Source organism: Staurois parvus, unplaced genomic scaffold (genome assembly GCF_062004578.1).
Source record: "Staurois parvus isolate SC_StPar_1 unplaced genomic scaffold, SC_StPar_1.0 ptg001432l, whole genome shotgun sequence".
In the NCBI taxonomy this organism is placed as follows: Eukaryota; Metazoa; Chordata; class Amphibia; order Anura; family Ranidae; genus Staurois; species Staurois parvus.
In genome coordinates this window covers 2,071,778-2,360,135 of record NW_028319228.1, presented here as the reverse complement: position 1 = coordinate 2,360,135, position 288,358 = coordinate 2,071,778, and the positions used below count along the sequence as shown (strand labels likewise).

The 288,358-nt window shown below is 44.3% G+C and overlaps 1 protein-coding gene across 1 annotated transcript; it reads left to right on the top strand.

The window, feature by feature from the left end:
- The first annotated feature begins 65,882 nt into the window (after positions 1-65,882).
- LOC149436009 (G protein-coupled receptor 54-like) lies at positions 65,883-270,653 on the top strand. The gene is made up of 5 exons (XM_089662092.1): positions 65,883-66,211; positions 157,948-158,072; positions 238,659-238,794; positions 247,359-247,597; positions 270,124-270,653. Exons 1-5 carry the CDS (start codon positions 65,911-65,913, stop codon positions 270,472-270,474), a joined length of 1,152 nt encoding a protein of 383 aa, XP_089518218.1. The 5' UTR covers positions 65,883-65,910; the 3' UTR covers positions 270,475-270,653.
- The last annotated feature ends 17,705 nt before the right edge of the window (positions 270,654-288,358 follow it).

Sequence of the window (288,358 nt, the reverse complement as noted above, 5' to 3'; positions counted from 1 at the left end):
GCACAGACTGGAGGACTTCATAGACCTCATTGGCAAATTCTAGCTGGCAACGTGTTTTCTTTTTGTGTTGTTTGTTTTATTCATTACATGTTAAAACGTGTGTACAGCATTTTGTTGGTGTTACAATATGTGCGCTAATGAAGGAAATAACCAACAGGTTCTAAAAACCCCACACTGCAAAGCTATCATCTTAACATGTATTAACATTTTAAAAACAGCGTGGCTGTGCAATTTTGTTTTGTCAAAAGGTGACCTTATCCTTTAATAGAGTGGTCCTTCTGCTGGCTTCACTGATTGCAATCACTATCCATAATTTTTTGTAAATATGGATAATTCACACTTAAGTTGTCTATATCACCAGTGCTCGGGTGACATTTGGATATCTTGACCTTATAAAAACCATGTTTGATCGTGCTTCCAGTTGATCTTATTCCTACAGTCCTTACAATCCAAATATTTATATTGCACTACATTATGGATCCTTTCTGTGGTTATTTCCTAATTTTCTACCTCTATGGATGTTTATTATGTTTACACTACATAAGCAATAACAACAATACAAACACATACCAACAGCACATGTTTTGTGTGTTTGTGCATTGCTCTACTTTAACCACTTGCCTACCAGACACTTATACCCCCTTCCTGCCCAAGCCAATGTTCAGCTTTCAGTTCTGTTGCATTTGAATGACAATTGCACGGTCATGCAACACTGTACCCATATGAAATTTTTATATTTTTTCACACAAATAGAGCTTTCTTTTGATGGTATTTAATCACCACTGGGTGTTTTATTTTTTGCGCTATAAACAAAAAAAGAGCAAAACATAAAAAAAAAAAATTTCTTTGTTTCTAGTGTAAAATTTTGCAAACAGGTCATTTTTCTCCATCACTGATGTGCGTTGATGAGGCTGCACTGATGGGCAGCACTGATGGGGTGTCACAGATAGACACCACTGATGGTCACTGATAGGAGGCACTGATAGGTGGCACTGATGATGCTGCACTGATAGGCAGCACTGATGGGCAGCAATGATGATGCTGCACTGATGGGTGGTACTGCTGGGCAGCACTGATAGGCAGCACTGCAGGGCACAGGTAGGTGGCAGTGATGGACACAAGTGGGTGGCACTGATGGGCACAGGTAGGTGGCACTGCAGTGCACAGGTGGGTGGTACTGATGGGTGGCACTGCAAGGCACAGGTAGGTGGCACTGCAGGGCACAGGTGGGTGGCACTGCTGGGCACAGCTGGGTGGCACTGATCATCAGACAGCATGAGGAAAGTGCAGCCGATAACTGGCAACTGTATTTACCCGGTGATCTGCTGTGTCATTGAACACGTGGTAAAAATCCAACGTGATTGGCCATTTACCGTATCACATGATCACCTGTGTCCCTAGGATACAGCGATCACCAGCAGCGCCGGGTGTGCGCCGCTGGGGGTGTGCAGGGGGGCGTGTTTTGGAATGACGTCCATGGATGTCGTCCCAGGATTACACAACCACACTGTAGCCATCCTTTGGCTATAGCGCGGTTGGAACCGGTTAAATGTCCCTAGGAGTGGCTGCTGACCTGTGCATAGGTCATTGTGACCTACATAAACGCTTACAAAAAATTAGCATTTTTAATTTTCCGAAACTAAAGTATGTAATAATAAAGTTCACTAAACATGTATGTACATTCTTATAGCAGCTGATCAAGTGACATCTGACAGTTAACTGTTTACATCTCTAATGTGCATGCCTGGTTAAAAAAAATTGCATTCTATTTTTCATAACAAGGAGATACATAGCTATATTTTCTGTAATGTGGCAATAAAAATGTTTTAATTTACCAAATATGTTGTTGATGTATTTTATTCTTGTTCATATTTGTTCATCATTTTTCATATGTCTCTATATAATTTTTGAAAAAAAATGTGTACATGGCTGTACTGTGTGTATATATATATGTACATACATACATATATATATATATATATATATATATATATATATATACATATACACACTACTCAAAAAAATGAAAGGAACACTTTGAAAACACATCAGCTCTCAATGGGGAAAAATATCATGCTGGATATCTATTCGGATATGGACTGGGTAATGTGTTAGACATTTAAGGATGCCCCATTGTTTGATGGAAATGGAAATGAAAATTATCAACCTACAGAGGACTGAATTCAAAGACATCCCCAAAAATCAAACTGAAAAAATGAAGCAGCAGGCTAGACCATTTCACTGAAATTTGCATGCCCCCCACTTGTATGTATGTTTGTAAAAAAAAAAAAAAAAATTTTTTATAAATATATATATACACACATATACACATACATATACACATACATACACACATATAGCTGAAACTTGAAAAATTAGAATATCGTGCAAAAGTTCATTTATTTCAGTAATGCAACTTAAAAAGTGAAACTAATATATGAGAGAGATTTATTACATGCAAAGCAAGATAGTTTAAGCCGTGGTTTGTCATAATTGTGATGATTATGGCTTACAGCTCATGAAAACCCCAAATCCACAATCTCAGAAAATTAGAATATTGTGAAAAGGTGCAATATTCTAGGCTCAAAGTGTCCCACTCTAATCAGCTAATTAAGCCAGAACACCTGCAAAGGGTTCCTGAGCCTTTAAATGGTCTCTCAGCCTGGTTCAGTAGGAATCACAATCATAGGAAAGACTGCTGACCTGACAGTTGTGCAGAAAACCATCATTGACACCCTCCATAAGGAGGGAAAGCCTCAAAAAGTAATTGCAAAAGTTGGATGTTCCCAAAGTGCTGTATCAAAGCACATTAATAGAAAGTTATGTGGAAGGGAAAAGTGTGGAAGAAAAAGGTGCACAAGCAGCAGGGATGACCGCAGCCTGGAGAGGATTGTCAGGAAAAAGCCATTCAAAAGTGTTGGGGACTATTACAAGGAGTGGACTGAGGCTGGAGTCAGTGCATCAAGAGCCATCACACACAGACGGATCCTGGACATGGGCTTCAAATGTCGTATTCCTCTTGTCAAGCCGCTCCTGAACAACAAACATCAGAAGCGTCTTACCTGGGCTAAAGAAAAACAGACCTGGTCTGTTGCTCATTGGTCCAAAGTCCTCTTTTCTGCAGACGAGCTTTATGGGAATGCTGACTTCATTTTCCAGTAGGACTTGGCACCTGCCCACACTGCCAAAAGCACCAAAACCTGGTTCAACGACCATGGGATTACTGTGATTGATTGGCCAGCAAACTCGCCTGACCTGAACCCCATAGAGAATCTAAGGGGCATTGCCAAGAGAAAGATGAGAGACATGAGACCGAACAATGCAGAAGAGCTGAAGGCCGCTATTGAAGCATCCTGGTCTTCCATAACACCTCAGCAGTGCCGCAGGCTGATAGCTTCCATGCCACGCCACATTGAGGCAGTAATTGCTGCAAAATGGGCCAAAACCAAGTACTGAGTACATATGCATGCTTATACTTTTCAGAGGTCCGATATTGTTCTATGTACAATCCTTGTTTTATTGATTGCATGTAATATTCTAATTTTCTGAGATTGTGGATTTGGGGTTTTCTTGAGCTGTAAGCCATAATCATCACAATTATGACAAATCATGGCTTGAACTATCTTGCTTTGCATGTAATGAGTCTATCTCATATATTAGTTTCACCTTTTAGGTTGCATTACTGAAATAAATGTACTTTTGCACGATATTCTAATTTTTTCGAGTTTCACCTGTATATACTGTATGTATATATTTTTTTTTTACACAGCAATGGTTAGGAAGATAATTTCACCTATTACTAACATGTATATTCAACATAATTTTGAAGGATACACTGGTAGACTCTAATATACTGTATAGTTGGATAGCTTTTATTACCATTAGGAAAACGATTGGCTATTTCAATAAAACTTTCAATTTTATGTAGAACTTTTTTTTAATAAAGAACAACACATGAATCACTGCAAGAAACTAGTTGCACTACAAGTTGCACAGAACTATTTATAAGTTGATTTTCATCACATTTTTCAAAATTTACTTGTGACAGTTTTTGGTGTTTAAACATAATTTTGCCATGCAACTGCACCAACTCCATTGAAGTAGTTCATATAATTAATGTGGTTTTGCTGAGCACTTTCTGTGGGCAATCGAGGATGGCCAATAGTAATGGGTGCCAACCCCTCAATGGTTTCACGTTCCTCACTAGGTGAACTGTTTGCAGCCATTTCTGCTTCATTTTCACATGAGAGGACAGTTATGTACCTGTCTGTATTCCGCCTAAGGAAATTGTGCAGTATACAGCAGCAGAGGACTAGGTTGTTAACTTGTTAACTTTGTACAGTGCCAGATTAATGGAGGTGAGGAAAATCCTGAAATGATTAGCAAAAAAAACAAATGCATTCTCAACCACCCTCCTTGCCTGGGATAGTCTATAATTGTAGATCCTTTGCTCCCTAGAAAGGTTCCGCATGGGGAATGGCTTCAGTGAATTTTCACCTAGTACGAAGGCTTCATCAGCGACGAATACAAAGTTCATCCCTTCAATGTTTTCCTCACAGTTGGGTAGGTTAAGGCAGGGCTTAAAATTTCAAGTCTAAACCTACTAGCTAGGGCAAAACATTACTCTTTACCAGTTGCCCCACCAAACCTTGCCCAGGTCCGCCTCCAACCCCACCTCAGGCCCATCCCCCAGCCATGCCCCCTTAAAGCTTATGAAATTACATTTTTCTTTAGAATAAAGAGTCCAAAATATAAAAAACTGCAATATAACATAGCTTTATTATGTCAATTTAAACATAACAGCAATAGCTTAATAGAGTCTAGAGGGCAAGTGGTTAACATAAAACATTGTAAACATAATATGAAAATAAGTGTCCTCCTTTACATCAGGTGTCCCCCTTTATATCAAAGTGCCCCCATCAGAGTCCCCCTTTACATCAGGTGTCCCCCTTTACATGAGGTGTCCCCATCAGAGTCCCCCTTTTTATAAGGTGTCCCCATCAGAGTCCCCCTTTATATAAGGTGTCCCCATCAGAGTCCCCCTTTACATTAGGTCTCCCCATCAGAGTCCCCCTTTATATAAGGTGTTCCCATCAGAGCCCCCCTTTACATCAGGTGTCCCCATAAGTGTAACCTCACCCTTCCCCCTTGCACTCACAGATCTTCTCGTGAATGCAGCTTCTCCTTCTTTCCCTCCTTCGGTCATGTGATAAGTCACATGACAAAGGGAGAGAGGAAGGACACTCTGCCTTCACTCCTTAGTGCCGGCTGTCTATTGCCCCCTGCAGGCAGGAGGGAGGAGAAAGCCTAGTCCTCCCTCCAGCAAGTGTTAGCAGCTGCTCCATGTGACAGGAGTGAAACTGCGATCACTCCGGTCACTGAGGAGCGGCACCCGAAGTGCGCCCCCCCGCAACATAGTGCTCGGGGAAGGTTGGTGCTGCTGGTAGCACCTGCCCCCCACCCTCCGATGCGGCGCCTGGGACACACTGGCCCACATGCTATTTTCACTAGCAAATGCGAGCAGGCGAGTGGAAATTTCAAGCCCTGTACTACATGATATGATAATATGCTATGCTTTCTTGTAGCTCATTCTTGTTCATATGTTCTGCTTTTTCTTTCTGAATAAAAGCCAATTGTTAGAAAAAAAAAATTAAATGTCCTTCCATCTATCACAATTCTGAGATTTGCTGGATAAAGCATTCCACATTCCATAGGATACATTAAGCTCTCTCAGGCGACGCTTAATTATTATTTCCACATACTTAAACCGCCTACGTTGCATGTCAACTGAAAAGTCAAGAAAAATTGCCATTCTTGTACCGTGTATTTCCAGCCCTGATTTTTGTCTGGCCATTTTTAACATAATATCTCTGTCCTTTAAGTGCAACATTTTAAGCAAGAAAAGTCTTGCTGGGCCTCCTGGGGGTGGGGCACAGAATGGAATTCTATGGGCTCGCCCCACTGAGAAATATAGGGGAAAATTATGTTTACCAAATATGGTCACAAACCAGTTCTCAATAAACTCTATTGGATTTTTCCCCTCTGTCTTTTCTGGATTACCAACTATCCTTAAATTATTCCATCTCAATCGATGCTCAATATCTTCTAAGTGGGCAGCAGCAGCATCCGATATTTTCACACTAATATTTGAACATCCTGTTTTACAGGGGTCATCTCATCTACCAATTTACTCATTCTGTCCTCAACAGCTGCCACCCTTTCTCTCAGTCTTTGCATATCTTGCCGAATCCAAAGAACTTCTTCCCTTATACCTCTTCCTTCACCCATTACTTAGTTCAGTGAGGTCCTGTATGTATGCACAGCTGTACATCTTTCTATGTAGACTCTTAGTCCACTACCCCTGTATTACCCTCCATCTCATCCAGCAAGACCAAAGTCACTTATTGTACTGTACTCACTGTGCGATTTGCACCAGCCGAAGCAGAGGGTCCCTCCATGGATGGATCCCTCACTGTTTCCTGCTGCACATCGCCTTCCTCCTCTCTATTCCTCTGTGACACTAGTGGAGTTGCCGTTTCTGTTGGAGGAGCCTCAGGTGGTATTTTAGAAGGAGTATGGGCTTACTTAGTCAGTTTGGCCGCTACTTCTCTCTGTTTGTCTCTCCCTTGTCCTTGCGGAGGAATTCCATTACCTTGCTATGAGAGCTAACCAGCCATCTCTCTTCCCTCTTTCCTCCTTGTCATTTCTGGTGTAACTGACAGCACGCCCTTAGTGTAATCCTCTCTTCCACCGATGCTTACACAACCAGGAGGACTAACACGCCAGTCACATGCGCAGGAACCACACGCCGGTCACTCCACCACCTTCCTTCTCCTGCTCCCCTTCCACGCAGCCTCCTACACAGGACCCGGTCAGCACACGGCTTCTGGACTTCCGCCGCTTCCACACAGCCGCCTACTCAGGCAGAGATTCTCATGCGGCTCTCGGGCTTCTCCACAGTACATGCTTGAAGGTTTTGTAGATGTAAAGAGACAACTATATCACAATTTAAAGTATGTGTAAACCCAATCACTAAAATTTCATATGCACTATAATTTTATGTTAATGTAATTTGAAAAGTAATTTTGAATATATTTAAATCAGCAGCTTTCACTAAATTAATATTTGGTAATCCTGCCATGAAGGTCACTTCCTGTTAAAGGCATGGCAGATCTCTGTGATTACCAGTTGTGCTCCTGCATTGTCACTGTCATGTGGTCTTTTGATATAGACAAGTGACCATTTCTACACACATTACTTAGGCATGGTCCACTGTTTTAACCTTCAGGAAACCCATACTTAGAAATGCCATGGAGCCATCGCTGGAGTATATAAACATGAAGTAGCTGCAAATAGGATGCAAAAGGTCAGGAGAACTGTGTAACAACAATGGATAAAAGTATTATATGAAAAATAAAAGGCAATTGAATGTTTTGGGGTTTTTTTAAGGGCAAGTGAATAACATGTTTTTGTTTTTAAAAAAAAGGCAATCAGCTTCTCTAAGATAACTGAGCAATCTCCTGCTGACCACCAACAAAATGGGAGCCAACGATAAATAAAAACAATATAATAATTGGTGGACATTGTTTTAGGAAAAAATGCCAGGAATTATTTGAATGAAAACAACTTTTGGCATTATTTTAATGAAAGATGCAGATTTAAAGTTTGTAAAAAACAAGTTTTGAAACAACATTAACATGTTAAAACTTGTGAGCATTTCGTGATTTTAGTGATTGGCCTTACATATTCTATATTAAGCAGCATGCATGCCCTCTGCTGGTTTAATGTGGAACTGCACACAATTTTGCCATCTGCATGCTTGTCACCAGAGTTGCTAATCGCCCACATCTTTTCTTTTACTGACAAAACATGATCAATTTAGAATGAAAAGGTCAAAACACCATGGCAAAAAAAGAGCATGGCTAGGGTTATGAAAGACCTGGGGAATCCTGGGATGGAGCAGAAAAATTGTATAGTGCGCCGTGACAAATGGTGTTCATGGTCAGGTTGCTACTAACAGTGGGAATGACTTAAAGAGGAATGCTGCTACAGTCCTTATACTTACCAAATACTTCTAATTACTGTACCACAAGCTACAGTCTCACAAACACACATACGCCTCAGGACAAAGGATCTTTTTTTTTTTAATTTCAATTACATTTACTTTTCCGTACACAAAAAGATGTCACTTTGTCTGACTGAGCCTATCTTCATTAAGACCAGCAACTGTTGAGACTATAAATGCTTTGGTCAAGACTATGTAAGGCATTGCAAATTACAACATCAAGAATTGTGTGTGTGGTTTCTCCCTGACTGTGTACTCAGGGCCCTGCCTACAAGTGCAGAGGCCCCACCAGCAAGTGCAGTGCAGTTCTGTTATATATAATACCTCTAATGTGAGGGGTACTTGGCGTAATACCAGATCTGTGAAGGGTAAGGTCTCCTTCACGTGGCTGGTTGTCTGCACTCTGCAGATTCTAGTGCCAGATTCTTGCTAGTGGAATGACTGGGTCAATAACAGTGGCATGTCAGCTCCTATAAACTAATGACAGGCTGACAGTGGCTGGCACTATTCGCATATAGCTGTACACCACACGTTTTGGAGAAAAGCTATTTTTGTTTTTTTTTCCTCACACCCCCATTCTAAATAATGGTCAAATGTATGTATAACCATTTTTTTTAGAATACACATTTTTTGTAGAACAGGGTACATAAGCTTGGTGGTCCTCAGGGGTTCCAGAACAGTACCACTTCAAGGCTGGCCTTTCAAAGTGGAGCATAAACAGATCTCCAAATTGACATGCAGAGGGAAAGGTATAGAAGGCGCCACAGAGTGTAGACTGTAAAAACACTTTATTAAAAAATAGCTGAAAATACACTCACATTTTGGAAGGTATATATAGGCACTTCTGTAATATATAGCTGTCTTTCGGGAATGGTGTGGATACGCTGCGGATGGGAATTGTCCAGAAGCAGCTAGTTCAAAGTGGCCATGTGACCAGAAGTGACACAATGACATTTTGGAGCATGCGCACCGGCAATGGGGGCGCGCTCCTTTCTCAAGCTTACCATACACATTCTATTAATGTAATGCTGCCGACTGTGAATCCTGGGAGTGTTGAGTACCATATTTACTTTGTCACAACCCAGATAAAATTGTTGTGCATTTGCCATAACAGCCTAGGAAGTAGCAATCTTCTGGGGGTTGGTCGAGTACCATATGTACCTTGCCATGTTCCACCTGCTCTTGCTGCAGCTTCAAGAATGTGTTGCTGCTTGCAGAACAGAGAATTTGGGCCAGAATTGTTGGTTTATATATTTGGATTGTAGAGTTTGGTGGTTTCTCCGTAGAACAGGGTACAATATGCTTGGCGGTCTCTATTTATTATTATAGGTACTTATATAGCGCCGTCAATTTACGCAGTGCTTTACATATATATTGTACATTCACATCAGACCCTAACCCTCAAGGGGCGTAAAATCTAAGGTCTCTAACTTACATTCATACAAACACATATGTATGTGAAGTGTGGGAGGAAACCAGAGTACCCGGAGAAAACACACACAGGCACAGGGAGAACATGCAAACTCCAGAGAGGAGGTGCCATGGTTGGGATTCAACCCAACAACCCTAGTACTGCCAGGCGGAAGTGCTAATCATTTTGCCACTGTGCTCCCCTCTATCAAAAATCTCTGCGGAGCAGGATAACAAGCTTGGCGGTTGCTATCAAAAGTCTCTGCGGAGCAGGATACCAAGCTTGGTGGTTTTTATAGAAAAATCTCTGTGGAGCAGGGTAACAAGCTTGGCAGCTTCTATAAAAAAATCTCTGTGGAGCAGGAGAACAAGCTTGGTGGCTTCTATAAAAAATCTCTGCAGAGCAGGGCAACAGGCTTGGCGGTCTCTATAAAAAATCTCTGTGGAGCAGGGCAACAGGCTTGGTGATTTCTATAAAAAAATTCTCTGCGAATCAGGGTAACAAGCTCGGAGTTTACTATGAAAAATCTCTGCAGTGTAGGGTAACAAGCTTGGTGGTTTCTATAGAAAAAATATTTGCAGAGCAGGGTAACAAGCTTGGTGGTTTCTATCAAAAGTATCTGTATAACAGGATACAAAACTTGAATGCTCCTATGAAGCTAAGGAATGAAGGCATCTGCAGGGATGTCCCAATGTGCCTGCAAAATATATGGAAAAAAAAAAACAGTGTAAGTTATGGTTGTCACAGTGTATGCTGGCATGTGTTTTTTAGTTGCACATCAATGCATTTTTTACAGGTGTTCCATTTCATTTTGTTACCTGTTTTTATTTTTTGTAATATATGCTACTTCTATTCGATTACTCTTACCTTCATATACGCAAAGTCCCGTCTTGCCTGAATATAATTCCAGTTGGCATCCTCCAAGATTCTGAAAGATAAAGAAGTAACACATATAAGCATAAAGAACAGACAAAAAAAAACCAGCAATAGAGTCTATAGGATGTTCAGACAAGGCAGCACCATCCATTTACAGCTGATGTGATCCTGAACCCCATAGAAAAGAAATAGAATAGAAAGAGAAGTAATAATAAAAACGTACTTTCTGGCCCAATCCTTCTTAAGTTCCCATCGAGAACTTTTTTGACGCAGGCGGCAGCAGTTTTATTTGGGCTGTGTAAATCATAATATCTGCTGGTGCTGTAGAAGTCTCCGGAATTTGGTTTTCCATCTGCAAAACATCAAAATGAAATACAATTAATAAAAATGAACAACAAGCTATAGTGGACAGAAGTAAATTTAGGGGCCTTTTTATTACAGAGAGCAGCTGTCGCTATCTGCTCTCTATTATACTCCAGAGGGCTATGCACATCGTGGTTCACATTTTACAGCCAATTTGCAATGTGTGTACTCTGTGGTAGGTCACAGAGCTGCTCTGTGATTGGAGGAGAGCTGGTCATGTGTTTTTGATAGGTGAAATAACCAGGCTGTCCCCCAATTTTTTTTGCTCACAACCCCATGGCTGCACTTTATAAATGCCCCCTTAGTTATAAACTGATAGTCTTACCTTTATCTTTTTAAAGACGTCTACAGCATCCTGCCATCTCTACTTCATCTTTGAAAGGCACCTGAAAAGGAGAGTGTTTGTGAGTTTAGTAATAGACAATAGAATGACAGGACATACATACTGTATATATAAGGTTGATATACAAAACTCAACATTTAATTTCCAAGCAGCATGTATATATAGTAGGAACAATGGTAAACAGAATTTCCCTGACTTCCTAGGTAATCTCCATTTTGTCGGAGATCCAGTGAATTGAGTATCTCGTTGGTAAGGGGTGATGAAAATACCTTTCTAAACTTGTCCATTGATTGGACACAGCTGATCACATAGTAAAAGGCTGCTGGGATTGGCCCTTTACTATATCATGTGATCAGCTGTGTCCAAAGGACATAGTGATCACAAAGAGCGCTGGATGCACGCTGCTATGGGCGCGTTTCTGGGAGGACGTCATATGAAGCCCTCCCAGAACTGGACAACAACGCTTTAGCCGTCATTCATCTATAGTGCAGTCAGGAAGTGGTTAATCAAGTAAACTGAGTAAACCATTTGCTGGGTTTCGACACGTTCATATTGCTAAAGCATGCAATGTGCATGAAAACCTTTCCCCAGAAACAGGGAGACTCAATGGATTTAACAAACACTTACTTGTCAGCGTATTCTTCAAACATTCCGGTGACGTCGATAAATTTGTCCTGGAGTCCATCATGGATAGAATCATCCAAGAAACAGGAAACCGCACTTTGCTCAGCTGTTGTTGCTGCTGGCTGGTCGGTGGCTCCGCTATAGTGGCTGGTTTATCAGCCTTGACAAATAACGCATGGCTGATACTGAAAACAAAGAATACATTTGTTAGTATGAACTGTTTAAAGCTTTATGTTGTGCATTTTTTTCTTTCAATAATGTTTATTCCATTTCAAGAGCTACAAATCAAAATACGGATCACAGTCAGTAGGAAGATCATATCACTAATCCTACAAACCTCCTCCCACATGATAACTAGGTCAGGAGATTGGTTCCATGTTTGTAAGGAAAAGCCAAAGTTAATTTGTTCCTCTTTAGTAACTATGATGATTCTCACCCCTGAGACAAAGTAAGGACCTGTGCTATAGAACTTTGGATTTGTTTCTTTCCAATATGTTTTATTAAATTTGAGAAAAGAAAAAAAAAAAAAAAGAGGATAATACACCAAAATATGTACAATAATAAAGGCTTACGGTCCAGCAAGAGGAAAAAAACCCATATTATCCCTTCAAGTTCTAAATTTCTTAATTACCCACCTGTTCAAGTTAGCACAGCATAGGGTCAATGTAGTGCAGAGTTAAAATATATACTATATTCCATACTCTAACATGTCAGTATATAGTATAACATTGAGGAGGCAGTATATGCTCAGCAAAGCCAAGCGTACAATATATTGCAAACCTCAGAGTATACAGTTAGGTCCATATATACATTTGGACACAGGCACAAGTTTCATGCTTTTGGCTCTGTATGCCACCAGAATAAATGAAAACGAAACAATCCAAATGAATTTGAAGTGCAGACTTTCAGCTTTAATACAAGGGGTTGAACATAAGTATCAAATACAAATTTTAGGAACTGCAACCATTTTTATACACAGTCCCTCCATTTTCAGGGGCTCAAATGTAATTGGACAGATGAATATAACCATTAATAAAATGTTCATTTTTAATATTTTGTTGAGAATCCTTTACTGGCAATGACTGTCTGAAGTCTGGAACCCATGGACATTACCAAAGATTGGGTTTCCTCCTTTCTGATGCTTTGCCAGGTTCTAACTGTAGTTGTCTTCGGTTGTTCTTTGTATGTGGCTCTTTCTGCCTTTAGTTTTGCCTTCAGCAAGTGAAATGCATGCTCAATTGGATTGAGATCAGGTGACTGACTCTGCCATTGCAGAATATTCCACTTCTTTTCCTTCAAAAGCTCCTGGGTTGCTTTTGCAGTGTGTTTTGAATCATTGTCCATATGTAGCGTGAAGCTCCATCCAATCAACTTTGCTGCATTTGGCTGAATCTGGGCTGACAGTATATCTCTAAATACTTCAGAATTCATCCGGCTGCTTCTGTCTTCTGTCACATCATCAATAAACACCAATGACCCAGTGCCACTGGAAGCCATGCATGCCCATGCCATCACACTGCCTCCACCATGTTTTACAGATGATGTTGTGTACTTTGGATCATGAGCTGTTCCAAGCCTTCTCCACACTTTTTCTTCCCGTCATTCTGGTACAGATTAATCATAGTTTCATCCTTTTTTTAGATGTTTTTCGGCAAAGTCTAATCTGTTTTTTTTATTCTTCAGGCTTATGAATGGTTTGCACCTTGTGGCGAACCTTCTGTATTTGCTCTTGTGAAGTCTTCCCTTGATTGTAGACTTTGACAATGATACGCCCACATCTTGGAGAGTGTCCTTCACTTGTCTGGATGTTTTGAATGTGGTTTTTCTTTACCATAGAGAGGATCCTGCTATCATCCACCATTGTTATCTTCTGTGGACGTCCATGCCTTTTTATGTTGCTGAGCTCACCGATGTGTTCTTCCTTCCTCAGAATGTACCAAACTGTTGATATGGCCACTCCTAATGTTGCTGCTATCTCTCTGATGGATTTGTTTCGGTTTTGAAGCCTTATAATGGCCTATTTAACTTGCATGGACAGCTCCTTTGAACGCATGATGTAGGTTCACACCAATAGATTTCAAATGCAAATACCACACTAAGAATCAACTCCAGACCTTTTACCTGCTTAATTGATGAAGAAATAATGGAGTATCCCACACCTGGCCATGAAACCGCTTTTGATTCAATTGGCCAATTACTTTTGGTCTCTTGAAAAAGGGGGGATGGCTACTTTCAAGAGCTGTAATTCCTAAACCCTTCCTCCAATTTGGATGTACATGCCTTCAAATTAAACATGATAGTGTGCACTTTTAGCCCATACCCATTATATAACTATAGCTTGAATATGTTTTGGTAAATAGCTGAATAAATCTAAAAATTGTGCCTGTGTCCAAATATATATGGACCTAACTATATATTCGGCAACATCAACATTCTCCCTGTTACACCACCAATCCTTCCAATTGACAATCCGAGCAGCTGACCTGCTTCAAGATGGTTCTGCATTCCCATAGACATGTATGAGAATCATAGGAGTATGTAAGGTGCACCCCTGGGTACACCCCAGGCATATTCGAATTATCGCTCTGTGTGTTGGTGGAGAGATGGGAAAGATTTCCCACTGATAGGCTCTGCCATAAGAGAAGTGTGGAAGGCAGCACACTCTGAATCTGCAGGCAGAAAGATCTTTCTATATATACTACAAATATATATATATACACACACACTGCTCAAAAATTTTAATTTATTGCATCCGCTGACACCAGGGCTGTGGCTTATTGTTGCATCCACTGACACCAGTGCTGGTAGTTATTATTTTGTCCACTGACACCAATGCTGATGGTTATTATTTACTCCAATGAGACCAGTGCTAGCGGTTATTATTTTGTCCACTGACACCTGTGCTGGAGCCTAATATTGCATCCACTGACACCAATGCTGGGGGTTGTTGTTGCAACCACTGACACCAGTGCTGGGGCTTATTATTGTGTCTACTGACACCAGTGCTGGGGTATATTTTTGCTTCAACTGACACCAATGCTGGGGGTTACTATTGCATCCACTGACAGCAATGCTGGGGGTTATTATTGTGTCCGCTGACACCATCTAGCTATCCATCTATAGCTGTCCTATCTAATCTACACTATATTGCCAAAAGGTATTGGGGCACCCATCCAAATCATTAGATTCAGGTGTTCCAATCACCTCCATGGCCACAGGTATATAAAAGCAAGCACCTAGGCATGCAGACTGCTTCTACAAACATTTGAGAATGCGTTGCTCTCAGGAGCTCAGTGAATTCAAGCTTGGGACCATGATATGTTGCCACCTGTGCAATAAGTCCATCCGTGAAATTTCCTCGCTACTAAATATTTCACAGTCAACTGTTAGTGGTATTATAACAAAGTGGAAGCAACTGGGAAAAACAGCAACTCAGCCATGAAGTGGTAGGCCACGTAAAATGACAGAGTGGGGTCAGCAAAGTCACCAACTGCCTGCAGAGTCAATAGCTAAACACCTCCAAACTATGTGTGGCCTTCACATTAGCACAACAGTGCGTAGAGAGCTTCATGGAATGGGTTTCTATGGCGGAGCAGCTGCATCCAAGCCTTACATCACCAAGTGCAATGCAAAGCGTCGGATGCAGTGGTGTAAAGTACGCCACCACTGGACTCTAGAGCAGTAGAGACGTGTTCTCTGTAGTGATGAGTCACACTTCTCTGTCTGGCATCCAATGGGCGTGTCTGGGTTTGGTGGTTGCCAGGAGAACATGCCTGACTGCATTGTGCCAAGTGTCAAGTTTAGTGGAAGGGGGATTATGTTGTGGGGTTGTTTTTCAGGGGTGGGGCTTGGCCCCTTAGTTCCAGTGAAGGGAACCCTTAAAGCATCAGCATACCAAGACATTTTGGACAATTTCATGCTCCCAACTTTGTGGGAACAGTTTGGGGATGGCCGCTTCTATCTATCTATCTATCTATCTATCTATCTATCTATCTATCTATCTATCTATCTATATAGCTAGGTGTAATCATAGAGTCTGCCCTCTCCTTTGTGCCCCACATCCACTCACTGTCTAAATCCTGCCACCTCAACCTCTGGAACATTTCCAGAATCCACCCCTTTCTGACCAATGACACCACAAAACAACTTATCCATGCCTTGATGTTATCCCACCTTGACTACTGCAACTCCCTCCTCACTGGTCTACCATTACACAGGCTATCCCCCCTTCAGTCTATTATAAATGCTGCTGCTAGACTCATACACCTTCCCAACCGATCAGCGACTACTGCCCCTCTCTGTCAATCCCTCCACTGGCTTCCACTAACCCAACGTATAAAATTCAAAATACTAACCACAGCTTACAAAGCCATCCACAACATTGCCCCTAACTACATCGCCAACCTCATCCGCAGATACCGCCCAAATCTCCCACTCCGCTCCTCCCAAGATATCTTCCTCTCCAGCTCCCTCATCACCTCCTCCCACGCTCGCCTCCAGGACTTCTCCAGAGCATCCCCCATCCTCTGGAACTCCGTGCCACAGTATGTCCGGTCACCCCCACCCTGTCTGCCTTTAGGCGATCTTTGAAAACTAACTTATTCAGGGAAGCCTACCCCACCTCCACCTAAGAACTGTACTTGAATCACCTCCACCAGATCATCCCCCACAGCTATCACCTTTTGTATCACCTCCCCCTTCCTTTAGATTGTAAGCTCCACAAGCAGGGCCCTCCTATTCCTTCTGTACTGAAATGTATTGTAATTGTACGGTCTCCCTTATATTGTAAAGCACTGCGCAAACTGTTGGCGCTATATAAATCCTGTATAATAATTATAATCTATCTATCTATCTATCTCTCTATCTATCTATCTATCTATCTATCTATCTATCTATCTATCTATCGTCCCTTCTAAACTGAGGGATCAACAATGTAAACAGAATTGTGCGGTCGCTGTGATCTTGGATCACTTTAGTACACTGGGTCCGTAAACCAAGTCATCTAATGATGGCTCAGGTAACAACAATTAACAGGTGCTTCTTCTAAGCCATTTATAAATGGCAGTGGGGAAATAAGTCCACCACACTGTTGTTCATAAATGTACAGCAGAATTGAAGTAGTTAAACACATAATCCCCTCCCTCCTAGATTGTAAGCTCGAAAGAGCAGGGCCCTCGATCTCCACATGTTTTGCATTGTATTGGTATTGTTCTGTCACATGTTCTGTCCCCCTTTGTAATGTACAGTGCTGAGCGAACTATTGGCGCTTTATAAATACTGTATAATAATAATAATATGGGTCAGTACTGTAAGAGTGAGAGAACATATGGATCAGTACTGTGAGAGTGAGAGAACATATGGATCAGTACTGTGAGAGTGAGAGAACATATGGGTCAGTACTGTGAGAGTGAGAGAACATATGGATCAGTACTGTGAGAGTGAGAGAACATATGGGTCAGTACTGTAAGAGTGAGAAAACATATGGTTCAGTACTGTAAGAGTGAGGGAACATATGGATCAGTACTGTGAGAGTGAGAGAACATATGGATCAGTACTGTGAGAGTGAGAGAACATATGGGTCAGTACTGTAAGAGTGAGAGAACATATGGATCAGTACTGTGAGAGAACATATGGATCAGTACTGTGAGAGAACATATGGGTCAGTACTGTGAGAGTGAGAGAACATATGGGTCAGTACTGTGAGAGTGAGAGAACATATGGATCAGTACTGTAAGAGTGAGAGAACATATGGATCCTAGATTGTAAGCTCGAAAGAGCAGGGCCCTCAATCCCCTCATGTTTTTGCATTGTATTGGTATTGTTCTGTCACATGTTCTGTCCCCCTTTGTAATGTACAGCGCTGAGCGAACCATTGGCGCTTTATAAATACTGTATAATAATAATAATACTACACCCAGGACACATTATGGGCTTCTAAAGAGAACACGGCAGACAACAAATGCTTTTAGCTTGTCTAATTGTGAGATGAGAGCTAAAAATTAGAAAGAAAGGAATTTATTATATTATTATTATTATACAGGATATATATAGCGCCAACAGTTTGCTCAGTGCTTTACAATATAAAAGGAGACAATACAGCAACAATACAGTTCAATACAAGAGGGATTTGAGGGCCCTGCTCCTTGGAGCTTACAATCTAGGAGGGAGGGAATTTGCAATATTTCATATCTTATTAAAAAAAATTAAATAATAAAGTTATATTTTTTAGTACTGGCCATAATGACAAAGAAAAATATATAAAATACTACTTTTTATTCCCTGAAACACCATTAATTAGAAAATAATGAAAAAGTGGATCTCCAGCCCAAATGTATCACGTTTCTACTATATTCACTACTAAAAAAACTGGCTATACCCTGTTTCCCCTAAAATAAGACCTACCCTGAAAATAAGACTTGTTGCTATTTTTAAAATTGCTAAAGTATAAGCCCTACCCTGAAAATAAGACCTAGTTGTGATCAGGGCTTTTTTTCAGCCGGAACATGGCGGAACACCATTCCACCACTTCCGGCACCGTCCCTGCGCACACCCATATCTACTGTCTCTTATAAACACAGAAGCGTGGCTGAAGTGACAGCACCATCCGCTCCCACAGAACCCCCCTACCTCTGTACTCACTGTGGGACAGGGAAGGAACAGATATCTTCGGGTGCAGTGTGCAATGTGTTTAGGGGTGGGGCATCTCCTCCTGCAGCCTAATGCATGGAAGCCGATGCCCCAGGGGTGATCACCGGCCAGTGGGGAAGAGGCGGAGCGGTGAGTAAGTGCACTTGTTGCACAAATAATTTAAAACCACCAGGATCTCTCTAGATAGGCAGGATATATAGGTGAGCTTCCATCTATGGATTGGTCATCAGGTCTTGGGATAGTGTGGAAATCTGCTGGGTGAGTGCACACTTTTACTATCAGTTCCTGTTACAAGCCTATTTAAAATCTGCTGCTGAATTGATCATCCATTTGATATACTACATCAACTTTTTTTTTTATTATTGGACATATATATTTACATATTATTATTATACAGTGTTTATATAGCGCCAAAAAGTTTGCTCAGCGCCGTACAATATAGTGGGGGACAGTACATGAGAAAATACAGTAACAAAACAATATACGAGAGGTTTGAGGGCCCTGCTCTTTCGAGCTTACAATCTAGGAGGGAGGGGGTAATGGTACAGGAGGAAGTGGTTGCGGAGGATGGAGCGGTGGGAGGAGTGGAGGAGATTGGCTGTTTGGTGAGGGTGGGGTAGGCTTCCCTGAAGAGATGGGTTTTCAAGGTGCGCCTAAAGGTGAGGAGGGTAGGTGACAGTCTGATGGATTAGGGTAGTGAGTTCCAGAGGATGGGGGAAGTCCTGGAGAAGTCCTGCACTCGGGCGTGGGAGGAGGAGACCAGGGAGCTAGAGAGTAGGATGTCTTGTGAGGAGTGAAGAGTACGGGTTGGGTGGTATTTGGGTATCAGGTCGGTAAGGTAGTTTGGGGCAGTGTTATGAATGGCTTTGTACGTTAATGTTAGTAGTTTGAATTGAATGCCTTGGGCAATCAGAAGCCAATGGAGGGAATGACAGAGGGGGGTATTTCCATACTTTTTATTTATATATATTTATTAGCGCTGCACCTTATATATTTGGAGTTACAGCCTAATTACAAGATTCCTGGGTGACAGTACTGATACAGACAAGATGTATTGATCGCATTGCAAAGCAAGGAGATGGCACCTGTAAGGCTCCGTAACTAGCCCAGGTCATCAGCATTCCCACTTGTTATCTCTCAGTCATTATCTGCTTGTATCAACATGAGTTACAAGGGCTCTGTTTGTGAAGAGATGTCACACACAGCAGACAATGCACTGATCCAGCTGTGTTACCCAAATGCTCAGTTAAACCAAACCTGGAAAATGATGGAAAATTATGAAACTTTAAGAAATGAACTAACCACTAACCTTAAGTTATTATTGGAAAAGATTGTTAATCTAACACAGTCTGTTGTACAAGAGGTATTGCCACTAGAGGGCACCATCCAACAACTCTGCCTCATATGAGCTTTATCAGTTTACAAGCAACAAGTTCAGTAATGTTTTACAAAGCATGCCCAAGGAAGATTCGTTAGAGGAATTATACAACTTCCAGGTTCTTAATCTAGAAAGAGACAGTTTTATACAGCAAACCGAATTAAAGGCAGAAGCAAAGATAAAGCTGCTACAAGACACTGCATCTCACAGATCCGTTTCTACAAGACATTCTAAAAAGTCCTTTAAATCCCATAGTTTAAGACACTCTACAACCAGTGAGCGACTTATTGGTGCCTGCACTGAAGTGGAAGCCAGCAAGGTGCAGACTGCATATGCAAAAAATAGACCAGACTTAGTAACTCAGAGAGCAGAGTTGGAAACTCAGTCAGCACACCAAAGAGCAGAGTTGGAAACTCAGTCAGCATGTCAAAAGGCAGCAACAGATATCTTAAACGAACAGTGTAAACATGATACAGCTATGGCAAAACTAAGGGTCCTAGAACAAGCTACCAATGCAGATGGAAGTGCAAGTGAGAAAGACAGCATTAACCTAAACATAGCGGATATGGAAAATCCCCTCAAATGCACTACAGACTATGTTATGCCTGATTCCACCATAATTTCTTCATCCTGCACTGAAGTTTGTGGGGAAGACAGATGTGATAAGTCGTGTTCTAAAATATGTCTGGTGAACATATACCATGAAAGACTCTAAAGGTGTATGCAATCTTAGATGATCAGAGCAATAGATCATTTGCAAAATCTGAACTGTTTGATCTATTTGAAATAAAGGGTGGAGCTCATCCTTACACCTTGGGTACTTGTCGTAGAACTACAGAGGTTTTTGGAAGAAGAGCTCATGGTATCTCCTCTCAAAGGTAACCTGCAATTATTCCTACCTACACTCGTGTGCAAATAACTGCTAACAGGAAAGAAATCCCTACGCCAGCTGTTGCCTTCCACCACCCTCACCTAAAGGATTTAAAGAATTTATTTGTCTTGCACTGCTGAACATAAGTATTTGAACACCTAAGAAACAGCAAGAATTCTGGCTCTCAAAGACCTGTTACTGTGCCTTTAAAAAGTCCACCTCTACTCCACTCATTAATCTAACTTAGTAGCACCTGTCTGAGCTCTTTAAAGACACCTGTCCACCCCACAGTCTATAGATAGATAGACAGCAAGATAAATATGAATAGAGAAAATTAAAATAGAGATAGATTGTTAGATAAAATTAAAAGAGATAGATCTATCTATATTCTAATTTATCTATCTCTGTTCTATTCTATCTATCTCTATTCTACCTATTTCTGTTCCATGTCTATTCTATTCTAATCTATCTATCTGTCTGTCTGTCTGTCTATCTCTATTCTATTTCTATCTATCCTATGCTGTGCAGTTGTGTGTGTGTGTGTGGGGGGGGGGGGTGCAGAGCTGTGTGTTTGTGGGGGTGCAGAGTTGTGGGTGTGTGTGGTGGGGTGAAAAGTTGTGTGGGGGGGAGGGGTGCAGAGTTGTGTGTGTGTTGTGGGGTGCAGAGTTGTGTGTGTGTGTGTGGGGGGTGCAGAGTTGTGTGTGGGGGGGGGGGGGTGGTGCAGAGTTGTGTGTGTGGAGAGGGGGGGCAGAGTTGTTTGTGTGGGGGGGGGGAAAGGCAGAGTTGTGTGTGTATGGGGGGGGGGGGTGCAGAGTTGTGTGGGGGGGGGGGAGGGGGGAGGCAGAGTTCTGTGTGTGTGTGGGGGGGATGCAGAATTGTGTGTGTGTGTGGGGGGGGGGGTGCAGAGTTGTGTGTGTGTGTGGGGGGAAGGGCAGAGTTGTGTGTGTAGAGGGGTTGCAGAGTTGTGTGTGTGTGGGGAGGGGGGTGCAGAGTTGTGTGTGTGTGGGGGGGGTGAAGAGTTGTGTGTGTGGGGGTGCAGAGTTGTGTGTGTGTGTGGGGGAGGCAGAGTTGTGTGTGTGCGGGGGGGGTGCAGAATTGTGTGTGTGGGGGTGCAGAGTTGTGTGTGTATGGGGGGGGGGGTAGGGTGCAGAGTTGTGTGTGTGTGTAGGGGGTTGCAGAGTTGTGTGTGTGGGGGGGTGCAGAGTTGTGTGTGTGTGTGGGGGGGGGCAGAGTTGTGCGTGTGTGTGGAGGGGTGCAAAGTTGTGTGGGGGGGCAGAGTTGTGTGTGTGTGGGGGGGGCAGAGTTGTGTGTGGGGGGGTGCAGAGTTGTGTGTGTGTAGGGGGGTTGCAGAGTTGTGAGTGTGTGTGTTTGGGGGGCGCAGAGTTGTGTGTGTGTGTGGGGGGGGGTGCAGAGTTGTGTGTGTGTGTGGAGGGGTGCAGAGTTGTGTGTGTGGGGGGCAGAGTTGTGTGTGTGTGTGTGGGGGGCAGAGTTGTGTGTGTGTGGGGGGGGGCAGAGTTGTGTGTGTGTGTGGGGGGGGGGGGTGCAGAGTTGTGTGTGTGTGTGGGAGACTGCAGAGTTGTGTGTGTGTGTGTGGAGGGGGGGTGCAGAGTTGTGTGTGTGTGTGGAGGGGTGCAGAGTTGTGTGGGGGGGGCAGAGTTGTGTGTGTGTGGGGGGCAGAGTTGTGTGTGTGTGGGGGGGGCAGAGTTGTGTGTGTGTGGGGGGGTGCAGAGTTGTGTGTGGGGGGGGTAGGGTGCAGAGTTGTGTGTGTGTAGGGGGGTTGCAGAGTTGTGTGTGTGTGTGTGTGTGTGGGGGGGTGCAGAGTTGTGTGTGTGTTTGTGGGGGTGCAGAGTTGTGTGCGGGGGGGGTGCAGATTTGTGTGTGTGTGTAGGGGGTGCAGAGTTGTGTGTGTGGGGGTGCAGAGTTGTGTGTGTGGGGGGAGGGGTGCAGAGTTGTGTGTGTGGGGGGTTGCAGAGTTGTGTGTGTGTGTGGGAGACTGCAGAGTTGTGTGTGTGTGTGTGGAGGGGGGGTGCAGAGTTGTGTGGCCAGGTGCAGGACCGTGGTGCAGTGGCAGGTAAGTATGGCAGCCGTCAGGATGCAAACCAGGTGCAGGTATTATTATTATACTACAGTATTTATATAGCGCCAACAGTTTGCTCAGCGCTGTACATTACAATGGGAGACAGAACATGAGACAGTACAGTAACAATACAATACAATACACAAGAGGTTTGAGGGCCCTGCTCCTTGGAGCTTACAATCTAGGAGGGAGGGGATAGTGGTACAGGAGGAAATGGCTGTGGGGGATGGAGTGGTAGGAAGAGTGGAGGAGATCGGCAATTAGGTGAGGGCGAGGTAAGCTTCCCTGAAGAGATGGGTTTTCAGGGTGCGCCTAAAGGTGAGGAGGGTAGGTGACAGTCTGATGGATTGGGGTAGTGAGTTCCAGAGTATGGGGGAAGCTCTGGAGAAGTCCTGGAGTTGGGCATGGGAGGAGGAGACCAGGGAACTAGAGAGTAGGAGGTCTTGTGAGGAGCGGAGAGTACGATTTGGGTGGTATATGGATATCAGGTCGGTGATGTAGTTTGGGGCAGTGTTATGAGCAGCTTTGTACGTTAATGTTAGTAATTTGAATTTTATGCGTTGGGCAATCGGAAGCCAGTGGAGGGAATGGCAGAGGGGGGTGGCGGATACAGAGCGGTTAGTAAGGTGGATGAGACTGGCCGCAGAATTCAGGATAGACTGAAGCGGGGATAGTCTGTGATGAGGTAAGCCGGTGAGGAGGGAGTTACAGTAGTCAAGTCATGATATGATGAGGGAGTGAATGAGTTGTTTAGTAGTTTCCAGGGTTAGGAATGGACGTATTTTGGAGATGTTGCAGAGGTGGAGTCTACATGAATTTGTCAGCGATTGGACCTGGGGCTGGAAAGACAGATAGGAGTCTAGAATGACACCTAGTACTCTGGCTTGCGGGGTGGGACTGATGGTGGCGTTGTTGGTTGTGGTGGAGAAGTCAGGGGGGGCGCGGGCAGGGGGGAAAACTAGGAGCTCTGTTTTAGAAAGGTTTAATTTGAGGAAGTGGAGTGACATCCAATCGGATATGTCATTCAGTAGGCTAGGTAACGATAGGTAGATGCAGCAGAGTCAGACAAGCCGGGTCAGTATTAAGCGAGAAGATCAAGTACAAGGTAGCAGGCAAGCGGATGGTCAGGAATAGCCGAGGTCGATGCAAGCAGAGTTGTTTCTTAGTCAGGTCAGATCAGGATACAGGCAACAGAATCAGGTAATAAGTGCAGGGACGTTGTAGACCAGAAGGCATTAATTATACTGTTCTGCAGGTCACCGCCTAGCAGTGACGTGAATGTGTGATGGGGAAACAGCTCTCATTGTTTGAACACCGTTTGTGTGCAGTAAATTAAATGTTCTGGAGTGACATTCTGCGCTTTAGCCACAAGATGTCACTGTTTTTCTAACAGCCTCAGACTTCATAGATATTTCTATATTCAATAAGAGGTGGGGTTTTCACATGGAGTTTAGTGAACAGGAAGAGGGGCCGTGTGAGCTGAGAACCTGATGACATCCAGGTGTGAATGCATCCCTCAGTAACCAGAGCTGCGGCTAAGTGAAGCTGATCGTGTCCAAGACCCTGATCCTGTTCAGAGAAAGGAAGATTGCTGCCAGGAATGCTGATGAGAGCAGAAGAACAACGCAACATATACTGCGATATCGCATGCTTGTTGGAGAGACATTTGTTCTGTTCAGAGTCGCCAGCGGATACAAAGCATAATCAGGTCAGTAAGATTGTGCACGCACCTCATTTCAGTGTTGGCGCCTATAGACTGAGACCAGGCCTATAGTTAGTTAGTTAGGGTCTCTGTTTGTGTCAGGCCATAAGTGTTGTTACTGATCATTGGAAGGACTCCATAACTTAAAGTGACATTTCACATTGGAGAGCTGATAAAATCCCACAAACTCAAGCCAAACTGGTGTTTTGCTCAGAAGGAATACTCAGGCACGTGCTACAGGACCAGTTATGAGAGGGGGAATACTGTAGATTTGTGTAAGATTGTAAGCTGTTGTGCTGCACTGCAGGCTAGCCCAAACCATACACCCATACACTGATTCCTGCTCTTTTAGGGTAATAACAGGTAAGGTGTGGCAGCTTAGTTGTGCCCGCCAGTAGGTAAATTACTACACTTTCTACCTTCATCCATCAGGAGGCGCCGTGCTGTGCAGCACAAGGGTCTCAGCCTTTGGGCTGGGTGTATGTAAATTTATTGTATGTTTCCAGCATTTGTGGTTGTGTTTATTTGCCACATCTAAGTAAAATTCTGTTGTGGCAAAAGCTGGTGTTGGGGTTGCTTTCCTTGTTTGTGACTTCATTGTATCCTGGGGAGCCCACCCCGGTACACGGCTTACATGAACGCTACTGCGCATGCATGCACTTCCGTGCTTCTGCACATGCGTTCCCACGCATGCACACCCGCACCGCCATGGCCCGAGGTGATCCGTCGCCCCCTGTGTGTGTGGGGGGGGCGCAGAGTTGTGTGTAGGGGAGTGCAGAATTGTGTGTGTGTGTGTGTGTGTGTAGGGGGGTGTAGAGTTGTGTGTGTAGGGGGGTGTAGAGTTGTATGTTTGTGGGGGGTGCAGAGTTGTGTGTGTTTGGGGGGGGCTGCAGACTTGTGTATGTGTGTGTGAGAGGTGCAGAGTTGTGTGTTTGTAGGTGGTGCAGAGTTGTGTGTGTGTGTGGGGTGCAGAGTTGTGTGTTTGTGGGGGGTGCAGCATTGTGTGTGTGTGGGGGGGTGCAGAGTTGTGTGTGTGTGTAGAGGGGTGCAGAGTTGTGTGTTTTTGGGGGGTGCAGAGTTGTGTTTTTGGGGGGTGCAGAGTTGTGTGTTTTTGGGGGGTGCAGAGTTGTGTGTGTGTAGAGGGGTGCATAGTTGTGTGTGTGGGGGTGCAGAGTTGTGTGTGTGTGTGTGTGGGGGGGTGCAGAGTTGTGTGTGTGTGTGTGTGGGAGGTGCAGAGTTGTGTGTGTGTGTGTGTGGGGGGGGGTGCAGAGTTGTGTGTGTGTGTGGAGGGGGTGCAGAGTTGTGTGTGTGTTTGAGGGGGTGCAGAGTTGTGTGTGTGTGGGGGTCTAGAGTTGTGTGTGTGTGGGGGGGGGGGAGTGCAGCATTGTGTGTGTGGGGGGGGGTGCAGTGTTGTGTGTGTAGGGGGGTGTAGGGAGGTGTAGAGTTGTATGTTTGTGGGGGGTGCAGAGTTGTGTATGTGTGGGGGGGGGTGCAGAGTTGTGTGTGTTTGGGGGGGGCTGCAGACTTGTGTATGTGTGTGTGAGAGGTGCAGAGTTGTGTGTGTTTGTAGGTGGTGCAGAGTTGTGTGTGTGTGGGGTGCAGAGTTGTGTGTTTGTGGGGGGTGCAGCATTGTGTGTGTGTGGGGGGGTGCAGAGTTGTGTGTGTGTGTGTAGAGGGGTGCAGAGTTGTGTGTTTTTGGGGGGTGCAGAGTTGTGTTTTTGGGGGGTGCAGAGTTGTGTGTGTGTAGAGGGGTGCAGAGTTGTGTGTGTAGGGGGGTGCAGAGTGTTGTGTGTGTGTGGGGGTGCAGAGTTGTGTGTGTGTGGGGGGGTGCAGAGTTGTGTGTGTGTGGTGGAGGGGGTGCAGAGTTGTGTGTGTGTTTGAGGGGGTGCAGAGTTGTGTGTGGGGGTCTAGAGTTGTGTGTGTGTGGGGGGGGGGGGGAGTGCAGAATTGTGTGTGTGTGTGGGGGGGGTGCAGTGTTGTGTGTGTAGGGGGGTGTAGGGAGGTGTAGAGTTGTATGTTTGTGGGGGGTGCAGAGTTGTGTATGTGTGGGGGGGGGGGGGTGCAGAGTTGTGTGTGTTTGGGGGGGGGGGGGCTGCAGACTTGTGTATGTGTGTGTGAGAGGTGCAGAGTTGTGTGTGTTTGTAGGTGGTGCAGAGTTGTGTGTGTGTGTGGGGTGCAGAGTTGTGTGTTTGTGGGGGGTGCAGCATTGTGCGTGTGTGGGGGGGTGCAGAGTTGTGTGTGTGTGTGTGTAGAGGGGTGCAGAGTTGTGTTTTTGGGGGGTGCAGAGTTGTGTATTTTTGGGGGGTGCAGAGCTGTGTTTGTGGGGGGTGCAGAGTTGTGTGTGTGTAGAGGGGTGCAGAGTGTTGTGTGTGGGGGTGCAGAGTTGTGTGTTTGTGCGTGGTGCAGAGTTGTGTGTATGTGTGGGAGGTGCAGAGTTGTGTGTGTGTGTGGGGGGGTGCAGAGTTGTGTGTGTGTGTGGGGGGTGCAGAGTTGTGTGTGGGGGGGTCTAGAGTTGTGTGTGTGTGGGGGAGTGCAGAATTGTGTGTGTGTGTGTGTGTGTGTGTGTGTGTGGGGGGGGGGGGGGGGGTGCAGTGGTGTGTGTGTGTGTGGGGGGGGGGGGGGGGTGCAGAGTAGTGTGTGTGTGGGAGTGTGGCAGGAGTGCAGAATTGTTCTGGGGGGAGTATACAGAAATATGTATGTGGATACAGAGGGGTGTTAGGCGTTTAAGGGTTGCAGAGATGTGGAGTACATAGGTGTGTTGGAAGGTGCTGGGGCTGTGGTGTGAGGGGGGGTGCAGAGATGTGCAAGGGGGTATAAAGGTGTCTTGGGGGGTGCAGGGATTTTCTGGTAGTACAGAGATGTGCTGGTGGCACAGAGGCATGCTAAGGGGTTCAGAGATGAGCTGGGGGGAATGAGGTGTTCTGGGGCTAAAAAGATGTGCTGAGGGGCTACAGAGGTTTGTTATGGGTTCAAACATGCTGGAGGTTTCAGAGGTGTTCTGGGGGGGGGGGGGGGATAGGGTGCTCTGGAGGTGCAAAGATGTGCTGGTGGGTGTGGAGGTGTGCTATGCTATTTGTGGAGCATACTGTGATATTTAAGGTGGCGCATACTGTAATATTTATGGTGGAGTATACTGTAATTTATGGTGGAGCATGCTGTGATATTTATGGTGGAGCATACTGTAATATCTGTTGAGTAGCTGTAATATCTGTGGAGCATACTGTAATATTTGTGGTGGAGCATACTGTACTCTGACCATCCCTTGTGCCATGTCCTCAGTCTGTGACAATCCCTTGTGCCATGTTCTCAGTTTCTAACCATCCCTTGTGCCATGTCCTCAGTCTGTGACCATCCCTTGTGCCATGTCCTCAGTCTGTGACCATCCCTTGTGCCATGTCCTCAGTCTGTGACCATCCCTTGTGCCATGTTCTCAGTTTCTAACCATCCCTTGTGCCAAGTCCTCAGTCTGTGACCATCCCTTGTGCCATGTTCTCAGTTTCTAACCATCCCTTGTGCCATGTCCTCAGTTTCTAACCATCCCTTGTGCCATGTCCTCAGTTTCTAACCATCCCTTGTGCCATGTCCTCAGTCTCTGGCCATCCTTTGTGCCATGTCCTCAGTTTCTAACCATCCCTTGTGCCATGTCCTTAGTCTCTGGCCATCCTTTGTGCCATGTATGCAGTCTGAATATCTCCTGTACTATGTCTGCAGTCTCTGACCAACTCCTGTACTACACCTGCAGTCTCTGACCCTTCCCTGTACTAGCGGCAGTAACCTCTAGCAACCAATCAGTGAAAGGTAATGTGCTGTAACCTCTAGAAACCAATCACTGAGTGTGGAACAGTTCTTTAATTCTATGTTATTAAAGTTTTTCTATGTGTGTGTTTTTCTTTTTTGGGATGTTGGGGTTATTATTAATATTATTATTATTATTATACAGGATTTATATAGTGCCAACAGTTTGCTCAGAGCTTTATAATATAACATAACGGGAGACAATACAGCAACAATACAGTTCAGTACAAGAGGGAACGGAGGGCCCTGCTCCTTGGAGTTTACAATCCAGGACAGAGGGGCTAGTGGTACAAGAGGTAGTAACTGTGGGGGATGGACTGGTAGGAGGAACAGAAGATTCCAGTATTAGCTGAGGGCAGGATAGGCTTCCCTGAAGAGATAGGTTTTCAGAGATCGCCTAAAAGTGAGCAGAGTAGGCGATAGTCTGATAAATTGGGGTAGAGAGTTCCAGAGGATGGGGGAAGCTTTGGAAAAGTCCTGGAGACGAGCATGGGAGGAGGAGACAAGGGAGCTAGAGAGCAGAAGGTCTTGTGAGGAGCGGAGAGTACGGTTTGTTTGATATTTGGAGACAAGATTGGTGATGTAATTTGGGGCAGTGTTATAAATGGCTTTATATGTTATTGTTAATGTTTTGAATTTTATTCGTTGGGCAATGGGAAGCCAGTGGAGGGATTGGCAGAGAGGGATGGCAGATACAGAATGGTTAGCAAGGTGGAAGAGTCTGGCAGCAGCATTCATAATAGACTGAAGAGGGGATAGCCTGTGATTCGGTAGGCCAATGAGGAGGGAGTTACAATAGTCAAGGCGAGATATAACAAGGGAGTGAATAAGTTGCTTAGTGGTTTCCGAGGTTAGGTATCTTGGAGATGTTGTGGAGGTGAAGTCTACAAGATTTGGACAGTGATTGGATTTGGGGGTGAAAGGACAGATGGGAGTCTAGGATTGCACCTAGTACCCTGGCATGAGGGGAGGGACTGATGGTTGTATTTAGAGATGAGCGAAGTATTCAAAAATTCGATTCGACTGATTCGGCGAATTCGTAGAAAAATTTCGATTCGAGTCGAATATATTCGCTGTGAATTTAACTTAAAAAAGGGTGTTTCTAGGCTTCAGAGAGACTTAATATTAGTGCTGAACACTGTACCTTTAATTTAAATGCCCTTGGAGTCTGCTGGGGAAGAGAAATAATACTGTCAGGCAGTATGACATGCAGATGAGTGCCGTCGATCTTAGAATCACCGCACACTTCACTCATTTGGCCAGTCACGGGGCCAAAACCAGAGTGTGGAGCCACAGTGTGGCGGTGGAGGCAGCAGCAATGGGAGGCCATACAGCACCCTATGACAAAAATGGAAACCACCAGCAGTGTGAGGAGACCTGAAAGTGGCACATGGCAGAGTGTGGCGATAGAGACAGCAGCAATGGGAGGCCGTACAGGGACCCATGACACACTCTGGACCTGGCAGCAGCATGAGGAGGCGGTACAGGGGCCCATGGCAGATTACGGGCCTGGCAGCAGCATGAGGAGTCGGTACGGGGGCCCATGGCAGATTACAGGCCTGGCAGCAGCAATGGGAGGCCGTACAGGGACCCATGACACAATCTGGACGTGGCAGCAGCATGGGGAGGCGGTACAGGGGCCCATGACAGATTACGGGCCTGGCAGCAGCATTTGGAGTCGGTACGGGGGCCCATGACACACTCTGGACCTGGCAGCAGCATGAGGAGGCGGTACAGGGGCGCATGACAGATTACGAGCCTGGCAGCAGCAACTTGGACAGGAGGACGTTCAGTTTCTGCACCGTCTGGTGCGTGCTCGCAAACTGTTGTCTCTTGGAAACGGATTCCAAGAAAGACTGCTGACGGAATCCGTGAAGAGGAGTAGCAGGAGAAGGAGCATCTGAACGAGCGGAATATGCCAACAAGCGACAACAGGGGCCCATGGCAGATTAGGGGCCTGGCAGCAGCTATGGGAGGCCCGTAATCTGCCAGCACCCTATGACAAAAAATGGAACCCACCAGCAGTGTGAGGAGACCTGAAAGTGGCACATGGCAGAGTGTGGCGATGGAGACAGCAGCAATGGGAGGCCGTACAGGGACCCATGACAGACTCTGGACCTGGCAGCAGCATGAGGAGGTGGTATATAGGGGCCTATGGCAGATTAGGGGCCTGGCAGCAGCTATGGGAGGCCCGTAATCTGCCAGCACCCTATGTCAAAAAATTCTACACACCAGCAGTGTGTGAGACCTGAAAGTGGCACATGGCAGAGTGTGGCGATGGAGACAGCAGCAATGGGAGGCCGTACAGGGACCCATGAGAGACTCTGGACTTGGCAGCAGCATGAGGAGGCGGTATAGGGGCCCATGGCAGATTAGGGGCCTGGCAGCAGCTATGGGAGGCCCGTAATCTGCCAGCACCCTATGACAAAAAATGGAACACACCAGCAGTGTGAGGAGACCTGAAAGTGGCACATGTTTGGGGCATGATTCATGGCGGATTTAGTCAGTTGTGTCAGGAACTGGTGGTTTGAAATCCAGACTAATCCACGCCTGATTCATTTTCACAAACGTCAGTCTCTCCACACTTTGGGTGGACAGTCGTGTCCTCCGCGGAGTTGCAATACCTCCTGCCGCACTAAACACGCGCTCCGATGCCACGCTACTGGCCGGGCATGACAGCCTTTCAAGGGCAAATTCAGCTAGTTGGGGCCAAAGGTCAAGTTTCGTTGCCCAGTAGTCAAGGGGATTGTCTACCTCGGTTGGCAGGGTGCTGTCCAAGTAGGCCTAAGCCTGTTGTTTGAGGTCCTGCTCCAGGTCCACCTGATGCTGCTGCTGCTGCTGCTGCTGCTGCTGCGGCTGGTTAGTAGTTTCCTCACTGCGCTGGTGAAGAAAGCTACTCATCATCGACTGCAGACTGAGGCAGCCGCTGCTGGTGGAGCTGCCACTGCTCCTACCACCCCACCCCTCCCCTGCTGCCATGGCAGCGGAACGCGAGCGCACAGGGCCCACAGTGTCTGAGGATGGACGTTGGCGCAGACAGGCAGAGACCAGCTGACTACATAGGTGGTTTTTATAGTACGTTATTTTGGCCTCCCTCTCAGCAGGTGTGAAAAAGGCCACCATTTTTGAACGGTAGCGAGGGTCCAACAAGGTGGACAGCCAAAAGTCATCCCTCTGTCTGATGGTTATTATTCGGCTGTCGCTACGCAAGCAACCGAGCATGCTATGGGCCATTTGTGCCAAGGAATGCGAGGGACTCCCTGCCTCCATCTCCACAGCATACTGCCACGGTGCGTCTGGGTCCTCTGTCTCCTCCTCCTCCTCCTCTACCAGATGCTCCTGCTCCTCCACTCCTGTCCGCTGAGTGGAAAAACCACCCATTTCACTCAATAATTCCTGAGCACCAATGTCCTCCTCTACCTCCTCCTCTTCTTCCTGTCCTGCCCCCACAGGGGTCATGTGGCGTTGAGATCTGTGCGCCACGTCTACCGCACCCTGACCAGCCATTGTTAACAGCATTTGTTCCAGGACGTGCAACAGAGGAATGACGTCGTTCATCCCATAGTCCTGCCGACTCACGAATAGCGTGGCCTCCTCAAAGGGCCTGAGCAAGCGCAGGTGTCACGCATGAGCTGCCAATGGCTGACATCTAAGTTACACAGGGAGTACCTTTATCCGCTTTTAACATCAGGAAATCGGTGATGGCCTTTCGCTGTTCGTAAAGGCGGTCTAACATATGTAGGGTTGAATTCCACCTTGTTGCAACGTCACAGCATGAGGAGTCGGTACGGGGGCCCATGGCAGATTACGTGCCTGGCAGCAGCAATGGGAGGCCCGTAATCTGCCAGCACCCTATGTCAAAAAATTCAACACACCAGCAGTGTGAGGAGACCTGAAAGTGGCACATGGCAGAGTGTGGCTATGGAGACAGCAGCAATAGGAGGCCGTACAGGGACCCATGACACACTCTGGACTTGGCAGCAGCATGAGGAGGCGGTATAGGGGCCCATGGCAGATTAGGGGCCTGGCAGCAGCAATGGGAGGCCCGTAATCTGCCAGCACCCTATGTCAAAAAATTCTACACACCAGCAGTGTGAGGAGACCTGAAAGTGGCACATGGCAGAGTGTGGCGATGGAGACAGCAGCAATGGGAGGCCGTACAGGGACCCATGACAGACTCTGGACCTGGCAGCAGCATGAGGAGGCGGTATATAGGGGCCTATGGCAGATTAGGGGCCTGGCAGCAGCTATGGGAGGCCAATAATCTGCCAGCACCCTATGTCAAAAAATTCTACACACCAGCAGTGTGTGAGGAGACCTGAAAGTGGCACATGGCAGAGTGTGGCGATGGAGACAGCAGCAATGGGAGGCCGTACAGGGACCCATGACAGACTCTGGACCTGGCAGCAGCATGAGGAAGCGGTATATAGGGGCCTATGGCAGATTAGGGGCCTGGCAGCAGCTATAGGAGGCCCATAATCTGCCAGCACCCTATGTCAAACAATTCAACACACCAGCAGTGTGAGGAGACCTGAAAGTGGCACATGGCATGAGACACTGTGGACCTGGCAGCAGCATGAGGAGGCGGTATATAGGGGCCCATGGCAGATTAGGGGCCTGGCAGCAGCTATGGGAGGCCCATAATCTGCCAGCACCCTATGTCAAAAAATTCTACACACCAGCAGTGTGTGAGGAGACCTGAAAGTGGCACATGGCAGAGTGTGGCGATGGAGACAGCAGCAATGGAAGGCCGTACAGGGACCCATGACAGACTCTGGACCTGGCAGCAGCATGAGGAGGCGGTATATAGGGGCCTATGGCAGATTAGGGGCCTGGCAGCAGCTATGGGAGGCCCGTAATCTGCCAGCACCCTATGTCAAAAAATTCTACACACCAGCAGTGTGTGAGACCTGAAAGTGGCACATGGCAGAGTGTGGCGATGGAGACAGCAGCAATGGGAGGCCGTACAGGGACCCATGAGAGACTCTGGACCTGGCAGCAGCATGAGGAAGCGGTATATAGGGGCCTATGGCAGATTAGGGGCCTGGCAGCAGCTATAGGAGGCCCATAATCTGCCAGCACCCTATGTCAAAAAATTCTACACACCAGCAGTGTGTGAGGAGACCTGAAAGTGGCACATGGCAGAGTGTGGCGATGGAGACAGCAGCAATGGGAGGCCGTACAGGGACCCATGAGAGACTCTGGACCTGGCAGCAGCATGAGGAAGCGGTATATAGGGGCCTATGGCAGATTAGGGGCCTGGCAGCAGCTATGGGAGGCCCGTAATCTGCCAGCACCCTATGTCAAAAAATTCTACACACCAGCAGTGTGTGAGGAGACCTGAAAGTGGCACATGGCAGAGTGTGGCGATGGAGACAGCAGCAATGGGAGGCCGTACAGGGACCCATGACAGACTCTGGACCTGGCAGCAGCATGAGGAAGCGGTATATAGGGGCCTATGGCAGATTAGGGGCCTGGCAGCAGCTATAGGAGGCCCATAATCTGCCAGCACCCTATGTCAAAAAATTCAACACACCAGCAGTGTGAGGAGACCTGAAAGTGGCACATGGCATGAGACACTGTGGACCTGGCAGCAGCATGAGGAGGCGGTATATAGGGGCCCATGGCAGATTAGGGGCCTGGCAGCAGCTATGGGAGGCCCATAATCTGCCAGCACCCTATGTCAAAAAATTCTACACACCAGCAGTGTGTGAGGAGACCTGAAAGTGGCACATGGCAGAGTGTGGCGATGGAGACAGCAGCAATGGGAGGCCGTACAGGGACCCATGAGAGACTCTGGACCTGGCAGCAGCATGAGGAGGCGGTATATAGGGGCCTATGGCAGATTAGGGGCCTGGCAGCAGCTATGGGAGGCCCGTAATCTGCCAGCACCCTATGTCAAAAAATTCTACACACCAGCAGTGTGTGAGACCTGAAAGTGGCACATGGCAGAGTGTGGCGATGGAGACAGCAGCAATGGGAGGCCGTACAGGGACCCATGAGAGACTCTGGACCTGGCAGCAGCATGAGGAAGCGGTATATAGGGGCCTATGGCAGATTAGGGGCCTGGCAGCAGCTATAGGAGGCCCATAATCTGCCAGCACCCTATGTCAAAAAATTCTACACACCAGCAGTGTGTGAGGAGACCTGAAAGTGGCACATGGCAGAGTGTGGCGATGGAGACAGCAGCAATGGGAGGCCGTACAGGGACCCATGACAGACTCTGGACCTGGCAGCAGCATGAGGAAGCGGTATATAGGGGCCTATGGCAGATTAGGGGCCTGGCAGCAGCTATAGGAGGCCCATAATCTGCCAGCACCCTATGTCAAAAAATTCAACACACCAGCAGTGTGTGAGGAGACCTCAAAGTGGCACATGTTTGAGGCATGATTCATGGCGGATTTAGTCAGTTGTGTCAGGAACTGGTGGTTTGAAATCCAGACTAATCCACGCCTGATTCATTTTCACAAACGTGAGTCTCTCCACACTTTGGGTGGACAGTCGTGTCCTCCGCGGAGTTACAATACCTCCTGCCGCACTAAACACGCGCTCCGATGCCACGCTACTGGCCGGGCATGACAGCCTTTCAAGGGCAAATTCAGCTAGTTGGGGCCAAAGGTCAAGTTTCGTTGCCCAGTAGTCAAGGGGATTGTCTACCTCGGTTGGCAGGGTGCTGTCCAAGTAGGCCCAAGCCTGTTGTTTGAGGTCCTGCTCCAGGTCCACCTGATGCTGCTGCTGCTGCTGCGGCTGGTTAGTAGTTTCCTCACTGCGCTGGTGAAGAAAGCTACTCATCATCGACTGCAGACTGAGGCAGCCGCTGCTGGTGGAGCTGCCACTGCTCCTACCACCCCACCCCTCCCCTGCTGCCATGGCAGCGGAACGCGAGCGCACAGGGCCCACAGTGTCTGAGGATGGACGTTGGCGCACAAAGGCAGAGACCAACTGACTACATAGGTGGTTTTTATAGTACGTTATTTTGGCCTCCCTCTCAGCAGGTGTGAAAAAGGCCACCATTTTGGAACGGTAGCAAGGGTCCAACAAGGTGGACAGCCAAAAGTCATCCCTCTGTCTGATGGTTATTATTCGGCTGTCGCTACGCAAGCAACCGAGCATGCTATGGGCCATTTGTGCCAAGGAATGCGAGGGACTCCCTGCCTCCATCTCCACAGCATACTGCCACGGTGCGTCTGGGTCCTCTGTCTCCTCCTCCTCCTCCTCTACCAGATGCTCCTGCTCCTCCACTCCTGTCCGCTGAGTGGAAAAACCACCCATTTCACTCAATAATTCCTGAGCACCAATGTCCTCCTCTACCTCCTCCTCTTCTTCCTGTCCTGCCCCCACAGGGGTCATGTGGCGTTGAGATCTGTGCGCCACGTCTACCGCACCCTGACCAGCCATTGTTAACAGCATTTGTTCAAGGACGTGCAACAGAGGAATGACGTCGTTCATCCCATAGTCCTGCCGACTCACGAATAGCGTGGCCTCCTCAAAGGGCCTGAGCAAGCGGCAGGTGTCACGCATGAGCTGCCAATGGCTGACATCGAAGTTACACAGGGGAGTACCTTTATCCGCTTGTAACATCAGGAAATCGGTGATGGCCTTTCGCTGTTCGTAAAGGCGGTCTAACATGTGTAGGGTTGAATTCCACCTTGTTGCAACGTCGCAGATCAGGCGATGCTGTGGAATTCCGTTCTGCCGCTGCAGCTCAAGGAGGGTGTGCTTTGCGGTGTAGGAATGGCTGAAATGCATGCAAAGTTTACGTGACATTTTAAGGATGTCTTGCAGTGGGATGGTGGATTTTAAGAACCGCTTGACAACCAGATTGAACACGTGAGCCATGCATGGCGCATGGCACAACCTTCCTTGACGCAGAGCAGACACCATGTTCTTTCCGTTGTCGGTCAACATGGTTCCGATTTTCAGTTTGCGCGGAGACAGCCATCTGTCGATTTCTCTGTTCATTACACTCAGAAGTTCCTCCCCTGTGTGACTACGTTCGCCAAGGCATACAAGGTGCAGAACACCGTGACACCGTTGCGCCCTGCACATGTGATATGCCGGTCGGGTAATGGGACTTGGCACGGGGGTGGCGGCTGAGGACACGGCGGAAGAAGAGGTGGTAGAGGCGGACATCTTTGCCGGACCAAGGACGTGCAAACGTGGAGGCAAAAGCGGCGTGACCTGTCCAAGTTGCTGGTGCGGCTGTGACGGCACCACGTTCACCCAGTGGGCCGTAAATGACATGTACTGTCCCTGACCATAGTTACAGCTCCACACGTCGGCGCTGCCGTGCACTTTGGCAGAGACCGACATGCTCAAAGACTGGCCCACCATGTCTTCTACATGTGAATGCAGGGCTGGCACTGCCTTTTTGGCGAAGAAATGACGGCTTGGCACTCTCCACCGCGGCGCGGCACAAGCCATCATTTCTCTGAAAGGTGCTGAGTCCACCACTTGGAAAGGGAGGGACTGCAGCACCAGCAACTTGGACAGGAGGACGTTCAGCTTTTGCACCGTCGGGTGCGTGCTCGCAAACTGTTGTCTCTTGGAAACGGATTCCAAGAAAGACTGCTGACGGAATCCGTGAAGAGGAGTAGCAGGAGAAGGAGCATCTGAACGAGCGGAAGATGCAAACGAGCGACAACTCCCCTCAGCAGAGGTGTTGGAGCCTTGACTGGCTGATGGAGGGCGATTGACGTCGGGTGACGGAGCAAGTAACGGAGCGGGTGATGGAGCGGGGGCTGGGGCGGGCAGAACCGCCGTATCTTTATCACGGTTTTCCCAGGCCACCAAATGGCGACGCTGCATATGCTGCCGCAACGCTGTAGTCCCAACATGGGCCCCCTGGCCACGCTTGACTTTCTGGCCACATAGTCGACATACGGCTACGTTTACTTCCTCGGGCGGCTTGACGAAAAATTGCCACACCGCCGAGTAGGAAACTTTGCCCCCGATACTCCTCACTGGCTGACTGCTGCTTCCTCCGTGCACACCGGCACCACTACTGGCCGTGGTGGTAGGCTGCAGTGGAGCTGGTGCTCTACTCCGTGGACGTTTGGCTCCACTGACACTGCTGCGACCCTGCTGCTGTCTCCTGGGCAACCCACCGACTGTTTTGCTCGCTGCCAAGCTGCCACCCTCTTCTCCTGATGATGCGGAAGAAATTGCCTGATGACGACGAGGCTGCCAAGTGCGATCAACCTCCTCATCATCAAGTAGGGTCTCCGCCTCACTACTAGCCCCCTCGGCTGCGTCTGGGTCAGGAGACAGACCTGTCTCTAGACCGGCTACCGAGCCACTCTCCTCGCCACTACTTCTTCGCCTGGCTGCTGAAAAGGCGGATGTCTCCCCCCGTTCCTGACCGCCCTCTGTTAGCTCTTCCTCACTGTACAGTGGGGCTGAGCCCACAGCATGCGATACTTCGCTTGGTGAGGGAACACCAAAGGACAGGGGCAGGTAGAGGACACGTGATTTCAGTGGGCTTGGTCCCGGGCCATGCCAACTAACGGTTGTGTCTGACGTACCCACCGACCGTTGGCTGTAGGTGTCAGAGGTGACCTGGGAAGAGGAAGACGACCGAGCCAACCAATCGACGACGGCAGGGTTGTCGGTGGAGACACGACCGCTGGATGACACCGGGAGCACTGGCCTCTGGCTGCGAATAGTGCTGCCTCGACCCCTTCCTCTGCTGCCACGTCTGCTCGCTCCTAAAACATTGCCTCCTCTGCCACTCCTCTGCATGTTGTCTGACATACTCTTTAATTAAACGATTATGTGTCCCTGAGTAACAATTCTGTGTCTGTGCGAGTAACAATTCTGTGGCCCTAAGTAACAGTTCTGTGGCCCTCAGTAACAATTCTGTGTCCCTGATTAACGTTTCTGTGGCCCCAAGTAACAGTTCTGTGGCCCTCAGTAACAATTCTGTGTCTGTGCGAGTAACAATTCTGTGTCTGTGCGAGTAACAATTCTGTGGCCCTAAGTAAAGTTTCTGTGGCCCTAAGTAACAATTCTCTGGCACTCAGTAACAATTCTGTCTGTCCCTGAGTAACAATTCTCTGGCACTCAGTAACAATTCTGTCTGTCCCTGAGTAAAAATTCTGTGGCCCTAAATAAAGTTTCTGGGGCCCTGAGTAACAATTATCTGGCACTCAGTAACAATTCTGTCTGTCCCTGAGTAACAATTCTCTGGCACTCAGTAACAATTCTGTCTGTCCCTGAGTAAAAATTCTGTGGCCCTAATTAAAGTTTCTGTGGCCCTAAGTAACAATTCTCTGGCACTCAGTAACAATTCTGTCTGTCCCTGAGTAACAATTCTCTGGCACTCGGTAACAATTCTGTCTGTCCCTGAGTAACAATTCTCTGGCACTCAGTAACAATTCTGTCTGTCCCTGAGTAAAAATTCTGTGGCCCTAATTAAAGTTTCTGTGGCCCTAAGTAACAATTCTCTGGCACTCAGTAACAATTCTGTCTGTCCCTGAGTAACAATTCTCTGGCACTCCGTAACAATTCTGTCTGTCCCTGAGTAACAATTCTCTGGCACTCAGTAACAATTCTGTCTGTCCCTGAGTAAAAATTCTGTGGCCCTAAGTAAAGTTTCTGTGGCCCTGAGTAACAATTCTCTGGCACTCCGTAACAATTCTGTCTGTCCCTGAGTATGAATTCCGTGGCCCTAACTAGCGTTTCTTTGTCCCTAAGTAAAGTTTCTGTGGCCCTCAGTAACAGTTCTGTGTCTGTGCGAGTAACAATTCTGTGTCTGTGCGAGTAACAATTCTGTGGCCCTAAGTAAAGTTTCTGTGGCCCTAAGTAACAATTCTCTGGCACTCCGTAACAATTCTGTCTGTCCCTGAGTAACAATTCTCTGGCACTCAGTAACAATTCTGTCTGTCCCTGAGTAAAAATTCTGTGGCCCTAAGTAAAGTTTCTGTGGCCCTGAGTAACAATTCTCTGGCACTCCGTAACAATTCTGTCTGTCCCTGAGTAACAATTCTCTGGCACTCAGTAACAATTCTGTCTGTCCGTGAGTAAAAATTCTGTGACCCTAAGTAAAGTTTCTGTGGCCCAGAGTAACAATTCTCTGGCACTCCGTAACAATTCTGTCTGTCCCTGAGTATGAATTCTGTGGCCCTAACTAGCGTTTCTTTGTCCCTAAGTAACAGTTCTGTGGCCCTGAGTAACAATTCTGTGTCTGTGCGAGTAACAATTCTGTGGCCCTAAGTAACAGTTCTGTGGCCCTCAGTAACAGTTCTGTGTCTGTGCGAGTAACAATTCTGTGTCTGTGCGAGTAACAATTCTGTGGCCCTAAGTAACAGTTCTGTGGCCTTCAGTAACAATTCTGTGTCTGTGCGAGTAACAATTCTGTGTCTGTGCGAGTAACAATTCTGTGGCCCTAGTAAAGTTTCTGTGGCCCTAAGTAACAATTCTCTGGCACTCAGTAACAATTCTGTCTGTCCCTGAGTAACAATTCTCTGGCACTCAGTAACAATTCTGTCTGTCCCTGAGTAAAAATTCTGTGGCCCTAAGTAAAGTTTCTGGGGCCCTGAGTAACAATTCTCTGGCACTCAGTAACAATTCTGTCTGTCCCTGAGTAACAATTCTCTGGCACTCAGTAACAATTCTGTCTGTCCCTGAGTAAAAATTCTGTGGCCCTAATTAAAGTTTCTGTGGCCCTAAGTAACAATTCTCTGGCACTCAGTAACAATTCTGTCTGTCCCTGAGTAACAATTCTCTGACACTCCGTAACAATTCTGTCTGTCCCTGAGTAACAATTCTCTGGCACTCAGTAACAATTCTGTCTGTCCCTGAGTAAAAATTCTGTGGCCCTGAGTAACAATTCTCTGGCACTCCGTAACAATTCTGTCTGTCCCTGAGTATGAATTCCGTGGCCCTAACTAGCGTTTCTTTGTCCCTAAGTAAAGTTTCTGTGGCCCTCAGTAACAGTTCTGTGTCTGTGCGAGTAACAATTCTGTGTCTGTGCGAGTAACAATTCTGTGGCCCTAAGTAAAGTTTCTGTGGCCCTAAGTAACAATTCTCTGGCACTCCGTAACAATTCTGTCTGTCCCTGAGTAACAATTCTCTGGCACTCAGTAACAATTCTGTCTGTCCCTGAGTAACAATTCTCTGGCACTCAGTAACAATTCTGTCTGTCCCTGAGTAACAATTCTGTGGCCCTAATAACGTTTCTGTGGCCCTAAGTAACAATTCTCTGGCACTGAGTAACAATTCTGTCTGTCCCTGATTATGAATTCTGTGGCCCTAACTAGCGTTACTTTGTCCCTAAATAACGATTCTGTGGCCCTCATTAACAAGTCTGTGTCCCTGAGTAATGGTTCTCTGTCCCTAAGTAACTTTTCTCTGTCCCCAATTATCGTTTCTGTGGCCCTAACTCTGTCCCTGTCCCTAGTACAGAGCGGTCTGCCTCTGTTCAATAACTGCAGGCAAATGAAGAATTCCAAAATGGCCGCTATTTATAGCTCGACCATTACACAGTGCTGGCTGGCTGGCTGCTGATAGGCTGATGCGATCACATGTAGTTGAGGAATGCATTATGGGTCAGCGCGCCTTCCCAGACATCCCCGCTCCGTCGCCGCACATGTCAGCCGCCATTTTCTGAAAAATTTCGATTCGCGCGTCCGAATTAGGCTATTTTTCGGATTCGGCACGAATCGAAATTTTTCCGATATTCGACTCGAATTCCACTTCGGATACTTCGATTCGCTCATCTCTAGTTGTATTATTGATCTTGATGGAGAAGTCAGGGGAGGGGGCATGGGCTGGAGGGAATACTAAGAGCTCAGTTTTGGAAAGATTGAGTTTGAGGAAGTGGAGTGACATCCATGCCGATATGTCACTTAGTAGATTAGTAATGCGAGTGGAGACTGAAGGGGTGAGGTGAGGGGTAGAAAGATAGATTTGTGTGTCATCAGCATAGAGATGGTACTTAAAGCCATGGGAGTTTATCAACTGACCAAGGGAGGAGGTGTAGATGGAGAAGAGAAGGGGTCCAAGGACAGAGAGCAAAACTCTACTTAACCACACCCCTTTAAGCCATGCCAAATATTTAGCATAATTTAAACCACACCAAATGTTTTATAATCTCCAAGCTACACCCACAAATGGATGCCACACCCCTCATTTACATATCGCTCCTTCTACACTGGCTTTCTGGACATATAGTAAAAAAAAGTGTCCCTAAAATGTTTTTTTAAATGTTGGCAACTATGGGTACGGTATACATCTGTGATCACAGTACAATGTAATAGATGGGAGGAGAGGTCAGGCGTCCAGTGTATAGAGTATACAGCATGGTATGGAAGGGGAGGTCAAGCCTGGTATGGTATACATCTGTGATCACAGTACAATGTAATAGATGGGATGAGAGGTCAGGCGTCCAGTGTATAGAGTATAGAGCATGGTATGGAAGGGGAGGTCAGGTCTGGTACGGTATACATCTGTGATCACAGTACAATGTAATAGATGGGAGGAGAGGTCAGGAGTCCAGTGTATAGAGTATACAGCATGATATGGAAGGGGAGGTCAGGTCTGGTACGGTATACATCTCTGATCACAGTACAATGTAATAGATGGGAGGAGAGGTCAGGAGTCCAGTATATAGAGTATAAAGCATGGTATGGAAGGGGAGGTCAGGCCTGGTATGGTATACATCTGTGATCACAGTACCATGTTATAGATGGAGGGGAGATCAGGCGTCCAGTATATAGAGTATACAGCATGGTATGGAAGGGGAGGTCAGGCCTGGTACGGTATACATCTGTGATCACAGTACCATGTTATAGATGGGAGGAGAGGTCAGACCTCCAGTATATGGAGAATGCAGTATGGTATGGGAGAGGAGGTCAGGCCTGGTACAATACACATCTGTGATCACATCAGGTACAGTATACATCTGTGGAGGTCAGACCTCCAGTATAACATTGTACTATCATACTTCCAACTGTCCCTGATTTGGAGAGGCCGTCCCTGGTTTGGAACAAAGTCCCTCTGTCCCTCTTTCCTCCTCATTTTGCTCTGATCTATATACTTGTATAAATACACACAATTTATCTTTCAAACAGTGTTTCACAGTGCTAAACATCTCATCCAGTTTCTAAATTTCTGCATTAATAAATTTCAAAAACCAGTAGGAATAGTAGTAGTTAAAAAAAAAGCATTTGTGGGTTTAACTAATGATTTCTTTTGTAGAATTCTCCTGTAAGGGGGTTTAGCATGGGGTGTTTTCTGAGCTGACGTACTTTTACTAATAGGCATTCCTCGTTCCTATCTCAAGAAGTTGTGAGGTACGTGTAAAGTACAACATAGTGTATAGAGTGTAGGGGTCAGGAGTAAGGACATACAGTAAAACACAGCATATAGAATGCAGTGGTTAGGATTGAGGAAAGGGGGTACACAGAGAAAGAGGGGGAGAGAGAAAGTGGAAGGGACAAAGAGGTGGGGGGCAGTGAAAGATGGTGGGAGGGGGGAAAGTTGCAGGTGGAGATATGGAAAGGGATGATGAAGAGGAAGGCCTTGTTTATTGCTTCAAAATGTGGCATTTAACACACTTTTATAAAACACTCTGAATGCCAATCAAGGTACCGTTCACTAAACAAAATGGTTACCTTCCGGTCCTGTTTACACTGTTGTGTTTGCTTTGCTTCAAAAATTACCCCATACTCCATTACCCAATGTCACTTTCTTTCTTGGTGCTTCAAAGTGTTTCCAAAGCCTCCATAGATGTCTATGACAATGCTCGCTAACAGCACCTGTAGCCCTTGAGAGGCTTTTTTTCAGAGTTAGCTTCACTGTATTTCAGAAGTATTGCAGGATTGAGATATCCCAGGATGCACTGGGAACCAACAAGCAAAATGGAAAGACATCATGAGCAGTCCAGTCCGGTTCATGTGTATATATTCTGGGAGTGTCTGGTGTGCAGCAAGGAGCAGCAGGAAGATGGGCAGGGTCTGGACTGCAACGTGGCACCTAGCAGATGGCATGTGTGGTATGCAACATCAGAATGCTATAGCGGAAGGTGAACGGGGACCAGACAAAGAGGACTGAATGGCAGAGGGTCAGCAGAGCTGGAGGACCGGTGTAGGAGAAACTAGCAGATGACACACGTGGTGCGCAGTATGCGAGCAATATAGCGGGAGATGAGCGGGAAGCGGAGAGAGGAGGATCAGCAAACCAGAAGATCAGCAAAGCTGGGGGTTATGGGAAATAAATGGAATGGGATCCGTTCTCCTCTGTGTAGGAAGATCGGATCAGAAGTAGCCCGATGTAAAAAGATAGCCAGTCCGTATAAACCCAGTCACCCATAGAGCAAAGCAGGCTGTGTCCGTGTCCAGCATAAACTCAGCAGACACGGACCTGTCATCCGCCTGCTCTGCTCTGATCAGCAAGGGACAGGAAAACAAATCCCCTGTTGAGCAAATTAGATCTGCCCCATGTAAAGGGGGCCTAAGGCCGCTTCTGCTGCGTGTAACAAAGGGTTCTAGTCAGAATAAACTGTAGATCAGTTCTTACAGACCATAGTGTGCTGGTGCCTGAAAATATCAAAACTGGAGCAAAAACTGTCCATGGTAACCAATTAAGTTTAATCTTTCATTCAAAGTGTATGTATAGCCAATTTTTTTAGTAGTGAATATAGTAGAAAAGTGATACATTTGGGCTGGAGATCCACTTTTCCATTATTTTCTAATTAATGGTGTTTCAGGGAATAAAAAAGTAGTATTTTATATATTTCTCTTTGTCATTATGGCCAGTAATAAAAAATACAAGTTTATTCTTTTATTTTTGTAATACGATATGAAATATTGCAGATTCATTTCTTATAATTTTTAGCTCTCATCTTTTTTTTTTTTTTCATTTTAGTTTCTCCTTACTTCCAGTTGATAAAATGTGACATAAAATTCCATACAGATTCTTCTCCTTCACCCTTTGTGCCCCTCTTAGGCAGTGAGTGCAGAGTCACAATAAGACAAGCTAAAAGCATTTATTGTCTGCCGTGTTCTCTTTAGAAGCCCATAATGTTTCCTGGGTGTAGTATGTGTTTAACTACTTCACTTCTGCTGTACTTTACATTTATGAACGACAGTGTGGTGGACTGTTATTCCCCCACTGCCATTTATAAATGGCTTAGAAGAAGCACCTTGTTTATTGTTGTTAGAAGAAAAAGAGAGGAAGGCGCCTCTAAGTGCAGTATTGACAATTTATTCAGTAAACAATGGAAATTTGCACTTACAAGATAAACGGTTAAAAAGACTCATCATTTTTTTAATTAGATCCAGGTGGGACATCCAGCAGCAGACTATGCCTATAGGATCAGGAAGTAGAGACCACGATGTGCCTGTGCATCAAACATGAAACTTGGAGAGCAGAGTCAGATGTAGCAGGTGAAGGGGGCGGCAAGGCATTTTGGAGCATGCTCAGTAGGCTCCTTCTTCAGACCTGAGCCCCAGTAGAACCCTGACATTTTTATAGTGTGGAGGAAATGGGAGGGAACTGTGAAGTAAAACAAGAAGAAGTGCACCAACCTTGCGCATTACCTCAGTAACCAAATGTATTTAGTAAAAGAATGGTACTCACAAACAGCGAATAAAAACAGGCATGTAAGTCCTCCCAGGGAGTTCAAAGGCAAGAGGCCAGCGCGAATCCCATCATGGGGGTGGACACTCAGTACAGCTGACGCGTTTCGAAGGTCATGCCTTCTTCCTCAGAGCTGACTGGACTGAGAGTGTAGGTTCCTATTTATACCCCCAGACTGAAATAAAGCCCTCCACTAAAGGGTTGGGCTGTCCTGGGCAGGGGGGAGGGACCGGGGTGTTAACAAAGTGCAGTAACTAGTCATCAGAATACAGTTGTGGCCAAAATTATTCAACCCCCACTGAAATTGAGTGTTTTGGCCAGTTTGACATTGCTTTTGATCATTCAGTCATCTTGCTTACATTTACATTAAAGAGGCACTTGTAGGTCAGACAAATATAACATAACAGTTATAATGAAATAACCACAAATGTCTTTTCTGTGCTCACAGCATTATCAGTTTTATTCAACCCCCAAGTGACATTCAATCTTAGTACTTAGTACAGCATCCTTTTACAGTTATAACAGCTTTTAAACGTGAAGCATAGCTTGACACAAGTGTCTTGCAGCGATCTACGGGTATCTTCGCCCATTCTTCATGGGCAAAGGCCTCCAGTTCAGTCACATTCTTAGGCTTGCGCACTGCAACTGCTTTCTTTAAGTCCCACCAGAGGTTCTCAATCGGATTTAAGTCTGGTGACTGCGATGGCCACTCCAAAATGTTCCAGCCTTTCCTCTGCAACCATGCTCTAGTGGACTTGGAGGTATGCTTGGGATCATTGTCCTGTTGAAAGGTCCAACGTCTCCCAAGCCTCAGGTGTGTGACGGACTGCATCACGTTTCCATCCAATATCTCCTGGTACTGAAGAGAATTCATGGTACCTTGCACACGCTGAAGCTTCCCTGTACCTGCAGAAGCAAAACAGCCCCAAAGCATGATTGACCCTCCACCATGCTTCACAGTAGGCAAGGTGTTCTTTTCATCATAGGCCTTGTTCTTCCTCCTCCAAACATAGCGTTGATCCATGGGCCCAAACAGTTCTAATTTTGTTTCATCAGTCCACAGAACACTATCCCACAACTTTTGTGGTTTGTCCACATGGCTTTTGGCATACTGCAGTCGACTCTTCTTATTCTTTGGAGACAGCAAGGGGGTACGCCTGGGAGTTCTGGCACGGAGGCCTTCATTACGCAGTGTGCGTCTTATTGTCTGGGCTGAAACTTCTGTACCCACATCTGACAAATCTTTTCTCAGTTCCTCAGCAGTCACACGGGGACTTCTCTCCACTCTACGCTTCAGGTAGCGCACAGCAGTCGAAGTCAGCATCTTCTTTCTGCCACGACCAGGTAGCGTTTCAACAGTGCCCTTTGCCTTGAATTTGCGAATGATGCTTCCTAAGGTGTCTCTTGGTATGTTTAACATCTTTGCAATCTTCTTATAGCCATTGCCCTTCCTGTGAAGAGAAATCACCTCTTCTCTTGTCTTCCTGGACCATTCTCTTGCCTTCACCATGTTTGTAACCACACCAGTAAATGTCTAGAAGGAGCTGAGTATCACAGTCATTTTAAAGCTGCCTAATTGGTGCTTATTATGCTTGATTGCTGCTCGGTGACATCCACAGGTGTTTTCAATACCTGATGGAAAGCACCTGTATGAACCTCTGTTCTTCAGAGTGGTAGTCTTTAAGGGGTTGAATAATTGTGGCAATGAAGAAACCACATAAGAACCATTTACTACTGTATTACATAAACAATTGATGTCATTTTAGTTGCATTTGGGTAGTTACAACGTCCTTGTAGGATTTGATTCTGAATACAATTCCAAATGTACACTATAGTCCCTAAACCCCTTTACAGCATTGGGGGTTGAATAATTTTGGCCACAACTGTATATATAAAACCCAATATACATAATGAACATACAATGTGTATAAATATATAACAAATAAATAAATAATATAATGATAAATAGTTCATTACTAAACGCAGCTTAAAAATGCAAGAGTAAAAATAAAAATAAATATTATCATTACCCTGTTGGGCAGGTAAGGACATAGAGGAACTCGCACAGTAACATGTACCATAAATAACCAGTAATTTAAAAATTAAAAATTATTCATAAAAGGTGGGCAATTCAGCCAGAGTGCTTGCTTGAAATAATAATAAAATACATGGTTGCAATAGCATTAATTAATGATAATGCAATGCTCATAATAAGAGTACAGTCATGGCCGAAATTGTTGGCACCCTTGATATTTCTCCAGGAAATCATGTATTTCTCACGAAACGTATTGCATTAACACATGTTTTGCTATACACATGTTTATTCCCTTTGTGTGTATTGGGACAAAACAAAAAAAGGGAGGAAAGAAAGCAAATTCGACATAATGTCACACAAACCTCCAAAAATGGGCTGGACAAAAGTATTGGCACCCTTTCACAACTGCGGATAAATAAGAATGTTACAAGCATGTGATGCTCCTGTAAACTCACCTGGGGCAAGTAACAGGTGTGGGCAATATAGAAATCACACCTGAAAGCAGATAAAAAGGAGAGACGTTCACTTAACCTTTGCATTGTGTGTCTGTCTGTGCCACACTAAGCATGGACAACAGAAAGAGGAGACGAGAACTGTCTGAAGACCTGAGAACCAAAATTGTGGCAAAATATCAACAATCTCAAGGTTACAAGTCCATCTCCAGAGAACTAGATTTGCCTTTGTCCACAGTGCGCAACATTATCAAGAAGTTTGCAACCCATGGCACTGTAGCTAATCTCCCTGGTCGTGGACGGATGAGGAAAATTGATGAAAGATTGCAACGCAGAATAGTCCGGATGGTGGATAAGCAGCCCCAAACATGTTCCAAAGACATTCAAGCTGTCCTGCAGGCTCAGGGAGCATCAGTGTCAGCGCGAACTATCCGTCGACATTTAAATGAAATGAAACGCTATGGCAGGAGACCCAGGAGGACCCCACTGCTGACACAGAGACATAAAAAAGCAAGACTACAGTTTGCCAAAATGTACTTGAGTAAGCCAAAAGCCTTCTGGGAAAACGTCTTGTGGACAGATGAGACCAAGATAGAGCTTTTCGGTAAAGCACATCATTCTACTGTTTACCGAAAACGGAATGAGGCCTACAAAGAACAAAACACAGTACCTACGGTAAAATATGGTGGAGGTTCAATGATGTTTTGGGGTTGTTTTGCTGCCTCTGGCACTGGGTGCCTTGACTGTGTGCAAGGCATCATGAAATCTGAGGATTACCAAAGGATTTTGGGTCGCACTGTAGGGCCCAGTGTCAGAAAGCTGGGTTTGCGTCCAAGATCCTGGGTCTTCCAGCAGGACAATGACCCCAAACATACGTCAAAAAGCACTCAGAAATGGATGGCAAAGAAGCGCTGGAGAGTTCTGAAGTGGCCAGCAATGAGCCCAGATCTAAATCCCATTGAACACCTGTGGAGAGATCTTAAAATTGCTGTTGGGAAAAGGTGTCCTTCCAATAAGAGAGACCTGGAGCTGTTTGCAAAGGAAGAGTGGTCCAAAATTCCGGGTGAGAGGTGTCAGAAGCTTATTGATGGTTATAGGAAGCGACTGATTTCAGTTATGTTTTCCAAAGGGTGTGCAACCAAATATTAAGTTAAGGGTGCCAATACTTTTGTCCAGCCCATTTTTGGGGTTTTGTGTGACATTATGTCATATTTGCTTTTCTGCCTCTGTTTTATATTTGTTCCAATACATACAAAGGGAATAAACATGTGTATAGCAAAACATGTGTTAATGCAATACCTTTTTTGTGTGAAATACTTGATTTTCAGGAAAAATATCAAGGGTGCCAACAATTTCGGCCATGACTGTATATGTTCAAATAAATAGATAGATAGATAAATAGTTAGATGAATGAAAGTATATGGACATATTACCAAATCAGGGGATGACTCATGTAGATGGGAGGGTGGAGATGGTACATTCCGAATAGATCAGTTCTATTTGTGTTATTGTCCGTTCGGCAGCAGAGGGAGATCTTCTATAAGAAAATAGAACTGCAGCCAAGGTCTACCTGTGGAACGCATGCAGCGAGATAGTGAATGCGCAAACACGGACCAGCACGTGTCTGCGCACTTGGAATGGCATTGCGCGCGCATATCGGGCAGCGCTGCTCGAACCCCACAGTACACGCCACTGCTGTAGCGTGGTAGTGAATGCTCATGCGTGAAGCAGCACGCGCATGCGTACTGTGAACGGCATCGGCGCGGTCACACTGGCACATATCTAATGGCCAATGCGCGCGCATCAAGGTAGCACTGCTCGTTTGCCACAGGGTCCTAGTTCCTCTCTCATCCCACTTCCTGATGCACAATCGAATGTTTGCCAAATAGGTTGAAAGGTGTATGTCCGACCATAGACGGTAAATCGTTGGTGCAATTGCCCATGGCATGGCCAACCCTATAGCTGAAATCCCACCATCAAAACCATTCACAAACAACCTTTATACAAACTATATAAGATGATATGATATGATATAGTAGATAATTAGATGCTTAATTAAAAATCTATATAAAATATATAATATGTATATATATACATATAGTAATAACAATGTGAATGTACAGATGCATCCACATACGCTTGTAAAACACCACCTAACCCACATTGATAAATATACAAACATGTATATAAATATATATATATATATACAGTATGTGTGTGTGCATACACCCAAACCAAGCCATAACTCCATAAATAATAATAAAGATAATATATACCCTATAGAAATGTATATATATACACACGTACACAATGATAATGAAAAAAGTAAAGGTAATATATACTTCAGTGCAGAGTAGAATATAATATGCACCGATAAGAACATTACTAATAATACTAACAATAATAGAAATAGAGAGTTTTAAAAGAGAAAAAAAAAACAAAAAAAAAACAAAAAACCTTCAAATATATATAATGTGTACACCAGATATGTATGCCACTACCAGGAAATCAGATAAGGGTATGAATTTCCAGGTCGTCATTAAGCCCTCTAGGAGACAGGGTACCCAATGTGAAAATCCAGAAACTTTCCCTTTTGGACAGCTCTTGGTGTCTCCTTCCACTATCCAAGTCCCTAGTGATCGCCTCAATTCCGAAAACTTTCATGCCATGATAGTTACTTGAATGCTTTTCTTTAAAATGGCGGGGAACTGAATATTTATCTTTCCCTAATTTGATGCTGCTTTTATGCTCACTTATTCTAATCCTTAGGCAACGTGAGGTACGACCTACATACAATAAGCCACATGGACAAAGAATGCCATAGATGACAAAGGAAGTACCACAGTTTATGAACTGTTTAATGGGGTACTTTTTCCCGTCAGTACTTATGAACTCTCGTTTTTGATGACAAATGATTCCACAGGTGCCACAGTTTGTAATGCCACATCTGTACGTACCCTTTTGATCAAATATCATTGACCACGGGCCCGGGTTGGCTGTCAGGGTTTTCCGCACTCTACTTGGCGCTAATGATGAATATTACCGGTAGAATTGTTAATTACCATTATTAACAATTCTACCGGTAATATTCATCATCTGAGCCAGATTGGACAAATAGATACTGACAGGCGAGGCAATATACATCCAGACCGAAGTCAACCCAATTTTTTAAGGGAGGGGGCTGCGAATCGTCCAACATCCACAGCCCTGTCAGATCAGAGAACTACTCTAATCCCAGAAAGGAAAAAGAGGGAAAGCGTACGAGACGAGGAAAAAGAGGAGGAGGCATTTCCTTGAATGCCACGAAAAATCCACTGACGGTCTTAATGTGTGGATCATTGAAGGAATGCCACGGGACCTCCCTCTGGCAGAGCGTTTTTTGCGTCTCTGTCAGAGGGAAACTTTTTGGATCTACACCTTGGATGTGTTATCCCCTGGTGGCCTAAATGAAGAGCTTGAAATAAGCTCCATTTTATAGAGACATTCTCTTCCCTCCAAATGGTGGTTATAAATATCAACACAATATCCTTATACAGCTGTTTGTACTTTTTCCAACTAATTTAGGTATATCCCTTTCCTATCCCTCTCTCACTTAACTACGATCCCTTTTATTACATCACAAAGGGATAATAAGGAGATACATAAAATTCACATACTATTATAGCAAGCCCATTTATTATAATGCATTTTTATTAAAATGTGTTTTTCCAACTTTGTTTTTATATTTATTTCTATTAATTTTTTATTTATGGTACAATAATCTACCTTTTTCACTACCTCATTGATTTATTAATTATTATTAATATGTATTTTCACCTCCATTGTTCCATTCTATTTATTTTTATTTCCCTTATTTCCCTTCTATCGAATATGCCATTTTTTAGATATATGTTATTATATGTATACATACACACTCGTATACTTTTTAACCCTAAAGCATTAGAGCTATTCTCTCGTGTGTTTTTATTCTATTTTTATTTCTGTTTTTACTTGTATTAATTCCTGTACGATGCAGGAAAACATGTAGGTCCTTAGGACCCAGGAATTACTTGCCTCCCTCCCATTCCCTTCACACTATAAAAATGTCAGGGTTCTACTGGGGCTCAGGTCTGAAGAAGGAGCCTATTGAGCATGTGTCAGGCTCCGCCCAACGGGATCTCTAGTGGTCCACGGCACGGGGTTTCCCAGGACGCGGAGTCTAAGTCCCAGTCTGCCTTTTCACCAGGGCCCCTGATGGTGGGGATGAACTTGGTGCAAGACTGAAACCAGGTCGCGTTCCTGGGCACCCCCGGCGGCGGCAGAGGGGTCCCGCTGAGGGTATGTGCCCGGGTTGAGCCTGCTGTGAAGGGGACGACAGATCCCGATCCAAGCGGGATGGATGGGATGACAGATCCCGATCCGAGCGGGATGGATGGGCTACTGTCAGGAGTAGGCGAGGTCAGACTAGCCGGGTTGGTATTGTGCGGGCAGCGTGGTACAGGAGTAAGCGGAGAATGGTCGGGGTCACAAGCCAGGTTCAGCAGGTAGCGGGCAGCGTGGTACCGAGGGTCAGGCAGAGGGATGGTCAGGAACGAGCCGGGGTCAGAGCAGGAGAAGGTCAGCATAAACAGAACAGGCAGAGTTTGGCAACAAGGAAACGTACTACAGGACAGGAAACAAGACCTTGCGGCAACTTGGAGATGCACAGGGCAGCTTTAAATAGAGCGCCCTGCTCTCCCATTGGTGCGGCCGCGATCGCTACTGCGCATGCGCGGCCACCGCCGCGATCGCCGAGGACTCTGCGCTCACCGGCTGGAACGGATCAGCAGTCTGCGCATGCGCGCACCGCCGAGGACCCGGGATCCCTGACATTGCCCCCTACGGGCAACCTCCGGATGCCCAACCGACCCCTACTCAACGGCTGGTTCTGAAAAAATTCCCGCACAAGCCTTGGGGCGTGCACATTTTGGGCCGGCTCCCATGAATTTTCCTCCGCCCCATATCCTTTCCATTTAACCAGAAACTGAGTTTGGCCTCCCCTCTTCCTACAATCTAAGATAGCTTCAACTTCAAATTCCTCCTCCCCATCCACGTTTACTGCCTTCGGTGGTTTAGACCTTCGATCCGGGAAGGGATCTGGAGTTGCTGGTTTCAACAGGGACACATGGAAGACCGGATGAACCTTCATAGACTCGGGCAGTGCCAGCTCGTATGCCACCTCGTTGATCTTACGTTTGACCCGAAAAGGCCCCAAGAATTTGGGAGCCAATTTCTTTGAAGGGCAGGACATTTTTAAATTTGCGGAGGACAACCAAACCTGGTCCTCTGGCCGCAAACTCAATTCCCCTCTTCTTTTCCTATCAAATGCCCTCTTATTGTCATCCTGGGCCCTTGCCATTGCTTTCTGCAATACCTTGCTATTGGCTGACAGAAAGGTCAACATATCCTGCGTGGCTGGGACTGCGACCTCCGGGATTAGATCTGGCAGGAATACAGGGTGGAACCCATAGTTCGCGAAAAACGGGGACTGTCTAGTAGCAGAGTGACTTGCATTGTTATATGCGAATTCCGCAAGCGGCAGGAGGGTAAACCAGTCATCTTGGAGGAAGGTGGTATAGCACCTGAGGTACTGCTCTAGGGTCTGGTTTGTACGCTCCGTCTGGCCATTGGTCTGTGGGTGATAAGCTGAAGAGAACGATAATTTAATTCCCAGGGTTTCACATAGAGCCTTCCAGAACCTGGACGTAAATTGAACCCCTCTGTCAGATACAATATCCCTGGGAACTCCGTGGAGTCTTACCACTTCCTTAATAAACACACGTGCTGTCTCAAGGGCCGTAGGTGTGTCCTTTAGAGGTACAAAATGGGCCATTTTGGACAGGCGGTCGACAATCACGAAGATTGCTGTGTGGTCCTGAGAGGGTGGAAGTTCCACGATAAAATCAATGGAAATCATGGTCCATGGCCTGTCGGGTATGGGTAATGGGCGCAAGAGACCCCAAGCTTTATTCCTAGTGGGTTTGTTTCTCTGACAAACGGGACAGGTCTTTATGTAGGTTTCGCACTCTCTGGCCATATTAGGCCACCAGAAAGTACGCTGCAGCAGCTCCAAGGTCTTACGTACCCCAAAGTGCCCAGCCAGCGGGTGATCGTGGTAGTATCCTAATACTATCCCTCCTCAGGGACCACAATCTGATCCTCCTTCCAGAAAAGTCCTTCCCTATTTAGTAAGGGGACACCGGGTGGACCTTGCATCACTACGGACGCGGTCTGCAGTTGCGAATGGAGCTCCGATTGGAGGGCTAGGAAATTTCCTGGGGACAGGATAGTGTCTGGCTTGGGATTCTCTTCGGGATCCCCAAACATGCGGGAGAGCACGTCTGGTTTTGTGTTCTTAGACCCTGGCCTATAGGTTATATGGAAAAAGAACCGTGAAAAGAACAGCGCCCACCTGGCTTGACGTGGCCTCAGACGTTTAGCTGTCCTCAGATATTCTAGGTTCTTATGATCTGTAAAAATCAATATTGGGTGTACCGCTCCCTCTAACAAGTATCTCCATTCCTCTAGTGCCACCTTGATCGCCAAGAGCTCCCGATCCCCGATATCATAATTCCTTTCCGCAGGAGTTAGTTTCCTGGAGAAAAAAGCCACCGGGTGCATGAGCTCCTTGATGCCCTTCCTCTGGGACAGGATCGCCCCGACCGCATTCTCGGATGCGTCCACCTCCAAGATATATGGCAAGGACGAATCAGGGTGGCTCAAAATAGGAACTGCCGTAAACAATTCCTTTAAGGCTTTGAAAGCCCTCTGTGCCTCAGGTGTCCATTGGAAGCAAACCCCCTGCCTGGTCAGCTGGGTGATCGGGGACACTAGGCCCGAAAAGTTCTTAATGAACTTTCTGTAAAAGTTTGCGAAGCCGATAAAGCGTTGGACCGCTTTCTTGTCGGTGGGGGCTGGCCAATCTAAAATGGCCGAAACCTTTTGGGGATCCATGGCTATTCCCGTGGGAGAGATGGTTAGACCCAGAAACGAAATACTACTTTGTTCAAAGCAGCACTTGTCTGCCTTGGCATATAAGCTGTGTTGGCGGAGCCATTCTAACACGCGCCTCACGTGACCTCTATGGTCCTCCAAGATTGGGGAAAAAACAAGGATATCGTCCAGGTATACGATGACGAAGATATCTAGGTAGTCCCTGAACACATCGTTTATGAAATGCTGGAAGGTGGCAGGGGCGTTGCATAGGCCGAAGGGCATAACCAAATATTCATAGTGTCCGAATCTGGTACGGAATGCTGTCTTCCACTCGTCCCCCTCTCTGATACAGACTAAATTATAGGCACCTCTCAAGTCTAGTTTAGTGAAGACAGATGCTGACTTCAGCCTCTGAAAAAGTTTGGGGACTAGTGGTAGCGGGTAACGGTTCTTTACTGTGACTTTATTCAAGTCCCGGTAATCTACGCAGGGCCGGAGGGACTTGTCCTTTTTCTCCACAAAGAAAATGCCCGCCCCGGCTGGTGACGTGGAGGGTCTAATAAACCCCTTATGGAGGTTTTCATCTATATATTCTTTTAGTACCCCTAACTCCCGTTCGGATAAGGGGAATATCCGCCCAAATGGGATTTCCGACCCTGGGAGGAGATCAATTGGGCAGTCATAAGCTCTGTGCGGGGGGAGAGTGTCCGCCCCCCGCTTGCTAAACACATCCAGAAAAATATGGTAGACTGAAGGAATGACTTGCGCCAGCTCCGCATCTGTCTCTAGACACAACAAAGTCGGCGGAATCGGGGGGATCTTAGGGAGGCAATGCTGCTGGCAGTATGTGGAGAGGAACTGGATAGAACCCGCCTTCCAGTCCACCTGGGGATTATGGGCTCGTAACCACGGGAGCCCCAAAATAATTGGAAATAATGGGGATGCTATGGCGTCCAACTGAAGGAGTTCTTCATGATGGGTCGATATGGTAGTACGGATAGGTGGGGTCTCGTGGTCCACCACCCCTGACTTAATACGTGACCCATCTGCTAGAAAAATATTCAATCCCACCTCCTTGGTTTGTAGAGGAATTTGTTGCTGAACTGCAAAGTCTAAATCTATGAAGCAACTACACGCCCCAGAATCCACAATAGCCGTGGTCACCACTGTTCTCCCCGGCAGCCGAAGTGACACAGGTACCGCTAGATAACTAGTGTTGCCCACACTGTTAGAAGTGACCGTAGAGAAAACAGCGGAACACTTACCCCTCTTGGCTGGACAGGTACGTACCACATGGCCTGCTCCCCCACAGTAGAGGCAGAGATGGTTGGTAAGATGCCTCTGGCGTTCCTCAGGTGTAAGTGTCGGCCGGATCCTTCCCGATGGCCCGGTCTCAGGTGTATCCATAGCATCCTGAGTCTGGCTTGCCGGCTGCAACTGGGTTGAGGCCTGAGGGGGTGTTGGTCCTTGTCCTTGGTTGCACCTTTCCTGCCTGCGCTCACGCAACCGGCGGTCAATTCGAATAGTCAAAGCTATTAAGGCCTCCAAAGTGCTAGGTATGTCTATTCGGGCCAATTCGTCCTTCAGGGATTCAGCTAACCCTACGCGGAACTGGTGGTGCAGAGCTGCCTCGTTCCATTGGCTGTCACTACGCCAACGCCTGAATTCGGCGGCATAGTCCTCCACTGCCCGGTGACCCTGCCTGAGCGTATATAGGGCCCTCTCGGCCGTTGCGGTGCGCAGCGGGTCGTCATACAAGAGGGCCATAGCCTCAAAAAATACTGTCACTGACTTCAACAGTGGGTCTCGATTCTCTCGGAGCCGGTGGGCCCAGTCCTGGGGTCCCCCCTGTAGTAGGGAAATAATGAACCCTACCCTCACCGATTCAGAGGAAAATGTCCGAGGCTGGAGGTCAAAGTATAGCTGACAGGAGTTACGAAAGGCCCTGAATCTACTTCGGTCTCCAGAAAAACGTTCCGGTGTGGGGACACGGGGTTCTGGTGCGGGTAACAACCCCGGTGTCTCCCTAGTGGGTTCCCCAGGCCCCCTGGTAGAGGTAGCTAAGGTCTGCATGCGACTGTCCAATTCCGCATAACCTTCCTGTAGGCACCTAATTCCCAATGTAAGGGTCTCCATCTGTTGGCAGATGTCGTCCAGAGGGGAAGTTCCCCTTCCAGGCTCAGTCATGGCCGCAAGGTACTGTCAGGCTCCGCCCAACGGGATCTCTAGTGGTCCACGGCACGGGGTTTCCCAGGACGTGGAGTCTAAGTCCCAGTCTGCCTTTTCACCAGGGCCCCTGATGGTGGGGATGGACTTGGTGCAAGACTGAAACCAGGTCACGTTCCTGGGCACCCCCGGCGGCGGCAGAGGGGTCCCGCTGAGGGTATGTGCCCGGGTTGAGCCTGCTGTGAAGGGGACGACAGATCCCGATCCAAGCGGGATGGATGGGATGACAGATCCCGATCCGAGCGGGATGGATGGGCTACTGTCAGGAGTAGGCGAGGTCAGACTAGCTGGGTCGGTATTGTGCGGGCAGCGTGGTACAGGGGGAGTAAGCGGAGAATGGTCGGGGTCACAAGCCAGGTTCAGCAGGTAGCGGGCAGCATGGTACCGAGGGTCAGGCAGAGGGATGGTCAGGAACGAGCCGGGGTCAGAGCAGGAGAAGGTCAGCATAAACAGAACAGGCAGAGTTTGGCAACAAGGAAACGTACTACAGGACAGGAAACAAGACCTTGCGGCAACTTGGAGATGCACAGGGCAGCTTTAAATAGAGCGCCCTGCTCTCCCATTGGTGCGGCCGCGATCGCTACTGCGCTCGCCGGCTGGGACGGATCGGCAGTCTGCGCATGCACCCACCGCCGAGGACCCGGGATCCCTGACAGCGTGCTTCGAAATGCATTGCCGCCCCCTTCACCTGCTACATCTGACTCTGCTCTCCAAGTTTCATGTTTGATGTACAGGCACATCCTGTACTCTACGTCCTGATCCTATAGGTATAGTTTGCTGCTGGATGGCTGGATGTCCCACCTGGATCTAATTACCACATGATGAGTCTTTTTAACCGTTTATCTTGTAAGTGCAAATTTTCCATTGTTTACTAATAAATTGTCAATACTGCACTTAGAGGCGCCTTCCTCTCTTTTTCTTTTACTGCATTAGAGCCTTGCTTCCACTCTAAGAATAGCTGCCTCAGTGTTACTGCTCCCATCCATCCCTGATATCCATCTGGCACCTTTATCCTACAGCTACAGAGGTTGGGCTCCAACAAGCGCGCCCTATACAATATAGATTTGTGTTTATTGTTGTTACCTGAGCCATCATTAGATGACTTGGTTCACGGACCCAGTGTACTAAAGTGATCCAAGACCACAGCGACCGCACAATGCTGTTTTCATTGTTGATCCCTCAGTTTAGAAGGGACAGTACTTGCATTGATTGAAAAGTGCTCTTTCTGCTGGTGGCTGCTGTTTATTTGAAATCATCCATCCTCTCATCCATACCCCCCACAGTGATATCCTTCCAGTGCTGCAGGAGTTAACACAGCCACTTGACCGGTCATAGATAACCATCAGGTTCATTGTTAAAGTGGTTGTAAATACTTATATACAGTGGGGCAAAAAAGTATTTAGTCAGCCACCAATTGTGCAAGTTCTCCCACTTAAAAAGATGAGAGAGGCCTGTAATTGGCATTATAGGTAGACCTCAACTATGAGAGACAAAATGAGAAAAAAAATCCAGACAATCACATTGGCTGATTTGGAAAGAATTTATTTGCAAATTATGGTGGAAAATAAGTATTTGGTCACCTACAAACAAGCAAGATTTCTGGCTCTCACAGACCTGTACCTTCTTCTTTAAGAGGCTCCTCTGTCCTACACTCATTACCTGTATCAATGGCACCTGTTTGAACTTGTTATCAGTATAAAAGACACCTGTCCACAACCTCAAACAGTCACACTCCAAACTCCACTATGGTGAAGACCAAAGAGCTGTCGAAGGACACCAGAAACAAAATTGTAGACCTGCACCAGGCTGGGAAGACTGAATCTGCAATAGGCAAGCAGCTTGGTGTGAACAAATCAACTGTGGGAGCAATAATTAGAAAATGAAAGACATACAAGACCACTGATCATCTCCCTCGATCTGGGGCTCCACGCAAGATCTCACCCCGTGGGGTCAAAATGATCACAAGAACGGTGAGCAAAAATCTCAGGACCACATGGGGGGACCTAGTGAATGACCTGCAGAGAGCTGGGACCAACGTAACAAAGGCTACCATCAGTAACACACTACACCGCCAGGGACTCAGATCCTGCAGTGCCAGACGTGTCCCCCTGCTTAAGCCAGTACATGTCCGGGCCCATCTGAAGTTTGCTAGAGAGCATTTGGATGATCCAGAAGAGGATTGGGAGAATGTCATATGGTCAGATGAAACCAAAATAGAACTGTTTGGTAGAAACACAACTCGTCATGTTTGGAGGAGAGAGAATGCTGAGTTGCATCCAAAGAACACCATACCTACTGTGAAGCATGGGGGTGGCAACATCATGCTTTGGGGCTGTTTCTTCACAAAGGGACCAGGACGACTGATCCATGTACAGGACAGAATGAATGGGGCCATGTATCGTGAGATTTTGAGTGCAAACCTCCTTCCATCAGGAAGGGCATTGAAGATGAAACATGGCTGGGTCTTCCAACATGACAATGATCCCAAACATACCGCCTGGGCAATGAAGGAGTGGCTTCGTAAGAAGCATTTCAAGGTCCTGGAGTGGCCTAGCCAGTCTCCAGATCTCAACCCCATAAAAAACCTTTGGAGGGAGTTGAAATTCCTGTTGCCCAGCGACAGCCTCAAAACATCACTGCTCTAGAGGAGATCTGCATGGAGGAATGGGCCAACATACCAGCAACAGTGTGTGCCAACCTTGTGAAGACTTACAGGAAACGTTTGACCTCTGTCATTGCCAACAAAGGATATATAACAAAGTATTGAGATGAACTTTTGATATTGACCAAATACTTATTTTCCACCATAATTTGCAAATAAATTCTTTCCAAATCAGCCAATGTGATTGTCTGGATTTTTTTTCTCATTTTGTCTCTCATAGTTGAGGTCTACCTATGATGCCAATTACAGGCCTCTCTCATCTTTTTAAGTGGGAGAACTTGCACAATTGGTGGCTGACTAAATACTTTTTTGCCCCACTGTATATCCAATGAAGTGACTAGCCTCAGGCAAAACACAGAGATGAAACAAATACTCCTGCATAAGTTGTACCTGTTTATTTTCAGTATACTCTTCTCTACACCAGTTCAAAGTCCAGAATTTATAAAGCTTGTCTGAGATTTTAGAAAAAAAGGGGTGGAGAGATGAAATTACACACTGCAGAGCTCAATGAGAAGAGCATTGATAGATGATTGGAAGGAAGGGATACCCCCCCCCCTTTCACACAGCTCACAAGTTGTGGCTGTCCATCACTTGGAGGTCCCTCCCCTGTCACCATTTTTCTTTTAGTGTCTGGAAAACTTGTAAGAAGTGAGTCATACAGATAGCAGAGGAATGAGGCAGCAGACAGAAATGACACTTAGTGCTCTTACTTGAGACAGGTACACATTCTAGAGAGATATATTTTGTTCACATTTAATGCCTGAGGTTTACAACCATTTTAAAGTTAGGATTTCAGGGATTAAAGTGGTTCTAAAGCCAAAAGTTTTTTTCACCTTAATTTATTCTATGCATTAACTGCTTCCTGACCACCCTATAGCAGATACACTATTACAGGGCGGCACGGGTGCGCAAAATCACATGTATATTTTTCCGGGGCACGTACAGTTGCAAGAAAAAGTATGTGAACCCCTTGGGATTACGTGGAGTTTTGCATGAATTGGGCATAAAATGTGCTCTGAACGTCATCTAAGTCACAACAATAGAAGAACACAGTCTGCTGAACATAATACTACACAAACCTTAGACGTTGCCATGGTTAAATTGCACATAACATGTAAACATTCACAGTGCAGGGAGGAAAAAGTATGTGAGGCCCTAGCTTAATGACTTCTCCCAGAGCTAATTGGAGCCAGGAGTGAGCCAACCTTGACTCCAATCAGTGTGATGATATTGGATGTGTTGTTGACAGCTGTCCTGCCCTTAAAAAACACACACCTGTTTTGGGTTTACTGGTTTCAAGAAGCACTGTCTGATGTGAACCATGCCTCGCAGAAAAGAGCTCTCAGAAGACCTACGATCAAGAATTGTTGACTTGCATGAAGCTGGAAAGGGTTACAAAAGTATCTCCAAAAGCCTTGATGTTCATGTGTCCACGGTAAGACAGACTGTCTACAAATGGAGAAAGTTTAGCACTGTTGCTACTCTCCCTAGGCCTTGTCGTCCTGTAAAAATGAATGCAAGAGAACAGCGCAGAATGCTGCATGAGGTAAAGGAGAATCCCAGAGTGTCAGCTAAAGACCTACAGAAATCTCTGGCACATGCTAACATTTTTGTTGACACATCTACAATAAGGAAAACATTAAACAAGAATGGAATACATGGGAGGACACCACGGAGGAAGCCATTGCTGTCCGAAAAGAATATTGCAGCACGTTTGAAGTTTGCAAAAGAGCACCTGGATGTTCCACAGCACTACTGGCAAAATATACTGTGGACAGATGAAACCAAGATTGAGTTGTTTGGGAAGAACACACAACACTATGTGTGGAGAAAAAAAGGCACAGCACACCAACATCAAAACCTCATCCCCACTGTAAAACATGGCAGAGGGAGCATCATGGTTTGGGGCTGCTTTGCTGCCTCAGGGCCTGGATGGATTGTTGTCATTGATGGGAAAATGAATTCCAGAGTTTATCAAGACATTTTGCAGGAAAAAGTATGACCATCTGTCCGCCAACTGAAGCTCCGCAGAGGATGGGTGATGCAACAGGACAATGACCCAAAGCATACAAGTAATTCAACAAAACAATGGCTGCAACAGCACAGAATACGCCTTCTGGAGTGGCCCAGTCAGAGTCCTGACCTCAACCCGATTGAAATGCTGTGGCATGACCTGTAGAGAGTTATTCACACCAGACATCCCAAGAATATTGCTACACTGAAACAGTTTTGTGAAGAGGAGTGGTCCAAAATTACTCCAGATCGTTGTGCAGGTCTGATCTGCAACTACAGAAAATGTTTGGTTGAGGTTATTGCTGCCAAAAGAGGGTCAACCAGTTATTAAGTCCAAAGATTCACATACTTTTTCCTCCCTGCACTGTGAATGTTTACATGTTATGCGCAATTAAACCATGGCAACATCTAATGTTTGTTCAGAGCACATTTTATGCCCAATTCATGCAAAACTCCACGTAATCCCAAGGGATTCACATACTTTTTCTTTCACTTTTTCTTGCAATTGTACCCTTTCTGGAGTGAGCGTGGAAACTGACTTTTGAACTTCGGTCTCCTTTAACTCAACAGACGTTCATATTGAGGCAGGATGTCAAACTGACCGCTATTAATTTAGGCTTCACCTTCTAAGGTCAAGAACAATGCAGTGCTTTAGAACGTCCTTGAAGGCCACATCATCTTCTAATGGTAAGGTTGTGTATCTGGCCAATCCCATAAGGGACACATCAACCAAGAGGGTTATTCCAAACCCTAGATACCTTCATGTTCAAAAGGGCATACTTTTTACATCCTGTTGTGACAGTATGCTCCAATCTTGTAGAACGAGCACTTGATTCAGGAACCATAAGGGAATTGTCAAACCATCCTCTGGAGGCACTTGAAATACTTCCACAGCTTTGCTTCTATTTAATGGCATCTCACAAACCTTATAAAAGGAGAAATCAACAACCTGGAGAAAGGTCGTCCTTATCTTCTTGTTCAGAAGAAACTGAAGAGGATTGATTGCCTTAAGAAGGCTCTGAGACTAGTTTTAATGGCCCTGAAAAGAAGACTGGACATTGCCAGAATATATGCTGCTTGAACGAAACAGAAATCATACAGTGAAGTTCATAAACATCTACTACATTTTACACGCATGGGTTAGATTAGCACATTTAACCCTTTGATCACCCCGTCACCAAACCAGTGCCATTAGTACAGTGTCAGTATACAGAATTTTTCACTGATTACTGTATTCCTGCCACTAGCGACATCAGATAGCGTCAGGGTCAGTAAGCGTCCCACCCAGCCAGGGTCAGCTAGCGTTATATTGCCCAAACACTATCGTGCTCATGCTATAGGTTGCTGATCACCGCCATTACTAGTTTAGTGTTTGTACGTAACAATATCAATATATTGATCATGAACAGAACTATACTAGTGCCTCCTTTGTATAGTGTTCACAAAATGCAGAGTTAGCAGGATCGGCCCCGCTCGCTGCCAGCACTAGTTTTGTCCCTCCGCTGTTTTTCACTGAAGATTTGTATCTTGTGGGCCAAGGCAATTTATACACACAACAATACATGGCTGCCCACCCAAATTCAGCTCTTGCCAGACAATTGGACACTTATCACGGTTTTTGAATTTAAAACTCTTTTGGGCTGGACCGTCAACATGGGCATTACAGAAAAGAATGAATTGCGGTCATGTTGATCCACAGAGCCAATTCATTGTATGCCTGTGTTCTCTGCTGTTACATATATACCCAACATGGACCAGCAATGTACTGGTACATCACTGGCCGCAGCTGTCAGTCACTGGGTCCCGGCCGGTGATTACCGAGCATCTCCAACGGGTAGGAGAACTGTATGTAAACAATACAGTTCTTCTCCCTGTCAGCTTGTGCACACTACTTTGGATGGCTGTGCCCAGCCATGCAAAGCAGTGTGATTACAGTGAAGCACACACACACAGATCTTACAGTGAAACAGCACACAGTTAACCCTTTGCTCAGATGTTAACCCCTTCCTGCCCAGTGCCATTAGTACAGTGTCAGTGTTTTTTTTTTAAGCACTGATCACTGTATTGGTGTCACTGGGGATGTCAGTGACACCAAGTCAGTTCCCACCAGTGTCAGAATGCTCACCGCAGTCCCACAGTCCTGCTATAAGTCGCTGATCACTGCCATTACTAGTAAAAAAAAAAAAAAGAAAAAATTTCAATATCTATACCGCCATTTGTAAATGGTAGTAGTCTTCAAACTCCTCTGAGGATGCCCAGTGGGAGAGGCGAAACACATCAGACATGAATTGTGGTGATGATAGCATAGGAATTTGAAGTTTACTAGTGATCTACTGCTGTATTGTTGGTAATTCATGCTTATTGTCTCTGGAAACGTGAGTGCAATATCAGTGTGTCTGCTTTTAAATTAATAAACTGAAGTACACTATTTAGGATGCCTCATTCCATTCCTTATATGCATATACCTTTACCAACTTCACATCTGGATCACTGAGGATGACAAGCATCATATAACCAGGATGACTACAAGCTGCAGCATGATTTTCCATGCCCCACGAAAAGCGTGAATGACTCTTACTTCACCATAAGAGTCCACTATAGTTGGTGAGTTAGGGGGCACACAGACGTGGAGCACAGAGCACCTATTACCTTTTGGATGTGAAAGAAAATGTAGCACCTATTAATTTCACATTAAGGACTTTATTTCACAATTAATTCATTCTGTGTATTCATTGTTTTAAGTGCAAATTTTCAGTTTTTTAACAAATACTGAGGCAGTGCTTCTGTTATTTAGTGTGTTATATCTTGATGTTTACCAGTCCTTAAATGTGGTGGCTACATCAGTTTTTTGTTTGTTTTTTTTTTATGCTTTTTTAAATCTTTATTTTCAACTGGTGATTTGGCCAGCGAAACATATTTTCTTTGGTGTCTCCACACTACAGAGGAGCAAGGGAGACATTTCTGAAGAGCAGCACTGTCATTCTGGTGGAGGGTAGATAAGCAGATTTGAATGGACTTGACTAACAAATTAAAGCTGAACTCTAGATAACACTTTGTAAGCCGTTACAGCAACAGTTTTTTACATTTAAGTGTAAATGTTTGTTTTATATAAATGAATAAAAGCTGACCATTGTAAACACTCGTGTCCATGTTAAATGGTTTGTCTCAATCCTCTAACTGCTACTTTGTCTGGCCTGTTAACCACTTCCAGTCCTGACACTTTTACCCCCTTCCTGTCCAGGTCAATTTTCAGCTTTCAGCGCTATCACACTTTGAATGGCAATTGCACGGTCACGCAACACTGTACCCATATGAATTTTTTAGCATTTTTTTTGAGACAGATAAAGATTTATTTTGGTGGTATTTATTCACCACTGGGATTTTTATTTTTTTTGCTATATAAATGAAAGTCCAAAAATTTTGAAAAAAAGTGTTTTTCTTATAAAATTTTGCAAATAAATAATATTTAATCATAAATCTTGGCCAAAATTTATTCAGTTATCTTTTTAGTAAAAAGAAAATAACCTAAATTAGTTTATAACCAAAAATTATAATTTAAAATTATTTTTTTACTTTTTTTTTATATTATTTATGATTTTTTTTCTTCTCTAGATACTGTCCCCCAGCAGTACAGTGTCACCATGGTGACACTGTACTACTTGTGGGGGGTGATGAAGATTTTTTTTTTTTACACTGATTGCTTTTACACTCATAAAGGCTGTAAAAGCAATAATTTCTCCTTCTCTCTGGCTGCATTCTTGCAGCCATTGAGAACCACTGTGTGAGCTGTAATTGGTCACAGCTTGTCACATGGTACAAGGCTGTTGTGAATAGCCTTTTACCATGTGATCTCTGTGATCATTTCAGACGTAGTAAGCAATGATGTCAGAAGTGACACCTTTCTTACTACTCTGCATGTGATCACTGATTGGCCAATCAGTGATCACATGATCAGGACCTCACACAGAGGTCCCGTACGGCGATCGGTGTTCCACTGTGTCCGGAGGACACAGCGGGCACCGGATCGTGGTGCTGCGTGCTCTCAGGGAGCGCGCACAGTCCAAAATGGCGGGCGCCATTTATGAACGCCAACCCGCCCCTGGACTGCCACCGTCCGGCTGTTTATATACAGCAGCCAGATGGCAAGTGGTTAAAGAAAGCTGAAAAATAACAGACCTACTGGCTGGATCACCAGATGAAAATAAAGGAAAGAAAGCTTACAAAAAAAATAAAATGAATGCAGCCACCACAACTAAGAACTGGTAAGCTGCAATACATTATGTTTTTATTTTTTGGATTTAATAACACTATATGTGTTAGGCAAAGAGATAAGGATTTGAGATGGACCAAAAACATTATAATCTCCCTTTGTAATGATGCCAGCATTGAATACCTGTCTATTTCTATTCTAAAAGGGTTTTTCATTTATTTGTTGTTAAAAGGGTAAGCATTAGGACCCAGAAGGTTATGTTTGCTTGCAGTTTTCTGAGTCCATTTCTCACTGAATATCAGCTCTGATGATTACGCATTGTGCACAGCATTGAAACTTCACTGAAGGATGTTGGGGAAGAGTACCTTCATTTACTACATACTCAGTGCAGTGGAAACAAAAAGCATGAAACACAGGTGGCTCAGAATTGGATGGTAACATATCGTTTGCCCTCTGAAAAAGCACAGTGAGGATATATATAAGCATTGTAGGTCTACTAATAATTTACAGTTCATGCAATTGGTTAGAAGTGTGAGAAGAATGGTACTATGGAAGACATAGAAGTAAAATAATAGAGCTTAACGGAACAAGCAGCTGCCTTTGTCTCCTGAAACTTTTGTAGCCATGAGTGGTGTCGAGGGAACCCTGCTCCCTTCAGTGACAATGCCAACTGGAAGGGAGAATGTGTCGCTATTCTCCTGTCTAAATGACTCTGTAGAAGGTTTCAAGCCAGCTCAATCCTCTTTGCCTGGGTGCAATGGAACATTGTATAGCTCTGAACAGAGTCCTCCTTTGCTGATGGATGCCTGGTTGGTTCCCCTCTTCTTTGCTTTGATCATGTTGGTGGGACTTGTGGGTAACTCTCTGGTCATATATGTAGTAACCAAGCACAAACAGATGAGGACAGTCACCAACTTCTACATAGGTAAGTCATTTATTATATATGGTATAAAATGACACATCTTTACATGTAAAATGATGTGTGAGAAGGGGGAAATGTTTGTGAGTTGCATCCAAAATATTGAGTTGATACATATTCTTACACAGGGTGAATATTGATGTCCTTGCTTATTAACTTCCCAAAAATCCACCCATGATGTTCAATGGTTTAATGATTACTTTAGTGGTCAAAGAACTCTACTCAGACCCATCTGTTATGCCTTATAGCAGGTGGTTGGTGGCTTTTTTTGGCACGTATTTTGACATAGTACAGTTTATACACATGTGCTATCAAGATACCTATCCATCCATTTCTGTATCATCTTCATCACCCTCTATATCTCTATGTATGATGTATGTTCAATTGATTTTGAAATTCATAATTATTATGAACCAGATAAGTGTATCACTAATGGAATTTTCATGAAACAGACAAGTACTGTATATCATGTACAGAATTTTCATAACATTTGGAACATCAACTTTGCAGCAACCACCTTGTTCATAGATATTAATTATAGATATATTTTAGCTGTAACATTACATGTATTCAGAAAAGACCATTCTAATCTTGTTTTAAATTTTCTTACTATACTAAATGATATACCAAGAAACATAATCAAAAGCATATGTGCTGGAGATAAGAAAGGAGCAGAGCACGCATATCTAATCAGCAAATATTCCTATAAGGCACTATTGAGCTTAAAAACCCCACCAAAATAAAACTAAATGTTTTGAAAGAACATTCTATGAGTAGATGTCTATCTAAATAAGTCATGAAAGCTACTTACAGATATCATTGCATTGGGCCAAGGCAAACTGGAGGCGATGACCACAATAACCCAAACATCCTAGGTGGCATTTTCTAGAGTATGGTAGAAATCTAGAATCTAAATTGTTGCTATATAAAGTTTTCTTCACTGTTTCTTTTTCATAATGTGCCCATCTGTATTGTAGACAAAATGTCAGTAATAAATTAATACAATGTAAAGGAAGTGCATTATTTTATGTTTTAGAGAGTATAATAAAGAGGATCAAATAAGTCTGCCAGGTGCAATATTCATATATGATCATGCTGGTTTGGAGCTGGCCGATATCTGGGGAAAAAAAAAATCCCAGCTTATCCACCGGTAATTTTCCACTATTTTTTTATTTATTTATTTATTTTTTTGCAAAGCGGTTGTAAACCTCAGACATAAACTATGAACAAAGCATATCCCTCTATCCCCTCCCTCCTAGATTGTAAGCTCCAAGGAGCAGGGCCCTCGAACCCCTCGTGTATCAGACTGTATTGTCATTGTACTGTCTCATGTATTGTCTCCCATTGTAATGTACAGCGCTGAGCGAACTATTGGCTCTATATAAATACTGTATAATAATAATGTAAACTTATCTCAATCCAGAGCACTAAGTGTCATTTCTGTCTGCTGTCTTGTTCCTTTACTATTAGCATGAGTCACTTCTGCCAAATTTTCCTGACACCAAGAGAAAAATGGTGACAGGGGAGGGCACAGCCTGTGATTGACAGCCCCAGCTTTGTTCCTATGTGCTGCATGAAGGGGTTGTGTCTCTTATCAGCTCTCAGAGCTCTCCTCACTGAGTGTAACATCAGCTCCCCACCCTCTGCTCCTCAGAGCTGAAAGATCCTGTGTAAATTCAGCACTTTGAAAGGACGCAGAGAAGAGAGGACAGCAAATAATCAGGTACAACTAGGGTTTGTTCAATCTCTGCGTATCACCTGAGCCCAGTCAGTTTAATAGGCATACTGTATGTAAGGGTGTACAACCACGCTAACATGTATGCCCCCTCCCTGAGAAATCCAAGCTCAGCTCTTCTGGCATACGGTTAATACCCCCCACAGCAGGCGTGCCAAAAGGGTTCAGGCTTCCTGCTAAGGTAATGTCACCCATGTGCCCATAGTCTCTCCTTTTGCAGGTGCTTCAAGTGAACTACAAGGCAGGGCAAAGAATCTGATTCACTTAATTGCTTGCCCTGTTCTTATACTCACCTTCCCTTTGCTGTCCCACTGCTCTATTTGGTTAGTGGAGGAGAGAGAAAAAGCTAAGCTTCAGGTTTATCTTGCTAGAGGTTATACAGGTCTCAGAACCCTCTGCTTGTTCCGCTAACATGACAGTAATCAGGCCTGGTGGTTGGTCACTCAACCACCCAATGCTGGCCATGGGAGGAAGAGAGGAAACTCACATTCTCCCCCATAAACAGAGGTACTGGGTATTTCTCTTTAGCTTGGGGGGGGGGGGGGGTAAAGGAAAGGCCAGTATAAGCAACCGGGGCTGATGGGGTTGGCAGTTCAATGAATCTGTTGAGTAGCTCTACATACAAGAGTTTTTTTTGTTCATTATTAAATAACTTAAAGTCTAACTTTAACATTGTCTTACCTCTGAAGCTTCCGAAACAAAAGTAGCTAAATTTCATAGCTAAATTTGGCTAACTGGAGCATGGGATCCTGGAAAGTTAGTTACCATGTTGCCATTCTTAAAGTACAACCATTATTGCAAAAACAGTACTAAAACAAAGCTTACAGATGCAAACTATCCACAACCAGCTACCCATTAATAGCATTTCATGGAGATCATGCTGCTGTGCAGCACCCTAAGAACTCAAAAAACACATGTGCCTACAATATGCAGATATACATTCTGAAAAAATTTATTCTGTAACCCATCCAGGTACATTCCACAATGCAAAGCAATGAGAATTTACTCCGAATTAAAAAATTTACCGAGGATGTTCTTCAGAGCTGCATCCAAAAAAAAGCTGAATTTGCAAGGGGCTTACAAAGCACATAAATAATACAAAATTACAAAAAAACAACAAGGAATTTAGGTGTGGATGCACAATTCTTTTAAACCAGCCTCCTGTTGTTAAGTAAATAGGACAACTGCCCACCTAGGGATGGCTTATAATATACAAAATGCTTTTTTAGCAATGTTCGGTATGAACAGTTTTACTTTAAAGTGGTTGTAAGCTTTTATACAGTATATACCCAGTGAAGTGACTTGGCTCTGATGATACACAGGTATCAAACAAATCCACCTACATATGTTGTACTTGTTTATCTGAAGCCCTCTCTTCTCTACAGCCTCCTAAACACACACTTTATACCAGCATCATAGTGATAACAGTCTCCCATGTCTGCTCCTGCATTGTCATTCAGCAATAATATGCAGTTGATGCTGGGGTGTGTGCATGTATACAGGAAGTGACTGAAATATACTGGAGAAGATCCATGGTCAGTGGTACTAAGACAAAAAAAAAAAAAAAAAGTAAAAACAGTATATTTGAAGAAAAGGCGCAACTTGTTTATGATAGATATTGATTTAGCAAACTAGATATTGTCTAGTTAGGATTTAGATATACTTATATTTAATTCATAGGAAACATTACTGTTACATATTTAAATAAAACACAATATTTTTTACTTATTGCTATAAAACATATCCAATAAAATTTCTTCATAAAGTTAGGTCAAAATGTATTCTGCTACATGTCTTTGCTAAAAAAAAAAAATCCCAATAAGTGTATTAATTGGTTTACATGAAAGTTATAGCATTTACAAGTGGCGGTGTATATATACCGGAATTGTTTTTTGTTATATACTAGTAATGGTGGTGATCAGCCTCTTATAGAGGAACTGCAGTGGGCATTCTGACACTGGGTGGGAACTGACTAACTGCCACTGACTTCCCCGGTGACACTAATACAGTGATCAGTGCTAATAAAAAGCACTGACACTGTACTAATGACACTGGGCAGGTAGGGGAGATCAAAGGGTTAACTGTGTGCTGTGTGTGTTTTACATTGTGTACTGTGTGCTGTTTTACTTGGGAGACATGCTGCTTTGTATCTCACTGCTCTGCATGTTCATGCTGACAGGAGAGAGGTCTGAGTTGTTCACACACAGATCTCGCCACTCTCAGCCCTGCCGGTGATCACTAAGTCCCGGAATCGCCATCCAGGACCCAGTGATTTACATCCCCAGCAAACAATAGCGGTGCTGGTAGGGCGGCGACCCTACCCATAAGTGCAAATCACATGTATGTGTGTGTGTACAGTGTATGTATAATATATATAATATATATAGTGTGTGAGATTTTGCACAGCAGGCAAGTGGTTAAACAATTGGAAAGTGAAGGGACAAAGTGGGGACTGGCTCAATTTCCTATCATTAAATTACAATGCAGAACCCAAGCACTGAGATCATTTGTTAAGACAGACTGTGTTTACAACTGATAGTGAGATTTTCCAGTACAAAACAGATGGTTAATTGTAGTATACATCGGGTCCAGCTATACAGGGATTGGAATTTGTCTGGTTTGTCAGAAACCAGCCAAATTTTGATCCATCTATGGGCAGGCTAGTGGTACTGCAGTCAATCAATCAACTTAAAGCGGAGCTCCACCCAAAAGGGGAAGTTCTGCTTTAAGGACTGCTCCCCATTCAGGATTGACACTTTTGAGGAGCGGGGGGAGCGGGTACCCGAATTTGACAAGTACCCGCTTCCACTTCCAGTCCGATCGCGGAAGGTGTCCTTCCTCCCTCCCTGTAGTCTTTTGGGACACGTGACAGGTACCCAGAAGACTACAGGACCATTCACAAAGCGCAGCGCTACTCGCGCATGTTCAGTGGGTGCCCGGCTTTGAAGCTGCAAGCTATCACAGCCATGTGCCCACAATGAAGATGCCGGCCTCCTGGAATACAGGATGGCCGTTGAAACGAGCTGTGGGGGACACACCGCGGGACCGAGGGACAGGTAAGTGGCTGTTTTTTAGAAGTCAGCAGCTACAGTTTTTGTAGCTTCTGACTTTTATTTTTTGATAGGTCCAGTGGAACTCCACTTTAAGTACAACCAGCCTGTCCGGTTCTCTTCACTTGATCACTGCCAGAGGCTATAGCCGCCGTCAGCGATCATTGTATTCTGCCAGTGAGTGAGGCTCCCTCTTCTCACCCCTGTCAGAACACAATAGCGCTGCGGGAGGGATTCCCCCATCAACATTGACTGTGGTGATGGAGGTATCGAGCAATTTTCTTTCTTTCAACCTGTGGTCTGTAGTTGAAGGAAAAAATTGCGTAATATATGGGCTGTTTAACTTTCTAGTCCCCTCCTTAATAGCGGAGGAAAATTTCAGTTTTTAAATTACGTCATGTGTATAAAAACATGTAATAATTACAGTATAAGGTAGCCCCCAGTAACCCCAATTTGACTGCAAAAGGGGAAGTATACTTTAGGGCTCCGTTCACACCAATGCCTTTTTTAGTGATTTTTGCAAAAACGCACTACAGTCTATTTAACATGGTTTCCTATGGAACATGTTCACATCTATGCTTTTTTGAGCTGCTGTGTTTTCGGAAAGGGTAAGGGACTCTTTTAAAAGCAAACTGTAGCATTTTTGCTACTATAGAGTTCAATGGAGAAGCTGCTCAAATGCATGGTAGTGTGTTTTTGGCACATTTTGTGTCTTGCAAAAACCACGTTAACGAAAAAAAAGAGCTGAACAAAACACATCAAAAACACGTAAAAAACACATCAAAAACACGTGTACAAAAATGCAAAACAAACTGCTAAAAGCACTGCAAAACAAACAAAAAACAAACTGCATAGATGTGAACGAAGCCTAAAACAACAACGGGGTCAAGCATAAATACCGGATTGCACAACAGAGGGGAGAAACAGAACACACTAATATTTTCATCTTATTTATGTGTTATTTTATTTTTATTTAAGTGTCAGAAAAAAATCTGATGGGTGTATAACAAACAGCACATCCCTGTGTCCTCAAATCCAGTAACTGTCAAATTAAAGCTTGTAACAACCAAAAAAAACACCACCTAAGTCTAAATTTAGACTTGCATCTACTGTAGACTGCTGCATCTCTGTCCCGTGTTCGGATCACTTTTCAGAAGCATTTGACAGGCAATGAGGAGGCAATATGACACCTCCTCACCATCTGTTTTATAAATGCTGTATCAACAGCGCAGGGTATGAATGGGTTGTGATCGATGGCGGTACTGCAGGCCAAACACAGCAGGAGCAAAGGTTTTTGTAGTGGGCATAAAGCAAAGCATTGCAGCCATGACATGAGGACACCCAAACCACTGCCTTTCCAGGTAAGCATAGGTGATTGGGGTGGTGGTGCTAATCACGCAGCTCAACCACACGTTTTTAACATCGCCCAATTGCAAGTCTAAACAAGATCTAACACAAGCAAAGTGACCTAATATATGCAGTCCAGTGTAGTTACACTGCCTTGAAAAAGTATTTATACCCCTTGAATACTTCCACATTTTGTCATGTTACCAAAACGTGAATGTATTTTATTGGGATTTTATGTGATAGACCCACAAAGTGGCACATAATTGTGAAGTGGAAGGAAAATGATAAATGGTGTTCAAAATTTTTTACAAATAAATATATGAAAAGTGTGGTGTGCATTTGTATTCAGCCCCCTGAGTCAATACTTTGTAGAACCACCTTTCACTGCAATTACAGCTGCAAGTCTTTTTGGATATGTCTCTACCAGCTTTGCACATCTAGAGTGACATTTTTGTTCATTCTTCTATGTAAAATATCTCAACCTCTGTCAGATTGGATGGAGAGCATCTGTGAACAGCAATTTTCAAGTCTTGCCACAGATTCTCAATTGGATTTAGGTCTGGACTTTGACTGGGCCATTCTAACACATGAATGTGCTTTGATCTAAACCATTCCATTGTAGCTTTGGCTGTATGTTTAGGGTCGTTGTCCTGCTGGAAGGTGAACCTCCGTCCCAGTCTCAAGTCTTTTGCAGACTCTCCCAGGTTTTATGCTAAGATTGCCCTGTATTTGGCTGCATCTATATTCCCATCAAGCCTGACCAGCTTCCCTGTCCCTGCTGAAGAAAAGTATCCCCACCATCATCCTTAAACAGAGGTGGGCGCCTTCAACTCCATCTATCATCCACATACTGTAGAATGTTGATTTAACATCTTAATTTCAACTTTTGGTAATAATTCATACCTTCCTCAATGTGACTTGAACAATTAACACTCAACCCAGACTTCATGGCACCATTGTGGAATTAGAACAGGATGGTTTCACAAATTGTTACATATCCTGTCATGTTTTTGGACAATCAAAATCTGCCTTGACACATTACATGACACCATGGTGATTGAATTAAGGAGACAGAGTTACGTGTTGCTATAAATGCTGGCTTGTGTTTCCGAGACTCATTAGAACTAAGGAAGCGACTTATATAAGTGTATACATTGCAAACCATCTTCAACATTACAGAACAAGCGGAATATAATCTAACTATTATCAACTACTGCTAGCGTTTACTGTTACAATTGACTAATAGGAGATATTGCTGCTTTATTCGTCAATTTTGGTTTGGAAGCCTAGAATGAAGAATGTTTCTTCAGTTTTAACTGAATGAATGCTGTTACTTTATGCAGAGGTAGTCCCAATGTTTGAAAATAGAGATCCTTTTGGATTATTTTTGAAATAATAATAATAATCAACATTTATCACTGAGACAGGGGATTTGTTTTTAGAATAAAGTTGGGGTTTTTTTGGTCTGTCTTGTCTACTCTCGATGGTAAAAAAGGGCTCTTTTACCAGTTCACCTAATGAGGGTAGCTGCCTTTTCCACACCATCTTTCTGAAAGCAGTTGTATTGTGTATTTTAAGAAGTAGAGAGAGAGTAGAAAAGGGTTACAACCTCTGCCAGCTGCTTGTGTTCCTGCTGGAGAGATTCTTCCGCTCTATTTGTCCTAATGACCACTGTGCATCTGGTGTGATGAACAGAAGAACGTCAACAGAAAAAATACAGATGGACTGGCCAGTGGATTGGGAATCAGTAGTGAATATCTGTTGATTGTGAATCATTCTAATCTGATGGGAATCTCAAACTCATGGATTTGCATATATTTAACTATGGAAATACCTACTCATATGCCTGTGTACCATCCAGATAGGATTAAAAAAGCCCAAAAAATGCAAGTACCAGAAATATCACAGATCAGCAGATGGAAATGTAGCAAAGGGATCATGGATGAGGAAAGTTGCTGGCAAAGCAGAATTTTAAGTGTATAGATATATAAAGTCATAAACATTCATTGGTATTTACATAAATAAGTACAGTATTGCCACATGAAATTAGAGTTCCCAGTCTGAATGCAAAACCACCTGAATGGTGTGAGATTCAGCAGCCATCAAAAGTCTATAGCTCCCAGCAGAATAGATTTGCATCTGCATAGCAGCTCAAATCCAAACACTGAGAATACTCTCTTTTGCAAAGAAATGGAAGGCTAATAAGTTTCCAGCTAGTCAGTGGAGATACTAAAATGAGGAATGAAGTCAAAATATTTAACACTCTGTGTTACAAAAGAGCATTCTAAAAATGTGTTTGTGTTAAATGAAATGTAAATTAAAAATCAAGTTGAATCACATGCTCTTATATTTCTCTAGGGTTCCAGTGGTGACCTATCTCTGCCTGAATAATAATTTTCACCCATTTGCACCCATTACATAGCCATATACCAGTGTCTTCTCTTGATAGATCTTCATAATGCAGAATTCATAAGTGAAGCCGTAAAAGAGTGCCACCTGTTGTACATTCCAGGATATCTAAAGGGCTGTAATTCAGCCCAGTGGCACCTGCCCAAAACTGACACATCAGCTATAGGTAGTGTTAGTAAGACGTGTTTACCCAAGCACTGGGATCATGATTGTGTTAGTTTAGATATAAAGGAATTGGTAGTAGTTTGTACATCAGACCAACAAAAAAGAATCACATTGGTAGAGCAACGTTATTGGTAGAGGAACAAAGTAAATTGATCCTGCTGCAAACAAATGGAAAGCTAGTCTATAATGGTGAAATGGAAACCCATATAAAGTTCATATACAGCTCATAGCTTGTATAGAAAATCAGTGATATAGTGAACACAATGAGATGCCATATGTTTGTTATATGCTACCATTCACAGTCGGCCAAGATTCGAACCATCTATAGGCAGGCTGATTGTACCCAATTCGATTGTTGTACAACTTGGGTACAACCAGGCCATTGGATTTTCAATGCGATTATTGCTCTGCGCTTTAATCGCTAGCAATAATCCCTGTGTTCTCCCAGCAGGGAAGGCTCCCTGTGGCCCCCCCACTACCGGGAGAACACAATAGCTCTATGGGAGGGATTCCCCTCATTAGCACTGTGTTGATGGGGGAATCCAACGATTTTCTATCCTGCAACCTGTGATTGTAGGAAAGAAAATTGCATCATCTTTAGCCTGCTTTAAGGAGGCTGGGAGTTAATATGCAATGTAAATAACCCTATTAGAGATGAGCGAAGTATTCAAAAATTCGATTCGACTGATTCGGCGAATTCGTGGAAAAATTTCGATTCGAGTCGAATATATTCGCTGTGAATTTAACTTAAAAAAGGGTGTTTCTAGGCTTCAGAGAGACTTAATATTAGTGCTGAACACTGTACCTTTAATTTAAATGCCCTTGGAGTCTGCTGGGGAAGAGAAATAATACTGTCAGGCAGTATGACATGCAGATGAGTGCCGTCGATCTTAGAATCACCGCACACTTCACTCATTTGGCCAGTCACGGGGCCAAAACCAGAGTGTGGAGCCACAGTGTGGCGGTGGAGGCAGCAGCAATGGGAGGCCATACAGCACCCTATGACAAAAATGGAAACCACCAGCAGTGTGAGGAAACCTGAAAGTGGCACATGGCAGAGTGTGGCGATAGAGACAGCAGCAATGGGAGGCCGTACAGGGACCCATGACACACTCTGGACCTGGCAGCAGCATGAGGAGGCGGTACAGGGGCCCATGGCAGATTACGGGCCTGGCAGCAGCATGAGGAGTCGGTACGGGGGCCCATGGCAGATTACAGGCCTGGCAGCAGCAATGGGAGGCCGTACAGGGACCCATGACACAATCTGGACCTGGCAGCAGCATGGGGAGGCGGTACAGGGGCCCATGACAGATTACGGGCCTGGCAGCAGCATTTGGAGTCGGTACGGGGGCCCATGACACACTCTGGACCTGGCAGCAGCATGAGGAGGCGGTACAGGGGCGCATGACAGATTACGAGCCTGGCAGCAGCAACTTGGACAGGAGGACGTTCAGTTTCTGCACCGTCTGGTGCGTGCTCGCAAACTGTTGTCTCTTGGAAACGGATTCCAAGAAAGACTGCTGACGGAATCCGTGAAGAGGAGTAGCAGGAGAAGGAGCATCTGAACGAGCGGAATATGCCAACAAGCGACAACAGGGGCCCATGACAGATTACGGGCCTGGCAGCAGCATGAGGAGTCGGTACGGGGGCCCATGGCAGATTAGGGGCCTGGCAGCAGCTATGGGAGGCCCGTAATCTGCCAGCACCCTATGACAAAAAATGGAACCCACCAGCAGTGTGAGGAGACCTGAAAGTGGCACATGGCAGAGTGTGGCGATGGAGACAGCAGCAATGGGAGGCCGTACAGGGACCCATGACAGACTCTGGACCTGGCAGCAGCATGAGGAGGCGGTATAGGGGCCCATGGCAGATTAGGGGCCTGGCAGCAGCTATGGGAGGCCCGTAATCTGCCAGCACCCTATGACAAAAAATGGAATACACCAGCAGTGTGAGGAGACCTGAAAGTGGCACATGGCAGAGTGTGGCGATGGAGACAGCAGCAATGGGAGGCCGTACAGGGACCCATGAGAGACTCTGGACTTGGCAGCAGCATGAGGAGGCGGTATAGGGGCCCATGGCAGATTAGGGGCCTGGCAGCAGCTATGGGAGGCCCGTAATCTGCCAGCACCCTATGACAAAAAATGGAACACACCAGCAGTGTGAGGAGACCTGAAAGTGGCACATGTTTGGGGCATGATTCATGGCGGATTTAGTCAGTTGTGTCAGGAACTGGTGGTTTGAAATCCAGACTAATCCACGCCTGATTCATTTTCACAAACGTCAGTCTCTCCACACTTTGGGTGGACAGTCGTGTCCTCCGCGGAGTTGCAATACCTCCTGCCTCACTAAACACGCGCTCCGATGCCACGCTACTGGCCGGGCATGACAGCCTTTCAAGGGCAAATTCAGCTAGTTGGGGCCAAAGGACAAGTTTCGTTGCCCAGTAGTCAAGGGGATTGTCTACCTCGGTTGGCAGGGTGCTGTCCAAGTAGGCCTAAGCCTGTTGTTTGAGGTCCTGCTCCAGGTCCACCTGATGCTGCTGCTGCTGCTGCTGCTGCGGCTGGTTAGTAGTTTCCTCACTGCGCTGGTGAAGAAAGCTACTCATCATCGACTGCAGACTGAGGCAGCCGCTGCTGGTGGAGCTGCCACTGCTCCTACCACCCCACCCCTCCCCTGCTGCCATGGCAGCGGAACGCGAGCGCACAGGGCCCACAGTGTCTGAGGATGGACGTTGGCGCAGACAGGCAGAGACCAGCTGACTACATAGGTGGTTTTTATAGTACGTTATTTTGGCCTCCCTCTCAGCAGGTGTGAAAAAGGCCACCATTTTGGAACGGTAGCGAGGGTCCAACAAGGTGGACAGCCAAAAGTCATCCCTCTGTCTGATGGTTATTATTCGGCTGTCGCTACGCAAGCAACCGAGCATGCTATGGGCCATTTGTGCCAAGGAATGCGAGGGACTCCCTGCCTCCATCTCCACAGCATACTGCCACGGTGCGTCTGGGTCCTCTGTCTCCTCCTCCTCCTCCTCTACCAGATGCTCCTGCTCCTCCACTCCTGTCCGCTGAGTGGAAAAACCACCCATTTCACTCAATAATTCCTGAGCACCAATGTCCTCCTCTACCTCCTCCTCTTCTTCCTGTCCTGCCCCCACAGGGGTCATGTGGCGTTGAGATCTGTGCGCCACGTCTACCGCACCCTGACCAGCCATTGTTAACAGCATTTGTTCCAGGACGTGCAACAGAGGAATGACGTCGTTCATCCCATAGTCCTGGCGACTCACGAATAGCGTGGCCTCCTCAAAGGGCCTGAGCAAGCGCAGGTGTCACGCATGAGCTGCCAATGGCTGACATCTAAGTTACACAGGGAGTACCTTTATCCGCTTTTAACATCAGGAAATCGGTGATGGCCTTTCGCTGTTCGTAAAGGCGGTCTAACATATGTAGGGTTGAATTCCACCTTGTTGCAACGTCACAGCATGAGGAGTCGGTACGGGGGCCCATGGCAGATTACGTGCCTGGCAGCAGCAATGGGAGGCCCGTAATCTGCCAGCACCCTATGTCAAAAAATTCAACACACCAGCAGTGTGAGGAGACCTGAAAGTGGCACATGGCAGAGTGTGGCTATGGAGACAGCAGCAATGGGAGGCCGTACAGGGACCCATGACACACTCTGGACTTGGCAGCAGCATGAGGAGGCGGTATAGGGGCCCATGGCAGATTAGGGGCCTGGCAGCAGCAATGGGAGGCCCGTAATCTGCCAGCACCCTATGTCAAAAAATTCTACACACCAGCAGTGTGAGGAGACATGAAAGTGGCACATGGCAGAGTGTGGCTATGGAGACAGCAGCAATGGGAGGCCGTACAGGGACCCATGACAGACTCTGGACCTGGCAGCAGCATGAGGAGGCGGTATATAGGGGCCTATGGCAGATTAGGGGCCTGGCAGCAGCTATGGGAGGCCCGTAATCTGCCAGCACCCTATGTCAAAAAATTCTACACACCAGCAGTGTGTGAGGAGACCTGAAAGTGGCACATGGCAGAGTGTGGCGATGGAGACAGCAGCAATGGGAGGCCGTACAGGGACCCATGAGAGACTCTGGACCTGGCAGCAGCATGAGGAGGCGGTATATAGGGGCCCATGGCAGATTAGGGGCCTGGCAGCAGCTATGGGAGGCCCGTAATCTGCCAGCACCCTATGTCAAAAAATTCTACACACCAGCAGTGTGTGAGGAGACCTGAAAGTGGCACATGGCAGAGTGTGGCGATGGAGACAGCAGCAATGGGAGGCCGTACAGGGACCCATGAGAGACTCTGGACCTGGCAGCAGCATGAGGAGGCGGTATATAGGGGCCCATGGCAGATTAGGGGCCTGGCAGCAGCAATGGGAGGCCCGTAATCTGCCAACACCCTATGTCAAAAAATTCTACACACCAGCAGTGTGTGAGGAGACCTGAAAGTGGCACATGGCAGAGTGTGGCGATGGAGACAGCAGCAATGGGAGGCCGTACAGGGACCCATGACAGACTCTGGACTTGGCAGCAGCATGAGGAGGCGGTATATAGGGGCCTATGGCAGATTAGGGGCCTGGCAGCAGCTATGGGAGGCCCGTAATCTGCCAGCACCCTATGTCAAAAAATTCTACACACCAGCAGTGTGTGAGGAGACCTGAAAGTGGCACATGGCAGAGTGTGGCGATGGAGACAGCAGCAATGGGAGGCCGTACAGGGACCCATGAGAGACTCTGGACCTGGCAGCAGCATGAGGAGGCGGTATATAGGGGCCCATGGCAGATTAGGGGCCTGGCAGCAGCAATGGGAGGCCCGTAATCTGCCAACACCCTATGTCAAAAAATTCTACACACCAGCAGTGTGTGAGGAGACCTGAAAGTGGCACATGGCAGAGTGTGGCGATGGAGACAGCAGCAATGGGAGGCCGTACAGGGACCCATGACAGACTCTGGACTTGGCAGCAGCATGAGGAGGCGGTATATAGGGGCCTATGGCAGATTAGGGGCCTGGCAGCAGCTATGGGAGGCCCGTAATCTGCCAGCACCCTATGTCAAAAAACTGAACACACCAGCAGTGTGTGAGGAGACCTGAAAGTGGCACATGGCAGAGTGTGGCGATGGAGACAGCAGCAATGGGAGGCCGTACAGGGACCCATGAGAGACTCTGGACCTGGCAGCAGCATGAGGAGGCGGTATATAGGGGCCTATGGCAGATTAGGGGCCTGGCAGCAGCTATGGGAGGCCCGTAATCTGCCAGCACCCTATGTCAAAAAATTCTACACACCAGCAGTGTGTGAGGAGACCTGAAAGTGGCACATGGCAGAGTGTGGCGATGGAGACAGCAGCAATGGGAGGCCGTACAGGGACCCATGACAGACTCTGGACCTGGCAGCAGCATGAGGAGGCGGTATATAGGGGCCTATGGCAGATTAGGGGCCTGGCAGCAGCTATAGGAGGCCCATAATCTGCCAGCACCCTATGTCAAAAAATTCAACACACCAGCAGTGTGAGGATACCTGAAAGTGGCACATGGCATGAGACACTGTGGACCTGGCAGCAGCATGAGGAGGCGGTATATAGGGGCCCATGGCAGATTAGGGGCCTGGCAGCAGCTATGGGAGGCCCGTAATCTGCCAGCACCCTATGTCAAAAAATTCAACACACCAGCAGTGTGTGAGGAGACCTGAAAGTGGCACATGGCAGAGTGTGGCGATGGAGACAGCAGCAATGGGAGGCCGTACAGGGACCCATGAGAGACTCTGGACCTGGCAGCAGCATGAGGAGGCGGTATATAGGGGCCCATGGCAGATTAGGGGCCTGGCAGCAGCAATGGGAGGCCCGTAATCTGCCAACACCCTATGTCAAAAAATTCTACACACCAGCAGTGTGTGAGGAGACCTGAAAGTGGCACATGGCAGAGTGTGGCGATGGAGACAGCAGCAATGGGAGGCCGTACAGGGACCCATGACAGACTCTGGACTTGGCAGCAGCATGAGGAGGCGGTATATAGGGGCCTATGGCAGATTAGGGGCCTGGCAGCAGCTATGGGAGGCCCGTAATCTGCCAGCACCCTATGTCAAAAAATTCTACACACCAGCAGTGTGTGAGGAGACCTGAAAGTGGCACATGGCAGAGTGTGGCGATGGAGACAGCAGCAATGGGAGGCCGTACAGGGACCCATGAGAGACTCTGGACCTGGCAGCAGCATGAGGAGGCGGTATATAGGGGCCCATGGCAGATTAGGGGCCTGGCAGCAGCAATGGGAGGCCCGTAATCTGCCAACACCCTATGTCAAAAAATTCTACACACCAGCAGTGTGTGAGGAGACCTGAAAGTGGCACATGGCAGAGTGTGGCGATGGAGACAGCAGCAATGGGAGGCCGTACAGGGACCCATGACAGACTCTGGACTTGGCAGCAGCATGAGGAGGCGGTATATAGGGGCCTATGGCAGATTAGGGGCCTGGCAGCAGCTATGGGAGGCCCGTAATCTGCCAGCACCCTATGTCAAAAAACTGAACACACCAGCAGTGTGTGAGGAGACCTGAAAGTGGCACATGGCAGAGTGTGGCGATGGAGACAGCAGCAATGGGAGGCCGTACAGGGACCCATGAGAGACTCTGGACCTGGCAGCAGCATGAGGAGGCGGTATATAGGGGCCTATGGCAGATTAGGGGCCTGGCAGCAGCTATGGGAGGCCCGTAATCTGCCAGCACCCTATGTCAAAAAATTCTACACACCAGCAGTGTGTGAGGAGACCTGAAAGTGGCACATGGCAGAGTGTGGCGATGGAGACAGCAGCAATGGGAGGCCGTACAGGGACCCATGACAGACTCTGGACCTGGCAGCAGCATGAGGAGGCGGTATATAGGGGCCTATGGCAGATTAGGGGCCTGGCAGCAGCTATAGGAGGCCCATAATCTGCCAGCACCCTATGTCAAAAAATTCAACACACCAGCAGTGTGAGGATACCTGAAAGTGGCACATGGCATGAGACACTGTGGACCTGGCAGCAGCATGAGGAGGCGGTATATAGGGGCCTATGGCAGATTAGGGGCCTGGCAGCAGCTATGGGAGGCCCGTAATCTGCCAGCACCCTATGTCAAAAAATTCTACACACCAGCAGTGTGTGAGGAGACCTGAAAGTGGCACATGGCAGAGTGTGGCGATGGAGACAGCAGCAATGGGAGGCCGTACAGGGACCCATGACAGACTCTGGACTTGGCAGCAGCATGAGGAGGCGGTATATAGGGGCCTATGGCAGATTAGGGGCCTGGCAGCAGCTATGGGAGGCCCGTAATCTGCCAGCACCCTATGTCAAAAAATTCTACACACCAGCAGTGTGTGAGGAGACCTGAAAGTGGCACATGGCAGAGTGTGGCGATGGAGACAGCAGCAATGGGAGGCCGTACAGGGACCCATGAGAGACTCTGGACCTGGCAGCAGCATGAGGAGGCGGTATATAGGGGCCCATGGCAGATTAGGGGCCTGGCAGCAGCTATGGGAGGCCCGTAATCTGCCAGCACCCTATGTCAAAAAATTCTACACACCAGCAGTGTGTGAGGAGACCTGAAAGTGGCACATGGCAGAGTGTGGCGATGGAGACAGCAGCAATGGGAGGCCGTACAGGGACCCATGACAGACTCTGGACTTGGCAGCAGCATGAGGAGGCGGTATATAGGGGCCTATGGCAGATTAGGGGCCTGGCAGCAGCTATGGGAGGCCCGTAATCTGCCAGCACCCTATGTCAAAAAACTGAACACACCAGCAGTGTGTGAGGAGACCTGAAAGTGGCACATGGCAGAGTGTGGCGATGGAGACAGCAGCAATGGGAGGCCGTACAGGGACCCATGAGAGACTCTGGACCTGGCAGCAGCATGAGGAGGCGGTATATAGGGGCCTATGGCAGATTAGGGGCCTGGCAGCAGCTATGGGAGGCCCGTAATCTGCCAGCACCCTATGTCAAAAAACTGAACACACCAGCAGTGTGTGAGGAGACCTGAAAGTGGCACATGGCAGAGTGTGGCGATGGAGACAGCAGCAATGGGAGGCCGTACAGGGACCCATGAGAGACTCTGGACCTGGCAGCAGCATGAGGAGGCGGTATATAGGGGCCTATGGCAGATTAGGGGCCTGGCAGCAGCTATGGGAGGCCCGTAATCTGCCAGCACCCTATGTCAAAAAATTCTACACACCAGCAGTGTGTGAGGAGACCTGAAAGTGGCACATGGCAGAGTGTGGCGATGGAGACAGCAGCAATGGGAGGCCGTACAGGGACCCATGAGAGACTCTGGACCTGGCAGCAGCATGAGGAGGCGGTATATAGGGGCCTATGGCAGATTAGGGGCCTGGCAGCAGCTATGGGAGGCCCGTAATCTGCCAGCACCCTATGTCAAAAAACTGAACACACCAGCAGTGTGTGAGGAGACCTGAAAGTGGCACATGGCAGAGTGTGGCGATGGAGACAGCAGCAATGGGAGGCCGTACAGGGACCCATGAGAGACTCTGGACCTGGCAGCAGCATGAGGAGGCGGTATATAGGGGCCTATGGCAGATTAGGGGCCTGGCAGCAGCTATGGGAGGCCCGTAATCTGCCAGCACCCTATGTCAAAAAATTCTACACACCAGCAGTGTGTGAGGAGACCTGAAAGTGGCACATGGCAGAGTGTGGCGATGGAGACAGCAGCAATGGGAGGCCGTACAGGGACCCATGAGAGACTCTGGACCTGGCAGCAGCATGAGGAGGCGGTATATAGGGGCCCATGGCAGATTAGGGGCCTGGCAGCAGCTATGGGAGGCCCGTAATCTGCCAGCACCCTATGTCAAAAAATTCTACACACCAGCAGTGTGTGAGGAGACCTGAAAGTGGCACATGGCAGAGTGTGGCGATGGAGACAGCAGCAATGGGAGGCCGTACAGGGACCCATGACAGACTCTGGACTTGGCAGCAGCATGAGGAGGCGGTATATAGGGGCCTATGGCAGATTAGGGGCCTGGCAGCAGCTATGGGAGGCCCGTGATCTGCCAGCACCCTATGTCAAAAAATTCTACACACCAGCAGTGTGTGAGGAGACCTGAAAGTGGCACATGGCAGAGTGTGGCGATGGAGACAGCAGCAATGGGAGGCCGTACAGGGACCCATGAGAGACTCTGGACCTGGCAGCAGCATGAGGAGGCGGTATATAGGGGCCCATGGCAGATTAGGGGCCTGGCAGCAGCAATGGGAGGCCCGTAATCTGCCAACACCCTATGTCAAAAAATTCTACACACCAGCAGTGTGTGAGGAGACCTGAAAGTGGCACATGGCAGAGTGTGGCGATGGAGACAGCAGCAATGGGAGGCCGTACAGGGACCCATGAGAGACTCTGGACCTGGCAGCAGCATGAGGAGGCGGTATATAGGGGCCCATGGCAGATTAGGGGCCTGGCAGCAGCTATGGGAGGCCCGTAATCTGCCAGCACCCTATGTCAAAAAATTCTACACACCAGCAGTGTGTGAGGAGACCTGAAAGTGGCACATGGCAGAGTGTGGCGATGGAGACAGCAGCAATGGGAGGCCGTACAGGGACCCATGAGAGACTCTGGACCTGGCAGCAGCATGAGGAGGCGGTATATAGGGGCCTATGGCAGATTAGGGGCCTGGCAGCAGCTATGGGAGGCCCGTAATCTGCCAGCACCCTATGTCAAAAAATTCTACACACCAGCAGTGTGTGAGGAGACCTGAAAGTGGCACATGGCAGAGTGTGGCGATGGAGACAGCAGCAATGGGAGGCCGTACAGGGACCCATGAGAGACTCTGGACCTGGCAGCAGCATGAGGAGGCGGTATATAGGGGCCCATGGCAGATTAGGGGCCTGGCAGCAGCTATGGGAGGCCCGTAATCTGCCAGCACCCTATGTCAAAAAATTCTACACACCAGCAGTGTGTGAGGAGACCTGAAAGTGGCACATGGCAGAGTGTGGCGATGGAGACAGCAGCAATGGGAGGCCGTACAGGGACCCATGACAGACTCTGGACTTGGCAGCAGCATGAGGAGGCGGTATATAGGGGCCTATGGCAGATTAGGGGCCTGGCAGCAGCTATGGGAGGCCCGTAATCTGCCAGCACCCTATGTCAAAAAACTGAACACACCAGCAGTGTGTGAGGAGACCTGAAAGTGGCACATGGCAGAGTGTGGCGATGGAGACAGCAGCAATGGGAGGCCGTACAGGGACCCATGAGAGACTCTGGACCTGGCAGCAGCATGAGGAGGCGGTATATAGGGGCCTATGGCAGATTAGGGGCCTGGCAGCAGCTATGGGAGGCCCGTAATCTGCCAGCACCCTATGTCAAAAAACTGAACACACCAGCAGTGTGTGAGGAGACCTGAAAGTGGCACATGGCAGAGTGTGGCGATGGAGACAGCAGCAATGGGAGGCCGTACAGGGACCCATGAGAGACTCTGGACCTGGCAGCAGCATGAGGAGGCGGTATATAGGGGCCTATGGCAGATTAGGGGCCTGGCAGCAGCTATGGGAGGCCCGTAATCTGCCAGCACTCTATGTCAAAAAACTGAACACACCAGCAGTGTGTGAGGAGACCTGAAAGTGGCACATGGCAGAGTGTGGCGATGGAGACAGCAGCAATGGGAGGCCGTACAGGGACCCATGAGAGACTCTGGACCTGGCAACAGCATGAGGAGGCGGTATATAGGGGCCTATGGCAGATTAGGGGCCTGGCAGCAGCTATGGGAGGCCCGTAATCTGCCAGCACCCTATGTCAAAAAACTGAACACACCAGCAGTGTGTGAGGAGACCTGAAAGTGGCACATGGCAGAGTGTGGCGATGGAGACAGCAGCAATGGGAGGCCGTACAGGGACCCATGAGAGACTCTGGACCTGGCAGCAGCATGAGGAGGCGGTATATAGGGGCCCATGGCAGATTAGGGGCCTGGCAGCAGCTATGGGAGGCCCGTAATCTGCCAGCACCCTATGTCAAAAAATTCTACACACCAGCAGTGTGTGAGGAGACCTGAAAGTGGCACATGGCAGAGTGTGGCGATGGAGACAGCAGCAATGGGAGGCCGTACAGGGACCCATGAGAGACTCTGGACCTGGCAGCAGCATGAGGAGGCGGTATATAGGGGCCTATGGCAGATTAGGGGCCTGGCAGCAGCTATAGGAGGCCCATAATCTGCCAGCACCCTATGTCAAAAAATTCAACACACCAGCAGTGTGAGGAGACCTGAAAGTGGCACATGGCATGAGACACTGTGGACCTGGCAGCAGCATGAGGAGGCGGTATATAGGGGCCCATGGCAGATTAGGGGCCTGGCAGCAGCTATGGGAGGCCCATAATCTGCCAGCACCCTATGTCAAAAAATTCAACACACCAGCAGTGTGTGAGGAGACCTGAAAGTGGCACATGGCAGAGTGTGGCGATGGAGACAGCAGCAATGGGAGGCCGTACAGGGACCCATGAGAGACTCTGGACCTGGCAGCAGCATGAGGAGGCGGTATATAGGGGCCCATGGCAGATTAGGGGCCTGGCAGCAGCAATGGGAGGCCCGTAATCTGCCAACACCCTATGTCAAAAAATTCTACACACCAGCAGTGTGTGAGGAGACCTGAAAGTGGCACATGGCAGAGTGTGGCGATGGAGACAGCAGCAATGGGAGGCCGTACAGGGACCCATGAGAGACTCTGGACCTGGCAGCAGCATGAGGAGGCGGTATATAGGGGCCCATGGCAGATTAGGGGCCTGGCAGCAGCTATGGGAGGCCCGTAATCTGCCAGCACCCTATGTCAAAAAATTCTACACACCAGCAGTGTGTGAGGAGACCTGAAAGTGGCACATGGCAGAGTGTGGCGATGGAGACAGCAGCAATGGGAGGCCGTACAGGGACCCATGACAGACTCTGGACTTGGCAGCAGCATGAGGAGGCGGTATATAGGGGCCTATGGCAGATTAGGGGCCTGGCAGCAGCTATGGGAGGCCCGTAATCTGCCAGCACCTTATGTCAAAAAATTCTACACACCAGCAGTGTGTGAGGAGACCTGAAAGTGGCACATGGCAGAGTGTGGCGATGGAGACAGCAGCAATGGGAGGCCGTACAGGGACCCATGAGAGACTCTGGACCTGGCAGCAGCATGAGGAGGCGGTATATAGGGGCCTATGGCAGATTAGGGGCCTGGCAGCAGCTATGGGAGGCCCGTAATCTGCCAGCACCCTATGTCAAAAAATTCTACACACCAGCAGTGTGTGAGGAGACCTGAAAGTGGCACATGGCAGAGTGTGGCGATGGAGACAGCAGCAATGGGAGGCCGTACAGGGACCCATGAGAGACTCTGGACCTGGCAGCAGCATGAGGAGGCGGTATATAGGGGCCTATGGCAGATTAGGGGCCTGGCAGCAGCTATGGGAGGCCCGTAATCTGCCAGCACCCTATGTCAAAAAACTGAACACACCAGCAGTGTGTGAGGAGACCTGAAAGTGGCACATGGCAGAGTGTGGCGATGGAGACAGCAGCAATGGGAGGTCTCCCATTGTCCCAACATGGCCCAAATAGTCCCAACATGGGCCCCCTGGCCACGCTTGACTTTCTGGCCACATAGTCGACATACGGCTACGTTTACTTCCTCGGGCGGCTTGACGAAAAATTGCCACACCGCCGAGTAGGAAACTTTGCCCCCGATACTCCTCACTGGCTGACTGCTGCTTCCTCCGTGCACACCGGCACCACTACTGGCCGTGGTGGTAGGCTGCAGTGGAGCTGGTGCTCTACTCCGTGGCCGTTTGGCTCCACTGACACTGCTTCCACTGACACTACTGCGACCCTGCTGCTGTCTCCTGGGCAACCCACCGACTGTTTCGCTCACTGCCAAGCTGCCACCCTCTTCTCCTGATGATGCGGAAGAAATTGACTGATGACGATGAGGCTGCCAAGTGCGATCAACCTCCTCATCATCAAGTAGGGTCTCCGCCTCACTACTAGCCCCCTCGGCTGCGTCTGGGTCAGGAGACAGACCTGTCTCTAGACCGGCTACCGGGCCACTCTCCTCGCCACTACTTCTTCGCCTAGCTGCTGAAAAGGCGGATGTCTCCCCCCGTTCCTGACCGCCCTCTGTTAGCTCTTCCTCACTGTACAGTGGGGCTGAGCCCACAGCATGCGATACTTCGCTTGGTGAGGGAACACCAAAGGACAGGGGCAGGTAGAGGACACGTGATTTCAGTGGGCTAGGTCCCGGGCCATGCCAACTAACGGTTGTGTCTGACGTACCCACCGACCGTTGGCTGTAGGTGTCAGAGGTGACCTGGGAAGAGGAAGACGACCGAGCCAACCAATCGATGACGGCAGGGTTGTCGGTGGAGACACGACCGCTGGATGACACCGGGAGCACTGGCCTCTGGCTGCGAATAGTGCTGCCTCGACCCCTTCCTCTGCTGCCACGTCTGCTCGCTCCTAAAACATTGCCTCCTCTGCCACTCCTCTGCATGTTGTCTGACATACTCTTTAATTAAACGATTATGTGTCCCTGAGTAACAATTCTGTGTCCCTGAGTAACAATTCTGTGTCTGTGCGAGTAACAATTCTGTGGCCCTAAGTAACAGTTCTGTGGCCCTCAGTAACAATTCTGTGTCTGTCCCTGAGTAACAATTCTGGCCCTAACTAAAGTTTCTGTGGCCCTAAGTAACAATTCTCTGGCACTCAGTAACAATTCTGTCTGTCCCTGAGTAACAATTCTGTGGCCCTAATAACGTTTCTGTGGCCCTAAGTAACAATTATCTGGCACTCAGTAACAATTCTGTCTGTCCCTGAGTAACAATTCTCTGGCACTCAGTAACAATTCTGTCTGTCCCTGAGTAAAAATTCTGTGGCCCTAAGTAAAGTTTCTGTGGCCCTGAGTAACAATTCTCTGGCACTCCGTAACAATTCTGTCTGTCCCTGAGTAACAATTCTCTGGCACTCAGTAACAATTCTGTCTGTCCCTGAGTAAAAATTCTGTGGCCCTAAGTAAAGTTTCTGTGGCCCTGAGTAACAATTCTCTGGCACTCCGTAACAATTCTGTCTGTCCCTGAGTAACAATTCTCTGGCACTCAGTAACAATTCTGTCTGTCCCTGAGTAAAAATTCTGTGGCCCTAATTAAAGTTTCTGTGGCCCTAAGTAACAATTCTCTGGCACTCAGTAACAATTCTGTCTGTCCCTGAGTAACAATTCTCTGGCACTCAGTAACAATTCTGTCTGTCCCTGAGTAACAATTCTGTGGCCCTAATAACGTTTCTGTGGCCCTAAGTAACAATTATCTGGCACTCAGTAACAATTCTGTCTGTCCCTGAGTAACAATTCTCTGGCACTCAGTAACAATTCTGTCTGTCCCTGAGTAAAAATTCTGTGGCCCTAAGTAAAGTTTCTGTGGCCGTGAGTAACAATTCTCTGGCACTCCGTAACAATTCTGTCTGTCCCTGAGTAACAATTCTCTGGCACTCAGTAACAATTCTGTCTGTCCCTGAGTAAAAATTCTGTGGCCCTAAGTAAAGTTTCTGTGGCCCTGAGTAACAATTCTCTGGCACTCCGTAACAATTCTGTCTGTCCCTGAGTATGAATTCTGTGGCCCTAACTAGCGTTTCTTTGTCCCTAAGTAACAGTTCTGTGGCCCTGAGTAACAATTCTGTGTCTGTGCGAGTAACAATTCTGTGGCCCTAAGTAACAGTTCTGTGGCCCTCAGTAACAGTTCTGTGTCTGTGCGAGTAACAATTCTGTGTCTGTGCGAGTAACAATTCTGTGGCCCTAAGTAAAGTTTCTGTGGCCCTCAGTAACAGTTCTGTGTCTGTGCGAGTAACAATTCTGTGTCTGTGCGAGTAACAATTCTGTGGCCCTAAGTAAAGTTTCTGTGGCCCTAAGTAACAATTCTCTGGCACTCAGTAACAATTCTGTCTGTCCCTGAGTAACAATTCTCTGGCACTCAGTAACAATTCTGTCTGTCCCTGAGTAAAAATTCTGTGGCCCTAAGTAAAGTTTCTGTGGCCCTGAGTAACAATTCTCTGGCACTCCGTAACAATTCTGTCTGTCCCTGAGTAACAATTCTCTGGCACTCAGTAACAATTCTGTCTGTCCCTGAGTAAAAATTCTGTGGCCCTAAGTAAAGTTTCTGTGGCCCAGAGTAACAATTCTCTGGCACTCCGTAACAATTCTGTCTGTCCCTGAGTATGAATTCTGTGGCCCTAACTAGCGTTTCTTTGTCCCTAAGTAACAGTTCTGTGGCCCTGAGTAACAATTCTGTGTCTGTGCGAGTAACAATTCTGTGGCCCTAAGTAACAGTTCTGTGGCCCTCAGTAACAGTTCTGTGTCTGTGCGAGTAACAATTCTGTGTCTGTGCGAGTAACAATTCTGTGGCCCTAAGTAACAGTTCTGTGGCCTTCAGTAACAATTCTGTGTCTGTGCGAGTAACAATTCTGTGTCTGTGCGAGTAACAATTCTGTGGCCCTAAGTAAAGTTTCTGTGGCCCTAAGTAACAATTCTCTGGCACTCAGTAACAATTCTGTCTGTCCCTGAGTAACAATTCTCTGGCACTCAGTAACAATTCTGTCTGTCCCTGAGTAAAAATTCTGTGGCCCTAAGTAAAGTTTCTGGGGCCCTGAGTAACAATTATCTGGCACTCAGTAACAATTCTGTCTGTCCCTGAGTAACAATTCTCTGGCACTCAGTAACAATTCTGTCTGTCCCTGAGTAAAAATTCTGTGGCCCTAAGTAAAGTTTCTGTGGCCCTAAGTAACAATTCTCTGGCACTCAGTAACAATTCTGTCTGTCCCTGAGTAACAATTCTCTGGCACTCAGTAACAATTCTGTCTGTCCCTGAGTAAAAATTCTGTGGCCCTAATTAAAGTTTCTGTGGCCCTAAGTAACAATTCTCTGGCACTCCGTAACAATTCTGTCTGTCCCTGAGTAACAATTCTCTGGCACTCAGTAACAATTCTGTCTGTCCCTGAGTAAAAATTCTGTGGCCCTAATAACGTTTCTGTGGCCCTAAGTAACAATTCTCTGGCACTGAGTAACAATTCTGTCTGTCCCTGATTATGAATTCTGTGGCCCTAACTAGCGTTTCTTTGTCCCTAAATAACGATTCTGTGGCCCTCATTAACAAGTCTGTGTCCCTGAGTAATGGTTCTCTGTCCCTAAGTAACTTTTCTCTGTCCCCAATTATCGTTTCTGTGGCCCTAACTCTGTCCCTGTCCCTAGTACAGAGCGGTCTGCCTCTGTTCAATGACTGCAGGCAAATGAAGAATTCCAAAATGGCCGCTATTTATAGCTCGACCATTACACAGTGCTGGCTGGCTGGCTGCTGATTGGCTGATGCGATCACATGTAGTTGAGGAATGCATTATGGGTCAGCGCGCCTTGTCTGCGCGCCTTCCCAGACATCCCCGCTCCGTCGCCGCACATGTCAGCCGCCATTTTCTGAAAAATTTCGATTCGCGCGTCCGAATTAGGCTATTTTTCGGATTCGGAAATTTTTCCGATATTCGACTCGAATTCCACTTCGGATACTTCGATTCGCTCATCTCTAAACCCTATACGTACTGTCATTATCAGCTGCAAACAAGATTTGAACACAGTCTGTCTACTTTTTTAACAAATTAGATTTAGGTATGTGAATGGGAACACAAGACAAAGGCATAGTGGGGTTTTCTCAAATTTTACTGCATAGGTGGAACTACACTTTAAGCAAAGTCCAGTCTGGGTAGCCACACACTTTCAAATCACTCCAAATATAAATAAGAACCTTCACATGCATACATGTAGCAGTAATGTATTCTATATGTTAATACAATTTTTTGCAATTATTTTTAATTTCTTCTGTACTGAAAAACTCTCCCAAACTAAACAAAGCTCCAAAACCAAACCAAAAATAAAATATAGTAAACTTTATATGTGTAAAGTGTCAACAAACACCTTTAAATTCATCACAGAAAGTCCAAATCAATAATGTGATCCATACATGATATTCAAATCATGTCCTGTTTCCACCATTGCAATAACATGAGCAACCACAGATTATATGTGATATACCATTTCTTCCCTGGTGTTGCACCTCATGCATCAAAACCATCCACTTTAAGAACAAAGACACCAGAAATGTTGAACCTATATCAAAAAGATCAAATGCATGTGATGATTTCCACAGGATAACTGTGTGTAATTTTCTGGCTCAGTTCTAGATCTCTCCAGCCTTAAGCACACTTCCCAGAATAATTCTTAAAATAAGGAAAAGATAGCCTATAAATGGCATAACTCATATTTACTAAAACTGCATTCTAAACCAAACATATTATTTGCTTTGACCAAGCACCATGTGAGCCAGCAAATATATCAAATGGTTATCCGGCTTCCATAACTACCGAAGTCACTGCAGTAGACCTACTTCTGGCATGTGGGCTGGCATGAGACTTTGTCAAGGACATAAAAAAGAAACATTGTCTCATTTTGTTATACACAACCTTTTTAATTAACTTCTTCACTAAACCCCTTGAATACAATTTCATTTAAAGGAACAGTGCTAAAAAAGATGTTATACCCCAACCGATATACACATCAATTGATAAAAGCCTGGTCATAAGATGACAAAATACCACATAGCGTGCCACTATTAATTCCTATAAAACATGGTATTATCTATTATAGCTAGCCCCATGATCAAGAGTATATATATGCATACTAAAAAATGTAATTAAATATCATACCACCTATGCTGGGATGTCGGCATTGCTAACCACTACTACTTCACCAACATCACCTAATGGGGTGGTGGGACACAAGCTGGATTCTGAAATGCGCAGTTTTTAAAAATGAATATATATTTTTTTAAAACAATACACTGATTAAAAAAAATAAAACACACAATATATATTTTTTGTAAAATATGAAAGAGGATGTTATGGCAAGTAAATAAATACCCAACATGTCACGCTTTAAAATTGCGCATACTCGTGGAATGGTGTGAAACTGCGGAACTTAAAAATCTCCATGGGTGATGCTTTAAAAATTTCGACAGGTTAGCAGAGTAAAGTTAGAGAGGAAGTCTAGTGCGAGAATTATTGCTCTTGCTCTCACGTTTGTGGCGATACCTCACGTGTGTGGTTTAAACACCGTTTACATATGTGGGCATTGCCTACGTATGTGTTCACCACTATGTGTGAACATGGGGGGACAGGGGGCACTTTTAAACTTTTTTTTAAAATGTATTTAATGATTTTTTTTTTTTTGTTTTTTTTTGCACTGTCCCAATAAAATACATTTTAATCAATTTTATTCTTATCATAAGAAATGCATGCATCCCTTGTGATAGAAATAATTAGTGACAGGTCCTCTTTATGGAGAGATATGGGGTCAATAAGACCCCACATCTCTCCTCTACAATGTAAAGCATTGGATCAAAAAAAAGCATTGATCTAGTGCTTTAAAAAAAAAATATGGCCGGAACGGGAAGGGACATAGCTCCAGTCTTCCAAGGGCATAGAGATGAGTGGCGGCCATCTTTCCTTCACTCATCTCTATGCCCAGCGCTGGGATCAATGGTTTCTCAGGTAAGGCTGAGAACTACCGAGCGGCGGCCGGTGGTGGCAGCGGCGGGTGGCGGTGAGGGGCAGTGGCAACGCCGGGCGAGCACTGGCGAGGGGTGGGCTTTTTTTCAGCATCTGTATTGGTGATTTTTTTTTCATTTCGGCCAACGCCGAAAGGGGTGTTTTTGCCCGAAACATTTCGGCCACCAAAATTTCAATGCATCCCTACTCTACAGTATATCCAAGTAATGTATGCTATGGTTATTGATGTCCCAACCAGGGGCGGACTGACCATTTGTAACTGAAACTCTGGCACTGCCCGAGGGCCCGGGGTCAGTAGGAGGCCCCATGAGATGCTCCTGGTACCTTTTTCATAGGCTTTTTTGAGTTTGGTCGAGGACACGGGCCCCATGATCCCCTATTGCCTGGAGACCCCATGAGTTGTCAATTTAATATCCTTATTAGTTTCATTCAAAAATTTCAAAAATTCTTTCAACGTACATGTTTCTCCCTGATTATAAGATCATCTATAAATCTTCTGTATAACATAATTTCCTTTTTATTACTTCTAAATGTGATCTGTTCTTTCCAGTGGCCCATGAATAGATTTGCTATACTGGGAGCAAGTTTCGCTTCCATAGCCACTCCCATTGTTTGTCAATAGTACTCTCCTTTGTACCAGAAGTAGTTGTGTCTAAGGCAGAATGCTAAACATTTGATGATAAACTTCTGATGTTTATGCGTAAGTGTGGAATATTTCTTTAAGCCCATTTTGCTGCTCGTATTGCCCCTTCATGATCTATATTGGTATAGAGAGCTGAAACATCAGCTGTGCTCATAATAGTATTATGCATAGGTTTTGAATGAGTTGTATAATATGCTTGGTGTCTTTTTAGAAATGCAGGAGTTTTTGTTACCAGTGGTTGTAAATAACAATCCACATATTCTCCAATTCTTGCTGAGAGGGAATCTATTCCGTTTATAATAGGTCTACCTGGAGGGTGTTTGCTATCCCTGAGAATTTTTGGAACCATGTACGTCACTCCTATTTTACAAGCAGAGGGAACCAAATATTTTGTCTCCTTTTTATTTAGTATTCCTTTTCTACTTCCAAATTTGACTATTTGTTCCAGTTCTTTTTTGTATGTTTTGGTGGGGTTGCTATTCAGAATCATGTATGTGTTCCTATCACTAAGCATTTTATCCATTACTAGATCATAATATTCTTTGGATAATACAACTATCTCCCCATCTTTATTTGCAGGGCGGATAGCAATATCCTTCCTTTTTTTCCAGCGCTTTGATACCTTTATGAATCCCAGCTGAGCCCCTGTAATTTTTAATGGGAAGATTATCTAAATCGTTTATTACTAGTTTTTTAAACATACCTATGTATCTATTGTCTGTGGGAACCAGATTGAATATAAATGTATTCCTAAGCAACGTGCGGTGTGCTGCCATTCCCTCATCATGTCGAGTGGAGGGCACATGTGGATGTTGAGCATTATGTTTTTTTTATATTTAAATTCCTAACACATTTTTGGATATTTACATATGTATCAAACTTACTAAGACTTTTCCTTGGGGCAAATTTGAGTCCCTTATCAAGAACCTGTACCTCTTCTTTAGTGAGTGGGACCCCACTTAAGTTAAGGATACCTGCTCCTATCACTCCCTTCTTCTTTTTTTGTTGTTTTCTTCTTCCTCCTCTGCATCCTCTCTTGCAGGTCTTTCCCTGTATTCTCCCCTCCCTTGAGCTGGATTCCACCCTAAAAAAAGGGGGTGTGAGGTGGGGGATTCTGGTTTTTCTTATGCTAGGGATGAATATCTATTTTGCACCAGTGCTTGGTATGGTCTATATGGAGGTTTTTTAAATTGAGGTCTTTGTGGTTTGGGTTTTTGATATGCAGCTCATAATTATTATTATGGCTATGGGTAATTGTTGTATGGTCCTGAATGTGTTCTAGGTGGGTACCCTCTATATGAATGTTAATATTGGGATCTACTATCATATGGAGGATATTGTGGTGGTGTCCTGTATGAAGTTTGAGGTGGTTTCCAATGATAATTGACCTGTTTAGGTGTATATTCTTCATAATGGGTAATTTTCCTTTTTTGTGTGTCTCCTTTTTGGGTTTGATGTTCTGGGGTTTTGAAACCCAAATTTTTGTTTTTTTTTAAGGGTATATCTCTTTCTGGTGTAGACTCAACTGAATGTAATTCGTTGTTAGCTAGTTTCACCTGCCATTTGAATACCTGTTTGTGTAAGTAGTCTTGTTGAACTCTATCATACTTTTTCTTACTTTTATTTTCTGAATCTTTTTTTCTGTATATTCTTGCTCAGTTCATTCATCAGTCTGCCACACTCAGTCTGTTCTTTTAGTGGCTCAATTTTATATTTATATTCATTTATGAGTGCATCTAATTTCTGCATTTTCCTTTGTTTCCTTTTAATGAGAAAATGTAAGAGTTCCAATCCCTTCTCATTAAAAAAGCTATACCATTCTTGTGTGTCCTCTTTCTCTAATAATCCATCATTTATGGGTACTTCCCACCTGTTTCCTGGGTACCATTTTATCTTTAATATATTTTTTCCATGGTAACTATGTCCCACTACACTTTTGTGTTTTTATCCATAATATGACCTAATTTTCTAAATAAACCCATGATATTTGTGTCTTTATTCTCTTCATTATTGAATATATCCTCTATATTGAAATCCTGTCTAAAAATAAAAATACTTCCATAGCTGCTACTAACAAGTGTATGAGCAACAACCAAACCAAAATTTAAAATCAAAACGTGTGAGCTGCTAAATTTCTTATTTTACACCAAATACAATTGTTAATTAGTGGATATAAAATATAATCCACTGTGGGAGGAGAACCAAATGATGAAGTGAAGGAGATCCCATTCAGCAGGATACCATCCCATCCACATTTGGTCTAATTAAAGGGACACAGGCGTTATATGACCTCACTTAATGGTTTGGTCATATATTTGAGGTGAGAACACAGCTGGAGGAGGTGCACTTATTTAAAAGTTATTTCACATAAGAGGTGAATTAAGAAGCACTGAATTTGGGATTTTCTCTAACTTTCACTTTCAGTGATAAAGGTAAAACAGAACAAACAAAGAAGGTCAATCTCCCTAACAGAAGCACAAACAGCAATATGAATCTGACAGGTCTTCAATTCCCCCTCTACTCTATCCAAAACAATGAAACTGGGTGGGTTTGAAGATGTTTCATGAAGCCTTGACTATGAAATCTTACATTTAAGATACCAAATATGTTATACAGTTGTTTAGCAAGGAAAAATATAAGTACAATTATGTATTTGCTGCAATTGCTGTATTTCCCATATGCAGGGCTGCTATCAGTAAAATGTTACCTAACAAAACATGAATTCATGCCACAAACACAAAAGGATTTTATTTTAGAATGTTCCTGAATTTTTCTTTACAACAAGACCACTTTAGGCACAAATTGAGCATTGGCAGGAGTTCCACCCTGTCTGGAAAGAACGTGAGAGAGGGTTCTTTAAACCCCAAAGCAGCAATACCGACACTCTTCTGGCAAACACTAATGGAAGATCCCACTTCAGGAACAACAATCCCTAAGGGAAGATTCAACCAAATTGCAGCTTGAAGAACAGTATAATTAAGTGTTGGATGCTCATTGTATGCCAGTGAAGGCAAATATTGCTGAAATGTAAGCCTATAGCATACCTGTGCGTAAACATAAGAACGTGACAGACCTGTAAAGAGCCCAGTGTAAATTCTTGACTAGCAGCAATACTGTGAATTTTATGCCATATTCCAATAAAGGCACTGTTAGTGCTGTCTCTCTTTGCTTTCATAAGAGTATTCACAACCTTTACAGAGTACTCAAGATATATTAGCCTCTATCTCTCAAGACCCAAGCCACCAGCTTGAGCCTGTTTGGTGCTAGACAAATGGGACTTTGGAGAAGATTCAATCAGAGGGAGTGGATCCTTGACACTCATTAGGAGGAGCATAAGGTACAAAGGCCCCTTTGACCAATCTGGGATCACCACCAGAACTGTCACCTTCCCCTGAAACAGCCTCAGCAGGAAGCTGAGAATCAGAGGGAGCGGCAGAAAGGCATAAGCTGTCTTGGAGATCCGCTCTGCATTTGCAATCATTATCTTCAACCCAATTGCTTGTGGATTGCTAAACCCTGGAACAGAACTTTGGCAACTTGGTGTTGACTGGGGATGTGGAACAGGTCTACCTCTGGAAGAAATTACTAAGCTCCATTAGTTCTCAAAAGACTTGTGGACGCCATACAGGATTGTCCTGGAAAAAAGTTTGCCTGAAGATTCTTCCGACCGGGCACATAAGGAGCAGATAACTGCAGAATAATGGCTTGGGCTGACTCTAGAATGGGAGAAACCTCCTTCAGGAGGGAGAGACTGTGAGTGCCCCCTTGTTTCCTGCTGTAGGTCACAGTTGTTGTGCTGTCTAACTTCACCAGGACAGGCAGACCCCAGATGAGATGACTGAAGGCTAAGAGAGCCTGAAATGCCATTCTCAACTACAGAATGTTGGACACCATCTTGAACCCTTGAAAAAGGCCATTGTTCCTGAATTAGGGTTCTTTAACTATTTTGCTGGTGTCTGACTGCACCACCAGCCACTAGGTCATCAGACGGGAATTCTATCACCAACGATTCCACTTCTCCAACCACAAGTTTAAGCTCACTTTCATACAGGGTGTAATCCCATCGTTTCTGACCTAGGCCCTCTGACTGCCACTGGTCCAGAAACCCAACATGAAAGGGGGCGAGAGTTCGACTGAGCCTACCTGATCCACTTGAGCGAAGTGATTTATGTGGCCCAATCTGAGACATGAAGGATTAAAGATCTCCCAAATATGACCTGAAATGGTTGCCTTGGTTGACCATGTAGTAGTCATCAAGACTGTACCTATGTCCTAAAAGGAGCCACCAAGTGCCCATAAGACATGTATGGGTGACACAATCCCCAAAATACCAGAAAGCTTTTCGCTGACCTTTTGGATTATGTACTGGCTTACCAATTTTTCTTGCACTCCCAGCCAAAAATGCAGAAGCTACCCTTTCTGGAGTGAGCGTGGAAACTGACTGTGGAACTTCGGTCTCCTTTAACTCAACAGACGTTCATATTGAGGCAGGATGTCAAACTGACCGCTATTAATTTAGGCTTCACCTTCTAAGATCAAGAACAATGCAGTGCTTTAGAACGTCCTTGAAGGCCACATCATCTTCTAATGGTAAGGTTGTGTATCTGGCCAATCCCATAAGGGACACATCAACCAAGAGGGTGATTCCAAACCCTAGATACCTTCATGTTCAAAAGGGCATACTTTTACATCCTGCTGTGACAGTATGCTCCAATCTTGTAGAACGAGCACTTGATTCAGTAACCATAAGGGAATTGTCAAACCATCCTCTGGAGGCACTTGAAATACTTCCACAGTTTTGCTTCTATTTAAAGGCATCTCACAAACCTTATAAAAGGAGAAATCAAAAACCTGGACAAAGGTCGTCCTTATCTTCTTGTTCAGAAGAAACTGAAGAGGATTGATTGCCTTAAGAAGGCTCTGAGACTAGTTTTAATGGCCCTGAAAAGAAGACTGGACATTGCCAGAATATATGGCCCTAGCAGAAGGTGAATTCAGCAATTCCTTTAGAGTTTCTTGATTACATGCTTAATTGTGACAGCTTGGTCACCACCATTTTAATTACTGTCTGCTTGAACAAAACAGGAATCATACAGTCAAGTTCATAAACATCTACTACATTTTACACGCATGGGTTAAATTAGCACATTTAACCCTTTGATCACCTCTATTAACCCTTTGATCACCCTGTCACCAAACCAGTGCCATTAGTACAGTGTCAGTATATAGAATTTTTCACTGATTACTGTATTCCTGCCACTAGCGACATCAGATAGCGTCAGGGTCAGTAAGCATCCCTCCCAGCCAGGGTCAGCTAGCGTTATATTGCCCGCACACTATCTCACTCATGCTATAGGTTGCTGATCACCGCCATTACTAGTTTAGTGTTTGTACGGATCAATATCAATATATTGATCATGAACAGAACTATACTAGTGCCTCCTTTGTATAGTGTTCACAAAAATGCAGAGTTAGCAGGATCGGCCCCGCTCGCTGCCAGCACTAGTTTAGTCCCTCCGCTGTTTTTCACGGAAGATTTGTATCAATTGATTGTGGGCCAAGGCAAATTATACACACAACAATACATGGCTGCCCACCCAAATTCAGCTCTTGCCAGACAATTGGACACTTATCACGGTTTTTGAATTTAAAACTCTTTTGGGCTGGACCGTCAACATGGGCATTACAGAAAAGAATGAATTGCGGTCATGTTGATCCACAGAGCCAATTCATCGTATGCCTGTGTTCTCTGCTGTTACATATATGCCCAACATGGACCAGCAATGTACTGGTACATCACTGGACTTTGAGTGGTTATACCGGGATGATGCCTGCAGCTACTGGCATCATCCTGGTATAATTTTATTCAGCTGGTGGTTTGATTTCATGTAAAAACAATCCTAGTGGGAAAGGACCACCCCCCTCCTGGTGCCTTCCACAGTTTTTCTTGGGCTCCCCTGTTCCACAGGGGAATCTGAGTTCTGCTGGCTGACCATAGAGCTGGTCAGAGACCAGAATGGCTCCAATCATCTATAAAGTCTAAGAAATCGGAAGCTACGAGCATTTCATCACTTCAGTTTCACAGGATATATAAAGTGCCATTATTAAACTGGGAAAGCATCTGATCACACCGATCGAGTTTGAGTTATTCCTATTTAATTTTAGTCTGAGAGATGTTGTGGAGTTTCAACATGAACAGATCCAAAAAAAATATTGGTGGACACCAGAACAAATAGAGTAATTTTACCTAGTGGGGACACATACAGATTGTAACTCTTTAATGCTCCACCAAAAATTCAAGAAATGGTTTTGGCTTTAAAAATACTTCAAGTCCCAGATGCTAAAAATCCATAAATATTTTTTCAGATTTGGTTTCCCTGTCCACTTGACAATGCTAGTTTTAGTCTGATACTGCTCTGATGAAATAAAGAGCATTTTTTATTAACACTTTAGATTCTTGCTTGCCTAGCGACTTTGAATAACAGTGAATTGAAAATAACAGTCCCCTTAGCAAAAAACACTTTACCCCGGGGGTCAGCAACCAGTAGATCGTGATCTACCAGTAGATCTCGGCCAGGTAACTGGTAGATCAGACAGGGCTTGCTAACCCGCCATCCAAGAACATCAAACTGAGTGCAATGCAGAGGGGCTACTTGTAAAGTTGGAGCTGTAATACAGAGCAAGAGCCGCATAAGCTGATGTCTCCTTTGTAGTGCTATCTCCTATGCCCTGACATGGTTGGTGGGTGTAGCACCAGCCAAGCATGATCCTTTCAAGTGAATGAGGCTGCTCTGTAAGTGCCCTGCAACCTTGTGCAGTACAGCAAGCCAGGGGTTAAACAAGGAGCAGTGTGTTGCTTTCTCACCACCTGCTTTAACCCCTTGGACCCCGCAGAAGCATGCAGTTGTGGGGTACTTGCAGAGTGGCCCCATTTACTTGAATGGGTCTTGACTGACAGGCAGTAGCACCCACCCAAACCAACAGGGGGTGTAATTTCTTTGGCTGCTGCCTCAGCAGCTGAAGGGGGTATGGATTAGGGGCAGTAAAACAATGTCTTAACCGCAGGGTTTTACCATCCCCCTACATGTGAAAGAGCCCTAAGAGTGCCGTTGCTGGATGCAAGTAAAGACAACTAAGACAGGCACTGCTGCTCCTCTGAAAAGCAATCCAAGTGCACTTAACAGGTGGGGAAAAGGCAATATGTTGCCTCCTCACCACCTGATTTAAAGCCATGACCGCCATGCAATGCATGCAATTGTGACACGGTAAATCCGGTGTGAGGAGGTAACACTAGGCGACCATGTGCCCTGTGATCTTTGACTTCTCCCATGTTGTTCGGGTAGATCTCCATCTCTTTAAGGTTGCCTATGCCTGCTTTACCCTATACTCTTTCCAACTGAACATCTTGCAACTGTTGGTCGAGGTAAAAAAGAAGGTGAGATGCGTGTTTTGAATAAATATAGAGCATGTTTTTCTCTTTATACTCTATAGAAGTGTGTAATTGGCAAATCTGCAAATTAGATTGCAGTGGCAATTCATTTAGCTTAGTTTAGTGGTTTTATAGTCTTTTTATACAGCTGACTATTGTTAGTAACACTCCATTCAGAACGCAGAATGCTATAGAGGCAGGAGTGTATCTGGAAAAAGGCAGGTCTTTACAACAGTATAATTGAATGAAATAGTTTATGCTGGCACTCACTAATTACACCCAGTAATAACAGTAATTATGCCTGCTTTTTATTATCAAGTAACCCCTTGTGTGGTGCATGTTAAGTACAGGTAACCCCTATCTGTGTACACATGTTTTTCCAAGCAATTCATGTCTTCAATACTTAATAGTATCCGTTTCATACATTATTCATCATCTGGTAAAACTTTAAAGAGAATCTGTTCTCTTACTCTGTCATTCTCTTTAAAGCCCATCCCTCGGCTCACTTCTCTCATTTTTCCTACCTCTCTGTTCCCCCACAATCCTAACTTTATGTAAGCTTCATGCAAGATGGTGACAGAGCTTACACAAGGTTGATGATGTTGTCATCTTTCTTACATGACAGTGTGGACCAATCGCCAGGCTTGAACAATGCATCATAGGAGGGAGTCACACGCTCTTCCATACCTGTAAGTACTAGGTATTTTATTGCAACCCTCATGGAGTAACAGAGTTGTGGGCAGGACTGCTGAAAATATCTAAGCGATATTTTACTAATAGAACACTAAAATCATTCTTTATGGACACAAACACAAAACAGCTTACAAAATTTCTGCTAAATCTAAAATAAACAGCATTGGGGTAATAAATAAAGATCTGTGTGTGAATCAAGTACTGGGGCTCATTCGCATGGGCACTGTACCCAGTATAGTGTGAATCAGTGGAATGTTTATTTGGCTGGAGCCATCTGGAGTTGTGTGCAGGCAGCCTTTCTTACAGACAGCCTTCAGCCACATGAACAAATCACTTATTCACATGCCCAGAGGACCTGTTTGAAGGAGCCCTCATGTTTTTGTTTTTTTGGGGGGTTTTCTTTTTTTTTTTACAATTTTTTTTATTGCTTCTAAACAAATTTTTTAACAACCCTGTTGGGCAGATGAATGAATAGGAAGTGCTCTGTAGAGAGGCCCCCTGTTCATTAACACACTGAAGAATAGTAAACACAGTTTACTATGCTTCAGTTATGAATTAACATAGCGAGTGATCGGTACTGATCATTCACTATGTTCATTGAGGAAAGGAAAGGGTTGGTAAATATTGCATATTTACTGCCCCCCACAATTCCTCTGTGTGCTAACAGCAGCTTACAGACAGTGGGAGGGAGAAGAGGAGATTCTGACCGCTGCAAGAAGGGGGGTGACACAGGGAAATTGGAGCAGCGGGCGGGGAATTTATCAGGGACAGAGAGGTTGATCAGTGTGGTTGGGGGTCAATTACTGGAACTGATCCCTCTGCAGCAGCTGAGAGCTGGTGGAAGAGATGCTAGATCTAAACAAAAGTATGGTGATAGAAAATGGAACACATTAACCAGATCAGTTAGTAAATGATAAATAGAAGTGGTTGAGCAGTGATACATTGATTTGCAAAGGGAACTGAGTCTATAATGGGTGATATAAGTGTAGAGGGGGAGAAGAAGCAATTTTTGAATTGGATAGGGGGGATAAGAGATTTGTAGCAATGAACAGAGTGGAAAAAGACTAGGAGAGAAGAGTGGGATGCCCAGCTACATGAAGAATACTGGGAGAAGATAAAAGACATCTACAGGAATAAAATGTAGCTGATTGGCTGTAACTGTGTCAGGGGGTTAGGGGGAAGAAGAAAAGAATATACCGCCTGGACAGTTGGAGCAAGGAGATCTACTGCGAGACAGGATAGATGAGACGTGACGAGGGACTGAGGAGGGAGAAGGATTGGAGCATGATTGCAGCAATTAGGGATGATACGGGAGAGGGAGAGTGATCAGGGCAAGAATCTGGAAGAAGGAAGGTGAGAAACAAAGTTAAAGAGGTAAATAGAAGGGAACGCAGTGGAGCAGAGCTAACATCAGAACATTGAGCAGACAAGACCTTGTGGAACAGAATGTAGTTTATCAACTGCAAATGTAGCAGAAAGGCAGAATGACAGGGGGAGAGAGACACTTTTCAACTGCCCAGCTTCCCCCCATTGAAGTGATGGAGCTCATGCCCGTTAATGTACAGGAGAACTCCCTTATTGGTGGCCCAGCATTACACATAACCACAAGAGGAAGAGTGCTTAATTAAAACCAGAGAACACACTGGCTGAACATTTCAGAGGCTCATATTAAGGACTGGTCAGAAAATATGGATACCAATAGTTACAGGGAATTAGCGAGCAAGACAGGCATCTCCATTACATGAATGTGACCACCAGGGAAAAATAAGAGCCATTCAGTTAGAGTGAAGCATTAAGCAAGGTAACATTTGCATTCAGCCTACTAACAGCTAAAAACATGCTTGAAATACACACACTGTATGCTGTTTTACCTACCAAAGCTCTCTTTTGTATTATTATTATACATCCATTCCTGAAATTTACCAGCCCTACCTGACTATACAGACACGTTGGTGACATGATTTATCTTCTGCAGTTTAGCAATACAGGTAGGTCTACTAGCACGAGAAGCAGCAAACTGATGAGCTCCTCTTTTGTCTCCTTCAATCAGCATGTTCATTGTCAGTACATTATTAATATTATTAATGTACATATTAATGTAATCTCAAAAGTAATGTTAATATTTTAAATCTGCAGCTTTCATTAAAAGAAGTCCCACCATGAAGGTCCTTGTTCAGGCACCTCCTGTTATAGAGTGACAACGTTCTGTCACTGACTCCCAGTTGTTCTCCTGCATTTTCATTCTGTCACACAAGCTCACAATGGAGACCACAAGTGGCCATATCAATACACATTTTGCAAGCATGGTCCACAAGCATGCATATACAGTAGATAGTATGTAGCTACAAAGAGGCATCAGGAGATCAGCAGTACTGGAGTGGAAAAAAAGTGAAAACAGTATTTTATTTAAAAAAATAAACAAAATAGCAATTGCTTATGAAACATAGTGCTTTATTAACCACTCAACTTCCTGAAGGTTTTACCTCCTTTATGACCAGATCATTTCTTGCTATTCAGCACTGTGCTACTTTAACTGGCAATTGCTTGGTAATGCAACACTGTACCCAAATGAAATTGATAAAAACATTTTCCCACAAATAGAACTTTCTTTTGGTGGTTGTTGATCACCACTGGGTGTCACGATCGCAAGATCGCTGCCACCAACAGGTGACAATCCCATGATCGCGACGTCTAATATGTCACAATCGCAGTGCCAGACCCCAGACCTTCTCACCAAACTTGTGACCGAAGGACTAGCAAATCTAAAACCGTGATGTGACGTGTGTAACAATGCCCCGTCCAGCTGCATCCTGCACAACGATTTTCCAGCTAACGGACCACAATCGATGTACTGTTACTGGGTCGGGTTAATTACGCAACTAACCCTCCACACTGCCACCACCTCCTTTTTGTACAGAGAAAGAGGAAACTCGCGTTATCAGTTATAACACTATAATGATTGAAATAATCGTCTGTATAAAACGGTCCGCAGGCCGGTTAAACAGAGGTTTAAACAAACAGTAGCGTCTCTTTAGAGGCAGGAATACAGAGCTATAGAAACAGTTCAACACTTTCAGAAAGAAAGATTTATTACTAAAAGGTCAAACAGGTGCAATAAAAATATTTACAGAAAAAGATGTAACTAAGATATATATATATATATATATATATATAAATATACAGAGAATAACAGCACAGCAAAGAGATATCAGAGAGGTTAAAGGGTTAAGGTACTTGCCATTAAGCCTTGGATGTAAGCAGATCAAGTTTCTGAGCAGAAGGGGCACGGGTCTCCCCCAGGTGGTATTGATGTTAAAAAGGGAGACATCTTCAACTCACTACTCTTAGGCTTGACAGCCTGTTTTAAAGTTTCCCAGCAGGGGGTGGCTTTGAAGTAAAGGACCAATCCCCTGTTTAGGAAGGAATCGTAAGGCGGAGCCCTAAACTGGAGCCAACATCTTTCCTAACTCATATTCTGGTCCATAACTTTCCATCTGCACAAGCGACAGTCCACCCGCAGGTGTATTATTATGCAGACAAGTCTGAGGATTATTTAGATATGAATTATGAAATTCTATACTACATGGTTCACGAGTTCTATGTTTCGGCTTCCCTGATGGTCTGAGACAAAGCGAGTGACCCATCAAACTGTTCGCCTGCTCATTGGCCATCTGACAAGGTGTCTGGTTTTTATGTAAGTCTTTCATATTCCAAGATATGAGACATAGGGGAAATATGGATCTTTTAAAAATGGTATCTGGTGTGTGCTTCTTGGGAATGTCTTGAACTCCTGGGAAGGCTCAGTTATCTTTTTACGAGGTGTGAAATTACACAGGTACTTTGGACAGTGAGACTCCAACTCTCTTGGGAAAGCTGGCCTTATCTCTTCCTAGGTGAGAAAGGATACAGCTTTCACAGACAGCTCGGCACCTAGCTCAGAGATGCCTTGGCAGGCCAGTGACCCATAACCAGCGCACACACACACACACACACACACACACTGGCCAAATGTCTCCTCTCAGTGAGAGGGAGGGGTAGGTGAAGGATAAGGGAGAAATGGCTACTCTTAGCAAGATGGAGTCTGCGTACTTCACTGTGTGTTGTGCACGTTTGCAACACTGGGCTTTTTATTTTTTATTATATAAATTAAAAAAAGAAAAAAGAAAATTTTGAAAAAAAAAACAGCCTAGACAGCGACAGGGACCCAAAATCCAATGACCACCTTCATGTTTTCAAGGGGAATTAGTTGCACATTGGATTTCCTGACTATCTATCACATTGTCAAAGGCCCTAAAATACCATGACAGTATAAATACCCCCAAAATGACCCCTTTTTGGAAAGCAGACATGCAAAAGTATGTGCTGAGAAGCATGTTGAGTCTTTGGAAGATCTTATTTTTTGTTACAAAGTTTTGGAAAATTAGATATTTCTCAAGCACGTCATGGGTAAACGTGACATTACACCTAAAAACACATTCTGCTACTTCTCCTAAGTATGGAGATACCAATTGTGTGAGACTTTTTAGGAGCCTAGATACTTACAGGGGCCTAATATCCAATGAGCACCTTCAGGCTTTCAAAGGGTGTAACTTGTGCATTTGATTTCCTGACCACCTATCACAGTTTATGAGGCAGTTTGTTTTGGGGGGTTCCACAAATATTCATGGCACGTGTGAGAAATATCTCATCAAAGTGACAACTTAATGTAGGAAAAAAGAAAATTTTTTAAATTTTCCAAAAACGGACACAGCTGATCACGTGATGTGGTAAAAGGCCAATCACAGCGGCCTTTTACCACCTGATCAGCGGTGTACAATGACACGCTGATCAGAGGGAAATGCAAGTGCCGGTTCTCGGCTGCACTTTCCTCACGCTGTCAGATCGTGAAGAAAGTACTGCCGAGAACCGGCAGTTGTCAGAGCGAGGATCGGCACCGATCTTCAGGGCACTGATGATCAGTGCCCTGATGATCGGTGCCCAGCAGTGCCACCCGCAAGTTCCGCCCACCTGTGCCCAGCAGTGCGCCCACTAACTCCGCCCACCTGTGCCCAGCAGATCACCCACCTGTGCCCAGCAGTGCACCCACCTGTGCCCAGCAGTGAATCCACCTGTGCCACTCTGCAGTGTCACACACCTGTGCCCAGAAGTGCCACCTACCTGTGCCCAGCAGTGCCACCCACCTGTGCCCACCCACCAGTGCTGCCCACCAGTGCCACCCACCAGTGCAGCCCATCAGTGCTGCCAGTCAGTGCCACCAGTCAGTGCCCAGCGGTTGTGCCAGTCAGTGCCCAGCAGTGATGCCAGTTAGTGCCGTCTATCAGTACCCATCATCAGTGTCACCTATCAGTGCCGCCTATCAGTGCTGCATATTAGTGCCACCTATCCGTGACACCTCATTAGTGCTGTCTATCAGTGCCGCCTATCCGTGCCACCTCATTAGTACTGCCTATCAGTGCCCTTTAGTGCTGCCTATCAGTGCCCATCAGTGCTGCCTCATCAACGCACATCAGTGAAGGAGAAAAATTACCTGTTTGAAAAATTTTATAATAGAAACAAAGAAACTTTTTTTTTTCAAATTTTTTGCACCTTTATTTATAGCGCAAAAAGTAAAGCGCCCAGTGGCGATTAAATACCACCAAAAGAAAGCTCTATTTGTGAGAAAAAAATTATCAAAATTTCATATGGGTACAATGTTGCATGACCACGCAATTGTCAAAGTGCGGCAGCGCTGAAAGCTGAAAATTGGCCTGGTAAATAAGGGGGTATAAGTGCCTGGTAGGCAAGTGGTTAAGGAACAAATTTCTAGAAAATGTCAAATTTCTAACAAGGGTGACAAAACGTCCCACACTATCTTACCACTGCTCCCCATGTAGTCTGGGCATCCCAGGGGCTCTACTTGACTGTCTTTTCCATCAGAAATTCTAAAGCAGTATGTATAGCTTGTTGCACACTTGCTTGGGAAATATTGCTTTATTGCAAGCCTTCCGGAAAAATATACAAGAGACTCATCTATGCATATTTTTTTGGGGGGGCGTATACACATCTGCAAATTTCTGGGACAGGCAATTTATGAGAGGCTGAATTTTGAGGAGCCAGTCATAGTCAGGGTCACCCTGGGAAAGACAAGGGATTTTGCCACTGAAATGCATTATTGTCTCATATATCTGCCTGGCCATTGGAGTAGAGAACACAGGCATATAATGATTCGAGTCTCTGGACCAATATGACCATAATTCATTCTTTTCTTTAATGTCCATGTTAAGGGTTAGTTTTAAATTCAGAAACCGTGTTAGGTTTCTAATTGAGTGGACTGGCTTCTACTATGGCCCGGCAAGGTATTCATTTGGGTTGGCAGCAATGTACTGTTGTGCATAAACATTACTTTGGTCCACAATAATATTATAGAGGTCTTTGGTGAAAAACAGCTTAAAAAGTCAAGGGGTGTTGTTAAGTTCACTGTTTCCACCTGAACCCCGGGCTGGGCTATGAATGGGGGATAATGGGTGTTGCTGAATATGGGGGCAGCCAATTAGGATTTGCAAGCACCTCTGGATGGCTACAAGTGCTAACCACCTCACCAGCTTGTACTGCACTGGTGGTGCTTCACCACGAAATACCACGAAAGGCCACTGGTGCTTGCAGATCACCAAAGAGTAATCCAGTTCTAGTACTTGCGCCCTGCAGCATATGAGCATAATTATGCGTTTCTATCACCTCAGTATCATGGGGTCGGGTACACCTGGTTTTAGTAGGGACCTCTTTATCCTCATGTGAGCTAGCTGTCAGGGTGCTGATGCTTTCTGCAGGTTCATATTCTGAGCTGGGTTCTGACAGTGAGATGTCCCCTTCACTCTCATCTGTTATGCTTAGAATCCTGTAGGCCTCTGATATTTTGGGAACTAACTTTACAGGTACGTAGTGATAACTATGGAGTGACTGCTTCTGTGCTAGAAATAACATTAACTGCTAGTGTTAGCAGAGATCAGGCCAGCGGACAATGTATCAGAGGTGGCAGTGAGCAGAAATATTATACTGACACTGTACTTGGGGCGGAGGGGGGGCTAAATGCAAATGCTGGCAGTGATCGGGGCTGATTCTGATAACATTGCATTTTTGGGGATGCTATACAATTGGGGACACTAGTATAGTTCTGCTTGTGACCAGGATACAGATCCAATCAGACACTATACTGGCAATGGCAGTGTCAGGGACTTGTTAGTGTGACTGTGATAATGTGGAGGGCAATCTGTTGCTAACTGGCACTGACTGGGAGGGATGCTAACTGACTTTGACACATCAGAAGTCGCTAGTGACACAGAAATCAGTGATAAATACTGTACACTGTACTAATGGCACTAGTGACAGGGCAATCAAAGGGTTAAATGTGTATAACAAGTGTATGCAAGTGTATATGTGTTGGTTTTATTTACAGAGGACTTCACTTTCTGCTTTGCCAGAATGAAAAGTGCTCAGAGAGGAAGAACCATCCAGATCCTGTGTGTTCTGTTTACAAACAAGACACAGGGTTGTGCTGTGATTGGCTACAGCTGATCAGCAGGTTCACAGCCAAAATCATTGGCTGAAACCCACTGACAAACTTGTGCTGTAGCCAATTGCTGCACAGGTCAGCAGGGGGTGCACACCCAAAACCTGGAAGAAAGGCTGTAACATTCAGGTACGTCATGTAGTCTGGCTGTGCCACCTGCCTGCAGTATGTGTACTGTGAGCAGGCGGCAAGAGGTTAAACTAAACGTCTACCTAAATTATTTTTCTATTGAACACAAGTTTTTTGTTTTTGTTTTTTTAAGTGTTTTTTAAACCCACAACAGTAAAATCAGTCTGTATATGCAGTAACGCATGCTTGTTATACTCACTGTGGAACCTAAGGTGTCAATCCTCCTCATTATGTAAAAGGGATGTTTGATCCTGGCTTCTCTGATGCTTCCCTTCTTCCACAGTCCCCCAAATTGTCTCCTGATAGAACTGAGCCTCAGGGGCAAGATGCACATGCTCAGTTTGGTGTGTATTGCTAGATTGTTTTTTTTTTTCTTGGACCAATTAGCACTGTCCAGACAGAGGGTCAGGGGCCCTGCAGCCTCATAAGGGAGAATGAAAACTCCTCCTACAAGCTTTAACCAGTAATCTGCAGGATACTGATAAAAGTCACAAGACTGCTCTAACTGCTGATGAGAAAAGGTACTTAACAGCTTATATTTACTAAAATAATTGCATTTCCATATTCTATGTGCTATGAGAGGCCAGATATAGTGAATGCAGGGTCCTAGGTTTAGTAACACTAAGTCTGCCTGGAGTTGAGCTCTAATGCTTGTCATTCTTTCTGTGACAAAAAAAATGTACATATAAATTTGGAAGGATTTAGGAGACTGAATATATAGTTCTTACTTAACAAAGTCTATTTATATGTAAAAAATGGCAATTCATTAAAAAAAAACTATACAAAAGAAAGATGGGAACAAAAGTAGAGTTGTTGCCAATAGTGAAAAATCAGATTCAATTGATAAAAACTGATCGGCCATTTTTGGATAACATCTCCATTTGTGTTCCCATTTTCTTTTGTAGTCTCCCTGGACAGCAGAGCTTCTGTTTAGCTCTTCCAAAAACAGTTGTTTCTTGCTTTCTTTCTTTCTTTGCTAGGGAAGCATGAGGTTTGGTTCTTTGTCTTTAAAATGTTATTAAATAGGGTATTAACTAAGAGCTTTTTTAAAAATTCATTCTGCCCAATCAACACAGATGATGACTAGAGATGAGCGAATTATTCAAAAATTCGGTTCGGCTGATTCGCCGAATTCGCCGAATAAATTTGCTTCGAGCCGAATATATTCGCTGCGAATTTAACTTATAAAAAGGGTGTTTCTAGGCTTCAGAGAGCCTTTATATTAGTGCAGAACACTGTACCTTTAATTGAAATGCCCTTGGAGTCTGCTGGGGAAGTCAGTTTATTTAGCACAATCGGTCAATTGCAGCTTGCCGTTGGCTGGAAACTGTACGTTTATGTCACTGGAATGCACTAATCACCCAAAAAATATTACCGCCACCCGGCGTGTAAATGGATCTAACTCTTTGAACGTACAATAGTGGTTGTGAAGCAGAAAGTCAGTTTATTGTACACAATCGGTCAATTGCAGCTTGCCGTTGGCTGGAAACTGTACGTTTCTGTCACTGGAATGCACTAATCACCCAAAAAATATTACCGCCACCCGGCGTGTAAATGGATCTAACTCTTTGAACGTACAATAGTGGTTGTGAAGCAGAAAGTCAGTTTATTGTACACAATCGGTCAATTGCAGCTTGCCATTGGCTGGAAACTGTACGTTTGTGTCACTGGAATGCACTAATCACCCAAAAAATATTATCGCCAGCCGGCGTGTAAATGGATTTAACTCTTTGAACGTACAATAGTGGTTGTGAAGCAGAAAGTCAGTTTATTTTGCACAATCGGCAAACTGCAGCACCAACTGTGCACGACAGCCACCAAAAAAAAAAAGGGTGTATGTCACTTTAAATTTTCGATTCTTTGATAGCTGTGGCCCTAAGTAACGATTCTGTGTCCCTGAGTAACGATTCTGTGTCCCTAAGTAACGATTCTGTGTCCCTGAGTAACGATTCTGTGGCCCTAAAGTCTCTGTGGCCCTAACTCTGTCCCTTAATACACATAGGTCTGTCTCTCTTGAATGACCGGAGGCTAATGGAGAATTCTAAGATGGCCGCGATTTATAGCTCCACCATTACACAGTGCTGGCTGACTGCTGATTGGCTAATGCGATCACATGTCATGATTGCATTATGGGTCAGCGCGCCTTGTCTGCGCGCCTTCCCAGAGATCCCCGCCCCATCTTCTCTGTCCATTTTCTCCGTCGCCACACATGTCGCCGCCATTTTTGGGAAAATTCGATTCGTGCATCCGAAGTTTGCTAATCTTCGGATTCATCGCGAATAGAATTTTTCCAAATCTTCGGAATGAATTCCACTTCGTCATGTTCGATTCGCTCATCTCTAATGATGATCAATACACACAATCATATGCAACATCCACTTGTGTTCCCATTTTTTTAAAATAACCTCCTGGGCAATGGAGCTGCGTCCTGTTCTTCCAAAACAAGTCATTTTCTGCTTCCCTTCTTCTATGCTGAAGGAGCATGGGGTTTAGTCTTTGCTTTTAAACTATTAATTATCTTTGAGTACCTTTATTGAATTAGGTAGATAATTAACTGGGAGCCTTTTTTCTTTTAATTCATTTTACCCAAACAACACAGATGATGTTCACTACACACAATCATAAGCTAATGTTTTTCAAGACTAATTAATTGTAAAAAGGCTTTTTGGTTGTGGTGGGTTTTTTAAACTTGCCAGCATCTGAGGTAAAAATTTTAAAGGAGACCTGTTTTGGTAGTTAAAAAAAAACGAATATCTAGTGTTAATATTTGGAACACCCCTTTAGCACCTGATGGATACATGCATGCACTAGTTATTGGGATTTGAGCACAGGTATATCTTGTTTGTTGTATTGTTGGGTCAGTAGCCAGACCTAGACCTGGTAGCTCTCCCCCACTTTGTGTTTTCCCCGATATTGGCATTGTGTCCACAGTAGCATTTGTGTAGGCAGAGCAGAGTAGGACTGGCCATAGAGGGATTACTTTGACGCAGTTGGCCAGCTTAAACATGTATTTCGATATGTGTGAACTAAATATCCCTATTTATTGCATAGTCTGCTTGAAAGGGTATATACCAGTGTGCAGAAGGTCCTTCAGAATTTCTAGTGTTAATATGTGGTTACACCCCTTTAGCACCTGATGGATAAATGCATGCACTAACTGTTGGGATTTGAGCACAGGGATCTCTTGTTTGTTGTATTGTTGGGTCAGTAGCCAGACCTGAACCTTGTAGCTCTCCCCATTGTGTCTTTTCCCCTATGCTAGCATTGTGTCCACAGTAGCATTTGCGTAGGCAGGGCAGAGTAGGACTGGGCATAGAGGGATTACTTTGACACAGTTGGCCAGCTTAAACATGTATTGCGATATGTGTGAACCAAATATCCCTATTTATTGCAGATTCTGCTTGAAAGGGTATATACCAGTGTGCAGAGGGCCCTTCAGAATTTCTACTGTTTTGGTCGTTGTCAAAAATGCATTAAAAAGTCAACTGGAAATATTAATACCCTCTGTTTATGTGGATGGAAGCTGTGATAAGAACTATACAACTAAACCTGATGTGTCTATTCAGAGCTAAAAAAAAGTCTGTGGAGTATGCTAGAACAGGTCTATATTGGAAAGGCTTTGGTGGATGCTGCAAACTGCTTAACCACCTTTAGATTCTTTTCATCTGCTTTAGAAATACATTTTGCATCTATTTTGTTATAATAATCAGAAAACAGAAAATGTTCAAATGTCCAAATGTTTGCCACAATTTTCCTTTTCTGATGGACTCCTGTTTTGCTGTGCATCTATTAAGGTTCTTGCAGTAAACCCAAGGAAGCATAGACCTCTGCACTGTATTAATGTGCTTTTACTTAATGGATAAGTTCACCTTTTAAATAAAAAATAATAAATGCACATTTTTTGCAGGTAAAAAAATGTGCATTTGTTCTTTTTTGTTTCTAGAGACTCTAAAGCATTCGCTGATCGCTGGTGGCATGCAGGTCTCCCTCTGACCTGCCAGTGTATCTGCTTGCTCGTACATATTGTAGTTTTCCCACAGAATACTGTGAATAAGTGACGCAGATGGGCGGACCTCCATGTGGCCACTTTAATTTTAATTGTGACAGCTAGGGTGTAACATGTAGCATGTTACAAAAGGTGAAATTATCCTTTAAAAAAATGCAGGCAGATAAACTGTACATACAACAAGCAAAATGTTGCCTACATCCTAGTGAATAATCATAAACTTTAGTCTGTAAACAATAGAAAAACCCTGAAAAGTTACTTAGCTCAGGTTAGAGTGGCTCCTCAATCTTAAAAGGCTTACTCTACGAGCAGTTGCAGGAAATCGCGCAAAAGCTTCATCAGGTGAAGTTACTTGGCACAGACCTTCCTTTATACTAAGTCATTATAGAATACTACTGTCAGCTTAACCTGATGACTTTTAATTTATAAAGTTTTGGGTAGCCAATCCTACATGAATGTGTCCTTTTCTGCCTTATTACACTGATCTAACATTCTCCAATTCAACCTCTGGATGGCACTGTTGTATCATACATGTCATAGGTCATATATGCCAAAAGGTCAAGCTATTGTTGACCATTACAAAGTTGTTGACTTTAGTTACAGAAAACCCTCATGCTCGTTAGAACCTAACTCATAAATTTGATATCCCCCAGGATGGCATTGTGTAGCTAGATTTTGGCACCTGGGTGGGATTTTGTGCTGACATGGAGCTCATCAGAAAAGGAAAATTGGTTTATGTATTTAGACATTCAATTTTCCATTTTCGTGATGGCTCCATGTCAGCCTAACACTGGGAAATGACTAGATAACCAGAGTGGGATAATGTGGAAATGAAACAAGCTTAATCATGACCTCCGGCCAAAGAGATAACAATTTTGCCAAAATTACAAGTTGTCAACAATGATGGATCTATGCGATAATGAGAAATAAAGGTGTGCATGGGTGACCATGTTGCCACTTTGCAAATTATCTTCAGCGAGACTCTACAGGTGGACACCCAGGAGGCTGAGACACTTCTTGTGGACGGCATCATTATTCCTTCCAGAAGGGCCAACCCCTTATCCTTATATGCCAAGGACACCACTTTCACAAGCCAAGAAGCAATAACCCTACTTTTAGATGGCAGAGATATGCATTTTGAGTGTGTTTGTGCTCAAGCCCATGTCAAGACCTCTTTGAAGAAAATCGAAGACATGACAGACTTGAGACTTCCCCAGAGAGAACTTTTCTGAAGTATCATATTCTTTAAATTTTAGCAACCTAATATGTGAACCTCTCAAAATCCAGGCTACTAACTTGAGCTTCTCCAGAGCTGGATTAGGAACTAGACCTTGTGACAGAAAGTCCATCCTCTCGGGTAAGGGCAGAAGCAGCTGTATGCTTAGGCACATTAGCAAAAGATACCAGGGATGCTTGGGCCAGTCCACCATGAAATCTAGAATCTTGACATTCTGCTGCATTACTGAGGTCAAAAAAGGCAAGACCAGAGGCATCGGGGGGGGGGGGGGAGTGTAGGTTGTCTGAAAGGTCCATTTCAAGCTCAGATCATCCACTAAGGCCACTTGGTGCTGATGGCGTTTCAAGCAAAATTTTGGTAATTTTGCATTGTCCAGAGATGTAAAAAGTTCTACCTCTGGCTGAGAGGACCACTCTAGCAACTGTTTAAACACCTGCGGATGCAGCGATCACTCATTGTTGTCTATTGCTTCTTTTGATAAGTAGTCAGCCTGGAGGTTTTTACTGCTCAGATGAGAAGATTCTTCTGGGCCCAATTCATTATTGGCTCTACTTCCTTTGAGAGAGCGGCTCTGTGTGCTCTCCTGCTTCTTGACGTAGACCACTGCCGTAACATTATCCATCCTTAGGAGCACCGAACCTCTGCGTACCATGGGACTGAAAGTGAGAAGAGCATGATATGCCACCCTCAGCTATACTTTGTTGGGGGAAGCTCCTTTCACTGAATGGGTCAACCAACCCTGAGCCCAGTGTCCTTCATATGTGTCCAAGATTATTAATAACCACGTTACCAGTAGAAGAGAGTAACACTGTAGGAGATTTCGAGTCTCCCACCACCACAGAAGACCCTGTCTCATCCCTGGGATTATCACTATCTTTTGAGACAGCATCTGAGAATCCCACTAATATAGGAAGCTGATCTGAAATGGGCAAGTGTGCCATGGGCCCACTTCACCATCTGTATTAGCGAAGTCTTGGTTCCTACCAGCTGCAGAGAACTTCTGGGCAAAAGATGATGGGCTGCACTCACTTTCTTTACATAAGCCAGGATAGAGGGAAAATCCCCCCCCCCCACCACTGTAGTGTCCTCTGCAGCCCCATAGCAGTGTCATGTGCCCCCCATTGCATGTCTTCTGTCCTCTTCACCCCCCGCCCACTGTAGTGTCCTCCTCCCCCCTTCCCAGTGCAGTGTCCTCTGTCCCCTTCACACACACACCCACACTGTAGTGTCCTCTGTCCCCTTTACATTACCCTGTAGTTTTCTCTGTCCCCTACACACACACCACTGTAGTGTCCTATATCCTCCATACTCCCCTCCCTGTAGTGTCCTCTGTCCCCTGCGCTACTCCCCGTAGTGTCTTTTGCCCTCCCCCCCAATTCCGTGTCCTCTGTCCCCTTCACCCCCCCGTGTCCTTTGTCCCCTTCACACCACTGTGTAGGTAGCACTATTCTACCTTACACTGGTGTACAGCAGAGCAGAGAACAGGAAGTATCACAGTACTGGATGGAGGGCGGGAGATAACTTTTCACATTAACAAACTGGTGAATGGTTGCTAGGACCGCCCAGCAACCAATTACCTGCTGGTTAATGTGAAAGGTAACTCCCGCAGGAGTGAAAAGGGATTTAAAGGAGACAGCACCATAATGTCAAGGTTCAAATACAGTCACTGAACCTGAAAGAATCAATATGAAACGGTGATACTATCCCATATTATAATATAGAGATATTAAAAAGCATCAGCCAAATGAAATAAAAAATAAATGATAAAACCAGCCACTAATAAAAAGCAGGCAATTTAAAAATATCTGATAATTGTAAATGATATAATAATCCAATTACAATTCAACTATATAGAATTGACTTGGACATCATAACTGCCAAAACCACATATCAGCTATCAATGAAACAATTAATATCAATATCAACATTCAAGCCCTTAGGGACCAGGGAGCCCATTTCATATATCCACTTGGTCTCAAGTTGATACTCTGCTCTCCATTTATTACACCCTCTCCAGTGTGGACTCAAGATGATAATACCTATAAACTTAATGCCATGTGGGTTCTTATGATGGCAATCCCTGAAATGTTTGGACAAAGAATTCTCCTTATAGCCTTTCTTGATGTTACAAAGCTGCTATCTCATACGCCTAGTTGTCCTTCCAATATGTTGTTTACTGCAAGAGCATTCTAATAGATAAACTACATAACGGCTGTTACAGGAAATAAAGGAATTGATAGTGTAAATCTTTCTAGAAACATTCAAAGTGAAGGAAATAATCTTGATGTGTCTATGCCCTCCTAGTTGGCAAATCATACAGTGATTACACGGAAAGATGCCTTTTAGGTCTTTAAAAAGTGAAATCTCTTGCAGGGGGTTAACAATATTGGGGGCAATTGTGCACCTCAAAGTTGAAGCTCTCTGAAAGATGACCTCTGGTTTCTCTGGAAAGAAAACTTTGAGAACGGGGTCATTCTTCAAAATACCCCAATGTTTGGTAATGATATTCTTAACTTGAAAATGCTGGACTGAGAAATGAGTTATAAACAGACAAGTCACATGAGGCTCAGGATTAGTTTTACGTGTGATGACTAGAGATTCTGTGTCTAACCCAGCCACCTGTTTAATAGTGTCATCAAGAATGTTAGCTGCATATCCTTTTTCAAGAAATCTATCTCTGAGTGTCTCTGCTTGTAAGTAGAAATCTGATAAATTCTGACAATTGCGTCTGATTCTAATAAATTGCCCCTTGGGGGTATTCTTTAACCAGAGAAGAGGATGGCAACTGTCTACAGGGATAAAGCTGTTTCTATCCGTGTAGTCACTATGCTCGTACTGTTCTTCATTAATGTTAAATCAAGGAAGTTAATCTCCTTCTGGCTATATAAATGAGTTAGGTTTATGTTTAAATTATTGTTATTCAGACTGCTGATGAAATTATTCAGTGACTCACCATGCCATAAGAGGAGCACATCATCGATGTACCTACGCTAAAACATTAACTCAGGCCAGTCTCTTGAATAGATTAAATCCTCTTCCCATCGGGCCATGAAAAGGTTGGCTAGACTGGGAGAAAACTTGGTTCTCATGGCAACTTTTCTAATTTGCAGGTAGAACTAATATTCAATTTGCACTGGTGATATATTTTACCTTTATTTAATACTCAGCGCTGCACTTTACATGTGTGTGTATATATATATATATATATATATATATATATATATATATTGAATTAGATGATAGCAAAACATGATACAACATATATATGTCCAAAACTGAGTATGGTGTAAAGTCCCAAAGAGCACAGTGAATCTTCAGCACAAGCCATGATCGTCCCGTGATCACTGCAATCAATCAATCCTCCACCAGCTAACATGCACGCTCACCTTCAAACTGCAACACACATGGGGTCATAGGGCATAAAATACATTCAATAGATGATCTCACTGTGTATTGCCCTCGATAGTGATCAAGGAACTCCTCTATCGTGAAAATGGTGAACATCCACAGGCGTAACTCAGATGTCCTTATAAGGATATGGCCATATGACTATCTCACCTCCAATATCCCCACATGGAAGATTTAAACAAAAAGACTTCCCATAGTGTAGTAAGTCAAATAATTTATTGTTAAAAACCACACAAATGATTACTCACATTTTAAAATTGGGTAATTACCCACCAGCACCCGGTGATTGCCAACAATCACTGATGTGGAGGAAGACTGTCAACTCGAGCACACTGCTCGGGAAGGCTGTGCACAGCACAGCGATCCGGATCAGTTTGTTTACAGTAAAACACACACTCCCCGCCCCTAGTAAAACACTCCCAGCACATAGTTAACCCTTTGATCGCTCCTCACATTGATTCCTTCCTACCCAGTGCCATTAGTACAGTGTCAGTGCTTTTTTTAACACTGATCATTGTATTGGTGTTACTGGGGATGTCAGTGACACCAAGTTAGTTCCCCCCCAGTGTCAGAATGTCCACTGCAGTCCCACTAAAAGTCGCTGACCATTACTAGTAGAAAAAAAAATCCCAGTTTCTATACCGCCATTTATAAATGCTATAACTTTCACGTAAACAAATTAATTTACATGTATTAGGATTTTTTTTAGCAAAGGCATAGAGCAGAATACATTTTTCCTAAATTTTAATTTTTTTTACTAGACATGTTTAATAGCAAAAAGTCCAAAATATTGTTTTTTTTTTTTAAATTGTTGTTTTTTTTTGCTTATAGCGCAATGAAAAAAAAGCACAGGTGATCAAAAACCACTGAAAGAAAGCTCAATTCATGGAAAAAAAAGGACGTAAATTTAATTTGGGTGCAGAGTTGTATGACCGCGCAATTGTCAGTTAAAGTAACGCAGCGCCGTAACACAAAAAATGGCCTGATCAGGGAGGGGGGTAAATCCTCAGGAGGGCAAGTGGTTAATCGATAAATAAAGTGCATGTTGAAACATCAAACTAAAAAAAGAAATAATTATGGATAAAGGCTGCAGAGGGTAACTACATAAATTAAAAAAATATTAAATAAAAATGTGGAGAAAAAAATATAATAATATAAATATAGATAAAGAGGAAAGGGGCAAGCTAATGGATAAATAAAAAATAAATTAAAAATCACTGATAAAACAATTGATGTCAAACTCCTAAGGGGGCCAAGGTTTCCATAGTATAAATCTACCGTGATTCAGCCTGACTCAGAACTTGAATCTTATTGTTACCTCTTCAATGGGGTTGAAACTTCTCAATCCCCCAAAAGGACAAAGAAGAGGGATCCTTATCATGATGAGTGCCAAAATGTTTCGAAAGACTATGTTTGAGATAACATTTTTTAATGTTTTGAACATGTTCCCTCAGTCTTTTCCATAGTGGTCTTTTTGTTCTCCCAATATATTGTAAGCCACAGTTGACCCATTGTTAATGGGATTCAGTTGGTAGGAGAGAGGTTAGGTCAATATATTGACTATTTCTTACAGCCTTTGGTACAGAAGACTAGATTCTATCTTAGAGATACGAAACATCTCATACAACTACTTGATGACCTGCAGTTAGGCCCCCAATCGATTTTTCTAGTTACTGCTGATGTGGTCTCACTATACACAATTATAGGGCATCAGAATGCCATTGAGGCTGCAAGTTGGGCCATGAGAGAGTTGGGAGATTTACAATGGACCCAAAGAAAATACTTGCTGGAATGTCTAGAATATTGTCTAGAATATTGTCTGAAACACAACTATTTTTGGCATAAACAAGACTGCTATCGACAGATTAAAAGAACTGCCATGGGAGCACACTTTGCTCCCAGTCTGGCTAATCTTTTTATGTCCCTTTGGGAACAGGAAACCATTTATAATAACCCTCCAAAGGAATTAAAGCTCTTCAAACGTTAGATTGATGACATGATCATAATCTGGGAAGGAGAAAAAACTGAACTGGAGGAATTTTTGAATTGTCTTAATACGAATAAGAACATTCGTTTTTCATGGGTTGTTGATGAGATTAAGATCAACTTTCTGGACCTTGAGATCTTATTGAGAGATGGCTGATTAACGACAAAAACATATTTTAAAACAGTGGACAGAAATGGTTATATCCCTTTCGACAGTTGCTATCACTTACCATGGTTACTGAATCTTCCTAAAGGACAGTTTAATCGGTTACGACAAAACTGCACCTATGAAGATGACTTCCAAAATCAAGCCAAATTAATAGAACGCTTTGCTAACAAATGTTATCAACCTAGTTCTATTGAGGGAGTAATACAAGAATTAGTGAAACTTGACTGGAAAAGTCTAATCGGAGATAGGAAGGAGGATGGCCTTTAGGACCAAATACCTATCATTATGGATTATAATACACATCATGAAAGGATAGAATCTTTAAAAGATATTGGCCGTTACTTAGGGCGGAAAGGCAATTGAAAGAGGTTTTACCAGCCCAACCCAAGTTTGTTTATAGGCAAGCCCCTAACCTAAGAGTCAAACTGGCAAAAAATGTTGTGGACCCCCTAAAGAAAAATAAATAGGTCACTTTTTTAAATAGGAATGGGTTTTTTCTGTGTAAACAGTGTTATGCCTGTGTAGCGACCAAAGGCCAGAACTTCAAAAGGAATACGTTTATGTCACACACTAATGGGTTGGAATTCAAAATCAATGATTTTATTACATGCAGATTCGTGGAAGTGGTTTATGCTTCTGTGGCTTACAATATATTGGAAGAACAAAAAGACCACTATGGAAAAGATTGAGGGAACATGTTCTAAACATTTTAAAAGATTATCCCAAACATAATCTTTTGAAATATTTTGCCACTCATCATAAGGATCCCTCTTGTCATTTTGGGGGATTGAGAAGTTTCAACCCCATTGGAGAGGTAACAATAAGATTCGTGTTTTGAGTCATTCTGAATCACGGTGGATTTATACTATGGAAACCTTGGCCCCCTTAGGACTTAATATTAGTTTGATATCAATAGTTTTATCAGTGATTTTTAATTTATTTTTTATTTATCCATTAGCTTGCCCCTTTCCTCTTTATCTATATTTATATTATATTTTTTTATCCACATTTTTATTTAATATTTTTTTTCATTTATGTAGTTACCCTCTGCAGCCATTATCCATAATTATTTCTTTTTTTTAGTTTGATGCTTCAGCGTGCACTTTATTTAGTAATTAATATATGCTCTCATGTGGTTTTATGTGGATTCATATTTCTTTCAAGGGAACTGGCTTATACATATATATTTTTCTCCCACCTTCCTTGTTCATCTGGGGGTTTCATATATATTTATGTTATTATTTGATTTTATATTTGGGTTTGATAATGTCCCCATCTGTGGGATATAAATACCGTAGCAGTCCGGGATCGGATCTATCATAACATTTATAGTCATTTCCTCTCCATGTTTTTTTTTCTCTCTGGGTAGCGATTGGTATGTTAGTCTGAAGTCCTCCTTCCTGGAATCCAAGAAAATGGCCGCTACGTTCTGTCCCCTAAGTGTTTTTTGCTGTGGGCTCTCTATTTATGGAGTCTTCTATCACCACCTTCTGAGCCCTGAGGAAGTCACGTGACTCGTGGCGCAACACGTAGGATGGAAATGTGGTGATGTATTTTCCGGTACAGATGGCAGCTGCCATCTTGGTACTCCCAAGTACATACACCTTTTCTACAGTTTGTTACAGTGTCTCTTGCCTGTATGGGTCTGCGGGCCCCGTTTTAAAATGTGAGTAGTCATTTGTGTGGCTTTTAACAATAAATTATTCAACTTACTACACTATGGGAAGTCCTTTTGTTTAAATCTTCCATGTGGGGATATTGGAGGTGAGAGTCATATGGCCATATCCTTTATAAGAAGTTATGCCTGTGGATTTTCACCATAGAGGAGTTATTTGATCACTATCAAGGGCAATACACAGTGAGACCATCGATTGAATGCATTTTATGACCTATGACCCCATGCGGGTTGCAGTTTGAAGGTGAGCGCGCATGCTAGCTTGTGGAGGATTGATTGATTGCAGTGATTCACGGCTTTTGCTGAACATTCACTGTGCTCTTTGTTTGGGACTTTACACCATATTCAGTTTGGAACATATATATGTTGTGTCACGTTTTGCTATCATCTCGTTCATTATATATTATATTTAGTTTTGGTCACTTACACACTTGTTTATCACTGGCTATTTGATTACACTTTGTGTTATGTGGATGCTTTATATTAATATTATTTGTCGATTTGTTTTGGTCATAATCTTGCACCTGTTTTTCAGCAGTTTTTTATCTCTACACTTGGGTGTGGGTTTATCTACTTATATATTTATTTATATATTCATTTACTGTATATGTCTATTTAATATTCATTTATGCACTGAATAGCACAGCACCAATCCATTATATATTAATTTTTTCACTATTTGGAGTATAGCTAAATGCCTGTGGCCACTTGGCGGTGATTACAGTTATTTGGCAGCGCAGGATGATTGTTTCTTTACCACATGTATGATACAGTGATATCAGAGCAGCCAACCATTGTACAGTGGTACGATGTTGTCATAGTTGTGACGAACGTGGTGACCGACTCCTGCTCTTCTCACCAACTTATGACTAAGGACTAGCCAATCTCACACCAAGCTGTTACTTGCTTCACAATGCCACTCTCAGCTGCAGCCTGCACAAAGATTTTCCAGTTTGCTGGATCACAATCTAGGTGCCAGCAACTTGAGATCAATTTGCACTTTGTTAAAGTGGAACTTCACACTCTCAATCAACATGGAATATTTCTAATCCTTATGCTGCTAGCATTAGTAAATAGAAAGGAAAGTAAATCATATTTACTCATTTAAACAATTTTTTGGGCATTCTTTCATTTACTTCCCGGTTTCTGTGCCTAGGCATATGATGTCATGCATCCCAGGAGTCTTCAGGAGAGGAGGGAGGGTTCTCAGCTCAGCCAATGCCTGAGCTGGAGATAGATGGATTCCAGGAAGTGACTACTACATGAATCATCTGAACATACACCCTGGTCACATTGGGTGCGAGTTAGCATGTCCGCTATTAGAGCGGTCATATTGGTGCAGTTTCGACATGGTCAGAGCCGCACCGATTTCTAAAGTAGTGCATGCACTACTTTTGTTGTGATTTGCATAGACATCTGTGTCAGATGTCTTTCAAATCGCAACTGAAATCAGCAGGTCACCCAATTTTGAAAACATGCGACTTTACTGTAAGTCGCACAATTTCAAAATCGGCTTTGATGTGACCGGGGCTTACTCAAGTTGCCCATTGCCAGAAATGTTAGGTGTTTTTCAAAATGATTTCTCTGCAAAATAAAGCATGGAGGAGTTTGTTTTGAATATAAAAATGAAACATATAGCGTATTTGGTTTGTGGTACTCTGATGCAGCGCAGTTCTACTTTAAGTTAATTAAGCAATTAATCCTTTAAACCTCCACCACCACCTTTTCACCTAGAAGGAGGAAGCTCACAATCTTAGCAATAACAACTATGATTTTAGAATAAACGTTAACACGCACTGTCACCGCAGACAGGTATGTTCAGAGATTTATACTACAGTAGCACTCTTCAAGAGACAGAGATTCTTTTAATTTGCATTAAAAGTCTCAGAGACAATTTAAACACTTTTCAAAATAGCGTTTAATAATGAAAAAGGTCAAAATGATGCAAAACAATATTTACAGAAAAAGGGTGTTACACAGAAACAAAGAGACAATAATGCAATAGAGAAATAAAAAGGAGTTGAAAATGAAGAATACTTAACAATGTCCTGGGTTGCATAGTCCAATGAATAAGTAAAAACGGTACAGTGGCTCTCTCAAGTCCAGGTAGGTGTTCCCTGTTAAAACAAGAGCTGCCCACTTTTGGAGCAGGCACTGATATCAAGGGGGTGTTGTCAGAGACCACCTGACCAATTAAGCGGTTCAGGAGTGGCCATGGGGGTGTCACCATGTTTATGACTGTATCATGGCTCTCCCTTACACACAGTTTTATACTAAAATTAATATCTTCCAGTATGTACAGGTTGCATTCTGGAAAGTTATAGAATATTGTTCAACGTTATATTTTGTGTCCAGGGATACCAAACACAGAGTATATTGGATGGGCTTGTCACCCAGGAGGTAGGAGACTGCGGTCTTGCCCTCTGTATGTGCTAGCTTAAGTCATGTATGACCTCGATTTATTCGGAATGATGTTCCCCATTCAAATATATACTTAATATTAAAAAAAATAGTAAAATGGTGAGCGCTAAATAAATAAATAAAAGCAGCTAGCACCTTAGACAGTGACAATAAATCTCAATAAACAAATATATACAAAAAGTGCAGAGCATAAACAAATACAATGAATATATCACAAGTGTAAATTACAATAAATATATATCAGTGCAAACAATGCAATATTGCATAGAAAAGTGCTTCCAATGTGTATCGCTGAAAAAGTAATGTGATATTGCTAATCAAAACAAAGTGTCTGATTCCACACAGTGCTCTGGGGTCCAAAAAGTGATCCACCACTATGCACTCACCAAAAGGGTACTTGTTAGGTAGCAATTGTAAGAGAAGATCTAGGCAATCATTCTTCAAGATTCGCTAGTCAGGTTGCTTCCTAGGGAAAAAGCTCAGCACATCATCACTGCATCTGCCACACATAGGACCGTTGTGCCGCAAACGTGCGCACCAGAGACAGACGCAGTCATCCATTTTGTTAATAATCTCCATGTTGTCCCTCATTTTTCCCTCTTTCCTCTCTGTTCAGCCACAGTGACATCTGGTTGTGGTCACTGGCAGGCTAGAGCCAGCAGGGAGCCCAGAGCTATAAAACCCCTCTCTGAGTCAGGGCCTAGCTGTCCAAAGAACCTGTGCAATTTAACACCTCGTATAAGATAACAGAGCCTTCCCAGGAGTTCAAGGCATTCCAACGAAGCATGAATCAGATAAACACTTTTCAAAATCCATTTTTCCCCTACGTTTCATATCTTGGAATATGAAAGACTTACATAAAAAACAGACATATCGTCAGATTGGCTAACAGAAGCCGAACAATTTGATAGGTCACTCACCTTGTCTCGAATACATAGGAAAGCCGAAAAATAGATCTCGTGAACCGTTCAGTGTATAATTTCATAATTCATATCTAATCAATCCTTAGACGTGTCTGCATAATAATCTACCGTGGGTGGAATGTCACTTGTGCAGATGGAAAGTTATGGGCCAAAATATGAGCTACGGAAGATTTTGGCTCTAGTTGAGGTATCCGCCCAGACCACCCCTCCTTAAATGAGGCATTGGTCCTTGGCTTTAGAGACACCCCTGCTAGGGAACTACAAATTGGGCTGTCAGGCCTAAGAGAAGTGAGTTGAAGATGTCTCCCATTTTAACATCAGTACCACCTGGGGAGACCCGTGCCCTTTCACTCTGAAACTTGGATCTGCTAACCCAGGACTTTGGCAAGTACCTTAACCCTTTCACCTCTCTCTGATATCTCTTTGCTGTGCTGTTAGTCTCTGTATATTTATATATATATATATATATATATCTTAGTTACATCTTTTTCTGTAAATATATTTATTGCACTCGTTTGACCTTTAAGTAATAAATCTTTCCTTCTGAAAGTGTTGAACTGTTTCTATAGCTCTGTATTGCAATTTACAGATTCCTGCCTCTAAAGAGAACGCTACTGTGTTTGTTTAACCCTCTGTATAACCGTGTTATACAGACGATTACCTCAACCATTATAGTGTTATTGCGGATATCGCTGAGTTTCCTCTTTCTCTGTACAAAAAGGAGGTGGTGGCAGCATGAAGGGTTAATTGCGTAATTAACCTGACCCAGTAACAATCGCTCAAGCTGCCGGTACATCGATTGTAGTCCAATTAGCTGGAAAATCGCTGTGCAGGGTGCAGCTGTGCGTGGCATTGTAACGCACGTGACATCGCGGTTTTAGATCGGCTAGTCCTTTGGTAACGAGTTTGGTGAGAAGGTCTGGGGTCTGACGCCGCGATCGTGACACCTTGCTCTTGGTGGACAGCCAGAAATAGCAGGGAACCAGTGAGTCAGCCTTATCCAGGAAAACTATACCTGGTTTGATAGCATTTCACTGCTTTTATTAGCTATGAATCGGCTTGCGGGAGCGCTCTGCCTGCCCCTCATACTGCCAACAACCTAGAAAAAAGATAATAAAAGCAGTGAAATGTTCCTTTTTATGTAACTGTGCTATGCCTCATCTCATGACAAAAATGGCGGAGACATGAACAAAATGGATGTTGCATACAGCTTTCAATGCACACAACCATTACAGTAGTGACATTGCACGTGCTCTAGTGACAGTATGTAAAAACAAATATATATATATATATAACCTGTCACCAGAGCAGTGTATTGCTACCATAGTAACGCTGCACTACTCTAGGGATTTTTTTTTTTTGCACTATCATTGCTTATACAGCCTTGATGGCTGCATAATTGATCATTTCTGAGATCACAGAGATCACAGTAGTTCTCAATGGCTGTATGAATGGCTGCCATGTTTAGTACTGGATTGGTCACAGTGATCACATGGTACCAGGGTGGAGAACCACCACTCAGTAATCAGAATGGTAGTCACAGGATCGCGCCGCTACAGTCCTCCAGGGGTGTGCACGAGGCGCAGCTCTGGGAGGACGTATTCCCTTCTCCTCTCTTAATTTTTTTTACAGGCATTCATATAGGATATGCATTTAAACAGTGCTTTACATTTTATTGACATCAGGCCCTGCTCACAGGAAGCTTACAATCTATGGTCCCTATCGCCCTGTTCACATTCACAGAGGCCTGTGCGGTGTCAATGAGGCATTTGTTTATGGTTGTGGAGCTGCCCAGAGCTGTAGGCAGGCAGTTTGTGTTAATGAATAGAGATGCAGCAGCTTGTAGGCAGGTACACTCAGATGCCACGGCTGTATGCCTGTTAGTGCGCATCTGACTTGTTACACATTCAGAGATGATACAGCAGTGTAAAATTAGCCAGCGGCAGAACATCTTTAATGAGGGAAAATTGGCTGAAAAGTACTGAAAAAAATACAGGCAGGTATTTTACCAAAAGAATTACTAATTACTAATGTGTTTTACTACAAAAATTAAGAAAAAAAACAATAGAAGATTGGAAAGAAGTAAGGCTAGGCGGGCTTTCCTACAAACATTAAGATGCTGCAATGTAAAATTGGCCAACAGCAGAACAGTTTTAATCAAATGAAGGATAATCAAGGACAGTTTTTAATCAAGGACAGGATTTTGATAAATGTTAGATGTAGACAAGCACACACTGGAAAGATAAAATACACTTAATTTTAAGAGAACACATTTTCCAAGGCCTGGGGTTGCTCTCCAGGATTTAGACTGGGGGGCAATAGTATGAATAACGAACACAGAACAAAAATAGGAATGCTTCAAATCGATTGTATTCAAACACACTGCATAATATATTTCTATGGGCAAAACTATGTTTAAAAGGCTAAATAAACCTATGTGGCTCAAGTCCAACATTAAAATAAATCTATAAATAATAAGAAAAGTGCATTTAAAAATATCAAAATGAAGGAATACAAAGAATATAACATGTAGCTTTCACCCCTGGAGGGACTGCTGAGAATATGCCCAGGTCTTCCTTGCTAATACAGAGGTTGTCTGCTACAGACACAGACGATTCAGGCTCAGTCTAGGGCAGGGGTAGGCAACCTTTGAGAGCTGGAAATCTACTTGAGCAACATGGAAGAGAACAAAGATCACTTAGGTGCAGCACACTTTTTTTGTTTTGAAATAAATTAACTAATAAGTCCCCAATAAAAAATAAGGATGACATAAAGAAAATTTAAAAACATAATGAAACAAACATTGTAAAAATATAAACCTAGCCTACCTTAAAAGATAGCTTCAATGACACACTTGCCATTCACTTCATTCACTTTCATTCCCAATTTATTTATGTTTGGAGAGTAATTTGTCACCCCCCACAAGTCTGATTCAGGAGTATAGAGGGCAGTGTACAGAAATCAGTAGTATGTAGGGCAGTGTACAGAGGTCAGTGGTATGTAGGGCAGTGTACAGGGGTTAGTAGTATGTAGAGCAGTCTACAATGGTCAGTAGTTGGTAAAGCAGTGTACAGAGGTTAATAGAATGTAGGGCTGTGTTTAGGGGTCAGTAGTATATAGGGAAGTGTACAGAGCTCAGTAGTATATAGGTCAGTGGTATGTAGGGCAGTGTACAGCGGTCAGTAGTAGGTTGGGCAGAGTTCTGTAGTCAGCAGTTTGTAGGGCAGTGTACAGAAGTTAGCAGTTTGTAGGGCAGATTAGATGGGTCAGCAGGGCCCCTCTCTCTCCCTGCCTCCCTCTCTCCCTGCCCCCCCTCTCTCTCCCTGCTCCTTCCCTTTCTTTCTCCCTGGCCTCTTTCTCCTTGCCCCCCATCTCCCTCTCTCCCTGCCCCCTCTCTTTTCCTCTCTCTCCCTGCCCCCTCTCTTTTTCCCTCTTGCTCCCTGTCCCCCTCTCTTTTTCCCTCTCTCTCCCTGTCCCCTCTCTCTCCCTGCCCCCTCTCTTTTTCCCTCTCTCTCTCCCTGCCCCCCTCTATTTTCCTGCCCCCTTCTCTCTCTCCCTGCCTCCCTCTCTCTCTTCCTCTCTCTCCCTGCCTCCCTCCTCTCCCTCCCTCTCTCTCTCCCTGCCCCCCTCTCTGTCCCTCTCTCTCTCCCTGTCCCCCCCCCTCCCTGCCAGCACTAGAAATAGCTTTACCCCAGTCTGTTTATTAAACTCCTTCCTTCACAATATACCTATAGATGCGATGTATAACAGAATTACTTTATTCATTTTAGCCACTTAAAGGGGTATTATACCCCACTGTAATTTTAATACATTGCAGCTTACCATTGCTTAGATGTGATGGCTGCATTCGTTTTCTTTTTTAAGTCTGCTGTTTTTCAAAAGAACGAGCTGTCCTGCAGATGTAGCAGTTACAGGGTTGAGAGAAACCATTTAACACTGGCAAAGGTGCTTACAATGATCATTTTTCATGTATTTATGTAAAACCTTTATTCCAAAAGGAAAAAAAAAACATTTGCTGTAGCTGCTTATAAAGTATTAGCTGGAGTTTGGGTACAATTTGTTTAGTGTACCTAAATTTGCTTCTGCATCCCCACCACACACACACACCTCCCTGCCCCTCAGACTGCTGTCCAAAGGTGTCTCTGTTGCTCCTTCATCTAGAGTGGGGGTGCTCTAATACAGGAGGTGTGTTACTGACCAGATCACCAGGGGACAACAGAAAATAAAAAGCCTAAAAAAAGAAAATGAATGCAGCCACCACATCTAATGATAGGAAGGCTGTAATATATTAAATTTTTGGTTTTGGGTTTAATACCGCTTTAATTTGTTATGATATTGCTAATATTTGCATTGGAAATTGTAGTCCTCTCCATTCACAGCCTGAGCCCCCATACCCCCCATAGCCCCAGGTGAAGGGGTAAAAAAGTATGAGGAAAGAATGGACACCACTCCTTTAATCCCATCCCCAAGTGTCTCTTGTTTAATTCCTCCTATCTTACGTCAGGGTTATTATTGGCTACCTGTTCTGCTGTATATAAGGGCTCCTTGTTACTTACAGCCTGAGCCTCAGATTGGCTGACTGCGGCCTTTTGTTATTGGTTGAATCTGAGAAGATATCTTTTGACTACTGTAGTCAGCGATAACTCAGATTCAACCAATAATAAAAGAAAAATCTGCAGGCAGCCAATCTGAGGCTCAGGCTGTGAGTGGAGGAACCCTCTGCTTTTTCATGGCCACAGTTTAATACTGTATAAGTGGAAGGCACTCAGGGAGTGCTAAAAGTCCACGGGTTAGGGGTGCAAATTACTTGCCTTGCCATGGGCACTGACAACCCATGCTATTCCACTGGGCAGAGGACAGGGTCAGCTGGGCAGAGGATGGGGGATAGCAGGCAGGGGTCAGAGTTCAGAGGTAAGTAGTAATACAGAGCAAGGGGTCAGTGGAATGTAAGCAGAGGTTAGATCAGCAATGGGCAAACTACGGCCCGCGGGCCGTATACGGCCCGGCGGACCTTTTAATCAGGCCCGCGGATCTAGCCTCCCGCTAGGCTCCTCTCACAGTCTGCCCTGAAGACCGGTGTAGCATGAAAATCTGTCTCCTATGAGGATCTGTCCCCCTCGACGTATCTGCGCATGTGCCGGAGATCGCCGATCGGCTTCTAATGCCTGAAACTGGCACATGCACAGATACGTCGAGGGGGACAGATCCTCATAGGAGACAGATTTTCATGCTACACCGGAACGGCGCGGGACACGGCGAGAGGAACGTGCGGAGCAAAGGTAAGTGAATTGACACAGGGGGGACTTGGGGACTTAATATGGGGGATGAATTACTATGGGGAATGAATTACTATATGGGGGATGAATTACTATATGGGGGATGAATTACTATAGGGGGGATGAATTACTATATGGGGGATGAATTACTATGGGGGATGAATTACTATAGGGGGGATGAATTACTATGGGGGATGAATTACTATAGGGGGGATGAATTACTATATGGGGGATGAATTACTATGGGGGATGAATTACTATATGGGGGATGAATTACTATGGGGGATGAATTACTATAGGGGGGATGAATTACTATGGGGGATGAATTACTATATGGGGGATGAATTACTATAGGGGGGATGAATTACTATAGGGGGGATGAATTAATATGGGGGATGAATTAATATGGGGAATGAATTACTATGGGGGATGAATTACTATATGGGGGATGAATTACTATGGGGGATGAATTACTATATGGGAGATGAATTAATATGGGGGATGAATTAATATGGGGGATGAATTACTATATGGGGGATGAATTACTATATGGGGGATGAATTACTATGGGGGATGAATTACTATATGGGGGATGAATTACTATGGGGGATGAATTATTATATGGGGGATGAATTACTATGGGGGATGAATTACTATAGGGGGGATGAATTAATATGGGGGATGAATTAATATGGGGAATGAATTACTATGGGGGATGAATTACTATATGGGGGATGAATTACTATATGGGGGATGAATTACTATGGGGGATGAATTACTATGGGGGATGAATTACTATATGGGGGATGAATTACTATGGGGGATGAATTACTATATGGGGGATGAATTACTATATGGGGGATGAATTACTATGGGGGATGAATTACTATATGGGGGATGAATTACTATATGGGGGATGAATTACTATGGGGGATGAATTACTATATGGGGGATGAATTACTATATGAGGGATGAATTACTATATGGGGGATGAATTACTATAGGGGGGATGAATTACTATATGGGGGATGAATTACTATAGGGGGGATGAATTACTATAGGGGGGGTGAATTACTATGGGGGATGAATTACTATATGGGGGATGAATTACTATGGGGGATGAATTACTATATGGGGGATGAATTACTATGGGGGATGAATTACTATATGGGGGATGAATTACTATATGGGGGATGAATTACTATGGGGGATGAATTACTATATGGGGGATGAATTACTATATGGGGGATTAATTACTATGCTTACTATGGGGGAATATTACTATACTTACTATGGATGACACATACACATAATTCATCTACTCTTGGTCCGGCCCCCGGGTCCAATATATGAACCCATTGCGGCCCTCAAGTCAAAAAGTTTGCCCACCCCTGGGTTAGATGTACATAAGACATAGTACAGCAGTCATTGATGTGTAACAAACAGCCCTGGCCATGAACTGTTTACCCCTCTCAGGTATCTGCCAGTATAATGCAAAATAAATGTTGATGTCTGGAAGGTTCACAGATCTGCATTACAGTCCGTAGCTTTATATAACACTGGTAGCTCAGCACTAAAAAACCTGTTAATATAGCTTGCTGACTTCTGGCACTGATTCCCTGCTGCCTTTCCATTCATATCCAGCCTCCAGTTACCTGTATTGCAGTGCACAGCTTGTGTTCGTGCAGAGATGGCTGGGCAGGTACTGACATGGCTCAGTAATTGGTGCTGTCTCTCTCATTCCCATCCAGCCCTGCCCTTTAGTTAGTTCTTCCCTTTGCTCTGTGTTATATATTGTAGATTGCTGCTTTGATCTGAAAAGTGGCGGGTGCAGTCAGGAGTTGGTGGCATGCCGGGGTCACCATCTACCTGTCAGCTGCGATCATCAGGTAGATTGAGATCAACGGGTTGCAACCCCCAGTCTAGGGGATGTCTTTTTAGGATTTATTGCTTAACTTGAATGGGAGAGGGGTTCAGTGATCAGGATACTTCAAGCAACAGCAAAAATAACAGGAGGACAGCTTCTCACAAACCTTCTTTAAGCAGTCTTTCCTTTGGGTAACGGGATGGTTAGTATATCTAGAACTCTATGAGAGCAGTCTCAGTCCATATAGCATTTTTTTGCACTTAGTTCCCTTTGATCACCTGCACACCCAAGAGTCTGTAGCAAGGTATTTACTCACAAAGGAGCTCTCTGCTACCAACCATCCACAGGTAGTTCCCCAGTGAAGGAGAAAAAAGATCCTTCTCCAGAATCATGACTCCAGGGTGATGCCCTCCAGCAAATAATCCTTTAGAAATCTTCTTCAAGCCCTCAGCCCAGCAACTGCTGAGGCCTAGACTGCAATTTATTCTCTCACTAGCTAACTCCCAGGGGCAGCAGCCCCAGGAGAACTTAAACCCTCCCTGGAGAGGCAAGAATACTCTGGGTAGGTCTGTCAAACTTTTATCACCTCCCCAGCTATCTTCTGGATGCCTCCTTTCAGCGATTAGCTGGGACATGATAAATATTCATCCTAGTCATTTGACTCTCCCTGCCCTATATTCTGAAAGCTTCTTCCAGAAAGAGGTAAGAAAAATCAAACACCCGGCTAGGAAACCCTGACCATAACAAAAACGATCAATTATTGCTCCATTGACTGCAGTGAAGTCAAAAACTAAATTTAGCCTAGCAGCCTAACTAGAGCAGGGCTCCACAAACAGAATATGTAAAAAGAAAATCAAGGTCACAAAAAAATTCTAAACAAATGGTAGGTTGCAAAAGAGAGCAGGACAATTTTCAAATATTTTAGAAGTAAAAAGGTTATGTCTTAGCATGTAAGTCTTTACAAGATTATTTTGAGTTGGTGACCGGGGACAAAGAGGGCAAATTTATTAAATACCTGTCACTGTCAAGGGTCAGGTTCACAGACTAGTAGCTATAGAAGTAGAGAGGCTACCACCAACTTCCAATAGGTACACATGCAGGTCACCTTGGCAGATGATGCAGGCTCACCCAAGGTGCAGGGTCTAGGCACTAACCAGTATTCACCAGAGCCTCTGATAGTGGAGATGGTTTTTGCTGTGTGCTAGTACCAGGTTGTGGTCCTTAGGATTAACCCACCATGAGGTTAGCAAGCCAGATTCCAATAACAGATATAGCAGGAAGGAATCAAGCAGAAACATAGTCAGCAAGCAAACCAAGGGTCAGTAACAATCGGTTACCGTTGGATCAAGTTGAAACGTGGTCAAAGAACAAGCCAAATGTTGGTAACAACCCATATGGAAGAAAAATATATTTGAAATATATTTTAAAAATATTCTTCCCAAATATATTGACACATATTTGAAATACTACAATTTTGGCCATATTCAATATATTTTGAATTTTGGCCTCGCCTAATGTTTTTGTTATCTCTCTGATGGGTTTGTTTTGTTTTTTCAGCCTAATGATGGCTTGGTTCACTGATAGTGACAGCTCTTTGGATCTCATCTTGAGAGTTGACAGCAACAGATTCCAAATGCAAATAGCACACTTGAAATGAACTCTGGACCTTTTATCTGCTCATTGTAATTGGGATAATGAGGGAATAACACACACCTGGCCATGGAACAGCTGAGAAGCCAATTGTCCCATTACTTTTGGTCCCTTAACAAGTGGGAGGCACATATGCAAACTGTTGTAATTCCTACACCATTCACCTGATTTGGATGTAAATACCCTCAAATTAAAGCTGACAGTCTGCAGTTAAAGCACATCTTGTTCGTTTCATTTCAAATCCATTGTGGTGGTGTATAGAGCCAAAAATGTTAGAATTGTGTCAATGTCCCAATATTTTTGGACCTGACTGTGTATGTGTGTGTGTGTATGTATGTGTGTGTGTGTGTATATATATATATATACATATATATATATATATATATATATACTGTATTTTTTTAAAGCGTTTTTATTACAAAATATGTTAAAAAATACATTGCAAATATACTGTATGTCTTTAAAAATAAAAATCTAAATTTTTGGAATGCATTTACAAATATATGTAAAAATATATTATGTTTAAATGACTTTTTATATGTTAAAAAAAATCTGAAGAATATATTTAAAAAAATATATTTATAACAATATGTTTCATATATTTTGTAATATATAAAAATGCATTTCAAATATATATATATATATATATATATAAATAAAATATGGCCAAAATTGTAGTATTTCATATATATGTCAATATATTTGGGAAGAATATCTTTAAAATATATTTGAAATATATTTTTCTGTGGGAAGTGGCTTCAGGTTGGAATCAAGCAGAAGTGTAGTCGAGAAACAAGCCAAAGGTAGGTAACGAGTGGCAGTGGAGATAAGGACAGCTGCAGGTATGCATGTTGTTGGCAGGAGAGAGCACAATAATCTGCCAAACGGCAAATTTAAAGGCATGTCCTAAATAGGAAGTTCATGGTAGGATCGAGGAGTTTAAGGTTCACCAGAAATAATTATCCAAGGGTTCAGACATAGTGCTTTCCAGCGTCTCAGTTGGCTCAGCAAGGAGAGCCTCTGTTAGACACTGCAAATGTTGTGGGTTCAGATCTTGGCCCCAACAATGCTTTCTTCAGTTCTGTGTATACAATACAAAGAAAAATGGGGGAGCTCAAGTCCATAATGGTGATAGTATTTACATGCAATCTACAAAGACTCAAAATTGATATGTTCCGGTAGCATTTAGACAACAAAAAGGTGAATAAAGCACTTGGACCACATGGCCTCAAAGACTTGAGCTCTGTTATTTCAAAGCCATTGTTTCTAATTTTTAGAGACTGTTTAATGATTGACATAGTACTACTGGATTGGCGTAAGGCCAATGCAGTGCCTATATTTAAAAGACATCAAAGGCTTTACCAAGTAACTACAGACCAGTTAGTTTAACTTCTATAGTCAGGAAGATACTTGAGAGTAAAATAAAAGATCATATGGAAGAGTTTTTCCTGTAAAACAATATTTTAAGCAAGTCACCAGGGCTGCACAAAAGACAAGTTGTCAAACAAATCTGATTTCTTTTTAGGAGGAAGTAAGCAAAAACTTAAACAAAGAAGTGGCTGTGGATATATTATTACTTGGATTTTGAATTTCGAGAGAAGTGAATAATGATTCATACTCTGAATCGTCTAAGGTGGTGTATTAAAGAAAAGAAAATGCTGCACATGATACACAAACTAGTTACTTTCCTTTGAAGTGGAGAGACGTGAAGTGAACAGGTGGAGAGTAACCCAAAATATTAAATAAAAAATAAATGAAAGATGGATACATGGGAGATAATATCACATGGCTAAAAAGTAGTGAAATTAATAAAAATTGCAACAGTGTATTAGTTAAAAAGAATCATAAGGAGGATTGATGTTGTGTAAATAGAGATATAACTCAAACCCGGAGGTATAGAAAGCACTAGACAAAAGTAAACTGAACTGACAACTAGGCTGACAAGGCTGCTGCCTCTGTTGCAGTATGGGAAACCTGCATTTTAAAAGACAAACTTCAGCCTTCATTAGCCATCAAAATGGTTGGCTGGCCGATGAAGGAAACATTTTGTCTTTCGAAAACACGTCCTAGCATTGATTGTAGTCTCCTGCTTTTAAGGCGGTACAGCAGTCCTGGTCTCATCGGCTCCCATTTACTCCCATCTGGGCAGTGGCTTCACCAGCGCTCACCCTGGGTTACATCCAGCTAACTGATTCATCTATTTGTGCACTGGACTCAACTGCCCTATGACAGGCTTAGACTTTGCTCCACTTGTGGGTGTATACACAGTTCAAAGTCGAGACCCTTACTTTTTTTGATGTATTTATAAATGGTATAGAGTTTTGGATTAACAGTACCATTTGAGTGTTTCCAGGTGACAGCATGCTATTTAGTGGAATAACCTCCTTACAGGACGTCTCCACTTACAAGCTGACTTCAATGCACTACTCAATTCAGCAAATATGTGGCAATTGAGGTTTAATGTTGATAAAGTTATGCACCTGGAGGCAGAAAATATGCATTCATCATACAGTCTAAGAGGAGAGCAGCTAGGGGAGTCAATGACCGATAAGGATCTGGGTGTTCTGGTGGATCATAAACTTAAAGTGGAGCTCCACCCAAAAGGGGATGTTCTCCTTTATTACTTTGTCCCCCGCTCCCCATTAAGGATTGGCACCTTTGGGGAGTGGGTACCTGAATTTGACAGGTATCCACTCCAACTTCCATTGTGATCGCCTAGGCAATTGGAAGCAGAAGTTGTCCTGAATTTGACAGGTATCCACTCCAACTTCCATTGTGATCGCCTAGGCAATTGGAAGCAGAAGTTGTCCTCCCCCCCTCCCTCCCCGTAGTCTTCTGGGACACATGACAGGTCCTAGAAGACTACAGGACCATTCACAAAGCGCAGCACTTCTCCGCATGCACAGTGGGCACCCGGCTGTGAAGCCGCAAGCTGTCACAGCTGGGTGCCCACACTGAAGATGCCGGCACCAGGGAGAGAAGACAGACGGTGAAACCAGTGGTGGTGAGGACACTGCTGGACCGAGGGACAAGTAAGTGTCTGTATTTTAAAAGTCAGTAGCTACAGATTTTGTAGCTGCTGACTTTTATTTTTTTTTTATCAGGTGGAACTCCGCTTTAACAATAGTAGCATGCAATGCCAAGCTGCAGTTTCTAAAGCTGGCAAACTACTTTCTTGTATTAAAAAAAGTTATTGACTCCAGAGAGACATAATTTTGCCCCTGTACAGCTTCTGTGCTTACAAATGACAACTTGTCTCCCAGTGGCTCCCGTGGATCTGATCTCCTGAGCAGCTCCCACTGAGTGTAGCATGGGGACAATGGGGGGAGATGAAGGTGCTCCAGGTGCATGGGCAGAAGGGGAGCATCACATGGTAGGTGGCACCTCTTGTGACACCTGTCTGTTGCCTAGTGCCTGGATGCTGATGCCCCTGCTGGATGATCTTCCTATAAGTGTGAGAAGCGGAGCTGCCTACAGTGTGACAGAGGTACTAGAGCTAGCCGGGTGGACTCACTCTGTACATAGTGCACTCCTGAACCCTTCACTCTATGTTCAGGACAATCCTGATTTCTGCACTACTCAACTCTGCACTAATGCACCACTGAATCTGCACTCTGTACGTAGTGCTCCCCTAACTTCTGCACTCTGTGCATACTGCACCCCTAAACTGTGCACTCTGTACTTAGCATTCCCCAGAACTCTGCACTCTCTGTGTAGCATACCACTGGACTCTTTACTCTGTGTGTAGTGCACCCCTGAACTCTGCACTGTCTGTAATGCACCCAAGAACTCTGCACTCTTTCCGTAGCATACCCCTGAACTCTGCAGTCTGTACACAGTGCACCCCTGAAATCTGCACTTTGTACATAGCACATTCCTGAACCCTGCACTGTATGTATATCACATTTCTGAACCCTGCATCCATACATAACCCAATTCTTAGCTCTGCAGTCTGTGCCCAGGGCACTCTTGAATGTTGGACTCTGTGCATAGCACATTCCTAAACCATGCACTTTGTGTGTGCGTAGTGCACTCCTGCACCCTGAACTGTGTTTGTAGTGCACTCCTGAACTTTGCACTCTGTATATAGCACACTCCTGAACCTTGCATTCTGTACATAGCATGCTCCTGAAATCTGCACTCTGTACGTAGCACACCCGTGAACTTTGTACATAATGTATTTAATGCTCCTTTAAGGTCCCCCTTTTGTTAATGCAATTTGGCCACACCCACCATGTGGTTTGGCGTGGGGGGATTCTCTGACAAAAGCCCCAGTCAAGCCACATGTGACCAGTTTTTGAACTATCATTGACATTTATTTTTTTTTATTTTCTATCGAGACACACAGCTTCTTAGTAAGAAACCTAAGGTTATACTGCTGCCTACACAAATCATTGAAACTGCTCGCATCAATGGCTATTTCTGATAACCCTTCCATTTATTTTTCAGATGCTTATTCCTCCTTCTGCCTCATACTGTTGTGCAAGGATTTGTGACGCAGTAAACTTGTTGCTCCCCCAATTGCAAGGGCATAAAACACCCACCTCTACCTTCTATGGAACAAATCTGATGCAAAGATAGAAAGACAGAGAAAACAATCTGCGCAGTTAATAATAAGTCCATAAACTCATGAACAACAAAAAAAACGCACAAACAATAAAATAAAACTCGCAAAATCAAAAGTGATTGCTGCTGACACATCAATTAGTGATTTTCAAAACACTTTAACATAATATCTAAAGTCCTACACAATGCAACACAATCATATGAAATAATGTGACAGTCCTTAATTCAAAGCAATATAATGGTCCTTCAGTATCCAATAAAGCTGTATTTCCTCCACCACCATGATGTGATTTATCTCTTCCTTCCTCTTCTCAAGCTCTACAACACATGCAAATGCCCAGTGCAATGGAGCTCCATACACATCAAGACCATAACACACTTGTTGCCCCACCTTGGGCTTATGTGGCATCAGCTATTCCTCCTCAATATTCCTCACCATGGATACACCACATCACAAGCTCCTAAAATCAACACTTACATTTAAAAAGCACCCACAGTGCTATGTATCTGAGCATGAATAAACAATGGTCATAGTGATTAGTACAGCCAGTGTTCTCATACCCACAGCATGGCTCCAAATCCTGTACGGGTTACGCTTCTATGCCAGAGCTTCCTCAGAAGGCTGATGCAAACATATCTAATATTTCTGATTCTATCAGGGATCCTTGAGGGGACTCGATAACTGATGCTAAACCCTTCCTTCTTTAGAACAAGAAACTCCACTGGCTTTCAGTCAGCAATTGTTTCACCTCAACAGATTCTTTCTAATGAAGTCTGCTTGTTGGAGTAGTTCACTGTTCCTTTCTCTAACATGGTGTCTAGGCTTGGTTCTCACAGGCCCTGGTTCATATATATGCTGCCGTGCGGACTGCGTTTTGTGCGGGCACGAGAGCCCATTCATTTGAATGAACTCCCGTGCCCCATGACACGCAGGGAAGAAATCCCTGCACTTCATCTGAAAACGCAGCCCGCACGGGAACCTCGGTTCCCAGTACAGTTGCATTTTCCAGTGCTGGCGGTGTGCCATTAGAACTAATAGCACTCGCCCGCGGGCCCGCATTCCTCTATGTGGATGGTGCAGCTGCACGGATTTTCATGCGGATCTGCAGCGGCACCACACGCACATATGTGAACCAGGGCTAAACGTTCCATAAAGGTGTTTCGTTATCATCCTCTGGTTGATTTAACCACTATCCGGGCATTTTTACCCCCTTCCTGCCCAGGCCAATTTTCAGGTTTCAGCCCTCTCGCACTTTGAATGACAATTGTGCGGTCATGCAACACTGCACCAAAACTAAAATTTTATCATTTTGTTCACAAAGCTAGAGCTTTCTTTTGCTGGTATTTAATCACCACTGGGGTTTTATTTTTTACTAAATTAAAAAAAAAGCCCCAAGACTTTGAAAAAACCCCCCACGTTTTTCTTTGTTTCTGTTATAAAAGTTTGCAAATATATAAATGTTCTTCATAAATTTAGGCCAAGATGTATTCTGCTACATTTCTTTGGTGAAAATAACCCAAATCAGTATTTATTATTTAGTCTGTAGGAAAGTTATAGAGTTCACAAACTATGGGATATATATGAAAATTGATCAATCCGGAAGTACTGACAGCCAATCTAATTTCCTGAGGCCCAAAAATGTCAGAACAGTACAGATATCCCCCAAATGACCCCTTTTTGCAAAGTAGACAGTCCGACGTATTTCATAGGAGACATGGTGAGTTTTTTGAAGTTGTAATTTTTTTGTCATAATTTAAAATAAAGAAATTTTAAAAATTATTTTCACAATTGTTTTTTTTTTACATACTGTCACTAGTGCAGTACAGCATCAGCATATAATTGGTGTGGCAGTGATCAGGGACATTGACTGGTGACAGTATGAAAAAAAATTGATAATTTTTAAATTTTTTTATTTTTTATAATTGTTTATAAAATTTTTGTCTCTTTTTTTAAGATTTTTATTTCATATTGCACTATGACCAAAGTAGTATAATGTTACCATGGTAACATTGTACTACTTTGGGGAAGTGATCAGTATTTCTTTTTTTTCTACACAATTTGATTGCTATAAGCAAGCATTTAACTAAATGAAATTGATTCATTCAGGTTTTTTTTTTGTTGTGATTAGCTGTGATGGGCCATGGCTAATCACATGACACAGATGGGCTGTGATTGGCACAGCCTGTGCATGTGATCGCTGTGACCATTCACAGCTAGACACACTGTTATACAATGGATGGCATGAAAGGAAGCCATGCATTGTATGCAGCTGTCATGTGGTCTGCTGTGATTGGTCACAGCAGGTGACATGGTACTGACAACAGGGCCGGTACACAGATCTGTCATCGGCAGTGTCCGAAGTACATGGCTGGTGACAGATCTCACCACAGCGCAGACCTGCGGGCGTGTGCAATGCGCAATCCGGGAAGGATGCCATATGATGCCCTCCCCGAGGGATGAGGTGTTTGCCCGGCCGTCATTTGACTATAGGCAAGTGGTTAAAAGAAAAGTATGACCAAAGATTTTTTAGCCATACTTCTCCTATTGTATCACAGAAGTGCTCTTATTTCTGCACTCCGGTGACCCAGATTCAGCTGACAGCGGGCTAAACATTGCTGTCGGCTGATATCACAGAACAGTCCAGGCTCTGCAAGGATCCACCCAGATTAACCAGCAGCTAGCTCTCAGTAGAGTCTCAGTAGAGCAGTCTCAGTATGTCACCATGAGCCTGAGGGCTTGTTCACACTTGACTTCTTCTCAAAAGCCCCTATAGCTTTTAACAGGCATTAGACAGGCGTTTGGGGAGTGTTTTTAAAGTTCCTCAAATGCTCCTCAAACTCCCTATGCACGTTTTTGAGGCATTTCATAGATGTTTTCCAAGTGTTAAAGCCGCACCACAAACACCTATAATGAAGTTAATGGTATGGACCCTGCATCAGGGGCGTATTTGCCGCGAGGCAAACAAGGCATTTGCCTAGGGTGGCACTTTTCAGGGGGGCAGCACTGCGAGACTTCCGTGGGAAAGGGACAGGGGCAGGATGGCAAAGGATGAGGGTATAGCAAGGAGGGTCACCCGGGCCAAGGGACCGGCTGCAGAAGAGAGCAGAGTGGTGGGCAGATCAGCGGTGCGCACTCGGAGCGCGTGAGGGGCGGGGCCCGCTGTCAGTGTGCCGGCTACACCGGGATGTGCAGGAAGGTGCCAGCGAAGGAGGAAGCAGAAGAGGACGAGGTCAGGGTGGGAGGAGCTCTTTTACCGCCGGAGATCCTGGGGGAGAAGGGAGCCATCCTGGAGTGATGCTGACACCATCTGGAGGAGCCGCTGCTGGATAGGTAAGTGCTTGGAGGATTGGTGCTTCCCCACTCCTGTCTCACTGTCCCCCGATACACTGCCTTCCACCTGTTCCAATTCCCCCCTCCTGTCCCCCACATTGTCCCACTACCCCCCATCTGTCCCCACTGCCCCCCACTTGTCCCTCTGCGCTCCTCCTGTCCAGCTGCCCCTCACTGGTCCCTCTGTACTCCTCCTGTCCAGCTGCCCTGATCCTGTCCCATGCCCCCTGTCACGCTGCCCCCCACCTATCCCTCTGCGATTCTCCGGTCCCACTGCCCCTCACCTATCCTTCTGCACTCCTCCTGTCCCTTTGTGCTCCTTCACCTGTCCCACTGTGCTCCTCCTGTCCCACTTCCCCACACCTGTCCCACTGCGCTCCGACTGTCCCACTGCCCCTCACCTGTCCTTCTAATAGCTTTTATTTCCATACACACAAATGCATTGGGAACACTACACATTCTATTTCAAATCAAAACATGAAGAAAAATATATCAAATTTGTGTTGTTCCTCTAAACAAATTGAAGAAAAGTGAATATTAGACTGTTCAAAAAATAGCAGTGTTTGTATTCTTCTTTACAAACTCAAACATTCACTATATAAACTGAAAAAAGTTTGAAGATTTTGCTTTCCTTTGAATCACTTAATTAATATTTAGTTGTATAACCACTGTTTCTGAGAACTGCTGTACATCTGTGTTGCATGGAGTCAACCAACTTCTGGCACCTGTGAACAGATATTCCAGCCCAGGATGATTGGACTACGTTCCACAGTTCTTCTCTACTTCTTGGTTTTGCCTCAGAAACTGCATTTTTGATGTCACTCCACAAGTTTTCTATTGGATTAAGATCCAGGGATTGGGCTGGCCACTCCATAACATCAATCTTGTTGGTCTGGAACCAAGATGTTGCACGTTTACTGGTGTGTTTGGGGTCGTTGTCTTGTTGGAACACCCATTTCAAGGGCATTTTCTCTTCAGCATAAGGCAGCATGACCTCTTCAAGTATTCTGATGTATTCAAACTGATCCATGATCCCTGGTATGCGATAAATAGGCCCAACACCGTAGTATGAGAAACATCCCCATATCATGATGCTTGTGCAACCATGCTTCACTGTCTTCACAGTGTACTGTGGCTTGAATTCAGTGTTTGGGGGTCGTCTGACAAACTGTCTCCGGCCACTAGACCCAAAATGAACAATCTTACTTTCATCAGTCCACAAAATGTTGCGCCATTTCTCTTTAGACCAGTCAATGTGCTCTTTGGCAAATTGTAACCTCTTCAGCACATGTCTTTTTTTCAACAGTGGCAATTTGCGGGGGCTTCTTGCAGATAGCTTGGCTTCACATAGGCGTCTTCTAATTGTAACAATACTCACAGGTAACTTTAGACCTTCTTTGATCTTCCTGGAGCTGATTGTTGGCTGAGTCCTTGTCATTTTGGCTATTCTTCTATCCATTCGAATGGTAGTTTTTCACTTTCTTCCACGTCTTTCGGGTTTTAGTTGTCATTTTAAAGCATTTGCGATAATTTTCGCTAAGTAGCCTATAATTTTCTGCACTTCTTTATATGTTTCCCCCTCTCCAATAAACTTTTTAATCAAGGTACACTGTTCTTCTGAACAATGTCTGGAACGACCCATTTTCCTCAGAATTTCAGAGAGAAATGCACTGTAACCAGCATGTACAACATTTGCTGCCTTCCTTCCTTAAATAAGGGCAATAATTGCCACCTGTTTTTCAAAGAATGAATGACCTCACTAATAGAACTCCACACTGCTATTATTTTGAACATGCCCCTCTCAATTAGTGATTCAATTACACAGAATCAGCAGCATGCATGTCATGACAGTTGGGTCTGTTGGATTTCTATTACTCTACTACACCTGCTAGTAAATTATTTGCCATGTAGAAATATCATTTCTACCAAAAACAGTGATTGATCAGGTTAGTGATGTCTGACTGCTATTATTTTGAATACAACTGTATGTATGTATGTGTATATATATATATATATATATATATATATATATATATTAGTGGGCCATGTTGTCACTCTCGTGCTTCAGGCCGAGGCCTGAGGAGGTACTGCTGGAGGGAGCTCCATGTTAGGCCCAGAAGCCTGTCGGGGCCTACCTGCTTTGACGTGGTCCTGCAGCTGTCCTGCCCAGGAAGTGTGGTGACATCATTTCCGGTCGGACGGCAGCTGACATCTTGGTACACCTGTTCCTATGTATTTTATTATCAATGCTTGTATGGGTCTGCTGGCCTGATTTTAAAAGTATTTTTATATCTGGTTTTCATACATTAAAAATGGATGTATTACATTATGAGATGTCCTTTGATGTTTTTTTGAACATGGCTTTCTGATGAAGATTTGGAGAAGGAGCCAGTAAGGTACGCTTACAGAGGAGAGTTGGTTGGATTTCAGGTTGATATTAACCACTTGCCGACTAGCCACAGTACATTTACTGCAGCAGGTCGGCACTGCTGCGCAAAATCACGTGTGTGTATGTATATATATATATATATTTATATATATATATGTGATTTTGCATCTCAGACAGGGGGCGAACGCAATGCGTGCGACCGCCCTACCCCGCTGCTGATCGTGGCCGCAGGTGTCAATCACCAGATCCCGGTCGGTGATTACCCTCCGGAGCCCGGCGATTGCCGGCAAACAAATCAGTTTGATCACACTGATTCGGATAGCTGAACAGAGCTGTCCGGATCAGTGTGTTACAGTGAAGTACACCCCCCCCCCCACACCCCCTAGTGAAACACTCCCCTCACACAGGTAACCCTTTGAAGGCCTCCAAATGATAACTACTTCCTCCCCAGTGCCATTAGTACAGTGTCAGTGTTTTTTTTTTTTTGCACTGATCAATATGTTGGTGTCACAGGGGATGTCAGTGACCCCAAGTCAGTTCCCCCACAGTGTCAGAATGTCCGCCGCAGTCCAGCCATAAGTCGTTGATCAATGCCATAAGTCACTGATTGCTGCCATAAGTCGCTGATTGCCGCCATTATTAGTATTAAAAAAAAATAAAATTCCAGTATCTACAGTGGGGCAAAAAAGTATTTAGTCAGCCACCAATTGTCTAAGTTCTCCCACTTAAAAAGATGAGAGAGGCCTGTAATTGGCATCATAGGTAGACCTCAACTATGAGAGACAAAATGAGAAAAAAAATCCAGACAATCACATTGGCTGATTTGGAAAGAATTTATTTGCAAATTATGGTGGAAAATAAGTATTTGGTCAATATCAAAAGTTCATCTCAATACTTTGTTATACATCCTTTGTTGGCAATGACAGAGGTCAAGCGTTTCCTGTAAGTCTTCACAAGGTTGGCACACTCTGTTGCTGGTATGTTGGCCCATTCCTCCATGCAGATCTCCTCTAGAGCAGTGATGTTTTGGGGCTGTCCCTGGGCAACACGGACTTTCAACTCCCTCCAAAGGTTTTCTATGGGGTTGAGATCTGGAGACTTGCTAGGCCACTCCAGGACCTTGAAATGCTTCTTATGAAGCCACTCCTTCGTTGCCCAGGCGGTATGTTTGGGATCATTGTCATGTTGGAAGACCCAGTCATGTTTCATCTTCAATGCCCTTGGTGATGGAAGGAGGTTTGCACTCAAAATCTCGCGATACATGGCCCCATTCATTCTGTCCTGTACATGGATCAGTCGTCCTGGTCCCTTTGCGGAGAAATAGCCCCAAAGCATGATGTTGCCACCCCCATGCTTCACAGTAGGTATAGTGTTCTTTTCGATGCAACTCAGCATTCTCTCTCCTCCAAACACGACGAGTTGTGTTTCTACCAAACAGTTCTATTTTGGTTTCATCTGACCATATGACATTTTCCCAGTCCTCTTCTGGATCATCCAAATGCTCTCTAGCAAACTTCAGACGGGCCCAGACATGTACTGGCTTAAGCAGGGGGACACATCTGGCACTGCAGGATCTGAGTCCCTGGCGACATAGTGTGATACTGATGGTAGCCTTTGTTACGTTGGTCCCAGCTCTCTTCAGGTCATTCACTAGGTCCCCCCGTGTGATCCTGGGATTTTTGCTCACCATTCTTGTGATCATTTTGACCCCACGATGTGAGATCTTGCGTGGAGCCCCAGATCAAGGGAGATTATCAGTGGTCTTGTATGTCTTCCATTTTCTAATTATTGCTCCCACAGTTGATTTGTTCACACCAAGCTGCTTGCCTATTGCAGATTCAGTCTTCCCAGCCTGGTGCAGGTCTACAATTTTGTTTCTGGTGTCCTTCGACAGCTCTTTGGTCTTCACCATAGTGGAGTTTTGAGTGTGACTGTTTGAGGTTGAGGACAGGTGTCTTTTATACTGATAAAAAGTTCAAACAGGTGCCATTGATACAGGTAATGAGTGCAGGACAGAGGAGCCTCTTAAAGAAGAAGGTACAAGTCTGTGAGAGCCAGAAATCTTGCTTGTTTGTAGGTGACCAAATATTATTTTCCACCATAATTTGCAAATAAATTCTTTCCAAATCAGCCAATGTGATTGTCTGGATTTTTTTTCTCATTTTGTCTCTCATAGTTGAGGTCTACCTATGATGCCAATTACAGGCCTCTCTCATCTTTTTCAGTGGGAGAACTTGCACAATTGGTGGCTGACTGAATACTTTTTTGCCCCACTGTATGGGGTATATGTATTCATTACCTATCTATTTCTTTTTCTCCACCAGTAACTTCTCTACATGAGAAATTAGGGTTACCTAATTTCTTTTAATTTGTTGTCAATGGGATTCTCTCACATACCAATTAAAACTCATTTATATAACGTCATATTAACTTGGTATATATAGAATTCAAGTCATAGTTAATATAACCAGGCTAATGCCTTTTGATCATTATAAAAGAAAGTGATTATAGTGTTTAAAGGCTAATTGAGTGTTCTTTTTTGAAACAATCATAACTGACTTGACAATTATTTTCCCTACATTTCAAACATCTAGCAATCCATGTCTATAATTTATAGGTTATAATAGAGATATGTGTCATGCATCAAACATTACATTATTGCATCTTTTTTTAAAGTTGTTTGCTGATGGTTACTGTACAGCCGTACTTTGTCAGCTTTGAAATCAATAGCATGGATTGTGTTGCTCACAGTAAATTGTAAATTGTCTACCTTTTTCCTGTATATAGCTTTGCTATATACAGGATATGGTAATTCAAATTGTTGCATGTAAATGTCATTTCTAAGCTCACTTACAGCTCTGAAATTCAGACCCTAATGCTTTTGAATTGAGCTCAATTTCAAACTATATGTGTAATGTACGTACAGGTCAGGTACTGCAATTTTGTTTAATATGATGCCACAAATAAATCCATTTCTGCATGCATGGTTTTGAACAGCTAATTCACGAGAAGTGTCTTCTATACAAGACTTTTTCAATCAGGGTGGCTAGGCACCCTGGGGTGCCTTCAGGTTTCTTTCATAAAAATTGCCCAAAAAATTGTTTACAAGCCAGTGGAAGTCATTGGTTGATAAGGAGGATGTTGGGTGTCTGCACAGCATCCTTCCTTGCACCTTCTCTTCCCTTTTCTGTTTCTGTTACTGGGGTCACATTAAAGCAGACCTCTGGGCAAAAACTGCTTTACATGTCCTTGTTGCTGATTTCCTACCTTTGTTAAATATGTAATCTATCTTCTGGTTCACTCAGTAGTTACTCTGAAATAGCCTATTCATTTTCAAATCAAACTGCTAATTCTCCTTGGTTTCCTGTTTGTAAGACCAGTGGCTGCTATGCCTCCTATTCCCCCAGCCCAGCCACTGGTCCTGGTACATCCTTCTGTAGTTCTTTCTCCAGGAAGCAGTGATGTAATTCAGCGCTACTTGCAGTGAGGGGCGGACTGAGACTCTCAGACACATTCAACATGTACAGGCCTAGTGTACCTGCCCACATTCACTACAATTGCCTAAGGTTGATGGGAACTGTAGTTTCTTTTTTACTGCAGAGAGTGAGGAGAGGATATGATGTAATCCCTACGGTTACACCTCCTCCTCGGCAGAGCAGATGCTGTTGTCTTTTGAATCACAGAGATGAGGTCACGAAAATTCAATTAGACTTTTCTCCTAGATGGTAAGGATTTTCAAAATGTTATTAACCGTTTAGTGTTTTGTGTAGGGGGTGTACTGATGGGTGATTTTTTTTTTTTTGCCTATCCTGGAGTGAGGGTGAGAAACTGAGGAAGTAGAATAACATTGGACTAATAGTCAGTACCAGTGTGCAAAGGTATATTTGATTTGAAAAAAATAAATCGCCTCTAACTTTGGGTTTTCTACATGTGTGGATGTTGCTACATTATGTATAACTATTTGTTTAGTTTTTTACATTTTAGATTAAGGTGTTTTGAGATTGTGAATAATTTTAAAGCATGCCTTGACTAAAAAAAAAGGTTGAGAAACACTGTTCTATACTTTTACTTGCTTTGAACAAGAGTCATGGGATCTGTGAAGAAACATCAAGAAAATACATTTTTAAACTTGTGTAGCATTTGCTCAGATTGGTTAAAACAGTTGTAAAATGTGAACACAACCAAAGGCAGAGCTATATTAAATTATGAAAAACATTTCAAATATATGTATAAACTGTTATAAATAAATACAATATTTTAGAAACCGTATATCTATGAGTGTCTATAAACCACTATCTTATGGTGGTTCTAAAGCCTAAACATTTTTTTACCTTAATGCATTCCTTGCATTAAGGTAAAAAAATGTTTAGGCATCAGCATCCCCCCTCCCCCCCTCTTTTACTTACCTAGACCCTCATTCAATCCAGCGCTGTGCACACCTTCAGCTCTTCTCTCCCCTCACATCCATTTCTTGCTGGCTTTGCTGGAGCACTAGGAGCCATTGGCTCCCTGCATTGTCAATCAAATCCAGTGACAAGGGAGCGGGGGGCAGGGCTGAGTCCTGCTGTCTGTGTCAATGGACAGAGCAACGAGGTTTAGGAACGAGCACGCGCAAGTGTCCCCATGGGAAGCGGCTTCCCGTGGGGGTACTGGACAGAGAGGAAGGGCCAGGAGCACTGGTGGGGGAACCGAGAAGAGGAGGCTCACGGCCACTCATCTCCCTAGTCTGCACCCATCCATGTGTACACAGGCCTAAAGACCCAGAATATAAAAAATATGGATGTAAAAATTGGTCCTGGGAAGAAATATCATTCAAACTAATTCCTGATAGACATGTTCAGAATGGAAACATTTGCTTTGTTTAGTTCTGGATAAATTCCTTATGTTACTAGTTTCGAAATTAGTGGATTCGTTTCAGAATTAGTTTAGTTTAGATTTGTCTATTCATTTTCTAACGAATTCCACATTTTCAGAACGATCCACATTCGAACCGGTTGACAATTTCTTGACCAATCTGAATTCTGTGTGAAGAATAGCAGGTTGTTAAAGAGAGGGCTGGGAAGCTGAGCGCCAAGTCCTTAACAACTGATGACTCATCAGCTGTCAGTGGTTTCTGCCCCCCATATAAATGAGTGTGAGTGAGGAAAAACACGACACCAGTTTTTGACTGGTGTCCTTTATTAAAAAAATAAATATCTCCTGAAGTAGATCCAACGTCAATCCTGGTGAATGCTTGTCACCGATCTGAAAAAAAATGGGGCTCCTCAACCGACGAAGGCTCCTGCCATCTGACAGCTCCACTGTCATATGGGGGGCAGGATCTGGGGGCCCCCCTTGTTAAAGGGGGCTTCCAGATTCTGATAAGACCCCCGGCCACAGACCCCCACAACCACTGCCCAGGTTTGTGGGGAAGAGACACTTGTCCACATCAGCACCCCCAATGTTGGCATGTGGCCTGGTATGGTTCTGGTCCCCTCCCCCCCTCCAAATTTTCAGAACGATCCACATTTGAATCGGTTGAAAATTTCTTGACCAATTCGAGCTCTGTGTGAAGAATAGCAGGTTGTTAAAGAGAGGGCCGAGAAGCTGACCACCACGTCCTTAACAACTGATGACTCATCAGCTGTCAGTGGTTTCAGCCTCTCCCCCCCCATATAAATGAGCGTGAGTGAGGAAAAACACAACACCAGTTTTTGACAAGTCCTTTATTAAAAAAATAAATATCCCCTGAAGTAGATCCACCGTCAATCATAGTGAATGCTTGCCACCGATCTGAAAAAAAAGGGGCTCCTACCTGATGAAGGCTCCTACCATCTGACAGCTCCACTGTCATATGGGGGGGGGCAGGATCTGGGGGCCAGATTCTGATAAGTCTCCTTGGCCACAGACCCTCACAACCACTGTCCAGGTTTGTGGGGAAGAGACCCTTGTCCCCATCAGCACCCCCCATGTTGGCATGTGGCCTGGTATGGTTCTTGTCCCCCCCCCCGACCTCCCAGACTGCATGCTCAGATAAGGGTCTGTTATGGATTTTGGGGACCCTGGCGGTTTTTTTTTTTTTACTTTGGCATTGGGTTCCCCTTAAAATCCATACCAGACCCGAAGGACCTGGTGTGAAGGGGGGGGGGGGAGCCCACACTGTTTTTATTTCTTAATTTTTCATTGCCGGCAATTTTTTTTTATTAACAACTAAGGGTTAGGCCACCCGATGACATTATCGGGTGACCCCGCCCCCTTGTGACATCTTTGACCCAGCATGCCCTGGCGATGTCATCGGCTGGCCCCCTCCTTTGTTATTTAAGAACTGTCAGGTGGCAGAGCTATCAGATGGCGGGAGCCTTTGTCGGGTCACATAAAATTAATTGCACTCATTAAAACAAAAGATCCTTTAAAGTTAAAAAAAAAATGTATTATCCAGTAAGTAAAAGATGTCAAAATGCATAACAACAAGTATACGTAGCTGAACATGTGTTGTGGGAGACATAAAGAAGGATGCACCATTTGTGCTGTCACTACTCCCATTCCACTGGGCCTTTTCTATTGCGTGTGTTAAAGCATCTTTGAAAAAAAACCCATCATACTCCGGCTGCCTTAACTGCAGTGATTGCATTCTGCTAGTTCAGGTTGATTGAAGTATGTAAAAACACTTTTTCTTTTGAAAGGAGGCCAAAAACACACTCTTTGTTCTCTGGTGAGCCAATGAAAAACCCTCTTCTCCACATTCAGGCTGCAACTAGAGTTAGCAGGTGCTCAGAATTCAAAGCATCCCGAAAAAAGCACACAAAAAAAACAGGATTCACACTGGTGATGTCAAAGATCATACTGCTTTCCATTGGCCACTTGTCAAAATGCCTAGATTCAAAACACCTGAAAAAAAAAACTGCAAACCGCTGCAAAAATCGAGTGTTAACACTTAAAAATATGCTTCAAAAACTGTGTTGACGTGTTACATCATGCTACAATGCAGGTGCTTTCCTTGGTGTGTTGGGGTGCCAATCTAAATGAATGGCACTGCAATGCATTACTGCAATGTGCAGCTGTAAATTGTGCCTAAAAATAAAAAGTTACATTCAAACAACAAAATTATGGGAATACAAAATATGTAATTCAATATGGGGTATATATATATATATATATATATTAAAATATTGATATTCCGATTTGCTTTCCTAGTGCTTGTTAGGTTTATCTGTTTGACATGACAAGGTGGATCAATATGTGGGAAGATCAACAGACATACATAGAAGGAACTAGGCAGGTGACAACATCTATAACAATGCTAGATGTGAGTAACTCCTCTAATCAAGGCTGCTGTTGACTGCCCTGGTTTCTCTGCTACACCTGGATTCTGTACAACCACTCCAGCCACGTGAACAGTGGTAGGTGGAAAGTCCTGGTTCTCAGCCACCATGCACCCCAGCACTGGGCTCACAGGAGAAAGGCGGAAGGGGTTTTGGTTCATGGACCTTGCTTTCCCATGCACCCCTTCCCTTCTGTGATATCACATCTTTTCTGCTGTGGCTCGTGGTACAGCCTTATGAGAGTCAGTGTGACAGCCCCCAGACACAGTTAACATTCCTTTTCTATAAGCAACCGCTTGGTGCTTTGCTTGTGGCTGAGGATGTTTAGGAAGACACGTTGAGTGGCATGAGCGAGCTATGAGAATGGAGAGGATCTGAGGGAAGAGGAAGCACAACCCTAGTGTGGTCCGGCAAGAGGGAAACTGCTGCTTAGTACATGGCCATGGCCTTGCAGTTGAGGGACACTGCCCTAGGGATTAATTTGTCACTTAAATATTTTTCTAATTATCTAATGTCCCACCAATTGGATAATTGTTTTTACAAAATAAATCCTAAAGTGTCTATTTATAAAGCAGGGAATGCACCTTTCATAAATATTCTATTGTGGATAGCCATCCAGGTGCAAGTGCTTTAAATAAGAGTGACATATGCGCCACCAGCAAATGTTTGTGAAAGTCACATTCTCTGCTTCATAAATAAACCTCTTAGGACTCATGCACACTGGATGTATTTGCAGTTACTCCTAGGGGCATCAGGCGTTTTTTTCCATCCTCCATGCACACATAGACTTTTAACAGCATTTAGTGGCTAGAGGCAGGAAAATAAAAACCCTCTGCCAGTGCATCCAGGAGCAATAGAGGTTGAACAGAAAAATAGCTTGTAAATATGCCTAAACATGCGTTAATGCTATGTGTGTGTAGCGCTTGAGTGCTAATTAATTTCAATGGCCAAAATAAATTTATATATTCTGACCAGTGAAATGAATTAACGCCCAAGTGCTTGAGACCAAAAAATGCACCTAAATGCTTGTAAAACAATAGACACTTTTACAAGCATCAAGCGTTTTTTCTGCAAAAACACTGCTGGCTTCTAAGAGAGTTTAAAATGTCCTGTGTGCATGAGGCCTAAGTGATTAAAGTTATTCTAAAGGCTTAAATTAAAAAACAAACAAACAAGTCTATATTTACCTGCTGTGTGCAGTGGTTTTGTACAGAGCAGCCCTGATCCTCTACTCTTTGGGTCCCCCACCAGCGCTCCTGGCTCCTTCCTCCTGTCGGATGCCCCCGCAGCAAGCAGCTTGTTATGGGGGCACCCGAGCATGCGCACTCCCTAGTCACTGCTCCATGTGTCCATTCACACACGGAGCTGCAGCTTGGCCCCCTCTCTCTACTCATTGGCTCATTGGCTATGATTCACAGCAGCAGGAGCCAATGGCTCCCATTGCTGTCTCAGCCAATGAGGAGAGGGAGTCCTGGGATAGCCGAGACTCCAGTGCACATCACTGAGGGGGCTTAGGTGAGTATTACGAGGGGCTGAGGGGATGCTGCACAGATAAGGTTTTTTATCTTCATGCATAGAATGCATGACGGTAAAAAACCCTGAGCCTTTACAACCACTTTAAATGGACCTCTAAATCACATCCAGCATTACATCCGGAGGTTTCTTAATTCTGTGCTAGCTGATGTAACAGGACACATTATTTATTTATTCATTTATTTTTTGTGTGCAGTGTGGGTTACATATTGCTATTTCAGATATAACAATACCCAGGCCATTGTATAGATTTGCAATATACATAACAAAGTCCTTTTACTTTTTTCCATAAAAGGAGTGAACTAAAAGTATTCTGTTTTTTGTTATGTATAATCTATTTCTAATTCATCCAATATACAGCCATCAGCCCTGTAACAGACAGTAATCAGGCATTGTTGTAATGTTCAGATGACTTGCACAGTGTATACATTAAATAAAAACCATTTACCATATGTAAAGAAAATATTTAAAAAAACAAGGATCCAGGGACTGGAAAGGAAAGAGCAGGGATGGGGGGGCGGGAGTAGAGTGGGCAATCAAGGAAAGGAGAAAAGGAAGCAAGTACAGATGAGCCTGTGAAGTGGCTGCAATTAAGATTAGTGAGTATGTAGGCTATCAAATTGCTCACATTGTTCAAGCTAAATGAAAGCATGCACAGGCACAGAGTGTGCAACCTTGCTATCAATAAAGTACACCTACACTGCAAAAGAAAAAAGGGTAAACGTCAACAACTATACTCTGTTCTTGCTAGGCGTAAACAAGCCAATAAATAAAAGAGGGAGGATATCAGTAAAATAATGTTTCAAAGAGGTTATGTACCTGAGCTATATATGTGAAGTATAGGTGATTAAGTGGCCACTTATGTATTTTGCTTTGGTAATGCATGCAAGATGTCCATATCCCAAAAAAACCCTAAAAATGATTAGGTTTAGCCGTCTGGGAGAAGTACCAGCACTCTGATGGTATTACTCCAGTCAGAATGATCATTGGTTGCGGCTTCTTCCAAAAGAATGAGACCTTTGGCTGCATTAGGAAGATTATTGGGATTTTGGGATTGGGATACATGCCAGCTTTCCATGGCCAATGGTTGTTAGGGACACTGCCAGGTGCATGCACACAGTTTAAAAAAACTGCATAGGAATTCCAATAAATAAATGTATCGGTATAATACTAGGTGATGACACAAAAATAATAAATCGAAATATACCAAATGAAAAGCCCCCGACGCCAGAATGCATTTGCTCCCCCGAAAGTCCAAAAACGGTCCAACTTTTATTCAGCGTCTCTGTATATAAAATAACCAGTAGTGCTAATATTTTCTTACTGAATATTCTTCTTCAAGTGCCAAAAAATTCCTCTTCCTCCAAGTGGAGGAATAAGTATTTGTTTGGCACTTCACTAAGAAGATATTAGCACCAATGGTTATTTTATACACAGAGATGCTGAATAAAAGTTGGACTGCTTAGGAGTTCCCCCATAATTTAAACCAGGCCATTTTAGGTCTGGTATAAATTTGTAAGAGGGACCTTCTGCAAAAAAAATTTGAAACCAGACCCTTATCTGAGCATGCAACTTAGCAGGCCAGGAAAAGGAGAGGGCAAGCATGCGTCTCTTCCCCCCTCCCCGCAAACCATACCGAGCCACATGCCCTTGACATGGTGGGTTCCTTGCAAGAGTGCAGAAGGACAAGGGTATCTTCCCCACAACCCTGGCCCAGTGGTTGTAGCGGTCTGCGGGCGGGGTGCTTATCAATAATAAGATGGCCCCCAGATACCATCCCCTAAGTAAGAGTTGCCGTAAAGTCTAATAACACACACAGTCACTTAATAAACCCCCCCCCCCCAAACAAATAAGAAAAAAATTTGCTCAGAGAGAGTATAGAGCATGCATAAAATTTCAGACAGACTATAATAACTATTTTATTTAGTGGCAAAACAAAGCCACATGTAACTGTAAGCAAAGCTATTGCATACTGTTAACTATTAATTCTTTAAAAATGCAGTGAATAACTTTAAAAGCCACACAAACAGCAAACAACAACAAAAAATGAGCAAAAAGCAGTGATTAGAATATATTGTCCACCTTTCCCAACATATTCACTCATACAGATATCATCAAGGTTCGTCCGCTGGGATGAAACATGTTGGGCAAGGTAGACTATAGATACCAATAGTGCTTTCTTTTTGCTCTTTTTCTTGTTTCTTTTGTATTTTTTTCCATTAGTTGTCACTGCAGCTAAGGACTGGTAAAGTGCAATACAATATGTATGGACATTGCCTTAAGCTAGAATGTTTCTAGTGAAAATTTAGTATATGCAGCTAGGCTGTAGCCAGCTTGAGCTTTGTTTATGTTATCTGAAATTGTTAGATTTCTTCCAAGCCTCAGGAAACTCTGTTTCTGCCAGCTACTGAGAGTGTTCTCCACTAAATAAAGTGAGAAGATACAATATATTGGGTTATGATTATTTATTCTACCCAAGTCAATCACTGAGGGGTTTATGCCAGAGATGCGGGCTGGGGAAAAGGATAAATATTTCTAGAAAGGTCCCCTTTCGTCTCAGGCTTTGCTGGGAAAGGATGTGTGTGTGAAGGGTCCTGTCTCTTGCCTCCTGCACCGCTATCTTGGGAGGATGCATGTACAGAGGTCATTGCCTTCCAGGCTGCTGAGAGGCCCAATTTTTGCTTTTTAGGCCTTTTGTCAGGGGGAAGAAGCTGAAGATTATCCCTACTTAGATAATTGTCAGTCTTGGCTTAAAAGGTCCACAACTAAGGGTGTGAGGACCTTAGACCACTGAGCATGGGCCAGAAGATGCCAAGGGGACGGGCCTAGCAGCATGGAGGAGCAGAGGATCAGGTAAATAAATTTACTTTTCCATGCCCCCTGGAACTAAACAAGCAGTTAACTCTTGCAGTGTTGGTGCAGCCCCACTGAAAGTTACCTGGAGTTCAGCTTTAAAGTGGAACTCCATGTGTGTTGTATATAAGGAAACTACCTTCAAAATACTAATGTTTTGGTATAGTACCCATGAAGTTCTCCATGCTCACAGTTGGGATATTTCTTCTGCCTGCTGGCGATGTGGCAGACACTGGCATGCTCTTTCACGTTTTCTGGCCTTGCCAGTGCATAATACCTTTTTGGAGAGAGGTCTTCTATCTTTTGAAACAGCTTCTTCAGGCTCCTATTCCCATTGAGCCCAATTATTTTTTGCTGGCCCTACCTTTTTCAGGCCTCTTTAAACTTGCCAAAAAGCTCTCCGCCCATGTTTTAACCGTGGCCATAAGAACCATTCCCATGTATTGGCTGTCTACAACAACTTCTACATGGTCGAAATTACTGAAAATTTTATGGGAAATTAGGAGAATGGAACACCTCACTGCCTTGCAAGTTAATACTGTTCCCATCTTTGAGCCAGTTTGGGAACCATGGGACCTTTACATATCTGCCCTGCCGAATTTGCTGTCTGATGTTGATGACTAATTTATTGCTATGTTTTGACATTATTTGAACCTGTATGCTCCTCATTGATGAGTCTGTTTCTTTGCTTTTATTCTCTTGAATTGTTTTGTATCTGTTATTCTATGGTTTGTAAATCACTTTGAAAATCAATAAAAAAGTAACTTACAAAACTAGGTAAAACTCCAGTCAAACAGCTAAATTTGAAGTAGATATGTGTTAAATATTTAGATAATTTATGTTTCTGCATCCCATATACTGTATATATTGACTCTGCCTCACTGCTTATTAAACAGAACAGCTTAACTTGTTAACGCTCACCGCACGTATATGTGCAGCTGCTCGGCGTGTGGGCCTTAACTCCAAGAGGCCATATATATGCAGCCCTGTTAAAACTACTTACCATGTTGAGAGCATGGTAGCTGGCAGTGATTGGTAAACTCCCGATGCATACTTGCGATCAGGAGCTTTCCGATTTTGTGATCGCTGTGACAGCCAATCACAGCATTCACATGACCCGAAGGCCTACCTCTACCTTCCGGCTTTTAGAACCCTTATGGGACCGGGAGGCGGTCGGCGCCAAAGGGTTAATTGTCACACTGGTGTCTATGTGCAGTTTTTCTATATAAGAACAGTATTGATTGGGTTCAACTAATCAACTCTCATTGCCGAACCCTACAATTTCCAAGACACCTGGAAATGAGCATAAGCAGGTAACACGTCAACATCTTCAGATGCTTTTGCAATGTTTTGCAGGTATAAAGAGAGTAAAAATTGGTTCTGTTTTTTTTTTCACATAAAATTCTTTGTGTTCACAGCCAACCTTGCTACAACGGACATCACCTTTCTGATATGTTGTGTGCCTTTTACCGCCACTCTTTACCCACTGCCCAGCTGGGTGTTTGGTGATTTCATGTGCAGAGGAGTAAACTATCTACAACAGGTATGTGATTGAAGTACTGAATCTAATATATTTGACTTTTCCTTGGGCAAGTTTAACAATCACAACAGCTTTGTCTAAAATATATTTTACTAATATATTATTTTTTTATATTTGTATGCTACTGTGTGTTACTAATTAGAATATTTTAATAAAAATGCAAATTAAAGTTAACGGAAGCATCACAACGCACACTGGCAGATCTAAAATTCTTACACATTCATATACTGTAAATCATTGATTAGCAACAGATACTAAGAATCCAGTTACAAATTGGTGATGCACTGGTATTTTACCCCCTCATCTTTACACCCTATTTACAGTACCTCTCAGTGCCTGATATCTGCTGGTGTTGTAACTCTGGGATGGGTGACTTACTACATCTCTTCTGGTCATACCTTGCACTCCAGCCCTTTTGGACTGCTGTGCATCGTATAGTTTAGAAATGTACTAATAATACCTAAAGACCATGTGTAATGCCTCCTGTATCATAACTCCATTCCCCGAAAATGCTATAAAAGGTCAGACCTTATCCGTCTAGTCAACACTGAGCGCAACTGTATATCAGTGAAATGGAAATCCAGGAACCCTCCAACAATAGCACAATTGTTACACTGAGTTGGGGACATCAGGCTGATGGAGTAGCTCAATCAAGGATTCAAATAAAAAGTTTAGGAACACTTGGTGTTACTGTTTGAAGCTTTACTTTACAGACAAATTCAAACAGCTGCTTTCTGAATGAAGCTCCTAAGCCACTGAGTTACTATCTATTATGCCAGAAACAGAGTGAAATCTGCACACAAGTAGCGCTCCTCCTGACATAGGTGGTGGGTCTTCTCATCTGGAGGGCCCCCCTCCCTATTTTCTGTTTCTTTTTTCTTCTTCCCCTGATGCTTAAGGGTTAATTGGTTAATTAGCAATTAGCTCTACCCCTACGGCCCCGTGGATTTGAACTTATTGAAACGCTCCTCCTCACCAAGTTTGTAGGTGAGCTTACCCCTTTCTCTTGTCCCATATTTTCAAAATGTGAGATTCAGGTGTACAGCTGCGTATGTATTCTCAATACCTCTAATATAAGGATACTTACTACTCTATGCAACTGAAGGTATACTGTGTAATGCTACCCCCGCAGGGGTCGCTTGATAATGCTTGTCACCAGTGGTTGCCCTGACCTTGCAAACCTTCCAACACTTCTGACACTCTGGGTTCAGACATATTTCAACAGAATGAAATAATAATGCAAGAAACACGATTCTATAGTAACACCTCTATATTAGGCTCGTTAAAAATAGCAGATCACAGAATGAAGGTTTAGGAAGTACATCTCCAGTTAACGCATAAGCAAATCACCGATGAAATGTAAATAACCAAATAGCAATGGTTACCAGATTATATGGTCACAAATGCTGCATTATAACTAAGTAACTGCAACACCAGCAGCAGGAGGAGGAAGAAAAGACTTGTTGACTTATAAGCTCCCCTTGGGGCTCCGAAATCAGAACAGGAAATGCAAAGAATGATGTAAAAAAAAAAAAAATATATATATATATATATATATATATATATATATATCTCCATATATACAGATACATACACACACATTCACCTGCCACTTTATTAGCTTCAATTGCTTGGTAACACAAATTGCTAATCAGCCAGTCATATGGCAGCAACTCGATGAATTAAGGCATTTAGACGTGTTGAAGACAACATGTTAAAGTTCAAACTGAGCATCAGAATGAAAAAGAAAGGGGATTTAATTAACTTTACACGATATTACAGCAAAGGTCTAGGAAATGCAAAATTTCAGTAAAAAACACACTATAGTGAATTTTAGGGCAAACAAACTCAATAAGTTGCACGGATTTTTGGTAAAATATAAAAGAAGAGGTTATGCCAAGTAAATAGATACCCAACATTTCAAACCTTAAATTTATGTACGCCAATCAGATGGTGACAATTTAGTACCTTATATTTTCTATAGACAACGCTTCAAAAGCCCTTACAGGTCATCAGTTTAGTGTTACAGAGGAGGTCTTGTGCTAGAATTATTGCTTTCACTGTGGCGCAGCGATTTGTAACACAGTATTACATAGTTAGTCTGGCTGAAAAAAGACAAAAGTCCATCCAGTTCAACCATAAAAAAAAAAAAAAAAGGTTATAATCCTACACCCACAGTTGATCTAGAGGAAGGCAAAAAAATAGGAAAACATGATCCAATTTGCTCCTGCAGGGGAAAAAAATTCCTTCCTGATCTCCTGAGAGGCAATCAGATATTCCCTGGATCAACTTTACCTATAAATAGTAACCAGTTTTATTCTGTATATCCAGTACTTTTTTAAAGCAATCCACTGAGCTGGCCAGAACCGACTCTTGAGGGAGTCTATTCCACATTTTCACAGCTCTTACTGCGAAGACACCTTTCCGTCTTTGGAGATTAAATTGCTTTTCCTTCAGATGTAAAGAGTGCCCCCTTGTCCTCTGTGATGACCTCAGGGTGAATAGCTCTACACCGAGTTCACTATATGAACCGCTGATGTATTTATACATGTTGATCATATCCCCCCTTAATCTCCTCTTCTCAAGAGAGAATAAATGCAATTCCTCTAATTTTTCCTCATAGCTGAGCTCCTCCATGCCTCTTATCAGTCTGGTTGCCCTTCTTTGTACTTTCTCCAGTTCTCCAATGTTCTTTTTATGAATTGGTGCCCAAAATTGAACTGCATATTCCAGATGAGGTCTTACTAATGATTTGTACAGGGGTAATATGATATCTCTCTCTCTGGAGTCTATTCCTCTTTTAATATAAGAGAGGATTTTGCTCACTTTAGAAACTGCAGCTTGGCATTGCATGCCATTATTAAGCTTGTGATCTACCAGAACTCCCAGATCCTTCTCCACCATTGATTCCCCCAGTTGTACCCCCCTAGTATGTATTATGCATGCATATTCTTAGCCCCCAAGTGCATAACCTTACATTTATCAACATTAAATCTCATTTACCACATAGTTGCCCAATTAAACAGTGCATTGAGGTCGGCTTCTAAGTTGGGAGACATCCTGTAAGGACGTTATTCCACTGCACAGCTTGGTGTCATCTGCAAAGACTGAAATGGTATTTTTAATTCCAGATCCTATGTCGTTTACACATATATTAAAAAGTAAGGGTCCCAAAACTGAACCTTGGGGTACACCACTGACAACCCTAGACCTTTCATGAATCCATGCTGTCTGTTGCTTAAAATATTTTTTTCCAGCAAGAACTCATCTACAGTTGCAAGAAAAAATATGTGAACCCCTTGGGATTACGTGGAGTTTTACATGAATTGAGCATAAAATGTGCTCTGAACGTCATCTAAGTCACAACAATAGAATAACACAGTCTGCTGAACATAATACTACACAAACATTAGATGTTGCCATGGTTTAATTGCACATAACTTGTAAACATTCACAGTACAGGGAGGAAAATGTATGTGAGGCCCTAGCTTAATGACTTCTCCCAGAGCTAAATGGAGCCAGGAGTGAGCCAACCTTGACTCCAATCAGTGTGATGATATTGGATGTGTTGCTGACAGCTGTCCTGCCCTTAAAAAACACACACCTGTTTTGGGTTTACTGGTTTCAAGAAGCACTGTCTGATGTGAACCATGCCTCGCAGAAAAGAGCTCTCAGAAGACCTACGATCAAGAATTGTTGACTTGCATGAAGCTGGAAAGGGTTACAAAAGTATCTCCAAAAGCCTTGATGTTCATGTGTCCATGATAAGACAAACTGTCTACAAATGGAGAAAGTTTAGCACTGTTGCTACTCTCCCTAGGCGTGGTCGTCCTGTAGAAATGACTGCAAGAGCACAGCGCAGAATGCTGCATGAGGTAAAGAAGAATCCCAGAGTGTCAGCTAAAGACCTACAGAAATCTCTGGCACATGCTAACATTTTTGTTGACACATCTACAATAAGGAAAACATTAAACAAGAATGGAGTACATGGGAGGACACCACGGAGTAAGTCATTGCTGTCCAAAAAGAATATTGCAGCACGTTTGAAGTTTGCAAAAGAGCACCTGGATGTTCCACAGCACTACTGGCAAAATATACTGTGGACAGATGAAACCAAGATTGGGTTGTTTGGGAAGAACACACAACAGTATGTGTGGAGAAAAAAAAGGCACAGCACACCAACATCAAAACCTCATCCCCACTGTAAAACATGGCGGAGGGAGCATCATGGTTTGGGGCTGCTTTGCTGCCTCAGGGCCTGGACGGATTGTTGTCATTGGTGGGAAAATGAATTCCAGAGTTTATCAAGACATTTTGCATGAAAACATACAACCATCTGTCCGCCAACTGAAGCTCCGCAGAGGATGGGTGATGCAACAGGACAATGACCCAAAGCATACAAGTAATTCAACAAAACAATGGCTGCAACAGCACAAAATACGCCTTCTGGAGTGGCCCAGTCAGAGTCCTGACCTCAACCCGATTGAAATGCTGTGGCATGACCTTAAGAGAGCGATTCACACCAGACATCCCAAGAATATTGCTACACTGAAACAGTTTTGTGAAGAGGAGTGGTCCAAAATGACTCCAGATCGTTGTGCAGCTCTGATCTGCAACTACAGGAAACGTTTGGTTGAGGTTATTGCTGCCAAAGGAGGGTCAACCAGTTATTAAGTCCAAAGGTTCACATACTTTTTCCTCCCTGCACTGTGAATGTTTACATGTTATGTGCAATTAAACCATGGCAACATCTAATGTTTGTGTAGTATTATGTTCAGCAGACTGTGTTCTTCTATTGTTGTGACTTAGATGACGTTCAGAGCACATTTTATGCCCAATTCATGCAAAACTCCATGTAATCCCAAGGGGTTCACATACTTTTTCTTGCAACTGTATGTGGTCTTTTTAGTAAAATTTCCAGTATCTTCCCAACTATAGAAGTTAAACTAACAGGTCTATAATTACTTAGTAAAGATTTTGACCCCTTTTTAAATATTGGCACCACATTGGCCTTACGCCAATCCAGTGGTACTATGCCAGTCATTAAAGAGTCCCTAAAAATTAGAAACAATAGCTTTGAAATGACAGAGCTCAATTCTTTAAGGACCCGTGGGTGTATGCCATCTGCTCCAGGTGCTTTATTCACCTTTATTCTGTCTAAATATTTCTGGATCATATCAATTGTGAGCCAATGTGGATCATCTGGAGCTGTGTCAATACCATGCCCATTATGGACAAGAGCTCCCCAATGTTCCTTTGTATACACAGAGCTGAAGAAGGCATTTAATACATTTGCCTTCTCTTTGTCCCCAGTCACCCGCTCTAGATTATTTTGTAAAGGGCCTACATGCCCGGATCGGACCTTTTTACTAATAATATATTTGAAGAATTGTTTGGGAGTTGGTCCTGCTGTCTTTTGCAATCTGCTGTTTGTTTTCAATTTTTGCGGCCTTTATTTCCTTTTTGCATATTCTGTTATATTCTCTGTAATGTTTAAACGATGATAGAGTTCCTTCATTTTTATATTTAATAAAAGCTCTTTTCTTATTAGGTTTGATTTTTAGCCTTTTAAACTTGTTGCCCATGGGAATATATTTTGCAGTGTGTTCATATACAGTCTTTTTGAAGAACTCCCATTTTTGTGTTGTGTTCATTGATGCCAATATTCCCTTCCAGTCCAAGTCTTGGAGAGCAGCTCTCAGCCTTGGAAAATTAGCTCTCTTAAAATTGAGCTTTTTTATAATTCCCGTATGTGCTTGCTGTTTACAGATAACAATAAATGAAATCATGTTATGGTCACTGCTACTCAGGTGTTCTTTTATATGGACATTTGTAATAAACTCTGCGTGGTTTCAGATTACCAGGTCCAGCAGATCATCATTCCTAGTAGGGGCCTCTATGAACTGTACCATAAAATTTGTCCTGTGGTAGGTTTAAAAATTTTTGCCCTTGAACTGTTCCTGCAGTACCTTTTTACTCCAGTCAATTTCCAGTTAGTTAAAATCCCCCATTATTATCACTGTCCCAGCCCTTGCAGCCCTTTCAATCTGTGCAAGGAGCTGAGTCTCCACCTCCTCATTAACACTGGGAGGCCTATAACAAACTCCAATGATTACCTCTGTAGTGCACATTCCCATGTGCAGTTCCACCCATAATGCTTCAGCCTCATCACACTCTCCATCAACTAGGTCCTCTTTCATGCTCACTCTGAGATCACCTCTCATAAAGAGACAGACACCACCACCTTTCCTATTTAAATAAAAATGGCCACCTCCCAAGTCTATAACTGGCTTATGAAGCAAGGACACATAAACAGGCATCACATAGTGAATAAAGGGGAGAGAACAATGTTCTTGGACAACTTGCCAGCCAGCTTGCTAACAACCGAATTAACCTGTCTAACAGTATACGTTTATAACAGGGGTTTAGTTAGCACACATTTGCAAATACATACATAAGCCACAGAGCCACGTCACGGCACCCTGATAATCTGTGGTCCTAACTCTACAATTTCTGAGAGTCCCCATAGTAGAGGCACATGCATTTAATGGATAGATCAAGGGCAGGTGTACCTGAGGGAGCCCACCCCTCTTAAAGGCAAAGGAGTGCACAGGACCCCAGCATGTAGCACAATGGCAGCCAGGGTCCTAGTGCACCCACATACCAAAGCTCCAACATGCAAATAAAAATGGCCACCTCCCAAGTCTATAACTGGCTTATGAAGCAAGGACACATAAACAGGCATCACATAGTGAATAAAAGGGAGAGAACAATTGCTGCCATTGTGCTACATGCTGGGGTCCTGTGCACTCCTTTGCCTTTAAGAGGTGTGGGCTCCCTCAGGTACACCTGCCCTTGATCTATCCATTAAATGCATGTGCCTCTACTATGGGGACTCTCAGAAATTGTAGAGTTAGGACCACAGATTATCAGGGTGCCGTGACGTGGCTCTGTGGCTTACGTATGTATTTGCAAATGTGTGCTAACTAAACCCCTGTTATAAACGCATACTGTTAGACAGGTTAATTCAGTTGTTAGCAAGCTGGCTGACAAGTTGTCCAAGAACATTGTTCTCTCCCATTTATTCACCTTTCCTATTTACCCTGTCTCTCCGAAAGAGAACATAAACAGGAATATTAATGGCCCTGTCATGTGAAGAAAGAAGCCAAGATTCAACAATACCAATTAAATAATTGTTCACCAATGCCAGAAGTCTGCCAAACAAAATAGGTGAGTTGAAAGCTTTGGTGCATGAAGAGAACTAACACTTTAATATATTGACACCTTGTGCACACGCATTTTACATATTTGTTATTTTCATACAAATGGTTTAGGTGAATGTGTATCATAATTGATTTTTTTTTGGGGGGGGAGGGTGATATGTGCTTAGGTGTAACTTTATTTTTTTGCAATACTTTTGTTTACTTAACTTTTTTTTCATCACATAGGGGACACAGAGTCCGCTATATGATGATTTTTAGGTGACAGGTTCTCTTTAATGTGACCCTGCATGTCTCCTCTGGGCTCTCCTGGATGTATTGCAATGCATATCGCATTGCAATGCATTTCTCCCCAGCTATTCTAGCTGGGGAAAGTGACAGCGGTGGCCTGGAATCATACCCACCACATTCCGGGTCACAGCAAAAGGGGAGGAGAGTGCTCTCCTCTCTCTCTTCCACCCAGGCCTGCAGATGGGTAAGCAGAGCCTAAATACATGGTGGAAGTGCACGTGTGTGAGGTGGGGAACACCGTTATTGGGGTCTGTGGAAGCAATCGGGCCACAGCATAGTCATCTGACAGCTTCCACCTGACAGACAGGAATCTGCCTGTCAGTTTTATACACAATCCCGGTGGCTGCAGCCATCAGATTGTGTATGAAATCCCCCTACTGTCAGGTCTGTACAATGTACGGACCCTAGACCTGGCAGCAAAAGGGTTAAAAAATGCAGACAAAAGTATGGAAGTAATAAAGAGAAATGAAGCAAAATAGAAAAATGTAAACATAATAAAGAGAAATAAAAGCCATTTTAATGTTTTAGATATACTTGTGAAACAAGCTTCTGTGTATAGTTATAATTGTGTCATAGGATTTGTGCTTTACTGTTCCTCTCCCTCTCTCAATTCAAATATGTTTGAAAGTTTACTACTGAGAGCTACAATAGAAGGTGAATTATAAAAAACTATACTATTGGCAAAGTAGGAGGACCTAGGGATATTTTAGATTTAAAGACATTCTGAGAAATGCCTGTGTGAGAATGCTCAAAAGGAAGCAGCCATTTCCTGACATTGCTTCAAATATTAAATCTTATGCGGTAAACTTAAAGGAGCCCTGTCAATGGACCACTCACTTCAACCAGAATCTTCCCAAAAAATTATGTAATGTATTTTACACATGGTATTTGCCTGTAAAAGCCTTTTTGTGTGGACATCCAAAAGCCTCTAGACTACTGCTGGATGCCACCATCTTGGATCTGATGACAGTTGCCCCACCAGACTCAGAGCTGCTTTTCTGGCAGATATATAAAGTTCCTATAAAGTTCTGTAGTGAGGGAAAGAGGAGTTGGGCTACAGACAGTAATTAGACACTCCCTGTGACGGGAGTTACTTTGGGTGGGGGGCCCATGGAATCCAGCTCACTTTGGAGAGGTGGGGAGACCCCTGTCTCAGCTCCCCATATCCCTCTTATGTGTAAATCACCCTGTGCCTGTTAGGGGTACAGGGTGATCTGTCCTAATATTGTGTGGGCTTTGTCTTAGACTGTGTAGACATGTTTAGGAGATAGGTGGGGTTGTTGATTGTTTAATGTTATGTGGCTGTATCCCATTGTTCTATTGTTTGCCTGGCTTGGGAGCAAACTATTATGGGATGTATGTGTTTATGTGTATTAGCTTAGTGGGGGGTGTCTCCAGCAGCCCTCCCTCCTGATGGGACTGTCTGCTGGTGTGAAGTTTGAATACATGTGTGTCTCTTGTTGCTAAATGTAGATTGCCCCCCCCCCCGTGTCATTATGCAGGGAGGGGATTGTCCCCTGAGTGTATATATCTTGTATCTGTGTTCAAATAAAGTAGTCTACCTCTGGTTTACTTCAAGAATGGTGTCGTCTGGATCTTGGGGTAGCAATAGCCAGATTAACTCGTCTCATGTTCCAGAGCCTGAGAAGCAGCTTCTTGACAGTCGTGGGTGTCTGGTGTCCATTACACTCCCCAAAAGGTGAAGGCTATGACATGTAAACAGGCATAGTCAATTTTCCTAGCAAGTTCAAAAGCACATTGAGCTCTGCTACAGAAGGAGACCATGCACTGCTTATGCATGCAGTTTGAATGGCCTGGAGCGGCTTCTACTAAGCTAAGGTGGATCTGGGAGAGGATTCACTACAATGGTTGCACAGCTTGAAAGTGACAGGAAGGGGGTAATAATGTGGGGCCATTCTTTTTTCTGGTGAGGACCTCCAACAGCTACATCTATATTGGGAACACTTTGAATATTTACAATAGGGGGGGTTCTGGTATGTACTATTCATTGGATGTAGAATTACGTAGGGGAATTCTTGAAAAAATTTCCTGAAGGTGAACTTACACTTACACTAAGAATGTCCGTAGAAGAAAACTGTGTCTTTGAATGAGTTTGAACTAGATGTGATACTGGAAAAAAACAAGCAATAAACTGCAGTAAAGATGGTACTTGTACATTGATCACACAAGGAATGAAGCATTGATCTGAGGAGCCACTTGGAATTTTAACAAACCATTGATCTGAATACCGTGTACAGTAAACTAGCTACTGTGCCATTTTTATTAGAAATCCATTCTGCTTATTGAATGAAGTAAAATACAGTGAACACACACAACTACATACTGATTTTGGCAAAAGCTGACCTTTTGAAATCCAAAACTTTAATTTTTGTATATGATTTTTCAGGTCTTGTTTTAATACCCAACCAAAGATAATTGTGCATACTAGAACCCAAACATTATCTCACCTCAACATCAGACAATTAATCTCATTTGTTAGTAGTAGGTCTAGAACAGGGGTCCTCAAACTTTTTAAACAGGGGGCCAGTTCGCTGTCCCTCAGACCGTTGGAGGGCCGGACTATAGTTTAAAAAAAAAAAACTATGAACAAATGCGGACACGGTACAGGAGATGACCAGAGACTGCGGACACGGTACAGGAGATGACCAGAGACTGCGGACACGGTACAGGAGATGACCAGAGACTGCGGACACGGTACAGGAGATGACCAGAGACTGCGGACATACAACGGCGGCGGGAATACTGGGCCGACCGCTCCATAAGACGCACAGACATTTCCCCCCAAGTGTGTCTTATGGAGCGAAATAGTTCCCCACCATTGGTGTGAGTGGGAGGAATAGTGCCGCATCATTGGTGTCAGTGGGAGGAATAGTGCCCCATCATTGTTATCAGTAGGAGAAATAGTGTTCCATCACTGGTGTTAGTGGGAGGAATAATGCCCCATCATTAGTGCCAGTGGGGGGAGGAATAGTGCCCCATCACTGGTGTCAGTGGGAGGAATAGTACGTCATTGGTGTCAGTGGGGGGGAATAGTGCCCCGTCATTGGTGTCAGTGGGGGGGGGATAGTGTCCCAACATTGGTGTCAGTGGGAGGAATAGTACCCCATCATTGGTGTCAGTGAGGGAAGGAATAGTGTTCCATTGTTGGTGTCAGTGGGGGGTGGAATAGTGTCCCAACATTGGTGTCAGTGGGAGGAATAGTACCACATCATTGGTGTCAGTGGGGGAAGGAATAGTGCCCCATTGTTGGTGTCAGTGGGGGGGAGGAATAGTGCCCCATCATTGGTGTCAGTGGGAGGAATAATGCCCCATCATTAGTATTAGTGACAACAATGATGGGGCACTATTCCTCCACTGACACCAATGACACTTAACTTGCTGACCCCTGTTCCAGCATGGTGCTACTGCAGCCAGCATACCTGGTTGCAGCAGCACCATCTGCACGGCACACTTACCTGTCAGCTGTCCTTCTTCACTACGGCCACTCCCTCACTCAATGTTCGTGGGGCCGCTCGCTCGGCCTCCTCACAGGTGATTGGCCACCTGTGTGCCTTTCCTGAGCTACAGTTCTGGCGCCCAATCACCAGTGAGGAGGCGGAGCCGAGCGGCAGCGCAAACATCGAGTGAGGGAGTGGCCAGAGTGAATGAAGGAGCAGCGCTTCCTGGACTGGTTTGTCGTGGGACTGGGACACGGAGCCAGGTAAGGTACAGCAGCCCCCTGCCCGCCCCTGTACTTAGTTTTCCTTCCTCGCGGCAAATACGCCCCTGCCGGCGGGCCGGATACATGGCCTCGGTGGGCCGCATGTGGCCCACGGGCCGTAGTTTGAGGACCCCTGGTCTAGAATATCATCTCCTTGGGCTGGGCTTTTTTACTAATGGTTTCAAATGTAAATCTTATGCATAAACTATGTGAAAAAATATATGTTTAAATTTCTTCAGTCACCTGGATCAAAGCAAGTCTGAAATAATTAGGTCAACTTACTGATAGTATATTGTCTCAGAGAGAATATGGAAGGTTATCTGCTGTACATAGCATTCTATTCCAAACAATAACCAGAAAGATACCTATCAAATATGTATTATATAGTTCCCACTCTGAAAAGTAACCTACCATTAGTGAAGAAGCTCACCATGCAAGGAAATGTAGGTACATTTAGCAGTAACTGCTCTATTTTCACAAGTTGAAGCCACATACTAGATAAAGGAAATCACAGAATTGGTTAAAACTATCAGAGGATAAACAACTGAAATGTATTCACACCTGGAACAGAAAAATATTTTCCTAAATGAATAGAAAATCTTTTCCTAAAAGTAGCAACTCAGATCTATGTGGACCTATGACAGCTCAGACTCCAGGAGATTAAAAGTGTTCAGCTATCAGTGTTTTATATAGGGAATAGCACGCAGGGTACAGACATCAGTGTTCTATATAGGGAATAGCAGTCAATGTACACATATCAGTGTTATTTATATACAGTGCTCAGCATAAATGACTACACCCCTTTTGAAAAGTAAGATCTTAATCAATATCTCAATGAACACAAGAACAATTTCCAAAGCTTGCATGAGCTTTAGGAGAGGCTTCCTTCGTGGATGACACCTACAGTGGGGATCGAAAGTTTGGGCACCCCAGCTAAAAATTTGTATTAATGTGCATAAAGAAGCCAAGGAAAGATGGAAAAGTCTCCAAAAGGCATCAAATTACAGATTAGACATTCTTATAATATGTCAACAAAAGTTAGATTTTATTTCCATCATTTACACTTTCAAAATAACAGAAAACAAAAAAATGGCGTCTGCAAAAGTTTGGGCACCCTGAAGAGTTATTATCTTGTACTGCCCGCTTTGGCAAGTATCACAGCTTGTAAACGCTTTTTGTAGCCAGCCAAGAGTCTTTCAATTCTTTTTTGAGGTATCTTTGCCCATTCTTCCTTACAAAAGTCTTCCAGTTCTTTGAGATTTCTGGGCTGTCTGTCACGCACTGCTCTTTTAAGGTCTATCCATAGATTTTCAATTATGTTGAGGTCAGGAGATTGTGAAGGCCATGGTAAAACCTTCAGTTTACGCCTCTTGATGTAATCCCCCGTGGATTTCGAGGTGTGTTTAGGATCATTATCCATTTGTAGAAGCCATCCTCTCTTTAACTTCAGCTTTTTCAAAGATGGCATCAAGTTACCATCCAAAATTTGCTGAAATTTTATTGAATCCATTTTTCCTTCTACTCGTAAGATGTTCCCTGTGCCACTGGCTGCAACACAACCCCAAAGCATGATTGATCCAACCCCATGCTTAACAGTTGGACAGAGGTTCTTTTCTTTAAATTCTGTGCCCCTTCTTCTCCAAACGTACCTTTGCTCATTCCGGCCAAAAAGTTCAATTTTAACCTCATCGGTCCACAGAACTTGTTTCCAAAATGCATCAGGCTTGTCTATATGTTCATTTGCAAAGTTCAAACAATGATTTTTGTGGTGAGGACGTAGAAGGGGTTTTCTTCTGATGACTCTTCCATGAAGACCATATTTGTTCAAGTATCTCTTTATAGTGGAATAGTGTACCACAACTCCAGTGTCTGCCAGATCTTTCTGGAGGGATCGTGCAGTCAAACGTGGGTTTTGAATTGTTTTTCTCACGATCCTGCGAGCTGTTCTGTCTGATATTTTTCTTGGTCTTCCAGATCTTGCTTTAACTTCCACTGTCCACCGAACAGAGGATATTGACATCTGAAAACGCTTTGCTATCTTCTTATAGCCTTCTCCAGCTTTGTGAGCGTCAACTATTTTCAGTTTCAGTTTTCTAGACAACTGCTTAGAAGAACCCATGGTGATGATTGTTGGGGCAAGGTCAGATGAGTCTGGGCATTTAAAACCTTTGAGATTGACATCACCTGGTCTTCCCAGACGATGATTGAGAACAATCCATGACACTGGCAGGTCTCAGCTTGGCAAAGGGGGCAGTGCATGCTATAAATTCTGCAGGGTGCCCAAACTTTTGCAGATGCCATTTTTTTGTTTTCTGTTATTTTGAAAGTGTTAATGATGGAAATAAAATCTAACTTTTGTTGACATATTATAAGACTGTCTAATCTGTAATTTGATGCCTTTTGGAGATTTTTCCATCTTTCCTTGGCTTCTTTATGCACATTAATACAAATTTTTAGCTGGGGTGCCCAAACTTTTGATCCCCACTGTATGCATGCCATTCCTCTGCAGTGTACACCGTATTGTGTCACGGGAAGCAATCATCCCAGTTTAGCTTTCTACTTCTTTAGCTAACTGCAATGAACTTGCATGGTGATTTTCTTCAACCCTTCTCATCAGAAGACGCTCCTGTTGAGTTGTTAATGTCTATGGACAGTCTTGACGTCTCTGTGAGATGGTTGCAGTTCCATCTGTGTTACATTTTTGTATCACTTTTGCGACAGTATTCTGACTGACAAGTAAAGTTTTGCTGATCCTCTTGTAGCCTTCACCTTTCTTGTGTAAAGAAATAATTTTCTTTCTCAGGCCTTGTGACATTACTCTTCCATGTGGTGCTGACAGCATGAAATGGGAAGGGGTTTTCTTTAAGTAACTCCCTTTTATAATCAACTGTCTGCTAGACACCTGTTTATGAATAATTAAACTCACCTGTAGTTGAATTCTTGTTAACTACGATTTTGTGGTCTTTTGCAACATGGTCTTCAATAAATTTGTTAGGAAAAATACTTTTTTGTGTGTGCAAATTAACAAATCTTGTTTGCAATCAATGGCCTGCATTTGTGGGAGTATTTTGTAGTATAGCGTTCCATGGAAAATGTTGATTCTGAAAGGAAAGTAAAGTTTTCCTGACAAATGGGGGTGTACTCATTTATGCTGAGCACTGTATGTGTATATATATATATATATATATATATGGAATAGCAGTCAGTGTACAGATATCAGTGTTATATATAGATATATATAGAGAATAGTCAGCGTACAGATATCAGTGTTATATAAGATTAGATTTATTCACCATGAGGTGAATTGTTAAGGGAATTACAAAATCTTGCCAAAGGCAGATAATTTAGAAAGAAAAACTGAATAGGGATTTTTTCAGTTTTGTAGCTCTGAACTAGGTATTTCATTTCCAATTCTCCACAACTCTTTATGTGAGTTTCTAATCTTCTGTGTCTTTTCTTGTAAACTCCAGCGTTTTATATTTCCTGTTGCTGGCTATTATGTTTTCAACATCAGCGCAGAACCACCTTTTCAGAGACAGGTGAAACTTGAACTTCCAACATGGCAATCTGTTAAAGCATGCTGTAGTTTTTTGCAACTGTCCATGACAAGGGATACTTGTTCCTTATTTATCATCCGGTAAGAAAAAGAAATTGGCAATGTCTGGAACTTATAAAAGTGGTGCTATGAAAAGAAAACTAAATAGGCAAAGAAGACAAAATGAGGCATCTACTGGCAAAATTGATTCATTCTTTGGTAAAAAAAACAAAACAGATGATGTTCCTCAAGAAGATGCTCCAGTTGAGATCAATGATGAACCACTTGAATCAGAAACTGAAGCAGATGTTTTAGATCTTGAAATAGAGTTAAATGTTGAAATTGATCTACCGACTGGAGAAAATACACTGGAACCTCTGCCTAGCAAAATGCCATCTGGAGTGGAGAAATCACCATTACAAGAAGATTGCTTATACTTTTCCTGGCCATAATATAAGCCGATGGAACAATGTACACTTTTCTTGTGAAAAGAGAAAGCAGACTCAGTTAATACAAGGAGAGAATGTTTAGGGCGCTCTGGTATAGAGGACTGTCCACATCCAATAAGTAGTATACGAATGATTAGGCATCCATGTGAAGTGGAGTAAACGTGTCAGTTGTGCACTTGCAGCAGCACTCCATGAGAGAGAAGCCAAAGCTCTAATAGAAGACAGGAGAGAGAGGAGGTGCTTCTAAGTACAATAAGCAAGATACTTTATTCTGACACAAAGATAAAACGCACAAAAGTGTGGTGGGAAAAAGGCTTGTCAGTCCCATATGTGTCATTACTCCAGGGCAGTCCACACAGAAGAAAAAAAAAATAATAATATATATATATATACTGCATGTTGAAATGCGTTTTTTATATATTACAAAATATATGAAAATATTTACAAAATATATATTTTTTTAAATATAATCTTCAGATTTATCATCTAAAAAAAGTAATTTTAACATATTTGTAATATATTTCAAATATATTTTTCTTCCATATGGCCAATTACCGCCCCATCTCCACCCTCTAATATTTCCATATAAGGCTGTCTGAATGTCTTAGGTGTTAGGTCTGATGAAGGAGCAACTGCACAGGCTCCGAAAAATGTTAATACCCCCTTGGCTTCACTTCTGGTTGCTCTACAGCGTGTCTCTGGAAGCTCCTGGCAGCCACTGACTGCTTAGCTTGAGGACTGCATCTCCCACAGGAGGATTTCAGTGGGGTCTTTTTCTCACCACTCTTTTGTAAGTGTGTTTTATCTTTGTGTCAGAATAAAGTATTTTGCATATTGCACTCAGAATCACCTCCTCTCTCCTGTCAGTTAATACAGAGTTGCAACGACTGGAGACACATCACGACAAGATTATTGGAACATGAAAACTCTCAATGCCATAAACTTTCAAGTGATGCTTATTTTGTTAATATGAGAGGCAAATCCATTAAGCACAAATTGTTAAGCAGTCAGATGTCTCTAAGAAATCAACAAGTGCTCCAACGTCGTGCTGTTGTAAGCCACATAATCAATATTGTTTTTTTCATTGGTGTTCAAGCATTGCCATTCTGAAGCAGTCATTCAGAGTCTGTGGCAGGTGTGTTTGATGAGGACCATCTTGAAAATCGAGGTCATTTTCTGGAGACTGTGAAACTTCTTGCTGACTACAGTCCAGTCTTGAACAAGCACCTAACAAATGTTGTAGAAAAATGTTGTGGACCTTTTGAATTATGTCTAAAAAACATGACTTTATCAAGACATAACATTATATGACAAGCAGATCAGTATAGCCGGATGCTAAGAGTTAATTTTGTCTTGGTTGAACCCTCGAAGGATCCTAGTTAAGAAATGGATAGAATGGGGGAAGTGAGACTTTTCCAAGACAATAAGACTGTTTGGACTGTCAACAAGTACTATTTGTATATTGAGGTTGAGAAGAATGCATATACAAAAAAAGTCAAACAGATAGCCAGATAGGACTTCGACTTTCAAACATTTTAACAATAATGAGATGGGAACTCAACTGGTTGAAAGCTTACCCAAACCTTGCAGAGTGTGATGAACCAACAGACCTCTGAAACTATCACAATATACTATTGTCCACCAAGGGTGAAAGCATTAACAGTTGTTTACCGTGATTCCAATACAAGAGCCAGCAAACAGAGAGTTTTTCCCTACACATAGAAAATGTTGGTTCTAAAACAAAGAAGTGAAATTCAGGACATTTAAGTCTAAAAATTGACTGTATATAATTACAAAGATATACTACAAAAACATATTACAAATAAGATGTTATAGATTTTACACACCACTAAATATTCAGCAATGGGAACTATATATCACTAACTTGAGTATTGAGATGATGGAAAGTAAGATGCATTATAAACTAGCATTAGTTACATGTCTTATCAGGAAACAAACAGGATGGTATTTCAAGAAGGAATAACTGAATATACACCTATATTCCATGGTCCCTATTTAGAATATTATAGGTATGATCACTTATATCTGGAAAAAGACGTATATTTGATCCCTGAAATTACCTTAAGATTCCACCCGAGGTATGAGTCATCTCAAATACTCAAATTGTTCTATGATACATGACCGCCACCTGGCGGGCAGGTGAGAAATAGCTTATGTACACACATTTCTCAACTAGCCAATCAAGAAGCCTGGTGGGAAGGTATCTTAGAACAATGGATTAGTTGGTATAAAAGCCCTTGTACCTTTAAGAAAAAAAAAAAACCTCATCAAGAAAAAACTCATCAAAAGAAAAGACCTCAGAAAAAGAAAACCTGACTGAAGAAAGACCTGATTCTGAATAACTACTCTTCCATACTTTCAAACTTCCTAAAACTTTACTAAATTTCTAAACCTCTATCCTTATAACTTCCTACATTCTCCCATACTAAATATCTATCACTTGCCCTATAATATCATTTCTAAAGGCGTTCCACTGCCAGCTAAATCCACGGGAGAGTTGCCTAGTCTGAATGCCGGGTGCGGTGAGATTGTTTATTTGATTTTGTATTACCTATTTTCTCTGTTGTGTGGAATCATAAAATTACCTTAGTGTATCACAACAATATTGGGTAGTTAGATACATGTAGAGAGATCCTGTTTTACTGTTAAAAATTGTTTGTTGCCATATTATAATTTTTTTTTTCCATATTTCATAATTTATTGAATATTAATAATCAGAGTATAATATATCAAGGGCCAGCTTCTTGCAATCCTATGGCCACGGCTTGTGAGAATATAACCTTTGAGATACTCGAAATTATTAATTATTAATAAATTTAATAAATAATCAGATCATTTAAAAATTGTGATATTGATGTAATTAGTTAGAAACCTTATTATTGTGTCTTACATTGGTAGGATATATTTTTGATTGTGTGTACCAATATTCATTTATCACCAGTCTTTTGCGTTTTGTGTTAATATATATATAATTTTTGTACATAAATAAATTTTTATATTTATCTATTATAAGGCAAATTTTGTGTGTATGGTACGAAATCATATTGGCTAAAAGAATTCAAGGTATAATAATAAGTGGTGATCAAATTATCAAGGTGTCCAAATTATTGGTTTACTAAATATTTGCCGTATTTTAACGGCTGGAGGCACTGTAATATTTCATCTAAGGGAAAGGGACACGCCCTTTATAAATAATATATATCCTTACATAAACCACCACAGGATAAATTTGGAGGCACTGCTGAGAGCCATAGAAATCGTACCATAACACAAAACGCACTGGTGATTGTATATTTGTACACTTTGTCAAACATATATTTTATATCAAAATGGCATCCAGTAATCACGGATCCACCTCTTCCAAGCATAACGAGGAAAATATGGCGGCTCAAGGCATTGAGCAGGAAGCTCTGAAGCCAGCCCGGAAAGCTGTCGGTGCTTGGCAGAAGTATGTTGAATGTGAAGTAATAGATTACATCCGCAAGAGATTAAGTTTGGGGGATAGCAATAATGAGTTCGTGGATGAAGAAAAAAGGCAGGCTATGAGCACCTTTGAGGACCTGTTCAACCAAAATGGCCAGGTTGTTGGGTTTTTAATAGCGTTTGCTGGAGCAGAAAGTGATAAAAGCCGTGACAGACTTCTCCTAGAAGCTTGGCCCATGTTATGGTTCATGACCGCTGGAGCTGCCCAGCGAACCATGACTTTAAGGGAAGAGTTGTCAGAAGCCCGCTTCTTGTTAGAAAGCAGAAATCAGGACATTGAATCTTTGAAAGGGAAGCTTGGTCATGCCGGTATTCATTTAGACGAATCCCAGAAATGTTATGATAGATTGGTCAGAGACTTTCGAAGTGCTCAGGACCTGTATGAAAGAAACTTTCAGGAATTAAAACAACTTCAAGAGAAGTATCAGGACTTAAAAGATGAGGTGGAGTACTTCAGATCAGAGAGGTTATCTCCTGTCAAAATTAAAGTTCACCCAGGGGATAAGCATGACCAGTCAGAACTTACCTTGATAAAATCTGAGCAGAAAACTCTGGAGGAGCAGATTATGAGGTTGACGGCCCAAATAAATTCTGGGGTCCAAAGACGGACCAACCCAGTCAAGCCAGAGGCTGATGAGCGGAGATACCCGCATCACAGCGAGGTATCTGATAGTGAGTCAGGGTCAGAATATAGGTCGCCTCCTAGGCTTCTAAGATACACTCCAGAGCGCTCAGAAGAAAAGTATGAGGTTTCATATAGACAGGAAGGGAAATCCCAGGGGTCATTCAGGAGGTATGACACCCCAAAGGTCATTAAGTTCCTGAAGGACACTGTTCCTATGTTTTCTAAGAAAGGATCCCTTGAGATCACCGAACACATGAAAACATATGAACAGACGTTAGAAATTCTGGGCATTAGAGATGACCACACCAAAATAGAATTGCTGCCATGGGTGTTTGAAGAGAAATACCGGCAATTCTTTGAGACCTTGAGGGCCTATTCCAATCAGTCCTGGAGAGAGGTTAAACATAAGTGCCACATGGAATTTGGGCCTTATAAAACTGTAACCTCTGCCAAGGCTGCGGCCTACAATTTAAAGTGTGGTCCTCACCAAAGCCCTGCAGAATTTCTGGCTGTCCTCAGAAATGCTTATTTCCTGGCTGAAAAGGATCCCAATCCTAACCAGCCAGAATTCAAGACCCTATTCTATGAAGCATTACCTGCTTACATAAAATTGGGACTTGCAAAGGATTACAGAAAGGGATGCTCTCTTGATTGGTTGGTGAGAGAGAGTGACTATTTATTCTCAATCCAACAGTCCAGTGAGGGCGGAATAAAAAGAGAACCCAAAAATAGCCCCAAGATAGTAGCAACCACTACCGTTTCCCCTCCAAATCCAAATTTGCAGGCAGAGAAAAAATCATATGCGGAAGTAGTCCGTGGGGGTAAAACCAATGGTTCCCCTAGATTTGTACCTCAAACCCAGCAAGTGAAGGAGGTCCATAACTTTGCACCCCAAAACCAGTGGGTGAGAAAGGATAGACAAAAGCCAGGAAACTACGGTAGTGGAAGTGAGAAGAATAAAAAGTATGGTAAGGGTCAGTACAGTGATGAGAATCAAAGGAGTCAATGGTATCCTCGGAGGTTCTATTATCCTCGCCAAAACCAACATGGGAATTTTTATGGGAACCCCAATTTCAACAGGAACCATAATTACAATAAGAATCCCAATTTTAATAAGAACTCCGACTTCCAAAGATTTCCTCCACGCCAAGAACACCCTCAAGCTCAAAGGGGGGATACAGTACCCCAGGCTCCCTTTAATAACAGGGAGACCCCAAAACCTCAGAGAGAACAATGGCGTCGGGACCAGAGCAGTAGTTCTGACTCTGAGTCTCATTACCAGTCCCGGCCAAAATATAAGCGTAAGTATAGGAAGAGGGAGAATCAACAGAATGACTCCTCTGAGCGTATTGGACAAATCGAGGCACAGGTCAGCAAAATGGCTGAACAAATGGACAGGCTTGTCACTCAATTTTCATCCAATCCTTTTTTAGGAGCAGCTCCTGTGACCAACCAAAGGTCACAGAATTAACAGGCAACCAAGCCTTAAACCAACAGGGGAGAACACTGAGTCAAATGACAGGAGATGTGTGCCCCGTCCCTGACACGCCTACTAATGGAGAAGCCAGTTCTCAGGCAAAGGGGGACCAGTTGTTGGTTATTAACGATTCTCCTGTTTTTCAGTGTCCATCTATTGCCCCTAATATAGTCGCGGCATCGGAAGTCGTCGGGATTGACAAGCCAGACGGAGCGCCAACTTCTAGTTGTGCTTCTGTCTTGAGACAGTCCAAGAATCCCACCAGGGAGGATAAGGGTGATGTGTCCACCACATGCGGTGAGACAAGAGCTAGTCATATGTCATTGAAGGGCCCACAGATCTTCAACCACACCAATTTCATGTGTGAGCTGACTGAATCTGATGGGAGATATTATGCCACGGTGCAGGTGCAGGATGCCAGTGATCTTTCTATTGTCGGCCTAATAGACACTGGATCCCAAGCCACCATCATGTCACAGGAACATTTTGATAAAATGGCGAATGTCATGCCCACCAAGCCGAGACTTAAAAGTTTTGACAGCTCATTGATTGGTGTAGGTGGAGACCCTTTACAAGTCATGGGTACCACCTGGCTTAAACTGAAACTGGGTAATAAGGAACTGAGACACCCCATCATCATTGCTAGCATCTCCCAGCACCACATGATAATTGGGATGGACTTCCTAAAAAGGCTGAACACGATAGTTGACTGTGTGAACCAAGTACTGTGGTCACAGGTAAATACCCCAATTAAATATGGGAAACTTAAAACTCCCCATTCCCGACAACACTGCCACCTGGTGGAAGAAAGGCCTGGATCATTAGAAATCCATTTCAGGAACAGCCAACTTCCTGATGTAACGGTTATCAAACCTGATGACCATAACCCTATCAGAAGAGATGAGGAACACATTTTTAGAATTCCCCAAGATAAAATAAAAGATATTTCCCTCCAAGATGACATCCTTACGATATCTTTTCATCAGGAGGATAAACCAAGAAAAGGGGGAGATCACACCCAATTCTTGACAGGTATTGAAAGGGTTAACAGCGACTTGTTCATCCCCATCCGGATAAATGGTCTTAATAGGTCAAAATATGCCAAACTAGATTTGAGACAGGAACACAGCTTTGTAAGCCATGGGCTGATAAAACACCTGACCGAAATGGAAATGATCCGTTTCTCCACACCTCAACGTCATTGGATTTCAGACTCCATTGATGACTCTGATGATCACAATTCAATGGCTAGGTGTCTCTTAAACGTCACTGTAGGAAACAAAACAGCCGCCCATGTGTTCCTAGTCTTGGATAATCCCCAAACTAAAATTTATTTTGGCAACGATGTATTACATCGATTTGCAATGCAAGTCGACCTAATTAATGACTGTTTATGGAGTCGACTAAAGGGGGACCCCGAAAAATACCAAAATCTGGACTTAGCTTTAAAATCCCAGCAACAGATGCCTTATGCTGTTGAAGTCCAGGTAGCCCAGAAGATTACAATTCCTAAGGGCATAAATAATTTCATACTCCCCATCCAAGTTAAAAAGGGACATAGACTGAAGGGGTCAGATGCATTAGTATGCCTCTCCCATAAAATGCAGGGGGAAGGACTGAACATTACACACACGCCCCTAGTCAACACACATCAATCCCCGATGTACATTTACATACATAATCTGTCTAATCAGGATATCGTCTTACCAAAGAGACCCTTATTGGTCTAGCGGTAGAGACTGAATATTACACCTTTGGGGTCACTAACCAGGTGATTGGACTCATCCCCGATGAATATTTGTCGGAGGAACAATTAATTGAACAAACATTCCATTCATTACCAGAGGGTATTTTCACCATAGAGTCCATTTATCCATTCGATTCTAAAGATGGCACCTGTCGAATCGAAGAGACATCAATTGTCTTTGATCACCCAATCAAAGAACAAGAGTACCCCAAAGAACCTGGATGGCAGGAGAACACACACACACATCACATACCCAATGACCTCACCACGAAACTTGAGGAGGCATATGAGATAGGTCAGCCGGAAAGCTTTCCTGGATTCAAGGAGTTAGTGGAAGAGATGGTGGCCCTCGCCGACGCGTGTGCCAGTGATCTCGACCGACAATTGCTCCGAGAGCTTCTCCTTGAATTCCAAGAGATCTTTGCCAAGGATTCTTATGATTGTGGGACTACTGACCTACACATCGCTAGGATCCAAACAGATCCAGATGCCCCACCAGTATTCGTAAGACAGTATAGGTTACCATTAGCTTCCTATGAATCTCTAGCTGAGATTATCAGGAAGTTACATGAAAGGGGTATAATTAGGCCCATCCACAGCTCCTACAACCACCCGATCCTGGGTATTTTAAAACCCAATGGACAATGGCGTTTGTGCGCTGACCTCCGTCAGCTGAACAAACGTGTGTACATGTCAGGATGGCCTGTCCCATACATAGACCAGTGTCTAGCCCAGCTCCAAGGATCCCAGGTTTTTACAGCCTTGGATTGTGCACAGGGGTATTGGACCATTAAGGTGAGTGAGGAAGACCAATACAAACTGGCCTTCAGTTTTGGAAATCGACAATATTGTTGGGTGAGAATGCCTTTCGGATTCATAAATTCCGGACATGAATTTGCTGTGTTCATGCACAAGGCCATGCCAGACGCCTTCGAAAGGGGGACGTTGGCATATGTGGACGATATCCTGATCAAAAGTACTGATATGGCCAAACACATTACAGAACTTCGGCATGTCCTGGGCCAATTAAAAGCAGCAGGAGTAAAACTGTCCTTACAAAAAGCCCAGTGGTGTCGCACGAAGGTAAACTTCCTAGGCCATGAAGTTACTGCTGAAGGTTTGAACCCACAAAAGAAGAAAGTTGAGGCGGTTCTGAACTGTAAAGTCCCTACTAACCTTAAAGAATTGAGATCATTCCTAGGTATGGTAAACTACTCGCGTAAGTTTATTGATAATTACGCCGAGATAAGCAAGCCGTTGCTTCACCTACTGAAGAAGGATGTCGGATGGTCGTGGGGTAAGAAACAGGAGGACGCCATGAAGGAGTTAAAGGAACGTCTCACACAAGCCCCGTGTCTCGGATATCCCGAAGGGGGTAAAAATTTCTATCTAGAGACAGGGTTTACGCAGGTAAGTATGAGTTCTGTTCTTTACCAGAAACGTGATGATGTCAGTAAGGTGATTGCCTATGCCAGTAAAACTTTGTCCCCGGTTGAAGTAAAGTTCAGTGACTGTGAAAAAGCTCTATTGTCCACCGTGTGGGCATTACAGAATTTTCGCAGTTACATTCAGGGAGAGAGAATCATTGTTGAAACGGCACACCAGCCTTTACAGTATTTAAAGAGTGAACGTATCAAGGGAGGCAATGTGTCCAATAGCCGCATCACTGCTTGGACTTTGTCTTTGCAAGGGTGGCCTCTTGAAATTCGGTACAAACAGAACAAGGAAAGTCCAGTAGCCCAGGGCCTAGCCGAGCTCCATGATTGTTCCGCAACTACGCCTGCTATGGAGGCCCCGGACACTGACTTTCTGGAAGAACAACTGTTCTCTCCCTACAAGGTTTACGATGAAGAATACTGTAAACAGCTGCCGTGTGTATATGTGGATGGTTGTGCTTTTCATCACAAAGATGGGGAACAGCTCCAACTAGTGGCAGGTATTGGAATCGTTTGGACCCAAGGTGTCACCCCAATTTCTGTGGGATACAAACTTGGACCAAAAAGCAGTCAGGTTGCTGAACTTACTGCAATCCTTAGAGCAGTTGAGATGGCTATAGAGTTCAACATTAAAGAGTGTGCCATCATAACCGATTCCAATTATGTCAGGAATAGTTTTGTGGAGTATTTCCCTAGGTGGAAGCGAAACAACATGAACAAGAGTAATCACAAACCCGTGAAACATGGTAAGCTCTTTTGTCACATCGATGAACTGGTAAGGTCCAATGATCTCACCCTGCACTTCAAGAAGACCAAAGGCCACTCCAAGGTTCTAGGTGCCGAGAAAGAAGGGAACGATCTGGCCGATTCTCTAGCCAAGGAAGGAGCAATCACCGGTGAACTGTTAGACATTGATCAATTTTTAGGTACCGTACAGGTTGAAGCTGTCACCAGGCAACAGGCCAGAACAGCTGGTGATCCAAATGCATTACAGTGGAGTCACGATTCTCCTAGTGAGGATTTAATTACTGCCCAAAAAGAAGACCCAATAATTGGCTTGTTTTATAGTCATATAGAAGATCCCAACCAAAATCCCATAAATAAGGAAGTATGTAGTGGGAAGGAGGATTTACGTATCTTAATGAAATCCAAATCCCAATTCTCTTTATACCAGGGATTGTTGATACGAACCTCAAAGGGTGGCGTACAACAATGGGTCGTCCCACTTAAATTTAGAGGTTTGATGCTACAGCATGCCCATGATGCTCCCACTTCTGGTCATCGTGGAGAGAAGATCACGTATGAGATCCTGCGGGATTATGCCTACTGGCCTCATATGTTACGTGATGTGAAGGAATACTGCCAAGGTTGCCTAATATGTCCCCAATTTCAACCTACCAAGCCAACTCACAGAGCACCTCTCCAGAAGAGGGGGATATGTATGCCTTGGTCAGACCTTCAGATGGATTTTATTGGGCCCGTAACAAAATCTTCACGAGGAAATCGGTATATGTTAACAGTTACATGTTTATTCACCAAGTATGTCGAGTGTATACCAGCACCAAATAATAGCTCCGAGACATGTGCTGCATTGCTAATAAATCATGTATTTTCACGTTTTGGTCTACCACAGAGGATAGAGTCTGATAGAGGATCGCACTTCACTAGCGAAGTGATGGCCAAATTGTGGAAAATTTTGGGGGTTAAAAGGAAATTGCATATCGCCTATCGGCCAGCCTCTAGTGGTGGTGTAGAACGATACAATCAGACCATCGTTAACGTCCTTAAGAAATTTGTTAAGGAAACAGGCAAAGATTGGGATGTCAAACTCCCTCTGGTCCTGATGGCGTTGAGGGCTACTCCGAATACAGTTACAAAAATGTCATCTTTTGAACTGATGACAGGTAGACGGATGGTACTGCCCCAGCACTTATTGTATCGCACTACAGATCAAAATTTGATCAATGCCACCACCACACACCAGTACATAGAGGATTTACGTAAACATCTGCAATATGCTTTTGCCTTTGCCCAGCGGAATTTGGAAAGAGCTGCAACTAGTGCTAAGACATACTATGATCTCAAAACCTCCAAGAAGGAATATGAGATTGGTGACAAAGTCTATCTATACAACTTTGCAAGAGACCAGATCAAGGAACGGAAATTCCTTCCATCTTGGAAAGGTCCGTTCTCTATCATTGATAAAATCTCTCCGGTCGCATATAAATTGCAGGTTACCCGGTATGGTGAAATCAGTGATAGATGGGTGCACATCAATCAATTACGTGCTTGCCATCCAAAGTCTCAATTGCAGTTGTTGGAAGACTAACCCACCAGTTCCTATCTGGAGATATTGAGATCATTCTTAAATTTCCTTTGAACATATAATTCATCTTTTGCCTTACAGGATCCAGTAATATAATTTTATGTATATATTCAATACTTAAACTGTTCACTTTAATAATTTAGAAAGGAAGGCCCAGACGATGACTAAACCGGCGATCGGAGGTGTCAATGACCAGACCCTAGAAGGAAGCTATAATGTCCTGTGGGAAAGACCAGATGCCAGAGATCGATCCGGAGACGATAACCTGATGTCCCAGGCCACCAAGGGCCAGTCCAGAGGAAAAGACCCGCCTAGGAGACCGTCTACGAGACCTGTTGTGCGGAGGACCCATGGACCCCAAGGTGGATGTGCCAGGCCAGGCCGGCCTCATCACAAGACCAGGATCGTCATCAGAAGTGTCCATCTAAAGACGCCGAGTCAAGTTGAGGACCAACCAGCATCACCGCTGCCATTTTATTATTAAAAAAAAAAAAAAAAAATTTTTTTTTTGAATTTCATTCACTTCACCGGAGAAGACGAACGATCACTCTAGCCAAAAGTCCCACTCATGTTTTTCGATACAGACACCCATCTACACGTGCCTGTACCCCAAAAAAAAGGGGGATTTGTTGTGGACCTTTTGAATTATGTCTCAAAAATATGACTTTATCAAGACATAACATTATATGACAAGCAGATCAGTATAGCCGGATGCTAAGAGTTAATTTTGTCTTGGTTGAACCCTCGAAGGATCCTAGTTAAGAAATGGATAGAATGGGGGAAGTGAGACTTTTCCAAGACAATAAGACTGTTTGGACTGTCAACAAGTACTATTTGTATATTGAGGTTGAGAAGAATGCATATACAAAAAAAGTCAAACAGATAGCCAGATAGGACTTCGACTTTCAAACATTTTAACAATAATGAGACGGGAACTCAACTGGTTGAAAGCTTACCCAAACCTTGCAGAGTGTGATGAACCAACAGACCTCTGAAACTATCACAATATACTATTGTCCACCAAGGGTGAAAGCATTAACAGTTGTTTACCGTGATTCCAATACAAGAGCCAGGCAAACAGAGAGTTTTTCCCTACACATAGAAAATGTTGGTTCTAAAACAAAGAAGTGAAATTCAGGACATTTAAGTCTAAAAATTGACTGTATATAATTACAAAGATATACTACAAAAACATATTACAAATAAGATGTTATAGATTTTACACACCACTAAATATTCAGCAATGGGAACTATATATCACTAACTTGAGTATTGAGATGATGGAAAGTAAGATGTATTATAAACTAGCATTAGTTACATGTCTTATCAGGAAACAAACAGGATGGTATTTCAAGAAGGAATAACTGAATATACACCTATATTCCATGGTCCCTATTTAGAATATTATAGGTATGATCACTTATATCTGGAAAAAGACGTATATTTGATCCCTGAAATTACCTTAAGATTCCACCCGAGGTATGAGTCATCTCAAATACTCAAATTGTTCTATGATACATGACCGCCACCTGGCGGGCAGGTGAGAAATAGCTTATGTACACACATTTCTCAACTAGCCAATCAAGAAGCCTGGTGGGAAGGTATCTTAGAACAATGGATTAGTTGGTATAAAAGCCCTTGTACCTTTAAGAAAAAAAAAAAACCTCATCAAGAAAAAACTCATCAAAAGAAAAGACCTCAGAAAAAGAAAACCTGACTGAAGAAAGACCTGATTCTGAATAACTACTCTTCCATACTTTCAAACTTCCTAAAACTTTACTAAATTTCTAAACCTCTATCCTTATAACTTCCTACATTCTCCCATACTAAATATCTATCACTTGCCCTATAATATCATTTCTAAAGGCGTTCCACTGCCAGCTAAATCCACGGGAGAGTTGCCTAGTCTGAATGCCGGGTGCGGTGAGATTGTTTATTTGATTTTGTATTACCTATTTTCTCTGTTGTGTGGAATCATAAAATTACCTTAGTGTATCACAACAATATTGGGTAGTTAGATACATGTAGAGAGATCCTGTTTTACTGTTAAAAATTGTTTGTTGCCATATTATAATTTTTTTTTTCCATATTTCATAATTTATTGAATATTAATAATCAGAGTATAATATATCAAGGGCCAGCTTCTTGCAATCCTATGGCCACGGCTTGTGAGAATATAACCTTTGAGATGCTCGAAATTATTAATTATTAATAAATTTAATAAATAATCAGATCATTTAAAAATTGTGATATTGATGTAATTAGTTAGAAACCTTATTATTGTGTCTTACATTGGTAGGATATATTTTTGATTGTGTGTACCAATATTCATTTATCACCAGTCTTTTGCGTTTTGTGTTAATATATATATAATTTTTGTACATAAATACATTTTTATATTTATCTATTATAAGGCAAATTTTGTGTGTATGGTACGAAATCATATTGGCTAAAAGAATTCAAGGTATAATAATAAGTGGTGATCAAATTATCAAGGTGTCCAAATTATTGGTTTACTAAATATTTGCCATATTTTAACGGCTGGAGGCACTGTAATATTTCATCTAAGGGAAAGGGACACGCCCTTTATAAATAATATATATCCTTACATAAACCACCACAAAAAGCAGAGCCGTAATCCAGAGAAAAAGGGAAGAGGGAATTTTGTAACTTTCCTAAGTAAATCTACTATAACAAAGTTAAATGTGATTATTGGTGACATGATAAAGGAGGAAATAGTAAAAGAAGTAGAGAATTCTGAACTGTTTTCAATTGAAATAGTCTCCACACAAGTTGTGTCCACTCATGATCAGTATGCTATTGTTGTTCGTTATGCTGCTGGTGATAAAGTTAAGGAAGGATTATTACATCTTGTTAGTGTTGAAGATTCCAGCAGTGAAAACTTACATGCCTTACTCACTGAATCACTGTCTGCTTTAGGACTTAATTTAGAAAAGTACATAGGTGATTTTGATGGAGCAGGTAATATGAGTGGAACTTACTCAGGCTTGCAAGCATCTACGCACATTCACACATGGTGTTACGCACATGTACCCAACTTGGTAATTGGCGATGAAAGTACTGTGTGTGTTCCAGGAATTAGTCTATTTGGACTCCTTAGTAAACGATCAACATTTTTCAGATTCATACAGAAGGATGAGACTCTGGGAAGACCAGAGGAAAAGAAAGACTGGCAGAACAAGGTGGTCAAGCAGAGCTAAAGCACTTTGAAATTTATTTGGAAGCTTTGATGATCATTTCAATTCGTTATACTCTGATCTCATAATTATCTTGAAACTAGTAAGCGAATCTCCTGATAATTGAACCTCAGTTCACCACAAAGCTCTGAAATTAATCGATGATCTCTGTAAATTTGAAACCATCCTGGTAGGTTGTACCTTTGTTTGGATTTTGACATCACTACCCCTGTATCAGACTATCTGAAATCAAAAGACTTTGATTTTATCCAGGCATGGAGAACGGTGGATGATACTGTAAAGTGTTTGAGTAAAATATGCAGAGACTTTGCTGGAGTTTTGCAGTCAACAACTGAATTTATTGATTTTATAAATGAGAAGTTGGCAAGTGAAAACATTTGTTTGAATTAGAAAAGAGAATCACATAACAACTAAAGAGCTGCATGTCCTGATATGTTTAACTAAACTATGAAAAAAAATTCCAGTTGGACCTTTTTCTGCAGCATAAACAATTTAAAAAAATCACAAATCAGTATTAAAAGGAATTACATCTTTATACACAAGACATAGAAGATACTTAAAATATGAGTTCTGGAACATAAAAATCCCATTATTACAGAAACACCCTGTTTGGCAGAGAACATGTGACAGTTTTCCAAAAGATTTTCACATATGATATTTCCACCTCTATGGAAACCCAACGCGTTTTGATATGCAACTTTACAAGCTTCCTCAGGGGTATCAGGGATTATCTGAACTAGAAAATACATACAAATTAGATCAACAATATTATATATATTAACATGCAAAACAAGACTACACTTACTGTAAGAATATTGGGTGACAGTCAGGAGCAATTAAAAAAAGGTATTTTTCCAAGCACCCCTCTTTATACACCCAAAAAGAGAAACAAACCTAGCACCGGATCTACGGATGGCCACCACGTGGACCACACTGGGAGGTAAGGGAATCCTACACCTGTACAAAGGGAAATGGAGTACATTGTATGTGGGGGTGAAAACCAGAGAGTTGAAATATTAATAATCTCTGCATTCAGGCAAATATGTCAATTACTTCTACAAACCCTCTTGGAGTGCAGAGAATAATGACTGTCAGGATCTTACTATATGTCAAAAGAATAATAGTCATCAAAGGCCACTGCGATTAAATTAAGTGAAAAACAGAGAAATTGCAGCGTATCTATTTATGTATCAAAAATGATCTCCCAGCACCTTATTATATCCCAGGAAGATACAAAATAATAATTACCTGAATAGGACAGACAGCACATACAGTATGTTGTGTCACCCATACAAGGAAAAAAAGGCCTTTTAGTTGATAGTGGTGAGTCAGTCAGGATTGTAATAGGTGACCACAAAGATTGGCGGCAGCTAAATATAAATATAAACAAATATACTTAATGCCAATGTGCCCATCATAAATATAACCAGTCACTCTAAAATGAACTATTCCCTTATTATAATGTTGGTTATAGGTCACCCTTGTTGTAATACAGATCATCAGTCAGCCTGGGTGCAAGAGAAAGATTCTCTATCTAGAGTCCTCTAATATAATCCTCCATTGGGGAGACACCATCACCTAATTGGATTAATTGTCAAGTATATAGAAGTGTCAGGTGTGCAGGAATCCATCCTCTGCTTATGCGGCATCTAGCATGTGATGGAGTCACCTCATGGCCATTTCAGCATTCAGGAAAGGAAGTGTCCTCCGGCTAATCCGACATCTCCAGCATGATGTCATCATACACACGCATGACGTCGCCACGCAACACAGTAACACATGTGCAAGAGCGTCCCCACCCACAGAATGCCGCCAGCACGGATGTCTGCCCCTAAGTGGCAGGTCGTGAGGGCATAGCTCACTCAATGGACAAAAGGGTGAATGGAGCCATAGGCTCCCACCCGCATCCGTGCTGGGAGATCCAGACCAAGAAACCATCTACCAACTGCTGACCGAGTGACTGGAGACAAAACCTAATTCAAAACAAAAAATATAATAAGATATAGTGGAAAGCCATGAGCAATATATACATTGAATATAAATAAAGAAATACAAGCTGTGAAAAAATGTTTTCATTGGTTTTACCTGAAGAGAATCCTTTCAAAAATGGACGGAATGAGATAGAATCATTTAAACCTGGAGACTCAGTAGCTTGTCCCCTAATCCATCTCTCTTCCGTTTGCAGTAAAATTTTATTCCAATTGCCGCCTTGATGCGGTATATGAACCCAGTCGAAAGAAGCAAATGTAACTTTGGGCACCCTGTAATCGTGTGCCTCAACAGCATGTCATCCTATAGGGAGGTAAAAATTACCTACTTGCATACTATACATGTGTTTTAATATACGACGCCAACATTCTTGTTTGGTTTTGCCGATATAAAATGCTCCATGTTTGCAAGATAGCAAATATACAACCCCCTTAGTTTGGAAATTGATGAAGTGTTTCAAAACAACTGTTTCACCATTAGGAAACGTTATTGTTTTCCTCTTGTCCATCACAATGATTTCTCCCAGACTCATCTTTGAACTCACTCTTGACCATTCTGTCTTTGAGTGAACAGGCTCGCCTAAAAGTGATAGATGGCCTGGGAGCAACAAATTGTTTAACAAAGGGATCATCAATCAATATAGACCAATGTTTTTCCAAAATGTGTCTAATTTGCATATGTTGACTAGAGTAGCGTAAAACCACTCTGGTCAATTCTGAGTCTGATGATTTTGAAGATTGTTTAATATGAAACAATATTTATTATGAATGTCTATCATGAATGCTGCTGCCAGACTCATCCACCGTACTAACCGTTCTGTATCTGCCACCCCTCTCTGCCAATTCCTCCACTGGCTTCCCATTGCCCCACGGATAAAATTCAAAACACTAACAATAATATAGCCATTTATAACTCTGCTCCAAATTACATCACCGATCTTGTCTCTAAATTTCACCCAAACCGTACTCTCCGCTCCTCGCAAGACCTTCTACTCTCTAGCTTCCTTGTCTCCTCCTCCCATGCTCATCTCCGGGACTTCTCCAGAGCTTCCCCCATCCTCTGGAACTCTCTACCCCAATTTATCAGACTATCGCCTACTCTGCTCACTTTTAGGCGATCTCTGAAAACCTATCTCTTCAGGGAAGCCTATCCTGCCCTCAACTAATACTGGAATCTTCTACTCTTCCAACCAGTCCATCCCCCACAGTTACTACCTTTTGTACCACTAGCCGATCCCTCCTAGATTGTAAGCTCCAAGGAGCAGGGTCCTCCTATCCCTCTTGTATTGAACTGTATTGTTACTGTATTGTCTCCCGTTTATATTGTAAAGCGCTGAGCAAACTGTTAGCGCTATATAAATCCTGTATAATAATAATATGAAACAAAATATTCTGGCATGGATGTTAAATAGCCCCGTTGAATGCTTTACGTAAACATGTTCTACTATAGCCCCTATCAAGTAATCTAATCTGCAATTTTTTGTTTTGGCCTCCTCTCGAAACATAACTTCATTAGAACATTTTCTTTGTAACTGTAAGTATTTTGTTATCATCTTTTTTAGTGAATATTGTGGGGAGGTGCCAGTGACTAATGTCTGACGATCGCATTGTTAAGTTGATGTATATCTGAGAACAGAAACAGCAGTATAGCCATGTGTCCCTATAACATAAAGAGAAAATTGTAGGCAAAGGTGTTTTCAGCTTGAACCCAAATAGCAAAAATCTGATATATTTTCACTGAGCATAAATAGGTGATAATGATTTTTACTATTTTGAAACAAGGTAAATATGTATACTGGGCAACAAAGGAAGTAGATGATCCACATTGGCTCACATTTGATATGATGCATAAATATTTAGACAGTATAAAGGTGAATAAAGCATCTGGACCGGATGGCATACACCCACGGGTCCTTTAAAGAATTGAGCTCTGTCATTTCAAAGCCATTGTTTCTCATTTTTAGGGACTCTTTAATGACTGGCATAGTACCAGTGGATTGGCGCAAGGCAAATGTGGTGCCAATATTTAAAAAGGGGTCAAAATCTTTACCACGTAATTATAGACCTGTTAGTTTAACTTCTATTGTTGGGAAGATACTGGAGAGTTTAATAAAAGACCACATAGATGATTTATTGCTGGAAGAAAATATTTTAAGCAACAGACAGCATGGATTCATGAAAGACAGAAGTTGTCAAACAAATCTGATTTCTTTTTATGAGGGGTTGAGCAAAACCTTGGACAGAGGGGTGGTGGTGGACGTGATATACTTGGATTTTGCAAAAGTGTTTGACACAGTTCCTCACACACAAGTAATATGTAAGGTAAAGTCTACAGGCTTGGAAAAATCTGTATGTAAATGGATAGAAAACTGGCTAAATATCATATTCAGAGAGTAGTGGTTAATGATTCATACTCTGAATGGTCTAGGGTTGTCAGTGGTGTACCCCAAGCTTCAGTGTTGGGATCCTTACTTTTTAATATATTTATAAACGATATAGGGTCTGGGAATAAAAATCACATTTCAGTCTTTGCAGATGACACCAAGCTGTGCAGTGGAGTAACGTCCTTACAGGATGTCTTCAACTTACAAGCCAACCTCAATGTACTGTTTAATTGGGCAACTATGTGGCAAATGAGGTTTAATGTTGATTTATGTAAGGTTGTGCACTTGGAGGCTAAGAATATGCATGCATCATACATACTAGGGGGGGGGGGTACAACTGGGGGAATCAATGGTGGAAAAGGATCTGGGAGTTCTGGTAATCACAAGCTTAATAATGACATGCAATGTCAAGCTGCAGTTTCTAAAGTGAGCAAAATCATCTCTTGTATTAAAAGAGGTATAGACTCCAGAGAGAGATATCATTTTACCCCTGTACAAATCATTAGTGAGACCTCATCTAGAATATGCAGTTCAATTTTGGGCACCAATTCACAGAAAGTACAGAGAAGGTCAACCAAACTGATAAGAGGCATGGAGGAGCTCAGCTATGAGGAAAGATTAGAGGAACTGAATTTATTCTCTCTTGAGAACAGGAGATTAAGGGGGGATATGATCAACATGTATAAATACATCAGTGGTTCATATAGTAAACTCGGTGTAGAGTTATTCACCCTGAGGTCATCACAGAGGACAAGGGGGCACTCTTTACATCCGGAGGAAAATAAATTTTATCTCCAAACATGGAAAGGTTTCTTCACAGTGAGAGCTGTGAAAATGTGGAATAGACTCCCTCAAGAGTTGGTTCTGGCCAGCTCAGTGGATTGCTTTAAAAAAGGCCTGGATTCTTTCTTAGATACACAAAATATAACTGGATACTAACATTTATAGGTAAAGTTGATCCAGGGAATATCCGATTGCCTCTCGGGGGATCAGGAAGGAATTTCTTTTCCTGCAGGAGAAAATTGGATCATGCTTTGCTGTTTTTTTGCCTTCCTCTGGATCAACTGTGGTTGTAGGATTATAACTTTTTTTTTTTTTTTTATAGTTGAACTGGATGGACTTCTGTCTTTTTTCAGCCAGACTAACTATATAACCGGATATATGGACTACATGGTATAGGATTTTTTAAAGACACTGGGTAGAAGCTAGTAGCATGGAGTATTGTATTTCCAGCTGTGTTTTTGTGAAATAATGTGCTGGAAAGATTTCCATTTGCGTCTCACAGAATTTGGACATCCAAAAAAGGTAATAATGATATGATCATATCCGTAAAGGCCTGTTGAATGACAGTGATGATGAAGAGAGTGAAGAATTGAATTCAGATTTGGAAGAGCAGCACACCAGCTCTAGTGCTGAGCCATTCACTTCTATAGCTGCTGTAAAGGACTCCTGTAAGAACTGTGTCTCCTGAGCTTTCAAACTACTCTATCACTACCAACTGTGTTCAGTGGCCTTTGACAATCTCTTCTTGGCATACAAGTATATAATTACACTGAGCACTATACAGTGTACATGTGAAAGATTCTTTTCCAAGTTAAAAATCTTAAAGTCAAGAATAAGATCATCACTGTCACATCAAACCCTCATTGTTGCTCATTGCAGTAGAAAAGCAAGTTGCACTAAACATAAAGAGTGAAAAAAGATAAAATCATTGACAGATTTGCCAAGCCGTCACCTGAATGTAACTCTTTACTGCTTTTGTAATGTGCTGATCAGAGCTTTTTTTTGTTTTTTGTTTTTTTTTGTTTATTTTATTAAAATGTTCAGCTAAGAAGACATTTGTTGCATCTGTTATATTGTGTTCACTCACTAAAACCTTAATTTTGGAAATGTACCCCCCTTTCATTAATTGCATTACAGCTCTGTGTTACTTTACCTGACAATTGCGCTGTCATGCAACACTGCCCCCAAATAAAATTTATGTCCTTTTTTCCCACAAATTGAGCTTTCTGTTGGTGGTATTTGATCACCTGTGCTTTTTTTATTTTTTGCGCTATAAAAAAATAATGGACAATTTTGAGAAAAAAACTATATTTTGGACTTTTTGCTATTAAACATGTCCAGTAAAAAAAATTGTAGGCCAAGATGTATTCTGCGACATGTGTTTGCTAAAAAAAAAATCCCAATACGTGTAAATTAATTGGTTTACGTGAAAGTTATAACGTTTACAAATGGCAGTATAGATACTGGGATTTTTGTTTTCTACTAGTAATGGTGGCGATCAGCGACTTTTAGCGGGACTGCGGTGTACATTCTGACACTGGGGGGAACTAACTTGGTGTCACTGACATCCAATACAGTGATAAGTGCTAAAAAAAAGCACTGACACTGTACTAATGACACTGGGCAGGAAGGGGTTAACATGAGAGATGATCAAAGGGTTAACTATATGTAGGGAGTGTTTTACTAGGGGGTGGGGGTATTAACAGACATCCCGAGCAGTGTACCCGAGCTGACAGAGAGAAAGACTGTTTGTAAACAAAACAGTCTTCCTCCCCGTCGGATATGCTCAGTAATCACCGGGCGCCGGCGGGTAATTACCGTCCGGGGCCCAGTGATTGACAGCCGTGGCCGCAAATGGAGGGGCGGTTAGGGCACGCGACTCGCGCGCACCCCCTACCCATTAATGCAAAATCACATATATATACGTGATTTTGCGCACCCATGCTGCCCTGTAGCAGTATTTCTGCTATAGGGCGGTTGGGAAGCGGTTAATGTAAGTTTTTTTTTTTTAATTTATTTTCTATAATAAACATTTATTTTGAACATAGTGTAGAGAAACTCTGTGACACACGCATGTAATATGGGCAGTGCAATATGTAGGTGGGGCTTTGTGTGGGTGTTGCTTGAGTGTGGGCGGGGACACGGGGCCCCTAATTCTCTTATTGTCCGGGACCCCATGACTTGTCAGTTGGCCCCTGTATCCTTCGAACACAGCTAATTATTGCTGCCCTCTAGAACTGGGGATGTCCTGAAGTCATTATAAAAAACAAAACAAAAACAAAAAAGGTGCACCAGCCTAGTGCATTATCCCTCAGGAATTATTTTAAAAACAGCATAAAAATTACTCACAAACATGTGAATTAAAATTGCTCATAGAGCTACTCATCAGTAGCTCGATAGTCCTTAACTCGGTATACTCCAGAGGGCAGGAGAACCTTACTGGGATTCTGGATGGCCAATGCGTTTCAACCGGGGGTCCACAACCAGTAGTTCTCGGCCAGGTGACTGCTAGATTGCTGTCTGGGCTTGCTGACCCACCATCCCAGAGCATCAAACAGAGTGCAATGCAGAAGGACTACTTGTAAAGTTGGAGCTGTAGTAGGGAGCAAAAGCCGCATAAGCTGATGCCTCCCCTGCTTCTGATTGTACACAGAGGGAGTTTGTCAGCAGGTCCTGACCAATGGTTCTTGACAAACAACACAGGGCTCTGCACAGAGGGAACAATCTAGTGTCATAGAGAAACAATCTGTAGTATAGAGCAGCACAGAATACACAAATTAACACTGGTTAGGTACACATTTTGCCCCTTGATTACCAGAGTTGTTAACCCCTTCCCAGCTAGTGTCATTAGTACAGTGACAGTATATAGCATTATCACTGTATTAATATCACTGCTGATGTCAATGGCAGTTAGTTCCCACTCAGTGTCATTTAGATTTCCCTCCGCAGTTCTGTAGCGGCAACTTTGGGGATACCAGGTAAACTCCAGACACAAACTTGAGGAAAACAAACCTTTTATTTAACCAGCGCTGGTTGAGACTTAGCCAGACTCATGTCTACAAAGCTAAGTGGCTTCAAAAATATCTCACAGAGTATAAATATTAACAATTACATCACAAAGATATTTTTCCTCTTTCACTTTCTGTACATTCAAAATGCTTTCTAAACTGTGCAGTATATGGCTTTGAATACCAGCTACAGGTAAGGATACCAGCTACAAGCTGGAACACATTACTTCACAGGAAATAAGGGAAGGGGGAATTGAGCTGGTGACCTTGCTTTTGCAAGAAGTGTTAAAGTTTAAAGGGGAATTCTGCAATATCTGGGTGCTGCCACAGTCCCACTATAAATCACTGATTTACTGCCATTAGTAGTATAAGATAAATAAATAAAAATTCCAGTATATATACCATAGTTTGTAGACGCTATAACATTTACGCAAACCAATCAATATATATTTATTGGGATTTTTTTACCAAAGACATGTAGAAGAATACATTTTGGCCTAAATTTATCAAGAAATTTGATTTTTAAAAATTTTTTATTGGATATGTTTTATAGCAGAAAGTACAATACTGTGTTTTTTTTTTAATTTTCTGTCATTTTTTGTTTATATAATAAACCCGCGTGGTGATCAAATACCACAAAAAGAAAGCTCTAATTGTGTGAAAAAATTATATAAATTTCATTTGGGTACAGTGTTGCATGAATGCACAATTACCAGTTAAAGTAGTGCAGTGCTAAATAGCAAAAAATGGCTTGGTCATGAAGGGGGTAAAACCTTCTGGAGCAGAAGTGGCTCTTTTAAGTGGAGCTACATGGTTCTGATGTAATTTCCATGTCCAGCATCATCTCATTGCTAAGAGTCATATCTGCAGCAGTTTTTTCAATCTATCATATTTTTAATTGGCTCATTAAATCCATACAATCCTCTGCTTTTAGAGTGAACTGCAGCTATGCTGTGCTAAAATGCTGTGCTATAAATCCAAGGAGAATGCACTTCCAGGGGTGGACTGACAACTCATGGGGCCCCCGGGCAATAGGGGATCATGGGGCCCCTGTGTCCTTGCCCAAACTGAAAAAAGCCTATGAAAAAGGTACCAGGGGCCTCTCATGGGGCCCCCTACTGACCCCGAGCCCTCGGACAGGGCCCGAGTTTCCAAATGGTCAGTCCGCCCCTGTGCACTTCAGATACAGATAGGACATAGTGTTAAAGCCCTTGCAAAAGTAAGTAATGCAATAGAAAAAGCATTTTTTTTTATTTGGACTGAAGTTGTTGCATGGTATTACAAGATATTATATAATCTTGTGATACTCTGCTGCAATTAGGGCATATTAAGGAAAACGTATTACACCTCTAGTGGGCTGACTTGTTAAACTGGAGCCCTTACAACAGATTTTTGGTGGTAGTTCCCTTAACACCTTGACACCGAGTGCAAACAAATATGCGGCCTCTCAGTGTCTGGGCCTTGATGCTGAGAGGCCGCATATTTGAGTGCAATTAAAAAATACATAAGTGCCGAGAGCGCGCGCCCTGCACGCTCCCAGCACATATATCTGCTACTTCCGGAAAGGTCCCGATCTCCCCTTTCGATCAGGATCTTTTCCGATCATGTGACTACCATGACAGTGATTCACGGCAGTCACATGACCCTAACACCCCGCCCCGCCTCCCGGCTTCTGAAACTCTTAAAGGGCCGGGAGGTGCCGGTGCCAAGAGGTTAAGAACTCTCTTTTTCCAATTCTGGTGCAGTTGTGCATGGTAGCCAATCAGCTTCTAACATCAGCTTGTTCAATTAAGCCTTGGCAATAAAACCTGGAAGCTGATTGGATTCAATGCAGAGCTGCATCAGATTTGGCACTCTCCAGTTTCAGTGAATAACACATGTAAAATGTTACCAGCTGCTCTGTAGTGAGATCTGTCACTGGCTGTGTACCTCGAACACAGCCGATGACAGGTCTGTGTACTGGCCAGTTCCATGTGACCTGCTGTGACCAATCACAGCAGGTCACATGACAATTGTAAACAATGGATTGCTTCCTTTCATGCCATCCATTGTATACAATTGTGTCACTAGCTGTGATTGGTCATAGTGATTACATGTACATACTGGGCCAATCACAGCCTATCTGGGCCATGTGATTAGCCATGGCCAATCACAGCTAATCACAACAAAAAAACCTGAATTAATCGATTTCATTCAGTTAAATGCTTGCTTATAGCAAAGAAATTCTTTGTTTTTACACATTTATAATTGCTTATAGAAAATACTGATCCCTTCCCTAAAGTAGTACAGTGTTACTATGGTAACATTATACTACTCTTGTATTATAAAAAAAATCTTAAAAAAAGAAAAAATTTTATAAAAATAATAAAATGTAAAAATTTAAAACATTTATTTTTTTATGTACAGTAAACCATTCCCTCATCACCACCACACCAGTTATATGATGACGCTGTACAGCAGTATGGAAAAAAGAAAAAAATGTGAATTTTTTTTTTTAATTTCTTCATTTTCAAAAAAATATGGCAAAAATATTACAACTTCAAAAAACTCGCCATGCCTCTTACCAAATACCTCGGACTGTCTAGGTTGCAAAAAGGAGTAATTTGGGGGATATCTGTACTGTCCTGGCATTTTTGGGCCTCAAGAAATTAGATTGGCCTTCAGGATTGATACATTTTCAAATATATCCCATAGTTTGTGAACTCTATAACTTTCCTGCAAACTAAATAAAAAATACTGCTTTGGGTTATTTTCACCAAAGAAATAGAGCAGGATACATCTTGGCCTAAATTTATGAAGAACAATTATTTATTTGCAAAATTTTATAACAGAAACAAAGAAAAACATGTTTTTTTCAGAATTTTTGGACTTTTTTCATTAATTTTGCAAAGATTAAAAACCTCAGTGGTGATTAAATACCACGAAAAGAAATCTCAAGTTGTGTGAACAAAATTAAAAAATTGTAGTTTGAGTACAAAGTTGCATGACCGCGCAATTGTCATTCAAAGTGTAAGAGCGCTGAAAGCTGAAAATTGGCCTGGGTAAGGGGATAAAAGTGAACATAAAATCAAATTAAATTATTATGGTGCCTAGTGAAACTGTGCTATATAATAATAATAGTGTTCCCACTCTGTGACAACAGCTGCCCCTAAAAAGTGTATTTACACTTAAACAAGTAACAATTGTGAATAGGTAGGCGCTGTGCAACAAAAAAATAATATACAAAAAAAAGAAACAAATGATCCCACCATCTCTATATGTTTGTAAACCAGTAGCACTAGATATGGTGCTATGTTCTCCAAGTATAGTGCTAATCAATAATTATCCATATAGATAATAATGCCTATGCAAATAATATATGTGATATCAAATTTATTAGTGACAGTCCTTTTGAGACTCAGTGCTGTAAACCATATATCCATAAATCTTCACCCTGTGCCAGTGAAATTAAGTGAATTGCTCACTCACCATACCTTTTGCCAGGGACTGTAGTCAGCTTTTTCTGGTCCCATAGACTTCAATAGGAGCATCTGCAAATGCGTGTTATGCACATGCATTTGTACACCTGAGGAACCCCTCTCCTCTTTTATTGATCTCCCTTGCCCAGCGGAGGAAATAAACTCCTGAATCTTAATACTTTTGTAAAGGCCTGTAATACTTTTGTAATATGTTTATAAAAATTCTGAGAAATCATGTCAAAATCTCCAGGAATACACTCTGCTCAGGTGTAATTGCAGGCTTAATGTGGGGGCCACAAGTGTATTCTTCCTAATTGCCACATACAAGGAGACACATTTAGGAGAGCCAGAGATAACCATTGTGTACCCACAACATTGTGTACCCTAGGACACAATCATCAGCATGTAAGTAGGGTTAGAATTAGCTAGGTAGGTGTTGTTCCAGAGGGAGGGTAGGGGTTAATGTTCTCACGGTTCTTTGGTGGGCTTCTTGGATCCGACCTACTGCACCTGCGAGTATAAATTGGGACAGTGGGAGGGGTCTGGTGCATGGGTGGTGGTTGGCCGGTGGCCTGTACCCTTAGCCTTGGTAATAGGACCTGGAGGATCCACTGTGAGAGAAGCCAGTTCACTTCCCCAGCCTTGGCCATCCCCCTGGAACCCCAGAGAAAACAACACCTGGGAAAGGTGTAAGAATGGCGCAACTGTGCTTTAAATCTTAAAGACTTAGGGTTCGCCCCAAAGAGACCAGCTTCTGTAACTTGCCTCTGTTGGATGTTGCAACTACACGGACACACCTATACAGGAGAGCACATAGTCTGGTTAGGATTAGGGACTTAGCACATGGGATATGAAGAGTTAACATACTAGAGTATAACCTTAATGTGAATTACAAATGTGGTTTTTACGAGCAACAAAAGTACAGTCAGAGAGCAGCATGTCCGTAGAGTGTACGTGTTATAGGTGGAATTGCCTGTAGCTGCGAGGGATATGTTGTTGGCACTCCCTATGCCACATTCTATTTCCTGGAACAGAACTATACTGCGGAGGTCCCCATCCTATAGAGAGGTACAGAATCTCAAGGGTTAAAGTCAAGTGCATGTTTGGAGCCGGTGCTATGTGCACTGCGGGATTCCATGCTGCTACCAGGGACTGGTAGCGGGAGAGGCTGAACAGGTGGCTGTGGTCAGTTTTCTGCAAGGCCCACCTAATTGCAAGCTACAGTGGGAAGATTTACATTTTTACAGGGACCCGAGAGTAATTGAAGAACAGTTGCTATGCAAGTCTACATAGTGTACGTTCATCTCTAAGAGTAGAGGCCTGCCTTAAGTTTGAGTATTCCCTAATGACAACCTCAGCCTTGCCCCAAGGCATTGGTGAAAATGGCAATCAAGCAAAGGCACCCCATGTGTGTGAAGTAGAGAGAGACACTGTACAAGGTGCCTAGTGTACAGAAGAACCCACCCCAGGGGTAGGCCTCTCATGTTTCCCAGACTTGACATCCAATGAGTTAATTGGAAAGCATGGAAGACGTGACAAACAACCACTACCCTGTGCTGTCCCCCTGCTACCTCCCCTTACAAGCACTTTTTATTAGATATACCTTTTAAAACCTATTGTGTCCACAGCAGGTCAGTTGATGTCATATAGGCTATTAGAGGTACTTCGTTAAACAGAAATCATACAATCCAACATAAAAATTGTAAATTGGCACTTAAGTGCTATGCAAAAACACAACTACCTGTATATGGTTTTAGAAACAATGTGTAAGCATGGACATAAGATTTCATACAAATAGAGTAACATATATATTTAGAAACAACACCATTGATATATTATTTACAGATTTATACTTTTCACGGTCCATGTTTTTATTCTGTATATTTACTTTGTCTCATATCTCAATAGCTTCTGCGTAATGGTCTCACCCCCTCCTTTTCAAAATAACAGATTTTGCTGCATGGAAGGTCAATCCAGTGGGGTCACTTTTGTGATGTTCTGAAAATCCTCAACATAGGCATGAGTATGTGTAGACCTTTTCATATTGTGCACTTGTCCTCCTAATCTTGGTTTTTGTATTCTACAGCACAGTAGAAATAGTCACAACTGATATGAATTATTTTTTAACACTGATGCAGTCACAGTAAAAAAAACACATTTATATCACATACTGTATCTTTTTATCAACAGAACATTTAAACATTTTGCCCATCTCACACATCATTAGGCTGGGTTCACACGTGTGCGGTATATTGCATTTGATTCGCACAGGAACCGCAGCACATTCAAAATGTATGGCTCCAATTGCACCACATCCGCAACAAAAAAGTGCAGGACCCTTTTTTTGGTCCACACTAGAATCGATCACATAGGTATTCACACCTATGCGATCAGATTCTGCACATCGCACTGCGTTTTGCGGAACGATTTTGGGGTGTTGTTAACTTAACATACGCACCCGCAGTGGTTCGCATGAACGGGGTGCGATTGTGATGCTGTGCGGAATTTGCATAGAAAATGCTGCGAATTCCACACCGCTTCAGTGTGAGCCCAGGCTAATTTTTGACAAGGTAATTTCTTTTTTGTATCTTAGCCCATTTCAACAATGTCTTAGGTCTACTTAGCAGTTAGGAGTGTTTCATCAGCACTGTATCATCCTACATGTTACTGCACACCTAACCATATGTTTATTCATACTAGCAAATGTATCATTTTAACCACTTAAGCTCCAGAAGGTTTTTTCCCCCCTTATGACCAGGCCATTTTTGCTATGCAGCACTGCGCTACCAGTCACAGGAGGGGTGCGCACTCCTAAACAGGTGCAGGCTCAATCACGTATATATACATGACTGAGTCTGCACATGCGGCCCCACTGTAGAAAATCTATTGTGCGGGAGCGACCAATGCTTAATATTCCCTAGCCTACAGATATGAATTTGGGAATATTACAAACCAATGCTGAAGATGTGATTTTGATGGCAGTATTTACATGAGAAGAGTGGAGAATATGACAATGAACAATGTGTGCAAGAGAAGAGTGTGGATTGTATAGTAGTGGTCACTATGTGCAGGAAAGAAATGCCTGAGGGTTCAAGTAGCTAAGCAGTATGTGCAAGAGAAGCAAGCACAGGGTATGATAATGGTCAATATATGCCGGAGATAAGTACCAGAGGGTATAACAGAAGGCAGTATAGGTAGAAGAAAAGTGTGGATGATGTAATGGTGGGCAGTATGTGCAGGAGAGAGGTGTGGTGGGTGCAATATGTGCAGAAGAGGTGTATAAATAGTATGCTGATGAGCAGTAAGTGCAGGAGAGGAATGAGGAATTATTGAGGGCAATATGTGCAGGAGAGGAATGTGGAACATATGAGGGTGGACAATATGCGCAGGAGAGATTTGCAGAGATGGCACGAAAACTAAATGTCCTTCTGTTTGCATGTAGATATGCTGCACCTGCAGTATCTTCCCATGAAGGCAGAAGGGTCAAATAACTAGTAGCTTTTCACAGTACTGATATGTAAAAACCTTAAAAAAACAAAAAAAATAAACTGTACACAGAGACAAAAATACATCTCTGTTTTTTGAGAAATTACCTGTAATTGCATTAATCCCCACAATTATCTAACAGGGTCTTTTGGGGATCATTGACGTTGCTATGAATTGCTATGAAGAGTGTACTATATATAGTTACTGTAGCAAAATCGGAAATCGGCCACATGATTGCACAGAGGATAAGTGTAACTTGATGTTTTCCAAATAGATGCAGAGTAGAATTAGCAAGGGTTAGAATGGTAAAGGTTATACATATAGTACAGAACAATATTACCAGAATATAAAGTTCTGCAATGAAGAGTTCCTCAAAGCAATGTCTCCATGGCTTAGCCAGAACACTAAGTGGCAACACAACACAGACTCTAAAAGGCTGTATAGCAGTGGTGGTCAACTTGAAAATTACAGAGGACCTCAAAAGTGACCCTTGGCACTTCCAGAGGGCCACACAATAGTAGCACATTTTTTGAGGTGCATTTCATCAATTTAGGCAGCCCATTCAAAATAACACACTTTAACAGGTTGGAGTACAATATCCCCAACATTGGTGTCCGTGGCAGTAATAATAACTCCCAGCATTGGTGTCAGTGAGTACAATAACAATCCACAGTGTTGGTGTCAGTGGAAGCAATAATAAACCCCCAATCATTAGTGTCCGTGAGTGCAATAATATCTCTCAACGTTGGTGTTAGTCGATGCAATATTCACCCACAACGTTGATGTCAGTGGACACAATAATAACTCCCAAAATTGGTGTCAGTGAATGCAATAGTAGCCCCCAATATTGGTGTCAGTGTCCGCAATATTCACCCACAACTTTGGTATCAGCAGACACAATAATAACCACCAGCATTAGTATCAGTGGACACAATAATAACTCCCAACCTTGATGTCACTGAATGACTGAATGCAATAATAAACTCCAACAAAGTCCCTGGCACTGGTGTCAGCACAATTGATCCCCCCTTACACAACCATGGTCACTGGAAGTGAAATTCAGTCCCCTCACCTCCCTGCATTGATGGTCAGTGCCAATGAAAACTAAACCTCCACATTTCCCTATTGGGGGTCATGGCAGTGAAAGTTACCACCCAGACTCAGTCTGGTAACATAGGTGAACAGCTACAGGGATCTCAGGGCTGTGGCAAGTGGCTGGAGATGCAGGAACATCCCACTTAAAGCACAGTACTCTGGTAGCAATGGGAGTGCTCTCTGCGGTGGCAAGGTCTTTTTTAGAAGCCATGCGCTATTGGGTCTCTACCTGGCTGCCCACACACCAGGACCAGAAGTGAAGAACTGTACAGCTGGTTGCTGATCACATGCCCAGCCTCCTTTGCCTCATCAGGTGCAGTCTTTCTGAGCTGCTGAGGGCAGAAAACATATTACCTGGATGTGCCTCTAAGAGGCCAAGGTATTGTGGGAATCCAGAGGTTTGTGAGAAAAGGAGCTAAAAGAGCCTGCATCTATATCTGAGCATGGTGAGTAAAGGGACATTCTGTTACATTAGTTTCTTATATAGTTTCTTAAGAAATTGTACAATCAAGTACTTTTTATATTTTATCTGTATACCCTAGCCGTGTAATTCATTCAACACTCTTTGTATACTGATATGTTTTAAGTTTACCGTATACAGTATTGTATACCTGGATCATCCACTGCAACACAGAACTACTGTATATTATAACATTTTTTGGCTATCCACAATTTCAAGCACCCTCCTCACTGGCTGGCAATGGCAACAAATGGTTCTTTTTAAATCATATTTGACACTGTATTTTAACATTACTGTTTTTTGTAATCTGAATTGAATGTGCACCTTTTCCCTACTAGGCATCTTGGGGTTGGTTTGTTCTGCAACTATATTGTAACATAGCACTCTATACTATATTTTATTGTTTACTGATATTTATTACACTACACTATATTGCCAAATATATTGGGACACCCCTACAAATCATTGAATTCAGGTGTTTCAATCACCTCCATGGCCACAGGTATATAAAATCAAACACCTAGGCATGCAGACTGTTTCTACAAACATTTGTAAAACTGTTTTGGATGTGGTCACTTACCGACCACAGCTGTTGTGATCTATCAGTGAGCCTAATTAATGTGAGAATACGTGCACGTAGAAGTAGGACACTGGCAAAAAAATGCAGTTTGCCGACTTCTTAAAATTCTGTTTTATTGAGGAACTAACAGTAACATTTATAGGTCTCATGATGCAGGCAAAGCATATACATTGATTGGGTGAAAAGTCCACTAGGTTTCTGTGTGTTCTTCTATCCGTGTTGATATCTTCCAATCATTGTCCCCAAAACGACTCGTTCCCTTTTATGGGGGTTGTTTATGTTAAAAGATACTTTCCTTCTAATGAGTCACCTAGGGTGAGACTTCGGATGAAGGCGCCATCTTAATTATCATTGTTCTGTCAACTTATATCTGATTGTTTACTTAAGAGAGTAAGGAATTTAAAGAGAAAGAAGCAGAAAGTAGCAAGACTATAAAACTGTCATTTTACTGATCATCTAATAGAACGTGGACTGTCTATCACAATCCACTACAAAACAATGGGTTGCTCTTAGGAGCTCCGTGAATTCAAGCGTGGTACCATGATAGGTTGCCACCTGTGCAAGAAGTCCATCCGTGAAATTTCCTTGCTACTAAATATTCCACTGTCAACTGTTACACTGTTCAACAAATTTTTATTTTTTGCCAGTTTTGGAAACAAAAGGATCCATTTCTTAATGAATTTCACATTCTGAGTTCAAATATAACAATGAAATTTGTCAATTGGCTCTAGTTTTTCTGTAAACGGAAAGTTTTCTACTATAGGCGTAATGACTACATAATGCACAATAATTATATAGATAGATGTCTTTCCACAAATATAAAGCAAGTGATATTGACTACATAACAAAGCCTAAATGGCATAATATATTGCATAGGATTACCAAGAAAAATTATAGCCATAAGCTAAGTTGAATCATTTTAATACTTAGGATTCTCACTAGTTTTGTCTTCAGTTTGTGTCGGTTTTGCTTCTCTTGGCTTTTCTCTTGTATTCGAGGAAAGGGCTATCTCTTACAACTGACCAGCAATAGTCAGCAAGCATTGATGGGCTCCATTTACCTTGATATCTTCTTTCCATAGCTGCAATGTCTTGATGGAAGCGCTCTCCGTGTTCATCACTCACTGCTCCACAGTTTGGTGGGAAAAAATCCAGATGCGAATGTAGAAAATGAATTTTTAGAGACATGTTGCAACCCAGATTTCTGTAAGTCTGGATGAGTTTTTCTACCACTTTCTTGTAGTCTGGTGTTTTATTGTTTCCAAGAAAATTTGATGTCACTGATACAAATGCTGTCCAGGCAGCCTTTTCCTTTCCACGCAACAGAGAAAGAAACTCATCATCATGAATAAGTTTACGAATCTGTGGCCCAACAAAGACTCCTTCATTTATTTTTGCAGCACTAAGTGCTGGAAATTTGCTAATCAGGTACTTGAAGCCTGCTTTATTCTTGTCCATTGCCTTAACAAAGTTTTTCATTAATCCCAACTTGATGTGTAATGAAGGTAATAAGATCTTATTGCTGTCTACAAGTGCTGGATAGTTAACATTTTTTTCTCCAGGCTGCAATGACTGGCGTAATGGCCAGTCTCTTTTGGCATAGTGCATTTCTCTCGCACGACTGTCCCACTCACAGAGGAAGCAGCAGTACTTAGTATATCCACCTTGAAGTCCAAGTAGGATAGCAATCAACTTCAGGTCACCACAAATCGACCATTGATGTTCATCATAGTTGATGCACCTTAAAAGCTCTTTCAAGTTTTCATACGTTTCTTTCATTGAAACTGCGTAAGCAACTGGAACTGACGGCAGCTGATTGCCATTATGGAGCAAAACAGCTTTAAGACTCGCCTTTGAAGCATCAATGAACAGCCTCCACTCATCGGGATCATAGCATACGCCGATGGCTGAGATTAAACCATGAACATTGTTACATACAGCAATATCACCTTCCTGGACGAAGAATGGGATCAGATCTTTCTGACGATGACGGTAGAAAGACGTACGAACATCACTTGCTAGGAGATTCCACTGTTGTAGTCTTGACCCCAAAAGCTCTGCCTTGTTCTTGGGAAGATCCAGGTCTCTGATAAGATGGCTCAATTCCACTTGTGTAATGAGGTGTGGTTCAGTGGGTGTGGATGGAAGAAAGTCTGGGTCATGTGACGGTTGACGGTTGATGACTACACGCTTCAGGTTCTTCCTCACTTGACTCAACCACGAAGGATTCTGGTGCTTTAGGAATTGGTAGCCCCTCTCCATGAGGAACTGGACGTATTGCCGATGGAATATTTGGATAGTGCACAGATAAATTTTCTTCTTATTTAGCCCTTTTGTTGGAGGCACCATACAAAAGTAACAATTACTAACATGATATGTTGGCTCTCTCCAAATCATTGGCACAGCGAAAGGCATAGATGCCTTTTTTCCATTCAACCATTGCTCCAGTGCCGTCCCACAAGAATTGCAGCACATATGTGGTGCCCAGCTCTTGTCCTGGTCTCCTATCTTGCAGCCAAAATACAAGTTGTAGGCTTTCTTAATCATTCCTGTTATCCTCCTTTTTTGTGAGATAAAAGTTATTTCACCGCAGATATAGCAGAAATTATCTGCTTTATTCACACAAGTTCGAGGCATTACTGAGTAGCCTATATAAGCATAAAACGAAATGTAAAGACGCTGTCGAACTACAATCAGCTACAGATACTGCAGCTTTTATGCAGTGAAGTGATGCAATTAAAGGCTAATATTGCATCATCTCAGTATACATGCAATTTTCTATTGGTCACCAGTATCAATTGCGCAATATGCAGCTGAAGTTGCATCATAATTTTGAATGGCTTACGTCATTAGATGGGTGAATATATCATGGAAACTAGAGCCAATCAACATTTTTTAGGGTCATTTTCGTTTTCAGCACCCCAAAATTATGTAAGATTAGCTAATTTTATGCCCAAAACTTTTTACCTGTTGAACAGTGTTAGTGGTGTTAAAACAAAGTGGAAACAACTGGGAGCAACACGAAGTGGTAGGCCACATAAAATGACAGAGCGGGGTGAGCGCATGTTGAATGCAGTTCACAGAAGTCGCCAACTGTCTGCAGAGTCAATAGCTAAACACCTCCAAACTTCATGTGGCCTTCAGATTAGTACAACAGTGCGTAGAGAGCTTCATGGAATTGGTTTCCATGGCTGAGCAGCTGCATCCAAGGCTTACATCACAAAGTGCAATACAAAGTGTTGGATGCAGTGGTGTAAAGCACGCCGCCACTGGACTCTAAAGCAGTGGAGAGGTGTCCTCTGGAGTGACTAATCTCTGTCTGGCAATCCGATGGACGTGTCTAAGTTTGGTGGTTGCCAGGAGAGTGGTACTTGCCTGACTGCATTGTGCCAAGTGTAAAGTTTGGTGTAGGGGGGGGAATTATGGTGTGGGGTTGGGCTTGGCTCCTTAGTCCCAGTGAAGGGAACTCTTAAGGCGTCAGCATACCAAGACATTTTGGACAATTTCATGCTTCTAACTTTGTGGGAACAGTTTGGGGATGGCCCCTTCCAACATGACTACGCACCAGTGCACAAAGCAAAGTCCATAAAGACATGGATGAGTGAGTTTGGAGTGGAGGAACTTGACTGGCCTGCACAGACTTCTGAACTCAACCCGATAGAACACCTTTGGGATGATATAAAGCCGAGACTGCGAGCCAGGCCTTCTCGTCTGACATCATAGTTACATAGTTAGTCTGGCTGAAAAAAGACAAGTCCATGCAGTTCAACTATAAAAAAAAAAGTTATAATTAGAGATGAGCGAATCGAAGTAGGCGAAGTGGAATTCGAGTCGAATATTGGAAAATTTTCGATTCGCGCCGAATCCGAAAAATAGCCTACTTCGGACGCGCGAATCGAAATTTTTCCTAAAATGGCGGCGGACATGTGCGGCGACGGAGCGGGGATGTCTGGGAAGGCGCGCAGACAAGGCGCGCTGACCCATAATGCATTCCTTAATGACATGTGATCGCATTAGCCAATCAGCAGCCAGGCAGCCAGCACTGTGTAATGGTCGAGCTATAAATAGCGGCCATTTTAGAATTCTTCATTTGCCTCCAGTCATTCAAGAGAGGCAGACCGCTCTGTATTAGGGACAGAGTTAGGGCCACATAAACGTTACTTGGGGACAGAGAAACGTTACTTAGGGACAGAGAAGCATTACTCAGGGACACAGAATTGTTAATGAGGGCCACAGAATCGTTACTTAGGGCCAAAGAAACGCTAGTTAGGGCCACAGAATTGTTACTCAGGGACAGACAGAATTGTTACTGAGTGCCAGAGAATTGTTACTTAGGGCCACAGAAACGTTAGTTAGGGCCACAGAATTGTTACTCAGGGACAGACACAGAATTGTTACTGAGGGCCACAGAACTGTTACTTAGGGCCACAGAAACGTTATTAGGGCCACAGAATTGTTACTCAGGGAAACACAGATTTGTTACTGAGTGCCAGAGAATTGTTACTTAGGGCCACAGAAACGTTAGTTAGGGCCACAGAATTGTTACTCAGGGACAGACACAGAATTGTTACTGAGGGCAACAGAACTGTTACTTAGGGCCACAGAAACGTTATTAGGGCCACAGAATTGTTACTCAGGGACAGACAGAATTCTTACTGAGTGCCAGAGAATTGTTACTTAGGGCCACAGAAACGTTAGTTAGGGCCACAGAATTGTTACTCAGGGACAGACACAGAATTGTTACTGAGGGCCACAGAACTGTTACTGAGGGCCACAGAAACGTTAGTTAGGGCCACAGAATTGTTACTCAGGGACAGACACAGAATTGTTACTGAGGGCCACAGAACTGTTACTTAGGGCCACAGAAATGTTAGTTAGGGCCACAGAATTGTTACTCAGGGACAGACACAGAATTGTTACTGAGGGCCACAGAATTGTTACTTAGGGCCACAGAATTGTTACTCAGGGACAGACAGAATTGTTACTGAGTGCCAGAGAATTGTTACTTAGGGCCACAGAAACGTTAGTTAGGGCCACAGAATTGTTACTCAGGGACAGACAGAATTGTTACTGAGTGCCAGAGAATTGTTACTTAGGGCCACAGAAACGTTAGTTAGGGCCACAGAATTGTTACTCAGGGACAGACACAGAATTGTTACTGAGGGCCACAGAATTGTTACTTAGGGCCACAGAAACATTACTCAGGGACACAGAATTGTTACTGAGGGCCACAGAACTGTTACTTAGGGCCACAGAAACGTTAGTTAGGGCCACAGAATTGTTACTCAGGGACAGACACAGAATTGTTACTGAGGGCCACAGAATTGTTACTTAGGGCCACAGAAACGTTACTCAGGGACACAGAATTGTTACTGAGGGCCACAGAACCGTTACTTAGGGCCACAGAATTGTTACTCAGGGACAGACACAGAATTGTTACTCAGGGACACAGAATTGTTACTGAGGGCCACAGAACCGTTACTTAGGGCCACAGAAACGTTACTCAGGGACACAGAATTGTTACTGAGGGCCACATAACCGTTACTTAGGGCCACATAATTGTTACTCAGGGACAGACACAGAATTGTTACTGAGGGACACAGAATTGTTACTGAGGGCCACAACCGTTACTTAGGGCCACAGAATTGTTACTCAGGGACACAGAATTGTTACTGAGGGCCACAGAACCGTTACTTAGGGCCACAGAATTGTTACTCAGGGACACAGAATTGTTACTGAGGGCCACAGAACCGTTACTTAGGGCCACAGAATTGTTACTCAGGGACAGACACAGAATTGTTACTGAGGGACAGAGAATTGTTACTGAGGGCCACAGAAACGTTAATCAGGGACACAGAATTGTTACTGAGGGCCACAGAACCGTTACTTAGGGCCACATAAAAGTTAATCAGGGACACAGAATTGTTACTGAGGGCCACAGAACCGTTACTTAGGGCCACAGAATTGTTACTCAGGGACAGACACAGAATTGTTACTGAGGGACACAGAATTGTTACTGAGGGCCACAGAACGGTTACTTAGGGCCACAGAAACGTTAATCAGGGACACAGAATTGTTACTGAGGGCCACAGAACCGTTACTTAGGGCCACATAAACGTTAATCAGGGACACAGAATTGTTACTGAGGGCCACAGAACCGTTACTTAGGGCCACAGAATTGTTACTCACGGACAGACACAGAATTGTTTCTTGAGGGACACAGAACCGTTACTTAGGGCCACAGAAACGTTAATCAGGGACACAGAATTGTTACTGAGGGCCACAGAACCGTTACTTAGGGCCACGTAAACGTTAATCAGGGACAGACACAGAATTGTTACTGAGGGACACAGAATTGTTACTGAGGGACACAGAATTGTTACTGAGGGCCACAGAACCGTTACTTAGGGCCACATAAAAGTTAATCAGGGACACAGAATTGTTACTGAGGGCCACAGAACCGTTACTTAGGGCCACAGAATTGTTACTCAGGGACAGACACAGAATTGTTACTGAGGGACACAGAATTGTTACTGAGGGCCACAGAACCGTTACTTAGGGCCACAGAAACGTTAATCAGGGACACAGAATTGTTACTGAGGGCCACAGAACCGTTACTTAGGGCCACATAAACGTTAATCAGGGACACAGAATTGTTACTGAGGGCCACAGAACCGTTACTTAGGGCCACAGAATTGTTACTCACGGACAGACACAGAATTGTTTCTTGAGGGACACAGAATTGTTACTGAGGGCCACAGAACCGTTACTTAGGGCCACAGAAACGTTAATCAGGGACACAGAATTGTTACTGAGGGCCACAGAACCGTTACTTAGGGCCACGTAAACGTTAATCAGGGACAGACACAGAATTGTTACTGAGGGACACAGAATTGTTACTGAAGGACACAGAATTGTTACTGAGGGCCACAGAACCGTTACTTAGGGCCACAGAATTGTTACTTAGGGACACAGAATTGTTACTGAGGGCCACAGAACCGTTACTTAGGGCCACAGAATTGTTACTTAGGGACACAGAATTGTTACTGAGGGCCACAGAACCGTTACTTAGGGCCACAGATTTGTTACTTAGGGACACAGAATTGTTACTGAGGGCCACAGAACTGTTACTGAGGGCCACAGAATTGTTACTCGGACAGACACAGAATTGTTACTCAGGGACACAGAATTGTTACTGAGGGCCACAGAACCGTTACTTAGGGCCACAGAATTGTTACTCAGGGACACAGAATTGTTACTGAGGGCCACAGAACTGTTACTTAGGGCCACAGAATTGTTACTCAGGGACACTGAATTGTTACTGAGGGCCACAGAACTGTTACTTAGGGCCACAGAATTGTTACTCGGACAGACACAGAATTGTTACTCAGGGACACAGAATTGTTACTGAGGGCCACAGAACCGTTACTTAGGGCCACAGAATTGTTACTCAGGGACACAGAATTGTTACTGAGGGCCACAGAACTGTTACTTAGGGCCACAGAATTGTTACTCAGGGACACAGAATTGTTACTGAGGGCCACAGAACTGTTACTTAGGGCCACAGAAAGGTTACTCAGGGACACAGAATTGTTACTGAGGGCCACAGAACTGTTACTTAGGGCCACAGAATTGTTACTCGGACAGACACAGAATTGTTACTCAGGGACACAGAATTGTTACTGAGGGCCACAGAACCGTTACTTAGGGCCACATAAACGTTAATCAGGGACACAGAATTGTTACTGAGGGCCACAGAACCGTTACTTAGGGCCACATAATTGTTACTCAGGGACAGACACAGAATTGTTACTGAGGGACACAGAATTGTTACTGAGGGCCACAGAACCGTTACTTAGGGCCACAGAAACGTTAATCAGGGACACAGAATTGTTACTGAGGGCCACAGAACCGTTACTTAGGGCCACATAAACGTTAATCAGGGACACAGAATTGTTACTGAGGGCCACAGAACCGTTACTTAGGGCCACAGAATTGTTACTCACGGACAGACACAGAATTGTTTCTTGAGGGACACAGAATTGTTACTGAGGGCCACAGAACCGTTACTTAGGGCCACAGAAATGTTAATCAGGGACACAGAATTGTTACTGAGGGCCACAGAACCGTTACTTAGGGCCACGTAAACGTTAATCAGGGACAGAAACAGAATTGTTACTGAGGGACACAGAATTGTTACTGAGGGACACAGAATTGTTACTGAGGGCCACAGAACCGTTACTTAGGGCCACAGAATTGTTACTTAGGGACACAGAATTGTTACTGAGGGCCACAGAACCATTACTTAGGGCCACAGAATTGTTACTTATGGACACAGAATTGTTACTGAGGGCCACAGAACCGTTACTTAGGGCCACAGATTTGTTACTTAGGGACACAGAATTGTTACTGAGGGCCACAGAACTGTTACTTAGGGCCACAGAATTGTTACTCGGACAGACACAGAATTGTTACTCAGGGACACAGAATTGTTACTGAGGGCCACAGAACCGTTACTTAGGGCCACAGAATTGTTACTCAGGGACACAGAATTGTTACTGAGGGCCACAGAACTGTTACTTAGGGCCACAGAATTGTTACTCAGGGACACAGAATTGTTACTGAGGGCCACAGAACTGTTACTTAGGGCCACAGAATTGTTACTCGGACAGACACAGAATTGTTACTCAGGGACACAGAATTGTTACTGAGGGCCACAGAACCGTTACTTAGGGCCACAGAATTGTTACTCAGGGACACAGAATTGTTACTGAGGGCCACAGAACTGTTACTTAGGGCCACAGAATTGTTACTCAGGGACACAGAATTGTTACTGAGGGCCACAGAACTGTTACTTAGGGCCACAGAAAGGTTACTCAGGGACACAGAATTGTTACTGAGGGCCACAGAACTGTTACTTAGGGCCACAGAATTGTTACTCGGACAGACACAGAATTGTTACTCAGGGACACAGAATTGTTACTGAGGGCCACAGAACCGTTACTTAGGGCCACATAAACGTTAATCAGGGACACAGAATTGTTACTGAGGGTCACAGAACCGTTACTTAGGGCCACATAATTGTTACTCAGGGACAGACACAGAATTGTTACTGAGGGACACAGAATTGTTACTGAGGGCCACAGAACCGTTACTTAGGGCCACAGAATTGTTACTCAGGGACAGACACAGAATTGTTACTCAGGGACACAGAATTGTTACTCAGGGACACAGAATTGTTGAATTAAAGAGTATGTCAGACAACATGCAGAGGAGTGGCAGAGGAGGCAATGTTTTAGGAGCGAGCAGACGTGGCAGCAGAGGAAGGGGTCGAGGCAGCACTATTCGCAGCCAGAGGCCAGTGCTCCCGGTGTCATCCAGCGGTCGTGTCTCCACCGACAACCCTGCCGTCGTCGATTGGTTGGCTCGGTCGTCTTCCTCTTCCCAGGTCACCTCTGACACCTACAGCCAACGGTCGGTGGGTACGTCAGACACAACCGTTAGTTGGCATGGCCCGGGACCAAGCCCACTGAAATCACGTGTCCTCTACCTGCCCCTGTCCTTTGGTGTTCCCTCACCAAGCGAAGTATCGCATGCTGTGGGCTCAGCCCCACTGTACAGTGAGGAAGAGCTAACAGAGGGCGGTCAGGAACGGGGGGAGACATCCGCCTTTTCAGCAGCCAGGCGAAGAAGTAGTGGCGAGGAGAGTGGCTCGGTAGCCGGTCTAGAGACAGGTCTGTCTCCTGACCCAGACGCAGCCGAGGGGGCTAGTAGTGAGGCGGAGACCCTACTTGATGATGAGGAGGTTGATCGCACTTGGCAGCCTCATCGTCATCAGGCAATTTCTTCCGCATCATCAGGAGAAGAGGGTGGCAGCTTGGCAGCGAGCAAAACAGTCGGTGGGTTGCCCAGGAGACAGCAGCAGGGTCGCAGCAGTGTCAGTGGAGCCAAACGGCCACGGAGTAGAGCACCAGCTCCACTGCAGCCTACCACCACGGCCAGTAGTGGTGCCGGTGTGCACGGAGGAAGCAGCAGTCAGCCAGTGAGGAGTATCGGGGGCAAAGTTTCCTACTCGGCGGTGTGGCAATTTTTTGTCAAGCCGCCCCAGGAAGTAAACGTAGCCGTATGTCGACTATGTGGCCAGAAAGTCAAGCGTGGCCAGGGGGCCCATGTTGGGACTACAGCGTTGCGGCAGCATATGCAGCGTCGCCATTTGGTGGCCTGGGAAAACCGTGATAAAGATACGGCGGTTCTGCCCGCCCCAGCCCCCGCTCCATCACCCGCTCCGTTACTTGCTCCGTCACCCGACGTCAATCGCTCTCCATCAGCCAGTCAAGGCTCCAACACCTCTGCTGAGGGGAGTTGTCGCTCGTTGGCATCTTCCGCTCGTTCAGATGCTCCTTCTCCTGCTACTCCTCTTCACGGATTCCGTCAGCAGTCTTTCTTGGAATCCGTTTCCAAGAGACAACAGTTTGCGAGCACGCACCCGACGGTGCAAAAGCTGAACGTCCTCCTGTCCAAGTTGCTGGTGCTGCAGTCCCTCCCTTTCCAAGTGGTGGACTCAGCACCTTTCCGAGAAATGATGGCTTGTGCCGCGCCGCGGTGGAGAGTGCCAAGCCGTCATTTCTTCGCCAAAAAGGCAGTGCCAGCCTTGCATTCACATGTAGAAGAGATGGTGGGCCAGTCTTTGAGCATGTCGGTCTCTGCCAAAGTGCACGGCAGCGCCGACGTGTGGAGCTGTAACTACGGTCAGGGACAGTACATGTCATTTACGGCCCACTGGGTGAACGTGGTGCCGTCACAGCCGCACCAGCAACTTGGACAGGTCTCGCCGCTTTTGCCTCCACGTTTGCACGTCCTTGGTCCGGCAAAGATGTCCGCCTCTACCACCTCCTCTTCCGCCGTGTCCTCAGCCGCCACCCCCGTGCCAAGTCCCATTACCCGACCGGCATATCACATGTGCAGGGCGCAACGGTGTCACGCTGTGCTGCACCTGGTATGCCTTGGCGAACGTAGTCACACAGGGGAGGAACTTCTCAGTGCACGTCCTGGAACAAATGCTGTTAACAATGGCTGGTCAGGGTGCGGTAGACGTGGCGCACAGATCTCAACGCCACATGACCCCTGTGGGGGCAGGACAGGAAGAAGAGCAGGAGGTAGAGGAGGACATTTGTGCTCAGGAATTATTGAGTGAAATGGGTGGTTTTTCCACTCAGCGGACAGGAGTGGAGGAGCAGGAGCATCTGGTAGAGGAGGAGGAGGAGGAGACAGAGGACCCAGACGCACCGTGGCAGTATGCTGTGGAGATGGAGGCAGGGAGTCCCTCGCATTCCTTGGCACAAATGGCCCATAGCATGCTCGGTTGCTTGCGTAGCGACAGCCGAATAATAACCATCAGACAGAGGGATGACTTTTGGCTGTCCACCTTGTTGGACCCTCGCTACCATTCAAAAATGGTGGCCTTTTTCACACCTGCTGAGAGGGAGGCCAAAATAACGTACTATAAAAACCACCTATGTAGTCAGTTGGTCTCTGCCTTTGTGCGCCAACGTCCATCCTCAGACACTGTGGGCCCTGTGCGCTCGCGTTCCGCTGCCATGGCAGCAGGGGAGGGGTGGGGTGGTAGGAGCAGTGGCAGCTCCACCAGCAGCGGCAGCCTCAGTCTGCAGTCGATGATGAGTAGCTTTCTTCACCAGCGCAGTGAGGAAACTACTAACCAGCCGCAGCAGCAGCAGCAGCAGCAGCAGCAGCAGCAGCAGCATCAGGTGGACCTGGAGCAAGACCTCAAACAACAGGCTTGGGCCTACTTGGACAGCACCCTGCCAACCGAGGTAGACAATCCCCTTGACTACTGGGCAACGAAACTTGACCTTTGGCCCCAACTAGCTGAATTTGCCCTTGAAAGGCTGTCATGCCCGGCCAGTAGCGTGGCATCGGAGCGCGTGTTTAGTGCGGCAGGAGGTATTGTAACTCCGCGGAGGACACGACTGTCCACCCAAAGTGTGGAGAGACTCACGTTTGTGAAAATGAATCAGGCGTGGATTAGTCTGGATTTCAAACCACCAGTTCCTGACACAACTGACTAAATCCGCCATGAATCATGCCTCAAACATGTGCCACTTTCAGGTCTCCTCACACACTGCTGGTGTGTTCCATTTTTTGTCATAGGGTGCTGGCAGATTACGGGCCTCCCATAGCTGCTGCCAGGCCCCTAATCTGCCATGGGCCCCTATACCGCCTCCTCATGCTGCTGCCAGGTCCACAGTCTCTTATGCCATGTGCCACTTTCAGGTCTCCTCACACTGCTGGTGTGTTCAATTTTTTGACATAGGGTGCTGGCAGATTACGGGCCTCCCATAGCTGCTGCCAGGCCCCTAATCTGCCATGGGCCCCTATATACCGCCTCCTCATGCTGCTGCCAAGTCCAGAGTCTGTCATGGGTCCCTGTACGGCCTCCCATTGCTGCTGTCTCTATCACCACACTCTGCCATGTGCCACTTTCAGGTCTCCTCACACTGCTGGTGTGTTGAATTTTTTGACATAGGGTGCTGGCAGATTACGGGCCTCCTATAGCTGCTGCCAGGCCCCTAATCTGCCATAGGCCCCTATATACCGCCTCCTCATGCTGCTGCCAGGTCCAGAGTCTCTCATGGGTCCCTGTACGGCCTCCCTTTGCTGCTGTCTCCATCGCCACACTCTGCCATGTGCCACTTTCAGGTCTCCTCACACACTGCTGGTGTGTTCAATTTTTTGACATAGGGTGCTGGCAGATTACGGGCCTCCCATAGCTGCTGCCAGGCCCCTAATCTGCCATGGGCCCCTATATACCGCCTCCTCATGCTGCTGCCAAGTCCAGAGTCTGTCATGGGTCCCTGTATGGCCTCCCATTGCTGCTGTCTCCATCGCCACACTCTGCCATGTGCCACTTTCAGGTCTCCTCACACTGCTGGTGTGTTGAATTTTTTGACATAGGGTGCTGGCAGATTACGGGCCTCCTATAGCTGCTGCCAGGCCCCTAATCTGCCATAGGCCCCTATATACCGCCTCCTCATGCTGCTGCCAGGTCCAGAGTCTCTCATGGGTCCCTGTACGGCCTCCCATTGCTGCTGTCTCCATCGCCACACTCTGCCATGTGCCACTTTCAGGTCTCCTCACACACTGCTGGTGTGTTCAATTTTTTGACATAGGGTGCTGGCAGATTACGGGCCTCCCATAGCTGCTGCCAGGCCCCTAATCTGCCATGGGCCCCTATATACCGCCTCCTCATGCTGCTGCCAAGTCCAGAGTCTGTCATGGGTCCATGTACGGCCTCCCATTGCTGCTGTCTCCATCGCCACACTCTGCCATGTGCCACTTTCAGGTCTCCTCACACTGCTGGTGTGTTGAATTTTTTGACATAGGGTGCTGGCAGATTACGGGCCTCCTATAGCTGCTGCCAGGCCCCTAATCTGCCATAGGCCCCTATATACCGCCTCCTCATGCTGCTGCCAGGTCCAGAGTCTCTCATGGGTCCCTGTACGGCCTCCCATTGCTGCTGTCTCCATCGCCACACTCTGCCATGTGCCACTTTCAGGTCTCCTCACACTGCTGGTGTGTTGAATTTTTTGACATAGGGTGCTGGCAGATTACGGGCCTCCTATAGCTGCTGCCAGGCCCCTAATCTGCCATAGGCCCCTATATACCGCCTCCTCATGCTGCTACTAGGTCCAGAGTCTCTCATGGGTCCCTGTACGGCCTCCCATTGCTGCTGTCTCCATCGCCACACTCTGCCATGTGCCACTTTCAGGTCTCCTCACACATTGCTGGTGTGTTCAATTTTTTGACATAGGGTGCTGGCAGATTACGGGCCTCCCATAGCTGCTGCCAGGCCCCTAATCTGCCATGGGCCCCTATATACCGCCTCCTCATGCTGCTGCCAAGTCCAGAGTCTGTCATGGGTCCCTGTACGGCCTCCCATTGCTGCTGTCTCCATCGCCACACTCTGCCATGTGCCACTTTCAGGTCTCCTCACACACTGCTGGTGTGTTCAATTTTTTGACATAGGGTGCTGGCAGATTACGGGCCTCCCATAGCTGCTGCCAGGCCCCTAATCTGCCATGGGCCCCTATATACCGCCTCCTCATGCTGCTGCCAAGTCCAGAGTCTGTCATGGGTCCATGTACGGCCTCCCATTGCTGCTGTCTCCATCGCCACACTCTGCCATGTGCCACTTTCAGGTCTCCTCACACTGCTGGTGTGTTGAATTTTTTGACATAGGGTGCTGGCAGATTACGGGCCTCCTATAGCTGCTGCCAGGCCCCTAATCTGCCATAGGCCCCTATATACCGCCTCCTCATGCTGCTGCCAGGTCCAGAGTCTCTCATGGGTCCCTGTACGGCCTCCCATTGCTGCTGTCTCCATCGCCACACTCTGCCATGTGCCACTTTCAGGTCTCCTCACACTGCTGGTGTGTTGAATTTTTTGACATAGGGTGCTGGCAGATTACGGGCCTCCTATAGCTGCTGCCAGGCCCCTAATCTGCCATAGGCCCCTATATACCGCCTCCTCATGCTGCTGCTAGGTCCAGAGTCTCTCATGGGTCCCTGTACGGCCTCCCATTGCTGCTGTCTCCATCGCCACACTCTGCCATGTGCCACTTTCAGGTCTCCTCACACATTGCTGGTGTGTTCAATTTTTTGACATAGGGTGCTGGCAGATTACGGGCCTCCCATAGCTGCTGCCAGGCCCCTAATCTGCCATGGGCCCCTATATACCGCCTCCTCATGCTGCTGCCAAGTCCAGAGTCTGTCATGGGTCCCTGTACGGCCTCCCATTGCTGCTGTCTCCATCGCCACACTCTGCCATGTGCCACTTTCAGGTCTCCTCACACTGCTGGTGTGTTGAATTTTTTGACATAGGGTGCTGGCAGATTACGGGCCTCCTATAGCTGCTGCCAGGCCCCTAATCTGCCATAGGCCCCTATATACCGCCTCCTCATGCTGCTGCCAGGTCCAGAGTCTCTCATGGGTCCCTGTACGGCCTCCCATTGCTGCTGTCTCCATCGCCACACTCTGCCATGTGCCACTTTCAGGTCTCCTCACACACTGCTGGTGTGTTCAATTTTTTGACATAGGGTGCTGGCAGATTACGGGCCTCCCATAGCTGCTGCCAGGCCCCTAATCTGCCATGGGCCCCTATATACCGCCTCCTCATGCTGCTGCCAAGTCCAGAGTCTGTCATGGGTCCCTGTACGGCCTCCCATTGCTGCTGTCTCCATCGCCACACTCTGCCATGTGCCACTTTCAGGTCTCCTCACACTGCTGGTGTGTTGAATTTTTTGACATAGGGTGCTGGCAGATTACGGGCCTCCTATAGCTGCTGCCAGGCCCCTAATCTGCCATAGGCCCCTATATACCTCCTCCTCATGCTGCTGCCAGGTCCAGAGTCTCTCATGGGTCCCTGTACGGCCTCCCATTGCTGCTGTCTCCATCGCCACACTCTGCCATGTGCCACTTTCAGGTCTCCTCACACACTGCTGGTGTGTTCAATTTTTTGACATAGGGTGCTGGCAGATTACGGGCCTCCCATAGCTGCTGCCAGGCCCCTAATCTGCCATGGGCCCCTATATACCGCCTCCTCATGCTGCTGCCAAGTCCAGAGTCTGTCATGGGTCCCTGTACGGCCTCCCATTGCTGCTGTCTCCATCGCCACACTCTGCCATGTGCCACTTTCAGGTCTCCTCACACACTGCTGGTGTGTTCAATTTTTTGACATAGGGTGCTGGCAGATTACGGGCCTCCCATAGCTGCTGCCAGGCCCCTAATCTGCCATGGGCCCCTATATACCGCCTCCTCATGCTGCTGCCAAGTCCAGAGTCTGTCATGGGTCCCTGTACGGCCTCCCATTGCTGCTGTCTCCATCGCCACACTCTGCCATGTGCCACTTTCAGGCCTCCTCACACTGCTGGTGTGTTGAATTTTTTGACATAGGGTGCTGGCAGATTACGGGCCTCCTATAGCTGCTGCCAGGCCCCTAATCTGCCATAGGCCCCTATATACCGCCTCCTCATGCTGCTGCCAGGTCCAGAGTCTCTCATGGGTCCCTGTACGGCCTCCCATTGCTGCTGTCTCCATCGCCACACTCTGCCATGTGCCACTTTCAGGTCTCCTCACACACTGCTGGTGTGTTCAATTTTTTGACATAGGGTGCTGGCAGATTACGGGCCTCCCATAGCTGCTGCCAGGCCCCTAATCTGCCATGGGCCCCTATATACCGCCTCCTCATGCTGTTGCCAAGTCCAGAGTCTGTCATGGGTCCCTGTACGGCCTCCCATTGCTGCTGTCTCCATCGCCACACTCTGCCATGTGCCACTTTCAGGTCTCCTCACACTGCTGGTGTGTTGAATTTTTTGACATAGGGTGCTGGCAGATTACGGGCCTCCTATAGCTGCTGCCAGGCCCCTAATCTGCCATAGGCCCCTATATACCTCCTCCTCATGCTGCTGCCAGGTCCAGAGTCTCTCATGGGTCCCTGTACGGCCTCCCATTGCTGCTGTCTCCATCGCCACACTCTGCCATGTGCCACTTTCAGGTCTCCTCACACACTGCTGGTGTGTTCAATTTTTTGACATAGGGTGCTGGCAGATTACGGGCCTCCCATAGCTGCTGCCAGGCCCCTAATCTGCCATGGGCCCCTATATACCGCCTCCTCATGCTGCTGCCAAGTCCAGAGTCTGTCATGGGTCCCTGTACGGCCTCCCATTGCTGCTGTCTCCATCGCCACACTCTGCCATGTGCCACTTTCAGGTCTCCTCACACACTGCTGGTGTGTTCAATTTTTTGACATAGGGTGCTGGCAGATTACGGGCCTCCCATAGCTGCTGCCAGGCCCCTAATCTGCCATGGGCCCCTATATACCGCCTCCTCATGCTGCTGCCAAGTCCAGAGTCTGTCATGGGTCCCTGTACGGCCTCCCATTGCTGCTGTCTCCATCGCCACACTCTGCCATGTGCCACTTTCAGGTCTCCTCACACTGCTAGTGTGTTGAATTTTTTGACATAGGGTGCTGGCAGATTACGGGCCTCCTATAGCTGCTGCCAGGCCCCTAATCTGCCATAGGCCCCTATATACCGCCTCCTCATGCTGCTGCCAGGTCCAGAGTCTCTCATGGGTCCCTGTACGGCCTCCCATTGCTGCTGTCTCCATCGCCACACTCTGCCATGTGCCACTTTCAGGTCTCCTCACACACTGCTGGTGTGTTCAATTTTTTGACATAGGGTGCTGGCAGATTACGGGCCTCCCATAGCTGCTGCCAGGCCCCTAATCTGCCATGGGCCCCTATATACCGCCTCCTCATGCTGCTGCCAAGTCCAGAGTCTGTCATGGGTCCCTGTACGGCCTCCCATTGCTGCTGTCTCCATCGCCACACTCTGCCATGTGCCACTTTCAGGTCTCCTCACACACTGCTGGTGTGTTCAATTTTTTGACATAGGGTGCTGGCAGATTACGGGCCTCCCATAGCTGCTGCCAGGCCCCTAATCTGCCATGGGCCCCTATATACCGCCTCCTCATGCTGCTGCCAAGTCCAGAGTCTGTCATGGGTCCCTGTACGGCCTCCCATTGCTGCTGTCTCCATCGCCACACTCTGCCATGTGCCACTTTCAGGTCTCCTCACACTGCTGGTGTGTTGAATTTTTTGACATAGGGTGCTGGCAGATTACGGGCCTCCTATAGCTGCTGCCAGGCCCCTAATCTGCCATAGGCCCCTATATACCGCCTCCTCATGCTGCTGCCAGGTCCAGAGTCTCTCATGGGTCCCTGTACGGCCTCCCATTGCTGCTGTCTCCATCGCCACACTCTGCCATGTGCCACTTTCAGGTCTCCTCACACACTGCTGGTGTGTTCAATTTTTTGACATAGGGTGCTGGCAGATTACGGGCCTCCCATAGCTGCTGCCAGGCCCCTAATCTGCCATGGGCCCCTATATACCGCCTCCTCATGCTGCTGCCAAGTCCAGAGTCTGTCATGGGTCCCTGTACGGCCTCCCATTGCTGCTGTCTCCATCGCCACACTCTGCCATGTGCCACTTTCAGGTCTCCTCACACTGCTGGTGTGTTGAATTTTTTGACATAGGGTGCTGGCAGATTACGGGCCTCCTATAGCTGCTGCCAGGCCCCTAATCTGCCATAGGCCCCTATATACCGCCTCCTCATGCTGCTGCCAGGTCCAGAGTCTCTCATGGGTCCCTGTACGGCCTCCCATTGCTGCTGTCTCCATCGCCACACTCTGCCATGTGCCACTTTCAGGTCTCCTCACACTGCTGGTGTGTTCCATTTTTTGTCATAGGGTGCTGGCAGATTACGGGCCTCCCATAGCTGCTGCCAGGCCCCTAATCTGCCATGGGCCCCTATACCGACTCCTCATGCTGTGACGTTGCAACAAGGTGGAATTCAACCCTACATATGTTAGACCGCCTTTACGAACAGCAAAAGGCCATCACAGATTTCCTGATGTTAAAAGCGGATAAAGGTACTCCCTGTGTAACTTAGATGTCAGCCATTGGCAGCTCATGCGTGACACCTGCGCTTGCTCAGGCCCTTTGAGGAGGCCACGCTATTCGTGAGTCGGCAGGACTATGGGATGAACGACGTCATTCCTCTGTTGCACGTCCTGGAACAAATGCTGTTAACAATGGCTGGTCAGGGTGCAGTAGACGTGGCGCACAGATCTCAACGCCACATGACCCCTGTGGGGGCAGGACAGGAAGAAGAGGAGGAGGTAGAGGAGGACATTGGTGCTCAGGAATTATTGAGTGAAATGGGTGGTTTTTCCACTCAGCGGACAGGAGTGGAGGAGCAGGAGCATCTGGTAGAGGAGGAGGAGGAGGAGACAGAGGACCCAGACGCACCGTGGCAGTATGCTGTGGAGATGGAGGCAGGGAGTCCCTCGCATTCCTTGGCACAAATGGCCCATAGCATGCTCGGTTGCTTGTGTAGCGACAGCCGAATAATAACCATCAGACAGAGGGATGACTTTTGGCTGTCCACCTTGTTGGACCCTCGCTACCGTTCAAAAATGGTGGCCTTTTTCACACCTGCTGAGAGGGAGGCCAAAATAACGTACTATAAAAACCACCTATGTAGTCAGCTGGTCTCTGCCTGTCTGCGCCAACGTCCATCCTCAGACACTGTGGGCCCTGTGTGCTCGCGTTCCGCTGCCATGGCAGCAGGGGAGGGGTGGGGTGGTAGGAGCAGTGGCAGCTCCACCAGCAGCGGCTGCCTCAGTCTGCAGTCGATGATGAGTAGCTTTCTTCACCAGCGCAGTGAGGAAACTACTAACCAGCCGCAGCAGCAGCAGCAGCAGCATCAGGTGGACCTGGAGCAGGACCTCAAACAACAGGCTTAGGCCTACTTGGACAGCACCCTGCCAACCGAGGTAGACAATCCCCTTGACTACTGGGCAACGAAACTTGACCTTTGGCCCCAACTAGCTGAATTTGCCCTTGAAAGGCTGTCATGCCCGGCCAGTAGCGTGGCATCGGAGCGCGTGTTTAGTGCGGCAGGAGGTATTGCAACTCCGCGGAGGACACGACTGTCCACCCAAAGTGTGGAGAGACTCACGTTTGTGAAAATGAATCAGGCGTGGATTAGTCTGGATTTCAAACCACCAGTTCCTGACACAACTGACTAAATCCGCCATGAATCATGCCTCAAACATGTGCCACTTTCAGGTCTCCTCACACTGCTGGTGTGTTCCATTTTTTGTCATAGGGTGCTGGCAGATTACGGGCCTCCCATAGCTGCTGCCAGGCCCCTAATCTGCCATGGGCCCCTATACCGCCTCCTCATGCTGCTGCCAAGTCCAGAGTCTCTCATGGGTCCCTGTACGGCCTCCCATTGCTGCTGTCTCCATCGCCACACTCTGCCATGTGCCACTTTCAGGTCTCCTCACACTGCTGGTGTGTTCCATTTTTTGTCATAGGGTGCTGGCAGATTACGGGCCTCCCATAGCTGCTGCCAGGCCCCTAATCTGCCATGGGCCCCTATACCGCCTCCTCATGCTGCTGCCAGGTCCAGAGTCTCTCATGGGTCCCTGTACGGCCTCCCATTGCTGCTGTCTCCATCGCCACACTCTGCCATGTGCCACTTTCAGGTCTCCTCACACTGCTGGTGGGTTCCATTTTTTGTCATAGGGTGCTGGCAGATTACGGGTCTCCCATAGCTGCTGCCAGGCCCCTAATCTGCCATGGGCCCCCGTACCGACTCCTCATGCTGCTGCCAGGCCCGTAATCTGTCATGGGCCCCTGTTGTCGCTTGTTGGCATATTCCGCTCGTTCAGATGCTCCTTCTCCGTTTCCAAGAGACAACAGTTTGCGAGCACGCACCCGACGGTGCAGAAGCTGAACGTCCTCCTGTCCAAGTTGCTGCTGCCAGGCTCGTAATCTGTCATGCGCCCCTGTACCGCCTCCTCATGCTGCTGCCAGGTCCAGAGTGTGTCATGGGCCCCCGTACCAACTCCTCATGCTGCTGCCAGGCCCGTAATCTGTCATGGGCCCCTGTACCGCCTCCCCATGCTGCTGCCAGGTCCAGAGTGTGTCATGGGTCCCTGTACGGCCTCCCATTGCTGCTGCCAGGCCCGTAATCTGCCATGGGCCCCCGTACCGACTCCTCATGCTGCTGCCAGGCCCGTAATCTGTCATGGGCCCCTGTACCGCCTCCTCATGCTGCTGCCAGGTCCAGAGTGTGTTATGGGTCCCTGTACGGCCTCCCATTGCTGCTGTCTCTATCGCCACACTCTGCCATGTGCCACTTTCAGGTCTCCTCACACTGCTGGTGGTTTCCATTTTTGTCATAGGGTGCTGTATGGCCTCCCATTGCTGCTGCCTCCACCGCCACACTGTGGCTCCACACTCTGGTTTTGGCCCCGTGACTGCCTAAATGAGTGAAGTGTGCGGTGATTCTAAGATCGACGGCACTCATCTGCATGTCATACTGACTGACAGTATTATTTCTCTTCCCCAGCAGACTCCAAGGGCATTTAAATTAAAGGTACAGTGTTCTGCACTAATATTAAGTCTCTCTGAAGCCTAGAAACACCCTTTTTTAAGTTAAATTCACAGCGAATATATTCGACTCGAATCAAAATTTTTCCACGAATTCGCCGAATCAGTCGAATCGAATTTTTGAATACTTCGCTCATCTCTAGTTATAATCCTACACCCATAGTTGATCCAGAGGAAGACAAAATACCCAGCAAACTTGATCCAAGGGGAAAAAATTCCTTCCTGATCCCCCGAGAGGCAATCGGATATTCCCTGGATCAACTTTACCTATGAATATTCTGTGTATCCAAGAAAGAATCCAGGTCTTTTTTAAAGCAATCCACTGAGCTGGCCAGAACCAACTATTGTGGGATTCTATTCCACATTTTCACAGCTCTCACTGTGAAGAAACCTTTCCGTATTTGGAGATTACATTTCTTTTCCTCCAGATGTAAAGAGTGCCCCTATGATGACTGAAAGGATGATTTTCTTTATCCCCTCAGAGACCCCCAGTCTGTGGAGAGATTCCTGGTTTATCAGCAGAATTCTGGGAACACCCCTTGAACATGGAAATAATGGCAGCTTATGTTCAGAGATGTTCAAAGTTTATTATACATTACTAAGATTATATAGGATACAGAAAAAATAAGGGAGGGGGGAAGCGAGTTTCAAAACTGTAACTTGTAACTTTCCATCATGAGCTGACTACATGAAACATGACATATACATTTCTTGGTATAAAATGTTTTTGCTAGCTTTCTGAGAAATAGCCGAACAGAGACATTGTCAGGGTCGTGTTATCTTTTGTTGATAAATCCTTGAGCAAACTAAAACAGTTTCATAAAACTTCAAATATATTTGCAAAAACCTAACTTAATACTTAAAATGGCGTACATTAACAAAATGGAGGTTATCTAGATCCTTTCAATGACCTCCGGGTGAATAACTCTACACCGAGTTCACTATATGAACCACTGATGTATTTATACATGTTGATCATATCCCCCCTTAATCTCCTCTTCTCAAGAGAGAATACATTCAGTTCCTCTAATCTTTCCTCATAGCTGAGCTCCTCCATGCCTCGTATCAGTTTGGTTGCCCTTCTCTGTACTTTCTCCAGTTCTCCAATGTTCTTTTTGTGAATTGGTGCCCAAAATTGAACTGCATATTCCAGATGAGGTATTACTAATGATTTGTACAGGGGTAATATGATATCTCTCTCTCTCTGGAGTCTATACCTCTTTTAATACAAGAGAGAATTTTGCTTGCTTTAGAAACCACAGCTTGGCATTGCATGCCATTATTAAGCTTGTGATCTACTAAAACCCCCAGATCCTTCTCCACCATTGATTCCCCCAGTTGTACTCCCACTAGTATGTATGATGCATGCATATTCTTAGCCCCCAAGTGCATCACCTTACATTTATCAACATTAAACCTCATTTGCCACATAGTTGCCCAATTAAACAGTGCATTGAGGTCGGCTTGTAAGTTGGAGACATCCTGTCAGGACGTTATTCCACTGCACAGCTTGGTGTCATCTGCAAAGACTGAAATGGTATTTTTAATCCCAGACCCTATATCATTTATAAATATATTAAAAAGTAAGGGTCCCAACACTGAACCTTGGGGTACACCACTGACAACCCTAGACCATTCAGAGTATGAATCATTAAACACTACTCTCTGAATACAATCTTTTAACCAGTTTTCTATCCTTTTACATACTGATTTTTCCAATCCCGTAGACTTTACCTTACACATTAGCCGTGTGTGGGGAACTGTGTCAAATGCTTTTGCAAAATCCAAGTATACCACGTCCACCGCCACCCCTCTATCCAAGGTTTTCTCACCCCCTCATAAAAAGAAATCAGATTTGTTTGACAACTTCTGTCTTTCATGAATCCATGCTGTCTGTTGCTTAAAATATTTTTTTCCATCAAGAAATCATCTATGTGGTCTTTTATTAAACTCTCCAGTATCTTCCCACTACAGAAGTTACGCTAACAGGTCTGTAATTACTTGGTAAAGATTTTGACCCCTTTTTAAATATTGGCACAACATTGGCCTTACGCCAATCCAGTGGTACTATGCCAATCATTAAAGAGTCCCTAAAAATGAGAAACAATGGCTTTGAAATGACAGAGCTCAATTCTTTAAGGACCCTTGGGTGTATGCCATCCCCTGTCCAGGTGCTTTATTCACCTTTATTCTGTCTAAATATTTCTGGATCATATCAATTGTGAGCCAATGTGGATCATCTGGAGCTGTGTCAATGCCCATTATGGACAAGAGCTCCCCCATGCTCCTTTGTATACAAAGAGCTGAAGAAGGCATTTAATAAATTTGTCTTCTCTTTGTCCCCAGTCACCCACTATAGATTATTTTGTAAAGGGCCTACATGCTCGGACCGGACCTTTTTACTATTAATATATTTGAAGAATTTTTGGGGATTGGTCCGGCTAGCTTTTGCAATCTGTCGTTTGTTTTCAATTTTTGCTGCCTTTATTTCCTTTTTGCATATTCTGTTATATTCTTTGTAATGTTTAAATGATGATAGCATTCCTTCATTTTTATATTTAATAAAAGCTCTTTTCTTATTATCTATAGCTTTTTTAACTTTGGCCATAAGCCACATAGGTTTGATTTTGGCCTTTTAAACGTGTTGCTCATGGGAATATATTTTGCAGTGTGTTCACATACAGTCTTTTTGAAGAACTCCCATTTCTGTGTTGTGTTCATTTGATGCCAATATTCCCTCCCAGTCTAAGTCTTGGAGAGCAGCTCTCAGCCTTGGAAAATTAGCTCTCTTAAAATTGAGCGTTTTTATTTTTTCCGTATATGCTTGCTGTTTACAGCTAACAATAAATTAAATCATGTTATGGTCACTGCTACCCACATGTTCTTTTATATGGACATTCATAATAAGCTCTGCATGGTTTGAGCTTACCAGGTCCAGCAGAGCATCATTCCTAGTTGGGGCCTCTATGAACTGTAACATAACATTGTTTAAAAATGTTTGCCCTATAGCTGTTTCTGCAGTACCATTACTCCAGTCAATTTCTGGGTAGTTAAAAGCCCCCATTATTATCACTGTCCCAGCCCTTGCAGCCCTTTTGATCTGTGCGAGGAGCTGAGTCTCTACCTCCTCATTAACACTGGGAGGCCTGTAACAAACTCCAATGATTACCTTTGTAGCACACACCCCCATGTACAGTTCCACCCATAATGCTTCAGCCTCATCACACTCTCCATCAACTAGGTCCTCTTTCACACTCGCTCTGAGATCACTTCTCACATAGAGAAAGTCACCATCACCTTTCCTATTTCCTTTCCTACATCAGTGCCTGACCTCATAAATGCGCTTCTGGAAGAATGGTCAAACATTCCCATAGACACACTCCTAAACCTTGTGGACAGCCTTCCCATAAAAGCTGAATCTGTTATAGCTTCATAGAGTAGGCCAACTCAATATTGGACCCTACGGACTAAGACTAGGATGCTATTAAAGTTCATGTGTGTGTAAAGGCCTGTGTCCCAATACTTTTGGCAATATAGTGTATGTACCACCTTCTGGATTTCTAATATTAGATTTTTTAACCCTCTTTTCAGTAACATATTATCTTTTTTTTCATCACTATGTTCTTTGCATCAATTATGTGATTAGGTGTTTAAATCTCTGATTGGCTGGTTCTTTGATCTGAGAAATTGTTAGTTTCACACAAAACCAGCTGGATATTCTGACACATTATCGTAAATAATAAGTGTAAATAGGACAAATAAAAGCTAATAAACAGAAGTGGACACCCTAGAAATGGATTATTACTAAAACTTCTACAGATCTACTTCAGAAGTCAGTGGCTTTTATTTTCTTCTTTCACATGTTATTACTTTCTGGACTTTTTCAGATAATCATTTTTCATAGTAATGCTGAACTGCTGCCAGAAATCTACATACATAGTTGATATACATATATTTGAACTTTTTTGTCCGTCAAAATATTAGCAGTTCTAGTCAGCCACTCTTGCACTTTACACACTCCTACCACATGTGATAGTCTGGTGTTCTAACCTTTTTTTTACAACCTAAGACAATACAGTTTGACTACCTCCCCACCCCAATTGTTATCAGATGGAGATAACACAGAAGCAAAATAAAAACCTCCTTCTGTGTGCAGGCTTCCAGTTTTAAATTGCCAGTATTGTGCTATGCAATAATACTCAATTGCTTCTTGCTATTGACCACCCCCCCCCCCTCCCCATCCTTAGTTCAACTTCTAGTGGCCAAAGAAATATGGGAAGCCAACATGAGAACACTTTTAGGCACTTATGCTAGAACTATTAGAAAACATCTAAAGCTAAACTCCAGCCTTACCTTCAGCTTTCTTTTGGTGGTATTTAATCACCACTGGAGTTTTTATTTTTTGCTATATTAACAAAAAAAGACTGATAATTTTGAAAAAAAAACACATTTTTCTTTGTTTCTGTTATAAAATTTTGCAAATAAATAATTGTTCTTCATAAATTTAGGCCAAGATGTATTCTGCTACATTTCTTTGGTGAAAATAACCCAAATTTTATTATTTAGTCTGTAGGAAAGTTAGCCAATCTAATTTCTTGAGGCCCAAAGATGTCAGAACAGTACAGATATCCCCCAAACAGGGGCGGATTGACAACTCATGGGGCCCCCGGGCAATAGGGGATCATGGGGCCTATGAAAAAGGTACCAGGGGCATCTCATGGGGCCCCCTACTGACCCCGGGTCCTCAGGCATTGCCCGAGTTTCCAAATGGTCAGTCTGCCCCTGCCCCCAAATGACCCCTTTTTGCAAAGTAGACAGCCCAAGGTGTTTAGTAAGAGGCATGGTGAGTTTTTGCTGTGGAAAAATGTTGTTTTGTGTACATGCAGCTACGCAAGTATGAAAAAAAGAAAACATAAATATGGGCATCCCTATATGACTTATTGAATTGTCCAGTCTTGTATTGCCATCATATTCCTTATTAGAGATAGGCTAGATGTTCGAGTCAAACATAAGTTCGATTCGAACAGTGGCCATTCTTGTGTTCATATAACAATATGAATGAATCCCCACCTTACAAATCCCCACCCCACAACCAATAAATTCTAGGCAATATACCTCCAAAAACACAAATACAAAAAATTGTAAATAATATACTATATAAATAAAGTCTCTTAAAAATATAATAAAATAATACCCAGTGTCACTAAAGTCCAAAATTATCAACGCACAAATAAATGTCCAGACTCCAACTTGATAATTCTTAAAGATGTTGAGCCCTTCCTCTGACTCCCAGGAAGTTGGAGAATACCTCAAAACAAAACAAACTCACAATAGTGTATTACCTCAATACCTAATATGCATCAAATCAAATATCACTCTATCTTGTGCAAAAAAACAAAACGTGCAAAAACTGTGAAAAATACACCAACATTGTGCAAAATCAGTGATGTGCTTCACTCTGTGCAAACAACTCCCGTGGTATGTCACCTCTGCTGAAAACAGCAAATATACCCTTACCAGAAGTCATAAGACAACACGCCTTGTAAAACACTAGAAGGTATCCTCAGAAACGCTTCTTCTCCTCTCCTCCACTCCTGAAGCTTTTCACTCTTATTACCTTCCCATCATGGTTACACATGAGCCTTCCCCAGACCTCTCAGATATTCATCCAGATAGTATATGGGTGAAAAGTAATAATATAATAGTATAACACCATTTGACAAGTAGAATAATACCTTTTAATCAATCTGCTTACATCAGACAAATAAAAACAAGCGTAGTAAGTATATCCCCAGTTCTGAGGGTTACCAGGCAGCTTCCAGGTGGATCTCTCTGCGGTTTACAATATCTAAAATGGCTGCCGTACCACTTCCGGTTCCTGCTGTACGTCCGACGTCACTTCCTTTGACGCGTTTCGTCACATCCGGGACTTAGTCATAAAGGATAGACACGTCGGGACAACCAGCCGCAATTTATCGCACTCTTCATCCTATTACCGACGTACCGGCCGCCATATTGGATCAGGGAAAGATTGCCCAAACTCCATACGCATCTGGCCATATCCATGTCTCTGACTGTGGATCTTTCCTCATATGGATCCTACTACCCATCCACCCCTGACATCTTCCCTGATGTACAATAACCAACATACATAATGTATCTAGGGAACGGATTAACCATACATAATACTCCCATATATGGACTATTGGGAACTATGAAGGATAAAGTGTTAGGCCCTCTAATTCCTAACAAACTTACTTTTATTTATAGAAGAACCCATAATTTAAGGAATATGTTAGTAAAAAATGTAGTCTCTCCTCCAAATCGGAAAAAATGTAGTCTGTTTGATTTTAAAGGATTTTATCCATGCAAGAAATGTATTTGTAGATCGACAGGAATTAATACTAGGGTTATTTCACAATTTACCTCCCAAAGCACTGGAAAAAATGTCAAAATTATTATTATTATTATTATACAGTATTTAAAAAGCGCCAATAGTTCGCTCAGCGCTGTACATTACAGAGGGGAACAGAACATGTGACAGAACAATACCAATACAATGCAAAACATGAGGGGATCGAGGGCCCTGCTCTTTCGAGCTTACAATCTAGGAGGGAGGGGATGGTGGCACAGAAGGAGATAGCTGTGGGGGATGGAGTGGTAGGAAGAGTGGAGGAGGTCGGCAAGTTAGCAGGGGGCGGGGTAGGCTTCCCTGAAGAGATGGGTTTTCATGGTGCGCCTAAAGGAGAGGAGAGTAGGTGATAATCTGATGGGTTGGGGCAGGGAGTTCCAGAGGATGGGTGACACCCTGGAGAAGTCCTGGAGGCGGGCATGGGAGGAGGAGACCAGGGAACTAGAGAGAAGGAGGTCTTGTGAGGAGCGGAGTGTGCGTGCTGGGCGGTACTTGGATATTAGGTCAGTGATGTAGTTCGGGGCAGTATGGTGGACAGCTTTGTACGTCAGCGTTAGGATTTTGAATTTGATCCGTTGCGCAATCGGAAGCCAGTGGAGGGATTGGCAGAGGGGGGTGGCGGAAACGGAGCGGTTGGAAAGGTGAATGAGTCTGGCAGCCGTATTCAGGATGGACTGAAGCGGGGATAGCCAGCGGCGAGGCAGGCCAGTGAGGAGGGAGTTGCAGTAGTCGAGTCGTGATATGATGAGGGAGTGGATGAGCTGTTTAGTGGTTTCTGGAGTTAGGAACGTGCGGATTTTGGCGATGTTGCGGAGGTGGAGTCTGCACGAGTTTGTTAAAGAGTGGACTTGGGGCTGGAAGGATAGGTTGGAGTCCAAAATGACACCAAGTACTCTGGCCTGCGGGGCGGGTTTGATGGTGGCGTTGTTGGACATGATGGAGAAGTCAATGGGGGGTGGTGTCCGGGCTGGAGGGAAGACAAGAAACTCGGTTTTGGAGAGGTTCAGTTTAAGGAAGTGGAGCGACATCCAGTCTGATATGTCGCTCAACAGGTGTGTGATTCGGGCGGAGACGGAGGGGGTGAGGTGGGGGGTTGAGAGATAGATTTGTGTGTCGTCGGCATAGAGGTGGTAGTTGAAGCCGTGAGAGTGTATGAGTTGGCCAAGGGAGGAGGTGTAGATGGAGAAGAGAAGGGGCCCGAGGACAGAGCCTTGAGGGACACCAATAGAGAGGGGGAGTGAGAGGGAGTTGGTGGCATTATAGGTAACGCTGAAAGAGCGTTGTGACAGGTAGGATGAGAGCCAGGAGAGAGCAGAATCTCTGAGGCCGAGGGAGTGTAGTTTTTTGAGGAGGAGGGGGTGGTCGACTGTGTCAAAGGCCGCAGGAGTAGGAGCACTGAATAGTGGCCATTAGCTTTGGCGGTTAGCAGGTCGTTGGAGAGTTTGAGTAAGGCAGTTTCGGTGGAGTGTAGGGGACGGAAGCCAGACTGTAGGGGATCGAGGAGGTTGTTGTCGTTGAGGTGAGAGCATAGGCGGGCGTAGACTAGGCGCTCGAGGAGTTTAGATGTAAATGGGAGCAGGGAGATGGGTCTGAGGTTGTTCGGGTCATTGGGGTCCAGGGAGGGCTTTTTAAGTATGGGGGTGATGTGTGCATGTTTCAGAGGGGAAGGGAAAGTGCCGGAGGAGAGGGAGAGATTGAAGATGTGGGTGAGGGAGCGTAGGATGGAGGGGGAGGGAGGTTGTAGGAGTTGTGAGGGGATAATTAAGAAATTTATTACATGCAATACGCTGTTTGTAACGTACATGCTTGAATGTTCATGTCGATTGCAGTATTTTCATTTTATTTAGAGTAAGATGTTCTCTATATATATATATACTTTGTCAATAATTTTATTAATAATTTTTTAACATTAATTTTATTTTAATATAATATTTTTAAAATTTTGATTTTAATGGAGAAACTAATTGTACATTTATATGAATAATTAAGTATTAGATTTATGATATAACAGTATTTTATATATTAGGCCATATCATTTATTTGGATTAGTATATTTGAATTATATATTGAAGATATGGGACTTACTAGCCAGTAGGTGGGGTAGGATATTTATTATGTGTATATAATATATATATATATATATATATATATTATATTTGTTATAATATTTATGAGGTTATATTTTTTCATATAAATTTTACTTATTTTAATTATTTTATATGTAGTAGGATTAAACATATTTTGCATAATAGGTTGATTATCATAGTTCCCAATAGTCCATATATGGGAATATTATGTATGGTTAATCCGTTCCCTAGATACATTATGTATGTTGGTTATTGTACATCAGGGAAGATGTCAGGGGTGGATGGGTAGTAGGATCCATATGAGGAAAGATCCACAGTCAGAGACATGGATATGGCCAGATACCGCTGCGTATAGAGTTTGGGCAATCTTTCCCTGATCCAATATGGCAGCCGGTACGTCGGTAATAGGATGAAGAGTGTGATAAATTGCGGCTGGTTGTCCCAACGTGTCTATCCTTTATGACTAAGTCCCGGATGTGACGAAACGCGTCAAAGGAAGTGACGTCGGACGTACAGCAGGAACCGGAAGTGGTACGGCAGCCATTTTAGATATTGTAAACCGCAGAGAGATCCACCTGGAAGCTGCCTGGTAACCCTCAGAACTGGGGATATACTTACTACGCTTGTTTTTATTTGTCTGATGTAAGCAGATTGATTAAAAGGTATTATTCTACTTGTCAAACGGTGTTATACTATTATATTATTACTTTTCACCCATATACTATCTGGATGAATATCTGAGAGGTCTGGGGAAGGCTCATGTGTAACCATGATGGGAAGGTAATAAGAGTGAAAAGCTTCAGGAGTGGAGGAGAGGAGAAGAAGCGTTTCTGAGGATACCTTCTAGTGTTTTACAAGGCGTGTTGTCTTATGACTTCTGGTAAGGGTATATTTGCTGTTTTCAGTAGAGGTGACACACCACGGGAGTTGTTTGCACAGAGTGAAACACATCACTGATCTTGCACAATGTTGGTGTATTTTTCACAGTTTTTGCACGTTTTGTTTTTTTGCACAAGATAGAGTGATATTTGATTTGATGCATATTAGGTATTGAGGTAATACACTATTGTGAGTTTGTTTTGAGGTATTCTCCAACTTCCTGTGAGCCAGAGGAAGGGCTCAACATCTTTAAGAATTATCAAGTTGGAGTCTGGACATTTATTTGTGCGTTTATAATTTTGGACTTTAGTGACACTGGGTATTAATTTTATTATATTTTTAAGAGACTTTATTTATATAGTATATTATTTACAATTTTTTGTATTTGTGTTTTTGGAGGTATATTGCCTAGAATTTATTGGTTGTGGGGTGGGGATTTGTAAGGTGGGGATTCATTCATATTGTTATATGACTACTGGCACTTTCAAGGGTGAAAGTTTTTTATGAATATTGGGTTAGTTTATTAGAGTATTAGATACTGTATTTCACATTTATACATTCTTGTGTTCAGCAAACACATGAACTGTAAGGGCGTTCAGCGGGCTTTTCGCCCGCCGCGCCCAACAATGCAGTGCACCCTGACAGTGCATTGTGATTGGCCAAAGCAATGCATCAGGTGCAATGCTTTGGTCAATCACAATGCATGATGATGTCACAAGGGGTAGGCATGACCCCGCCCCCTTGTGATATCATCGCAGTATTTAAGATCTGTCATCCGGAGCAGCTGCCAGACAGTTGGAGCCCGCGTCAAGAGCGGAGAAATTTTTTTTTTCTTTTTTCAGATCAGCGGTGGTGGCAGGCATCGGGATTGACATTGGATCTACTTCAGGGGACATGGACTTGTCAAAGACTGTCTCCTGTCATTTTTCCACTACACTTTTTTTTTTTGTGAATGGGCCCCATACTCATTCACATGGTGGGGCGGGATCTAGGGGGCGTCCAAATTCCAATAAGCCCCCGCTCGCAGACCCATACAATCACCAGCCATAGTTGTGGGGAAGAGGCCCTTGTCCCCATCAACATAAAGACAAGGTGCTTTGGGGGAAGGGCCCTGTCCCAAAGCACCCCCACATGTTGACGGCATGTGGCTTGTGGTTCAGGAGGGGTTCGAGGGGCTCGCTCGCCCACCCCCCCTTTCCTGACCTGCCGGGCTGCATGCTTGGATAAGGATCTCTTATGGATTTTGGGGGGACCCCCACACCATTTTTTTAAATTATGGTGTAGGGTGGTTCTCCTTAAAATCAATACCAGACCCGAAGGGCTTAGTATGGATGGGGGGGGGGGGGGGGGGGGTGTACGCGCTTTCTTTATACATTTTTTATTTGCCGATCAATGCTGGCAATTCTTTTTACATTAAGGAATGTTTCACTACTAAACTACTGCATGACTTAATAATATAACTCATGCAGTATTTTAGTAGCTGTAGGGTATCTCACAGCATACTCAGATGTGGTAAGATAGTGCTTAGTGAATTATCCCTGTTTGAAGTTAGTGGTCGAACTTTCAGTAAGTTCCAATGTTCAACTGCCAACCGATAAGGTTGCCATCACTATTCCTTAGACAGCCTGATCCACATTTAGAAGAAGGGGGGTAGGTGAAAAGGCTCTGCATCACCAGGCAGGTCACAGAGCAAAGACTGTCAGAATCTATATTTTAGGAGATCATAAAATATTACAGAATGATTGGGGAGAGCCTGAAAAGGATCAGTGCAATAATAATATACTTTTATTTTAAATGTGAGAGAGTTATATTTTGCCTACATAATTCCATGAGCAAATGTAATGTTTTAGTGCCCGGTCACACCAGTGTGATTTCAGGTGTGATTTGCGAATTGAAAATGCACCTGAAATCGCATCTAATGAATGTGAATGTCAGTGTCTTAACATGTGCGATTTGCTGCAGCGTGATTTCCAAAGTAGTTATTCACATACATAGAATATAATGGAAATCGAACTGCAAATTGCAAGATATCCCTGAGAATCTTCACAAGCAGCAATAAAGTTTTCAGAAATCACACCTGAAATTGCACACAAATTACGTGATTTTAAATCGCAGTGGTGTGACATTTGACTTATTAAACTATAATGCAACAAAGTGGTTGTACCTGAAAGGCTTGTGTTTTTTCATCCTAACAGTATGTATATACTCATTCACATGGGGGGGCGGGATCTAGGGGGCTTCCAAATTCCAATAAGCCCCCGCTTTCAGACCCCCACAATCACCGGCCACAGTTGTGGGGAAGAGGCCCTTGTCCCCATCAACATAAAGACAAGGTGCTTTGGGGGAGGAGCCCCGTCCGAAAGCACCCCCCATGTTGAGGGCATATGGCTTGTAGTTCAGGAGGGGTTCGAGGGGCTCGCTCGTCCCCCCCCTTTCCTTACCTGCCGGGCTGTAAGCTTGGGTAAGGGTCTCTTATGGATTTTGGGGGGTTCCCCTTCGATTTGCGAATTGAAAACGCACCTGAAATCGCATCTAATGAATGTGAATGTCGGTGTTTTAACATGTGCGATTTGCTGCAGCACGATTTCTAAAGTAGTTCTTGCAATACTTTTTCTGCAGTTTTGTTGCAATTTCACATACAAATTGCAAGAAATCATTGAGAATCTTCACAAACAGCAATAAAGTTTTCAGAAATCACACCTGAAATTGCACACAAATTATGTGATTTTAAATTGCAGTGGTGACTTATTAAACTATAATGGAGCAGAGTGGTTGCACCTGAAAGGCTTGTCTTTTTTCACCCTAACAATATGTATATGCACGTAACTTAACTGTAACCTTAATCAATAAAGAGTGTTACTTTTAAGTGCATTTAACCATAGTGTCCAAAGAGAATACATTGTGCTGTACTCAGGGGCGTATTTACCACAAGGCAAACAAGGCAAACAAGGCACTTGCCTAGGGTGGCATTTTTTCAGGGGGGCAACACTTCCCCTCAGAAGAAGGGATGAAAGAAGGGACACGCGTGCCATGGGAACCAGGTGGAATCCAAGAGAGGCTGTGGACTGCTTGATGGTGTATGTAGAGCCTGATTCCTGTTCCCAGAGATGTTTAGAGCTTTGAAGATGAGTGTGGAAGCCTCTCCTGAGTGGGGGCAGGGGTGTTGTTGGTCAATATCAGGCTCTCTCTGCAGGAGGGGGAAGGGGGGGTGTTGGTCAGTGTCCATTGGGGCAGACGATTTTTGTGTTGCCTAGGGCAGCACAAAACCTAAATACACCACTGGCTGTACTCAGACCTGTGTATTCTGATCATTTGTTATGTAACTTCATTTATGAAGTAGCAAGGTGTATTTATGTAACATAATATTGCTTTTATCTTTAAGGTGACGGCACAAGCAACCTGTATAACTCTTACTGCAATGAGCGTTGACCGTTGCTATGTGACAGTATATCCGCTGCAGTCACTACGACATCGCACTCCTCGCTTAGCCATGGCTGTTAGCCTAGGCATTTGGATAGGTAATTACACTGCCATAAGTACACATTTATTTTACATATGTTAATAAATGGTATATATTAGCATGGTGCCTGGTAACACAGTGTTACACACCAAATGTGAGCTGATTTATTCAGCTGTGATTAACTATGAAAGTAAAAGAAAATATGGAAACATTTATTGTGAGCAATTTGAGTATTATTATGTTTCTATGTATTGCCGCTTCTCTTTCATCTGAAAACGCTATTGACTTTTTCAGTGTTTTAGATGTTTTTAAACTACTAAGCAACTTAAAATAACTATGAGACAGCACACACCCACCTTAATACAAAACCCAATTAAGTCGTTTCACAATTCCTTCCCCTGAAGTACCAACATAAAATATATAAAACAAACTTAACATAAATAAACCCAATGTCCAATAAAAGTCCAAAGCCAGAAAAAATATGCCAAATAAGTCCACAATCTTGAAAAATACAGACTGATTCTGATGATCGATGATGAATCCCAAAAATCTTCGTGTACCTCAAACAGAAAAAAACCTTGACATAGTGTATTATCTTAGGTCTCAAAAAGGTGCCACACGTGCAACATGCAAACGCTACAGTGCCACAGCAATCGTGAGAGATTCAAATAAGCACAGTTTACACCACTGCAAACAATATAGTAAAAGTGCATAATTACCCTAAAATAAATGAAACCAACATGTAATCCATAGTTAGGAATGGAGTTTCCTCAAAATGACATCATCTTCTCCAGACACTTCCCATAGACCTTCTCTTCAGCTCTATCACGTGTCTCAGCCCCGGCAACTTATTCACTACCTGGTTATATCTCACCTTGACTGTTGTAACTCCCTCCTCATTGGCATACCTCATCGCAGGCTATCCCTTCTTTAGTCTATTATGAATGCTGCTGGCAGACTCATCCACCTTACTAACCGTTCCATATCTCCCACCCCTCTCTGCCAATCCCTTCACTGGCTTCCTATTGCCCAACCAATAAAATTCAAAACACTAACAATAACATATAAAACCATTTATAACTCTGCCCCAAATTACATCACCAATCTTGTCTCCAAATATCACCCAAACCATACTCTCTGCTCCTCGCACGACCACCTGCTCTCTAGCTCCCTTGTCTCCTCCTCCCATGCTCATCTCCAGGACTTCTCCACAGCCTCACCCATCCTCTGAAACTCTATACCCCAATCTATAGACTATCACCTACTCTGCCCACTTTTAGGCGATCGCTGAAAACCTATCTCTTCAGGGAAGCCTATCCTGCCTGCTAATAACAGAATATTCTATTTCTCCTATCAGTTCATCCCCTGCAGTTATTACCTTTTGTACCACCAGCCCCTCCCTCTTAGATTGTAAGCTCCAAGGAGCAGGGCCCTCCTAACCCTCTTGTATTAAACTGTATTGCTGCTGTATTGTCTCCCTTTTTATTGGAAAGCGCTGAGCAAACTGTTGGTGCTATATAAATCCTGTATAATAATAATGATAATAATGGCAAAGAATGGAATTTGTTTTAGAGTATAAGAGCAGCACATGTATTCAACAGTTCTACGTGATACTTAGTTGTAAATGCCATGGATAAGCCAACCCAGTTATTAGAGAATAAAAGTACCAATATGTTATTTATCACACAAAACCATTAACAGGCAGTTTATTTAGACACCTTGAGCAGATGTTTAGACGCCCACAAAATAGCTAATTCTTCATTAAAGGCCAATCTTCGTGAATAGAATGAGCCTGTATTGGGCCAGTTTAGGTAAAGGTAGTGGGAACAGAATGCTTCACTACTTTAAAGAGAATGTATTACATTTATTTTCAAATATTATTCTTTGATTAACTATGTTCAGATCTGCAAATGTTACATTTTAAAACGTGTACCTGTCAAAGATATATGGGCAACTTTAATATCTTGCTACTGAGAAATTTAACGTGTAACTGAACTCAAGATGTGAAAATTTGTTATGTTATAGTGAATATCTAGAAATGTTTTTTGTGTCTGAGCAATGTCCTAAAAAATCTTCCTTTTATCTGTAATCATTCCTGAAAAATAAGAATGCATTACCTGGTATGTGAGTGTGCCTAGTCACTCCTGTGGCTACAGTCTTCTAGTTGTACAGTATATCTCACACCTATCTATTTTATTCTATTATTTTCTAATCTATTTTTTTTCTATTCTATTGTTTTCTCTTCTTTTCTATTCAGTTTTATTTTATTATATTATATTTTTTCTATTATATTTTATTATTTTCTATTCTGTTTTATTCTACTCCACTCTATTCTTTTTTATTCTATCTTACTCTCTTCTATTTGTTTCAAAATTTGAATTTCGGAAGACAGCTATATTCTATTTGATTCTTTTCTATTCAAAATTTGAAATTCAAATGTCAAAAGATGGCTATATTTTTTCTATTTTATTTTAAGCTATTCTATTTTTTATATTCTATTATTTTCTATTCTGTTCTATTATATTCCTTTCTTTTCTTTTCTATTCTAGTCTATTCCTTTCTATTCTTTTCTGTTCCATTCTATTCTGTTTTATTCAAATCTATCCTTAACTAAACTGGAGTTTTGGAAGATGGCTATATTCTAATACATCTTTGAAGGATATCAGCAATATGCTTACATTTCTAATTTGTTTTTTAATTTGATTTTGTTTTCGAATTAGTTTCAATTTCAAATAATTTGTTATTTCAGACAAAGATTAATTTTGTTATTTCAAATTTTTTTACATTCATTACTACTGTAATTCGGAAATTCAGATACATCCAAATACCTGAATAACAAACTTTTTTTAAAATTTCGATTCAGAATGCAGCAAACTTCACATGTCTTCTATTGATTTGAATACTTCTCAAAAAACATAAGTATTGAATAGAATTCTGCATCTAGCACCCATGTGATCCTAACCATATTAATAGAAACAGTCAGGAATGGGCAATAATGATAATCTGATTGTTATATGAGTGCATCCTTAATTCTCAGGGATAGCTGTGTGTGCCATTATTTAGTTGAATTCTCTCCTGAGCTCATGACTGTTCAGGCTGCTGGATGAGATTAAAATTGGTAATTTTCGAAGTTTAGCTGAGGAGAGTGGAAAAATAGCTCTGGAACGATTAGGATTGCAATGCCAATAAAATAACCTCAAGTATTGATGTTGATACTAATAATCTGGTTCCTGGACAGCTGGCTTCTACACCCCAGCGGATCTTCAAGGTCTCCTTGGCTTGTAGTGTAATGTAACAGAAATGGAAATTGAAGTGTCATACCACTACTGAGAGGTCCAGATACAACTCTATTCCAATAAAAGTCGGAGGGATAGTCCAAAGAGTAACCAATGTGTTTCAGTGGTCCAAAAAAACTCCCCTCTCATCAGGGCTGGGAAAATATAAGGATGTCTCGATATCAATAGGATATCCCCTCTTCAGGGTCATAGTTAAAACCAAGTACAAATTAGCCCAGAAATGGCCTGCAGAGCCGTCAGATATGGCCAGCGACCTCAAACCTAGGACAACCCACACAACCTCCTTTGGGTGCACACTGCTCTACTAAAGGATTGCTGGTCCTCCATAATCCCGGTGACTATCATGTACAAGCCACAGCCAGCTCCCCAATCTTCTCTTTCCTTCCTAACACACAGACATGGAGATAGAAGTCTTTAGCCCAGTGGGATACATTTAGTGGCATCCATACAGGGGTTGTGCAGGTGGATTCTCACAGTGGTGGGCTTGGTGTCATTCCCGGAGCTTGTGAGTACATTATGGGTCATTTTAATAAAGAAGTTTATTGTACTACTAGGGCATGCACTTATTTGGTCTGTTGTTAATGTGGGGGAAAGGGGGCTGAGGTCTCTATTATGTGTGTGTGGGGGGGTGCTGAGGACAGTACAGTAATATGCTGAGTGCTTAGGACAATAATGTGGGGGGATGATCTGAAAAGGGGCAGTGCATACTGTAGTAAAGTGGGTCAGAGGATTGTACAGTTGGGGGAGGTGGTTGATACCAAAGGAGCGTTAAAAGGAGTGGAGGGGGGGGGGTAATGTGAAGGGAGAGCCAAGGACACTGCTGTGAAGGGAGGGGATCTTGATGTGAAGAGGAGGGAACTGTGGAGAAAGACAGACATTCCTTGACCCTTTTTCTAAATTATTCCACACTAAGCTACCTGCTGCTGTGGCAACTTGGCGTGCACAAAAATGCACCACAGGTGCTCATGCCTGGAGTGCCATTAAGATTTAATGGCACCCCTGAGTGTCTGCTAAAGTACAGAGTGTTGCTCTGTTGGTTGGGAACACATGTGATTTTGAGTGCGTTACCCACCTGCAGAGATGGGAACCTAGCCTAAGAGGAGAGGGGGGCTGTGATGGGAAGAATCTGAACCATTGCACAAAAATGTGATTCAGACCTCTGCTTAAGAAAATGTTATTGACCAGACCTCTGTGAATTTTAATTCAATCATTGTGCACTATACAATCCAACCTATGAACAATCTCCCCCACCCTTACCAACATCATACATCAGATTCCCACATTTATCTGAGGTGCTTATATATTTATTACTATTCAATAGTACCTGACATTTTCATACATTCAATAAAATTGGATAAGGGGTACTTTGTTTTAAGCAATTGCCTACCGGCACTTTTACCCCCTTGCTGCCTAGGCCTATTTTCAGCTTTCAGCGCTGTGGCTATTTTTATGATAATTGCGTGGTCACGCAACACTGTACCCATATGAAATTTTGATCATTTCTATTTACACATAGAGGTTTCTTTTGGTGGTATTTAATCACCACTGGGTGTTTTCTTTTTTGTGCTATATACAAAAAAAGAGTGAACAAATTTTTTTTCCTGTTTCTATTTTGTAAAGTAGTTTTTGTCCTTGACTGATGTGTGTTGATGAGGCTGCACTGATAGGCAACACTGATGAGGCGGCACTAGTGGGCATTGATGAGGAGGCACTGATGATGCTGCGCTGATATGCAGCTCTTATGGGCACTGACAGGCTGCAATGATGGGCACTGATAGACAGCACTAATAGGTAGCACTGAAGAGCACTGACTGGCAGCAATGACTGACGGCACTGATAGGAAGAACTGACTGACAGCACTAATATGCAGCACTGACTGGGAGTGCTGTTGGGCACTGATGGGCAGCACTGATGGGCACTTTTGGAGCTGCACTATAATCAGTGCAGATGTCTGCTTTGACAGTTGCCGGTTACTGGCAGTACTATCCTTATGCTATGAAAGCATGAGGAAAGTACTGCCAATAACCGGAAAGTGTATTTACATAGTGGTCAGCTGTGATTGGACACAGCTGATCACGTGGTAAAAGGCCGCTGTGATTGGCCATTTACCATGTCATATGATCAGCTGTGTCCAAAGGACACAGCGATCACAGGCAGTGTCGGGTGCGCGCCAATGGGGGCACATTCTGGGAGGACGTCATATGATGCCCTTCCAGAACTGGACAACCGTGCTGTAGCGGTGATTCAGCTATAGTGAGGCAGTAAAGTGTTTCACTATGCTCCTGAGGAGAGGATATTTTATTGAAATGGTATTGATATGGAGATGACCTTACGTTTTTTCTAGCTCCGATGAAGGGGCCTTTTTTAGACCCCCAAAATGCGTTAGTTTCTCTTTGGATAGACCCCTGGCTTTTACTAGAACAAATTTGTATCTGGACCTTTTACCAGTCATGTGGCACTTCAGTTTCCATTTTTGTTAATTTACAAAACTTTTCTATTCTTGCAATGCAATGCTAATGGTGACTTTGTTATATGATTTTCTTTTATCAGCTCCGAGCTTAGGCAGGACAAGCTAAGCCATGGCATGACTAAACCAAAAGTGAGAATTTACAAAAATCATCCAGAAACTGCACATGGAGGCTGGCTGGTATTGTAATGTTCATGTGCTTATCTCTGTGCGCACGGTCAAGCATTAGCCAGTCTACAATACACATATACCGCTACGAATGCTGCCTTTTTCCTCTGACCGCATAGGATACAGGATTTTTGACATGCATGCCATTCTTTAGTAAGCTGGTCATTTTTAGGTGAAAAGTTAGAAGCACCAGAATTGCACCACACTGACCATTAGCATACAATCAGTGACGCAAGCACGCCATATTGGCTTATCCTTGCTTTACTAAATCAGCCCCATATGAGTTGTTGATATAGCTAATTCCTCTCTGTAATCTGTTGCTAATTGAAATAGGACAGGTGACCTTTTATAATTATATCTTACTCTTTGCTTCATACGATGGGCTATTTAAGATCTATAATTTTTCTCCAATTATCTTGATACATTTGTAGTAATTAGAGTGTGCCTAACCGGGGTAAGATTATACAACGTGATCTATAATTTGAAATGTAATTTCAGTGGAAACAAATTGCATTGCTACTTATACCATCCAACCTGGTGGACTCAATTTACCATTTTTTGTTCATACAACACAGTTACGCTGTACTTAAATTAGCAACTTCAGCCAACAAATCAAGACAGCAATTGCAGTTGTGTGTTTAAAGCAAGGGAAATGTAAAAAAAAAGAAAAAGACGTAGTTATGATTTTTTCTATCTCTAATAAAGATAATGTTCAGTATATGTGTGTATGTGTATACACACACCGTCTGAATCTACTATATATGAATACATAATATGTTGCATTGGAGGTTATTTACTAAATCTAGAGAGTAAGAATCTGGTGCAGCTCTACATAGAAACCAATCAGCTTCCAGGTTTTATTGCCAAAGCTTATTCAAACAAGCTGAGGTTAGAAGCTGATTGGCTAGCATGCACAGCTGCATCAGATTCTGTGTGTACCAGTTTTATTAAATCTGCCCCATTGTGTCTTGTGTTGTCTTATGTTAATAATTTCTGTCAATTTATTTGAGTGGTTAAATGGAATGCAGTGCAACCAATGAATAAGCATCTGTAATCCCCATAATGTCCTCATCAGGTGTCCCTATCAGAGTGACCCAATCAGAGAGCAGGTGTCCCCATCAGGTGTCCCTATCAGAGTGACCCCATCAGAGAGCAGGTGTCCCCATAAAGTGTCCCTATCAGAGTGACCCCATCAGAGAACATGTTTCCCCAGTGACTGCTGGATAAAAAAAAAAAAAAACTGAATTTGCAGAGACCTCTTTTCTTTTATGTACAATCATGGATACTATAATATGAAGCAATGAGCAGCCAATCAGCAATTACCTGAGTCCTCTGGTCAGCGGGTTGTCTGCTCTCAGGCCACCCTGGCTGCACCTCCAGAGTCCTATGGTTGGGTCTCCTCTCTTTGTGTCCTTGCATCTGTTCTCTAGTTGTGTCCACTGCCGCTCTGACAGTTCCCTGTGTTGCTGAACTGCTGAACCGCTCTGGTCAGCCTGGTCCACTCTGTAAGGCTTAAGGCAGGAACCACGGATCATTTGTGGCTAGTATGGACCAATCACAAGAAGAGGCACATGACCTCCTGTCATCATTGATTGGCAGTCACAGGCAGGGGGAGGGCAGGGGGATCACAGGGGTATGATTGGAACACTGGACAGAGGATATGCTCTGCAGCTCCGCTGTCTGGCCGGTGGCAGTGCAGTCATCTAGCCAGCAGCACGCAGCAGCCATTTAATCAATCTGTGACAGGACAGAGCTGATTGTTCGGGACAAATCTAAATTTTCGTGACTCTGCCCGGGACAAGGACAGCTGCCAAAATTCCGTGAGCATCCCGGGCATTTCGGGACTATTGACATAAGTGCTCATAACAAGAATGCCCAACCACATAACAAATCAGGCAGAACCTAACCCATTGCCATAACGTTGATTCATCATGTTTAATTTTTGTCTCACTTTTGATACAGAACTGTAGTCTGTGGTGTTCCCCCTTATACTGGAGGATCTGGGGCACCTGCTTAATGGATATGATAGACTACATAAAATGGAGGTCACTGGCTAGCTAGCAGAGGTGTTTAGTAGTTCTTACACCAGCTGAAATCAGAGCAGTGGCTCTTGTTTGTTTTTACCAGCAAAACTAAAGGGTCTGCAAGCCTAAATTGAGGCTAAGTAATTCCTCCGAGCCTAAGCATGAGTGCTTCTGGGAAAAAAATGTACAGTAATTGCCATCCTACCAGCCCTTATATCCCTCTTGGGAAAAACTGCAAACCAGGGTAATGAAAAGAAAAAAATAAAACAGGAGTTATAGCTGTCAGTATTAGGCTGGGTCCTAACTGTAACATCAATTCTATATGTGATGAAGCCAATGCGCAACCTTTAAGAATATATGCTGCATACTGGGCATTTAACAGACAATAATAAGTCATGTTAACACTTTTAGCTGGCATTTTTACTTAATAAACCCTTGCTACAGCAGAATATATTGAAGCCCATTAGAGCATTTAGTTACCAGGCAGCAGCATAACTACCACAGAACACAATTGTCAGGCCAAGCAGAAAGTAATTACATGGAGATACACCTAACCAACCACACTCTGTTGCATAGTAATGAGCTTTCTTTTTGAAGTACACTTGGTAGCTTTTAATCCCATGACAGCTATATATATAAAATCTAAATGTTCTGTTCTTATTTTCAGGCTCCTTTGCATTATCCATCCCTTTTGCAATGTACCAGAAATTGAGTACTGGTTACTGGTATGGACCACAGACGTACTGCATAGAAGCTTTCCCCACGGTCATCCATCAAAAGGCTTTCATACTATACACTTTTCTCGCAGTGTACCTGTTACCACTTCTAACAATTTGTGTATGCTATGCTTTCATGCTGAAGAGAATGAGCAGACCTGTTGTAGAGCCCATTGATAACAACTACCAGGTAAGCTTGGGTAGTAACTGGAAAACAATAGACAAAGATCAATCAATTAAACATTACCTGCTCTTTATTACGCACAACCTTTGCATGCAGTAGATCAAGGGTCTCCAAATTTTCAAAGCAAAGGGCCAATTTACTGTGCTTTACGGGGGCTGGATTGTGGCCAGTGGGTGTAGAAAATGCCCCAGTGTCAGTGCCCCATCATTGGTTTTAATGGGAGGAATAATGCCCTAATGTCGGTATCAGGGGCGGACTGACAACTTATGGGGCCCCTGGGCAATAGGGGATCATGGGGCCCCTGTGCCCTTGCCCACACTCAAAGCACACCCAAAAAAGCCTATAAAAGTTACCAGGGGCATTTCATGGGGCCCCCTACTGACCCCGAGCCCTCGGGCAATGCCCCTGGTCGGTATCAATTAGGTTGGATGTAATTTAAATCAAGTTGACTTAAATCACTAGTGAAAAGGCTCGATTTAAAACACAATTTTTAAAGAGCAACTGTTATCTCTGTCCCACAGCCCAGTGACAGCCCATTCACTTTAATGGGACAGCTGGTGATGCAGCAGTGAGTGGATGCCCGCTAACAGGCGCTGTCATGATGGACCTAAAATGACAGGTGCTCTTTAAATGTAAGGAATCCAAATCATTCTTGCTGGAAGTTAGAATCTTTAATATTTGCAAACCAAATGAAGGTTTCCTTTTTAGAATAATAAATTATCAGGTTGGTAAAACAGCGATATCAGGACCAATTTTAGGCTAATCACACATAGTTGAAGAACTACTCAAATTATTTTATGTCATGTTTTCTCTCATGGTTACTGTGAAATTGTGTGAATGCATCAATGCAGTGCATGTTATCTCAGCTTGCAGAGCTTGGATTCATTGAATGAGTTTACCAAAAATGTAAATATTGCAGAATACACAGAATATACATAACATGCAGAATATACATAACATACAGAATATACAGAACTATTTTATTTATTTCAGGTACTTATATAGCGTCATCAATTTACAGAGCACTTTACATATATATTGTACATCCACATCAGTCCCTAACCGTCAAGTGGCGTACAATCTAAGGTCCTTAACTCACATTTATACATACATATACTAGGGACAATTTAGACAGGATCCAATTCACCTACCAGCATGTCTTTGGATTGTGGAAGGAAACCAGAGTACCCGGAGGAAACCCACACAGGCACAGGGAGAACATGCAAACTCCAGGCAGGTGGTGCCATGGTTGGGATTTGAACCAACGACCCTAGTACTGCCAGGCGGAGGTGCTAACCATTTAGCCACTGTGCTGCCCAAGCTCCATTTCATGCTGAATAAACTAAATTATAAATAAAGTATCTTAAATAGAAAACTATCTTTAGATAGATTTTTACTCAAAAAGCATTTTATTAACCTCTATATATGGCCTATGTAAATAAATGGCTGGACAGGAGCGCTGCCGATGCGGGTGGATGTTTCTAAACGTCCCCCCACATCCACTGCCTGTATGAGCTCGCTGGGAGCGAGTGGCACCGCGACAGTCCCTGCTGTGTCCTCCGAACACAGATTGCTGTACGGGACCTCTGTGTGAGGTCCCGATTCATGTGATCACTGATTGGCCGATCAGTGATCACATGAACAGTAGTAAACAAGATGTCACTTCCTGACATCATAGCTTACTACTTGTGAAATCTGTGAATGATCACAGAGGTCACATGGTACAAGGCTACTCACAACAGCCTTGTACCATGTGACAAGCTGTGACCAATCACAGCTCGCACAGTATTTCTCAATGGCTGCAGGAATGATTGCTTTTACAGCCTTTATGGGTGGAAAAGCAATCAGTGTAAAAAAAGAAAAAAAATCTTCATTACCCCCTACAAGTAGTACAGTGTCACTATGGTGACACTGTACTGCTAGGCTGACAGTATGTTCAAAAAACAAAAACCCATACATAATGATATAAAAAAATAAAATAAAATGTAAAAATAATTTTGAAAAAATTATAATTTTTGGTTAAAACTAATTTGGGTGATTTTTTTTTTTTACTAAAATTATAGATGAATACATTTTGGCCAAGATTTATGAAGAAAGATTATTTATTTGCAAGATTTTATAAGAAAAACACTTTTTTTAAATTTTTGGACTTTTTCATTTATATAGCAAACACAATAAAAATCCCAGTGGTGAATAAATATCACCAAAATAAAGTTTTATCTGTCTCAAAAAATGCTAAAAATTTTATATGGGTACAGTGTTGCATGATCATGCAATTGTCATTCAAAGTGTGATAGCACTGAAAGCTGAAAATTGGCCTGGACTGGAAGGGGGTGAAAGTGTCCGGACTTGAAGTGGTTAAATTAAATTTGATAACAATAAAAAAAATTTGATTTAAATTAAAAAAATCAAATCCGATTCTTTTGATTTAAAAAAAGTAATCGATTTTTATCCACCCTGGTATCAATGTTAAGAATAGTGCCCCCTTATTGGTATCAGTAGGGGGAATGGTGCCCTACTATTGATGTCAACTGTAAAAGTTATTAAACTAAACTAAAATTTGATCCCAGCAAGTAGTCAGCAAAAAAAAAGAAATATACCTTCTAACACCTTGCATTAACCACTTCAGCTCCGGAAGGTTTTACCCCCTTCATGATCAGCTATTTTTTGATATACACACTACACTACTTTAATTGGTAATTGCTGACAGATCGCTCCCTGTGTACAGAGCTCTGTGTTGTTTACCAACATTTTTTTCTTTTACCACATTTCACTGTGTTTGTTGCCATTTTTGTGCATGACAGAATGCACATCTGCTTGCAGTATTTGGAGTGCGATTAACCACTTGCCTTCCTGAGGATTTACCCCCCTTCCTGACCAGGCCATTCTTTGCGTTTCGGCGACGTGTTACTTTAACTGACAATTGCACGGTCATGCAACGCTACACCCAAATGAAATTTGTCTTTTTTTCCCCATGAATTGAGCTTTCTTTTGGTGGTATTTGATCGCCTGTGCGTTTTTCATTTTATGCGCTATAAAAAAAAGCCCAACAATTTTGAGAAAAACCGATGTTTTTGACTTTTTGCTATTAAACATGTCCAGTAAAAATGTTTATAAAATCAAAATTCACCATAAATTTAGGTCAAAATGTATTCTGTGACATGTCTTTGCTAAAAAAAAATGCCAATACATGTAAATTAATTGGTTTACATGAAAGTTATAGCGTTTACAAATGGCGGTATAGATACTGGAATTTTTTTTTCTACTAGTAATGGCGGCGATCAGCGACTTATAGCGGGACTGCGGCGGACATTCAGACACTGGGGGGGGAACTGCTTTGGTGTCACTGACATCCCCAGTGACACCAATACAGTGATCAGTGCTAAAAAAAAACCTGTACTAATGACATTGGGCAGGAAGGGGTTAACATGAGGGGCGATCAACGGGTTAACTGTGTGCAGGGAGTGTTTTACTAGGGGGCTGTGTCTGTGTGCTTCGCTGTAATCACACTGCTCTAAATGGCTGTGCTATGCACAGCCTTCCAGAGCAGTGTGCCCGAGCTGACAGGGAGGAGAACTGTTAGTAAACAAAACAGTCCTCCTTCCTGTCAAAGATTATTATTAATATAATACAGGATTTATATAACGCAAACAGTTTGCTCAACGCTTTACAATATAAAGGGAGACAATACAGCAACAATACAGTTCAATACAAGAGGATTAGGAGGGCCCTGCTCTTTGGAGCTTACAATCTAAGAGATGCTCGGCAATCACCGGTGCCGGCGGGTAATTACTGGCCAGGATACGGTGACTGACAGCTGCGGCCATGAATGGCGGTGTGGGTAGGGTGCGTGCGCAGAAATGCAAAATCACGTATATATACATGATTTTGCGCACACCTGTCGCCCTGTAGCAATATATCTGCTATAGAACAGTGGGAATGCAGTTAGCAATGAATGATACCACAAAAGTGACATGGGTTTTCACTGTGTTTTGTAAACACATGCAAAACCATGCCATTTTGGGCATATTTAGTAAAAGCCTGGTTTGAATGGAGCCATAAGGAGGAATGGGTCCTTCCAATTACTATGTAGAAGGCTGTGCCACCACTTCAAACACTGACATTAGAACATTAAAAACTGATGTTTCTCCTGTTAAAGGTAAATGAATGGGCAATTTTATTAACATGGTTCCGTACATCCTGGATCTGCATTTTTACATTGTTGTTTGCATTGTCATTTACTCACGTACATGTAGACTGTAACTCTGTTTGAAAGTACAATTGTACGTTTAGTAGAGCTGCCCTTTAAATATTCTCACCTCCCAAAGTGTATCCCTCTTGGTCAAGTACTGTATATACCTGCCTCCCCATTGCAGTGATCTTTCAACATACATTCCTATGGGTGAACCGAACTGTACTGGACAGCTGGAGGCCACTATGAATATGGCTCATCCATAGAAAAGAATGTGCAGTAATCCCCAGAAGGTCATTGCAATGTAAAGACTATGTGGTCCTGAGCAGTTATTCCGCACCCTTAAAAATTAAAAGCATAAAACTATATCATGCTATAACTGAAAATTAGAGATGAGCGAATCGAAGTATCCGAAGTGGAATTCGAGTCGAATATCGGAAAAATTTCGATTCGTGCCGAATCCGAAAAACAGCCTAATTCGGACGCGCGAATCGAAATTTTTCCGAAAATGGCGGCTGACATGTGCGGCGACGGAGCGGGGATGTCGGGGAAGGCGCGCAGACAAGGCGCGCTGCCCCATAATGCATTCCTCAACGACATGTGATCGCATCAGCCAATCAGCAGCCAGCCAGCCAGCACTGTGTAATGGTCGAGGTATATATAGCGGCCATTTTGGAAATCTTCATTTGCCTGCAGTCATTGAACAGAGGCAGACCGCTCTGTACTAGGGACAGGGACAGAGTTAGGGCCACAGAAACGAGAATTGGGGACAGAGAGAAGTTACTTAGGGACAGAGAACCATTACTCAGGGACACAGACTTGTTAATGAGGGCCACAGAATCGTTATTTAGGGACAAAGAAACGCTAGTTAGGGCCACAGAATTCATACTCAGGGACAGACAGAATTGTTACTCAGTGCCAGAGAATTGTTACTTAGGGCCACAGAAACGTTATTAGGGCCACAGAATTTTTACTCAGGGACAGACAGAATTGTTACTGAGTGCCAGAGAATTGTTACTCAGGGACAGACAGAATTGTTACTGAGTGCCAGAGAATTCTTACTCAGGGCCACAGAATTCATTCTCAGGGACAGACAGAATTGTTACTCAGGGACAGACAGAATTGTTACTGAGTGCCAGAGAATTGTTACTCAGGGACAGACAGAATTGTTACTGAGTGCCAGAGAATTGTTACTCAGGGACAGACAGAATTGTTACTGAGTGCCAGAGAATTGTTACTCAGGGACAGACAGAATTGTTACTGAGTGCCAGAGAATTGTTACTCTCACAGACACAAAATTGTTACTTGCACAGACACAGAATTGTTACTTGCACAGACACACAATTGTTACTCAGGGCCACAGAATTCATACTCAGGGACAGACAGAATTGTTACTGAGTGCCAGAGAATTCTTACTCAGGGCCACAGAATTCATACTCAGGGACAGACAGAATTGTTACTCAGGGACAGACAGAATTGTTACTGAGTGCCAGAGAATTGTTACTCAGGGACAGACAGAATTGTTACTGAGTGCCAGAGAATTCTTACTCAGGGACAGACAGAATTGTTACTGAGTGCCAGAGAATTGTTACTCTCACAGACACAAAATTGTTACTTGCACAGACACAGAATTGTTACTCGCACAGAGACAGAATTGTTACTCAGGGCCACAGAATTCATACTCAGGGACAGACAGAATTGTTACTGAGTGCCAGAGAATTGTTACTCAGGGACAGACAGAATTGTTACTGAGTGCCAGAGAATTGTTACTCTCACAGACACAAAATTGTTACTTGCACAGACACAGAATTGTTACTTGCACAGACACACAATTGTTACTCAGGGCCACAGAATTCATACTCAGGGACAGACAGAATTGTTACTGAGTGCCAGAGAATTCTTACTCAGGGCCACAGAATTCATACTCAGGGACAGACAGAATTGTTACTCAGGGACAGACAGAATTGTTACTGAGTGCCAGAGAATTGTTACTCAGGGACAGACAGAATTGTTACTGAGTGCCAGAGAATTGTTACTCTCACAGACACAAAATTGTTACTTGCACAGACACAGAATTGTTACTTGCACAGACACACAATTGTTACTCAGGGCCACAGAATTCATACTCAGGGACAGACAGAATTGTTACTGAGTGCCAGAGAATTGTTACTCAGGGACAGACAGAATTGTTACTGAGTGCCAGAGAATTCTTACTCAGGGCCACAGAATTCATTCTCAGGGACAGACAGAATTGTTACTCAGGGACAGACAGAATTGTTACTGAGTGCCAGAGAATTGTTACTCAGGGACAGACAGAATTGTTACTGAGTGCCAGAGAATTGTTACTCAGGGACAGACAGAATTGTTACTGAGTGCCAGAGAATTGTTACTCAGGGACAGACAGAATTGTTACTGAGTGCCAGAGAATTGTTACTCTCACAGACACAAAATTGTTACTTGCACAGACACAGAATTGTTACTTGCACAGACACACAATTGTTACTCAGGGCCACAGAATTCATACTCAGGGACAGACAGAATTGTTACTGAGTGCCAGAGAATTCTTACTCAGGGCCACAGAATTCATACTCAGGGACAGACAGAATTGTTACTCAGGGACAGACAGAATTGTTACTGAGTGCCAGAGAATTGTTACTCAGGGACAGACAGAATTGTTACTGAGTGCCAGAGAATTCTTACTCAGGGACAGACAGAATTGTTACTGAGTGCCAGAGAATTGTTACTCTCACAGACACAAAATTGTTACTTGCACAGACACAGAATTGTTACTCGCACAGAGACAGAATTGTTACTCGCACAGAGACAGAATTGTTACTCAGGGCCACAGAATTCATACTCAGGGACAGACAGAATTGTTACTGAGTGCCAGAGAATTGTTACTCAGGGACAGACAGAATTGTTACTGAGTGCCAGAGAATTGTTACTCTCACAGACACAAAATTGTTACTTGCACAGACACAGAATTGTTACTTGCACAGACACACAATTGTTACTCAGGGCCACAGAATTCATACTCAGGGACAGACAGAATTGTTACTGAGTGCCAGAGAATTCTTACTCAGGGCCACAGAATTCATACTCAGGGACAGACAGAATTGTTACTCAGGGACAGACAGAATTGTTACTGAGTGCCAGAGAATTGTTACTCAGGGACAGACAGAATTGTTACTGAGTGCCAGAGAATTGTTACTCTCACAGACACAAAATTGTTACTTGCACAGACACAGAATTGTTACTTGCACAGACACACAATTGTTACTCAGGGCCACAGAATTCATACTCAGGGACAGACAGAATTGTTACTGAGTGCCAGAGAATTGTTACTCAGGGACAGACAGAATTGTTACTGAGTGCCAGAGAATTGTTACTCTCACAGACACAAAATTGTTACTTGCACAGACACAGAATTGTTACTCGCACAGAGACAGAATTGTTACTCAGGGCCACAGAATTCATACTCAGGGACAGACAGAATTGTTACTGAGTGCCAGAGAATTGTTACTCAGGGAAGACAGAATTGTTACTGAGTGCCAGAGAATTGTTACTCAGGGACAGACAGAATTGTTACTGAGTGCCAGGGAATTGTTACTCTCACAGACACAAAATTGTTACTTGCACAGACACAGAATTGTTACTCGCACAGAGACAGAATTGTTACTCAGGGCCACAGAATTCATACTCAGGGACAGACAGAATTGTTACTGAGTGCCAGAGAATTGTTACTCAGGGACAGACAGAATTGTTACTGAGTGCCAGAGAATTGTTACTCTCACAGACACAAAATTGTTACTTGCACAGACACAGAATTGTTACTTGCACAGACACACAATTGTTACTGAGTGCCAGAGAATTGTTACTCAGGGACAGACAGAATTGTTACTGAGTGCCAGAGAATTGTTACTCAGGGACAGTCAGAATTGTTACTGAGTGCCAGAGAATTGTTACTCAGGGACAGACAGAATTGTTACTGAGTGCCAGAGAATTGTTACTCGCACAGACACAAAATTGTTACTTGCACAGACACAAAATTGTTACTTGCACAGACACAGAATTGTTACTCGCGCAGACACAGAATTGTTACTCAGGGCCACAGAATTCATACTCAGGGACAGACAGAATTGTTACTGAGTGCCAGAGAATTGTTACTCAGGGACAGACAGAATTGTTACTGAGTGCCAGAGAATTGTTACTCAGGGACAGACAGAATTGTTACTGAGTGCCAGAGAATTGTTACTCAGGGACAGACAGAATTGTTACTGAGTGCCAGAGAATTGTTACTCGCACAGACACAAAATTGTTACTTGCACAGACACAGAATTGTTACTCGCACAGACACAGAATTGTTACTCGCACAGACACAGAATTGTTACTCAGGGCCACAGAATTCATACTCAGGGACAGACAGAATTGTTACTGAGTGCCAGAGAATTGTTACTCAGGGACACCTAATCGTTGAATTAAATAGTATGTCAGACAACATGCAGAGGAGTGGCAGAGGAGGCAATGTTTTAGGAGCGAGCAGACGTGGCAGCAGAGGAAGGGGTCGAGGCAGCAGTATTCGCAGCCAGAGGCCAGTGCTCCCGGTGTCATCCAGCGGTCGTGTCTCCACCGACAACCCTGCCGTCATTGATTGGTTGGCTCGGTCGTCTTCCTCTTCCCAGGTCACCTCTGACACCTACAGCCAACGGTCGGTGGGTACGTCAGACACAACCGTTAGTTGGCATGGCCCGGGACCAAGCCCACTGAAATCACGTGTCCTCTACCTGCCCCTGTCCTTTGCTGTTCCCTCACCAAGCGAAGTATCGCATGCTGTGGGCTCAGCCCCACTGTACAGTGAGGAAGAGCTAACAGAGGGCGGTCAGGAACGGGGGGAGACATCGGCCTTTTCAGCAGCCAAGCGAACAAGTACTGGCGAGGAGAGTGGCTCGGTAGCCGGTCTAGAGACAGGTCTGTCTCCTGACCCAGACGCAGCCGAGGGGGCTAGTAGTGAGGCGGAGACCCTACTTGATGATGAGGAGGTTGATCGCACTTGGCAGCCTCGTCGTCATCAGGCAATTTCTTCCGCATCATCAGGAGAAGAGGGTGGCAGCTTGGCAGCGAGCAAAACAGTCGGTGGGTTGCCCAGGAGACAGCAGCAGGGTCGCATCAGTGTCAGTGGAGCCAAACGTCCACGGAGTAGAGCACCAGCTCCACTGCAGCCTACCACCACGGCCAGTAGTGGTGCCGGTGCGCACGGAGGAAGTAGCAGTCAGCCAGTGAAGAGTAGCGGGGGCAAAGTTTCCTACTCGGTGGTGTGGCAATTTTTCCTCAAGCCGCCCGAGGAAGTAAACGTAGCCGTATGTCGACTATGTGGCCAGAAATGCAAGCGTGGCCAGGGGGCCCATGTTGGGACTACAGCGTTGCGTCAGCATATGCAGCGTCACCATTCGGTGGCCTGGGAAAACCGTGATAAACATACGGCGGTTCTGCCTGCCCCAGCCCCCGCTCCATCACCCGCTCCGTTACTTGCTCCGTCACCCGACGTCGTCAATCGCCCTCTATCAGCCAGTCAAGGCTCCAACACCTCTGCTGAGGGGAGTTGTCGCTCGTTGGCATCTTCCGCTCGTTCAGATGCTCCTTCTCCTGCTACTCCTCTTCTCGGATTCCGTCAACAGTCTTTCTTGGAATCCGTATCCAAGAGACAACAGTTTGCGAGCACGCACCCGACGGTGCAAAAGCTGAACGTCCTCCTGTCCAAGTTGCTGGTGCTGCAGTCCCTCCCTTTCCAACTGGTGGACTCAGCACCTTTCCGAGAAATGATGGCTTGTGCCGCGCCGCGGTGGAGAGTGCCAAGCCGTCATTTCTTTGCCCAAAAGGCAGTGCCAGCCCTGCATTCACATGTAGAAGAGATGGTGGGCCAGTCTTTGAGCATGTCGGTCTCTGCCAAAGTGCACGGCAGCGCCGACGTGTGGAGCTGTAACTACGGTCAGGGACAGTACATGTCATTTACGGCCCACTGGGTGAACGTGGTGCCGGCACAGCCGCACCAGCAACTTGGACAGGTCACGACGCTTTTGCCTCCACGTTTGCACGTCCTTGGTCCAGCAAGCATGTCCGCCTCTACCACCTCTTTTTCCGCCGTGTCCTCAGCCGCCACCCCCGTGCCAAGTCCCATTACCCGACCGGCATATCACATGTGCAGGGCGCAACGGTGTCACGCTGTGCTGCACCTGGTATGCCTTGGCGAACGTAGTCACACAGGGGAGGAACTGCTGAGTGTAATGAACAGAGAAATCGACAGATGGCTGTCTCCGCGCAAACTAAAAATCGGAACCATGTTGACTGACAACGGAAAGAACATGGTGTCTGCTCTGCGTCAAGGAAGGTTGTGCCATGCGCCATGCATGGCTCACGTGTTCAATCTGGTTGTCAAGCGGTTCCTAAAATCCACCATCCCACTGCAAGACATCCTTAAAATGTCACGTAAACTGTGCATGCATTTCAGCCATTCCTACACCGCAAAGAACACCCTCATTGAGCTGCAGCGGCAGAACGGAATTCCACAGCATCGCCTGATCTGCGACGTTGCAACAAGGTGGAATTCAACCCTACACATGTTAGACCGCCTTTACGAGCAGCGAAAGGCCATCACCGATTTCCTGATGTTACAAGCGGATAAAGGTACTCCCCTGTGTAACTTAGATGTCAGCCATTGGCAGCTCATGCGTGACACCTGCCGCTTGCTCAGGCCCTTTGAGGAGGCCACGCTATTCGTGAGTCGGCAGGACTATGGGATGAACGACGTCATTCCTCTGTTGCACGTCCTGGAACAAATGCTGTTAACAATGGCTGGTCAGGGTGCGGTAGACGTGGCGCACAGATCTCAACGCCACATGACCCCTGTGGGGGCAGGACAGGAAGAAGAGGAGGAGGTAGAGGAGGACATTTGTGCTCAGGAATTATTGAGTGAAATGGGTGGTTTTTCCACTCAGCGGACAGGAGTGGAGGAGCAGGAGCATCTGGTAGAGGAGGAGGAGGAGGAGACAGAGGACCCAGACGCACCGTGGCAGTATGCTGTGGAGATGGAGGCAGGGAGTCCCTCGCATTCCTTGGCACAAATGGCCCATAGCATGCTCGGTTGCTTGCGTAGCGACAGCCGAATAATAACCATCAGACAGAGGGATGACTTTTGGCTGTCCACCTTGTTGGACCCTCGCTACCGGTCCAAAATGGTGGCCTTTTTCACACCTGCTGAGAGGGAGGCCAAAATTACGTACTATAAAAACCACCTATGTAGTCAGTTGGTCTCTGCCTTTGTGCGCCAACGTCCATCCTCAGACACTGTGGGCCCTGTGCGCTCGCGTTCCGCTGGCATGGCAGCAGGGGAGGGGTGGGGTGGTAGGAGCAGTGGCAGCTCCACCAGCAGTGGCTGCCTCAGTCTGCAGTCGATGATGAGTAGCTTTCTTCACCAGCGCAGTGAGGAAACTACTAACCAGCCGCAGCAGCAGCAGCAGCATCAGGTGGACCTGGAGCAGGAGCTCAAACAACAGGCTTGGGCCTACTTGGACAGCACCCTGCCAACCGAGGTAGACAATCCCCTTGACTACTGGGCAACGAAACTTGACCTTTGGCCCCAACTAGCTGAATTTGCCCTTGAAAGGCTGTCATGCCCGGCCAGTAGCGTGGCATCGGAGCGCGTGTTTAGTGCGGCAGGAGGTATTGTAACTCCGCGGAGGACACGACTGTCCACCCAAAGTGTGGAGAGACTCACGTTTGTGAAAATGAATCAGGCGTGGATTAGTCTGGATTTCAAACCACCAGTTCCTGACACAACTGACTAAATCCGCCATGAATCATGCCTCAAACATGTGCCACTTTCAGGTCTCCTCACACTGCTGGTGTGTTTAATTTTTTGACATAGGGTGCTGGCAGATTACGGGCCTCCTATAGCTGCTGCCAGGCCCCTAATCTGCCATAGGCCCCTATATACCGCCTCCTCATGCTGCTGCCAAGTCCAGAGTCTCTCATGGGTCCCTGTACGGCCTCCCATTGCTGCTGTCTCCATCGCCACACTCTGCTGCCATGTGCCACTTTCAGGTCTCTTCACACTGCTGGTGTGTTAAATTTTTTGACATAGGGTGCAGGCAGATTACGGGCCTCACATAGCTGCTGCCAGGCCCCTAATCTGCCATGGGCCCCTATATACCGCCTCCTCATGCTGCTGCCAAGTCTAGAGTCTCTCATGGGTCCCTGTACGGCCTCCCATTGCTGCTGTCTCCATCGCCACACTCTGCTGCCATGTGCCACTTTCAGGTCTCTTCACACTGCTGGTGTGTTAAATTTTTTGACATAGGGTGCAGGCAGATTACGGGCCTCACATAGCTGCTGCCAGGCCCCTAATCTGCCATGGGCCCCTATAAACCGCCTCCTCATGCTGCTGCCAAGTCTAGAGTCTCTCATGGGTCCCTGTACGGCCTCCCATTGCTGCTGTCTCCATCGCCACACTCTGCTGCCATGTGCCACTTTCAGGTCTCTTCACACTGCTGGTGTGTTTAATTTTTTGACATAGGGTGCTGCAAGATAACGGGCCTCACATAGCTGCTGCCAGGCCCCTAATCTGCCATGGGCCCCTATATACCGCCTCCTCATGCTGCTGCCAAGTCCAGAGTCTCTCATGGGTCCCTGTACGGCCTCCCATTGCTGCTGTCTCCATCGCCACACTCTGCTGCCATGTGCCACTTTCAGGTCTCTTCACACTGCTGGTGTGTTTAATTTTTTGACATAGGGTGCAGGCAGATTACGGGCCTCACATAGCTGCTGCCAGGCCCCTAATCTGCCATGGGCCCCTATATACCGCCTCCTCATGCTGCTGCCAAGTCTAGAGTCTCTCATGGGTCCCTGTACGGCCTCCCATTGCTGCTGTCTCCATCGCCACACTCTGCTGCCATGTGCCACTTTCAGGTCTCTTCACACTGCTGGTGTGTTAAATTTTTTGACATAGGGTGCAGGCAGATTACGGGCCTCACATAGCTGCTGCCAGGCCCCTAATCTGCCATGGGCCCCTATAAACCGCCTCCTCATGCTGCTGCCAAGTCTAGAGTCTCTCATGGGTCCCTGTACGGCCTCCCATTGCTGCTGTCTCCATCGCCACACTCTGCTGCCATGTGCCACTTTCAGGTCTCTTCACACTGCTGGTGTGTTTAATTTTTTGACATAGGGTGCTGCAAGATAACGGGCCTCACATAGCTGCTGCCAGGCCCCTAATCTGCCATGGGCCCCTATATACCGCCTCCTCATGCTGCTGCCAAGTCCAGAGTCTCTCATGGGTCCCTGTACGGCCTCCCATTGCTGCTGTCTCCATCGCCACACTCTGCTGCCATGTGCCACTTTCAGGTCTCTTCACACTGCTGGTGTGTTTAATTTTTTGACATAGGGTGCTGCAAGATAACGGGCCTCACATAGCTGCTGCCAGGCCCCTAATCTGCCATGGGCCCCTATATACCGCCTCCTCATGCTGCTGCCAAGTCCATAGTCTGTCATGGTCCCTGTACGGCCTCCCATTGCTGCTGTCTCCATCGCCACACTCTGCTGCCATGTGCCACTTTCAGGTCTCTTCACACTGCTGGTGTGTTAAATTTTTTGACATAGGGTGCAGGCAGATTACGGGCCTCACATAGCTGCTGCCAGGCCCCTAATCTGCCATGGGCCCCTATATACCACCTCCTCCTGCTGCTGCCAGGTCCAGAGTCTCTCATGGGTCCCTGTACGGCCTCCCATTGCTGCTGTCTCCATCGCCACACTCTGCTGCCATGTGCCACTTTCAGGTCTCTTCACACTGCTGGTGTGTTAAATTTTTTGACATAGGGTGCTGCAAGATAACGGGCCTCACATAGCTGCTGCCAGGCCCCTAATCAGCCATGGGCCCCTATACCGCCTCCTCCTGCTGCTGCCAGGTCCAGAGTCTCTCATGCCATGTGCCACTTTCAGGTCTCTTCACACTGCTGGTGTGTTTAATTTTTTGACATAGGGTGCAGGCAGATTACGGGCCTCACATAGCTGCTGCCAGGCCCCTAATCTGCCATGGGCCCCTATATACCGCCTCCTCATGCTGCTGCCAAGTCCAGAGTCTGTCATGGTCCCTGTACGGCCTCCCATTGCTGCTGTCTCCATCGCCACACTCTGCTGCCATGTGCCACTTTCAGGTCTCTTCACACTGCTGGTGTGTTAAATTTTTTGACATAGGGTGCAGGCAGATTACGGGCCTCACATAGCTGCTGCCAGGCCCCTAATCTGCCATAGGCCCCTATATACCGCCTCCTCATGCTGCTGCCAAGTCCAGAGTCTGTCATGGTCCCTGTACGGCCTCCCATTGCTGCTGTCTCCATCGCCACACTCTGCTGCCATGTGCCACTTTCAGGTCTCTTCACACTGCTGGTGTGTTAAATTTTTTGACATAGGGTGCAGGCAGATTACGGGCCTCACATAGCTGCTGCCAGGCCCCTAATCTGCCATGGGCCCCTATATACCACCTCCTCCTGCTGCTGCCAGGTCCAGAGTCTCTCATGGGTCCCTGTACGGCCTCCCATTGCTGCTGTCTCCATCGCCACACTCTGCTGCCATGTGCCACTTTCAGGTCTCTTCACACTGCTGGTGTGTTAAATTTTTTGACATAGGGTGCTGCAAGATAACGGGCCTCACATAGCTGCTGCCAGGCCCCTAATCAGCCATGGGCCCCTATACCGCCTCCTCCTGCTGCTGCCAGGTCCAGAGTCTCTCATGCCATGTGCCACTTTCAGGTCTCTTCACACTGCTGGTGTGTTTAATTTTTTGACATAGGGTGCAGGCAGATTACGGGCCTCACATAGCTGCTGCCAGGCCCCTAATCTGCCATGGGCCCCTATATACCGCCTCCTCATGCTGCTGCCAAGTCCAGAGTCTGTCATGGTCCCTGTACGGCCTCCCATTGCTGCTGTCTCCATCGCCACACTCTGCTGCCATGTGCCACTTTCAGGTCTCTTCACACTGCTGGTGTGTTAAATTTTTTGACATAGGGTGCAGGCAGATTACGGGCCTCACATAGCTGCTGCCAGGCCCCTAATCTGCCATAGGCCCCTATATACCGCCTCCTCATGCTGCTGCCAAGTCCAGAGTCTGTCATGGTCCCTGTACGGCCTCCCATTGCTGCTGTCTCCATCGCCACACTCTGCTGCCATGTGCCACTTTCAGGTCTCTTCACACTGCTGGTGTGTTAAATTTTTTGACATAGGGTGCAGGCAGATTACGGGCCTCACATAGCTGCTGCCAGGCCCCTAATCTGCCATGGGCCCCTATATACCACCTCCTCCTGCTGCTGCCAGGTCCAGAGTCTCTCATGGGTCCCTGTACGGCCTCCCATTGCTGCTGTCTCCATCGCCACACTCTGCTGCCATGTGCCACTTTCAGGTCTCTTCACACTGCTGGTGTGTTAAATTTTTTGACATAGGGTGCTGCAAGATAACGGGCCTCACATAGCTGCTGCCAGGCCCCTAATCAGCCATGGGCCCCTATACCGCCTCCTCCTGCTGCTGCCAGGTCCAGAGTCTCTCATGCCATGTGCCACTTTCAGGTCTCTTCACACTGCTGGTGTGTTTAATTTTTTGACATAGGGTGCAGGCAGATTACGGGCCTCACATAGCTGCTGCCAGGCCCCTAATCTGCCATGGGCCCCTATATACCGCCTCCTCATGCTGCTGCCAAGTCCAGAGTCTGTCATGGTCCCTGTACGGCCTCCCATTGCTGCTGTCTCCATCGCCACACTCTGCTGCCATGTGCCACTTTCAGGTCTCTTCACACTGCTGGTGTGTTAAATTTTTTGACATAGGGTGCAGGCAGATTACGGGCCTCACATAGCTGCTGCCAGGCCCCTAATCTGCCATGGGCCCCTATATACCGCCTCCTCATGCTGCTGCCAAGTCCAGAGTCTGTCATGGTCCCTGTACGGCCTCCCATTGCTGCTGTCTCCATCGCCACACTCTGCTGCCATGTGCCACTTTCAGGTCTCTTCACACTGCTGGTGTGTTAAATTTTTTGACATAGGGTGCAGGCAGATTACGGGCCTCACATAGCTGCTGCCAGGCCCCTAATCTGCCATGGGCCCCTATATACCACCTCCTCCTGCTGCTGCCAGGTCCAGAGTCTCTCATGGGTCCCTGTACGGCCTCCCATTGCTGCTGTCTCCATCGCCACACTCTGCTGCCATGTGCCACTTTCAGGTCTCTTCACACTGCTGGTGTGTTAAATTTTTTGACATAGGGTGCTGCAAGATAACGGGCCTCACATAGCTGCTGCCAGGCCCCTAATCAGCCATGGGCCCCTATACCGCCTCCTCCTGCTGCTGCCAGGTCCAGAGTCTCTCATGCCATGTGCCACTTTCAGGTCTCTTCACACTGCTGGTGTGTTTAATTTTTTGACATAGGGTGCAGGCAGATTACGGGCCTCACATAGCTGCTGCCAGGCCCCTAATCTGCCATGGGCCCCTATATACCGCCTCCTCATGCTGCTGCCAAGTCCAGAGTCTGTCATGGTCCCTGTACGGCCTCCCATTGCTGCTGTCTCCATCGCCACACTCTGCTGCCATGTGCCACTTTCAGGTCTCTTCACACTGCTGGTGTGTTAAATTTTTTGACATAGGGTGCAGGCAGATTACGGGCCTCACATAGCTGCTGCCAGGCCCCTAATCTGCCATAGGCCCCTATATACCGCCTCCTCATGCTGCTGCCAAGTCCAGAGTCTGTCATGGTCCCTGTACGGCCTCCCATTGCTGCTGTCTCCATCGCCACACTCTGCTGCCATGTGCCACTTTCAGGTCTCTTCACACTGCTGGTGTGTTAAATTTTTTGACATAGGGTGCAGGCAGATTACGGGCCTCACATAGCTGCTGCCAGGCCCCTAATCTGCCATGGGCCCCTATATACCACCTCCTCCTGCTGCTGCCAGGTCCAGAGTCTCTCATGGGTCCCTGTACGGCCTCCCATTGCTGCTGTCTCCATCGCCACACTCTGCTGCCATGTGCCACTTTCAGGTCTCTTCACACTGCTGGTGTGTTAAATTTTTTGACATAGGGTGCTGCAAGATAACGGGCCTCACATAGCTGCTGCCAGGCCCCTAATCAGCCATGGGCCCCTATACCGCCTCCTCCTGCTGCTGCCAGGTCCAGAGTCTCTCATGCCATGTGCCACTTTCAGGTCTCTTCACACTGCTGGTGTGTTTAATTTTTTGACATAGGGTGCAGGCAGATTACGGGCCTCACATAGCTGCTGCCAGGCCCCTAATCTGCCATGGGCCCCTATATACCGCCTCCTCATGCTGCTGCCAAGTCCAGAGTCTGTCATGGTCCCTGTACGGCCTCCCATTGCTGCTGTCTCCATCGCCACACTCTGCTGCCATGTGCCACTTTCAGGTCTCTTCACACTGCTGGTGTGTTAAATTTTTTGACATAGGGTGCAGGCAGATTACGGGCCTCACATAGCTGCTGCCAGGCCCCTAATCTGCCATAGGCCCCTATATACCGCCTCCTCATGCTGCTGCCAAGTCCAGAGTCTGTCATGGTCCCTGTACGGCCTCCCATTGCTGCTGTCTCCATCGCCACACTCTGCTGCCATGTGCCACTTTCAGGTCTCTTCACACTGCTGGTGTGTTAAATTTTTTGACATAGGGTGCAGGCAGATTACGGGCCTCACATAGCTGCTGCCAGGCCCCTAATCTGCCATGGGCCCCTATATACCACCTCCTCCTGCTGCTGCCAGGTCCAGAGTCTCTCATGGGTCCCTGTACGGCCTCCCATTGCTGCTGTCTCCATCGCCACACTCTGCTGCCATGTGCCACTTTCAGGTATCTTCACACTGCTGGTGTGTTAAATTTTTTGACATAGGGTGCTGCAAGATAACGGGCCTCACATAGCTGCTGCCAGGCCCCTAATCAGCCATGGGCCCCTATACCGCCTCCTCCTGCTGCTGCCAGGTCCAGAGTCTCTCATGCCATGTGCCACTTTCAGGTCTCTTCACACTGCTGGTGTGTTTAATTTTTTGACATAGGGTGCAGGCAGATTACGGGCCTCACATAGCTGCTGCCAGGCCCCTAATCTGCCATGGGCCCCTATATACCGCCTCCTCATGCTGCTGCCAGGTCCAGAGTCTCTCATGGGTCCCTGTACGGCCTCCCATTGCTGCTTTCTCCATCGCCACACTCTGCCATGTGCCACTTTCAGGTCTCCTCACACACTGCTGGTGTGTTGAATTTTTTGACATAGGGTGCTGGCAGATTACGGGCCTCCCATAGCTGCTGCCAGGCCCCTAATCTGCCATGGGCCCCTATATACCGCCTCCTCATGCTGCTGCCAAGTCCAGAGTCTGTCATGGGTCCCTGTACGGCCTCCCATTGCTGCTGTCTCCATCGCCACACTCTGCCATGTGCCACTTTCAGGTCTCCTCACACACTGCTGGTGTGTAGAATTTTTTGACATAGGGTGCTGGCAGATTACGGGCCTCCCATAGCTGCTGCCAGGCCCCTAATCTGCCATGGGCCCCTATATACCGCCTCCTCATGCTGCTGCCAAGTCCAGAGTCTGTCATGGGTCCCTGTACGGCCTCCCATTGCTGCTGTCTCCATCGCCACACTCTGCCATGTGCCACTTTCAGGTCTCCTCACACTGCTGGTGTGTTGAATTTTTTGACATAGGGTGCTGGCAGATTACGGGCCTCCTATAGCTGCTGCCAGGCCCCTAATCTGCCATGGGCCCCTATATACCGCCTCCTCATGCTGCTGCCAAGTTCAGAGTCTGTCATGGGTCCCTGTACGGCCTCCCATTGCTGCTGTCTCCATCGCCACACTCTGCCATGTGCCACTTTCAGGTCTCCTCACACTGCTGGTGTGTTGAATTTTTTGACATAGGGTGCTGGCAGATTACGGGCCTCCTATAGCTGCTGCCAGGCCCCTAATCTGCCATAAGCCCCTATATACCGCCTCCTCATGCTGCTGCCAAGTCCAGAGTCTGTCATGGGTCCCTGTACGGCCTCCCATTGCTGCTGTCTCCATCGCCACACTCTGCCATGTGCCACTTTCAGGTCTCCTCACACACTGCTGGTGTGTTGAATTTTTTGACATAGGGTGCTGGCAGATTACGGGCCTCCTATAGCTGCTGCCAGGCCCCTAATCTGCCGTAGGCCCCTATATACCGCCTCCTCATGCTGCTGCCAGGTCCAGAGTCTCTCATGGGTCCCTGTACGGCCTCCCATTGCTGCTGTCTCCATCGCCACACTCTGCCATGTGCCACTTTCAGGTCTCCTCACACTGCTGGTGTGTTCCATTTTTTGTCATAGGGTGCTGGCAGATTATGGGCCTCCCATAACTGCTGCCAGGCCCCTAATCTGCCATGGGCCCCTATACCGACTCCTCATGCTGTGACGTTGCAACAAGGTGGAATTCAACCCTACATATGTTAGACCGCCTTTACGAACAGCAAAAGGCCATCACAGATTTCCTGATGTTAAAAGCAGATAAAGGTACTCCCTGTGTAACTTAGATGTCAGCCATTGGCAGCTCATGCGTGACACCTGCGCTTGCTCAGGCCCTTTGAGGAGGCCACGCTATTCGTGAGTCGGCAGGACTATGGGATGAACGACGTCATTCCTCTGTTGCACGTCCTGGAACAAATGCTGTTAACAATGGCTGGTCAGGGTGCGGTAGACGTGGCGCACAGATCTCAACGCCACATGGCCCCTGTGGGGGCAGGACTGGAAGAAGAGGAGGAGGTAGAGGAGGACATTGGTGCTCAGGAATTATTGAGTGAAATGGGTGGTTTTTCCACTCAGCGGACAGGAGTGGAGGAGCAGGAGCATCTGGTAGAGGAGGAGGAAGAGGAGACAGAGGACCTAGACGCACCGTGGCAGTATGCTGTGGAGATGGAGGCAGGGAGTCCCTCGCATTCCTTGGCACAAATGGCCCATAGCATGCTCGGTTGCTTGCGTAGCGACAGCCGAATAATAACCATCAGACAGAGGGATGACTTTTGGCTGTCCACCTTGTTGGACCCTCGCTACCGTTCAAAAATGGTGGCCTTTTTCACACCTGCTGAGAGGGAGGCCAAAATAACGTACTATAAAAAACACCTATGTAGTCAGCTGGTCTCTGCCTGTCTGCGCCAACGTCCATCCTCAGACACTGTGGGCCCTGTGCGCTCGTGTTCCGCTGCCATGGCAGCAGGGGAGGGGTGGGGTGGTAGGAGCAGTGGCAGCTCCACCAGCAGCGGCTGCCTCAGTCTGCAGTCGATGATGAGTAGCTTTCTTCACCAGCGCAGTGAGGAAACTACTAACCAGCCGCAGCAGCAGCAGCAGCATCAGGTGGACCTGGAGCAGGACCTCAAACAACAGGCTTAGGCCTACTTGGACAGCACCCTGCCAACCGAGGTAGACAATCCCCTTGACTACTGGGCAACGAAACTTGACCTTTGGCCCCAACTAGCTGAATTTGCCCTTGAAAGGCTGTCATGCCCGGCCAGTAGCGTGGCATCGGAGCGCGTGTTTAGTGCGGCAGGAGGTATTGCAACTCCGCGGAGGACACGACTGTCCACCCAAAGTGTGGAGAGACTCACGTTTGTGAAAATGAATCAGGCGTGGATTAGTCTGGATTTCAAACCACCAGTTCCTGACACAACTGACTAAATCCGCCATGAATCATGCCCCAAACATGTGCCACTTTCAGGTCTCCTCACACTGCTGGTGTGTTCCATTTTTTGTCATAGGGTGCTGGCAGATTACGGGCCTCCCATAGCTGCTGCCAGGCCCCTAATCTGCCATGGGCCCCTATACCGCCTCCTCATGCTGCTGCCAAGTCCAGAGTCTCTCATGGGTCCCTGTACGGCCTCCCATTGCTGCTGCCTCCATCGCCACACTCTGCCATGTGCCACTTTCAGGTCTCCTCACACTGCTGGTGTGTTCCATTTTTTGTCATAGGGTGCTGGCAGATTACGGGCCTCCCATAGCTGCTGCCAGGCCCCTAATCTGCCATGGGCCCCTATACCGCCTCCTCATGCTGCTGCCAGGTCCAGAGTCTCTCATGGGTCCCTGTACGGCCTCCCATTGCTGCTGTCTCCATCGCCACACTCTGCCATGTGCCACTTTCAGGTCTCCTCACACTGCTGGTGGGTTCCATTTTTTGTCATAGGGTGCTGGCAGATTACGGGCCTCCCATAGCTGCTGCCAGGCCCGTAATCTGCCATGGGCCCCCGTACCGACTCCTCATGCTGCTGCCAGGCCCGTAATCTGTCATGGGCCACTGTTGTCGCTTGTTGGCATATTCCGCTCGTTCAGATGCTCCTTCTCCTGCTACTCCTCTTCACGGATTCCGTCAGCAGTCTTTCTTGGAATCCGTTTCCAAGAGACAACAGTTTGCGAGCACGCACCCGACGGTGCAGAAGCTGAACGTCCTCCTGTCCAAGTTGCTGCTGCCAGGCTCGTAATCTGTCATGCGCCCCTGTACCGCCTCCTCATGCTGCTGCCAGGTCCAGAGTGTGTCATGGGCCCCCGTACCGACTCCTCATGCTGCTGCCAGGCCCGTAATCTGTCATGGGCCCCTGTACCGCCTCCCCATGCTGCTGCCAGGTCCAGAGTGTGTCATGGGTCCCTGTACGGCCTCCCATTGCTGCTGCCAGGCCCGTAATCTGCCATGGGCCCCTGTACCGACTCCTCATGCTGCTGCCAGGCCCGTAATCTGTCATGGGCCCCTGTACCGCCTCCTCATGCTGCTGCCAGGTCCAGAGTGTGTCATGGGTCCCTGTACGGCCTCCCATTGCTGCTGTCTCTATCGCCACACTCTGCCATGTGCCACTTTCAGGTCTCCTCACACTGCTGGTGGTTTCCATTTTTGTCATAGGGTGCTGTATGGCCTCCCATTGCTGCTGCCTCCACCGCCACACTGTGGCTCCACACTCTGGTTTTGGCCCCGTGACTGCCCAAATGAGTGAAGTGTGCGGTGATTCTAAGATCGACGGCACTCATCTGCATGTCATACTGACTGACAGTATTATTTCTCTTCCCCAGCAGACTCCAAGGGCATTTAAATTAAAGGTACAGTGTTCTGCACTAATATTAAGTCTCTCTGAAGCCTAGAAACACCCTTTTTTAAGTTAAATTCACAGCGAATTTATTCGACTCGAATCGAATATTGTCCACGAATTCGCCGAATCAGTCGAATCGAATTTTTCATTTCTTCGCTCATCTCTACTGAAAATCTATGAGCAGAATTGTCTGTGATAAGTATCAATGAAGAATTTCAAAAAACTAATCATGTGTTCTGTTTTCTTAAGGTTCAGCTTTTGGCAGAGAGATCTGAGGCAGTGAGATCAAAGATATCCAAAATGGTGGTGGTGATAGTTCTGCTTTTCACCATTTGTTGGGGGCCAATCCAGCTTTTTATTTTGTTTCAAGCATTTGATTCTAATTTCCAGCAAAGTTATGAAACCTACAAACTGAAGATTTTTGCTCATTGCATGTGTTACTCTAACTCATCGGTCAATCCAATTGTGTATGCATTCATGGGGGCAAACTTCAGGAAGTCATTTAAGAAAGCCTTTCCATTCATTTTCAAGCCAAAAGTTGAGTGCATTACTGGAGCAGTTGGTAACACAGAAATGCATTTTATGTCATCAGGAACTTGACTTATCCAATCAAATCACACTCTTTCAGATTGCAGTAACAACTAAGGCACTATCACTAGTGTTGCCAACCTACCAGACTAAAATTCACTGACATACCCACATGGAAGAAAAATATATTTGAAATATAGTTTAAAAGTATTCTTTCCAAATATATTGACATATATTTTAAATGCTACAATCTTGGCCATATTTCATATATATATATATATATATATATATATATATATATATATATTTATTTATTTATTGAAATATATATATATATACACATATATATATATATATACTGTATATATATAATGTTGAAATGTGTTTTTATTATAAAATATATGAAAAATATATTTTTAAAAATACATTTCAAATATACTGCATGTCTTTAAAATGACAAATCTACATATTTGGAATGCATTTATAAATATATGTAAAAATATATGGCAAAATTACTTTTTTATATGTTTTAAAAAAAATCTGAAGAATATATTTAAAAAATATATATTTTTAAAAATATGTTTAATATATTTTGTAATATATAAAAAATGTATTTCGACATGCAGTATGTTTGTGTGTGTATATATATATATATATATATATATATATATATATATATATATATATATATATATATACACTGCATGTTGAAATGCGTTTTCATATATAATTATATAACATATATTTATTGAAATAAATTTTGAAATATATTGAATATGGCCAAAATTGTAGCATTTTAAATATATGTCTATATATTTGGGAAGAATATTTTTGCAACATATTTCAAATATATTTTTCTTCCATATGGGTAACACCATAATTTTCCTGGCACAGCCAAGTTTTTTCAAAAGTTCCAAAATTACAGTTTTAAGTGCAAACTTCAGTATTTAGGCTACAAACAAGTACAATATGCAATTAGCAATGCGATTTAAGGTAGATATTAAGGCAAAAAAACATATTTCTTTTATTTTTCGATATAGTAAGTAGGTAGCTCAGAGACAGGAGTCAGGAGGGCAAGAAATTAGAATGGGCAGCCACACAAACATGAAATTGACTCTCAGGCTCCATGCACACTAGGCATTTAATAACGCTAGTAAAGTTAGCTGTGTAAAGTCACATTAAAAACCTTTTTTCAGCGTTTTTTAACACTTTGCACTAGCATTTAGCTTTTTTTGGTCAACAATAGTCCAAAAACGCCAGTTTGCTGCGATTTCCAACATTAGAGTGTTTTTACAGCTAAAAAACTCCTCTAGAAACCCACTAGTCCTGGGTTTGTTTTCCAGCCAAAAAACTCCCCTGCCAAAAAATGTTGATTACAGTCTATGTGTGCATGGACACATAGGATAACATGCTGGGGGGTTTAATGTCTGTAGAAAAAAATGTCAAAAGCCAACAACAGCGGCTGTAAAAACATCCAGTGTGCATGAGGACTCACAGTGACAATGACAGCAGTGTGCAGCAGCACAGATTATGATGACACGTCCCCTCCTGAGTCACAGTGACAGTCTCTGTCCATGCCAGGTGGTCCCTTCAGTCCACTACAGCCCAAAAACCACTGATGGTCCCACTCCCGGCTTGCCTTGCTCCCATCCCGCAGATCCACACATGACACTCCGATTGGCTCCCTTGCACCATGACATCACATGACACACTCAGGTACCGCCTCTGCCAGACCCAGCACTCACCGGCACCACCTAAACACACTATAGCAGGTACTCAGATGGTCTCACCTGGCATGCGCAGTTCCAAGCCAAGCACTTCTGCCATATTTTTAACTGGCAACCTTTTTCTATCACTGTCATTTACTTGCAGGAGAAAAGTGCTTGTTTTTTACTGACTGCCAGTAAAAATAGTGATGGTTGGGAACACTGACTGTCCCACAAATCATTTTACATAAGGGGAGAATGTGTGATGTAAATATTCAAGACCTTTCAGTAACCGCTTGCCCTCCAGAGGATTTACCCCACTTCCTGACCAGGCCATTTTCTGCGATATGCACTGTGTTATTTTAACTTACATTTGCGTGGTCATGCAACACTGTACATAAATAAAATTTATGTAATTGTTTTCCCACAAATAGAGCTTTTTTTTCGGTGGTATTTGGTCACCTCTGCGGTTTTTATTTTTTTGTACTATAAACAAAAAAAAAACAATTTTGAAAAAAAAACATTTTTGACTTTTTGCTATAAAACATCCAATAAAAAAATCAAAAAAAAATCAAATTTCATCATAAATTTAGGCCAAAATGTATTCTGCTACACGTCTTTGCTAAACAAAATCTCAATACGTATAAATTAATTGATTGACGTGATAGTTATATTGTCTACAAATGGCGGTATTTATACTGGAATTTTAGGTTTTTTTTATACTAGTAATGGCGGCGATTAGCGACTTATAGCGGGACTGCGGGACTGTGGCGGACATTCTGACACTGAGTGGTAACTGACTAACTGCCACTGACATCCCCAGTGACACTAATGCAGTGATCAGTGTTAATAAAAAGCACTGACACTGTACTAATTACACTGGGCCAGAACGGGTTAACATATGGGAAGATCAAAGGGTTAACTGTGTGCTGTGTGTTTCACATTATGTGCTGTGTGCTGTTTTACAATGGAGACATGCTGCTGTGTATTTCTCTGCTGTTCAGAGAAATACAAAGCAGCATGTCTTTGCTGACAGGAGAGAGACCTGTGCTGTTTACACATAGGTTTCTCCCCTGTCAGCTTTCCCCGACGATCAATGAGTGCCGGCGGGGAGTCGCCAGCCAGGACCCATTGATTGACATCTCTAGCCGCCCTCTACCCGGAAATGCTAAATTTTTATATATATATATATATATATATGTGTGTGTGTGTGTGTGTGTGATTTTTTGCAGCCCTACCTCTCTGTAGCAGTACTTCTACTATAGGGTGGTGGGCAAGCAGTTAAGTCATGTCCACAGTGTAAACCCTATGATTAATCATTTGACACTATATATAAATTATATGCTTTGCCTATGTATTGGGACCTGTACCAAGTTTTCTGCCACCTGTACATGCTTAGTATGTTTTTCAGGTCATACTGTATTTTGCCTACAAGCTGTGAATGTTATGTATATTTAAAAACACTACAATTGCAAACAATGCAAATGCCATGCTCCTGTGTCTTACCCTAAATGTTTATTCAAGTGTATTATTTAAAAGCATATTGTTAAAGTATGCACTGTGTATCTTTTGAATCTGTAAAGATTTTGCACATGGTAATACTCTACAACAGGGTTTCTCAGCCAGGGTTCCATGGAACTCTAGGGTTCCTCCAGATGTTGCTAGGGGTTCCTTGAGCAATTTCTGCCTCTCAGAGTATTCCCACTGACACCACTGATGTGCACGGAACGGAAAAGGAAAAATGTGTTTTGGATTCATTTGTTAAGTTAATAACTTCAGTTTGTCATATATGTTAAGTTAGAATGATTCATTTTTGGAAATGTATTTCGAATATTCAGATTCACATTATTTTCAATTTGATTTCTGAAGATGGCTATATTTGTTCTATTCTATTCTATTTTTTCTATTCTTTTATTTTCTATCCTTTTTTTCCTATTCTATCTTATTCTGTTCTATTCTATTCTTTTCTATTCCATTCTTTTGTTTTCTGTTCTATTCAGTTCTATTTTATTAATTTTTATTGTATTGTATTGTTTTGTTTTATTTTATATTCTATTCCTTTGTTTTCTATTTTATTCTATTGCTCTATTTTTTTTTCTATTCTGTTGTATTCTATTAAATAGGAATCATCATATTTTTCACTTTTATACCTTATTGTATTTATTTCAAAATGCTTCCATTTAGAAGTTTTCTGCCACCTGTATATGCTTAGTATGTTTTTTAGGTGTTTTTTTCAGGTTTATATTTTGCCTACAAGCTGTGAATGTTGTGTATTTTTAAAAACACTCAAATTACAAACAATGCAAATTCCATGCTCCTGTGTCTTACTCTAAATGTATTCAAGTACATTATTTACAACATATTGCTCAAGTATGTATCTGCATCTTTTGAATCTGTAAAGATTTTGCACATGGTAATACTCTACAACAGGGTTTCTCAGCCAAGGTTCCATGGAACTCTAGGGTTCCTCCAGAGGATGCTAGGGGTTCCTTGAGAATGAGAAATTTCTGTCTCTCAGAAATGTTCCCACTGACACTACTGATTTTTAGAGATGTTGTCAGGGATCCCAGGCCCTCGGCGGTGCGCGCATGCGCAGACTGCCGATCCGTCCCAGCTGGCGAGCGCAGAGTCCTCGGCGATCGCGGCGGCGGCCCCGCAATGCGCAGTAGCGATCGCGGCCGCACCAATGGGAGAGCAGGGCGCTCTATTTAAAGCTGCCCTGTGCATCTCCAAGTTGCCGCAAGGTCTTGTTCCTGTTCCTGTAGTACGTTTCCTTGTTGCCAAACTCTGCCTGTTCTGTTTATGCTGACCTTCCCCTGCTCTGACTCCAGCTCGTTCCTGACCATCCCTCTGCCTGACCCTCGGTACCACGCTGCCCGCTACCTACTGAACCTGGCTTGTGACCCCGACCATTCTCCGCTTACTCCCCCTGTACCACGCTGCCCGCACAATACCGACCTGGCTAGTCTGACCTCGCCTATCCTGACAGTCGCCCATCCATCCCGCTCGGATCAGGATCTGTCATCCCATCCATCCCGCTCGGATCGGGAACTGTCGTCCCCTTCACAGCAGGCTCAACCCGGGCACATACCCTCAGCGGGACCCCTCTGCCGCCGCTGGGGGTGCCCAGGAACGCGACCTGGTTTCAGTCTTGCACCAAGTCCATCCCCACCATCAGGGGCCCTGGTGAAAAGGCAGACTGGGACTTAGACTCCGCGTCCTGGGAAACCCCGTGCCGTGGACCACTAGAGATCCCGTTGGGCGGAGCCTGACAGTAACTTGCGGCCATGACTGAGCCTGGAAGGGGAACTTCCCCTCTGGACGACATCTGCCAACAGATGGAGACCCTTACACTGGGAATTAGGGGTCTACAGGAAGGTTATGCGGAATGGGACAGTCGCATGCAGAGCTTAGCTACCTCTACCAGGGGGCCTGGGGAACCCACTAGGAAGACACCGGGGTTTTTACCCGCACCAAAATCCCGTGTCCCCACACCGGAACGTTTTTCTGGAGACCGAAGTAGGTTCAGGGCCTTTCGTAACTCCTGTCAGCTATACTTTGACCTCCAGCCTCGGACCTTTTCCTCCGAATCGGTGAGGGTAGGGTTCATTATTTCCCTACTACAGGGGGGACCCCAGGACTGGGCCCACCGGCTCCGAGAGAATCGAGACCCACTGTTGAAGTCAGTGACAGTATTTTTTGAGGCTATGGCCCTCTTGTATGACGACCCGCTGCGCACCGCAACGGCCGAGAGAGCCCTATATACGCTCAGGCAGGGTCACCGGACAGTGGAGGACTATGCCGCCGAATTCAGGCGTTGGCGTAGTGACAGCCAATGGAACGAGGCGGCTCTGCACCACCAGTTCCGCGTAGGGTTAGCTGAATCTCTGAAGGATGAATTGGCCCGAATAGACACACCTAGCACTTTGGAGGCCTTAATAGCTTTGACTATTCGAATTGACCGCCGGTTGCGGGAGCGCAGGCAGGAAAGGTGCAACCAAGGACAAGAACCAACGGGAACACCCCCTCAGGCTTCAACCCAGTTGCAGCCGGCAAGCCAGAATCAGGATGCTATGGATACATCCGAGACCGGGCCATCGGGAAGGATCCGGCCGACACTTACACCTGAGGAACGCCAGAGGCGTCTTACCAACCATCTCTGCCTCTACTGTGGGGGAGCAGGCCATGTGGTACGTACCTGTCCAGCCAAGAGGGGTAAGTGTTCCGCTGTTTTCTCTACGGTCACTTCTAACAGTGTGGGCAACACTAGTTATCTAGCGGTACCTGTGTCACTTCAGCTGCCGGGGAGAACAGTGGTGACCACGGCTATTGTGGATTCTGGGGCGTGTAGTTGCTTCATAGATTTAGACTTTGCAGTTCAGCAACAAATTCCTCTACAAACCAAGGAGGTGGGATTGAATATTTTTCTAGCAGATGGGTCACGTATTAAGTCAGGGGTGGTGGACCACGAGACCCCACCTATCCGTACTACCGTGTCGACCCATCATGAAGAACTCCTTCGGTTGGACGCCATAGCATCCCCATTATTTCCAATTATTTTGGGGCTCCCGTGGTTACGAGCCCATAATCCCCAGGTGGATTGGAAGGCGGGTTCTATCCAGTTCCTCTCCACATACTGCCAGCAGCATTGCCTCCCTAAGATCCCCCCGATTCCGCCGACTTTGTTGTGTCTAGAGACAGATGCGGAGCTGGCGCAAGTCATTCCTTCAATCTACCATAGTTTTCTGGATGTGTTTAGCAAGCGGGGGGCGGACACTCTCCCCCCGCACCGAGCTTATGACTGCCCAATTGATCTCCTCCCAGGGTCGGAAATTCCATTTGGGCGGATATTCCCCTTATCCGAACGGGAGTTAGGGGTACTAAAAGAATATATTGATGAAAACCTCCATAAGGGGTTTATTAGACCCTCCACGTCACCAGCCAGGGCGGGCATTCCTTTGTGGAGAAAAAGGACAAGTCCCTCCGGCCCTGCGTAGATTACCGGGACTTGAATAAAGTCACAGTAAAGAACCGTTACCCGCTACCACTAGTCCCCGAACTCTTTCACTAAACTAGACTTGAGAGGTGCCTATAATTTAGTCCGTATCAGAGAGGGGGACGAGTGGAAGACAGCATTCCATACCAGATTCGGACACTATGAATATTTGGTTATGCCCTTCGGTCTATGCAACGCCCCTGCCACCTTCCAGCATTTCATAAACGATGTGTTCAGGGACTACCTAGATATCTTCGTGATCGTATACCTGGACGATATCCTTGTTTTTTCCCCAACTTTGGAGGACCATAGAGGTCACGTGAGGCGCGTGTTAGAATGGCTCCGCCAACACAGCTTATATGCCAAGGCAGACAAGTGCTGCTTTGAACAAAGTAGTATTTCGTTTCTGGGTCTAACCATCTCTCCCACGGGAATAGCCATGGATCCCCAAAAGGTTTCGGCCATTTTAGATTGGCCAGCCCCCACCGACAAGAAAGCGGTCCAACGCTTCATCGGCTTTGCGAACTTTTACAGAAAGTTCATTAAGAACTTTTCGGGCCTAGTGTCCCCGATCACCCAGCTGACCAGGCAGGGGGTTCGCTTCCAATGGACACCTGAGGCACAGGGGGCTTTCGAAGCCTTAAAGGAATTGTTTACGGCAGCCCCTATTTTGAGCCACCCCGATTCGTCCTTGCCATATATCTTGGAGGTGGACGCATCCGAGAATGCGGTCGGGGCGATCCTGTCCCAGAGGAAGGGCATCAAAGAGCTCATGCACCCGGTGGCTTTCTTCTCCAGGAAACTAACTCCTGCGGAAAGGAATTATGATATCGGAGATCGGGAGCTCTTGGCGATCAAGGTGGCACTAGAGGAATGGAGATACTTGTTAGAGGGAGCGGTACACCCAATATTGATTTTTACGGATCATAAGAACCTAGAATATCTGAGGACAGCTAAACGTCTGAGGCCACGTCAAGCCAGGTGGGCGCTGTTCTTTTCACGGTTCTTTTTCCATATAACCTATAGGCCAGGGTCTAAGAACACAAAACCAGACGCGCTCTGCCACATGTTTGGGGATCCCGAAGAGAATCCCAAGCCAGACACTATCCTGTCCCCAGGAAATTTCCTAGCCCTCCAATCGGAGCTCCATTCGCAACTGCAGACCGCGTCCGTAGGGATGCAAGGTCCACCCGGTGTCCCCTTACTAAATAGGGAAGGACTTTTCTGGAAGGAGGATCAGATTGTGGTCCCTGAGGAGGCTCGTACATTGGTATTAGGTTACTGCCACGATCACCCGCTGGCCGGGCACTTTGGGGTACGTAAGACCTTGGAGCTGCTGCAGCGTACTTTCTGGTGGCCTAATATGGCCAGAGAGTGCGAAACCTACATAAAGACCTGTCCCGTTTGTCAGAGAAACAAACCCACTAGGAATAAAGCTTGGGGTCTCTTGCGCCCATTACCCATACCCGACAGGCCATGGACCATGATTTCCATTGATTTTATCGTGGAACTTCCACCCTCTCAGGACCACACAGCAATCTTTGTGATTGTCGACCGCCTGTCCAAAATGGCCCATTTTGTACCTCTAAAGGACACACCTACGGCCCTTGAGACAGCACGTGTGTTTATTAAGGAAGTGGTAAGACTCCAAGGAATTCCCAGGGATATTGTATCTGACAGAGGGGTTCAGTTTACGTCCAGGTTCTGGAAAGCTCTATGTGAAACCCTGGGAATTAAGTTATTGTTCTCTTCAGCTTATCACCCACAGACCAATGGCCAAACGGAGCGTACAAACCAGACCCTAGAGCAGTACCTCAGGTGCTATACCACCTTCCTCCAAGATGACTGGTTTACTCTCCTGCCGCTTGCAGAATTCTCATATAACAATGCAAGTCACTCTGCTACTAGAGAGTCCCCGTTTTTCGCGAACTATGGGTTCCACCCTGTATTCCTGCCAGATCTAATCCCGGAGGTCGCAGTCCCAGCCACGCAGGATATGTTGACCTTTCTGTTAGCCAATAGCAAGGTATTGCAGGAAGCAATGGCAAGGGCCCAGGATGACAATAAGAGGGCATTTGATAGGAAAAGAAGAGGGGAATTGAGTTTGCGGCCAGAGGACCAGGTTTGGTTGTCCACCGCAAATTTAAAAATGGCCTGCCCTTCAAAGAAATTGGCTCCCAAATTCTTGGGGCCTTTTGGGTCAAACGTAAGATCAACGAGGTGGCGTACGAGCTGGCACTGCCCGAGTCTATGAAGGTTCATCCAGTCTTCCATGTGTCCCTGTTGAAACCAGCAACTCCAGATCACTTCCCGGATCGAAGGTCTAAACCACCGGAGGCAGTAAGCGTGGATGGGGAGGAGGAATTTGAAGTTGAAGCTATCTTAGATTGTAGGAAGAGGTGAGGCCAAACTCAGTTTCTGGTTAAATGGAAAGGATATGGGGCGGAGGAAAATTCATGGGAGCCGGCCCAAAATGTGCACGCCCCAAGGCTTGTGCGGGAATTTTTTCAGAACCAGCCGTTGAGTAGGGGTCGGTTGGGCATCCGGAGGTTGCCCTTAGGGGGGGGGCAATGTCAGGGATCCCGGGTCCTCGGCAGTGCGTGCATGCGCAGACTGGCTATCCGTCCCAGCCGGCGAGCGCAGAGTCCTCGGCGATCGTGGCGGCGGCGGCACATGCGCAGTAGCGATCGCGGCCGCACCAATGGGAGAGCAGGGCGCTCTATTTAAAGCTGCCCTGTGCATCTCCAAGTTGCCGCAAGGTCTTGTTCCTGTTCCTGTAGTACGTTTCCTTGTTGCCAAACTCTGCCTGTTCTGTTTATGCTGACCTTCCCCTGCTCTGACTCCGGCTCGTTCCTGACCATCCCTCTGCCTGACCCTCGGTACCACGCTGCCCGCTACCTACTGAACCTGGCTTGTGAACCCGACCATTCTCCGCTTACTCCCCCTGTACCACGCTGCCCGCACAATACCGACCCGGCTAGTCTGACCTCGCCTATCCTGACAGTCGCCCATCCATCCCGCTCGGATCAGGATCTGTCATCCCATCCATCCCGCTCGGATCGGGTACTGTCGTCCCCTTCACAGCAGGCTCAACCCGGGCACATACCCTCAGCGGGACCCCTCTGCCGCCGCTGGGGGTGCCCAGGAATGCGACCTGGTTTCAGTCTTGCACCAAGTCCATCCCCACCATCAGGGGCCCTGGTGAAAAGGCAGACTGGGACTTAGACTCCGCGTCCTGGGAAACCCCGTGCCGTGGACCACTAGAGATCCCGTTGGGCGGAGCCTGACAGATGTGCACAGAACGGAAACGGAACCATTTTGTTTTGGATTCATGCGTTAAGTTAGGAATTTCACTTCATCATATACGTCATATTACGTTAGAATGATTCATTTTCAGAATTTGCTTTATATAGTCGGATTTGTTTTGTATATTCGTTATTTTCAAATCGATTTGAAATTTGAATCTCGGAAGATGGCTATATTTGTTCTATTTTATTCTGTTCTATTTTTTCTATTTTTTCATTTTCTGTTCTATTTTATTCTAATCTTTTCTATTCTGTTATTTTCTATTGTATTCTGTGCTATTCTATTTTTTTTTAATTCTATTCTATTCCATTATTTTCTATTCTATTCCATTATTTTCTATTCTGTTTCATTCCATTCTATTCCATTTTATTCCATTATTTTATATTGTATTCCTTTATTTTTATTCTATTCTATAAAACAGACTAAGTAGGAATTATCTTATTTCACTTTTATATCTCCCTGTATTTATGGCAATCTGTTTCCATTTCAAATTCAAATTCATTTTCCAATACGATCATTTGTTTCATTATAATTTATTTCAGATTCATTGAAATTCATTACTACTGTGATTTGGAAATCTGGATACATCCAAATCACCCAATAATGAAAATTTCATCTGAATTTCAATCTATAACAAAACAAATCACACATCTATTTTTTTATCTATCTGTAAGGGGGAAGTTTTCCCAACAACTACAAGTATATGGAGCGTTTTTCCCACTGATCATCAAACTAAATTATCACGAGTTGTAGATACAGTAACTTTTAGCAGGGGTTCTCTGAGACTGGAAAGTTATTTCAAGGGTTCCTCTATGTTGAAAAGGTTGAGAAAGGCTTCTCTTCAAGAATCTTAAAATAGTATGCTTTAACAAAGAGTTAAATTCCTTGTTACATTTATTTATTTGTTGACAGGTACCTGTGCCTAGCAATAATTCAAACAGCTTGCAAGTAGTATAGTAATAATACAAATTTAATTTGGTTAAAAATGGAGTATAGTTGATAAAGTGGATAAATGCAACTTCAGTTCAATCCAGGGAACCCCGCAACTCTCTCTCTCGTATTTGGGCTCCCAAGTTAAAACTAGCTTAAACCAGTTCTACCTGGTTATATGGTTACATAATGATTTCAAGGTAAAGAATGTTCTGTTCCACTGAAAGCAAGACTGGTGATCATCTGTAGCCACAGTAATGCCCTGATGGCAATGGAAACAACCTGTGGAGAGGAACATAAGTAGGTTGGTCTTCCAGTTCAGTTTGAATTAAAGCAGTAGACCCAGTTTCCCAGGCCACAATTTCTCCCTTACTTCCTTTAACACTTCCCCTCTCAACTACACTCAGGTCTACTCACACTTTGGTCCCCAATTGGGCAGAATATGTTTTCCTATCTACCTGCAGATATTTGGACATTTGTAGAGCTCAGTCCCGAAGCAGCCGATGGAAATTGCCCAAGGTTCTTTTCCAGGTAGATTGCATGGCAGCCAGGCTGAGGACAGTAAACGTCTTTCTGAAAGGCTGAAGCAGAAGTCCTTGCAATAGCAAACTCTGCTCTTCGTGCTTTAACTGGTTCCCAACTGCACTATAGCCGAAGGACGTCTACAGCGCGGTTGTGTAATCCTGAGACAATGTCCATGGATGTCATTCCAGGACAAGCCCCCCTGCGCGCCCCCAGCAGAGCGCACCCAGCCCCGACAGTGATCGCTGTGTCCTACAATAACACAGCAATCACCAGGTAAATACAGTTGCAAATTATTGGCTGCACTTTCCTCACGCTGTCACAGTGAAGGGATCAGCGCCAAAAAGTCATTGCCCCTTTAAATGTCCTTGCAGAAGAATCTTCCAGGCCTTTGTGTTCAATAAAGTGCATCTGCTATAAAAATTATCTCTTTGTTCTTGAGTCTTTGATGGAAATCCTCATAATGGAAAAATCTCAAATAAAAAAAGAGAGGAGATTATATAGTGTAGTACATGTGCAATACTTAAAATCATATAATGTGCTTACATTTAAGGGACTTATGTGCTCTTTTAGTATACACCCTTACCCACCACATAGTGTTTAAGCCTTTCAACCTCTGTTGAATCCTCTTCTCCAATTGCTATGCATTATCCTTCTTAGGAGAAATCCTCACGTCACCCTTCCAAATGAATATTAGGAACTCCCAAACAGGAAAATCATACACAAAGTGTGATACTGTAAAACCTTTAAACAAAAAACTATTGCAGAAGCCTACTTATATATAGTGAGCCTGAAATATGCGTATCTCTTTAAATACCAATCTCAAATCCATGTTGTGTGCTATGCTACACCACTCACTCCATACACCTTACCATATATCAAAAATTCTTATGCATATCCAATTAATCATTGAAAAAGGTTCGTCCCCCTTAATTCTGGAGTAGACATGCAGAGATCCTCAGAAAAACAAAACATAAAATACAGTGTAGTATCGTTTTAGAGTGGCTTCAATGACTGTGTTCTACCCACTCACATTTGACATTCAAAGCGATGTTTCCTCTTAACCACCATAAACTGTGTTACCAATATCCACTATTCACCAAATAGTCACTCCACACACCTTACCAAATGTTACACATATGAACGCTTCTCATATGTTATCTTCACACAAAAGTTCCACCAGATCTGCATCTCATCTAATAATATAATTCCCCCATGCAGAGATAACAGAAAGGATCCATATTGCAGCAATTTTACATAAAATTACACCATTTATTTCAATGCCAATTCACTTACAAACAAGCACAATAAAAAGCCTGTAGACCTCACTCAAAATGGCTGCCGCAACATTTCCATCATATGCAATGACGTCCAGTGTCTGCCATCACCACTGATGCGTTTTGTCCAGTGGACTTCTTCCTAGGATATGGTTGACAGACGCCTGGGCAGTGGTAGATGAGTTTTTAACGAGTCCATGCCAGACAGGCACTAAATTTAAGGGCCTAGTAGCCCACTTTTATTAAACAGAATTAAAAAAGAAAACAACAAAGCAAAAGTCCATCCAGGATTCCCATGCAGGGGTTTCAACTTCATTCAGCAAACACAAATGAAAAATACCACGCCACATAGCTCTCTGGTCAGCAGTACCTCTGCATGTTTGGTCTCCAAGACCACTGACTATTCAGGCTCTCTCTCAGCCTAGGTGACTGTACTGTGCTGTTCATGCCCACATGGATTCTTGACAGGGTTTTCCCAGTACCTCAAGCTTGCTCCCACCCGAGACTTCCTGATCCCCTCAAAGCCCCCTGGGCTCACTGGCCTCCTCAGCTTCCTTAGTCTCCCAGACCTTCTCTTGGTCTCCCAGACTCTTGTAGCTGGTCAGACTTTTCCAGTCCTTGGGCACAGAATTCCCCGCACAAGGGCTGCAGGCTCCAACAAGGGCTCTTGACAAGGCTCTGTCTTCAAACAGCAGCTACTACACCAAATCCAACTACCATTACCTCCTGCTCTCACCAGCCCATGGAGGACTGTTTGCAACTGTGTTCACACTCTGCTGGTTGTCCATGGCACCCAGACACTGGGTTGGAGATTCCATCCTGCCCAAGACTCCTTGGGTTCTCCAAACTACAGAGCCCCATCCAGAAATACCAAAATCCACAGAAAGCTGCCAGAGCAGTTTTATTCGCTCAAAAGAAACACTCTGAAGTACTACATGTGCAAACCCTGTGTCCTTTTCCTGACCGACGCCACAGTGACAGAACCTCGCACGGTCACAATATATACACATTACACATAAAATATACATATATTACAGCTTGTTGTTTCAACCCATTATAAATGTAATTAAAATCCAAACACACACAGGTTGAACTAGATGGACCGGTGTCTTTATCAACCTTACCAAATATACAACTATATAAAATAGGTATATGTCTTGTGACCTTAACTTAAAAAGATACAGTTAAAAAAAAATATCTGGTTAATATGATGATTATATTTCCTTTAACATGACGTTATTGAAACAATAATAGAATCACAGGGTTAGGTTGGTCATGTCAGACTTTACAAGCGGGTGATAACAAACACTTCTACTTGTAAATGTATTTATTATCACTTGGTGAGTTGGCCACTAATATTTTTCTTTTCTATGAATAACAATTCAAGAAGATGTTATCCGTGCATATGCTACTACATAATGTTGGCTGATTCACACTAATGATTATGGTCTATTTTCAGGAAGGATAAGGATAAGTTGGTGTTTCTAATGGTGCTTTAATCATTGACATACCTCCATAGACCTTGATCTATCAGTATTTATTCTGGAACACTTACCTTGTATCATTACTGTTGCATTGGATTTCATTATTAATGCATTAATGTCTTGGTGCTGACATCCAGTAGCAATCCTTTGTAACTACAACTTGTTATTGCTATATTTGTTAGGCTTCATGCACACTGTGAACACTTTTCTCCTAGCAGAATAAAAACACGTAAGAGGGGTTTAGTGGCTGGCTGATTTTGGCACCAAGCCCAAGGCCCTACCCCGCTCCAGTCCTACTGGAACACGATCTCACCTGCTGAGGCCAACCCATTAGCCATCTTGTGCCCTGCTCCTTGCTGCAGGCCTCCCACCCATAGACCTTTATGTGCAGTAGAAGGAATGTCCACACAATAGTTAGCTTCACCTCACCATACTGATGTTGTTTAGAGAATGTGAAGACAGTCGCATCACTGGGACATACATTCCAGAGTTACATACACAGTCAATCACACAAAGTGGATGGTCTGCAGTAGTCACTAGTGAAAGCATATGCAGTACCTTGAACAAACGGCGTCTGATAGGCTGCACTCCAAACAATCCACTTTAATGAGCCAAGCTAAAACCAATGTAGACAGTGGAAATACAATGGGACAGGTAAACACCTGTTAAATATGGTTATTATCCAGCTGAACATAGGTCTCATACCTTTTGCAAGCTGATTGTGAGCAACTGCCTTGCAGAGAGTGGTGAAAAAACAAAAAGAGAATCAGAGACATGAGATATAATAAAACTATTAACAAAGCCTCACCTTTGAAACCATGACTATGCATACAAATTCTAAATAGCCTTGGAGAAAGAGCATTTTATGAATGTAGACATAACGGACCACTTAGGTGCAACAAATGAGCTGGATACTTTGTCCGTTTGCCTTCTGTATCCAGTACCTGGTCATTGAAAACTGAAAATTGCTGTCAAGATAAAGCATCAGCAATTACCACAGAGCTGCCAGGTGAACAAATATTACATTTCAGACAACACAGAAGAAGTAAGTGATAAAGAACCCAGACTACAGGAAAAGAGATTGATGATAAACAGTTAACAGCATGCATATACACACTGATTATCTGTATGCAGTAGGATACTCTCATTACAAAAGTGGGCCACCAAAACAACAATAGCAGCATGTACAAAGAACAATCCAAAAATAACAATATTTTTCTTAGCTCTACACTTAGCCCATTGACCTCCAGAATATTTACCCACTTCCTGACCAGGCCATTTTTTTGCTATATGGTGCTGTCCTATTTTAACTGATAATTGTGCTGTCATGCAACACTGTACCCAAACAAAATTTTTAACATATTTTCACACAAATAGATCTTTCTTTTGGTGGTATTTCATCACTACTGTTTTTTTTTAATTTTTTGCGATTTATAATGAAAAAAGACCAAAAATTTTGAAAAACACCCCGATATTTTCTAATTTCTGTAATAAAAAATATCCAATAAACTAAAATTTTGTCATAAATTTAGGCCAAAATGTATTTTGCTACGTCTTTGTTAAAAAAAATCCCAATAAGTGTGTCTCCGTTCCCTCATCGGCCAGTTTATTAGGTACACCTGTTCAATTGCTCCGTAATGCAAATTGCTAATCAGACAATCATGTGGCAGAAACTCCAATGAATTTAGGCATCTAAGCATAGTGAAGATAGCTTGTTGAAGTTCCAACCAAGCATCAGAAAGGGGATTTAAGTGACTTTGAATGTGGCATGGTTGTTTGTGCCAAACGGGCTGGTCAGATTATTTCAAAAACTGCTGATCTACTGGGATTTTCACACACAACCATCTCTAGGGTTTACAGAGAATGGTCCAAAAAAGAGAAAATATCCGGTGAGTGGCAGTTGTGTGGACAAAAATGGCTTGTTGATGTCAGAGGTCAGAGGAGAATGGGCAGACTGGTTGCTGTGACATTCAGATGATAGGGTCAGAATTTGGAGTAAACAACATGAAAGCATGGATCCATCCTGGCTTGTATCAACAGTTCAGGCTGGTGGTGGTTGTGGTGTAATGGTGTGGGGGACATGTTTTTGGCACTAGCAAGGTGTATCTAATAAAGTGGCCAGTGAGTGTATATGTTCTGTTTATCATTATCCTAGAACGTGAGAGCAAAAGAAAATCCCAAATTTTGGGTTGTCCCCAGAAAAGTACTAGAAGGGTAATCTTCCAATGGGGATGTTAGTTCTGGTGAGTATGCTATTCCTTCAGAGCTCTGTACCATGATCGTGGCTTCCATATGCAAGCTCGGGGGTGATGTCATTGTGGTTTTGCCTTTCAAACAGCTGTAGCCAACAAACCTGAAATAAAGACAGGATGAAGATTGAAGCCAGTGGTGACATCATCCCGCTGGAGGTCTTTGTTTTAAGGTAAGTCTTTCATAATGTGCTAGTGTGTGATGCATACTAACACATTATTCTCTTAACTTGTACAGGGACGTTTTTTCCCAGACTTTAGTACAGCTTTAATGTACTAAAGCGGAAGCCATCCCTCACAAGCCAGAGTTAACAAAAGTCTGGCATCACCCACAGAAAACTCAATCACTGTTTGAAGGTCAATGTTAAAAATATATCAAATCCAATATCAGCTAAGTGGACCATATTTCTTCTATACCAAATAGGTATCACACCTTCCAGGTGAACATGCTGAAAGGCAAAATCCCCAGCAGAAAGCAAAAGCTTATGCATTGCCCTGTTTACCCCTTATCTGTTATATTCAGCAAATTGAAATATGGGACAGTGGTACCATAATAGGCAGGGCACAATCTCTGAATATATACATGAAAATATGTGAGCATATATGATGTAATTGTAAGAAATCATAATGCATTACATGAATAAGCGATAAAGTTTCATCCAGCTGCTCAATAACAACATCAGGAAAGGGGCCACACCCCAACATCATCATAAATAAAAGGTGACAAGACAAACCCCTCATACCCAGCCAAATGACCTGAAGAGCAACAATATCTAAAAATACATTCTTTGTGAAGATATTTTTCACAGCTCTCTTGTGGGCCCAGAAAAAAAAGAATGTTGTTTACTACAAATTATCTTCTTAGTACTTGTCAGAGAAATAAAAAAATGTGCATACTGACAAATGGGGATGAACAAATAACTTAAAGTGCCTGGATGCCAATGCCGACCAATCTTATTAGAATGTTAATAGATTCAGCAGAAAAACCTTCTTGCTGCCTCAGTAACAACACTATCCTAAAGGAGTGTGAAGAAATGTAAAGATCACTTAAGCTCAAAGCAGAAAAGACATTTCTTCAAAGCTACTGAACAATGAAGCTTGAACAGAGAAGGGCTGTCACTATGAGAAAAGGAAGCAACTGAAGTGGTTCTAACCAATAAAATATAGACACAAAGGAAAATAAGCTGAACCCTTTAAGTGGTGAAGCTCCAACCACTTGCCTTTAGCCAGCTGGTCGGTTTTAGATATTCTGATAAAAATATAAACAATATTGTTTTTCAATTGAACATCTGACTCTGTCAACCCATAGAAATTAGACCACAAAGGAGAAACCAATTCTGATAAATGAAATGCACCAAAAAAGCAATAGAAAAAGGACCTTAAAGAGAGGAGCTTCACTGACAGAACTACAAACCACATCAGTAACAGGATAAGTCCCCTAACCTGAATGAAAAAGGACAGCAAGAATCCACCGAAAAATAATCTT

Excerpts from the sequence above, each read along its gene's own strand:
- LOC149436009 (XM_089662092.1), top strand. The coding sequence starts at position 65,911 with ATGAGTGGTGTCGAGGGAACCCTGCTCCCTTCAGTGACAATGCCAACT. Across the intron at positions 158,073-238,658 it reads GAGTAAACTATCTACAACAG|GTGACGGCACAAGCAACCTG; the intron begins GTATGTGATTGA and ends TTTATCTTTAAG. Across the intron at positions 238,795-247,358 it reads TAGCCTAGGCATTTGGATAG|GCTCCTTTGCATTATCCATC; the intron begins GTAATTACACTG and ends TCTTATTTTCAG.